The sequence below is a fragment of the Opisthocomus hoazin genome, chromosome 2, assembly GCF_030867145.1.
Source record: "Opisthocomus hoazin isolate bOpiHoa1 chromosome 2, bOpiHoa1.hap1, whole genome shotgun sequence".
Lineage (NCBI taxonomy): Eukaryota > Metazoa > Chordata > Aves > Opisthocomiformes > Opisthocomidae > Opisthocomus > Opisthocomus hoazin.
This window is the reverse complement of record NC_134415.1, coordinates 33,638,084-33,926,441: the sequence shown is the minus strand read 5'-3', so window position 1 is coordinate 33,926,441 and position 288,358 is coordinate 33,638,084. Positions and strand designations below refer to the sequence as shown.

General features: G+C 44.9%; 2 protein-coding genes across 4 annotated transcripts; both read left to right on the top strand.

The window, feature by feature from the left end:
• The first annotated feature begins 35,546 nt into the window (after positions 1-35,546).
• Positions 35,547-47,732, top strand: LBH (LBH regulator of Wnt signaling pathway). The gene is made up of 3 exons (XM_075413132.1): positions 35,547-35,734; positions 36,340-36,442; positions 45,251-47,732. The coding sequence occupies exons 1-3, from the start codon at positions 35,709-35,711 to the stop codon at positions 45,449-45,451; spliced, it is 330 nt and encodes a 109-aa protein (XP_075269247.1). The 5' UTR covers positions 35,547-35,708; the 3' UTR covers positions 45,452-47,732.
• Positions 47,733-144,079: 96,347 nt separating this feature from the next.
• Positions 144,080-265,630, top strand: LCLAT1 (lysocardiolipin acyltransferase 1). 3 transcript variants are annotated; one of them, XM_075413129.1, is made up of 7 exons: positions 144,080-144,202; positions 178,475-178,595; positions 185,420-185,588; positions 188,635-188,833; positions 200,726-200,872; positions 209,681-209,797; positions 261,387-265,630. In XM_075413129.1, exons 2-7 carry the CDS (start codon positions 178,534-178,536, stop codon positions 261,893-261,895), a joined length of 1,203 nt encoding a protein of 400 aa, XP_075269244.1. In that variant the 5' UTR covers positions 144,080-144,202; positions 178,475-178,533; the 3' UTR covers positions 261,896-265,630. The 3 variants fall into 3 exon arrangements, with proteins under 3 accessions (XP_075269244.1, XP_075269246.1, XP_075269245.1); XM_075413130.1 differs by lacking the exon at positions 144,080-144,202 and adding an exon at positions 179,309-179,357 and having other exon boundaries at positions 178,543-178,595; XM_075413131.1 differs by lacking the exon at positions 178,475-178,595.
• Positions 265,631-288,358: the final 22,728 nt, after the last annotated feature.

Below are 288,358 nucleotides of genomic sequence, written 5' to 3'. Positions count from 1 at the left end.
TCGATGGATTGTCTATTCCATGTCTCCCTGCTGAGGAGGGATTATCTTAGTGATGTACTCAATAAGCCGCCATTCTTGGAATGAAGTTTCTCAGCATGATTTCTTATTGTAGCCAAAAGTACATTAGAGAGATACGATTTAGGTCACAAAAGTAGAACACTTAAAAAATGCCAGATTTCCGGTGGATGGGGTAGCCGTGGTTATCCTGTCTCTGCGTATGTGCGGCCTGGGGGTGAACGCGGTGTGTGATCACAAGAGTAAGATGGTACCATCACCAGCCCTTTACAGACATGCATTGAACTTGTAGTTACAAGCCCAGTCCCACCATTCCTAACTTCGGACTGTTTCACTTTTTAGTAATTTTATTTCTAAAGGTAATTTGGATATGAACTTTCCCATGTGCATTTAACTGGCAAAACTAAAAGAAGCTCGGATTAAGCATTTGTAATTGCTGGCTTCTTCATGAATGGGATTTGAGCTGGGAACCCCATTTGATGCAGTAACCGTTACTACTTAAGCTCCAAGGCTGACTGATATTTAACCAGCAGCTGGAGGAAGCTTTTCATTAAAGAAGGCCGAGCAGATGTCAGACCTAGGCTTTAGAGGCTTTCATTTAATGTAAGGTCTCAGCATGGGATAGGGAATTTTTTTCAGTTTGTGTGCTGGTTCTGGTTAGGTTGAGGGTGGGGTTTTGGTTTTGTCTTTTTTCCCTTCCTGATGCTTGGAGTTGCTGAATTTCCTGCCCCATACAAACAGGGCTTTGGAGGAAGCGATGGGAAGATGAAAATTACTCTCTTATTTCCCACCCAGACTGCTTGACTGACTTTCTCGCTTTCAGCCTCCTGAGATGGAAAGGTTCCTGCTCCATGCATGTTCCCTGTCAAGGAGAGAAATGCCCCACGATTCATGTGCCACATATCTGGGAAAGGGAGGAGCAATTGCAGGTAGCTTACTGTCTGTCTCACCCCGCTTCATTTGCTCTGTCAAGCTGCAGGTAAGCTCAGGGATTCTGAAAACTTTGGCTGCCTGACAAAACAAACTTGAGGCACAGAAAAACAACAGCTTTGAACACTCAGTCCAGTGCAGATTTAGGACAAAAAATTCCAATGTTTTTTATGAAACCAAATATAAACACGAAAGCTATTTCCCCTGTAAAACTCACTTCAGCAGCATTGGTATTTTTATGTCAAAAGGCTGAAGAAGCTGGTGGAAGTCTGCTACAGGGAAGGAGGGGAAGGCAAAGGCAGAGAACGATGCTTTGCCAGAAGTTTTGCAGTTACTTGCTGGCAGTGTTGATGCTTAGATATCGGCTCCAGGTGCCTTGGGGAAGTTGATACTCATTACTGGCTCCTTTACCCGTCTCCTTTTCTACGCTTCTCTCTGTTCTCTGCAGCCCTGTTGTGCTTTGTTCCTTCTTCTGCAGTCTGTGCTCCTGCCCCTTGTCATCCCTCCATGCTGCCATTCCTTCCTGCCCTGCTCCTTGCATCCCTGCTGCGTTTTCAGCAGGTGACCCTGTTCCTCCCAGCATGGCATCAGAGGCTGCGATTCCCTGGCACTGGGCTCAGCTCTTTGCTGCAGGCTCCTCCTCACCCCTGCGCTGTGACAGTGGTGCCAGTGGCCTGGCTGTACGGTGAACTGGTGCAGGGAGACGGAAAGGCTGTTGCTGGTCTGAGTCAGTGGGCTGTCATGCAAACGGCACACACAGCCTTGCTAGCAGACTGCTGGGGATGATGCGAACAGCAGCCAAGGCTTGCTTGTACTGGTGCTGCCTCTGAAATCCGGTTGTTATCCCTGTCCCTTCTGTGCTGCCAGGGAGGCATGAAGAACACAGACACAGAGAAGTGATCTTACTGTTCTCAGTGCCTGCTCTGGTGGCACAGGTGCTTGGGAGAGACAGGTATGGAGATGGCTCTGCTCAGCTCTTCTACATGGGGCTGGTGCCCAGCATGGACAAGGAACTGAGCTGGAACACTAACACAGCCCTCTGCAGACACGCAGGCAATGGGCAAAAGGCATGAACTGGTGTGACAACCCTACCAGATTTCAAGGCCCAGCTCCAAAGTATTGTGTCACAAAAATTTTTTTAACAAAGTAGTTGGAAACTTTGTTTTAAATGGGCAAAATTATATACATCTCCAGAGCCTTGTTTTCAGAAATGCCTGTCCATTTCTAGATGAACAATTTTAGAACATAATAACCTATCCTGAAGCAGACCTCCAGCATGGAAAACGTCAACACAACTGTTTATTGCTTGGTAAGTAAAATTATAACCAGCTGAAAACAGAGCTGTGTATTAGAAAGTGCCAAGCAGCCATAATTTAGGAATCACTTTTTGCACAGACACTTCAGTTTGCCAGAAAAGAAAAGAGAGCTGAGCTGCCAACAAGTGCATCACTTTGGACAGAGGGATGGAAAACTACATTTTTGCCTTTCATTTATTGTGCTTTGATATGTCTTTTCAGGAAGCATACATACATCTGTTTTTTCTTGTCTTAAATGTGTAGTTGTATAAAATCTAGCAGAGGCACATGTTCTTGTCCATCTTTTAACACTATAAAGTGTTTACAGTATTGTCTTAGAAATGGCTTAGTTCAGTGACCTTTTCCATCACTGACTAGCTGCCAAATAATCAGTGCTTGAAAGACTCTGGACCTGATTCTTCTCTCCTTTACACTGTTTTTTCTTCTCTTGTCATCAGCTGACTTCACTGGAGCTACTCATTCCCTACAGGCTTGGTCTGAGTAGAAATATATATACTTACATACATATTTTTGTATATATACAGAATATGTATACATATATAGAGAGAAATTATATAGAATAGAAATGAAATCATAGTAACTGGTGGGTTTTGTGTTTACTTGCCATTGTGCACGCATGCTGATATCGTTAGTCTCCTGAAGCATACTTGTAAGCACCTTTTCCCTAAAGAATATCTCTGCAGGTGTTTTAACTTCAGAGTTTTGTGTGACTTTGCCGTGAGCTGTAAATTTCCCCATCTGTACCAGTTAGAGGACCAGACCAAAATCATTGTTGCAAGAACACTGAACCATTTCCTTTCTTTTTGTAGGCAGTACAAAATACAATCCTGGTTTGAGGTCCAAGAGCTGGCAGCTCAGGTGAAATGCATGCTCTAACCACTCACAGCTTCGACTTTATGCTGTAGTGTTAAGTGGAAGCAGTGTCCCTTCCTACTATCAAGCTTAGTAACAGATGTGACCAGTTTTGGAATGACTATAGCAAATCATCGCAGTTTTCCATGATGTATGCCATGTGCTGCACATGTTTATATTTGACAGGTGAGAACGACACCACTTAGCATTTTTATTTCAGGTTTTAACCCAAAGGCTTGAAGGCCTTTTACAAGAAAAGCTGAGAATGACTATTCACTTTTGCATATGGATGCTCAGAGACTTCAGGTGATTCGCTTGGAGTCCACACTACAGCTCTGAGGTCTTACAGCTCGTGACTATGGGAGTGCATTGACCCTGAGTAAAAATATTTATCCATCAATGTTGGATCGTTGGCCTGGCAGCAACTGGTGGCAGGGAAGTGCTGCTTGGTGAAGGCACGCTGAGGATGTGTAACCTGAGGGTAACAGTAAGGTTAGATTATCCCAGAGATTAACTCAGGTGTGCATTATGGCAAGGCTTAGACTGGTGCTGAATGAAAATGACAGCAAGCAATGAAATGGTGTTATTTTTCAGTCGCCTTTCAGAGTGATTCCTTTAAAGTCCTCTTAGGTAAACAAATTTGGTGATCTGCCACCTTCATCTCTTCCCTTTTCGCTCCTGTCTTTTGTCACAAGCTGAATGCTTCTCATCGTGACACCCTGCCAGGCCACCATCCTCCTTCTTGAAGACCTTTTGCTCCCTGTTCTTCCCACCTATTCTGACCTTCACCAGCCTCCACCATTCTCCAATCCAGTCATATGCTTTCTTTTGTTGGCCTTGGCTGCTCTCTGCATCCTGTTTCTACTTCACCTGTGTGGTTTCTTACTAGATAAGCGGTGTTCAGAGCTCTTACTGACTCCTTCTTTTCTAGGTTGTAGGTAGGATTGCTGTGAAATGTGCAGAGACTCGAACAAGGGTCCTCAACAGGAATTCTGCTTACCTCTGTTTTGAAACTGAGCCTGGAGGTCTTGAAGACTAATGTAGGATCATTTCCATTGCTCCCGCAACAAATGCAGTACATCTGACTAGGCTGCTGCCTCTGTGCCTGGAGAGTGTCTGATTACCCTCCACAGTTTACCTTTAATAAAATCCCAAGCTGACCTGGCTGCAGCTGGTGGGGTGTGATGGAGGTGACAAAATTAATTTACAGGAGGGGAAGCAGGCAGTGACAGGGACCCCTGTATAGGGATACCATTATTTTCCTCCCTCAGCTGAAGAAACAATAGAAAAAGAGAATGCTGCAGCTCGGCACTGCAGTATGTATCCACAGATTGCCTTGCATACTCCTTTCAATGCTTTTTAGAAAAGGGTATTTTTGCACTCCTCTGATATCTGATGTGGCCAGATACCAGAGAGGAATGCCAGCCACTCGTATTTGTACTACACACGTTGCTTCATTTACATGTCCATGTGGGATAAATCCAGCTTCTCTGCGAAGAACCAGAGTTCCACACGTCAGCTCTATTTTAAAGATTTCTGTTGTTAAGACAAGGCTGTTGTAATCCCTTCCAACATCATCTGTGAGCTGACCCTTATGGGGTGGTCTAAATCCAGCTCAGTGCCAACTCACCTCCTGGAGGCATCTGCATCCTACTCTCCCTTCATTAGCTTTACAGGGAGAAGTGCCTGTTGTAATAATCAATGTTTGTGTTTGAAAATGTTAATTGCTGTGTATATACCACATGCCATATGTTATCAGCCCTGCATTTTAATGAGGAGCTCTTTTCTGACAGCACAAAGTATTCTGTGGAAGTTTCCAGATCTAGAAGTGTTGGGGAGTGAAACCTGAAGCAAAATTTGGCATCCTGCAAAGTACTTATTACCTGGGAGCAAAAGAAGAGCCTACTGGACTTTCACTGAATCGCTGCAGTCTAGAGATGTGGTCCTGCCGGCTTTCTTGGCCTTTGTCAGGTCTCCTCCGCCTAACTTTCAGCTGAGAGGGGTGGACACCCTGTCCTTACTGGGGAGAACCTTTCTCCGATAAGTGTACCAGGGCCTCAAGACAAACATATGTCCTTAAAAGACTTTTCCCCTGAAAATTCTAATTTTATTTTCCTGGTTGTCACAGCTGCTAATGAAGATGATTTGATTTCTTCTCACAGAACGACTTCAGACCTGCTTCCCAAGGAGAGTGCAGTTGCAATTTGTGATTAAAGTATTCCCGCTCACCCCAGCCTGGCTGAACCAGAGTGGCCATGGGATTGCAGGAGGATGAGTGTTTCTGATTGACTTGAAGGATATATAATACACGACCATAATCTTTGGGGTAAAATACATCTGTGCCACTTCAAGTTCTCAGGCCATTTCCCAAGTTCATATTTGTTTCCTTTCGAAATAAAACTCAGGTCAGGTTCTTCCCAAAGCTATGCTTCAGCACTGTTTGTTGCAACATGAAGCTTTGGGACAGATGTTGTTAGTCTTATGTTGGTTGTAGAGGTATTTATATGAAATCTAATGTAACTTTATTTCCCCAGGGTTCCACACCAAAGATGTCAGATTTGGAGCTTTCCAAGGAAGCTGTGGCCTTAAAATAGACCAGAATTCCTATTGCTCAGGTGACATAATGAGGCTGAGATGCAAACGCAGAGGGAAGCAGTAGCTGGTATGTTTTGACTGATTCTTTTTCTCCTGACGTTGTTGTGGTGTTGGTTTTTTTTTTTAATACTATGTTTTATGAGGGAGAACATGAGAAGATCAGTGGCCAGCCTCTGGCTGGTGACGTTGGGATGCACAGCCTGCACAGAGGGTGAACGTGACTTAACGCCTGCGTTTGACAGGAACCAATTTAGACATTTTCTCCATCTCTGCAGAGGGCTGCACTGCAGTATTAAACATCGGCGCCTGATTAGTTCCCCACCTCCCCTCCTCCTTTCTCAGAGGAGGAGAGGACGAACAAGCAGAAGTTAATATTTGGTGGCCAGTGCATTCACTGTAGCTTTATAAGCACTGAATTGAAGCTCTTGCTCCAAAATGTGTGGAGACGTTCTGATATAATACCAGGTCCCCTTTGCAGACAATAAGCACCGCACTGTGGGGAGCAGCTACAAGTGTCGCCCCAACCAGAAATTCTGCTGAGGACCTTGGTAACACATCTCAGCCAAGCTTCACTGAACCCAGCACATCCTCACAGGCTGAGTGAATCAGCATTTACCAGCACGGGGCTAAATTTTGTCGTTGAAAATCCTTGCATCCAGTGGAGTCAGAAGGAGGGCAGCTGGTACAGCCCTGGAAATGAAGAGGCCTCGGGTCTATGCCTAGTTCTGCCACCAGCCTTCTCCTACAACCCCATTACTACAAGGTCGTTTTGCTTTTTGTCCTTCAGGTTACCCCCACTCTATGTGAAATGAGAGCTATGAAAGACCTAGAAGTTGTCTGTCAGAAGTATTATTTTGTCAACTGAAGAAGCCATGGCAACATAAAGCTACAACACAGTTTCCATCACAAGACTAACTTGAGTCAGTTACTGCCTTTGAAACAGCTGCGGTGTAGGCTAAAAGTAGACTTTTCTACCAGAATTGAAGTACATTGAAGGAGTCATTAAAAATGTCCCAAAATGGGGGGAGGAAAGAGGCAATATCAGATGGAGGGACACACACACACACAAAACTGGGCAACAACGGTTATGAAATGCCTCAACAGTTTCCTTGCTTTTGTTGTTGCTATGCTTTTTCCAGCCAGACTGATGAGTTCACTGGATTCATTGAATTATGATATAGTGAACAGAACCACTGCTGAGATTCTTGTTAACTAACAACATTCCTGCAAGGAATTACCTGCAGCTGAGGGTTTATACCACTGCTTGCTGCTGTAGGGACTGGAAATTTGTAGGAGTCTTACCTGATGTAAGACTGGAGCTTTATCCAGATGTGTACCAGTTCCTATTTTGCCTTTATCCTATGTTATGCTAACTTCTGTCTTCCCTGCATTCCTCCCTGATCTCAGAATGCATCTATCTAGGGATTGGAAACATTGAAATAAGATCACCAGATGATATGTTACTTGGAAAAAGGGGGAAAAAGTTGCTTCTCTGAAGATTTGAGACATCTGACATAGCCGAAATGTAGTGGAGAACGTTTTGGACATGAGTTTTGTGATGTGACTAACAAAACAGGCCAGTCTGGGTTCTGCCTGTGTGAAGGCAGCATGCCCTTGGACTGTCACATATCACGCCTGCTTTGGATCTGTAAACTGCACAAAGGACTCTTATTAAAGAAACATATTTCTACAGTGCTTTTCACTTGATTCCCTCAGAATGCTTTAGTAGGCTTGCAAGATGCTGGGGAACAATAAACACAGAAGCTGTGCTGTAAATCTTGCAGCATTTATTTCTGTGGAAGTCATCTTTTCTTACTCTTTTTTATCCAGGCATCAAAAGGAAAAGAACAAGAGGAAGACAAGGGTTGAGGCTCACGCTCAGTGTTTTTCTCTATCTTTTTTTGCCAAAGAAAAGAAGCAAGGAAACAAGCATCATGGCATGTAAATAATACCTTTTTTTCCTTCCTAAATTTAGACACACTTTCACTGGTTCACTGTAATTAGGCAGAAGGTACTGAAATGAACTATATGTCAGACCTAGCAGACAATATTGTAATTGTACCATTCTTTTAATAGATACTTTGACTCCTGAAAGTTTTGACTCAAAACCTTGATTTCAAATGCACACATACTTCAGGAAATTTCAGAAGTAATTGCCAGTTTCCTGGTTTGTACCTGATATCGTGTTGAGCTAAAGCCAGGATTTGAAAGTTCAGAAAATATGGCTCCAGATTTTTTTAGTCAAAGGCCATCTGAGATAATGAGCAAGAAGAAAGAAAGAGTGTTAATATTTTATGGGGCAGGTGTGCAAGGGTGTGTGATATACTTGGTGCTTTTAAGATATGGCAGAAAGTCTAATCCCAAGGCTGGGAAGGCAACCCAGCAAACAGAGGAATTTGAATGATAAAAGAAAGTACCAACGCAAACTGATGACTGCTGTAGTTAGGGTGTTTTTAAGGGGGAGTTTTAAAGCCCCCTCAAAGAGAAATGAAGGCTCTGCAGTGTTGTTAGGAGATGCTGCATCCTGAGGGATGGACCAACAAGTGAAGCAAGGCAGAGAAGGGGGGGACAGGTCTATGTGCAGCCTTGAAGGAGGAAGGGGAATCATTATGGCTCCTGTACAGACGTGCCAGCCTCGCTGGGCTCTTCCCGGCTGGCACCCATGCAGCTGCATGTCGTGGGTGCTGCTGTTTCGGTGCTCGACGTGGGGAATCGAGGGCCAGGTTTGCAGGGGTGCAGCGAGCACCTTCTGCTCTCACAGAAGCAAGTGAGAGCTACGAGTAACTGCTTGCTCTGAAAATCAGGTTTGGCCATTCTCAGACTAGATGTTTTTGTAAATACTTACCTTGCTGGTTTTGGTGCCTTGTCCCAGCACAGGAGTGTTTGGACATGTTCCTGTGAAAAGGGTAATTTCTTCTTGTTTTGGTAATGTTTTATATTAACATCTCTTCTATCCCCTTCCCCCAAAGTGTAGCCTCCTGTCTCTGTAAGAATTGTGCCTGGCCTTGGCTGGTGTGTCACCTCTCCAAGGTGTCACGGTTCATCACATGTGAACCTGTGATGAAACTCCACTGATGCGGAGCTGATGAAAATTGTGTGTGGGACTCTGAATGAGGAGGTGTGTAAAAGTCGGTCACCAAGGTAAAGCAAATCTTTTCAAATCCCTTTCTTGGCAGGCAAAATAGGACCAGTCTCTGAGCATGGCTGGTCAGGAGTGGTTCACAGTGCTGTGCTGGTTGCACCACGCAATGCTCCAGCCCCCTGGGTGACCCTCCCGAGGGCTGATGGCACCAGCAGCGGGGACCGAAGTTTGCTCACAGTGGGAAGTCAGGAATTTTGCTAGAAGGTGTTTATGCACTCGAGTATTGGATATGCAATGCAGCAGCTGTGTCTCACGGCATGAAGCCTGCATCACCTGTCTTCCTGATGAGCAAGCCCGGAGTGAAAGGACTGCTCCCCCCACCATCATACCTGATAGCAGCTCTCTGTTCCTGTGTAGTGGGCAGTCTCCCTGAGCGTAATGAACAACCTGTGGAGGACTGTGGAAATAAAAATGCTATGGTGTAGGTAGGCCTCTTGACTGAACCTTCACCCTGTCTCCTGAAACAGTAATCACTGTGTAACCTGTGTGATAAACTAGTTCCCGCGCTGAAGAAAGCAGAATCCAGACCGCGTGGCCGTGAGTGGTCCTGTAGCCTTGTGTGTGTAACTGATGTGTACAACTCGCACCCCGTTATCTGTGTTTTGCATAGCATTTCTGAAAGAATATAAACCCTCTGTCCAGCCTGCAAGCACAGCATTCACATCAGCAGAGCCTGTTTCTCTGCTGCTCGGTCTTCCCTCCTGTAGGACCGTAAATAAATGGCTGCTCTTCTGACCTGACCCAGACTTGTGCTCCAGTTATTCTGCGATGGGGTGGAGGAGCCAGCAGCTTGCGCTGTGTTTGAACAACGCTGTCTACAGCTTAAAACACCTGAGATAATGACACTCTGTAGTGGGGCTGTTGGCGTCGGAGACAGGGCTTGTGCCCACAGTTTTTGAGTACCTGTGAGGCTGTGCTTTGGAAATCGGGCATTTCACTGATGTACGTGTGCTGTGAGGAGAGGGCTCATTTCATCCCATGTTGAGGCAGTGGCAGCACTGCACGGAAAGGCTGAGAAGGCTCGAGCTGGATCCTGTAGACTGGAAAGACAAAGAAGGGTGGCACTTGACCAGACCCACTTTTCTGAGGCTAATGTTGAAAGCTCATCTTTTTCTTGATTGTTATTCCATCTTAGCAAATACTGCTTTCATCGAAGTCAGGGCTGTTTTACCATAATTTGTGCCATTTATTTTGGCTACAGAAACACAACTTTTATGAGAAGACAAACAATTTATTATTAGTCTACTTAAAATCTTTAACAGTCTAATTAAAGAGTCTCCATCAATCCACTTACAACAATGCTAAAAATGATAGATATTATTGAGAATATTAGAGAGAAAGGGGATAAAAGAAAAAAAAACCCTTAACATACCATTGTCAAAACTAATACACACACAGAGTGCTTTTGCTGCTGCAGCTTTCCCCAGGCTAGGCTCGCCCCTCCACTGCCCAGGGAACCGGGTTTGGCAGTGCCAGCTGTCCCCCAGAAGTGGGGAGGGCTGCAGGTATCACAGATCCACCGAGTCCTTTGCCCCGAGTAGCACGATGCCGATGGTGGGACCCCTGCATCTGCCTCGCCAGGGTGGTGGTGGTGGGGTTTCTGCCTCCTCCTCTGCTACAGTCCACCTGGGGCTCTTTCCACTCCACTTCTAAGGCTCTCCCCGACGTGCTCCTCGGTCCTCAGAGCTGGGTACATCCGCACCGACCCTCCAGGCAGAGCCGTGCACGCCTTCAGACCTGCTCCTCGCCCTCCTTGATGCCCGCCAGCGCCGTTTCCCAGCCTCAAGGTCATGTTCCTCCGCTGAGGCAGCGGCTGCCCATGGGGGAGTAGTTCACAGTGCCAGGGCCGCCGGTATCGCCCGGTGCCCCAGGCTTCAAGGCCCCACTGCCCTCCCCTGCCTGCACCCCCACGCCACGTTTTTCCTCCTGGCTCAGGGACAGATTGCTGTGCCCGCAGCTGTGTCTGCTGCGCTGCAGAAATACAGCCAAGCCGGGCTGCTGGGGGCCTTTCGGCACCTCTTGGACCAGGCAAAGCAACACTAGAGTGCAGATGGGTGAGGGCCCTGGGTCATTAGACGGTTGCTGTTACAGCTATAGAGCTCACATGGAGCTGCCCATAAGGCACGTCCCAACCAAAGCAAGGTTCATAAACCTCTGTATGAGGTTTTGCCATATTAGTACACAGCCTGTGGCCTGTTTCTGGCAGTGGTAAGACCATATTTTGTGGGCTATAGGCATACAGACCCCCTTCTGATAGTCCATGGACGTGAGCTGTCACGCACGAGTCCAGCAAGGATGTCACAAACCCTCCTGTGGCTCAAGGCTCCTCAGCAGGACCGAGCACTCGATCTTCTTGGAGGCATTTGCTCTTTCCTATCTGGTCTTGCCTCGTGTGGGTCTGAGGGTGGTCTGTGGGTCTTGGCTTTGGTGTATAGCCACTACTTGGTTTACTTAATATTTCATTTTATACACAAGATAATTTGCACAATTAGCCAAACTCCTACAATACGCAGGATTACACTTATAGGCTGTACAGCCTAGTTAAAAATTTCAGTAGCTGATAGGAGGGATTCACACCAAGAATGGTGTTTGGCACCTTTTATTGCGGTTGTAGTAAGAGCAATTTGCTCTGTCTTGTCACGTACTGCAAACCTTGCTTTGGTGGATTGTTTCACTGCCTGTGGGACTGTAAATATCACAACTGGATGCTCTGTTATCAGCAACAGTGGCTCAGAACCTAAACTGAAATTTACTAGGCTTTGTTTAGTACACAGTTAAAAAGTTTCTAATAATTTTAGTGTCACTTTTAAAAGCATTGTATAACTAAAATCATACCATTAAATTAAAGTTATGTTAAAAGCATATGTATTATGAGACAACTTAGACATGCAGAGGTGATTTCTGGATGCTGGGTATACACACAAACACAGCTGGATTCCACATAAGTGCTTACAGACCCACTAGAAACCAAAGGATACTTTTCTTATTCACATCTGTTCTAAACTGATTGAAAGCTTCTATCTTCTCACATGCAATTTGCATGTGTCAGTGAGTCCCACTTGCTGGTGTGCTTCCAGAGAGGTGGCTGGGAGCAATCCACCTTGCTGGGCTGCCCGTCATCGCTGGCGTACAGCTCTCATCTTGGAAACCCTCCTGCTGTGAGTTTCTAAAATCACCTCATCGTCTCCTCCACAACGAACCAAAATTTTCCATCAGACTGATACATGATTACCTATCATACACATATGTAATGTTTTGATATCCCCATCACTGGGGAACGCTTACTTTTCTACCCATCCCAACACCATCAGTTCATACATAGGTGCTCGAAATTAGACTCAAAGCTGCGCTGTGCAGTTTTCCTAATGTAAAGCCACACTAATGGTATATATTTTTAAAATATAACTTATCCTACCAGAAATTTCTACCCTTGATTTGTTCATCTTTCTTTTCATAGTACTCCAAATACTATGTTTTGCAGATACAGCTACGTGTTTTCAATGTTACATATACAGGCATTGCATCGTATGCTGGTGATCTATTAATCACGATCACTATCAATAATAGGAGGTATGTCCATCCTCATCAAGGGAAACAGGGTTTCTCTTGTTTGGAGATGGTAATCATTTTAAACTGGACTGATTTTTTTCCTTATCACCACCGTTTTTTTATACTTTTCTGTTGTTTGAACTTCAGCAACAGTAACTGATCTAAAAAAAAAAATTATATTTTTCCCTGCATCTATGCATCTATGAAAATAAAGCAAAATAAAAGCAGGTGAGAAAATGCTACACAACATACAATCAATAATATCCATAATTTGGAATTGCTGCTTATTCTTCTGTACTACCTATGGAAGAAAAAAATAGGAAAGATTGTTATTAATAGTTATCTTGGTTAATCAGGTTAGATCATTTACACCCATAGCACTTTTCTGATGATATTAAGGATCTAATAAACTGCATCTTTGCATATTTTTGTACAATTGATTAACTTCTCTTCTTAAACAGCTGCTTACCGATCCTCCATTGTATTTGTTTTCCGTTGGTTCCGTCTCTTCTCTGTAACAGAAGAACTGTATATTTTAATTTAACAACTATTACGTTAATGCATACTCTTTACCATGATCAGTCTTTTTATTTATTTACTTTACCTTTTCTTCGCTCTAAGAAAAAAAGCTGATGTCACCACATCAACTAGAATCATGCAGTACAGGCTTAACTTTTTGCTTTCAAAGTGGGCTTTATCCCAAGTCAATTAGAATATTTTATCATTAACTACCCTCCCCTCAAACCTTTACATATACCTGCATAATCTGCCATTTTTCCAGCTCCTAACTTTTTATGTGTTGGTAGCACAATTGGCATTCCTCTGTTTCAATCCTCCTTCCTTTTTTAGAAAGATGAAGAGCTACTGGAGAGAGTCCAGCGGAGGGCTACGAGGATGGTGAGGGGACTGGAACATCTCCCCTACGAGGAGAGGTTGAGGGAACTGGGCTTGTTCAGCCTGAAGAAGAGAAGGCTGCGAGGGGACCTTATAAATGCCTACAAATATCTGAAGGGTGGGTGTCAGGAGGATGGGGCCAAGCTCTTTTCAGTGGTGCCCAGTGACAGGACAAGGGGCAATGGGCACAAACTGAGGCACAGGAAGTTCCGTCTGAACATGAGGAGGAACTTCTTCCCTCTGAGGGTGACGGAGCACTGGAACAGGCTGCCCAGGGAGGTTGTGGAGTCTCCTTCTCTGGAGATATTCAAGACCCGCCTGGACGGGGTCCTGTGCGGCCTGCTGTAGGTGACCCTGCTTCGGCAGGGGGGTTGGACTAGATGACCCACAGAGGTCCCTTCCAACCCCTACTATTCTGTGATTCTGTGATTCTGTGATTCTGTGATTCTGTGATACCTCTCCTAAATTTCTTTCCCGCACGTACTCCCACATGCTCATGTGAAAACACACTACTGAATTTAACAGTACTAATGGTAAGCTTGAACCGCTTCATTTGTGTTGGTAACTTTAGAATTTGCTTAGCTTGTACCTCTTGATTTAGCTGCTTTACCTCTGATAACAGGCAGATATTATTTTTTTAAATGATGCTTTTTTTTTTTTCTTTTTTTGAAGTCCAAACCCTTCTGGATAGCCAATAGTAGAGCCAGAAAGAAGATGCTATTCTTTTCTCCTTGCTTCACCCTCAGGGTTTATACAGTGCTTGGGATGTCTATAACCTGCCTTGCACAGCCCTTCCCAGCTGTAGCTTGTTCTCAGTCCCGTGGCTGCACATCACTGCTCGCCGGGGCTGCAGCCCAGTTGGTATCGCAGCCTGGACTCGCTCCAGTGTTTTATCAGTCCTTAAAGCCTTCTGCTTTTTTCCTGAAACAGCCTCTGCTAGCTTGGCCCGGGCAGCATTTGGTATCCCTGCCTGGACTCCTTCCAGCAAAACAGGCACCGGGGCGGCTGTGGCAGAGCCATGGCAGCCTCTGCTCACTGCAGGCCCAGCTGATCTTGCTGGAAAAGTCAGCTTCTCCCTCTTTGTTTCTCTTGCAAAAATAAGCAGATAAAAACCCCTTCAACACTTTGCTCCTCCTGTGTTTTCTCCATAAGAGGAGCCGCCTTAATTTGCGTCGGTGCCCTGGCTTTTCCTGTGGCACCAGTGATGCCTCCTGGGCTCTGCTCCCCATCCCCGAGTGCTCCCAGCACGGGGCCTTCCCCAGTGGTCCGGTGTTGGTCTGACCACGAGCCCGGGGAAGGGGGGACCGGCTGCCTTAGACTACGATGGGGAGGGCAGGGGCCTCAGGCCCGCTTCCCTCCCGTCTCCCGCTGATCTCCAGCAGGCGATCCAGCAAAACCCTGGTGGGAGCGTTATCCCAGCGCTCCATATCCTCCCCGTGCTTCCGAAGCTGCCTCCATATGTCCACACGCATCGAGCTTAACTCCCTCCTGGCCACGGTGTTCTGCACCACGACCCGGGGGGCCGTGCCCTGCTGCCACTGCCTCTTGCCCTGCCACCTTCCCTTCCTCCCCTTCCCCGGGGGAGGGATCTGGGGGGTCGCGCAGGCAGAGGCAGCGGTCTGCAGCACCTCCGAGTCCCGCTTCTCCCTGGAGTTTTCCCTTCCTCTGCTGCCCCTTCCTTCCCCGGAGCCCCCTCCATCCTCCCTTCCCCAGGCACTCCCTGCTGACTGCTGGCTCCTTCCCTGGGCGCTGCCCAGTTTGAACTGGTGTGGGGCCGGCTCAGCAGTAGCCGACTCCCCGACAACAACCTGATCTGCCCGAGGCTGTACATTTCCCCAGCTTCTCCCCTCTGCTCCTCCACCTTCCCTTTTCAAGGCCACCTGAGCACTGGTAAGCAAAACAGGGTTTGCTTTAAACCTCTCTGGCATCTCAAAAACTAGCGGATGCGCGCTTGCAGGCTTGCACTCCTCTATGGAGCGGCTGGCATCTGGATGAAACCATCTTTTTCCATCCCACTGCTCATCATCTCCTTGGTAGGGTGTTTTCATCAGGGCTGTGGCCATGCTGTGCTTCGCCTCTAATGCTGCTTTTAACTTTTCCATCTTGGCCTCGCAGGCTTGGTGGTCTGTGCCCTTCTCTTTTAGGATCTGTATTTTTTGCACTAATACGCGGATTGCTCCTTGCACCTCCTCTGCAGCTTTTGTACTGACAGCTAGTTTTTCCTTCAACATCTGATTTTCATTCAAAATGGCCTTTTTTTGTTCACATACCTCTTGATACTGGAGAACGCTTCGCACTTGCTCCACAGCCGCAACTCCTTCTCGAGTTTTACCCTCCTCTAGTTTAAGCTGCTGAGCCTTTATTTCTGCTTTCAGTTTGTCATTTTCCTCCCGTAGGTTCTGAATTTCTACCTGGGCTGCCTGTTTTTCTTCAGCTAAACTTTTGGCCACTAACCACAGAGCCCACGCTCCTGCACATTTTAAGGATTTTCGGGAGAAGAGTTTAGACTTAGCCGTCTCTTTTAATCTGGCAAACTGTAGGTCTGCCTGCTGGATGCTTCTGCAAGAGTTCAGGCTCCAGGGGTTTGGTCCCCACTGCATAACCCAGTTTGCCAGCTCTGACATCTTTTTGGCTCCCCTAAAGGTATTTCAGACTTTACGGAAAGGGCTGCTTCCAATCTGCGACTGAAGCAGGCTGAGAGAAGATAGCAGAGGCTCACCCGAGTTTGGGCTGTTCGTCTGGTGTTTTTCTAGCGTGCTTCTTCCCTCCAGAAGGTTTTCTCAACCAAGATATCCCCCAAGCAAGGATTACTAATTTAGCTCTTCTCACAGACAAGGCAGAGGGCTTTCCTCCCCCTGTCCAGAGATGCTTAGAGGCATCCCCATAGCATTTCTCCTCCTAGGGAGAAGACGAAGGGCTTTCCCTCCCACTAGATTTCCCACTTCAATATTTTCAACAAGTCTTTAAAGGGGTGCTTGCATTGCCCTCCAAAACTGGGTGCTACGCTTTAAGCAAGACACTTGCTGGGCGATGGGAACACAGGGTAGCCTTGTTGGTGATTTTCCCTGACTGTCACAGAATGACACCTGAAAAAGGTTCTCCCAGAAGGGCTGCTCACAAAAATGCTGTAAGGGCTCGTAGGAGGGCTGCTGCCTTCTCCGCTGGTTCCAAGCACCACAGCTTGTGCCTTGACGTGGGCTAGAGAAACACGCCTTACATGGGAGAACCTGCTGTTTGACTATTTAAAAGTTTTAACAGTCTGATCAAAGAGTGCTCATCAATCCACTTACAATGCTAGATGATATTATCTAGAATATTAGACAGAAAAGGCATAAAAGGCAAAAAAAAATCCTTTATCAGTATCAAAACCACCCCCTCCCTTAGCCGCTGCAGCTTTCCCTGGGTTACGCTCACCCCTCCGCTGCCCTGAGAGGGCTGCAGGCGCTGCGGCCCCCGCGTCCTTCACCTCCAAGCAGCACGATGCCGATGGTGGGGCCTCTCTGTCTGCCTCGCCAGGGTGGTGGTGGTGGGGTTTCTGCCTCCTCCTCTGCTACAGTCCACCTGGGGCTCTTTCCACTCCGCTTCTAAGGCTCTCCCCAATGTGCTCCTCGGTCCTCAGAGCTGGGTACATCCGCACCGACCCTCCAGGCAGAGCCATGCACGCCTTCAGACCTGCTCCTCGCCCTCCTTGATGCCCGCCAGCGCCGTTTCCCAGCCCCAAGGTCATGTTCCTCCGCTGAGGCAGCGGCTGCCCATGGGGGAGTAGTTCACAGCACTGGGGCCACCGATATCGCCTTGTGCCCCGCTGCCCTCCCCTGCCTGCAGCCCCAAGCTGTGTTTTTCCTCCTGGCTCAGGGACAGATTGCTGTGCCCGCAGCTGTGTCTGCTGCGCTGCAGGAATACAGCCAAGCCAGGCTGCTGGGGGCCTTTCGGCACCTCTTGGACCAGGCAAAGCAACAGCGGAGTGCAGATGGGTGAGGGCCCCGGGTCATTAGACGGTTGCTGTTACAGCTATAGAGCTCACATGGAGCTGCCCATAAGGCACGTCCCAACCAAAGCAAGGCTGCAAAACTCTGTGGCCAACCTCTGGCAGCGGCAAAACCATATTTTGTGGGCTATAGGCATGCATTGCACCTCCACCATCCTTCTGTCCCCCCCAGGAGCCCTGTGCTCTGCTTAGAGCTACAACAGCCGTAGCAATAGAGGAGCGAAGGCCTTGTGCTTTGCCCTGAGCATAAAAACCATGACTGATGCTCCTCAGCATTTTCACCAGGAGCTGCAAGGAGACTGGTGGGTCTCTGGGGGCTTGATGGGCCCGTGTGTGATGGCCCACCCTGCCATACAGCCAAAGAAATCCATCAGGCAGTGTTGGCAGCAAGCGCAATAATCCTACAAAGCTGCAATTTCCCAAAAAAAGTGAAACAAGGAGAAATGTTTGAAGCTCTGCAATTATTAAAACACATAAATCCCTGCTCATAAACCCCACCGTCCCCACAGATCAATACTTTGAGAGACATCTGAAGCTTTGTAAACTAGGAGAGGTAATAGGATTAAAGCCACAATGTGACAAGACAGCTAATTTCTAACTCTTTTCTAATTTCTACTTCATTGTGAATATTTAAAAACCCTTCCAAATGTATTTCACAAATTTCAATAACAACCTAGTAACTGGATGTGGCATTATAGCAATTTATAATCACCTCCTAAAATGGGGATCTAAATTAATCTTTCTACATCTCATTAGTTTAGCTATCAGAGATCTTTTACAAGATAATTGGCTTTCAGTGGCTTAAACTTAATTTATTAATATCTTACATTTATATTTCATAGATGCTGTTTTAATTATTGAACTGATACATCTCAGAAACATAATTCTTTTACACCGCATCAAACTTTTGCTTTTAGTGCTCTAGGGCCTTTTTAAGGTGTTTTAATGATAAATAATAAGTCCTTGTTTGTGTTTGCCTTTAGAACAGATATCAGTTTACTTTCGCCTTAGGTTCTCGCGAAGGAAGATCAGATCTTATTTTGGAACATCCTGTTTTGCAGATGAGGCTGCCTTTATTCTTAAACCTAAACTTGTTCCAACTTCATAATGCTATAAAAGTACAAACAAGGAGAGGCAGAAGAAGTAAAAAGAGTATATAACAAACAGCTACTTCTTGCCTCACAGGCATTTGTAAATGATTTCAGCAGGCAGCAGAGTTAGGGAAGCCCAGTCTCCTGTGGGGTTGTGTCCCACGGCTGAGCTCTCTGCTGCCGGCAGTGATGCCGCCCTGCTTGAAGGTTCTCCTGCCTCCAGGAGCATCTGTGCCTGCTCGTCTGCACCCACGCCACTAACTGGGTCTGGGGGCTCCCCCCCACCCCTCTGCCAATTAACCTGCAGGAACATCATATTTTGGAGACTTCCAGAGTTCCGTAAGCTTCGCCAAAATGCACCGGGAAGTTCCCAAATTGGTGAGGACAGACAGACAACCAGATTGCGTGACTGACCCCAGGAACTTCCTTCCTTCGGAAAGCAGCCTAAAAATATGTTCCCTCCCAGAGAAGAACAGCAGTGTTGAAACATCTGACAGTAAATGTGATTATGATAATTGATGTTTAATGAATAATCCAGGGTAGTTTTAATATTTTAGCTTCACAGGATACCTTTCATCCCCAGGAGCTAAAGAAATTTATGAAAGGTGTACTGCTACCCAGCTCGGTCTCCTTTTGCCATCTAACCCACCATTTCGTGGGGACTAGTTACACGACTGGGCACAGGGCAGCTGTGTCCCACTGTCCTGCTCCAGCAAAGCTCAGAGCTCAGAGCAAAGTCCATTTGCTGCCTTTCCCCCCCGGGCCAGCGACGGCTGCGGCCAGGGGTCCCAGAGCCGAGGGCCTCCCAGTTCTGCGGTGGGAATGAGCTTCCACCCCGCATGAAGGCCGCCCTCCGGGGACATCTTCCAGGCGAGAGGTGCGAGAGCTCTGCCCACGGTGGGGTTCTTGCTCCGCCACGGCGTGAGAGCAGCCGAGAAGCTGGCTGGGGGCATCTCCCTGGGGGCTGCGGGGCGTGACCTCCCTATCCCGCCCCTGGAGATTGGGGGGGGGCGGGGGGGGAAGCCCCTGCAGACCTCCCTCCCGGGCAGAGAGCTGCTGCACCCATCTCTGCAGCGGCGTGTCCCTCCCGACCCAGACGGTATCAAAAACCCGAGAGGGAGACCGGCTCTAGGGGAAAGGGCACCCCCCCCCCTCGCCGCTGCAGCCGCCGGGCCCGCGGGGTGGCTGCGCTCCCCGCTCCCGGCTGCCCGGGCCCCGCACGAAAAGCAGCCCAATAACCCCCTCTGCTGTCAGCAAACACCGCGGCAGAGGCTCTTCCCCTTCCCAGAGCGGAGGAAAACCGAAAAAAATACCCCAGCCCTGGCAGGTCGTTCACCCTGCCTGCAAAATGCGACCGGCTGGGCTGATTTTCCCAGTTAATGCGTAAAAAACGTCTGTTGCAGGGGGGAGGAGGAACAACCCTGAGCGACTTCTGCTCGTTTCAGGTAGCACCTGAGGCCTCTGGCCCTCGTATGAAGCCCGTTGTGGGTCTGGATGCGCAGGGTGCTGCTGCTCGTTCAGTTCTTTTGGTCTGGGGGCTCTCGTGCTTTGGTTGCTGCTGTGCCGCCGGGGCGGGTGATGGCAGGTAAATTTGCTGGTAGGAAAGGGGTTGAGGGTGACAAGAAGGAGAGGAGGATTAAAGGCATAAGGGTTATTACTTAATAATGTCCCGTCTTCCCCATTCCCCAAGGAAATGAGCTGCTGCTGCACAAGGTTGCTCTGCGACCGCAGCTTCTGCCAAATCCCTTGGCTCTTGCAAATCGTGAGCTCTTTGGACGTGAGACTCGTGCTCTGACGCTGGGCTTTGCCTGCCATGGATGGGGGACAGGAGGGCGTTAACAAGCGCAGATGAGTTCCTGTTATATTATCATATTCATTTTGGCCTGTTCTACATAGTGGTCTTTAGTATTTTTGAAACTTTTCAAAATTTAAAAATAACTTTAATACTGAAAAAATGCTGTGACTCTTTCTTTTTTCCATCCCCACTCCAAATGCTCCAGGCTGGCTTTTCTCTTTCTTGTGAAGCCTGCTGCAGTGAGGACTTCTTTGATAATGCAGATGCTCTTGACAGCACCCCTAAGGTGTGAGAGGTGCTATACAGCTGCGACATGCAGGGGTCCCACAGCCCAAGGCTTCTGCTTGATGCCTGGCTATTAAAACTGTGCAAATAATTAATTATTCCTCCTATTAATCAAATCAGAAAGAAGGTCAACCGGGTTCAATTTAGCTTAATCTTAGGCAAATGTTTCTGGTGGCTCAGTTTTCACAGCAAAATGAAAAATCTTCCCCAAAAGATGCTGTCTGAAGCCAGCCAGGAGGGCTTCGTTGTACTCGGTTTTAATCCTGCTGTCTGCAACGCTGCTGTAACTTCTGCTGACTCAGGGCAGCATTTGCAAACATTCTTCTGTAGTCCAAACCAATGTTTTCCTAGTGGATAGATGGTTGGTCCCACCATGCCCTTGAGCTCTATTCCTATACTAGTCAGGGGTGCCTGAGCGTCACCCAGGGTCAGCTCGTGACTTTGGCACCATGTGCTCTTGCCCCAGACAGGCAGAAAGGCAAATGGATGATTTCTAGACAGCTAGGAGAGTTCTCTTCCAAAAATACTCTAGGAAATCCTCAGCTGCCACCCAGGTCTAGCTGTTGACGAGAGAGGAGCAGCAAGGGGTCCAGCAAATGAGCCGAGGTCTGGATCTGGCCTTGTATGCTTGTGCAACTGTAATGTGAGGCTTTTTGTCTGGCCTGCCAAGGGGCAGGGCAGTTTGTGTGCCTTGCTGATTAAAAAATGAAAATAAAGGTCCCATTAGATGCACTTCAGTTAGGGACTGGGCTAGGGATCGCACTCACTACCTTCTGAAAGTCAGGTGCGTGGGAGACCAAGACATCTTCCTAACAGCCAGCTCTGGTTCCTCTCCATTAACAACGTCCCCTGAAGCCAGACCTGAGCTCTGCATCCCAGGACTCCTGCTTAAAGGGTCTTATAATTCCTATTGATTTCAATGGGCTCGGGCTCGGGCTCCTTAACGGTTTGCCCGCTGGAGTGAGGAGCCAGTCTCTGGGTCACTGCCTATCACTCGTGTGCTGCAGCAGGACTCCTCAGGCCCCAGGACAGGGTATTCTCGGCTGTACCGAAGGAAAGTACATCGTGTTTTGTCCTTGCAGGAGGCTGTTATAAATGGTTTAGTTTCAAGAGAGCTCAATTAGATCTGGGGACTCTTGCAAAGACTTTCGTTCCTAATTATGGCTCGGAGACTTTGCAGTAGCCAAAAGACAAATGGACGCCGAAGAAAGAAACAAACAACAGCGGGCATTTTCATGGTGTCCTTTTTGCTGCTTATTAGCTGTGCCCTGTGCTGTAACGAGTACTTCAAGCACTTCACTCTTCACTTCCAAGACTGTCAGATCTCTCTTCCTACGTTTCCATGTCATTCAGTGACGAAGGTGAGTATACTACCTGCCAAAGGCACCGGCCTGTTGTCTCTGGGAGCCAGGAAATCTGGAAAACGAACATTGCTGCACCTGAAACTGCCCTGTGCCGACGCTGCCATGCAGCAACTTTTGATCTCCTTCCAAAGTCCACAGGAGATCAGTCCTCGCCGATGACTTCTAGCTAAGAAAGATAATGAAACCCTCGGGACATCAGCCTGGCAGATGCTTTTTAATGGGACCTGATTGTCCCGAGTCCTGAGAGTGGCCTGGTTTCTTGGGGATTACAGTCGGCCTTATTTCAACTTTCATCTCAGCTGAACATGGTCACCGAAGTCAGGTCGGTTCTTGGGGTGCACAGGCTCCGTGTGTGCAAACCCAGACGGCGAAAACTACCTGGGTGCTCTCTGTGGGTGCTCCTTGCTCCGAATGCTGTTGCTGGCCCTGGGGCTGCCTTTTTTTGCAAGTCAAAGTAATTCATTTACTTTCCTTTTCTTTTTCCCCAGCTATAAAAATACACCTATGGATGGGATTATCATTAACAACATGTCATTAAATCCTGCCTTGGTCTTTGCTGCTTTGTTTGCAGTGGCTTATATTGTAGTTCTTCTGAATATGGGCCAAAAAGGAGCCAATGCTCAGCCTGGCTCTCCCCCACCCTAAATGCTGACTGCCCCAGGGCAGGGGGAAGGACCCTCCTGTTGATGACTGAGAGATGAGGGGTCCCTGCGCTAAATCCTCTTCCCAGTTAAAGCAACAGCAAACTGCCCGCTGGTTCCCTGCCAGCTGTAAGCAGTGGATTTCGTCCTTCGGGACTCGTCCCATGTCCTGTCTCAGCAGCCTCGGTGCAGCTGCAAGGCTGGACCCAGTAGGGGGTTGGGCTGGTTCCCCCCTCCTTGTCACCCAAGCCCCCGTGCCACCGTGCTCACGTGTTTGGTCCGGGAGCAGGTGACAGCTCGCATAATGCCGACTGGCAGGTGACCACGGGAGATGCAGCACAGGTCACGTCTCTGCAAGCCGGGCTCAGCCTAAGTCTCCCAAGATGCGTCACTAAGACTCTTAGGGCTAAATCCCTCCCTGCATCAGTGCAGCCAGCAGCAGCCCCGCTTGGCTCCCCACTTGTGCCTTGATGCAGCCCGCTCAGCTGCCGCTGCTCTCTGTGTTTCTAACGGCTTGTCAAATTGCTTGTCGCGAGCTCTCCTTAACCAGGACTTTACCTTTCAGGAGCCCAGCGCAACCAGGAACATTTTACCTTTCCATACCTGACAGCAAGGCGTGCAGCTGGGGAGCGAGACGCTGCTGGTTGTCGAGGGGATGTGACCATCCAAGGTCATTAACCTTCAACCTTATCCTTAACCTTAACATTCGAGGTCAGGTTGGATGGGGCTCTGAGCAACCTGATCTAGTTAAAGATGCCCCTGCTCACTGTGGAGGGCTTGGGCTAGACAACCTCTAAAGGTCCCTTCCAACGCTAATCATTCTATCATTCTGTGATCCAGCAGCTTCAAGGTGGCCATGACCTGGGGAGCCTTGCTTAGAAAAGCTGGCTCCTGCACAGCAGCAGGGCTCCGCACCGCTCGGGTTGCAGTTCAGCACTGCTCCCTGCCTCTTACGGGCAAGGAAGAGGAGAAGGAATGGGAACCTCGCTGGCTCCTTGGCAGACTGGGGGTACAGCTTGCCTCCTGCCTCCCTGTGCCCTGCCTTTGCTGAAGGCAGGCACTCGCAGGGGGTCAGGCTGGCCTTTGCCTGGCCATTCCTCACAGTGTCTCCCCCACAACTGTCCCCATGCGAACCCAGCCCTGTCCTGACATCACAGCTTGCATTTCTTGCCAGTCAGGTCAGAGCCACCCAGCCAGCTTTCCTTCATCTCTCCCTGTTCCTGCCTTTCCTTCTCCCCTCCTCTGCTGGGATCCTGTCTCTGCTAAACTGGTCTCACCAGTCTCCACCTGAATTCCCTGCCTGTCTGAGGCAGGTCGTCACACGTGTCCTGGGCGGGCTTATTTCTGTCCCCTCCCTTGCACCCTGCACAGGGGAGCTTCGAGTCCTCCCAGAGCAGAGGCAGGGCAGCCTGTTCCCTGGCAAGACAAGGAACAGCACCTCTCTCCAGGGCGAGAGGGAGGCCTTCTCCTTGCTTTCCCCGTGAGAACAAGGCAGGAATAACAACCACACCAGACCTGGCACCCCGTGGCTCTGCGAACGGGGCAGGCGTGTTTGCGGGGTGGGCTGGGGACTGTGCGGGAAGATGTGATAAAAGTCATGCTTGCTGTTCTCCTGATGCCTCCGCTGTTACACACGCTGCTGCTGCGCTCGGCCACAGCTTCCTTGCTGGGTGTGCACAGGGAGGGGCTGGAGCACGAGGCCGTTTGCCTCTACAGAAAGGTTTCGTACTGTCGCAGTTTAACCCAGCAGCTGGCACCTAAGCACCAGACAGCCGCTCACCCCTCCCCTTCCCCATCAGCGGCATGGGGAGGAGAGACGGACAAAAGGGGAAACTCGCGGGTTGAGATAAAGACAGTTTAATAAGGCAACAAAGTAAATGCTACTACTACTACTGATAATAGTAATGATAATCATGAGTATGTAAAACAAACTATACACAGCACAATTTTGTCACCACTTGATGGCCAATTCGCAGTCAGTCCCCGAGCAGTGATCAAAAACTCACAACCTTTGCAAAATTTGCAAAGGTCCTGAAAAAGAGTGAACTCCCAGAAAAGTTCACACTCCTGGACAAGAAAGGATTTGAACTCACGGAAAACAAGTAGAGCGGAAAACTCCCTGCCCCCCAGCCAACCCCCATTCCTAAACTGAGCGTGATGTCCATGGCATGGAATATTTCCACTGGCCAGCTTGGGCTCTCTGCCTGGCTGTGCTCCCTCCCAGCTCCTGCACCCCTGCTCATCAGCAAAATATGAGAAACTGGAAAAAGACCTTGATTTCATAGCAACAACTAAAAACATCAGTGTTATCAACATTCTTCTGGTACTAAATCCAAGCCACAGCAGCTACTGGGAGGAAAACTAACTCTGTCCCAGCCGAAACCAGGACACATACAAACGTTCTTTAATTGTCTGGGAAAATAAGTGATTAAAGCCGGCCTACAGAAGTTACAGCTGTAGGACACTGCTGAAATGCCCATGCTTGAGACCAGCTGGGTGGGTATTATTGCAATTAGGACATTGTTTTAAGTTGCTTGGAGGTGGGTTGGTCCCATCTGGAGAGGAAGAAGCAATGTGGGGATCTAAATACTATCATCCACCACCTACAGGGTTTGCTGAGCAGGTGGAGCCAGACTCTTCTTGGAGGCACATAGCAAGAGGCAACAGGTGCAAGTTGCAGTGAGGGAAGTTCTAGTTGGAGAGAAAGAAAAATGTTCATGGCGGGGATGGTAAGGCCCTGGAATGGGTGCCTGGGGAGGCGGTGGTGTCTCTGCTCTGGGAAGTGCTCATAGCTTAGCTGGACCAGACCTCAGCAACCTTCTCCAGCTTCGCAGGTCAGCCTGGCTCCAAGCAGGGGCTGGACAGGAGACCTTGGACCAGGTTCGCTTCTGCCCAAAGCTGCTTTTTGATTTTGTGATCCACGTCATCCACGTCATCCACGTTGATGAGGTATCTCGGAGATTAACCTGAGAGTTTACTGATGTACACTATGTGGCTGAGATTGCTACAGGGCTCAAGACAACAGGGCAGTGTTGGGGTTAACCCCTGGGACTCCCTGAAACAATGCCCTAAACCAGCCTCAGCCCCACACGATCTCAGCCTCCACCGCTCCACAAGTCCCCCAGGCAGCCACGGCTCAGGGCAGACCGGGGTTGACTAACCAGGGGAAATCACAGGAGCTTCAGGCGAGAAGTTTTGGTCCATCTCACAGGTAGGTTTGTCAGCAGAAGTGTCTGACATGAACCTTGAGCGGTGGTAGAAGTTCACCTCCTCCTTTCCAGAGACAGGGAGACGACAGCAGAGAATCTATGTGGCTCGGGAATCTGCAGTTTTGTTTCTGTTACGCAGATGAATATGAGAGACTGACAGACAGGTGCTGCGCAGTGCTGGACACAGCTGCGTACAAAAATACACTGTTCCATCCATCTCCACATAATAAACACATTAAAAAGGAACGAGGTGTGTCTCTAACCGTCTCCAAGGCTTTACGTGGGCCAAGCAGCATTTTTTTTTTTCCTTTTTACAACAAATGGAAGTAGAGCAGCGAGCTGGTTTCAGGGGAGAGAAAGGAGTGGGAGGCAGAATATCACATCCTATTTCCTCTTTTAAACACTTGGCAAGGGAGCGAACTTTCCATTCCCATCTGGCACAAGCAGACTAAACACAGGTTCCTTTCTGATAGCCATCTGCACTCTTCTGCTACCTTTTCCCATCAGTCTTCTGCAGGAAAAATACAAAGCTGTGCACTATTTAAAGAAACTTGAATTTAGGGAGTGTAACCAAACGATCCCTTTTAGTTACCTTCTTTCCAAGTCACCGAGCAGCGAGCGCCAAGCCAAACAATAACCCTGGTTAATCAACAGGCTCAGGACATGAAAGGAACTCCATTTCCTATTTGTGAATGCACAGATGTTGTTTATCTTGGATCTCCCCTTGTTGGTTCCCTCGGGATTAAATCACAGGCCTTTAGGTGGAGCGGGAGTGATTGCTTTTCTATCGAAGCAGCCCGCAGCAAGGCTTGGCCAGCCCCGTCGCTGTACCATCCTCCTTCCCATCTCCTTAACGATGGGTCTCTCTGCTGGTCCAAGGGCTCCTCACAAGAAGCGGGGCATTTCATGGCGCCTGGGAGCATCAGCTCCAGAAAGACTCGCTGCCGCAGAGCTGGGTTACCTCCGCAACGACCTGCACCAGGCACACCTGGGATGGTGAGGCTGATAGCTCTCAAGACGCAGGCACTACTAAGGCTGGGTCAACCCAGGCACCGATCAGGGAGAGGAGCTTCCTTGCAGATGCGGTCATAGGCGCCTGACTCCGTGTTCATCCAGCCCATCCCACCTTGCAAGCCCAGCCTGATTTTGGTCAGGTCAGGGAACACCATGTTTCAAGCGAGGTGCTGGTTTTGGTGGTGGTGCAGTAGCTGGTACTGCTATGAGAAAGACCATTCCTGGTCAGGCCCCTATCCAATCCCTTGCTTCCAGGCACCACAGCTGAGCTACAGGTTTTGACTGTGTCCAGCGTAGCCCAGTGAATCTGTTTGCTTCGTCTGTGAGCAGGTCTGGCCCCCACATCTCCTGCGACAGTGAGACCCTGTGGTCCACAGCCAGGTGAGTGGGATGATTCCTCCTCCATACAAACTGAGATGCTTTGAAGGTCCAGGAACATTTGCCACCTGATGTCATCTCCAGCTACCTCGCTCAGCCCTGGCACGTGTGGCTGCTAGTTCTCCTGTCTGCTTACATAGCCGTTGATTTCAAGTGGAGAAGGCCATCCTTGTCCTTCCCCACACCTGTCAAACTGCTACCGAGCCCAGCTAGCACGGCCTGATCAGCAAACCCTCCCGCAAGGGTAGCTGTGTAGGGTGGAGGTGTTGGCTATGCTCATGCGTGCGGTTCGCGGAGCATTTTGAGAGGCTGCTTGTGGGATGACTGCCACTTCTCGTAGCATCGGTTGTGGCTGCGCTCGCAACCTGCTTCCTCGCCTGTTGAGTGCTCTTTTTTCTGGGGGGAGCCGTGGTGACAGTTTTCCATATTGCAGAAACACCCCAACTGCAAGACAAAGCTGGTGGTGGCTGAGGCTGTGTTTGGAACAACACCTTCCCACCCACAAACCCTCTGGCACCATCTGCCTCCTAAACGGGAGTCCCCTCCACAAAACCAGCACACGGGCTTCCTCCGTAGCTGCCAAACGCCGAGCAGTATGGCGTGACTCGTCTGTCCTGCACGCCAAGGCGTGTACACCCACCCGGGACCAGGCTGCGGCTGCTTCCCACGGCAGTGGTGGCGTGGAGATGCTGCAGGGCCGCGCGTTCCCGGCAGAGAGCGTGTCCCGCAGACACCGGCCAACGCAGGCGGCCTCGCATGCAACGAGGAGGAGGAGGAGGAGGAGGAGGAGGAGGAGGAGGAGGAGGTGCAGGAGGGCCGTGAATCCAGCCCTCGGCAGCCAGCTGCTTTCCTTGCTCACCAGGGCTGCAGATGCGGCTTTCGTATGCCCGCCAGCGGTCCACAGTGACTCGAAGACCTGGGCAAGCATCAGCTTGTGCCGCTGGTGCAGCTCTGGAGGCAATTTTCCCCTAACGTGCGTTCTGCAGGAGTTTCAGTGCCCAGGTTTCAGTGGGAGGTAGGGGGGCTGCCCCCACCATCGGGCACGGGGTGGGGCGGGGGCCACCACCCGTCCTGGGTGCCCTCAGCAGCTGGGAGCGGTACCCGCAGCGGGACAAAGGGGGTGGATTCTCCCTGGTGCAACTGCACCGAGGTCGGTAGAGGTAGGTGAGCAGAGAATTTGGCTCTTCTGTTGCAGCATGCCTGCGCTGACTGATTACAATTCTTCAACAGTAGTGACAGATCTGAGATAAAGCCCATCGCTTCCCCTGCGGGCTGACCAGACGATGCAGCTGCCGGAGGACAGCAGCCGTCAGGCCGCTTCCTGCCATGGGAAGTATCCAGAGCCGTGAAAACTAACCGCAGTGTCCTTCGCTGGGGAGCTTGCTGGAAGAAGCGGTTACGCAGTGAAGACTGCGTCCCACCCCTGCGTCCGCAGCCGTATGGGATGTGAGGAGCTGGGACTGGGGTCCTTTCTCTGCCTCTATGGGAATGGCAGGAGTGGCACCTCTGCCAGAGGGCGAGGGGAGGGAGGAACCGTCCTGCTACATCGATATTCTGGGCGGTGGGTAATGAAGCAGGGAGCGAGATGTCTCACCGGGAGCAGGAACCCTCGTCCTCATTGGGGCCAGGTTGCAGCCTTCGGAATGGGAGGGAAGAGCTGCTGCTGGGTCGGCACAGGACTGCAGAGCTGAGCTACCTTAGCGATTCATTCCTCGAGTCCCAATTACTGCATCGATCCCCATCTGAGCGAGCGCTCAGGGCAGAAGGCAAATGGATAACTAGCCTCTGCTCTTAAGTAGGAAGCTGAGGATTTTGTGGGATTGCTTCTTGCTCCTTGACAGATGTAGGTCTTTCTAGGTCAGATTTAAGGTCGGTGCTGAGCATCATGGTTTGATTTAATAGGCACCAGTAAGAACCTTTCATCAAGAGCAGGATGGGACAGGCTCCTGACCACACGGGACCACGCTGGCTCTTGCACACTCATGCACGTGCAGGAGAGCGGCGAGACGAGCACTGCCATGACCCGTGCGGCCAGAGTCCCACTCTCCTGAGTGCCTGGATCAGTTCCCCAGGCCTGGACGTATCATGACCCTGGAGGAGCTGGGTGCGTGCGAGGAGTCAGACCTCCCAGCACAGCCTGGATCAGGCGTCCTCTGCCCCTTGTCTGCGCTGCGGCCGTAGCTCTTCCTTGTCTGCCTTTAAAAGGCCTTTATCCAACAACCAGTGGAGCTTGGGGCTCAGTGCTGGCTGACCAACTATCCTCCTAACTTCATTAAACTTTCAATACTGATTTTCTCTCCTCAGTCCTTTCAACTCTTCTCAGTGCAGCTAATCTTGCTGGGGAAACTCCTGGGGGCTGCCCTGAACCCACCCGTTCAGCCTCTCCCATGCTTTGCAGTGGGGACGCGATGTTTTACCTGCAATTATGGCAGCTGAAGCTAGAGCATCGGCTCAGTTATATTGGGACAGATGTGCCTGACATTGATAACGTTAGTCCTCTTTTCGTGCGAAAATAGTATTACTGGTGTCAAAGCTGCTTTGTGCTATTATAGCAGCAGCCACAGCGGAGAGCCGCATTGCTTTAATTACGGCAGCAGAGCCAAACAAGTACGACAGCAGGGACGAGATCCTACAGAAGCAACAAGTTCCCCCAGCCAGCTCCTGTGTTTTGGTGCCTTCCTGATGCTTGGATTTACATGTTGCCCCTCTCCCTCTTGGGCAGGGCACTCGCCTCTGCGTTTCTCAGGCCCCCACTATCTCCCTGGTGCCAGCAAATGACCTGCCAGAAAGTGGGAAGGGTTGGTGTTGCCTCTAGGGTTAACTTTTCTCAGGGAAATACCCATCTGACCAACAGATTAAAAAAGGGGAATAAATACCAGCGGGACACACGCTTAAAAAAAAATAAACCTGCTAGTAAGTAAAATCCTAGCATAACGAAAAAGGTGATATGCAGTGATTCAGTAAAAGATTCAATCTTTTAAATGAAAATATTTTCCATAGATGGATTCCAGCCAAAATGCATTTCAGTTCTCCTGACAGAATATAACTATTAACCCAGACACTCTTTGTTCTCAATGTGTCCTTTTGTATTGGCATGATCCGGAGCTGCACTGAGAGCTTCAGTCTCCTGCTGGCTTCCTTGTGGACGCTGGGTCCTCGGTGTATCTCCAGAAAAGACCAGCGAGGATGCCTTCTCCTCCCATGGACATGAGGCTCTGCTGCTCATCCACACTGTTTCGGAGCAGATTGCCTGTGAGGGTTCAGCAGAAGGATGGAGATGATGCTTCCTTTTGCAGGAACCTGAAGGAGGTGCTAGTGGGACATCTAAGCCATGCGAGGTTCTCATCAAACCCTAATGCCCCGTGGTTTTGAGCCCAATTCTCTGCTGCTCAGTGGACTTTACCTTATTACAAAATGGCTGTGAAACTCTGCCCTTCTGGTGGGAGCAGTGGGCAAGGGAGAGGGCCAGGGAACAGCAAAGATGGTCCTGTTTCAGCCTCTTGGCTGTTGGCTCCAGGAAAAAACGAACCCCAGCCAATCGCTAGTTTTTTAACAGCACAGAAAGTGAGCCACAGGCTGCTTTTATACCCCCTTCCTCTGCCCCTCTTCCCATCCTCCATCATTTTTGTGCTGCGTTCACACAGAAAGTCAGGGAAGAGCTTTGCGGGCATTGCCTTCCCCTTGTCCCCGTCACGGAGACCAGCCCCGAGGGACAGAAGCCTGGGAAGCCTGTAGGCTACTTGGGGCACTGCCAGGACCAGGTGTTGGGTGAAACACTGGCCAAGATGGACACAGGACCAGCGAGCTGCGCTACTTTTAGCAACAGAGAAGAAAAGCAAGGAAAACTATGGAGAAAACATGGTCATCATATTTTATGTTTCTCAAGCCAGAGATGTTGACCATATCCTCCGTCCTTTCCTCCACTGCATCGCTGCCCGCTCCGCTCTCCCCCTGGTATCTACAGCAGCTGTCATTGCGCCAGCAAAGGCCCCAATTCAGTAAAGCCCTTAAGCACAAACTTAATTACCAGGACAAGCTTAAGGGCTTTGCTGAATTGGCCCTGCAGAGCTGGATGGAAACCTGCTGAGCCCCCCACCCTGGGCCAGTCCCACCGCAGGGCTGCGGGCTCAGCTCCCACCATGGCCCCTTCCTTCCTGGGGCTCACAGTAAGATAAAACCAGAGGTGATGCTGCAAAAGTAGACCCAGTTCCTGGCCCCTTAGCAGCCCATCTGAGTCCATAAGATCAAACCCCTCTGCTCTGCCAGCCCTATCCGTCCTCCTCGCCTCTTGACACGGGACACAATCCCCATTCTTCCTCTCCGCTCCCCAACCTGCCTCGCAACCCAGGCAGGACGGGTGCGTGTCGAGTGGCTTTTTCTTCTCAAGCACCAGCTGGAAGTCACCGCGAAATGCGATGCTGTGTGGAAAGCGGCTGGAAAGAATGACACCGTGAGAGCCTGTTTTTTTCCGAGGAAATAAATAGACCTTGCGCCACAAGCACGGAGAGGAGAGGGTTCATGCTGGGTCAGGTGCAGGTAGGGCCATGCAGGGACACCCCAGAGTTTATCTAAGCAGTAGTCACTGCTTCTCAGGAAGCTTTTGCTGGGCAGAGGCGTATGGGACAGTCTCTGGTGATGCTACTAAGATGGCAGTGGTTTCAACCTGTCTGTACCATCCCCGGCCATGAAAAACGCAGGGGAGAGAAGCAAGCTGCTGCATGCTGTGCGACATCTCCTGTGCCTGCAAGTACCAGGAATCGGGGAGAGGCTGACCACCACTGACCCCTCGGCTGAGGAGGGGGTTTTAATGTCCCGGGTGCTGGCGCAGGTGTCAGGCAAGCTGAAGCTTGAGCCCTGGCTTCGACATGGTTGCGGCCGTGGCCTGAATTCAACTATTTCAAAGGGCACCAGCCGGTCAAATCAGGCCCCAAATTTAAATTTGTTAAAATAACTTTTTGCAAAACATAAGGATGGAGAGAAATGTTTCCATGGTTTTGTTTTTAAATTCCGAGTGGGAAGAGTTTATTTTTTTACTAGGAAACTTTCCCCATAGGGTTCGCGACGCTGGCTGGGAGAGGAGCTGGCAAGCTCCTTTCCCGAATGGAGGTGACCTCGGGGGTGACCCTGCACCGGTCACGTCGCCTCGCGCAGCCTTCCTTACCCCCTCGGCACAGGGGAGGCGGCAGCATGTAGGGCTGCGGAGGGTCTGGGACGCCAGCGCTGCCGCAGGGACGCTCAGCCCGGTGGCTGCCATGCGGATAGCCCCTGCGCCCCTCAGCTGCCCCTGAATCTGGACGGGCAGTGTGGTTATATTGGCATGGCTGAAGGTAAATGCAATGAAAGCTCTTACATTGCAGGCAGCTTAGGGGAAAACTTGGGGAAATGACCTCCCAATAGTTTTCTTTCTCCTTTTCTTTCTCACTCACAAGTGCCTTCTGTGGGGATACTGAGGGTCTGTTCTTCACTGGCGTGCTACTCCTGCTTGATTGCCGCCGATTCATAACGTGCGAGTGAACGGCTGTTATCACTTGTTTGTCTTCTGTTGGTTTACACTGTCCCGAAAAACAAAATATTATAGAGATTTGTAAAATTAACCGAAGGAAAAAAACCAAAGCCAGGAGGGCTCATCTGGCTTCAATCAGCTCAGCGCCCTGGAAATCAGTTTATCCCAGCTGAGAGTCCAAGTGCTGCTGCTTCTGCCCCCAGGTGACCAGGTAGTCCCAGGTGTTGAATGCAAAAACACGGAGCAGTGGAACAGGAGTCTGGTGAGCACTTGAGATGACAAAAAAAGTGGAAATCGGGGCAGGCTGGGCTCCATTTACTAGAACTGGCTGAAAATAAAAAGCAAAAAAATGGCGCTTTGAAGTGCTTGCGTCTCACTCCCATCACTGGAGCAGAGGAGGAGACCAGTGTTTCATTCTCATTTTCAGTTAAATACTTTGATCTGATACAATTTTATTCTCTTATCCCATGCACGGCTTCATGGCTGTGAAGCCACGGATGGCAGGAAACTCCTCTTGCTTTGCCCCCTGAGAGGACTGAGAATTTGGCCTTTCAGGATCTGGGACGTAATGAAAACTGATCGCTTGGACGTGCGGATTTCTAAGGCTGTGGCTCCGCAGCTCAAGTGTTAGTGGGGCTCCCTCACTTTCAGCCCAGATGTTCGTATAAAGGCTTATCTACAAGGGAAAGCTTGCTTTATTAAGGTAGGAGCTGCAGATGAGGTACAGCAGCTCCCCCTGCTCCGCCTCTGTAGCCCCAGCTTTGCACACCCAGCTGGGGCAAGCAAAGAAGAAGGAGGCACAGCTACTACAGGACAACTCCCCTGCGTGGAGAACACCTCCCCAGGCTTACAAAACATCTTCCCGTCCCTGGGATACCTGGATTCCTTCACAAAGACTTCCCCCGAGGGAAGGGACGAAGGTGCAGCGTTCCCGGTACACGCCTCGCCCAAGAAACATTACACTTCTGGGGGGCTGATGGAAATCGCGGGAGGTGTGCCTGTTCTTTCAAAAGGGCTATTAACGCGCTCACAGTTAATCACGCGAATAAATCTCGCGGTGGCCTGGAGCCAAAGCGAGCAGTGAAAGCACCGATCCGAGGGCCTCCCCGACGGGAATTGGCCAAGGCTGGGGACCATGTTCTCACCAAGTCGCTGGGAAGTAATCCACGTCCTCAGCATGTATGTGCCCCGAGGATTTTTGTTGGGGTTCCCTCCCCCCCCCCCCCCCCGCCAGGCTGTTAGCTAGGTGGAACCACGGAACGATCTGCCCGTGCCAGCTGGGATGGCACAGTGGGCGTCCAGACTGGAACATGGCTGAAGGGTTGATCCAAGACACTTTTGCTCAGCAGTGGCTGTGGGAACCCCGGAGGGTGGACGGACGGTGGGGGGCAGGGGCAAGACCCAATCCTCTCCCTAGGTCTCCTTCGGGGGCTTGGGTGTATCGAGAATTAGATATCTAAAGGAACGTGCTTTCCAAGGAGGGGAAAACCTTGTACCTCAAGGCCTGCCAAGTGTAGGGGGGCTTTTAGAGAGAAAACTCCGGTGTGCCTGGTGCAAGGGGGACTCGGAGGGGACGTGTGGGTTTTACATTGGCTTTTATTTTATACGGACAAGACCAGGAAATCCACAGCAAGCATGTGTATGTCTGAGGGAGACAAGTAGGCTTGTTTTTGATGAAACATCCCAGGGAACTGAGCTATGGCCCCATCTTGCATCCCACATTTCAGCTGGACACAAGTGGGAGACAAGGGCACTCGGGGCAGGGCTGTAAAGTTAATTTTAAGAGACCTCGTAATATGGATTGACACCGTCTGAAGCAGCACCCTGCCTCTCTCCTTCTCCCCGAGTGGTCTCTGCACGTACCATCGGGCACTGACTTAGGCCGTTCAGCTTCAAAAAAGTCTTTTGAAAGTCAAGCCTCTGTATTCTTTTAGGGCAGAGATTAGTGAAGCCAGTAAGCGCGAGCACGTGCATCGCAGGGTACACAGCAGGGAGAGGGGGTCCCGGTGGCCAGGCCAGCGAAATGCAGCAGGGGAGACCTCTCCCCAGTGCTTTGCAGGCTTGGTCGTCTTCTTACTCCTCTCCCCAGCCCCAAACCTTGCTGTGGGGAGGCTTGGCAGGGGCAATGGGGCTGCGTGCAAGGCTGCAGAAGGTTACTGGTGAGGTTACTGGTAAGGCTGCTTGGTAGCCTTTCGCAGCGAGCTCACCCACACCCACCCAAATTTCCACGCGTCTGCAGGGGCTAGATCAGCTCCTTGTGATTCGTTTTAATCTGGCACAACGCAGCAGCTTGCTGAAGCCTGGTGTAAAGCACCCGCATACGCTCCCATTATATAATATGAATCTAAGAAGATTAAATTATCCGGTCTGAGGAAACACACGCACTTCTGTGCGTACGCATTTATGAACAGGCTGGGGGCTGGCAGCAGGTGGAACAAACCCAGACCCCGCGCCAAAATGTCCCTGCCAGCACGTGGCAAGGTGCCGGCTCCCTTGGGCGAGCAAAGGGGAGGGCAGCCCCCAGCACCACCGACCCCCTCTCCACAGCCCTGGGGATCCCGGCCCGGCCCGTGGCCAAGAGCGGTGCCCCAGGCCCCCACTGGCGGGCAGGGGCGGGGCTTCAGGCGGGTTTGGGGGTGCCCGGGCTGTTCCGTGTCGTCTCCCGCAGACGGACCCGGACCCGGACCCGGACCCGGACCCGGACCCGGACCCGGACCCGGACCCCGACCCCGGCCCGGGGGATGCTCCGAACCACACCGGGCCCGGCCCCTGAGCCCGCCACGGCCTCCCGGCCACCGGACGGAGCGAGCGTGGGGACACGCCCCCCCCCCCCCCCCCCCGCCCGCAAGCAGCACGCGCCGAAGCCATTCATGAAAATGTTGACGTCAAGCGGGGGGGGCGGGGACGCGGGGACGCGGGTCGGGCCCCGCCCACGGGAGCCATTTAAGGCGGCGCGGCAGCGGCTGCGGGGCTCAGACGGGAAGCGGCAGGGTCCGGCGGGATCGGGCACTGCATCGCATCGCATCGCATCGCCCCGCAGCGTCCGCCGGTGCCGCTCTGCTCGCGGGGCAGCGCCGCGCGCCTGGGTGTCCCCCCCCTCCCCTCCCGCCACCCCCGAGGGCGCGGGGCAGCCTCCGCCGCGACTTCATGTCTGTGCTGTGTCCCCTGCCCTGGTGAGTGGGCGCTGCCCGCGGAGGGGGGGTGTGTGTGTGATGACTTTACGAGGGCGGGGGGCGAGGGGGCTGGTGGCGGCGGGGTGATCCGCGGCGGAGGAGCCGAGCTTTGGGCGGTGGGAATTCGCTTCCCTTTCCCGAGCTGGAAATGCCATTAAGGCTGTGAAAGCGGAGCTGGGGTGGGCGCCGGGGGCTCCGCGGGTGCGGGAGCCCCCGAGGTTGTAAAAAATGTCAGCGGGAGCTAAAGCACAGCAGCTTGGGAAAAAAGAAAAAGAAAAAAAGGAAAAAAAAAAGGGAGGAAAAAAAAAAGGAAACCCGCCCAGCGCTTGCACTTTTCGCCGTGTTTTTTGTCTTTCCCTCTTCGAGGGGGGAGCGAGGCTGAAAGCGAAGCCGCCGCCGTCGGAGCCTCCCGGGGGACAGGGGGTGCAGCGCCGGCGCTTGAGCTCTTTCCACCCCTTTCCAAGGGGGATGGGGGGCGGGCAGGAAGGGACCAGAAATAGACTGCCGGCAGCCTGCTCTGCCTTGCTTTTCTTTCCCGGTGCTGCTTAAATTTTCCTTGTCCCTCCTGGAAGCCTCAGGTGATGCGAACGGTGTCTTGTTTCTAGCCCTGATTACCTGAGATCAGCTGAAATGACTGAAGTGATGATGAACACCCCTGCTATGGATGAGATTGGGCTAAGCCCCCGCAAGGATGGCCTGTCCTACCAGGTGAGTGCTTTGCTGGCTGCCCGGGCCCGGATCCCCGATGGAATCGCCTGGGCTGGACTGCAAGCTGGGTCTGATGTACCTTTCCATAGCCTGACCTAATAGCAGGTCTTGCTGTAGTGAGGACGAGTCAATGGGCTGGAATGCTGGCTTGGCCGGAGCTGGTTGTCTGAAATATCGCTCGGTATCAGACCGAATTGGCAAAGGACTTGGTTGTTTCTGAAGCGATCGGTGCCCACCTCATTCGGCATTCACGGGGGCTCGGGGGAGGTGGGGAGGTCAGTTAGAGAAGGGTTTGCCCCACTCGCCACGCTGAGGGGGCTCTGGGACTTCTTTGTAATGTGGCATAGAAATGATCTGCCTAGAGCGGGAGGGAGGTGTTTGTATGGCACTGAATTTTTTTTATATTTTTCTTGGTTTTCCTGATGGATGGGCCTATTTGAGAGAGTTAAGTCTTCTGTAAGATTCGGTCTCAGTGAGATTCAGTGAGGCCGGGGACAGCCTAAACCAGCCTTGAAACGTTGCTGGAGATACCAGTACCTGAAGACACGAGCTGCATTGATTCTGAAAGTTGAGAACAATGTAATTAGCTATTAACCTCTAGATCAATGACTGTGGCGAAGATATAGTCTCAGAAACTGGCCTGAGCCGTAATCCTTTAGTCTCAATATCCCTTTCATTTCTTAGTTTATAGTTAATCAAAGGGCGAGTTGTCCATTTCGGCCTACTAGATCTGTGTTTTCGTACTCTTCCAGGAGACTTGTTGATCAGATTTAACACAGGTGCTGAGTGCATGCACGTGACCTACATCTGGTCTGTGCATCGAGTCACTCTTGCTGGCAGATCCTGATGCAGGGTGGTTCCTTTGCAGATGTTACACAACCTGCACAGAGGCAGTTGCTCTAAGCGTGCATTCAAATGAGGTGTGCTGCTGTATGCTTGCATATTTACATCTGAAAACTGAGCTACAAGGCAGTAACAGCGCAATGAAGCGTGAAATCAAGCGAAGTTTGGGCCGTGGCTGAGGCTTCTAGCAGGAACCAAAGCCATGGGAAGAGAAGGGGGTGCATTGAGCTTTTTGGTCAGAATTCTGGATCTGGATAGTACAAGTTGTTTGGTTTACTGCCTGCGTGTGGAAATAGCCGTGCTGTGCTTCGGTGCTTGACTTAGTGGAAAGCATGTGGCCTCTCTTTCCCCTCCTGTAGAGGGAGTGTACAGCAATGAGAATGATTGGTTACAAACCTGAAGCAGTCTAGCCTGTGTGGGATGTTCAGTTGTCTTTGTGGGTCACCATATGAAGAGGCTTAACCCAGTCAGGTCAAATGCCTCTATTTACATATCCAAATTTTCCAGTGAGAGGCAGAATCTAGGTGCTCTGCTTGTTCTAACGATTGCTTCAGTGAGGTTTTTCCCCAAGTGCTAATGACCTTGATAAGTCTGCTTGGGCCAACTGGTGAACAGGCCTGTTCAGTTTTGAGTGGATCATCTGAACCTGAAGGTGTGTGAGTCATAAATGCTGACGACTCATATCTATGCAGGGCTCATGCATCCTGGATCTCCTCTGTAGAGGTCTAGTCGTAGATGACTTTTTCAAATGCCTGCAAAGGTGGGAAATGTCTGCTGGTATTTCACTTTGTTGCAAGCTAAACTGATGGCAGAAGGGGTTGAGATGTTGAAGGATCCTCCACTAGCAGTGTGTGGGCTGTGTATGGGGTCTGCCTCTAAATCAGGTTAGTATAAAGAGGATTGGGGAGCAGGCTCAAGCCTTCTGCCTCTGGCTGCTAGGCTGAGAATGTCACAGCGTACAGCAGGGTAAGTTGAAAGCATCCTTTAGAGCTGAAAAGTCAAATTGAAACAGCAAGGACAAATCTGATGTAATCACACCATGAACTCCTTGTTCTACCTCAGACTTCAGTGCTTCGTCTTGCTGATGGAGAGTTTGGTACATGGAAAATTGTATGCTAGTCTGAGGGCTGTAGTGCAATAACTTAAAACCAGACAGGGCTAATGGAGCATGACCGCTCCTACACTGAGGCTTGTTGTTCTAAGCTGCAACATCTTCCTCCACTCATCTGCAGAGTTGGGCACTCGCGATGTAGCAGCCCTTGGCTGGCTATGAGAAGGGGGAGGGGGGGAAAGCGGAGCCAGCACTGGCGGAGGCAAGCTTTTATTTTCAAAAGTTTCTCTTGTTCTAGTAGCAGTATTGGTTTTACTGTACAGATAACCTGAAAATGAGGTTCAAAGTGTCCCCCTTTGGGCTGTGTGGTGCAGGGACTGCCTGGGAATTGGTCCACAGGATCCGAACTGGGAGCCTGGGGGCGGCGGCTGCTGCTGCTGCTGCCACAAAGTGCGGACATGAGACTCTCTGGACCAGAGGAGATGGTACAGCAGCTTTGCTGGAAGTGTAAAGCCCATCAGTATCTGCTGCAGACAGTCTTGTCTGACCAAGAGTGCTCTTTCAAAGTATTCTTGCCTTTACTTGGAAGTAAACTGAGGAAGCAAATAAACTCATACAGAGTATAAACTTCAGCAGTCTGATTCCTCTGTCTGCTGGAGTTCACTGAACTTCATGGCTCCTGTCTGTCTCTCTGGTTGAGCAGGGAACTTAGCTTGTTGACTTTTTCTTTCTGCCTCCTCCACCCCCTTGCCTCTGCTCATGCTCGGGAGTGTCTGTAGACATCAGCTGAAGGTGTGCACCCCCTCGGTGTAGCTTCCTGGCCTTTGGTGGGCTGGCCATCATCATCATCACTGGTCTTTAAGCAATGAGGTGGCAACTCAGACCTCAGAAGTTGTATCGGTGATAACTGAACTGCCTGTGTAGGTTTAGTAATGTGTACAGTTTCACTTGCAAAATGTGCTTTCTCAGCATAGAAATGCGTATTTCCAGTTAATAAGTGAAATGCTTGTGAGCTAACATGCTACTTTCAAAACCTTTGTGTCAAGCAGTTTTATTACTGTATTTGCGATGTAAAGCTGCTCTCTGAGCCCCCTGAAGGTAGTTCAGCCAACAGATTTAAAGGGCCTGAGCAGAGTGAATGGAGAAATTGGGGCATGAGTCTCAGAACAGGGTGGCATAGACAAAACAGAAGATGCAGCTGAAGAGATGATGTCATGCTGGGTCTTGTGCCTGCAGTGGAAAGCTATTTCTGGATCTTTAATAGATGTCCCATAATTCCCATGGGACTTACTAAACAAAAAAAATTCTTTGAAATGCAGCCGATGGCTCGAGATGCCCCTGCTACAAGCAGATGTGCCTATGGAGGGCTTCGTGGGCTTCCTGCCTGGCAGTCTCTGGCGAGCTGGGCCTGTTTCACTGCCAGTCGGAGCTAATGTACCATTTGCTATTTTCCGGCCCCTAGGTATACCCATTCTCCAAAAAGCCTCATCAGCACTCTGCCAGCTTGTCCTCTGATGCCGTCTCACAGCAGCACGAAACGATGCTACTGAAACCGAGGCCGAATTAATCATTTCACGGAGCTGTTGTCAAAACAGTGCCTCGACCTGAATTGCGCCTTGCTTCTTGGAAGTGGAGCAGGGTTTGAGCATGACTGAAAACACTTTGATGCCCAAAGTGTTTATTTTGAGCAAATGCTGTGTCCTGAGTTGAGCGTGCTACTTTGCTGCAGACCGGCTGGCTGGCTCGCTGGTCCTGCGGGACCTCAGGCTCCCTTTTAGGAGATTGGCACGTGGAGGCTGAGCTTGCCTCATGCCATCAGCTGGGGTTTGGTTGTCATGGGGAGCCTGAGCTCTTTAAGTCATGATCGCATCATGCTGGGATCTGTCTAGGTTAATCGGAGCCACAACTAGCTGTGAATCATGTCAGACTGACTGAATCTAGGTAAACAGGCTTAACGCTCCATCCAGTGTCTATGGTGAAACTTTGGGTTGTCTGTCTTGTTGCATTCACCCAAAATTACTCCCCCAACACTTCTTCACCAGCACCAGTGAAGCACTGACTTTCTCAGGGAGCTGTGCTGCTCGGTGCTGAGGGGTTTGGGCTGCATCATCTGCATCTCCTCATCTGAACTGGGGGACCAGCATGTTAGTGACCTAGGGGCTGATAGCAAAGGGTGGAAACTGAGCTTCATCTATCATTGTCTTGTTTGCCTGTAAGGTGCTTCTTGTCTGTGCAGCCTCTGTGCAGGGGAAGCGCTGTTTTAGAGCTGGTGCTCACTACTGTGGAAGGTCTTAAGGCTGGGGCTGTGAAAAGGTGGTGATAGCAAGCGAGTTTAGGATAACTTGTTCACGTAGCACATCTGATGCACGGTTACTAGACAAGATCAGTAGGCTGAGTCAATGTGTATTCCAGGTCCTGGGACCTTAAATGAAAGCAGAGGCAGGATATGGGATAAACAGAGCCAAAACTAATCATGTTTGCAGCTATGCTGTGCAAAAATAGTGTTCCACTGAAATGCAAACTGAAGATGGCAGTTAATCAGAACATCTCAGTTCATGTTTTTCCTCCCTACTTGCTGCCTTGTTACGCTGGAAAATTGTCATGATGTATGAAGTTTCCCAGCCACTGTCCCCCAATATAGGGCAATCTGTCCGTGACTGGGGAGTTGCCATAATTCATAAACCTGAGTCACAGGCTGCCGTGTGCATACTAGATGGATCTTGGCTGGTTTCAAGTCATGACTACTGTATGACTAAATGTATGTATTAGCACTGCTTCTTATAGCTGAAAAATTCTTCCAAAGAGGACAGTGAGAGATTAGTTAAATATTTCCTGAAATGAGCTTGCCATGCTTTTCCATGGCAGTGAAGTTTCATTTTGAGAACTTAAAGGCTGATTTGGGATTTGGAATATTGACTTGATACTGCTGAAGAGGCACGAAACTTAGCTTTTTAGTGCTGGGAGAATGAGTGATATGTGTACATCAGGGGTGTATCCTATACCTGAAGTAGTATGCCTCTCTGCAAACTGAAGTCTTGTATAGTAGTACAATGGAGCAAAGCCTTTTCCCCAAAACAGGAACTCAGTTTGAAAAGATCTCCTTACCTTAGTCTCCTGGTAATATAATTGAAATAGTTTTCAGCCTCATGGGAGGCGAGACAAACATTTTTAACTGTGGGTGTTGGTATGGAGTACACATGTGGAAGTTGTTTTAAATTTACAAGTGTCACTTGGATTATGGTAGCTCTGAGCCAATTCTCTTAATTGTCTGACATCTCCCCTGCTTTTGGTGTTTCTCCATTGCTGTGAATGCTGAGAGAGGGTATGAGCCTCCCCAGGGCAATGAAAACTTTCCATTCTTGTTGCCAAGGCTTCATTCAAGGATACTAGAACTAGATCATCCGAAACAGAGGCAAACGTAATCTTTCTAAAATCATTTCAAGCTTTCAAGTTCTGCTTTTCACTGCCCTGTCCAGCTGCAAGGCAGGAGTTCGGTTGATTTGTATGTGACCTGGATCAGCCTGTGAGGAGAGCAGTTCCCAGAACAGAATCTGGAGAGGCCTGCCAAAACCAGCCTTGCTGTGGGTGAGAAGCTGTGTTGAGTAGTGCAATAAGCAATTATGTGTCCTCTGTGGCTTCTGAAGGTGTTGGTTGTGTCTCTCCATGGGCCAGGAGCTGGGTCTCAGCTACAGAAGTGGGGACTCCGCAAAAACGGTTGCAGCCCCTCGTGCTGTATCGTACAAGGGAGGGGGAGGAAGATACCTTTAAATTGCTACTAAACTTGATTTTAGATTGCCTTCACAACCAGTTGGTGGTTGTCTCTTGTCCCTCATCAAGTGACCAGATCAGCCTGAAGTAGGCATCTGCTTTGGCTGTGTGCAAGGTGGCTCCCTCTGATAAATGAGGGGGAGGAGTTAACCTGTTGCTGCTGTACTTTCTGGGTGTTGGGGAGGTGCAGAGTCTTCCTCCCCCATGCCCGAGCTGAGTAACGTGAGCTGAAGGGCTCGTAGGCAGGTTCTGCTAGACAAGCTGCCCTGGCTGCTGTGCAAAAGGCTGCAGAGCTTGCAGGTCAGAGCTGAGCTGCTGTATTCCCTGTGGGGACCCTGCTGCAAGTTTCAGAGTTGTTTTTTTCTTCCCATTGTCTAAATCTGGAGTGGGACCAGATTAGGCATAGGGGACCGACAAATGCAGTATGGCGCTACTGTTGTGGGACAGCAGAAAGCTGGTGCTTGTTTATCTTTTTACAAAGAACTTGGCAACACAGCTTATTCTGGGGGGGCTGCTTGGGGGTATCTTCTTCGCCTGTCTTCCCCAGATGTGCAAACAGTGTCTTAAATCTGAAATCCTTTTTCCTTCAGTCTGTGTGCTTGGCCTGCTGTGCCACCCCGCTCATCACATGCGAGGAAATCTGCCTTTGTGTATTTTTTCCATTGACTGTCCACACCCCTTCAAAGTACAGTTGCAACATCTCACTTCATGCTGCCTCGACGATTAAAAAGCATGACTTAGTGGAAAAAATCCTGACCTTCTTGGGCTCAGCCTGTCCTGCAGCTGTTTGAGATAAGATTGTGCTAGGGTTTTTTTAATAAAAAGCTGCACACCACGTTTTGGGGATATTTGTTTATAAGGAAATGACTACTACTTAGTTTCTGGAAAAAAAACCTGGCAGGCTATTTTCAAATAAATTGGTCCAATTTGACCTAATGTGCTTAAAATGATAGCAGCCAAAGGTTAGTTTAATTATTATACTGTTATTTTTCTTGCACAGGAGGCTATTTTCATGACCTTATCAGCTTATGTAACCTCTTGAACCACACTTCTTTTTCCATTGCAACCTTCTAAACCGTGTAATGTCAAGGGTATTTTTTTTCCTATCTTGAATTTAGATAATGAGTTGATGCTTAAGAGCCGCTGACTACTACCAGTAATGCATCGTGTGTCTGAAACTGCCTTTGTTTGGCCAAGGAGAAGCCACAAAGCTCCAAGAAACTGTCTCACTTGTGCCAGGAGTGACTAATAGCAAGTAGCTCATACTGCAGTGTCCATGTTAATGTGGCTGTGTTCAAAGACCTTGCTGCTGTGCACTTGAAAAGCGTATGGATGGTGGGTGCCATGGTGGGAGCTGGGCTCCTGCACCACTGTCCCCAGGACAGTCTGCAAAGAGCTCTCCTGTTGTGCATTACCTTCGCAATGAGTTGCTTGCCTGAGCACCCACTCCCAAAGTTATCTTGCCTGACTTTGCATTAAGTAGCAACCTGATGGCTTTCTCGGGTTGGGAACCTCATTGCTGCAAAGCATTGGATGTGAGGGAGAAATGTGGCTGAACAGTAGAATACTGAATATTGACAAGGAGGCAGTGGTGTGGTTCATAGTTGCTGGGCTGAAGAACAAGTTGATAGGATGATGCTTCACTTCACAGCTTGGGCCAGGTCTTCCCAAGGTGGTGGATAGCTGCATGATTGGCATGAGGAGTATCATGCTTTGTGGTTAGTGCTCGGGGCTTCTGGATGGGGAATGTGCTTTTGTAACTGGAACCACAAAGAACAAAGTAGATGAGATTTTGCTCTTGAACTGAGGGACCTGTGAGCAGTGTGCCTGTCTGAGGCTGGCAGTGCTGTTCCCTTGGAAGGCTCCTCAGATGGCTTGCTTGAATGCGGCTGGTGGTCAAAGAAAGCTACAGTGCTTGACTCCTCACCTCTTCTGCAACCTGTGGGGGTGGGGTGGGAAATGCATTTTGTGATTGCCTTCTTTGGGGGGGGTTAAATGCAACTGTAATGTGAAACGGGCACCCTGATGAAATTGTGTGAAATAAAGAGGTGGTATTTGTTTAATCTTCTGGTTACCAAACAGGGGATCTGATGCGGCAACTGGTTCTTGTCACCCAGCAGTTCTCTTCTGGGTGAGCTGGGGTTTGAAGCTGTTCCCCTAGCTGGGCATCCCTATAAGTAACAGCAGCCTTTTCTGGTCTACCTGCAATTCAGTCATGCAAACTCCTGCTACCATTGCACTGGCAGTTTTTCCTTTATCTGAGTCCTTGCCTCGGTTCCTTGTAGAATTAAAGCGTGCATCCTAATGGCACTGCTGGGGAATTTGGGCCCTGGTGCTGCTGCAGTGCATGAGCTTGTGTACCCAACCTGTGGATGGGAGGTAAGGGGTAAGGTACTGCTCTGTGCACCTTGGGAGCCTGGAGATAAGGGGGTCCTCATATTACTTGCACAAGTATGGTGTGTAATTGCTGGCTATGCTATGCTGTGGTTACCTCCTGCCCTAAGATACATGGTCCAGCCTCCAACCCTTCCATAAAGTGAATGTCTTCCTGCTGAGTTTCACTGCTGCTCTATGGTAGCTGTAGCATGCAGAACACTGCCAAAATTATCTCTAAAATGCAGCTGAACTTCCCTTTTGGTCTGGTGCTGTGGCCCTGGAGCAACACCAGATGCAAGCCCTTGCTGGAAGGGTCTGGACTGCTCTTGTGCTGGGTTGCCATGTACCTCCTTTTCCTTCTAGCAGCAGAGCCTGGAGCACAAGCCTGTTGTCATGTGTATCTTGACCAGCAGCAGGAAATGAGATCTCAGATTCTCTGATCAAGATAGCTCAGTGTGCAAACTTATGACCATGAATACAAAAGCAGTGGTGGTGAGGGCCAGGTGTTTGGATAAATATCCAAAAGGGCAGATGCCCGTTTGAGCGCTCTCCAGACAAGTGTGTGCTTCGGGAGCTGCTTGGGCAGTGCTCCTTTCCAATACTCAGATTAGAGAAGCTTATTTATGAGTTCAAGAATCTTTCCACCACTTGGTGGTTTACTCTGTGTCCAAACTAGTATGCCCTGTAGACTTGAGTGTCTGGAGAGTTGGGTTTTGACTAAGACTGCTTAGACATAGCACCTCTCACAGGCTGTTTCTTGGCTCTTTCAGATCTTCCCTGATCCTTCAGACTTCGACCGTTACTGCAAGCTGAAGGATCGCCTGCCCTCAATCGTGGTGGAACCGACGGAGGGTGATGTGGAGAGTGGTGAGCTGAGATGGCCACCGGAAGAGTTCCTCGTGCAGGAGGAGGAAGAGGAAGAAGAGGAAGAAAACTGTGAAGATGTAAAGAAGGACAACAAGGAGCAATAAATGGCATCTGAGGAAAGGCAAGGGACTGCACCCTTCTGAAGGAAGAGCCACACTTCTTTTGAAAGTCTTTTTAAAGAAAAAGACAAGTTCAATTTTGCACCTGCAAGATCTTAGTTTTTTTGTATTCTCTGTGTCGAGAACTGAAGCCCTCGGTGTCACCAGACCTCCTGAGGAAGGAAGGAAGTAACGCAGAGAAATGTTTGCTGTTCTCGAGATTGCTATCTATATTTTTCCGAGGCGGAGGCAGCAGTGAAATTCCAAGCACATGGCAGAGGGTGACCATGCGAGGACCGCTGGAGGGGGGAGCTCGGGGAGGGGGAGGAAAGTCAGAGCCTGCAGCATTTGGCTGGGAGCTGCCTCCAGCTAAAAGCATGAGAACAGAGCTGTCATCTCTCAGATTTGCCTTTCCTACAGCTTCCATTTTGTGTGTCGGGGGGTGGAAGGGTGTCTGTAGCGAAGCATGGCTACTGGCGAGGGGTCTGTAGCTCTCCCCAGTTTGGCACCTCCTAGGGTAATGTGAGCATCCGTAGGAGTAGTTGGGTTTCTTGCTCTTGCTGTCGAGCCTGTTTTCCAGCCACTTTTCCCAAAGCCGTTTTCCCCTCCTCTGTTTGCCTTTAGACTCTTCAGTGCTGAACAGCTGTATTTGCAGGATAATGTTAGACTGCTGCTTGTCATCTCTACTGCGAGGCCCTAGTTCATCTTGCAGGTGGTTAGCGTGAGGTAATGTGCATCGGATGTAAAGATGCTTCTGTCTGCAGCAAGAGCTCACGTAGGTTTGAACACCTCGGATTTTTCTCTCCTATTTGCTGAGGCTGCTGTGGTTGGTCTCGTTTTGTACAGTGCCCAAAGCTGGAGGGTGGGGATTAGGCCTCCTTACCTTGTTGTCCTTGAGGCTGTTAGGGTTTCCTGTTTCCAACTTGCTGGTCAATGGCCTCGTGAGGGCTGGTGTGGGGGATGTCCTCCAGCCTTGCACTGCAGGGCCTCCTCAGTGCAGGACAGGCTGGTAGGGGTGTGCATGGTGGGTTGTACTGCTAGACCTGGAGGTAATCCGAAGACGAAACACCAGATCTAGTGTGGATCACCAGCAGGAGAGGGGAGGGGGGGTTTGCAGGACAGGGGGGCTCTGTTGGGAGAGAATTAGCCTGGGTGTCCTCAGACAAGATGTGTTCCTGCCATGTAGCATGGGTGAAACATTCATAGGTGTTTAACAAACCGCGGACTGGCTTGAAAAGTCTCTTCACCATATCCTGCTCTAAGAAGTAATCTGTCTCCAAGGAGGACGCCAGTCTGCTGCCAGACAGGGTAACCCACTGCTTTCCTGGAAAGTGATGATCTCGCAGCTTTGGGGACCAGCTTGGGAGCCAGTTGGGTCTTGGGATAGGGTGAGAAGAGTTACCACCTAAACCAAATCTGGGGTCATGGGAGAGAAAAAGAAATGTCAAGGCCTTAACCAAACTTTCATAATAATCCCAATGCCACCCCCCTTTGCTTATAACTGGTTCCATTTTTAAAATATATTTGGACATGTGTGTATTTGTATTTTTAATACCTCATGAGTAGTTTAATGCTGGTGGGGGTTGGGAACTGCTTTTAACATATTGGCAGGATTGTTTTAGTCTTGTCTTGCTTGTGTTTAAACATAATGGCAATAATTTATCAGCTCTGCATAACTGTTTCAGACAAATAGGAGTTTGGAGATGAGTTAGCACAAAGCAGGAGAAACTCAGTGTTCCTACACTGCGACTGGTCTCTGGTCCAGCAGCGCAGACCTGGTTATACATGCTCCCTGCCTGTCTTGGTGGACAGTTGATCACCAAACAGTCATGATGTGGTGATACCATTTTCTCTAGCGATGGATTCAGCTGTTGTATCTGTAACACTTGTTCTAGTCTTGCTGTCTTACTGGAATGAGCTTGTATACCTGCATACCAGCCAGTTGTCTTATTCCTAAGTGTTACTCTTTTGGATCTCTACTGTCTGTACCACCAAGTCAAAGCTGTATATCAAAAATACTACCATGTGGGCAGCAATGAGATGTCAATCCTTGGACTTCAGACCTGCTGTCTGCCCTAAAGACTTGCATATTTCTGTCTGCATCCTTTTTTTGGAAGTATTGTGTATATTTCTATTTGTTGTTGAACGTATCTAAAGAACAAAGCACTCCAGTAAAACTCCTCCTGTTGTATGATATACATTCTATATTTCTGTAATTCTTTTTTGAGCCTCAGGGAGAAGCTAGCATTTTTTTCAAACTACATTTTTGTCACTGTGACAGTTGTAAATAAAGTTTGAAAATGCTTTCCAAACATACTGACTTTGTTCTTGCTGCCAAAGCGGGTTGGATGGTCAACCTTCCAGATAATGGCCAGTCATTGTGTTTCAGTCTGAGGTGTGCTGACTTGCAGGGCTAATGCAGATATCTGAAGAGAGTCATGTCCATCAGCTGAGGCTGTTCTGTGAACCTGCAGATACCTGTGCTTCATGTGTGGGGCTGACTTCAGAGCATGCCCTATGGGACTGTAAGCCTGACTTAGTGAGGGGTAGCATCTTTGCCATCTTCCTACAGTTGCTTATTGCTGTGTCAAAGGCTACAGCCTGAAAGGTGCTCCAACTTATGTGGGCCTGAAAAAATCTGTATTTATATCTATAATTACTTATCTGTAATCTATTTCTAACCCATTACCTAAAGTTACAGAGCATGAAGTCATGGCGAGCGGAGGCTGTTCTTAGTTGCTCTTAGTACAAATGCAGTACCTGTGCATGTTCTCAGTGCTCACCATGCCCTGAGTAGCAAGTGTGAAGACAGGTCTTGCCGTGCTTTGTGCTGTTAGGGTCTCAGCCAAGCTACCTGGGGTTGCCTGCTTTGGCTGTTTTGGGTCTAGAGGTCAGCTCTTCTTAGGTAGCCAGTTGTGCCTTGCCACACACCAATGGCTGTGTGCTACAGCTCGCAGGTCAGAGGGGGAGATGCTGTTTCTGAGTGTGATTCTGAACTTGTTTGGTACCAAGGCAGTGTTTGTATAGAAATTTGACTATGCCAGGATTCAGTAAATCAAATTGTGTGCTTAATGGGATTAAATTTTCCACTAAAATAATGTGGTAAGAAGCAAATGCACTGGAGTACCCCTATCTTTCAGATACATGGAGAGAAGTTCCTGTGATTTGGCATGTAAGAGACTCTAATCTTACCTGTGCAAACAAGCTGGGCTGAGGCTAGAGTGTTATGTTTACATGAGGTTGGTTTAAATACACCAGCTAATGACCCCCAGATGAGGGTAATGCTCAACATGAGCCCCACAGTTCAAAGATGAAATGTAATGTGCTCAGCCCTCACGGATGCTGTATGCTGCAGAAACATAAATGCAATGTTGAGGCTTGCCTCCCTTATTCTTTGGTCAGCCCCTAGCCAAGGTGCTTTCTTCCCCTGCTTGAGCACGGAGTTGTGTTCCTTCTAGAAGAAGCTGCAGCACTTCCAAGATGAAGTGCCAGTCTGAAATGATGGGAGATGTTTAGGCTGGCCCTGGAACATTTATGATTAAAATACAGTGCTGGTTAGGGAAACTGCAAATGAATTGAATTTGTCTGCTACGTCCATGTGCTTCCCATGAACAGGTTTTTCAGGCTCATGTCAGAATGAAGCCATGCATTTTGGTTCCTTACGCATCATGCTATTTTTGGACCAGACCAGAAGGGCTGGCCTCTGAGTGGGGCTCACTCTGCTTGGGGGACTGTTTTGGATTGGTCTGGAATGGTGTTGGCAGGGGAGTGGTGGTGCAATGGGGACTCTTCCCTGGTCCTTGCCTCTAGCTGGTATGGTCAAACTGGAGCTTGTATCACCAAATGAAAATGGGTTTGCAGCTGGATGGGTGACCCTGTGTCATCCCAAGAACTTAATGAGTAGCAGAAGGAACTTTCTTTGTACACAGAGCAGTGTTTCTTCTGGTTCTCATTTAAACTTCAGGCATTTGTCTTCCTCAAAGCTTTGCCCTGTGGTTGCAACTGATGACACAGCAACCTGTGCACTGTTGCTCCGCTTAGTTCAGCCTGTGTTCACTCTCCCAAATACTTGGTTTGTTGTTTTTGGTGTGTATCCACTTCTGTTCAGCTTCACCAAAGCACATAGTCACCTGAAACACACTGAGCAGATGGACTTTCGGCATCTGGCTTTTTCTATGCTTGAGTGTAGCCAGGCAAAATTGTTGCTCTACAGGAGTGCAAAGGTAATTCACCATCAGTACTGCACATGAGGAGCAGCCGCCTGGGCATGAGCCCCCTTACTGCATGTCAAAGTCCTGCTCTGCTGTAGCCACACTCCTCCTTAGCATTGCAAGCAACAGAACAGCATTGCCTTCCAGCTGCTGGGTCAGGATAACCTGGGCTGCCTCCTTCACACTTTAGATCCTGTAGGAACTTCCTAGCAGCTGAGGACATGGAGTTTCATCCCTGTGATGTTACCCTGCTTTGTGATGCCTTGAAGTACAATAAAAACCAAAACAAAATCCCCTAGTCATCTGGAGGAAAACAAGGGATGTGAGGAGCAACAGCCTGTAATGCATGTGCTGCGAGCTTTCCAAAAGCAATACTGGGCAGCCAGCATCTCTGTATAAACAAGAGAAATTACTATCCATAAATCCTTGCTTGAGGAGAAAAGTTCTGGGCATTTCATGGTTCAAATGATGCCTTTTTGCTTATGTTGGGGCAGAAGAGGAACAGTTTTTGGAAAATAAAGAGGTGGGCCTGGATCCGAGAGAAGCATCGCAGAGTTTGATTATGCACCCGTCTGATGCCCCTGCAGTCGGCGTCATCTGTGTAAATGCATCTGTGCTTCCAGGAGCATGGTGAGAGCGTGTGTCCACCCATCCTGCTGCAAGGTCATTGCTTGCTGTGTTTCAGGGTCTTCTGGTAGAAAGCTGGGATTACAGGGTAGGGGCGAGTGGGTACCGCCGTGACCCATTTAGGGTTTCTTTGCCTGGGAACGTTTGGGCAGGGGTGAAATGTGCTGGGGCTCCCCGCGGCAGAAGGGCTGCCTGTGAAGGTGTGGGGCATCCCTTGAGCCGCAGCTCTGCCCGGGCCCTGCCAGAGGCCAGCTGTGCTGATAGCACAGCAGCATCGGCTTTTCAGCCTCTCTGGTTAAAAAGGTGTCTCTTTTCTACAGCTACAGCTATCATCCAGCTTCAGCAAGAGCTGTGCAAGCCCGGCTGGAGAGCAGCTCTGCTGAAGTAAGCTCAAACTGATCACAGCAAAAATGAAAGCTTGTGAACACTGTTTTTAGGAGGAGGAGGGAAGAGGTTTCAGGCCCAACACCTAGGGAGGAACTGAGTTCAGAGAAACCTGTGAACAGCGTGAGCTTTGCCCGGGAAACGCCTAGGACTGGTGGTAGCACCATGGGTGAATGTGGTGATGAGCAGAGCTGGAGAAAATGAGAGTCACTGCAAAGCAAGGAAGGGCACCGTGGGTGGCTGCTAGCTAGGGGCAGGAAGGGGAGGAGGATGGGGATGGGGTTGTAACATGCGATAGCAGGGGGCTGAGCTGCTGGAGCTCCTTTGTGGCCCTGTAGCTTCATGCCTGAAGGGCTGCATCTGCAGCCAGGACGTACCCCGGGGCGCCCGCACCCCTCCACAACTCCTAACATTCACTCAGTGGAAATTCACATGGAGAAAGGGGCGAGTGGGGCTCGGCTTTGTCATGCTGTGCTGACAGCCACAGCATGAGCTGAAAGCCTGGGGTAGCTGCTTGTAATACCCCAGTGCAGTTTGGCTGCCAGAACTGGAGACAGACCAGCAGGGGAAGAGCTTGAGAGCATGAAATTTTCTTCAAGTACGAGCCATAACCCTTGCTAGTGGAACTCTTATCAACAGAAATTACTTTGGTGGGACTGAAGCACTGGTAAATCCACTGATGAGGCTCTAGTACCACCCCAGGAGACATGGGGCAGCACTGCTTGGGGCAGATGGGAAGCCCGGGACATGAACTGATCTCCACGGTGTAGGAAGCCCAGGAGATGAACTGGTCTCCACGGTGTAGAGCAGAGCACCAGCCTTTGTCTTCTGGTCCCACCTTCCCCATGATGACTCTAGAAGGGGAAGAAGTGGGCTCCAGGCAAGAAAAATTTTGTTGTTCTTGTTCTTGTTGTTTTAAATCAGACTTTATCCTGTCAGTGACGAGCTTTTTCCCTCAGCCCAAGTTATCAGCCCTGAGAGAGTTGTTTTGTGCTTTTTTCCACACTAAAACAAAAAAAGACAGCCCCATACTTGGGGTCAGAGACCTGTACTTCAGCCACCAAAGACGGCAAAGGTAGACCAAGAAGAAGGAGAAGACAACAGTGGCCGGTGGGCCAAGCAAGCAGAGCCTGAAAGGGTGAAACTTTGCCCATCGCAACAGGCAGCATTCACAGCTAAGACATAACAAACTCAAACACACTATTTTGAGAGCCCTGAGGGGTGGGAAGACGGAGCAGGGAGGGAAGCCGCAAAGGAAACATGCATTGAGCACTTGCTCACTGCCAGAGCTGTAACCACACAGGGTTACCGTAGCAGCGACCATCAACTTCATCTGATAAAAATAAGCAAGGAAGTCAAGTGTACGAGAGGCAGAGGATGTCAGAAGCCAAGCATGAAAATGTCACAGCAGCTTTGCTTTTATTTTCAATACTTCCTTCTTTATTCTGCCCTCAGCCAGCTCAGGAGCCCAGGTATTTCCTGCTCCCTCGGTTCCAGAGCATGTCCTGCCACTAAGCACCTCTTTCCAAAAGATCCCCCCAGCCCTGGTACCTTCACAGCTGCACACTGGTGCGCACAGTGCCCGGCCATACCTGCTGGGAGCCACATGCACACAGCCTACAGCTCTGCTGCAAGCTGCAGAGCAGCAGCCAGTGCCTCAGCCAGCTGCAGCGAGGCAGCTCCCTGGCTCCTCCTGGGTTGCATTGGCCGATGGCCTTTGGCTCTGGCCTGAAAAGGTGAGGATCAATACAAACCACATGGGAATAAAATCCCAGAGTGGTCACCACCGCGTAACAGACCGCTCCAGCTATGCTCCATGCTGGGGACAGCTCAGCTGGGGTGAGGAGATGACTTGCTCCAGCTGTGCCGGGGCAGGAAGAGAGTGCGGCTGTATTACAGGGGTTTTAAACTGTTCCTCACAGGATCTCTGCGTTCAGGAGCATGAGCTGGGCGGGTTACAGTCAGCTCAACAAATATTTGTCAAGCGCAAGCCTTCCTGAGCGCTGTTTGACAACTCTTTTCCACTGTGGTTGTTGCCAGCGCTGTGGCTGTCATCTGCTTTGGGTGCTGCCTGCGGGGGTGCAGACTGACCCCTGCTTCAACGAGAGCGATGGCGGGATTTCCCCTGGTTAAAATGGCGCCCGTCTGGTGGCTGGGGTCACAACACCCTTGCACCCCATGGGTTGGAGGTCATCTGGTTGAAGCTGGGTGGCCGAGCAAGCTGCAAATTTGGAGCTGCTTGCCATGCAGCCTTGCAAACGGCCTTGGGTGTGCTGAGAGGGCTGTGCATGTGTGTGCATGAGTGTGCATGTATGTGCATGTGGGATTTGCCTCTCAGCCCCCCGTCCTCCCCTGCTCCAGCACTGCAGCTTGCTTTACCTTCCACACAGCCTTTGAAGTAGCTGGCGCATTCTGACATGTGGTAATGCTCCAGCTGATGGGATCTGGGATACCCTTGCAAGAGGGGGAGGGAGAAGGGGCTTTAGAGCAGGGTCTCATGCGTAAACTTGGTCTGATGATGGAACTGAGTGGAGGCTTTGCACGAGCTTGTCAGTCTCCACCAGGCTCAGCTGATCCGTGCTGGGGTTATTATCCCCTGCGCCTGAGGACAAAGCCACTTTGTAGTGTTCAATCTCATGACCTGTCTACCCATGGGACCTTCAGCTGAGCTCAAATGGGATTTGCCAAAATCCCCAGGGCTCGGATGCCAGTTGCTGGCTGGGTCTGCTGTGGGTGCCTGTGTGCAGTAGAGGGGGGAGCCTGTGGGTGTTTGTATGGGGCAGACGAGAGCTCTGCTGCATGCCACCGCGCACCCCTCCGGTGCTCCCAGACAGATACATGGGCTGTCCTGGCCTGTTCCAGGGCCCTTCTGAACTGCGTGGTAGGTGCTTACTGCAGTGTGTTTCAGAGACCTCATCCTGCCCGTGGGCTCCTCTCCACGCAGCATCCTTTCTATTTTATCCCGATAGCAGCCAAAGATGTTTCTCCAGGGCCTCTTTCTATCTCTGCCCTGCTTAATCTGAGCAGCTAAATCTCTGTAATTATTACTGACCTTCATAAAATATGTTTGGCCACAGTTTGCATGGAGTACAACTCCATTACCTTAACTCAGTGAGTATTTGGTGCTTTATAGGGACTTGCCATCAGTGACTCTCCATACCTTTCTCTTCCAACAAACCTTAGACATTTGTCTACAGGGGAGGTTCCTGGTGTGATGAAACAGCAGTCAGTTTGGAGAACACTGGCTCAGAAGAAATCTCCAGCGCCACTGCTGTTGGGAGAGATGGTTTATTTGACTGAGTTTCACCCAGGGAGCCAGCAAAAAGCTCCCAGTTGCAGATCCTGTGATGCTACCTTCCCACACTGGCACTGGCCTAATCACGCTGAACTGCCACTCTCTTAATTAAAACTTCGGTGTCTAGCCTGAGATAATTGTTTAGTCTCCTCCAGTACTCCATGGAAGGAGGTGAACACCTCCAAAAGGTGATTCATTTGAACAGTCTATCTGGAAAGAATGACTTCTTGGAGGTCCTCCGGCTCTCACTAGCAAGAAAATGTAGATAACCATGTAGTTTTCATGACTGACTCTTGGGTAACTGAAGCTAGATGAGCTTAACCTCACCCCTAGTTTCTTTTGTGCTTTTGCTTTGTTGAGTTTGCACCTTCACGTGTCAATACCTCCCACTTGTTTGGCATAAAAAGGTCTATACATCCATGGCCAGCCATTCTGCATGAGCACAGTGGACTGGTTCCGCTGTAAGATTCACATTCTTCGACTGCCATCAAAAAACCCCAAACTGGGAGGGCGTCGGTGACATACAGTGACACAACCAAGTGAAAAAAAAACCAGTGGTGAATGGGAGGAATGAGGAAAACATGGCAAGAGTGTGCAGTGAAGACCGTCGAGGTGGAAGGAGAAGTTTCAGGGGCAAAGCACGTGCAGCTTGTGCCACCTGCACGCCTCTTGTGCTGTCTTAACTTGAGGGAGGAGGGGAGGAAGGAAGGCAGAGCCATCCTCTGCCTCCCAGCCAGGTCCAGTTCAGGGACGTGTTCATTCCCACTCACAACTGCCCAGCCCATGGACATCCCATCGACTTGGGTCATGCTGAAAATCAGACGTGCGCTGGAGATGCTGCCTGATGTAGGTGAGAGCTTTCCAGAAGTGTGGCCATATAGCACAGGGCTCCCTTTAGCCTGGAAAAAGTCATTTAAATGGCATCAGTCGCCCTTGGGGGGGAAATTACTTCAAATTGTTAAAAAAAGGGGTTGTAAACTCATTTTCTGAACTGTCTGAACCCAAAGTTAGCTAGAGAGGTTCACAAATCCTTGAACTTCATGAGTCTCATCTTGCTTGAGCTGAGGAGAGCAGTTAGACCAAGAAGGTTAAATATGCTGACCAACTTTTGGCTCCAGCACAGCTGGAGTGCCTCATCGTGTTTGCGCCCTCGCTCCCACATGTGTGGTTTCCCTCCCAGAGAAACCTCTGGCTGTAGGAGGGTCTTGGTATCTTTTTGTGTGCACTGGAGCTTCACCATAACAAATGGCAGACAAGCACAATCTGCTTACCAGGAATCACCTGAATTGTTCAGGAAAACTTGTTCTTTCCACTCTAATTTTTCATACTAATATGCTGCAGACTCAAGTGTTTCTGTGGAGCATTTTTCTGCTCCAGCACATGCCAGTCCCAATACTGTCAGCAGCGGCTCACCCGCGCAGGTTGGCTGGACTGGACTCTTCCCACAGATTTCAAGGGGATGCTGGTCTTTCCACCCCTGTTGTTGTGGTCTTGCAACCAGTCTGTCCCACCAGGGAAGAAAATAAGCGGACCACCAGTGTGCTAGAGGAAACAGCAGCTTCCCCTCTCCCCTCACGAAACACAGGCTCTGTGACACCATTTGAAATGGTTTGTAGGCTGCACAGCCATGAGTGGTGGTAAGTAACACGTTGCTATTTGCCCTTCATCTGGCTGCAGATGCAGCGGTACGTGGTGATGTACAGGTCGTAAACCGCTTTGTGAGCTGAGCAGATGAAAGCCACCGTAAAAGCATGGTAGAAGTATCGTTAGCAGGGACAGTATTTTCACTTTGTGTCTGTCAAAGCCCGCCTAGCTGTAACTAGAAAGAGAAGTGAGAAAATGATGCCTCTCAAGTTTTATTTCATGTCTTGCCTACTATTTACCACACTATATAAAGACCCAGTCTGGAGCTACTTCAGCGTTCAAGTGCTTAAAACAAAGATGTGTGGAAGGACTTGCAAGTTTAGGACCTCTTTTCCTCACTTGGCTGCCTCAATCCCCCGGACAAAAGCAAGCCTTGGGAAATGACTGCCAAAGCTTTGCCTGTGACCAAAACGCAGTGGAGGACTGCCGGGAGGACAGGTTACCGACGGAGCTGATAACAAGCTGACTTTGCTAATTACTGTTTTTAAAGTCCAAAGTCATTGGAAAAAATGAGTAAAGTTACATTTCGCACACCGATGACGAGAAGAAAGCGCACTGGAATGTCTGAGTCACTGCTCTGAGCACTCCTAATTATACAGAGATATAGATTTCATATGCTGCGTTACATATTAGAAATGTGAGGAGACGCTTGGAAGAAGCCTGGTGGCTGTCATTATGCGTGCTGTTTACCAGAAGATTTGAAGCTGGGTGAGATGACCCGGTGGGCTGCAGTTAGAGAGGGGGTTTTTTGGCTGGTTTTTTTGTTTAGTTTTTGTTGGGGGTTTTTTTGGTAGGTGATTTTATTTGCTTTACAGCAACTAGAACAAAGTCTGAAACAAGCAAACTGAAATAGTAGGTAATGATTTTCTGATGCATGGCACAGCACACGCAGGAGCACATCTCACCCACCCAGCTGCTTCACGCATGTGTGCTTCATGCGAGCACACACTCGCACGCGATGTGCCTTCTACCCTGTGTCGGTACGGTGCCTGGCTCGAAACCTGCCATGGTGCTTGGTCCCTCGGGAGTTGCTCTGACACAGATAAGACTTTTGCTCTGTGTGTGTGCCAGCCCCTTGCTGGCAGTGGAAGTGGTGCATTGAAACCAACCGCTGGTCCAGGCTGAGCTGGAGCATCAGCATCCAAACTTCCCGGACTGAATTAAGGCAATCATGCAAGTCGGGGCACAGCTGGTTGCTGCTGACAGTGAGCACGTTCCTCTGCCTCGGCGAGGGGTGGTGGACCCAGGGAGGTCTGGCCCACGTCCCAGTGCATCTGGGTGGCTCATGTCAGAGGTACGGCCACCTCTGCAAGAGGTTACTTCTCTCGTAGGCCCTGGATGGTATCTGCCAGCCCTGGGCAAGTGCCTCAGGCACCCAAAGATGTCTCAGAAGGCGGTAGGTACCTACGCACGGGCTCCTGCATACCTCCTTGGCCATCACCTGGGCTTCCTGGACAATCCCAGGCAACAAGCATCTGGGGTCTGCTATGAGCCAAGTTTCCCACAGGGCAGGAGGACCAGGAGCTGGAGAGCCAGCACCAGTCTGCACTGAGAGATGCAAAGATGCCCTTTCGCCGAGTCACCTCCCGGGATGCTGGTCCCGAGGCTGTGGACAGAGTTCAATACCAAAGGCAGTGCCAGCCCCCATAATTGGGCACGCTGATAGTACTTTTCCTGGATTACCTTTGCACCCATGTGACTGAGCTTTCCCAACAAAGCATGCGAGCAATTAAGGAGCTGGGGCCTCATTAAAAAAGCAACCACACAACAGGGCTTGTGACAGGTAGCTGGTGTCTCCAGCACAATTACCCAGTAAGCATAAGACTTTGGAAAAATCCAGCGCGGAAAGGGTTAGGAGCTTAGTTGTGTAATTCCTTTAATAAATTGTTTTGTCATAAGCCATATCATAAACAGGCAGGAGCAAAGGCAGGAGGATGGGAAGGAGGAGGAGGAGGAAGAGAAGGAGGAGGAGGAGGAAGGAAGGCTCCTTATAGTCTCCGCAGGCTGAGGAGGCTGTAGTTCATTCACTGCGTGGTGACTAACATCGTTATCTATTTTTTTCCACCTTGAAGCGGTAATGTTTCATCAGCAGTTTGGCCTCTTCATCCTTTTGATTAAAACATGCCTGTTCACCTTTTCCTTCGCAACTCCTATCACTCCCCTCCCTTGAGACGGGAGGGATGAGCAGGGCAGCTCCCGGGCTCCCCACAGGCGAGGATGTGCAGCCCCACGCAGCAGGCTGGGGGCAAGGGGAGGTGCGTCCATCTGGGAGGAAAAAGGGCAGTTTTGGATCCCAGGTTTGTATCCTTTCCAGCAGAGCTGGCAGTGTCTGCAGCAAAGATGTCAACCCCGCCTGCTCCACTGCCACCAAAATTTCCCCAGCCCACAAGCAGATGGGTCAAGAGAAGCCGACACTGCATTACAGTGAGGCTTTGAGGTTTTTTATAACATAGCCTCCCATGAAAATAACGCCTGTTGGATGGAATGGCTTTCTGCTGGCCCAGACTCCCAGGAAACACAGTGACGGGGACCCCGTGCCTCCCCAGGTTCCAGGACAGAGGGCGGCTGACGGCCTGAGCCGCTAATTGCTGCGGTGAGCTGAAGAAACAGGCAATTAGTCACTTGTGTGCTGGCCAAGGCCCATCGAACATGTTAGGTAAGCTAGTGTCCCAGCGTGTTTGGCTTAGTCCCCCTGGGCCTGGCTTTCCACCTTGCCAGGGTTTTTTTTTTTTAGAGTGTTCATATTTTCCATGCTATGGCAGAGATGGTGTCTGCTTATCAGTGGCCACTGTCACTCCAAGAGGGAGAGACACGCTCAGGCATGGGTACCAGCAGGAGGGCTGGAGGTGCCTTGGCTGCACTTGTGCTTTCCAACAAAGTCCTAGGAAAGCAAGGGGTGGAGGGGACAGCATCACCCGGCAGCGACTGTGCATGCAGGGAAGTGCACATACGCGTAGGAGCACACGTGTATGTGCGGATGTTCAGCTAGCTCGTTGCAAGACAAGGTTTTCCCTGTGGTACACAGTGCTGGGAAGGTGCGTGAGCATGTGTCGGGGGAGTACTCTGTCCAGTTCTGGGCTCCCCAGTTCAAGAAAGATGAGGAGCTACTGGAGAGAGTCCAGCGGAGGGCTACAAGGATGGTGAGGGGACTGGAACATCTCTCCTACGAGGAGAGGCTGAGGGAGCTGGGCTTGTTCAGCCTGAAGAAGAGAAGGCTGAGAGGGGACCTAATATATACTTACAAATATCTAAAGGGTGGGTGTCAGGAGGATGGGGCCAAGCTCTTTTCAGTAGTGCCCAGTGACAGGACAAGGGGCAACGGGCACAAACTGAAGCATAGGAAGTTCTGTCTGAACGTGAGGAAGAACTTCTTCCCTCTGAGGGTGACGGAGCACTGGAACAGGTTGCCCAGGGAGGTTGTGGAGTCTCCTTCTCTGGAGATATTCAAGACCCGCCTGGACAAGGTCCTCTAGAGCCTCCTGTAGGTGACCCTGCTTTGGCAGGAGAGTTGGACTAGATGACCCACAGAGGTCCCTTCCAACCCCTACCATTCTGTGATTCTGTGATTCTGTGGGATCACCAGGTCTTCCTCTGGCTCACCAGACTGTACCAGAGCAAGGCAGTCCTGGTTTCTTTTGGGGAATAAAATCTAACTAGCTTGAATGACACAAGAAATGACCTGAAACATAGAGCTGAGACACAGTTAAGCATAAAAAAATAAATAATAGGAGCTTTCTGGTGATGGCACCCTGGGTTGTTTTATGGTGGCAGGTCAGTGTCACGAGATGGGCAAGGAGGGAGAGAAGGGGGCCCCTCTCCCAGCTCGTGCTTACTTTTTCCCTTTTGGGAAAGCATTGCTTTTATATTTCACATCTGAACACTTTTATTCCAGCCAGCAGCCCAAGCTCTGAGCATTTTGCTCTTCTCTTTGAAGGGGTCAAGAGGAGGCTTAAATTGTGAGCCTAGATGCAACGGTGCAAATTCAGCCTCAGTGATACAGGCAACACCAAGGGAGCCACAGCTCCTCCTGCTTCTCGAGGGATAATTAATCCCTGGAGGTGGCTGCTGGCTGCTGTTTTGGGGAACCAGTTTACAAGACAGGGAATAGAGCATTAAGGACCAGCTGTTAGAGGTGGCTGGGGGTGTGGAAAGGGAGGAAGACTTCAATTTAAAGGAGCATTTGAAGCTTGGGGCTGGAGCGACTGCACTTGTGAGAAAGGAGGGGAGGGGGGATCTAATTTTTAAATATCGCCGTCCCCCCTCCGCCTCATGCCAGCTGCCCTGCACCCCGCGGTAACAGTCTCCTTACAGCGAGGCAGAAAGGAAAAAAAGAATAAAAAGAGAACAGGGAAATTCTTGAGATTCTTTCCGATGGAAAAAATGTCTCCACTTATCACTCAGTGTCAACAGCAGCAGACACCTGTGTTTAAACACCCAACAATGAGTGGCAAGCCAAAAGGTAACCTAAAGCCTCCGCTTCCACCTCCCCGCACGCACGCAAGCGGGACGGTGGACTTGGACACGTCTCCATCAGCCCGGCAGGGCCGTGGCCAGCGTCTAAAAGCTGCAGGAAGGCGACCTCAGAGGTGGCAAGGCTGGCAGCATCCAGCGGTCAGGAAATGCCTGCAGCAAATGCCTGCAGCCTGGCTGCTGGCGCAAGGCATTATCATGCATTCCTTAATTAGAGTGTCACCTACTTATCCCTCCCTCCTCCTCATCCTCCCTCAAACTCTTGCTTTGTCCCGTGCTGGGGTAACTCGTGGCTCTTGCTATTTTCCAGGCTGGCCTGCCTGCATGGGAATATCAGGAAGGAGGATGAAGGACATGGCATCATGTGGTGGGTAAGCACTGAGAAATCTAGCATGCAGTTCCCCCATTTTGGGCATGCCTGGGGTCTATACTCTGGGGTGAAGCGATGCTCTGTGAGTGGCAGAGTTATTCTCTCTCATGGTGCCACAGCATGGTCCCTCATGCTGTCCACCTGAGCCACGTGCTGCCCATCTTCACCCGCCAGGAATGCCAGGCACTGCACATACTTGCTGCATGGGGATTTCTTGGTCATCAAAGCTCCTGCTCTTCCCACTGCCCTGTCCATCACTCTCACTGCTAACCAGTACCCATGAAGCAGAGGTGAGGGCTTAAATAGACTTTCCTCCATTCCCTTCCCACCTTCTCTTAAGTTCTTGTCCATGAAAAATATCAACGTTTTAGGGATGAGGACCTCCAAACATTACAGCAGCCTTGTGTTTTCCAGGTCCTATGCAATGCTAAGGTGTTGGTAGGAAGCCACTACCATGTGACAGTCCAGTCAGGGGAATACCTACTTCCCATCCCTCAGTCCTCACCCATTTCCTGTGTGATCTTGAGCAAGCTGCTTATTTTCTACATCAATTTCTTAACTAATGCTTAATTTCAGCTTGATTTCTACATGTGAAGAATGGAAATAATAATAATAATAATGAACCCCTTTCATAGACCGTGCAGAAATACCCTGCACGTAAACACATAGAGATGGTCAATGATTAGCAAACATAGAATCATAGAATGGTTTGGATGGGAAGGGACCTTTAACAGTCATCTAGCCCAACCCCCCTGCAATGAATATACATCACCAGACATCACTGAACACGTATCCATCACATTTGCTTCATTATTTCTATTGCTGCTGCTTTTCTTTTGGCTTGGTTAGTGATAATGCTACTGGGATGTTTTCTAAATCATTTTTAAACAAACAAACTCTTGCAGAGAGAATTCTAGGAGTTAATTTATCATGCTAGGAAGATGCATCTTGATTAAGGTCCATGGATCCCACAGCATCTGAGCCACCAGAATGGAAACATCTGCCTTTAAGACCTGGTTCATCCTGGCTGATGCTTCTTACCTGAAGTGACTGGATTTGGTGTGTAGTCACTCTGAGCACCTCCTAAAGCAATGCAGATGCTCCAGAGGGGGATGTATAAATTTGGTGGGTTGAAATGTTCTCTAAAAGGAGAGGTCCTTACCCAGCGCAGGTTTAACTGTTAAAAATGGGACTCCTCCAGTCCAGCCCCAGAGCTGGACAGGAGGAGTCCTGATTTTTTTTGCCGATAGAGTTGAAAAGAGTGAGAGTTTAAGATACAGCCATTGCTGTATCATTTGGAGAAGTGATTTTTTTTCTCATGTTATCCAAAGTTTTTCCCCAAATTAATCCACTAAGCAGCGTCCGCTAAGCGCTGCATAATTCAGCATCATTTGGTGCCTGTAATGCTACAATTACTCTTCAAGGCTCATTTGCTTCAAGGTCTTCAGGCTGTAAAGTTATGGGAGTGTGGTTAGTTGATTTTCAGGAATGTCTGCTCTCTGGCAAGGGCTGGAGAAGGAAGGAACCAAAAAGAAATGCATGCAAATTCAATGACATAGCAGGAACTTTAGAGGTGTTTCAACACAGCGATACCCACAGGCGAATAAATCATAATTGTTCAGGGGAAATACAGCCTTGCCAACTCCTATGACTTTATCACGAGTCTTGTAATTTCCAGTGTCCTTAAAAGCCCAGCTGCTGGAGTCATCCCATTGTCAAGGAGTCTCAGCTTCCTTTTAAATGAAAAGGAATGTTTCCAGCCTTTTTTTTTCCCCGCCCAGAGAAAACCTAGAGAAAGTAAAGTATGCTGAAGGTTCATAAATGGAAGGAAAAGAGAACCCAGGTCATATTAAAAAACAAGCAGAAAACCAACACAAAAATGCTTCATCAAAAACGTGCTCACTCAGTGGGTTTTTTTGAAAAACTCAAGACCAAAACCAAACCTATTGCCATTTTTGTCTGGACACCCAATTTGCAGACACTTGTGCTTGGCAGGTCCGGCCTTGTGCCCTCACCTCGCAAAGGAGAAGGCAGTCTTTGGTAGCTCCAGGATGGAGCAGGAGCAGACACTGAGGCTCCACTCTTGCTTTCTTCCTTCCTCTTCTCCCCATTTTCACCTGTGACTTGTAGTTCTCCAGCTCTCGGGGCCATTGTCAGCCCTAAAAGTGTGTGTGCAGTGACACAAATACTTGTTGCTTTGCTACTGGCTGTGTCAACTACTTGTATATCGTCTTTGGGTGATACCTGCTCAGGTATTCCTCACTGTCTGGCACAGCAAGCCCTTACAGTGTAGATGATGGTGGCATCCAGCGTGGCTTGCTGTCGTGCATCCCTTCCACCTCTTTGTGTGGTGGCTTAGCCCAGCAAGCATTCCTCTGCTCCCTGAAGGCACTTCTCTCCTCCATGTTCCCATCCATGCTCACATCCACAGGGATGTCTCAACACGTGTGCTGCATGTGTTCCCTGGCCTCAGCTGCCACCTAGCTACCCACCCAGCTTGACCCATCATGAACATTGTCCCAGTCCCAGGACCTGTGGCGGAGTGGGATCTGCTCCCCTGGGTGTCTGGCATCCAGGGTGAGGGTGTCTGGGGTGGCTGGTGGAGGACATTAACTTCACCAGAGATGGTGACAATCTGGTGAGACCTGAGGAGAGCTAACCTTCATGGGGAGGCTTGAAGGTTCTTTGGTAAGGGAAGAGCAGGCTGCTAACACTGGCGTGGCCAGTTTTTTGACAGTTAAAGTAGTGGTGTGGGAAGATGGCTGTGCTTTGCCCTCTGTCATGGCTGCAAAGTTAAAAACATGGTAAGCGTAGGGGAAGGTGAAGGGATTGTAGCTCCTCAGTGTTGTGGTGACAAGGTCAGGTGAGGGGATTGAAAATCAGCTGCAAAGGCACAGTTATGCTTGCAGGGTAGCTGGGCCCTTAATTGTGTGAGTAACCTTTCCTGAGCAGGCTTGTGCAGATACTAGTGATGAGTAAGTGCTGCAGGCTCACGTCTGCAAGAGCAGTGTAGGCTTGAAGGCCAGCCAAAGCCTGCACGTAGACATGGAGGAGAGGCAAGGGAAGGAGAGAGGCAGGTGAGCAGCCAGGCGAGGGGAGGAGAGGAGTCTGACCTGACCAGAGGACATTACCTGCCTTTCCTAGGAGGTGACCTGAGGTGGCATGAGGCTGGGGTGCCTGAACTGAAAATGAGGAGGTGAAATTTTACCTTAAGCAATGCACCTTTCCATTCAGAAAATGGCACTGACTTTTTTGTATGGAGGCTGAGAGTCTCTATGGCACCTTTCAGCAGTGGCGTGATTCTGTCCCCTCATTCCACAGAGTGGTCACTAGAGCAAAGCTGAGGATAGATATAGCCAGGGATAGGAAAACTTCACATTTTTAGAAGCTTCACTCAGTACTGGACCAACACTTATTTTGCGCATGTTTGGACTTAACTGAGCTTACTGGAGGCAAAAAATAAGCTTTGTCACAGCATTTGTTCTATTTCCAAAGGCTTGTGGCAATGCAAGCACAATGCCGCTTTCCTCCAGCCCTCGGAAGCAGCTCTTTGGCTAACTAAGAAACATCCCCATGCGTGGAAACTGGTGACTTTAATCTTTTCCTGGCGAGCTGTCAGCTGTCACAGAGGAGGTACATGTACGGTGCACTCCCCATAGCATTGTAGTTTGTCCAAAACACAAATCCCTGACTTCCAGAATGGATTTTGCTCTTTATGCACGTTGAAGTACAAAGTGTTGCAGTTCTGCAGGCCACTACAGAACTGTACCAGTTGTGCTGTGAGGAACTGTTCACCACGAAAACAAGGTGCTGCAGTCTGAGCCCTTTTCTGCACTGCCTTTGTGGCAGCGGCTCTGTGGACACCGGGCGCTGTGCAGGAAGGACTCCGGCGCCCTTCGTGAAGCGCTGAGCTGTGATCCCCCTTGCTTTTCACATTTTCAGTGAAGTCTCACTGCCTGCACGATTCTGCCAAAGGTTTGGATTCATAAGGCTGCCAGAATGTCTTGCTGAAATTGAAAAGTGAAAATATTTCTGTTTCTGAAAGGACACACATTGCTGCTGACAAGCAGTGAGCTCTTTCTTTCCATAGACAAAACCCCAAACGTCAGTTCTGGCTCTAAGCACATATTAGCTTCAGCCTAAGGAAAACTGCAACAAATCAGGAAAGCCAAGTTTCCTGCAGAAAACCCAGTGTTTGTCCGGTAACTGAGTGCTAATTCCAGGAATAAAACAGCTGCTACCCTTGCACACAGGCAGTTGTCTTGGAATTTAAAGAGGAAATGAAATGGGGAAAGAAAACAAAAAAAAAAACATTAAAACATGTTGTATAAAATTGTGCCAAAGGTATAGAGAAGCAGAAGTTCTCATTCAACGAAGTGCTACACGACTGCTCGATCAGTCAGCAAATACTGCAGGTGAAATTCTGGGTCCTCTGAAGTTAATTGTCAGAATTTGGAGGCTGGATCTTTCTCACAGAGCAAGCTGTGCATGTGTACCTCTTTTTGCCTAAAATGCTTAGTCTGCTTTCATGCTGTTCACATGAGAGACTGAGTCCTGACCCATAGAAAAACAGTGACTGAAATGCAATCAGTAATAAGTTAAGGCAGTCCCACAAGTACAAATTCAGAGACTTCATAATCTAGGAAAAAGTGGCCACAAAGACAGTTCCTGCTACTGTTTGAGCTGAAACAGAGAGTTTTACTGATGTGGGAACTTGCACAACCCCCATTACTTTATGGTCTTGGTGCTTCATCATCTTTATTGCATTCATTCTTGTGCAGCCCTGGGAGATGCAGGTCTCTCCTGGCACAGGTGAAGAATATGATCAGAGATTTACCGACATCCTTTAGCCTGGCTGTCTTGCTATAAAGGGCATTTGTGTTCTACTGGTGCAAGGCCTTTTCCTGCTATGTCTTTCTTCTGTCTTTGCCCCTTCTTCCCACAAGAGAAAATGGCTTCCCTTGTCTTTAGTAGTGATGCTGTACAACACCGAAGAGCATCATCCTGAGGTAATGCCCAAAATGGCTTTTATTCATGCTGTGCTGCTTCTCGCTGCGGGCTTCTCAGCAGGAATTGCCCCCAGCTTCCCCTTGCCATGTCTGCTTTATCCTCCTGTCCTGTGTTCCCCTCTCCTCCACAAATTCCCTCTGTGAAGCTCCTGTTTTCTTCTCTATCCTGACTTCTGCTTTGCTGTGCACCCCCACTGAAGTGCATGAGCTGGGTAGGGTAGGCTGAAGGGGTCTGCTGTCTCCTCCTGGGGTGTCTCGGGGCCCTGCTGGCATACCCTCCTTTTGCAGGAGGCTCCTCTCCTTCCCATGCAGAAGGCACTGGGCCTCTTTGTGGCATGACATGGATCTGTTTGCAGTGGAAAGCATAATGGCTCTGTAGAAGGGGTTGCTTTGGACCAGCTGAGAAGCTGACTTCCCTCAAAAGGCTTTAAAGCTCCTCTCATTGGGTCTACAAGGACTTTAGAGTGCATTAGCATCTTCTAAATTGACTGAGGAAAAATCCCTTTCCCTGTCCTTTTTGACTTTCTGCTGTGAGAAGATGCCTGGGAAGGGAGAAGCTGTGCTCCCAGCAGTCTGACTTCCCCTCTCTGCGCTGCTCCAGTGGCGGGAGGTGGGAAATCACAAACTTCACCCTCCCTTTTGCTTTGCCTTCCTGCAAAGTGCCACTGCTGGCAGAGAGCCGCGGCTGGGGTAGCCTGCTGGGATGCTTTGCTCTCTCTTCCTCTCCCCCAGCAGCCTCCTGACTTCATGGAAACAATGGGATGACGTGACCGGAGCCCCATAAATACGAATTCCCCTTTGAGGCTGTCGCACCAAACAGGAAGCGCAAACAGCTCCAGAATAGAAATTCAGTCCTTGCTCTGCTCCTCAGCAGAGGCTGCTTCCAAGTAATTCCACCTGCCAGACCCCTCCTCACATGGCTGAGCCACTCTGCCCCTGCTTGTGTTTCCCCAGCTCCGGTGCTTTGGTTGGACCATGCTCACAAGGAGGTCATCTGCTACCTGGGACTGGCAGGCAGATGTTTTCTGGGACGTGCCTTGCACTGGCAGAGCTGGGGCTGGCAAGTGATGTTTCCTACAATGATGGAGATATGTTGGGAGGGTGGCAGGAGCCTTGGGAAGCTGAACCAGGAGGTGACACTGTTTATGAGGACAGATCATGGAGGGGAGGCTGTGCTGTGCCTGCTTGTGTTACCCCTGCTCTGAGGTGGGCTGCCTGTTGCCAGAATTACAAGCATGTCGTAGATCTGCCAATAACCTGCCCTCTCAAAACGCATTTTCCCTTTTGCATTGAACAGTGGGGTGCTAGCCCATGAACTCGCAATTGCCGCTGGGCTGTTGCTCCCTCTGTAACACACTTACTGGGACATCTGTTGAAATCAATAGGCCATTAGGAAGTACCCTGTAAGCAGTGAAGTGTTGATCGAAGTGAAGATGCTCCCCAGGTGGAGGGGTTGAATGTGTCAGCTGGATTGCGGGACCTCTGTTAAAGCAAAACTTTCATGCCTGCTCCCTTTAAACTTCCCTGAACATTCAGAGCAATCCTCTTGCTCCTTTTGCTCATCCTTTGTATTTGGTGTATTTGCAGTTCCTGTGAGCGGGCACGCTGTGTTTAAATGAGGCTTTGGTCATCACGACCTGCTGCTACTCCTCCTGCAGCCCAGCAGTGGTGTGATAGTGCTAGACTTTGGGTGTCAGAAGGTTAATTGGTGCTGAGTGCATGCTGGTCAGTGATGCAGAGGCAACACTGTGTGGGTCAGTGGTGCTGAGCAGGTGCAGAAGGGTTGTGGTGCAGCATCGTATTGCAAGTGGACTCAAGGACTGCACAGCCTTTCCAGGAAAACAATTTTGTCCCCCACGCTCTGCCTGGCTTTCTGTAAAATGAGAATAATGGGTCTCTATCTATTAGAATGAGCTTTTTGGAGCAGGTATGGTCTCCTAGTCTTTGTGCAGTAATGAAGTCCCTTATGCTGGAAATGAGGTATTGCCTGCAGCCCTGTCCTCTGGTATAAAGGCAGGTGCCGTGTCGTAGCTGGAGCTAAATCTGTGGTGTTGACTTCAGTAGAAAGTGCTTGGTCTGGGAAGGGGTTCACAAGCCGTACTTGCTAGAGATGGTTACAAGCAAGGTGTCCCAGTCTGTGCAGATGAGCTTCCCCTCTGGGTGAAGAGGAATGTAATGATGCTTTCCTGGGGGACATAGGTTGGCTTCCTAGCGCGGGGACCCATCAAAATGCAAAGTTTCCCTGAAAACTGAAGCACAGCTGGGCTCTGGGCATGCAGATGGGCTATGGAGTTGTAGGCATGTCCTCCTCTGCCAACCTGGCTACCTGACAGCATGGCAGGTCTTGCCTCTACCTACCTTGAGTCTCTCCATCAGTGTCTATATTGCTTTAGGCTTTGCTGGGTTATAAGCAGAGTTCAGAGGGCTGTGGACAGGCAAACGTGTTCCTCATTTTGTGCCACTGATATGTTTTAGCACAGTTTTATCTGGTATTTCCTAGAGTTAGCCTCAGGCAGCAAAATGGAAGTGAAAATGGGGAAATCAACGTGGAGGAAGAATACTAGATTTGGTAAGCCCTAGTCTGTCTTCTTGGATGGCTTCAGGAGCACTTCAAAGACCCATTTCTAGAGGCTTTCTCTGCAAATGGCGACATCCTGACCTGTGTTAGTTACAGAGGACAGCTTTGCTTCACTTCCTGGACTGTCTTCTGTGCCACTGTCTCATTTCCATTGCTGTTCTTTAACCTTGGACGTGCCACCTCCTGACTGCTCTCCAAAAACCACAGTAGTGATGGTAACATGCTGCTTTTTATCTGCAAAGTACACTGGTACCTGTTGATGAAAACGTCTATAAGATACTGCTGGTAGGGGAAGGATTTTCTGCCTTTCCCCTCAGGACCTGCCAAGCTTCCCTTGCATATGTAGGTAGTCAGAAGAGTCACCAAGCTTGCAAAGTTTCAAGATGGGAGGAAGCCTTTCTGATATTTCCAATAACCATCTCTATTATTTTAACTGGGGGAGAAGGGATGGAGCTTGTTACCTGTGTGAGACTGAAGGTGTATCTAGTTTTTGGCAAGTGGTTTGTAGGACAGCAGCCCTCTGGGAGTTAAGCTGAGACAAAAGAACACATCACTGCATCCTCCCATGGCTGTACCTGAAGTTTCCAAGTTACAACACCACTTATTCTCAGCTGCTTGCCCACAGTGCTACTGCTAATTCATGTTTCCGGCTTCCATCATGCACGAGGTTAAATGTGACATCTGAAATGCTGAGTGTCTTATTCCCTGCACCCTCAGGGTGATGGGCTAGAAGCAGATCTGCTGAGGAGCAAAGAAAAAACACTTGAAGACAGGAAAATGTGTTTTCACACTCTCTTTCCAAGCTCAGACTGGAGGAGAAAAAGAGCAGGGACTGAGCTGTGTAGCACAGTGATCTGTCAAGAGCAGTGGCAGCTGGGAACTGCATGGCTCAGGAGGCTGGGTAATGGGCTGTCATAGTCCTTCACCTCTGGGTTCACAGTGTTCATCCAGGCAGCAAGGGAATATTGTTGCTCTGGTAGAGCTGGTCTGTGGTTTCTGTGAAAATAAACATCCTTGCCACTGCTCTGACAAGCCCTACTCCTGCTGCAGCTCCCAGCAAGTGATTAGGGAACTGAGAGCTGGTTTTGGCAAGATCGTTGTTGCCCCATTGGAAATTACAGGAAGAAATGTCTCCAATTAGACCAGCTGATACTGGTGTGCACTTGTGACTTGGGCACACAAATGCTTTCTCATCTGTTTGGTGCCAGATCAGGAAACATGTGTGCTCAGATCAAAAGAACCAAAGAGATGGGCTGGATATCCCAAAGCGGTAACTGGGTGGGCTAGCAAAACAAGAAGTGAATGGGAGTGCATTCACGTGGGCAGATCAAGCCTTGTCAGTGGCAGCTGGGAGCCTGGAGAGTTGTCCAAGATTACAACTAAGTCCCTGATCGTCCCTTCCTGGGAAAAGGATAACTTCATGTGTTGATGGAAACCACTACACACTTTTGTTATTGGTACCTTATCAAAATGTTGCTGTGCCAGATCCTGGGGAAATTTGCACCCAAGACAGAGAGCTTTCTAACTGAAGGACCAGCTGGCTTGAATTTCAGAGAGGGAGCAGTATAATAAACATTACTATTCAGAAGAGCGCTGGGAAGATGGCATATGATTTTGGTGACTTTGCAGGCGTCAACAGTGACAGGGCGTAAACCTCCCTGGGTAAGGCTGCAGTCGGCTGGAGGTGGTGAAAAGGCTAAAAGGTTGGTGCAAACTGTGACTGCTTCAGTGGCTGTGGGCGAGGAGTGAAATAATTGGCTTGACCTCAGGATAGGTGTCAGACAGGCTTGCGTGTGAACACTGGCTTGTTTCAAGAGGCTTTGGAAAAAAATGTTCAAAAGAACCACGGAAGGAAAATCTACAGGAAGGTGCTTTGTAGCCCTCAGAGGATGGGAGAGTAGTCAATTGTGTGCTTCACTGGTGAGACTGGCTTCATTGGACCTTTGCAGGAAGACTGATGGAAAATTCTTAGGAAAGAGGTTCAGGAAGAAGACACATTAGATCTAAAGAGTTAATGTGGAAAGACAGATAGTGGTAATATCCAGCTTGGCAAATAGGTATCTATGCAGATTTTGAGAGAATGCGACACTTTACCCTTCCTATGTATTTTAGGCACCTTGGCAATGCAGTGACAGGGAATTTTAAGTATTGCCTCAAAATCTGGTGTCAAGTTGGGTGTGTGACCCTGCTCTAGCTAAACTCACATGCTCTTGGAGGAGGTCATGTGCACAACATAGTGTGAAGTAAAATTGGTGATGCCTGGTTTAGGATCCTTGCACCCATGTGAGAGACGGGCATGGAGAAAACCTGGTGTTCAGAAGCTCTCTGAACTGGGAAGATAAGACATGGCAAAGAACTAAGCCAATGGGTGCTTCTATGCAAACCTGGCTGCACCATCAGTGGTGACAGATGTCAGGGTATGTGGGTTAAGGGAGTGAAGGGCTGCAGCCAAAGTGACCTGACGGGGCTGGTGGCTGCTGAGCAGGGCACCCTGGCAAAGCTGTGACCTGGCTGAAGAGCCTGGAAGCACACAGAGGTGGTGAAGGGTGGAGGGGGATGGCTGATCACTGGCTTCCCTGTGTGCATTTGCTGCTGGTGGTCCTGGTACCCAGCTGCGCTGCACGGCATAAGGCAGGAGGGAAGGGATGGGATGCCCAAACTGTTGTGTGGGTGCAGGCGGCAGTCACATCTCTGATGCTAGGGTTGGGGGAGCTGCTGTGAGCTGATGCTTTGGACTGAAATCCTTCTGGCAGAAATCTGGGGAGGGTCTGGGGCTGTTTTGTTTACCTTAACATCCCGTGCAGTGACCTTTCTCAATTTGCTTTCGGCTCAGTATCAGCACAGTCTACCTCTGTCTATACTGAAAATAGGATTACTTTCTACTTTCTACCTCAAGAGGCAAATTGGAGTCCACAGAGCATGATTTAAGCCATTAAGGCATTCCTATTAATTAGTCTCCTTTCCAGAAAACTCCCTGGAAGGAGAAAAGGCAGAGAGGTAAGATGCAAAGACCCTCATCTCTGGGGTGGGCTCTGCCAGAGTTGTTGGGGTTTTTTTCCAGTTTATTCTGATTGAGGTAAGTATGCTCACTAATGCCCCGTGGGGGGAGACCAGGGTTTAGCGAACAAAGCCCTGTGAAAAGGGAGAGCCAGAAATAGAAAATCTGTGAATATAGAAGCCCTAGGCAGCATGTTCCTTTGCCTGGAAGAAGCTTTCCTTACTACAAAAGCCACCCTCTGACTGTCTCTCTGATGGCCCCAAGCAGTCAGGGGAAAGCAAGGCCATCAGAGAGGCAGGGGTTTTTTGAGGCAGAGTAAAGACCTATTCATAAAAGAAGTAGCAGGAGGGAAGGTGGGGAAGGGAGGAAGAGGGAAACAAAGGGAAGCTGTAGCCAGACCTTCTTTCACTCTGTGGAACCAGTCTTGCTGTTAACCCTTTAACAGTGCTTTGAGCATCCTCAAGCTCTGAAAACCTGCCAATTAATCCACAGCCTTGTGTAAGAGTAATAGGAAGGTGGGAACTGAGTTCTGAAGGCTTTGGTGGCTTATCCATCACCATTCTACCCTTCTTTTACCCATCCTGAAGGCAATGGTGTGGTTCTTAGCAGGCATATGCCTGCAAAGGACAGGTTGCCTGGTGAGGAAGCTTTCAAAGCTGTTTCAAGGAGACTGGAAACTTTCCTGCATTTGAGTTTTGTTCCAAATGAGAAACTTGCCCTCCAGTTTGAACTTTTTGGTCTGGCCCAGGAGTCTGATAAAATTGGCTCTTTCAGCAAGAAACCAGTGAAAACTTTGCACAGGGCTTAATTTGGACTATGTTTTGCTGAAGAAATGCTCTGCTTGTGATCAGTCCTTATAAATAGAAGTGCTAGGACCAAGGAGAAAGTTCCTGGGACATAACTTTGAATGGCTGAAAGGAGGCGAATCACTGATAAGCAAGCCTGGGGGAGATCTGGCAGTATAAGGCTACTGAGTCTCACAGGTCTGTCTTCTGGGTATGGACATGCAGTCCTCTTTGGAGAGAGTGTGTGATAAATTTTAAAGGTTAAAAAGGGTTACAAGGCAGAGGGAGCTACGGGCTTTACAAAACAATGCTGAGATGCTCAGTCTGGTTAAGTGATGCATACAGAAGCTCATATTCTGCAATATTGCTCTGTCACTCCATATCTCAGTTTTTAAAGAATTATTTTGTGTTTGTATGGGGGAAGTAATGGAAATTCATAGGAAACATGAAAGAGCTGGTCTCAAACTGATTTCCAGGAATTCTTCTACGTAGGGATTTTGGTTTTGCAGGTAGCAGTAGTCTGTCATGCCATCACAGCATGCCTGTGTCTTATAACATCCCAGTGCCTTCTCTGGTGATACCCTCGAACTGGATTATGTCTTAATATAAAAGGGTTACAATCATGAATTTTGTGCCTTAGGTGTCCCCATTGGCTTCTGAGGGACTGCTCCTCAGCAGAGGCAATACCCCTGTTCCTGGAAGAAGGGCTTGCAAAGATTCACCTTGGAACTGCAGTCTCCAAACAATACTCTGCTTCCCCACTAACCCCTTCCCAACTCTTGTGGCCCTGCTGTGTCTGAAGCAGAAGCTGTGTTTGTGTCTTGATTTCTTGCATGCCCACCAGCAAGGCTATGATGGGGGATACCATGTCTGACAAGGAGCAGGCATGGGGTGAACAAACCCCACAGCTCCTGCAGAAAGCTTGGGGGGGATGTGGAGTTCATTCCTTGTGTGCAAGTGGCAAGTATGTTTGTTCCACTGATGTTATATTTCTTGTAAGTAACTCTCAACAGAAAGTCACTGGGTAATTCAAGACCTGAAATAAGGGACATCTGAAGAGCATATGAACACACACCATTTCTGTTGGGGCACCATATAACTTGCTAACCTGTATTACTTGCACCTAAAGCATCTCAGAAATGTCTATGGCAGCTAAATAGAGATCTCTGGGTGACAGAGTAGTCGAGGAAGGGTTAAGTAGAAACAATGGGATAAACTGGGCGAGGGGAAACATAGGCTGAATACCAGGAAAACATTTCTTCACACTAAGGTCACTTGGGCTCTGAGGGGGGGGGAAGTGGCAGCTCACCCGGACTGCCTTCTCCAGGCACAGGATGGCTGTGAGGCTGGGAATGCTGGGTGAAAAGGGATTGGGCTCGATGGAGACGCAGGTTACTTGTCGTGTGTTTTCTGCCTCTGAGTGCTTGTGAGGGGCTGGAAAGTGAAATGTCCTAATGCTTGTGCCCCCTAAGGGCTTTTACAGCAGCCCAGCAGGAGGGTTGGAATCTGATATAAGAAAGAAGGAAAACTAGGGGAGTGAGTGAGGAAAAGGAGTGGCCTTAAAGGAATTCATTGGAAATGTTTCCCTGAATAGACAACAATCGTTGTCCAGAAATATCTGCAAAGAGAGGTGGGAAAGGGACACCTTTGGCCATGAATCAGGCTGATTAGGGATCCCTGTGGGGCAGAGCAAGATGTTAGGCTGGAGTTCTGTTCAGTCTTGGCACTATGGTGCCTATGGCAGTTTTGGCTGTGACATTTTCCTGCACCCCCTACCCTGGAAAAGAGGTCAGGTTGGCACATCTGGAGAAAATCATACCTCTCTATAGCCTGATTTTCTGCCATGGTGGTAGTAAAGCATGTCGGTCTAAATTGCAACTAGATACACGTAGGCGGCAATGTGGATGTACAAAGGTAAGCAGTTGTGTGCAGATATGGCAGAGCTCTCCTGTCTGAGAGGAGAGTGGATCTCTATATAAAATATATAGAATAAATATAGAATCTTGGAAGAACTATTTTCTTTTAGTTTTTTGGGGTTTTCAGCCCTTTGCTGATGACAGTTTACAGTATGTGATTGAAAGAAAATTAGGCTCTAAAGGACATTGGAATATGCCCTAGCTTTTCTATATCATAACTTTCTACTAAAAAAAAACTTTGGAAAACTGATTTTCCTCTTGCTCTTAAAGTTTATGCAGGATGTTTTTTGGATTAAGCCTTTTGTTGTGCTTGGAAAGGTGTCTGAGTGGTGATAGTCTTTGTGTGGCCAAGCTTGACCCCTCTGCCTCTTGAAAGGTCGCTGTCATGGCACAGAACAGAGATGGTCGACACAGAAACGAATTCTGCAGTAATTCACCTACTGGTCAGCTTGCTCAGTTGTGCCCCTGAGCTAGTGTAAGTGGCACCCTAGCTACCAGAAATCCTGTTTAATTCTTCTTAGTTGTTAGTTGTTAATTTGAGTATCAACTGAAGCTGCACAAGAAAATGCAAAGACCAACATTCATTACTTGAAGTGACTTGGGAGAATTGCCCAAGGTATGTTTGTATACCCATGCAATGTGAATGAGGCCACTGACCTATTACCATTGTCAGGAGAAGTGTAGCCAGGAAACCTCAGAAAACCATGAAGTTATTTCAGTCCTTCTCTGAAGCTCTCAGAAGAGGAGGCCAGATGGGAAAGGGATTTATCATTGAATCTGAAGGTATTGGCATCTGATTTCATGCTGGCCTGGGTACAAAACGTCTGAGGAAACCTCGTACTTGAAGGCTACTTTGCCATATGAAATTTTGTGATGGAGACTTGGTCTTGTCCCACCCCCTGATTTATTTGGCCTCCTTTAATTCAGCTTTACTAAAAATATTGCTGCCTGAAAAGGTGTTGTGGGGGGGATGTGAACCTGAGCCTTCTCCATCTCTGCAGAGTCAGAGAGGTGGAGAACTGGTTGGGGTTGTTCACTTTCAGGACTAGTAGTGGCATCGCTTCTACATAGTGTGGGGGACAGTGTTGTTCTTGGGCTTGGCCTTCCCAGTCTCACTGGGGATGCTGATGGATCTGTAGTCTCAACACCTGGATGCTCCCAGCTGGTGACTGGGCAGCTCCTGAGTGACACTGATGACTGGCCACTGGTGATAAGCATGCCTTTTGTTAAAGACCACTTGCTGGGACAAAGAAATACAAAATGAATGTCATGACAGTGTCACATTTTAGCCTGCCATATGGATATGTCATGCTCTTTGCGCTGGCACTGTGGCGAGACCCCTATGTGGGTGTGAGCCAAGAACAACCCAACAAGTATTAGAAGGGATTGCATTAGCTGAGAAAACATTAGGACAAATGTAGGCTTTGCATTTTCTGCCAATAGGGGCATGAGGGCAATGATATGAGTGGCAAGGTGTTGGTTAGTCTGCCCAACCTGCCAGACTCTCCTACCTCCCCAGGACTCTCTTGAGAACCAGCTACAGCTGCAGAGAGTAACTGAGAAGAAATGACACAGTTAATGAACAGGAGAAAATCAGTCATATATCTCACCCCACTGTCATCTTAGCTAGTGGCAGAGCATGGATAAATGGTGGTGGGGGAAAGCAGCTGTCCCTGGCTGAAGTCACAGAGAGGGTCCTGGGCAGTCTAGGAGACCAGGTGGTGTTTGGCTGGGTGTTGCACTATGTGATCAGCAGTTTGTTTTCTTGCTGCAAATCCTCCTCCTGCTTGGAGGTGTTCTCACTCTCCCTTTCTTTTCCTTCCGTCTCCCTTGGTTTTCCTTTCTGTGTTGTAGTAATTCTGCTTTGGTGAAACAGAACTTGTTTTGCTTTTAACAGCAGAGGAAATCCACCAAGCACTGTTAAAACTGGGATGCTATATGCTTGTTCTGTAATGGTGAGTGGGAGGCTACGAGACACTCGTGGGCTGCCTGGAGATGCTCAAAGAGAGTAAACAGGGATAGGAATTCCCTACCCAAACAGAGCTAAAAGCAGAGGCCTAAACTACGGTTGTAAGATGAGGGAGTACAGAAAAGCCTTTGTGAGACTGCAAGGTTTTAAGGTTTGCCTTTGTTATTGTGGAAGCCCCTCGTGTGGTTTGTAGGGAGAGGGAGCCCTAGGAAAGCAGGCTGAATGTCTTGAGCCAAAAATGTCCGACAGGATGGAGAATGTATGTCCCACAGGGCCAAGCTCCTAAACCTGGTAGAAATGATGTCCATAAGGAAACCAACCCAGTGCAGCAGAATTACTCTAGAGCCTGGGATTTGCAAGGGAATACCAGCATTTTATTTTGTTTCTCTTTCCTTTTTAAATCAAAGTTGTTCCTCCCTCCTCAAACCACCAGACTGATGTTCCAGTCTAGCTTGCACCACAAAACCACACTGACTTCAGTATGTGAGCTGAATTTAGCCTTTGGCCCTAAACCCCACAGTAGTTGAGACACCTCAGTTCTGGGCTTGGCCAGCCCATATGAACATCCACTCAATTCAGCCCTGGAAAGTTGGGGAGGAGAAGTTGCTGCAACCTTGTTTTTTGGCCTTTCAGGTTTTGCAGATTTTCATGCAGCTGTTTGGTTTAACTCTATTCTAGCAAAGGCATCTGCCTGCCAGCATGGTAAATGGCAGCATGGGTTTTAGCCAGGCTCTGTAGTGCAATGGAAAACAAGACACTAGCTGAGAGCAAGAGTTCAGGGCTTCAGAGATCCCGTCGTAGACTATTTAATCCTGGGATGTCAGAAGCAGTGCACTGAAAGCCGTGGGCCAGAGATGGCACTTGCCCTGGTGAGGCTGCTCTTGGCCACAGCCACCAGGTTCTGCTGGAGGGTGGCTGAGTGTGGGGAGCCAGGAGCTGCTTTGGCACCAGCCCTCTGCATGCAGCGCTGGTGCGGTACTGTCCTGCCTGCTTACCCTGGGGTATCCTCTTCTTCCTGTGTCCCAGACAAGGGACAATTAACCCAAGGAGCAAAGTGTCCATGGCCTCTGTCTGAAAGGTCTTCTACCACCACGTACTTCAAAAGATGTGGTCCCTTTTCCACTTTGCAGTGTGGCAGGTGGTGTTCAGCAAGGAAAGCTGAATTCAGACAAATAAGTGTATTCAGGCACCCGGGAAAGGGGTTTTGGGTGTCACAGTTTAAAACTGATAAAACAGATTATATTGGCCTGAATTTTTTTTTTCAATTAACAGATGATGAGCATGTGTGGCCCCTGTCTGACTGTTTGTAGCATAGACATTTGCGGCTCTCAAGATCAGGGCATGAATGTGTTGGGCTAGAAGCATGGACACCACTGGTCCTAGATCTGAGAGCCCACCCTGGCTCCCATGGTAGTTTAAAGCATAAAATTAGAGGTGGGAGGAAAGGCAGCTGGTTATAGTCCTGATCTCTGCTATGTTTTCTAGGCCTTTGAAACTCTGAGAACAAGGGAGTCTGGACCTCGGGGTGACCAGCGTTCAAAATATCCTCCACGCTGGCGTAAGACCATCAACAGTTGTTGATCTTGGGGTAGCTGGATGAAGGAAATACAGGCTTCTTGCACTGAAAGAAGGGTGAGCTCATGGGTTTTGCTGGAGAACTAGGTTTGACTGGAAGGTTGGGTTGGACTAAAATCTCCCTCTGCCATGGACTTTCAGTTTGACCACAGTCAAATCACTTAATTTCTGGCTCTGAATGCAGTGAGAAAAGTGATTTCCACGAGGTTGGGAATTCAGCTAAATAGTTAAAAAATTACTATGTATTTGATGGTTTCTCATATGAAGTGACGTCTGTTATTGGACCCAAGGTCTGTACAAGCTTGTGTGTCTGACACCAGGCAGCACAGAGAGGCTGGGGATAAGGGCATAAAGGACAAGGCATGTGTAGAATAATTGTGTTTAATTTTTTTTCATAATGTGCTTGCTATTGTGTTAGCAAACCCAGTATTTGAGTCATTCTGTTCTCTCTGTCCCTTCCTTGGTTATCTCTTTACTCCTGGTGAAAATGATTTGACACGCAGCAAGGCCAACACAGCATTTCAAGCCTCCTCGCCTCTGCCTGCCTGCCAGTGTGGTAGGCAGCATTATCACAAGCTCAAGTGAAGAGCCCTCCCTAGGCTTTGAATCAGACTCTTTCAGAACAAGCCCTGAGTTCCTAGGAATATTTAGAGCAGCTCACAGGAGGGGTTTTTTTTTAGCTCTGCATTGACATTCCAGTGTTATCAACCTCCAGAGCTTGTTGCTTGCGTAGGAAGGAGAGCTGTGAACAGTCCAGGCATGTGATGTTCCACTCGCTTAACCCTATCTCTTATCAGCACACACGAGGCTGCAGGCTGCTGTCTCTTGTGGAGAGCTTTTCCATTGCCATTAGCAGCTTGTTTCTGCTCCTAAAGCTGCTTTTTGTTTTATATATATCCTGCCCATTCGCCTTCACAAGGTACTCATCAACCTGTAACTACAGCTACCTCATTTTCCATGAAATCCCTTTTGCCCTGCCTGCTCCCACAAGCCCAGGGCAGGCTATTCCAGCTTGCTGCGGGAGCATTCGGGTAGTGTCCTTCCCCACCTCACAGCTTTGGAAACAGCCTTTTCTGAGGAAGCGACAGTACTAGGTATGTGGCTCAGAGGATGCTGATGGGCAGGGGGACTGGCGGTGCAGGGAGCAGTTGCCCACAGCCAAAAATCACCCACATGTACACCCTTAGCATGATGGTGAGTGAAATTAAAGCACATGCAAGATGCAGGTACAGATATACAGGTAGACAACTGTAGGGAATTATGTCTTTACAGGACATGGGATCAAGCAATGACTGCAAGGGTCAGACTTTGTCTTGTGCATCGGTTGCAGCTTGATTGCCATGATGGGCACCACTGGGACACACCGTGGTGCTTGGAGAGCCTGACCCCTGAAGGAGTCTTTTGGAGAGACTGATGAAGACAACCAGGCCATAAAAAAAAACCAAAAAAACCAACTTTGCTGTTTGTTTAAGAGATTAGATAAGCTGACAGAAATGCAGAAGATAATTGTTCACACACGCACACACACCAGGAAGAAAATTCTTTTCCAAAAATAACCACTTACTTTTTATTTATAGCTTTTCTCCCCCCTTTCTTCTGAGATGAAGCAGAACATTTACATAAGGGGCAAGGAGATCTAATGATGAATAACTATTTCTTGTGCAGACCGAAGTCCTCATTAGACCTGCCAGCAGGGATAGATGTCTGGGCCTAGCGGAGCACCAGAATTAGCAAGTATCATTTAACTGTCTGAAGGCTTTAACTGACGGTAGACAATCTTCTAGAAGTTCAGTGGGATTTTTTTTTTCTAAGCATCTAAATGATAACAGGCCTGACTTATTCAGTCTAAAAAATGTCATGGAACAGAAGCAAAGGCTTAGCTTGTGCCTGAGCTACACTCTATTCATTTTGGCTCCCACTCCCACCCCCTTGATCACCTCCCAGCCAACAAGATAAGTATAATGGTGACACTGGTGGAGGTAGCCATGCTACCATCTGAATTTTACAGAGGGAGGAACTAAGGCAGGCTGACTTTTGCTGTTTGGACATCTGCTGAAGGCCTTTCTGTAGACCTCTGTGGATCTTTGCTTAAGGCACTGACCGAAGATCCCTTAGAAAATGTTGGGCAGAACAGAGAAGTGATGATGCTGCATTACCAGGTCATCTCTATGCTGCCCTAAGACCAGGGTACGGACCCGTGGGGGACTTGCTTCTAGCACTGTCTTGTGCTAAAATAAGGCAGCTGCTAGCCATGAAGCTGCTTTTCCTCTCCCAGCAGCCCACAACCTCTTGTGCTGTCCTTACCTGCCTGACAGGACATCCTTCTTCCTCATTGTCTGGGGTCATAAGGCCACCACTTTGCAGAAGGGACTTTGCAGCTGGCAGGTGGGGGCTGCCTCAGGTGCTGAGCATGGTCTGGTTTCACAGCTGCATCAGTCACCTATGGCCACTTTAAGGTAATCTTATTTTCTGCTCCAGCATTGCTACCACATTTCTTTGTGGTGGAAGTGCTTGTGGTGTCCTGAGCGCCGGACTGTGGTCTCAGAGGATAATGAAGGCAGAAGAGGAAGCTGGTTATGAAGGAGAAGCCTTGCTCTCTGCAGTGCACAGAAAGCCTTTGGCAGTTGCCAGCACCAGGGAGAGGATCATGGGAGAAAGGGCATGGCTGTTTAATGAGTTTTAGAAATGTATTCTTTAGCTTTGTGTCCATGTATTTTTAGTCTAGTAGAGTAGAGAACTAAACTTTAAACAAAAATAGCTATCTACTTACATAACATCCTTGCTTACAAAACTCCCACAGCTTAAGCTCTCCAGAGGCTTCTGGAGCCAAGGGCTGTCAATCAAATCAAAGCCATGACTCAGGCACGTACGCACATCTCAACAATGCAAAGTCAAGATTTGCAGTGTTTACACAGGATGCTCTGCACAAGGTGTGTGACAGCAAATGCAAAGCAGCATCCGAGCTCCACTGTCTCAGAGACAAGGCAGGGTGTCAACCAGAGCAGAGAGATGCAGACAGGGCAATGCTGCTTCTTTCTTCACACTTGCATATGACTGGGCAGGGGGAGGAAAGGGTGAGGGAAGGACTTTCATTCTATGGGTTCCTGGTTTTTACTTTGACTAGGTCTTTTTGAACAGTAGGCAGAGTCCAGACACCAAGTCCTAGCTCTCTGTTGTTTTGCAATGGGTGTTGTTGGTCATCTGATACAGCCCAGTTTTAGTGGCCCTGCATCCCTGCCGCTGCTGTGATTAACAGCCCTATCAAAGAAGTCCCGGAGCTGAAGAGGTTTGGAGTCACAGCTGTCTCCTCGACCCCCTGCCTAGGACAGAGACATACTCACACTATGGAGAAAATTACCCAGTCACAGCCGGGGCTTCATTTATCTTCATTTATTTCAGTGATAAACAGGGGAGTGTAGGGTCAAGGGTGTTCATTCTTTCCATTTGCACTTTGAACATGGGTGGTTAGAGATTAGTAACATGTCATCCTTTCTTCATCCTGTTTTCCCTTGGCAGCCATGCTGTACATGGATGAGCCTGGGCAAGTAGGTGATACTGGTTTGTTTGCCAAAAGTAACAGTAGGTTGTGATACCACACGTTGATTCTAAAGGACTGATTCTGCTGAACATGCTTGTTTTCCTGAGACACCAAGGCAGAATAGGTTTTGGTTAAAAATAACCGACTTCCATGTGCTGAGCCTAAGCATTTCTTCCCAGGAAGCCATTTTTAACCACAGATGGTCACCAGATGCAGTGGTTATCAAGGAGATCAAAGCTGGAAGCCCACCATGTGGGTGAGCTGAATTCTTTCCTTTTGCTATCAGACCTTCTCAAGTGGAACACCTTCTTGGTCATCATCTGGTGTGAAGGGGAATGTCTGTTCTCAGGGGGGATATGTGGGAATCATCGGATCAATGAGACACATGCGGTGGTGGGTGTATGTGTGCGTGCTTGGGAACAAACATTTACTGCGATGCTGATGGATTCTGAGAAAGCCAGGGCTGGCCATTGTGTCTCTAAATAGCTCATGAAAACAGGCGGCCTTATGCTGCTTCCATACGCTGCAGTAGAGATGCACAGCCCTGAAACATAATTTGTTATGCAATTTATTGAAATAGTTATCCTCCAGGGTCTTTATAGCCCTAGCAAGAAGAGACAAGGAAAAACTAGGGACTCGCTTTCTTCAGTGAGATAAACAGCAAATTGTTTTCTGAATGCCTTGGAGTGATTTCATTGGCAGACTTATTTGACCTCAGAATACAGTGGTGTGTTTATAGAAAGGTTATTTTTATCTTAGCTATGTGGAGGGCGGTGCTAAAACATCCATATTATTAGTGACTGTGAAGAGAGTATCTTCCAGTTCCCTGTCTTTTGAAAAGCATCAGCTTTGGATGCTGTTGTAGATCAGGTCTATCCTGTATTTCTCAGAGGCGTGTGCCTTCCACATGTCATGTGGAAGGATGTGTCTCTGGTCTATAGTTGTATACATCAAGAAGAAAGCATAGTCTAGCAGATTGGGCACTAGACGAGTTTGCTTTCTATGCTACTTTTCTTCAGTACATCAGACCAGGTGTACTGCTCGCCCATAGGCTCAATGTTCTGACACTAAAATGTGGGGAGCCCTTCCTTGTGTCCCAGGTGGGCTGTGATGACAGGATTCATAGCTGCTTTGGAGATGCCATCGGGTGTCCCATATCTCACCTAGTAAGGCTGAGCTATGTTGCACGCAGGTACTGTCACTTGCTTTGGGCTAAGCCATCAGCCTGAAATCTCGTGTTGGCAGTTTCTACCTCCAGCTAAATTTTTTTTGTTTAGAGAAGTTTGTACGTTTCTGAAAATAAAGGTAGTGAAAACTCAGAGTTTTTCCCCAGTTGGTATTCTGGAAAGCTTCTTCTAGAGTAGCTCTAATAGTCGTACTGCTGGGAATTATGAAATTTGTTGGGGCCTAGTACATCTAGGTTTTGCTATGTTAAACCTCAGGGAAGGGGAAGTAATTTACATGTGCTCATATGGATTTTACAGAGAAATTCCCAGAAGATTTTACAGGAGTTAACCAAGTCCAAGCCAGGAAGTGAGTGAGACTTTGGCAGCTGGCAGGTCTGGGTCCAAATACCTGAGCTAGAGGCAAGAAGACTTTCTTCCTCTGCTGTTAGTGTTCACGCTGTTGATACTCAGACCATGACAAAGATAAAACAAAAATTCCCCGAAATATCAATAGACCTGTCTTCAGAGAAGAGTCTGAATGTGGCACAATAGAGGCGCACGAAGGGGTATACAATGAAATCCTGAATTCTCATTCACTGAGTGATCATGATCCAAAATAGGAACTGAATGTGGGAGGGGGAAGTAGTCTGCAGTCATGTAGTTGATGATTGTGTGGTACTTCCTACACAGGGAGTTAAGGAGCACACTCCTGAGTGTTTCACTTCATAGCTTTGGCAAAAATTGTTGTCTTTCAGTGCGGGCTGCTATGAATAACATGGCATGCACATCCCCCAGACATGTGTACAATACATCCTGCTTAGGATAGCTCCTGTGTTTTAGTTGATATGGGAATTTGTCTGCACAAAGAAACATAGGTATGTGTATTTACAAAAGCTGGTCTTGCTGGTACATGTAGGAGAGGAGGGTGTGTGAGTGCTGGTAGTAGGCTTATATCTCCACAGAGCTCAATACACATGCCCCTGTACACACAAGAAGTCTGTGCTGGACCTTCATGAAGACCCATGTTTTGTCCAAGTCCCACTGTACTTGCTTAAATATGTTCTGCAAGCTCCCTTGGCAGCTCATTGTTGGAGGGAACAAACCTCAAAGGCCTTTGGAAGTTCTTGCTGAGCACCAGCTTCTGTAGCTCTGGTTTAATGCTGCCTTTTTCTGCACAGTTCACTGTTTCCACAGTCTGGATATAGACCAGGATCCAAGACGGTTTTTCTATTGACTTTTGCAGGACCACAATGTTGCCTGAAGTGTTTAACACCACTGTTACAGCTGTGCAACTCTACATCTCTGCCTGGGCAGGCTGTAGGAATAAAGAGAACTCATTTGCCCTAATTGCAACCAAGAGGACTTTCTGTCCCTGTGCAATGGTCTTTCCTCGGATGTTTGAAGTATTAAGAGAGGGCAGATTTCCGTGCAAAAGCAAGTCACTGACAGATCTGATCCCTAGCACTTCACTACAAACAGGAGAACAGAGCTAGCATGGAAAAGTAATTCCCTTCCCCTCATTGAGTAATACCTTGAGAGCTTGCCCAAGGGGGACGAGTCAAGGGCCAGGTACTATCAAAAGTGGCCAGCATAGTCTTTATTTAAACCTCCATGTAACCAAACAAGCTTTTCTCAGCAGAGGAAAGGCAGATACGTGCCGAGTCTTGTTTGTACCCACAATGCCATGAACATGTTCCTAACTTTTTATAGAAACACTCCTGATTCTCTGGGTGTGGGTTCATCTGTGGGGACTTATCCCACCAGTTGGTCTAATCAGCTCCAAAAATTGAGTGATCATGGGAAGCTGTGCGGTGAAAATAACTCGTGAGAACCAAAAAAGAAAAATGCTCAGGACGTCCAGGCTATTAATAAAAGCAAGTGTTGCAGAGCCCCATATAAGCTTGCTGCATCAAGGATATAGAAGCAGCTACCCAAGCCATTTTGGCTTTTCCAGCCAACAGAACGCTTCCAGCTCATGTTGAAGTTGCGACATTCCAGCATCTGTTCTGTGCAAGAGGAGCTGCTGCAAACCTGTCCCGGGGGCACGGCTACAGCACAGGCTCCCTCCTGCTGACACACCGAGGAGCACCCCATGGCACCTCTCCCATGGAGGCGGCGGGCTCACTGGTGATTTTGGCATGGCTACACCCACAGTTGGCTTTGGTGAATCTCAGCTTGCAACATGGCCGTGTTTCCTCTGTGCTTACCCAGGAACGTGTACACTTCTTTATTCCAGTGCCAAGCCTCCTACTTCTTCATAAAGTATTTGCAGCATCGATTTCCAGTCTTTTCACTATGGGAGCAATAGCTAACAAAGCTGTAATGTTTTCCATTGCATATTTAACTTTGTATGCCTGATGTGTCATTGCCAGAGCTTTTATTTTCAGTTCTGCGGCCTGAGAAATGCATACACAAGATACATCTTCAGTGAAGGAATCCATTCAAAGTAATGCCTTCTCCACCACAGTTTTAAAGATCAGCGCACAAACAAAATGCTGTCCTTCTGACACAGCAATGCTATAAATAGAGAAAAAGACTGTTTTACTGTGATCCACATCTTCCAGTCAGATCCCAGCCCCCACCCTCTGCTTTCCTCCATATTGTGCTGATGCCAAATCAGCAAATGTTCAGAGAAACAGGATAGGCCACAGCTGTAAGCTAACGATGGCATCTTGTGCATTGGGTTGGTTGTTTTTTTTTTAGTGTAAAAGACTGGAGTAGTACAAGATAATAAATGGATCAGACAAATATAGCTGGGCATATGCTGAGTGTGGGTATGGGTTTTTAATTTCCCTTCTTCAAACCAAAATCTATAATAAGATGTTTCCTGGCTTGTGTTGTGAGTGTTTTTAATAGCTTCACTTTTTTTCTTGCTGGATACTTCTGGATGTGGCTGTGCTAGCCAAGCCCTGCACAGTAGCTACAGTGAATATTGTTTTACAGCTCTGAGCTGAGAGTACAGTAGGTGCCATAAACTATCCTGCAAGTCTGCTCTGTCAACGGGTGAGCACATGAGAAGCTTTTCTTTGCAAACTGAAGCAGCATTGGAGATAGCAGAGGAAGGAAGTTTTGTTTGCAGGAGTAAAGCACGCCTCTTTGCAGCTGGACAGTGGCTGTTGAAGCAAGGGGGGGGTGCTTTTACTTTATCTGCCTCTGCAGTCATAACAGATAGTGGGGTTGCTCCTTAATTTCCCTTGCCGACCCCAAAACCAGTCCAGTCTGGCTCCCAGCTCTTTTCTTTTCTGGCAGATCCCACCACCCTGCAGCAAACAGGAGCCTCTGCAGGATTAAGGGGCAAGAGGAGCCGGTAGGCAGAAAGCTTCACGCAGTGTCATGCACATGGCAGCAGTTAGAGCCATGGACTTGCCCGAAACCACTCTTCACATAAGCTTTGCTGAGTGTGTACTGTGTCCTTCATCTCTTAAGCTGGGCTAATTCAGGTTTATATTCACCATCCCTGTCCCACGTTACAAAGCTAGGATGCCCAGAGAGTCACGCTGTGCAGCAGCACAGAGCCCTGACGGCTGCTGGCCAGGTTTATCCATCATTGCAAGAGCTGGTATGTCACCTATGGATAAAGCAGGGCCTCAAGGCTGGAGTGAGTCACGTATAGTGACCACTTCTTGCACTGGACTTTAAAGTACCTGCCAGTGGAGGCAGCTTATTAGAAGCCCTGTGGTATGTGTGTACTTTCTTAAAATCCCATCTTCAGATGTCATTTGAATGATGAATCTCAGCTTTCACTTCAGCAAAATGATCACATATCCATCCTTAGCAGCTTTGACCTACGTGGCTCAGAAACTTGAAGGTGTATCCAAGGTGTGCTCTTATTTTAGCCCACAAGATTTATTTTTAATGTCAGTGTCATGGCTGGGAGAGGCCTGAATTGCAGCCATCCTCCAACTGGAGCCAATTCCCTTGTCTGAGGTAGGACATTTCTAAGCCTCCTACATAATGCTTGAACTTCAATTTGACATGATTCAGCATTGTAATGATGTTACGAAAAAGGCAAACATCGTACTAGGAATGTGGTCTACAACAAAGGATCAAACTAGCTGGACCTACTGAGACTGAAAGAAGAGAAAGCTGAGGGAAGGATAAGTCTCCAGGGCACAACAGACCATCTGAGAGAGGGAGACACGTTTCTGCTGTCGTGCTAAGACACTTGCATCCCACCTCTGTGGGGACGATGGAGCAGTGGTGGAGCATTAGGCACTGGTCTGACAAAGACCTCAGTGGGGAAATATTTTACTACTTCTGTATCTCCAGTCTTCATCTCGGAATGGGAACATCCCTGTTGTTCTGCCTTATGCATGTTAACAGACCAAGGAATCAGGAGTTACAATTTCAGGGCCACGTCAGTCCCTCTGATATGTAGGTTGATCGCTCTGACTGGATGCAGAGTCAGGAGTCAGAAATGGCTTTAGGAAAGACTGAGCATGCATGTGGGCTCTCCCACGGATGGATAAGGACACCACCCTGCTCAGCTGCAGCTGTTTTCTTCTGCAGGCAGCAACACATTCCCCCTGGGCCTCTGAAGTAGTTAACAGGGCACAGGGGAGGAAAATAGGACCCATACCAAGAATTTCTATAGGGATACAGTTCACTCCTTTCTCCCAAATAGCAGCTCCCATTATGCTTTCAACACTTTGTCCTCAGTGTGATCCCAGTTCTGATGAGCTGAGCGCTAATGGGCCCTCTTTGCAGGGTGCGTGTGTAGGGCAATGTGTCTGGAATCAGCTTTACAAAGAGGGTCTGTCTCTCTTTCCCTCCGCATCCAGCCCGGCCGTGCTCAGCTGCTGGGATGGGGAAAGCTGGGAGCAACTGCAGGGGCAGCTGCACTGCTGAGGAGCGTACCCCTTCTGCTCGGGTTTGGCCGGGGATGCCCTGCTGCTGGTCCCATGGCAATGCCACTGTCCCTGAGTCTTGGGCTCAGCTGCAGGTTAGGACTGACTGCAGGCACGGCCATAAGTGCCCACGGCTGGAGAAAGTGGTGGCGCTGGAAAGGCGGCTCAACGGTGGATGCTGAGCAGGTTTTGCCCATAGAGAAAGGACTTTCTGTGAAAGCTCCCCAGGCTGGATGAATGCATGGTATTTTACTGAAAGCTCTCACCTGCTCAGCCTGCACTGTGACTGAGGCTGCAACAGAGGCAAATTTCACCTTATCCTGCAATACACTGAGGATTTGTCTCCGTTCCTCAGATCTGTTGGTGGTCAGAGCTATCTGGACTAGCATTTCAACCTTGGGCTGAAGTGACTGCTGCTGTCAGGAGCATATTCTGTCTGCGCCCAGTTGATTTATCACAGGCTCAGTATTGCATCTCTCCTCGTTTATCATCCTGTATATAACAGGTGGAAGGCCCAGGGTCTCTCTGTGGCAGGAGCAAATCCTGGGCTGCAGGTGCATCCTTTTCCCGGTACAAAAGGCTGGAGGCACGTGGCTGTAGCAGAATCTCTGCTACGTATGTTCCAGCATACTCTACCTGCAGGGAGAGCCCACCTCACTGCCTTGGCAAACCCCCAAACCAGGTTTTTGCTCACAAACATAGTCATGGTGGTTTTGTTCCCTTCCTCCAACAGCTCCCACTTCCCAGGTGTTATCAACACATCCGTGTATCCTTTTGCAACAGAAAACGAAGTCCCAGTGGAGTCGTGCATGTCTCCTAGGTCATGCAGTGACTGACGGATGTCTCTCTGTCCACACAGTCCACGTTGGGCCCCTGTCTCTTCCAATGGATGTGGTGCAAACCGGGAGTTAAGATTGTGTGATGCTTGCTAAATAGCGCAGAGATACCTCTGTTTTGGGAGTGTGCCTAGGAAATTCTTCCTGTTCAAATAAACCGCAGCTGGCTGCTTTCCTCCTGTGCCGGCTTGTGCAGAGCAACCCCTTTCTGTTTTTCTTGGTTCTAGCTTTTCAGATATGCATGGACACCTCACACTGGCGTGAGATTGAGCCAATGCAATGACACCATTGCACCTGCAAAAGCTTTGCACATACACCATCTCATATAAAAAATAATTAGCTTTGTGATTACTTCTGTTGCTGCTGTGGCGTTGTCCCCTCTCCGTATGTCAATCACCACCATCCCACAGGGGACATTTCGGTTTTCCAGGAGGTTGCAAAGCTTTGGTCACACGCCATGGAAGTGGGACATAGCACATAACCATCCACAAACCCTTCCAACGCTGACACCAAGTAAGATCAAACTTGCTGGCGACAGTACAGCAGGGCACAAGGCAGGGCACACTGCACGGTGCATCACATGCCTAAAGGGGAATGAGATGTTTTCTCTGTCCATTGATAGCAATATCCTTCCTCTCAAGTTGTGATGGGAGAAGGGGTTAATTCACTGCTGACACCAAGTGCTAAAGTGTTTCATTTGGTGCCAGGTGGTAATACACTTTTGACAGAGAGATTTTATGTAAAAATGGAGTGGTGACCCAAGGAGGTGTAATTAGATCTGCTGTCACACAGGAAAGAACATGTTTGTACAGATTATTTCCAATTTTTAGCAACACCTGCTCACTTGCTTTAACCAGATTTCTCAAATAGGGACTAATTAGCACTTCCTTGGAAGCCCAGTGCCCTCCAGGCAATGGCTTTACCTCTCAATCGGTATTCCTTCTGCAGGAAGGTACTTTAATTATTGTATCAGGAAAATCTGGTGAAAGCAGGAAACCATTTTCATGCCTAAAACTAATTAAAGGAGAAGGAAGAGCTTGCTGGAGCTGCCCTTGCTTGCTCACGCAAGGGGTGAGGGCTGTGTAGTGAGTTTCCTTCTCTGCGTCTTTGAATGAAAATGGTATTTTGTATCTGTACAGTTTCTGAGGGCTGTGAGTGAGGGCCATGTGGTGCTGCTCCCTTAGGGTTTGAGCCCAGCAGCTCAGAGCAGCACTCCTGTCACCCCGGCAGTGGCACAGAGCTAACCCTGACCACCACGGTGTCTTGGGACTCAGGGGACCCCCTGTAGCATCCATGCTGGAGTCTTCTTCTGGGTGAGCTTGTGCTGGGGAGGGGGTGGGCAGAGGTCCCTTTTTTTTTAGCAAGCATAACTATATGCAAGGCTCTGACCATGGTTAGGTATTCACTACAATTTGGGAGTTAATGGTGTTAATCGATGTTGCCGTTTGTAGAGCACCCGTCTAGCCAAACCGTCCCTAACGCAGAGGAGTGTGATGAAGTTGATGAAGTCTCCCTATCCTGGGAGGCAGGTGAGTGGTGTTACAATGCTGCAGGTGAATGTGCCAAGGCACAGGGCGTGTGTGACTGGCCAGGCCAGTCCTCCCAGCCCAGCCCTTCATCCCTGTAACGAACCACCAGCTCTGCTGAAGCTTTATAGCAAAGAAACACCTTTTGGAAAATTTGTTTTCCTCTCCTGCATGAAGGGATGAGGTGTAGCCGTCTAACTTGGCTGTCCCCAGCCCTTGCCTCCTTGTGAGAAGTGTGGATGACCCTTCTCGTCCCATGACGCATGCCTGGGGGTGTTTCTGTTTCCTTTCAACACCCTTAACCATGAAATCAATCCTCTTTTGATAGCTGCAGGTTGGTGGCTTCTACAGCGCTGCAGTCTTTAAGAAACAATGCATTTTTGGGAAGTGATTTGTACTGAACCGATTACCTTACAGTCTGCTGTACGCTGTCCACAGAGCACAAGGTGAGAAGGCATGGCCAATCCCATCTTCCCCGTGTTTGAGGCCATGTAACCACACCTCATCCCTCGTGCACCGAGTCTGTTAGCTTGTTTTTTTGGCTAAAACATGTCTTCCAGGCAGCTATCCAAGCTGGCTTTGACCATCTCAAAAGATGGAGACTCTGCTGTTTCCTTTGGCATTTCTCTCCGACTCTCAAGCTTGTGCTGTTGATACATTTCTGACTTGGTTTGTCCAGCTCCAGTCTGCAGATTTTAGTTTTTGTTCTCCCTTTTTCTGACAGAGACTTTTAATGCCTGAAGTTATGTGCTTGTGCACTGTAATTGAATCCTCCGTCTCAATAAGATAGATGGCTCTCCAGATGCCTTCCTGTAGGCGTCTTTTCCAGCTCTGAAGCGATGTTTGTGGCCTCGTTCTGCCCTCTTCTCAATGTTACCGTGTCTTTTTGCAACTATGGGCAGCAGGATATGGTTGCTGTGTTTTAGGCCCAGGTTAAAGTCTCTTCTGAATGTATATGAAGGGCTCTTGTTAACACTTTGTTATACAGTGTCGCTTGCTGTTCTTCTGCAACTTCCCTGTATCTCTTTCTCCGCTTTCTCCTCCTACCTATATTGCACTGAACTGTTGAACACTAAAAGGAGCAGAAAAGGCATAATTTCAAAACTCATTTAAGGAAACTTTTTTTTCCCCTGGCCAATCTATGTGAAACTCTGCCATAAAATAAAAGTGAGGCCAAGCAGGGTAAAATATCCACAAATAACAAAGACATCTGCAGGAATAACCATATTTTATTTTTTTTAAAGAGCTTTCAGAAAGCTGTAAGTCCTTAAACCCTCTGTCAGTCTTAACTTATAGGGACTTAGGAGAAGTTCTGCCTCAGGAAGGTTGTTCGAGGGGGTTTATGCGCTGAAATATCTGGCAGCAGTGATTGCCAGGCCAAGCTAGAGCAGGAGAAGGACCAGCAGCCTGAGCCATCATGGCAGCTCCTACGTATCAGTGCTTGCTGTCATGTCCCTCAGAAAGAGATATGTGACCTTTCAGAGGACAGAAATCTGTATTCCCCAACTGACCTACTTTATTTTCGCGCATCATTTAACGTGCCTTATAATATTTTATAGACTCGTTTCTGTAACTCAACATTGAGCTATTATTTAATGAAATGATCCCCAATAGGGACCTTAGGAAAACTAATTGTACATAAAAGCTTTGGGGATGGGGCGGTGAGAAGCATCTACAAATGCGTAAATACCGAATTTTGCTTCTATTATTTATTTATTTATTTATGGGCTTGGTCCTGGTTGCCATTCTGCAGGTACACGTCAGCAGTAATATTGATGAAACTCTGGTACCAGTGCAAACCAGTACCAGAATCAGGCCCACAGAAGTAGTGTGTAAAATTTTTGATGAACATTTTTCCAGCTGGGACCTTGCTTTAATGTCGTAAATAGATGTATGAAACTTCTGAGGTAGGAGAAATTCAAGGAAGCCCCTTTATTAATGGGTCTAAGAGTTTAGATACATTTCCAGGCAGCTCTGATATCCCCCTGTGGATCTCTGTCCACCTCCATGGCAGCAGGAGGTTGGGTGATGGGTCAAGCAGTGCTGGAGGGAACCCCCTTGCAAGAAGGGAATATCTTTTTATTTATTATTTTTCCTGCTTTTTTCTCAGTGCAAAATTTGCAAAATAATTATGATCCATTGGTCTTTGATGGTCCCTTCAATGCTTTGTGAAAACGTGATGAAGCGTTGTTTTCTTTGCATTGAATACTCTCCGGTATCTCAGCAGAACTGCAAGCATTACAGCAGACCCCAGGTGGAAGTCTGGCAGGACTCGAAAAGGATGGTATGAAGTTGTCCATCATGACTTTGCATTGGGAAGCAGAGAATGAAATGGAGCAAATCTCACCCTTCAGGACGTGGGGGAAAAAGAAATTTAAGGAGCACCTGAGTGCTATCCATGGTATGAAGTGCAAGAGGACAGAGGAACTCTGCTTTTTGTCCCATGGAAGCTTTTTAGCATGCCAGTCATTGTGAAATGAGGACAACTTCCAGTACAGGCTGATGAGTAGTTATTTTTCCTGCTGCTGCTGAAGCCACTGGAAAAATCTGATTGATCCAGGATGTCACGTCAGAGCCTAATTCCCCTTTCTGCAAACACCCATATGCTCATGTTCAGTGCTTAATAAAAGGTAAGCTCCAGTCAATGGGAAAATGTGCTTAAGAGCTTTATTCGCTTTCTTAAGTGCTTTGCTGGGCCTGGCCCCATGCAACGTGTCAAGCACCCATTAGTCTCATCTTTTATCACTCTAATATAGATAGCTCCTTGGAAATAACCCTTTCGGCACAAAGGTGGGGTTTTTTTTGGAGGGGGAGCCACCCTGCGCATATGCACTTACTAAGAATGTCATGCATTTGGGTGATGTTCTGGCTTTCTGCTGTGAGGAAATAAAGGGAGGGAAACATGATGGTCTTGGAGCAGGTACAAAGCTTTCAGATGCCTGGCTCAGGCGAAGTTGCAGAAAGCATTTCTCTTTGTGTTGCAGGGCCTGGCAGCCTGGCGAGATAATAAAAGGTGAAGCAAATTATATGACAATGGAAAATGCTGAGCTCCTTGAGTAATTAAAGGTTTTGTAAGACGGTCGCATGGCTTGTAAAGATTATTAATACAGTCACGTTTGCATTATATAAAGGGTAATTAAAATGCAGCCTGCTTACCATTGATTACCCCCTTTGCCTGGCATTCGTAGCAGCGGGTGCTCGGCCAGGATGCAAAGGCGGCTCGGGCAGCAGCGACTGCCAGCGAGAGGAAAGGCTGCAGGGTTCAGGGTGCCTGAGACCACGGGACCACCACTGTGCTGTGGCTTTGGACAAACCCTGGGCAAATTGCCATGCAGACTGCATCCTTTCCCTGCTGTCATTGGCAGGAGGGTGCCTCCTTCTTCTGCTGTGCCACTGCCACTGAAGTTTGCATATGAGAGCCTTTGGGGATCTGGTGAATGTGGGGGGTGATGGGGTTATGAGGGTTTATGTGGGATTATTTCTCTCTAGAAAGCTAAGTTGGCCGTGGATTACAGATCGGTGCACTGGAAGAAACTTTGCCAGGGTAACCTAAGGAAGCCGGGAGGTGAGGGATGTCTAGCATGGCGGGAGGTCACTGGCGACAGCCACTGCGCAGCCAGGAGCCACCCTTAGCCCTAAGCAGACTGCACTGGTCCTGCCAGCCCCGCTCCATGAGGATAGGCGTCCGAGCCCTGTGGGTACCGCACGATGCTCTCGGGAGCACGGGGTGGCAGGTCGGTGCAGAGCAGCTTCCTGAGGCAGTGCAGAGCAGACCCAGGCTGCGGATGCCAGCCAGCCTCACCGCGATTCCCAAAGCCTGGTTGCGTTAACAATAGGCGTGAGACATGGGAGTGGGCCTGGCTGTGGATTTCTGGCAGCCCCACCTCAAAGATAAAGGGCAGCTCCACTCATACGATGCTGCACGTGAAAGTGCACGCCAATAGGGGTCTGAAGTGATGAGTTACTTGGGTTGAGGTCGCAGCGAGCATTTTCCACTAGTTCCCACAGCAGGGAGAGGTGCAGTGCCCAGACCAAGGACAAAGGAGTGTAAACTCCCTGACATCAGCTCTTGTGAGCCCTTGAACCACTGGTTTGCATTTTCTATTGCATAAGGTACCTTTTGGTGCTGAAGAGGGGTTCAAGCAGAACTGGGGAGGCTTGGTCTCCGCAGGATGCTCCGCTTTTCGGGGCTCTGTGCTGTCTGCTCCTGGCAGGGCTTGCAAAGGAAACGCCTCAAACCCCTGTACAGGGCTGTTGGGATGCTGTGAGCACACCGTGTCTCTATGTTCCTGATTATTTCTCTGTGTTCCTGATTATTTCCCTGGGACTCCTGTCCTTGGTGTGACAGTGCTTCTCAAGCAGCAGCAAAGGCAGTGCCTCTGAGGGAGCTGGAGATAAAAGTACACGTGAGAATGAGCCGGACCTACTGTTTTCTCCATGGAAACGTGATTGGCAGTCAGCTGGTAGGCCCAGTAAATCCAATTACAGCTGTAGACAGAAATGTGTTTAAAAAAAAAATAAAGCCAAGCTGGTGTAAATGAAAATATAACCGTGTGGTTTAGAATTGTTGGGGCTATTTCTTTGTTTTTTACAGTCCCAACTACATACCAGCTACATACCATACCCCTTGTAGGTTGTGCACGTTGAACGATGTTTTCCCGTGGTGCTGCTGCCCGTGAAGCTGTGGTACACCACTCCTGCCCTGCAGTGGCAAACCCTGGCTGGTCCCAGCACTGATCTTTCCTAGGGCAGCCGAATTATGGGGCTGGGACAGACAGCCAACTCTGAACATCTAAAGAGTGAAGTATTTCTAGAAAGTCACTTTCCATGCAATAGGGCTGAATAACCAAGGCCAGAGCTCCTGGAGATGACAGCTGGGAGTCTGTAGTCTTCTTTCCAGCCACTCCTGCTCCAACAGCCCTCCAGTGGCTTGTGAGAAATTACTTTTAAATACACATTAGTGTTCCCTGCAATTCAGCAGACCCTTTTTAAAGACACACAGAGAAATACCATGAGGTGGGGAAGCCACAACCTGAGTTTGAAAACCCCAGTTACAGATGGATGTCTGGCTCGAATAGCCACCATGAGCTTTCTCCCTGTGTTTTTATAATTCCCCATCCCCACAGGTGATGTGTTCTCTTGTGGGCTGGGAGTGGAAGCAATTTCTTGCAGCTAAAAATATGCAGCTGGAATCCGAACATAGCGCTTTTCTCAAAAAACCCAGGCAAATGAAGATCAAAAGTTCCCCCAACCTCAGCCCTACCCTTGTTGCAGTGTTTTAGCCCACCCAGCCTCCTCAATGCAACTGTGGGTAGCATTGCCAGCACTTCCTGCTCCACAAACCACCGCGCCAGGTAGCGGAAAAGCCCTTCTTGCTGCCTTTTCTCATTTGCAGGTCATGGGGAGGAATCTGTCAGCGAAGCCACAGATCTCAAAACCATTTGTTTTTCTGTGTGTGGAAGGAGTTAATTGCTTTAACTGCACGTTGTGGTGGGTACAATTTAGTATCTTTTTAATTGGCATCTCCTCTGCGCTTTCTGCATTCCCTTGTGACCGGTTTGAGGTCTATTTTGCTCGTTTAGTCCCTGGGTGGCAAACCTGTGGAGAAGTCAGGAGATGTGAATGGCTTTTCCAGTGCTGCTACTGACTTTGCTTCACTGGCTTTCAGATGCTTATCCAAAATATGATTCTGTTCCCCAGTCCGTATAATGGAGGTTGTTGCTTAATGCCCTTTAAAAACTGATCTGAGAGCTTGGGGTAGAAATCAGCCAGTGGTCTCCAAGTAGAGTTAGTTTCTATTTTTCAAATCCGTGACAGTTTTCTCTTAATTCTGTGCTTTGAAATATAGACAAGTAAGGAAATACTCTACTTTTTTTGAAGGGTGGTGGTTTTTAAAAGCTCTGTAATTTTGGTATGGTGGAAAACTTAAAAATAAATTATTCCCACAACATTTTAGCCCTGAACTGCACCAAATCTTGAAGGAATCAATATTGCTGTCGGTTAGAATCATAGGGCTTTGGCATTTCTCTGTTGTGGAAACAAAGTATCAGGGTTAGACTTAGGGTCTCACCCCAGCCAAACTGCGCTTTCTCACCTCGGCCATTCCCTACTGAAAGCAATAAATTGCCTCTCATCCAAAATGATACATTTCAGGCTCTTCGTGGAGGACATAGCACCCCGTGGTGAGGGGCAGCTCCGTCTGCAGAGGAGCACGCCGGCGCAGGAAGCCAGACACGCTCCTGCACCTTGAACCGCGGAGGGGAATCACTTGGCTTTTTCAGGTGGACTCCGTTCCCAAAAATCAAGCCCGACTGACCGCTCCGGAGAAGTCATCCTGCTCATCTTCATAGCAGTGGGCAGGCGCCATTCCATGGATTCAGGGAGAGGCACATCACTCTCCAAATCACCAGTGCCCTTTTCAGACCCTGGGCAGATGGGGCTCCATCTCGCTTTGCCAGCAGCTGGAACAACCCACCGTCCGGAGCAGCAGGACGTTCATTCCTGGGACCATCCCCGTCCTGCCCCGGTAGTGGGTCCAGGCTGGAAGGAGGCACCTTGGTGTGTGGCCACAGGAGGTTCTCCACTTATGCAGGTGGCCCCACGCAGGCAGTTTTGCTTAATGGTATTAAACAGAGGGTGATAACGTTACCTCAGAGATCAAGTGGTGAGCTTTGTATGGCGTGATCTGTGGGAGCCTCTTCTGCCACAGAGAGGCCTGGGATGTATGGGGAGCTGGTGGGTAGGGGACAGATTTCCTGGGGAAGGAGGCTAATGCCCTGGAAGGGGAACGGGTGGACTGCTCACAATAAACCCCACATATTCCCAGGGGTGCAGCCCCTCTGTTTCAGCCCAAGGGCTTAATTTCATTGTGCAATATTTTCACTATTATTTTGAGGCCACCTCTGAATGTGCTGAAACCATCCATCTCCCTCCATCTCCTCTTGCCTAGATACATCATCAGCCCAGGGCCACCTCCAAACATACCGAAGCCATTCATGCCCCTCCATCTCCTCCTGCCCAGACCCCCATCATCAGCCCAGGGCCACCTCCAAACGCACTGAAGCCATTCATCCCCATCCATCTCCTCTTGCCGCTGCTTTCCACCACTGCCACCACTGGAAATGAGCTTCATGATTAAAACCAACTGGTTTGGAGGTGGCTGTGTGTCTATGGCTGTGTGTGTCTGGGATGGGGTGGGGAACCAAATATCAGATAACGAATCAGTGAGGTGGTATCGGGATCTGCTTGCTGACTCATGGGCGGAGGGGAGAAGGACAATGTGCCCAGTAGCTGCTGGCTCAGCTCTGGTGATGCCGGTGGCTTGCCGTGTGCCCTTACCAAAAGGCTGGCCCCCACTGGGGTGGGAGACGCAGCTGTCTGCCGCCCTCTCAGCAGGGCAGTCGGGCTTCGGGCGGTGCATGGTGCATCCAGCTATAGAAAGAAGAAGCTATAAGGGGGAAGTTAGAGTATATATAAGTGCATATATATATATATATATATGAGCTGCTCATCTCCATTGTCAGTCTAACAAATGGCAATTTTAGCCACATTAAACCATTAAATAAGCTGCTTCCTTCTGGGAAGGCAGAATGAATTTTGGGCGGGTTTCTTTTGGAAGGGAGGGCTGATGAACTTTTGATGAACTGGGGCTGGAAGCAGACAGTAGCTCCTATTGAATCAGCATCGCATAAGGCTGGCCATATTAATTAATGTCAGAGAGCCCATCTGAACCAGAGGTTTCAGGTCTCTGCTTTTTCTCTTTTAATTGCATTTTCCAGAGTTCACAGGCCAGAGTAAGCGGGGAAATTTGTGATGGGTCAGAAACGGCTGTGGTTTGGAAAGAATTTCAGGCATCCTTCATGTGACCTCCTCCTCCTCCTTGCGCACAATTGTTGCTTTTAAAAGAAGCAGCCATAATGGGGGACCAGAGGATCTGCCTTGTGGAGATGTTGCCCTCAGCCCTGCCATTCGCAACTCCCTTCTTTGGGCTGTGGGCAGGGAGCAGCCAGTGCTGTGGGGGACACGTCCAAGGGCAGGGGGACAGCAGACAGGCACCCCTCGCCCCGCTTTCCCGATGGAGCAGAGCAGCCAGAGCCGACAGCAGCAGCGAGGCATTTTACGGTAGCAGCTTCAGAATTAGTCAGCCAGGGCTCTGGTTCCATCGACAGGATTTGGAGTTAATCTGGAGCCGAGTCAAGGCTTGCAAGGCCCTGGGAGTGGATGGGACTCGCTCCCTTAACAGCCTGTTTGAAGACAAGGAGGGAAAAAGCCCTGCGCTCCCTTGCTGACTCAGCTGGCTCAGGCAGCTGGCCTAGTTAATCTTAAATAAGCCAATTAAGGCTGCACCTCAGGAATGCCTCTCAGCTGAAGGTTTGCTTGAATCAAGGCTGCAAGATTTCGCTAATAGTGCCCCAAATCCCAGCAGAATGTTCCTCACCTAGGAGGTCAGCTGTGCCCCCTCAGCTCTTCCCCTGCTGTAGGTAGGACGCAATATAACTGAATCAGGCTCACCAGGGAGTGAGTGGCAGCCCTGAGTTACCCGAGAGCTGGTGGGTCTGGAGCGTGGCAGTGAGGGGAGCAGCTCAGGTCTGTTGGCCACAAGGTAAGTTATGATATAACTCCCGTGCCTCAGTTTCCCCATCTGAAAAACCAATGATGCTCCTAAAAAGCATGGGATGTTCCAGGGTGTCCTGTGATGAGTTTGTGGCTGTTGTAGCACCAGGTTAAGGCAAGTCTGTGTCTTTGGGGGGGACACGTGATGTATTATCATCATGCGTGGGTGGCCAAAGAGCTGGGCTTTTGAGCATCCGTTTGACAGCCTTGTGTTGTTCTGTCTGTGAAGTGCTTTTAGTCTTCCTGATGAAAAGGTGAAGCATGGCATCCTCAGCTCCAGCTGACTGCCCTGTGCTTTCTGACACCAGCGTGGTAGGAACTTTAACCCAGCACGAACAAGCAAATATTACCCTACAAAACTCCAGAATAAACTGTTTTCCTCAGGCCCAAGCACCAATGCCAGGGCTGGCTGCAGCTCACTTCTACCTGTGGTTCCCAGGCTGCAAAAACCTGCTCTAATTAGATCTGAGAGGAAAGATGATATGTAGGGGTCCAGATCCCCACTTAGATGTTGTGCTGCAAAATAGGACGGTGTTTGCAAGAAAGGGAAGGATGGGGATTTTTTTTCCCATCTCTTTCTTTTTTTTTTAATTATTTTAATTGTAAGAAGAAAAACTCCCTTCAAAGAATACCTCCTTGTGAATTTATAGTCCTCCAGCCCAGTATTTTATGATCTCAACAAGAAGCTCATAAAAACAAATGTTTGGAGAGGGGGAGGAAAAAAAAGGGTATAAAAGAGGCACCGGCAAGTCTCAACGGAAAACATGGAGCGAGGTTTCCTAAGGCGAGCATTCCCGTAGAAGGAGCTGGGCTGGCTTAGAAGGGGAGGGTGCTTTTATGGGATACCTTGTACTCGGTCTCTTCTCCACGTTGGTGGGTCAGGAGGCTTGGCAGTGAGATGCCCTCAGTGGAGGGGCATCCTGCAAAGGGGAGCAGGTGGAGACACGATGGGCTTTGCTTCAGCCGCTGGCAAAATCCTTGCTGCAGGAGGGGTCTCGGGGGCTCTCAGAGGGGATCGCCTGGCTAGGAGAGTGAGCGACCTGCTTGGAGGAGGCGTGGATCTGGGGGCTGTGAGTGTTGTGTTGTGGCATGAGAGGCAGGTGTATGTGAAAAGCTCAGTACTCAGCTTTTCTACAAGGATTCAGGAAAATGGATTTGGTTTCTGAACCCTTCCAGCTCCAGAAGGTCAAAGGGAGCATGGCGCCTAGCACAAGGCCCTCTCCTGGACTGCGGCAGGCTCTCTGCTACCTGCGCGTGGCAGAGATATCACTCCTTAAAGATACTGAAGGCTAGAAATGGCAGGGTAGTGCACGCTAAAAAGCAAGGAAATATGTGAAATCTGGTACCTGCTCCTCCTCCTGCAGTCTTGGTTTCCATTTAAGGAAGGGAGAGTTATTTTTTTAAATTATAATAACTTTTCCTTTTACTCTTGTCCTCCCCAAACACTATGCTGTATTTAAGGAGAGGTTTTCACGTGTTCTGGTTCATCAGCCTCTGAGCACCTTCCCCTTCTGTGATGCTGGAAACGAGCAGGTTTTGCTCTGCAGAAGACACCTCAGTAGGTCTGGTCTCCTGAGCATACCCTGGCCACATGGCTCAGCTACCAATGCTCTAGGGAAATGCAGCACCAAAGCTGTGGTTTTCCATCATCTAGACAATATCAGGGCTCCTTTCAGGCACAATAAATCCAGAGAGGAACATCAGTCTGATCATCTTCCCTTTAGTCCAGCATGGCTGATTTTCCTGTGTTTAGTCTGCCACGTTTCTGTGATGGATTGGAGAGTCCCATCAGTGTCTCCATGAAAGCAGTTAAACCGCAACCAAACCACCTCCCAGGTTCACCTGCACCCTCCAGGGTTCTTTCTTCTTCTACAGCTTCTGGACTATTCCCACTTTTTCAGTGTCCTTTGAAATCGCAAACCTCAGCACCCAGTGCAATCAGTGTGGGCTGCACAAAACCAAGCCCTGCTGTCTCTCCTCTGCCCCCATCACCAATGCGTTAGGAGCCCGTTCACCTGTTTGCTACAGGGTTGCACTGGGAGCTTGGAGTCGCTTGTCTGCTCTGACCAGCTATGGGGAGGTCTAATGTGTGCCTGGGACTCCTTCTCTGAAACTGGGGGGGGGGGTGGGCAACTGTCCCCCCAGAGCCGGCAGTGGGGAGTGGTGGCCTGAAAGCTGTGGCAGCAGCTCCGAATGTCCTCCGGAGCGGCTCTTCTAAGGCCATGCAAGGATGTTGCCCTTAAAGGGGAATTAGCGACTTGCTCCTGACACAGCAACATGTCTTTTTCTTTCTTTTTCTTTTTTTAACTCACAATCAGTGTGAAGGTGGGTAAGAGCGGCTCTTTCACAATTTGCACTTTGGAAGTGGGGAAAGTGTAATACTTCCCCTATACTTGCTGAAATTCGCTCATTTTTTCCAAACAAGAAATTTGCCTCCTGGCCAAGGTCCAGAATGGAAAATTTAAACAGAGTAAACATTTCTGAGCATGTGTGGGGTTTTGGCTTTGTGTTTGGTTTTTTTATAGTTGCAGAGGGTGGCTGCCCTTCGACCCCGACTCCTTGCAGTGCTGCTGTGGGATGTCCCCATGTCGGGAGGCACAAGCTGATGTGATTCGCCTTGGTTTCTCCCTACTCCCAAATCGGGGGCTATGAAAGAAACCCTGGGGGAGGAAAGCCTGTGTAACGCTGGCAGTGCATGCAGTGGGATAGGTGAGCCTGGGAGCAGCGGGGAGGCTGGGCAGGGCGATGGGAGATACCATCTGTGCATTTGCATGGACGTATGCAGATGTGCACACAGACAGAGCCACGCAGATGAGTGCTCTCGTCCCTGTACTGCACGGATACGCGTATATGAAGAAAGAAACACGCTTTTATAGGCTATGCCCGCTCTCTTATCTGCATATGTCCTCAGAAATACTAATTATTGAGTGTAAGCTGCTGGGAAATGACTGTGTGAGTGCATCCATTTGCTGGTAGACTCATTTCCCCCACACCCTTCTACCCCTGCATTTTAGGAAGGAAAGGGATTTATTATAAGGTAGCACTGTGGAAGAAACTTCTTAGAGAAATACGCTAGATGATCTGGGAAGGGCTTGAGTAATGGAGCTTTTTGTGGGCTAGTAGAATAAAACTACTCCACAAAAATATTATCATTGGGAACATGAGCTGAAAAGGGAATGATTCATGTGAAATACGGGATGTGCCTGTATTTCGTATGAATCAGTGCTATGCAAAGTGGGAGAAGGCTAGGGCAAGATGAGCGCCTGAGACCTGCCCCTAAGCATGGAAAAGATAAAACACCTTTATTAAAGACTTCGGCAGGAGGGTGAGATAGACTTGGGAAAACCACAGGATGGAGAGTCCCCAGGGCTAACGAGAAAGCCACGTTAGAAGCCTGGATGATTACTGATAGAGTTATGATTAAGGACAAGCAGGCAGAATTTCCTGTGATTTTTCCATGCAAGCCGAAACAAATCTCTTAACCTCTTTGCACCTACACTACCTCATCTAGAAACATGAGAAAAGAAACTGCTGCTGAAAAGGAGCTTTGTGGGCTACATCTGAAGTTTACTGGGAGCTACTTCTTCAGAGGAGACTTCGTGGAAGAGATTGAGGAAAGGGGAATCTGTGACCTAGTAATCTTTTTTTCTCCCTTTCTCAACAAGAAACTATTCCCATCCACTATTTAATGTTTTACAGGCAGCAGAACTTGTGCTCCTAATTCACTAAGGGCTTTCGAAACCCCCCTCTAATATCTTCCCTGATGCCGCCACTGGCTGAGGTGATGGAGGAGAAGCAGGAGGTTTGGCTTTTGATGCCTTCGCTTTCTTTCTGCCTTGCTGGAGACCTCATGGTAGTGCTGAGGTTACCTGGTGATGCGTGCAAGCTGTGAGCCCCAGGGGACCGATGGGGCCAAGAAGCTGCTGTGCTTGCTCTCGCTGTACCTTTGAACATATGCCTGTGTATCGTGTCTGAGCTTTTCCTGCCTCTGACAGTCCCCTGAGGTACCATATTGCTGTATTTGGATGGGGACTTTCTGTCACACACTATATTTGAGCTGTGGATTTGCATTGTTAACTTGTGGGTCTTAACGAGCAGGCAGCTTGCTTGTTGCACCAAGCAATTGCCTCTTGTGGGTTGTGTCCCTGGATTGTGTGGTCAAGGATGCTGCAATAGGGGAGAGAAAATAAACACTTGAGTAAAAACCTGTTTGATCTCTGAATAGAAGAGGCATCCTTTGAGGGGGGGGGGGGGGAGGAGCAGAAAGGAAAGGAAAAAGAAAAAAAAAAATCCAAACCTTTATCACAGGTAGGAAATCCACATGCCCAAACCTTTTAGCAGGTTGTGGTTAACTTCTATGGCTATAACCCACTTGGGGTTTTGCTTCCTGGCGGTAGCAAAAATACGATGCCACCAGGCAGGGCTGGGGCTGTCGGGTGCTTGGGCACATCTCTAACTGCCAGGACTACTCTTTTCCTGCACACTCACGGCTTGATCTGCTTTGCAGGGTTTCTTGCTAAAATGAAATGGTCTGAGTGACAAAATGGAAAAACTGGTCACCAATGATTCACAGATACATCCTAAAAATATATGGCTATTTTTCCTTTCCTTATGACCCAGCTGGGATGAGTTGTTTTATAGAGGAAGCAGGAAGATAAACAAACAATTCCAGCATGCGATGGTGAATGCTGCGGTCCAGTTTTTCTCAGCTGCCTGAAATCAACTCCTGGATTCTCTTTTACCATCAGGCTCCCTCTCTGAGCAAGAGGGTTGGGAATGTTGGCTGAGGACATCCCTGTTGAATGCAGAGCTGGGATACTGTGTGTAGGGACACGCTGGGGTGCTCGGGCCACGAGGCTTCTCGTCTCCAGGTCACTGATACAGTTGTGGGTCATCAGAGCTGCGGAAATGATGCACTGTGATGCTGGCTTGTTGTGCAGCATGGTCTTGGGCACAGGAAGCTGCCACAGATGGGAAATCCCACTGGTGGCTGTCTCTGATCTGGATGTGTTCCTGCCACAGCACCTGGAAGTCCACCAGTGCTGCTGTTAAAATCTGAGACATTCGTGTGAAACAATCTTGCTGAACCCAGCCTGGCTCTATGGCTCTCGTTTTCTGTGCTCATGGGGATACTCCTGCCTGGCCTAAGCTGAGCCAGCCCTTCCTTCGCACCTTCCAGTGTGGCTGTCACCCTGCTTAGCACTTTAACCCTGTCACGTCTAGCTTGTCCTTTCAGAGCATAGGGAGGAAGCACAGCACTCATTAAGCTGAAAAAACAACCCAAAACAATGTATATTGCAGGTGGCATGAACTTCTGGGCATCAGGATACAAATTATTGCTTGGGAGGAAGCTCCTTTTAGCAGCAGATTGATCTGTAACAGCTCATTTCAGGTTTGGTGGTGCATTTTTTTGGTACTGTCTTTGATCTACTGGCGCTGTGCAGACAGGATGCTGGTCCCTCATGCAATCACACATGCCTGTGTTTCTACAGATTTCCTAAGTCACAGTGAGTGATTTAGCTCAGAGCCTCACATGGCCTTGATTTGCCCCCCCGGACATTCTGCAAAATAAGAAAAATATCAAGTGAGGCAGCAGTGCTTCTCAATAATCAGCTCTGCAGCTGGTGTAAATCAGCCCAGCTCCTTGGGTTTCTGCGAGTTACACCCTTACACAGCAGAAATGGTGCGGGCCCTCACACGCAGGGGTTCCTCTAAAATCTGCATCTGTGTCACACCTTGCACAAGTACCCAGACAGCAATATTTAATTTTGCAAGCTTTTCTTGCAAGCTGGCTGTCTTTAGCAGAGCAGGAACGGGATGAGCAGGAACAGCACATCTGTCTTGGGGTCCGCCCCAGTGCCACTTCACTGTATTTTGGCTGGGCGATGGCTGGGAGACACTGGAAGGAATTAGGCTGCCTCAGCAGCTCTGATCTCGATGTTTTCTCTCCAACAGTTGCTTGCCAGCCAGGGACATAAAGCCAATGTGATTGTATTTTTGGGGTCATGTGGAGAGAAGTCTGTGCAATAACCTCGGACCTGAGCACCCCCTTCAGCTCCGGGCACATCCGTGATCTGAGCCAGGAGCTGAAGTTTGGTCAGTGGTTTCCTGACAGGTTGCACCGCACCAGGTTTGCCAGCCCAGACCCTGGCTCTGCTGCTGAGGAAGCTGCTCTTGAACTTGGTTTAAACCAATGATTTTAGGATGCGGGCTGCCTGGGGATGTGGCTGTGTACGCTGCTGTGTTTGGACAGGAGCACCCAGGATTTGGCAGATTTGCCCTTAGCTCTAAGAAAAACTAAAGAAAATCAAAGCGTATTCTTGCAAAGCATAGATGTTTGTGAGTCTCTAACGTTGTTTTCACTTTGTCATGTGAAAAAGAACCTGCTATTCTGAATTATTTTTAATAACAGGGTTTGCTGCTTCAGTAGGTTGGCAGTCTACATACCAGGTTGGGCTGGCCTGCTGGGCATGAGGTGTCTGATCCCTCCAGCTCAGTCTAAGCCTTCTCCATGCATCACTCAGCTGACTTGATAATCTCCAACGCATTTCAGTTCTTCCTAAAGACCGAACCGATATGTGACACCTTTCTACTGGCATCTGGAGCGCTATCACCTTCCCTGCAGCTCCGGACACTTGTAGGGGTTCGTGCTGTCACCCGATGGCTGGGTAGATCAGCGTGATGTGCTCCGGGTGCGCTACTAGCTTCTGGCTAGTGTGGGGAGGGGAAATAATGGGGGCTGCAAGCATCCCTCATGGTCCCTGTCTGAGAACCTCAATCAGCCCTCAGGACCTCCATCCCTGGTCCACCCCTGCCAGGGCTGCAAGTGCAAGGTGGGCTTGGGGAGCAGGTGATGGGATGGGGGAGAAGCCATCATGGTGACTTGGTGTCTGGGTGTCTCAGGCAGCGTGGGCACCTCAGGGAATGAGGCTGACGGGTCCACATCCCTCCAGCTCGCAGGAAACAAAGATCCTTTTCCATCAGACTCCTTTACGGTGGGTTTAAGGTGCAAGTGAGATGGAGTTCTTCACCAAAAGGCACAGCAAGAGGCTGCACTCACTCAGCATTTGATCCCAGCCTTTCCTCTGTCTCTGGCTCCCTGCTCCTTTCACTGAGCACCTGGAAACAGCTGACTAATGAAAATGTGCAGATGTTCATCAACTTCTGCATTATGCAGAACGTGGCTAAAAATAGCCAAGGTTGCAGGTCCAGGCCCAGCTCTGCTGGGGGAGATTTGCAGGGCAGAGTCAAGGAGCGATTTGTCTCCCAGTGCCATGGCAACAGATCTCAAAATGTGAGCGGCAGGACGGTGGCAGCGTGGTGATGTTCCACCAGCATGTAGGATGACCTTGGAGGAGCGGGCAGCAGCAAGGTGGACCATAGTCCCCAATGGCTGCTTGCAGGAGTGCCTCCTGCAGCCCCCTTCCCCAGCCTGTAGTCATCAGCTCCCAGCTGGCAGAAAAGAAGAGGCTTGTAATGAAGGGTGGACTAAAATAAGGAAAGCAAGCATTGTTGCATTTGCATTTAGGTGACAAAGATAATGATAATCTAGGAGTTGCCAGTAAAAGTGATGCAAAAAATACTACAGCAGGGAGTGAGCTGTATTTCTGGTTTGTGGCTGTACCATCTGGAGTGTCCGTACTTCCCTTTGTCAGGAGGTTTTTCTGCTCTGCTCATTATTAGGCTGTCAGTACGCTGCTTGTTAGGTCTGGTGCTCCAGGTTCTTGTTGGAGGACTCTGGTTCATTCAAGTAGTCTGAGGTTTCTCGAGGAGATGGAGCTCACCACAAGTGTTCTAAGTGCTCTTCCAACCAAAGAGAGCAAAGGCTCCTCCTCAGCTCCCTGGAGATAGCTCTCTCGGCACATCACGGCTCTGTGGACTGATGGGTAAAACTTCACTGTTTAATGGGAGGGAAAAGGAGATGGGAACTAAACTGAGACAAACAATTCGGGCACTTTTGTAAATATTTTTTCTGCAAAGGGTTAAGGTGTAGCAGGTTAATATTTTTCTTTGCTCCAAGTGACCTTAAAAAAAAAAAATTCTGCTTTTGCTTGCAACAAAGTTGTTGGATGTGTCTTTGTTTTCATTCTGTTCTCACCTGAGGGACATGTGTGACATGACCACCTAAATTATCAGAGGATGACTGAGATTTTTTCAGGAGCTTGAGGTTTCTTATAATCTCAGCTCTGAATAAGTTACATGGCCCGGTTTGAAGTGGGGCCAGCATCAGGCCATCTCAGGCCCTTTTGAAATCTCAGCAGGTGTACCCGAAAACAGAGAACTCATATCACCAGCTCTGCAAAAGCACCTTCACCCTGGCTCCAGGGTGACTTATGCATACGGGCTTTTACTGAGTAAAAAGTACTTGATGTGCTCATTTAAGTAAGGGAAGTGGTGTATGAAAATTGAACTGGAAAGGGGTACAGGCCCAAATGTTTGGGTGCAGGAGAGGAACTGAAGCGTAGCCACATTTTGCAGGGGACTCTGTCTCCTCCCATGCTTCTGCTCAGCACTGTGACTCCTGCGCAGAGAAGTCCTCTCCTCCGTGGAGCTAGGTCTAAGCTGTGGGTTGGAAACTCTGACTTTTGAGGCTAGTGAGGTTGGTTCAGTTGAGTGAAAAGATAGAAACCATTCAGGGAAAATGTAATTCAGATTTGGGATTAAATTTTATGTGTAAATGCTCGGATTTTATGAGTTTGGGTATGCTGAATTTTCTTTTAGGCAGGCCCATTTGTCAGCAAGGCTGAAGAAAAGTCCCCACTTTATTCTGTCAACTTCTTTTACAGGAAAGTTAAACAAATGCGCTGCGGAGAGACAGCCCTGTCTCCGAGGAAGGGACCTCCCCTTTTTCAGAGTGCACTTTTGGGCAGGTGTCCCACTTCCCTGTCTGGGACTGAGCAGAAATGGTAGAAGGGGAAGCATAATAAAAGCAGTCAAATCAAATACAGTCATGAAGTGTAATCACCAGCATTGCTTCTGGGACTGGGTATCCCCAAACTCCCATTTGGATGCCAGAGCAGATTTAACAAGGTGTGCTCAATGATGAGTTGCTTGAAATGAAAAGCCTCTGTCTCTGCTGTAATGAGCACTGCAAGTAAAAACATGCTGCAAGGATCAGACGTGCAGGATTCAGATGGGTCTCCAGCAGCTCTGTCTCTTAAGATGCTGCGCGAGAGTGTTTCTGCGTACAACCTTTGAGAAAAGCACTGGTGAAGGTACAGTTCCCCTTGGCTAGAGCAGATCATACTTGTTTTGTCATGGGAAATGCTGATATTCCTCAGTTCAGGTCCAGCTTTGTATCTTTGCCTGCATATTTGGGTGACCGAAGCACGCCTCAGAGCTGGCGTTACCCTGGAGCAGCAGCACAGCACCTCCCTGTGATTTCTCACTCCTGTTTTCCACTGCTGGATGGCTTCGAACAGAGCAGAGCTCAATTCCCACAAAACCCAGATTTTTTCCCTGTGATACCAGCCTCTTCCCTTTCATAACAGGGGCCTGTTGAGATAGGAACTGTGTGTGAAATCATGCCCAGGGCCTTGGGCAGGTGAGGAGCAGTGTTGTCCTAACAGGCACTTGTGGGAAGGGTGATGGAGCAGACGGAGCACCTGAGGAAGTCCCCAGGCACCAACAGCCCACCCCGCCTTCGCAGGGATCATCTATCACTGCAGCCGTGATGTGCTTTGGCTGCTTATCAAGCCAGTGGTGACTGTAAGTTGGGTCATGGCCTTCTGGCACTCCCTCTGCAAGAGGCTTTACGACCACCCAAGCTTCCTCCATGGGTGCTCCTCAACCAAGGCAGAGCACGCGAAGATGACATGCACACTCTCCTCCTTGCCCCGAGCTGGCCCTGCACAGACACCCTCACCAGCTGGAGAGCCATGGGGCTCTGAGACCAGCAATGGCGCTGGCATGCTCTTCACCAACCCCATGGAGATGTGCCCTGCAGAAGGTGCTGCTCTAAAACCACTGTTCTTTGCAAAACATCACTGTAGACTTTCCTCCAGTACTCCAAAAATACGAGGCTATTACTAGGGTGAAAATGTCCACTGTCCAGGTCCCAGGAGCAGGCATTACTTCCAGCTGGGTTTCGAGTCTTGGCCGCCCCGCAGAGGGAGAACACAGAGCCCCGGCACCCACGACCACAGTGCTCGGTGCTGTGCCCAGAACTGGCAGGAGCAAGGCAGCTGCAGCAGCTATTAGAAGCTATCATCAGTCTTCAGCCAGGGCAGCTGCGAGACAAGGAAGTGATTAGGAAATGGGAATGTGAGGGATAAGTCATCTATCAAATGGACTTCTTAGCCTAAATGTGTCAAAGAAGTTTCCACTGAAATGAGATAATTTATTTTTTTAAATTTTGGGCTGATTTAAAAATGGAGAAAGTCTAATTTGTAATTTTTTTTTATGTAAGCAATGTTGCTTATCAAAGCTTCAGATACTGCATGCTTATTTGTCCACCTGCCTCCAGCTTGAAAACAGCTAGCAGTAAAGAAGGGCAGATTTGGACTGCAGGGAAAACAGGGTGAAGAGAGTCTAACTTTTCACAGAAACTCTCGTTCCAGGGATCATCAGATGCTTTCTAAGAGACTAGTACCGCTGCACCACTCTGTCTGCCTCTTGCTTTCTCTGCTTACACGGTCTCTTGCAGGCAGATGCATTTGCCCTGCCTGTGCCCTGAGCTGGGAGGGCATGAGCCGGCTCAGCCTGAAAGCCACGTAGCTGCAGTCAGCTTGGCTCCCGTCCAGCTGGCTTGGCGTACTGAAAGAGCAGGTATCTGTCTGTCGGCAAGGACTGCACATAAAGCCTCATTGCCTTTCAGTGGCGTGGAGATATGATATGGGACCTATAGTTCTGCTAGAATAACGTGTCCAGCTCTGGGAGTAGCTCCGATAGACAAACCCTGGTTAATCTTGCAGTCTTGCTAAGGTAAGATGTTGCTGCCCACCCTCCTTGAGATGACCACATCTACAAGAGATGACACAGCTGAGTGCAGTCTGTGCGTACGATGCCATTGAAGCAGCGACTTGGTACACTAATGTTAGCCTAAAGCAGAAGGAGGTTGCCGGTATGAGGAGGACTTGATGGAGAGCAGTGGCTGAGGGGATGGTACCAGGTCTGCGTGCACATACATTTTTCCAGCTGCACCTCTGCTTGCTGAAGAAATCGCTGCATATGGTTGCCCCTCCCTGACCTCCCCAAATATTTTGATTCCTTTAGATCTGCTCACAGCGTGCCTATTTGCAAAGGATCCCAAGCCATTTGAACCACATTCACATAAATGGCCAAATTCTTGATTTTTTTTTTTTTTTTTTTTGCGAGCAGGATGTCTTTTAAGAGAAGTGGCTTAGGCAGCATTCCCATGAGTAGCTCAATGAGCAGATCTGAGTTGGCAATAACCTCCAGCAGGGAGGTTATGAAGAGCAGTCAGAGTTGGGTTAGCTGCTCTCTGACTGCACGTGTGCAGCCTGCAACTTGGACCAGGCTGGCCCTGGTCATCTCAGTGGGGAGTACAGATGGCACCTCTGGCCCCAGGACCTCAAGGAAAGACTTTGGAGAGTGGTAGGTGATGTTTTCTTCCTGTGCCCAAAGTGCTGGTGGTTGCACCTCACCACAACCTGATGAGCGTGGTTGGCCTTGTGCTCCCAGGAACATCTGCCTGTGTGATCCCTTATGAAAGGGTAGTTGGTCCATTTATCGAGGCCAATCTATCTCTTCCCTAAAGAAAATGGCAAGACCTTTAAAACACCACCACCAACTGAGCAGAAGAGATAGCAGTGAGCCACCTTACTTTCAGGAAGCATGACCAGAAGTGTGAGACTGTTAATAGGAGCAGTGTGCTGCTTTTCACGCACACAGTGTCTGCTGTATAAAACCAAATGAGATGAATTCCACATTTGATTTTATTTCTTCTCACTTTGAAATATCCTGGGTGACAGTCTTTATATCGAGGTGTCTCAGTGCATGTGATATTGAAGAAAAACAGTGAGTTTTGAGGTCTGGTGTGCCACATGAGTAATTTCTCACAGCCAAAACCTGCTAAATTAAGATTTGCATCTGGATATAATGCTCTCAAATTGATTTCGGCTTTGAATCTAGGACTTTATTTTGCCAGTTACAGTAAAGTTTGTAAGATGGGCCATCTTAGGAGAGGAGATCCTCTCCTAAACTTCAGGGATGTTCATACCTGAGGTCTTGATTTCAGCCCAGTCCTTGTTTCAGATCTCTCTGGACAGGACAAGTGCATTTTTTTTTTTTTTTGTCTTTTAGAAGAAGAAAAACCAGAAGCTTCCACACTGGAGTGACTTCCCCCCTCCCCCCGCCATCACACTTTATTCTGTGTAACACACTTAACTGAAGTCAGTCAGCTTTCTGCTTTCAGTGGCAACTAGGACCTGCTGCCTCCCTCTCAGTTGCAGGTGGCTCGTGGTTCCCATCCATCACGCAGGATGCCTTTGTGTGGCCACTGCCACTGCGCTTTGTCCCGTGGCAGCCATGTGCCCTACAAGGTGCACGTGGGAGAGGAGTTGTGCTCCTGCTGTGGAGGTCAGGAGTGTTCAGAGGTGGCCACTGCCAACGCATGAGGCTACCAGGGCTGAACACTGGCTTCAAAGTCATGAGGCTGTGAAAATTCAAGCAGAACTGGATCATTCCAGCCCAGTGCAACAATTTACTACAAAACCAAGAGAGAGTATGAACCATAACGTTGGAAAGGCTGGAGCCAATTCCTGTTGTACCCCTTGCAAATTCATTCCTTCCCTAAGCAGCAAAAAATAGCCCAGTTCTTCCACTCCCTCTGACAAAATCGAATCATTTTTATAAGCAAATACCAAAAGCAAATAAAAATATTTTGATACTGAATATGTTGATTCACTTCATGTTCCAGCCATAAAGGAAATAAAGGGCTAGAGATCAAAACTGTTTTCATGGTCTTGTCTAAAACGGGAAAAGAAATCATGGCAACTCAAATGTGTTTAGATAAATGTTGCCTCTAGTTTTGGGTTTATGCCTGATTACCATGTTACTTTACGGTTGTTGATTTCTGTCAGCATTAGAGGCATGGCTGCTGTTGGTCTTCTGCTGGCTAAGGCCTCTGTCCAACCTTGACAAGACCAAGAGACGCCTGACCTAGTTTTGCTGGACCAAGGAAGCCTCTCGGGCTTTTCAGAGCTGAGGTCTGCAAGGTGCTGCCATGGATTTGGGTGCTTGTTGTAGCTGGGTTTGACATTTGAACTCTCTCATTGGCTGTATGTGTTCTTGAAGGCAGCCACCCCTCAGGGTGTGCCTACGCCACAGGGGTGTGTAGTGGCTGGTGTCAATACTCATGGAGGTGGAGTCCCTCTGAAGCAGCCTGGCTGCACCCACACTGCATAACTCTTGGCGTAAGTCTTTCCTGGGCCATAAGTTATGACCTTGACACATCATTATTTTTTTTCTGTGGATTTCTTTTCTTGTTTCTTTTTTTGTTTCTTTTTTTTTTTTTTTTTAGTTCTTCCCAAAAGGCTTGAAGACATGTGGGGATGTTGTAACCAGACGGATTGGTGCTTTCATAACATGATGTTAATGGTATGTGTTGCATGCTCTGGGTTATCGTGTGTGAATGCTCAGAAGAGGTTAGTGTGACGTGCGGAATCAAACTTCATAACTCAGAGAGTTATAAAGCAGGTATGTTTATTGCGGCGCCGGGTGCAAGGGGGATCACTCCTCCTAACTTGCACACCGAGTCACGAAGCATGCACCTATTTATTACAAAGCTTATCTAAGTAGGCTGGACTATTGTAATTATTTCTAGGAATTCATTATCATACTCCACCCCCCTTTAGCACTTGTGCAGTGTCATCTGGTGGTCGTCTGTGGGGGTCTTCTGGATGAAGGCTCGTAGTCTTCCTTGCTGTGTGCTTTCACCTTTGGCTCAAAAATTCCTGAGTTGTCTGTGTTGGCTGAGTCCCAAACCATAGAAACAGTTTCAGCTAGAGAGTTGCTTCTTACAGACAACAAAGTTCTGGTTATTAGTCCTTGTTTCTCTTCATCTGTCTCGCAAGCAGTCCTTGTTATCTACATTTGAGCCACAACAGTCCTTGTTAGAAAGATTACGAAGAACAGAACTAAACTGAATAACAGTGTTTAACTCTTACTTTAACATAGATGCAAAATTATATAACAAAATTAAACTAAAGCTATAGCAAAATCAAACTAATTTTCAATTCCCCACATCAAGTGTGGAGGGTCCCAGAGGAACACTGAAGGACCATTCCAGGAGAAGGGACCAAAACTGGGGCCTTTCCCACCTGCTTTGCTGCTTCATGGGTAATGTGGTGTGCAGGTTAACAGTTCTACCAGCTGTGACCATTTTTTGTTCTGGAAGGAAGTACTTTGAGCAGGCCCTGGTTCTCATGGGGGACTTCAACCACCCTGACATCAGCTGGGAGGACCATACAGCTAGGCAGGCGCAATCCAGGAGGTTCCTACAGAGCATCGATGATAACTTTCTGATGCAAGTGGTGGAGGAACCAACAAGGAAAGGCGCGCTGCTGGACCTCGTGTTAACAAACAAGGAGGGACTGGTGGAGGATGTGAAGGTCGGAGGTAGACTCGGCTGCAGTGACCATGAAATGGTCGAGTTCAGGATCCTGCGTGGAGGAAGCAGGGCAATAAGCAGGATCAAAACCCTGGACCTCAGGAGGGCTGACTTTGCCTCTTCAAGGAGCTACTGGGAGGAATCCCGTGGGCCAGGGCTCTCGAAGGCAGGGGGGTCCATGAGTGCTGGTCGCTCTTTAAACAACACTTCTTTCATGCACAGAAGCAATGCATCCCCCTGAGAAAGAAATCTAGCAAAGGAGGCAGGAGACCTGCATGGTTAAACAGGGAGCTTCTAGCAGAGCTCAGGTGGAAGGGAAATGTCCATGGAATGTGGAAAGAGGGGCAGGCCACTTGGGAAGAGTACAGGAATGGGGTCAGAGGGTGTAGGGATGCGACAAGGAAGGCCAAGGCCCACCTGGAATTGAAGCTGGCAAGGGATGTCAAAAACAACAAGAAGGGCTTCTTCAACTACATCAGCAGCAAAAGAAAGGCTAGGGACAATGTGGGGCTGCTGCTGAATGAGGCGGGTGTCCTGGTGACGGAGGATGCAGAGAAGGCAGAGCTACTGAATGCCTTCTTTGCTTCAGTCTTCAGTGCCAAGGCAGGCCCTCAGGAATCCCAGGCCCCGGAGGTAAGAGAAGAAGCCTACAAAGAGGACGACTTTCCCTTGGTCGAGGAGGACTGTGTGAGGGATCGCTTAAGCGATCTGGACGTCCACAAATCCATGGGCCCCGATGGAATGCACCCACGAGTGCTGAGAGAGCTGGCGGATGTCATTGCTGAGCCACTCTCCATCACCTTTGAGAAGTCCTGGAGGACAGGAGAGGTGCCCGAGGACTGGAGAAAGGCCAATGTCACTCCAATCTTCAAAAAGGGCAAGAAGGAGGACCCAGGGAACTACAGGCTGGTCAGCCTCACCTCCATCCCGGGAAAGGTGATGGAGCAGCTTATCCTGGAGGCCATCATCAAGCAAGTGGAAGAAAAGAAGGTTATCAGGAGTAGTCAGCATGGATTCACCAAGGGGGAATCATGCCTGACCAATCTGATAGCTTTCTACGATGACATGACTGGCTGGGTAGATGAAGGGAGAGCCATGGACGTTGTCTACCTCGACTTCAGCAAGGCTTTTGACACAGTCTCCCATGATATCCTCCTAGGGAAGCTGCGGAAGTGTGGGCTGGATGAGTGGTCAGTGAAGTGGATAGAGAACTGGCTGAATGGCAGAACTCAGAGGGTTGTCATCAGCGGCACTGAGTCTAGTTGGAGGCTGGTAACTAGTGGTGTCCCCCAGGGGTCAGTACTGGGCCCAGTCTTGTTTAACTTGTTCATCAACGACCTGGATGAAGAGTTAGAATGTACCCTCGGCAAGTTTGCTGATGACACCAAACTGGGAGGTGTGGTAGACACACCGGAAGGCTGTGCTGCCATTCAGCGTGACCTGGATAGGCTGGAAAGCTGGGCAGAGAGGAACCTGATGAGGTTCAACAAAGGCAAATGCAGGGTCCTGCACCTGGGGAGGAACAACCCCATGCACCAGTACAGGCTTGGGGTGGACCTGCTGGAGAGCAGCTCTGCGGAGAGGGACCTGGGTGTCCTGGTGGACGACAGGTTAACCATGAGCCAGCAGTGTGCCCTGGCTGCCAAGAAAGCCAATGGAATCCTGGGGTGCATCAAGAAGAGTGTGGCCAGCAGGACGAGGGAGGTTCTCCTTCCCCTCTGCACTGCCCTGGTGAGGCCCCATCTGGAGTACTGTGTCCAGTTCTGGGCTCCCCAGTTCAAGAAAGATGAAGAGCTACTGGAGAGAGTCCAGTGGAGGGCTACAAGGATGATGAGGGGACTGGAACATCTCTGCTACGAGGAGAGGCTGAGGGAGCTGGGCTTGTTCAGCCTGAAGAAGAGAAGGCTGCCAGGGGACCTTATAAATGCTTACAAATATCTGAAGGGTGGGTGTCAGGAGGATGGGGCCAAGCTCTTTTCAGTGATGCCCAGTGACAGGACAAGGGGCAATGGGCACAAACTGAAGCACAGGAAGTTCCGTCTGAACATGAGGAAGGACTTCTTCCCTCTGAGGGTGACGGAGCACTGGAACGGGCTGCCCAGGGAGGTTGTGGAGTCTCCTTCTCTGGAGATATTCAAGACCTGCCTGGGCAAGGTCCTGTGCAGCCTGCTGTAAGTGACCCTGCTTCAGCAGGAGGGTTGGACTAGATGACCCACAGAGGTCCCTTCCAACCCCTACTATTCTGTGATTCTGTGATTCTGAGCAAACTAGGAACCAGTTGCACAGAGAGGGAGTAGATGTCCCATCCCTGGAAACGTTCCAGGTCAGGTTGGACAGGGCTCTAAGTAACCTGATCTAGTTGAAGATGTCACTGTTGACTGCAGGGTTGTTGGACTAGATGACCTTTAAAGGTCCCTTCCAACACAAACCATTCTATGATTCTACGAATATGTGGTATGATGATCACAGACTTAGGGCCTAGGAGAGAGGTAGGAAACTAACCTATCTGTCAGTATAGACACACTTATTTACATTTCAAGCTAGAATTGTATTGGTGGGTTTCCAGCAAAAGGGGGGAAAAATTGTATTAGTCTTCTGGATTCAGTGGCCATGCTGGAAGAATTCAGCAAGAGGAAAGGAGGAGGAGGAGGAAGTGACTTATTCCTCCTGAAAAGGTAGTGTGGTAAAATACAGCATGAAGTTCAGCAGTGGTAAATGTAGCTAAATCAGTTGAGTTTAGTTCATATCCTGAGAGCCATAAATGTACACAGGTGAAATTTTATGAGCTTTTAAAAAGAACTTTATGAGCTTAGAGGGAGAAGCAGTATAATTTGAAACTAGCAATGGAAAAATAATGTAATATGGATTGTGGCATACCTAGAAAAACCTGTTAACATACAGAAGGACCATAAAGCATAAGCAAGGAGAAGAGACCTAGAGATCTCTTTTATTCTTCTCAAGGACCTCGATCCAATTCTCTTTCAAAGCTGTAGTACCCATTGAAATTACTCTCTGGGCAGTCCAGGAGTCTAAAGGACTCATGCACCAGTGTCTTAAAGGGAAAAACTGAAAAAGAGGGAAATGTGCAAGTCTTTGGTAGGCTCTGCTAGTTCTTCATCACTGCACCCTCTGATTTTCCTCCTGGGGACTAGAGGTTGCCCCTCTGCACACTTGATGAGGAACAATGTTCCAAGACATGTAAAGATGCCTGGTCTTTTCTACTTGGTATGAGAAGGGTAGCCTGTAGCCTCACCTGAGACATTTGAATACCAAAATATGCTGTGTCCAGAAGCTGCTCTTTTATGAGTAAATCAAGTGCCTTTAAGAGCAGAGGACTGATAGCAGCAGAGGGAGGCTCAGAGCTGTGCAGGCTCCCTCGTGTAACTCTGGCATTTAAGAGACCAGGACAGATGTTCCCCTGACCACTGACCCCTCCTGGGTTCCTGCTGAGCTCTGCTAATGCCTGGAGCTGCCGGTGATATCTCCTGCTCTATGTTGTGTTTCGCCAGAAGTTGTCAGTTACTCAGGATCGCAAATCAAGCTGGGGAAGTTTTGGGGGACGGGAGCTCACTTGTAGCTTAACTCAGTGAGAGGCTGGTCAGCTGTGCCATCAGCTTCTGTTCAGCCACACGCCATGGTGAGATAGGGCTGAGAGCCCACCTTGATAATTGCTGAGATAACTGATCTGTTTTAAGTAGCAGCATTTCCACAGGTTCGATTAACTCAATGGGATGGGTAAGCTGGATGCTATGTGAGTGGGTTGCTTTGATTTAATGATGTCCTGCTTGGTCCTGACAGTGCTTCCTTAGACGTCTTATTCTTTTAGTGTGGTAAGGCAGGCTGTGCCCTAGAGAGCTGCACATCAAAGGAAAGGTCTTTGTGACTAACCAACCCAGTCTGGTTCAAAATCAGATGCTTAGGAGTGAATTTTCAGCAGACAGCTAGATCTAGAGCAGTAGTTAGGGCAAGAGCCTATTGTCGACCTCTCCTCACAGGCAAGAATTTATACTAGAACAGGAGTAGCCATCCAGCACTGCATTTGAGACACAGTCTTCCGAAGCAAAGGCTTTATTCCAAATAAAACATTTTCCCCCTGTCACTGATCAGATCTGGCTTTGATAGAAAAATCATCAACAGAATCCTCGTATGGTGCTAACATCTGAGTTTTGCCTTCCTCAGTTATGTTTGATTATACATATATATATATATTTAAAGCTCCTCTTGTTAATGCACCAAGTATGTGTAAGCAATTAACAGAAGATTGTGTTTGATTATGGCTTATAAGAAAGTCTCCAGAGAAGTTAGCGTTCATTACTAAGTGAGCAGCCCTTTCAGCCATGAATGATGACCTTGGCAGAAGGTCCTGGAGACCACAGAATTAATTGAGAAAGTTTTAATAAAGGCTAGTGTGTGGAAAAAAATCCATATGACTAGTGCATTGTTTGCTGGTGACGATACATTTGGCAGATACCTATCCCGTTACAAATTCAGATACTGAGTTCATCGCCGAGCTGTGCTTTCAGGGTAGATTTGATGACACGCTAGAGAAAGGCAGCTTTGGAAAATGTTCTTTGAAATATTCTGAAAGATGTTTTGCAGTTTAACAAAAGTGTAGGATCGCTTAATAGGAGTCTGTTGTATTTAGCCAGACACTTTCTTGGAATAGCGTTTTTCCATGGCGTCATAATTACAGAAGTGGTTGTGAGCACATTCACTAACTCATGTGGCTTGAACGAGTTTTCTTAATGAAAAAAATAGCCTTATGCGTTGACTCCGCTTCCTGCTGTTCCTTCAGTCACAGTTTGCTGTTTGTGAATGCTCTGATAACTCTCCACATCCTTTAGGCTCATCCACGGAGCCTAAAAAAGGTGGCAAAGGAGAGATGTTAGCATGGTCGTAACTTCCTACACAGGCATGGCTAAGCTTCAGGAAGGGCTTGGAGCTCCTTAGATAACACTATGGAAATACAAATGGCTAGCATACACAAATAGTGTAAGTGGGGTGTCTTTCCACAGGGATTGCATCACATGCCAGCAAATGAAATGACGTGTATTATCAGGTGCTTATTTTCCCCAAAGTGACAGTACACTCACTGAAAATAAAGACTGAAAGGAGCTTTCAAGCCATAATTTCTCTTAATCAGAGTATATTGAAGAGACTGCAGTATTATCTCTCCTTATGAAGCTGTAATTAAGCAGTTACATCAATATCTGTTCAGAAATCCTGGTCTATGTAATGAGAGGACTGTGTCTTCTTGAAGCACATGGACCATGTCTGTGGGGAACCCTGAGCAGTCCTAGATGGCTTGAGGTTTTAATCAAAGCCCATTGAAGTCTTTGCGATTCTTTGTACCGACTTTGATGGGTTTTAGAGTGAGTTCTTGAAATCCAGCAAGTTTAGCAAATAGGCACGAGTAACAAGTTGTTTCTCAAAAACTCATTTTGCCATCAACCGAAAAAAACACACTGTAGCTGCTCAAGATGCACAATTCAAGCAGGTTTGGGGCTTTTTTGAACAGAGAAAAACTTTTTCTCAAGAATACTGCAACTTCGAGGGTTGTGTCAACTTCAAGCAAAGCTGTCCTCACTTCCCCATCTCTCTTCTGACTGGAAACTACTTTTTTCTTACTATTTAAGGAAAAATGAGATGTACTGTTAGCACAGTGCCGGAAGATTTACTCCAAAGGGTATAAAAACCCAAAAATGTGGAGTAGACTGGAAGCCAGCATGTAACTGGCAAGTAGGCAGCCTGTTCCTATAGTGTGGGTTCAAAGTTACCCTCTGGTCAGGCTTTTATGCTTATTGTTGTTACCGTTCTCCTCAAACAACACCAATGGGCTAGAGAGGAGCCAAAATATCCTGCCTGAACACCTGCGAACTTTGGATCTGGAAGCAAATCGTGGCGTTGGCACCGGCTCTCTGTTGGCACGATGGATGGGACCGCAGTCTGGTCTGTGTGGTTTTCAGGGGCTTGGGTCTGAGCCTGGCTCTGAACTTTGCCTTTTAGGAAAGGCCAGCTCCTCCCTGCCGTCCCACCATACGTCGGGCGGTGGGACGAGCCAGGCGACAGGGACAAAGCATCACACAGCACAATGAAGAGTGTTAATATGAGTAATTATTGCAGTATGTCACTGTGCTATTTTAAGGCTGCTCACTGCATGCCAAAGAGTGCTCTGGGCAGGGATTTCATTACAAAATCCTGCCAAAGCACTTCCTGAGGGGATCGCGATAAATATAGATAGCAGAGAGCCGGTCTGAATCCATTGCAGCGAATAGCAGCAGTGCACATGCCTTAGGGTCCTAAAGGCTCATAAAGCAGAAGATACTTGAGTTGGCTGAGGTCCCTGAATAATTTGGCAGACTCCAGTGAGGGATTTTCAGGTAACCTTTTGATATGGTATATAAGACACACAGGGGAATCGGCTCCCAGCTCTCCCTCCCAGTGCTGTGAGGGTCACTTTTATTTCTGGCTCTTGATTAGTCATGATGCATCCCTTGTCAGATGTTTTAGGCCAACCGCTCTTCTCTTTTGTTACACAGCTTCATTGTTGACCATCTGTACAACATTGCTCTTTGCATCGTGTCATGGCAGAAAAATAACGAACAAAGGAAAAATGTCTGGCTGGCTTTAAACTCTCCCTTTATAGAGCAATGATTCCCAATTGCACATGTACATGAGCAGCACTTCTGCTAGTTTTGCAAGCAGCTTTATGTTCTCCTCACTGTTCCCGGGGCTACCAGAGGTGCCTAACCCAGATGTTGTTCCTGCAGAGTTGTCTGAGTACTAAGTGACCCTGACTGTTCATCTCCCAAGGCTGCCAGACCTTGACTTTCTATTCAGCTAGTGCAAAGCAATGACTGCATTGAAGCACCTGTACATGGGGGTCTGAGCAGGGTCACCTCACCTGGACCAGTCATTCTGGTAGCCCTGATGTTGCTGCAGTGGGGACCACTGTGAGCCAGTGACCCAATGCAGAGAGCAAAGGCTGTGACGGCTTTGGCCTCTCTGAGTGGCAGCACTTCTGAAGCAAAATGGCACGCCTCATGGAACAGCCATTCATTTCATTAAGGCTGATTTTCACCACCAGTCCTGCTGGGAAACACTCAAAGGTGCCAGGAAGTATTTCGTGTCTCAGTGGGGAAGCGGACTTGGGGACAGAGTGTCCTCATGGTGATGTGGGAGCGGAGGCATGGTGGACTGTACTACTTCAGCTTGGAAATCTGTAGTCCCTCCTTCAGGCTCTGTCTCTGGGGGCTGGTGTAACTTGTTTCTGCATATCGTTGTTGCTTGTGGGCTGTTGCCAGAGTGTGAGATCGGTGTTCTATGTGGTTGTCCTGGGTTTCTGCTCCTGCTTAGCACCGGCATACCCTTTTTTGAGCCCTCTCCTGGTCCAGACCTGGTGACCAAGGCTGTTGCAGAGTCTAACTTCAGAAGTTCTTATGCATTTCGTAAGTTGAATATTGATTTACTTTGAAACTTTCTTATCTCTGTGTTTGTTGGACTCTTGCATGGAATGTTCCTCCAAGAGAGGCCTTTAGGTCCTCTCCCCATCCTGGCCTCATAAGCGACTTCATCTCCTCTCCCAGCAGAAACCAAGGAGCTTGCTCAACAGATGAAGTCACGAGGAGCAGTGGGGAAAGCTAACAAAGGGGGCCCATTCCTCCTGCAAACCCAAAGCCCTGTCCATTCAGGGAAAGCAAGATGCCCCTTCTGTAATAATTCCCTGCTGTATTTTCCCTTCTCTCCTCATTTCCCCTAATGTCCTGGCTCCTGAAACCACCTGAGAGAGCTCCAGGACAGGCCCTGAGACCTCCTTTCTGCTATCTGCCCTATCCTGTTCCTCCATCCTTACCAGGTGCATGTTTTATCACCTCCACACCACACAGGGCTCTCCCTGGAGCGTGCATGGGGAATGGAAACGTAGCAGTAAGTCAAAACTTCCCATAGCTTCCAACGAGTGTGTTGTGTGTTTCACACACTTTTCCAGAAAGATACCTGTGTGTTTTGAAAATAATACTGCTGTGATGGCTCTAAATGCTCGAGTAGAAGTAAAATACTGGTCAGCTCACTAAGAGGGATGATTGTGCATCAGCGGTAAATGAACTTTAATGTCTGTATCTAATAGACCTCATTGCTCTGTGGGCTGCATGAGGAAAGACATAAACTTCGTAGTTAGTTTCAGTTCTTTTTCTTTAAGGGATAAGGCTATCATAAATTTAAAATTGCCTGTACTAGATAAGTGATGTGTTTGTGTATGTTGTTATTGATGTTTATTATTTATGTATTACTCATGACAAGAAACCCGGGTCAAAGCCAAAGCCTGTTCTCTTATCTCCTGTATAATTACATGGGCAAAACAAACAACCACACTGTCTTGTTAAAGTATCAAATATGCTAATTTGCTCATAGGTTTGTTACAGGGCAATGCAGACAAGGTACCTAGTAATAAGTCCGAAAAAAAACGCAGGAAGGGTTGTTCTAGTAAGCTGACGCCTCTTTGCAGCATCTGCATTGCTTTGGTCGTAAAGAATAACAAGCGTCTTTGCAATTGGGAAAATGTCTACTCCAGCAGTTTTGCACCTCTGCAGAGAACTCCCTGTACCTGCCGGGAGAGCTGGATCAGTTGACTGCTACCTACTCTATTTAATCATCTGTTTTTGTGAGTGCTGAGAGCTGGAAAACAGGAATAACAACATGTTTAGAGGTCTGATCCTTTCTCATGACCCACAAGGACTGTTTCCACCGCTCATTCCAAAGGGAGAGTTGCAGGTAGTGGAAGTGGAAAAAATTATGAGGAAAGATAGCTATGAAGGTTTGGTTTGGACATGTTCATCCGAACTAAAAACAACTGTTTTTTCCACTTCCCATCCTCATTGTCCCAGACAGCAAACTGACCTGCAGTTGCATGTGAAGACATGCTTTTGACATCTATGTAACGCACATAAGATAAGTCGGATGGGAAGTGAAGATATGGGGTCCCTACCTTTTCTCCACCCTAACCCTCTCCTGTTCTCTTAGCTGCCTTCTCCTCTCCAATGCGTGCCTTGGCTCATCTGCACCGTGCTTCAAAGGAGCTGTTTGAAAAATGAGGAGTTACTCCAAGCCCCAGAAGTTACCAGCTCTTAGCCACAACTATAAAAACCGAGACCAACTGTGGCAGAGAGCATGCACCGAATAAAATGTTGCCAGAGTAGCTCCTAGGACCTGTTACACCAGTGTCATTCCTGTTTTGCTTCCATTTTATCCTTTGGTTGTATGCAACCAAACTGATGTGGGGGTAGACCAGCTCTCAGGTGCAGAGAACTTGTTCTGGTGAGAAACCCTGCCTGATGCCACAGGATGCTGGTGACCTTCAGACTTGCATAGTTGCTAGGCCTGTGGCCATCTGTGACTGTGAAGAAATGCTATTTGAATAGAAAATTCCAATCATTGACCTCATCAGGACAAAATTCATATTTTGTGGGGGGAAAAAACCAACAGTAAAGAGCTGCAATTGGGAAGCACAATCTTGAACTGTGTCCAAATGGGAATTGGAAAAACCTGGAAGATACGAATGAATGTCACATTTTTCCCTTATACAAAATTTAGTATTGTCCCTAGAGACTGGTGATTTGTCTTTACTTCACAAAGCTTACAGAAGCAGACCTCAGAGCTGCATTTTTTAACATTTTGATTTGTAGAGCCTACAAATTTCCCAGCAACACTGCTCTCTTAGTGAATTCAAGCCTCCTGCCAGCATACCTACTTCTCTTACTGTCCTGTGCTGGACCCCCTGGAGCTCCTCCAAGACCCTTGTGGACCTGCAAGCAACAGGGTGAACACCTCTGTCCTCCAGCTCTGAAGCAGCATCCCAGTTTGAGGTTTCTTTTGTAACCTGAATAGACTGCATGGAACTTTGGATTATATTGGAGAAGGTAGTGCTCTGCCTCCATTGTCACCTGCATAGGAGAGCAACATATTGCTTAAGACTGGGAAGCAACAGCAGCTGTCACGGCTCGGCACCCTGAAAACTCCCCTGGGGCAGAGAGCTCCTCCCCAAGCAGAGTACAAACTATGCTTGAAATGCCTTTTTAATTTCTTTTAATTAAAAAATACCATTCTGATCCCCCTTTGCCACACCACAGATTCCCTACAGGCTGAGTGGTTTCTATCCAACTGAAACACATGTGCAACAGCGAGAACATCCCCTCTCAGTTATTAAAGCAAAATGTCTAGTGAATCTGTTGGTGTGGGAGCTTACTTGGTGCAGACGAGCCTGGAGCTTGTCTGAGAGATCGGGGTCCATTTGCCAAGTCACTGTGACCTCCAGACAGCGACACTGGCTTGGTCACAGCCACTCATTTCTCTCCACCATAGTGATGCAGAGCCAAGCACAGCACAGGAGAGTTTCCCCAAAGCCATGTAGCTCATGCTGCTGGCAACAACTAGTCTGAAACCCTATGCATGTCCAGTTTAACAAAGACCCTTCTTCTCTGAGAGTGCTGATGACTGAGGACAAGGCTGAGCCCCCCTGGAAATCACACCAGTGACTTGCTGTGGGCCCATGGCTGAGCAATGTAACTTCTCGGTTCTTTGGTCTCCCCAGTTGTAAAACTTAAACAAAAACTTCGATGTCTTGTCTGACAAAAAGCTATAAAAGTCTGGGGAACTTTGACTGCCTCTGCTCCAACAATACAGAACAACCCACTTCAATTAACTATACTGCATGTCAAGGCTTAGTTAATATTTGTATACCTACAGGAACATATTACTTATTAAACACTGTATACGTGCTATGGAGTATTACCTCCATTTTTTCTCACTTGCAATTCTTCAGACTTATTTTTTTTCCCTTCCCTATTTTATTTTATTCTTCTTTCACCTTTTGGCTAGTAGTATGCACAGAGAAGACAGAGGAAGGAAAGAGGAGCAGCAGCAGAGCATGTGAATAATTTTAGCTCTTCATGTGCTGGGGTGATCTGTGTGAAGTTCACATACAATCACTGGTTCCCTAAACCTTGGAGAAATATAAAGTTCAGTTACTGCTTGACGTTTAGGACTGCAGAATCACCTAATAAGGAGACTGATTCAGGACTTACTGCTCCTAGAAACATCCTCTTTGCAATTGACTTTCAGACCAAAATCTGAAAGCGGTGGGTAACTTTTATCCCTTCCTCATCTCACTTCAGAAAATTGTTGTCAAAAGTCATACCAAGACCCAAATCCCAGTTCTAAAGATCCTGCCATGTTCTGTTTGAAGCCTTCACTTCTTTTGATCCCCCTGGGGCAACACCCTGGCTACAGCCCATGTGGGTTTTTCTACAGCAACAGAAACCAGTGAGTGCTTTGTTCAGCACAGTGGTGGTGAAGGTCAAAGTCGAAGCAAATCTGGCTTTCTCTGTTGTAGAAGCACTATCTGGGGTGAGGTTCCTCATAGGGGAGGGAGGGAGTAGCTGCACAAAGCAGTGCGAGATCCTGGATGGCTCTGGCCAGCACAGAGTTCAGCTCTGTGGGTACCACTGCTGTGTGGCAACTACAAAGGCCACACTTCCAGACAGATGGGCATCTTTCCAGTTTTTAGGTAACTAACCTTGCTAGCACCCTTTAGCGACTGGGAGAAGAACACGGCCCCAAACACACATACCCCGACATACACAACATGCAACGGAGGAGAGATTCTGCCAGAAAATTCCAGCTTGCACACCTGAAGCTAAGTGCCTGCACCTGTATTGAAGGACTCTGTAGTCAACCGCCAGTTTATCAGAAGCCCTGAGTACCCCTTATCTTTGTTTTCAGTAAGAGCTAAATGTTCCTAAAATGAATCACAGGAAGTCAGATTAGGTGGAATGTGCACATGCAGTGGCCAGCATGCAGGGATGCCACACAGCCTGCTCATCCTACAGGCCGGTGTACAAGCCTTGAGAGACTCTGCAGCTCATGCAGTTGGAGTGGGGCCGAAGCTCACTGCCTGTGGATGAAGACGGCTGGGGTCTCAACTCAGCAAGCTGTCACTGCACCCTGGCAGCCTGCTCCAGCTGTAGGCATGCATTGATTGTGGGGTTTTGGTAGAAAAATTCTGTGATTTTTTTCCAGTCACAATAGGTTTTCCTGGTAGAGTCAACCTGCTTCATTCCTGTCTTGCATAGTCACGTGCATTAGAGTGAACTTGGCATTAGGTGCATTTTTAGATTTTTTTTTTTCTACAGCTGTGTTTTTCCCTCACATTGCTAGGATATCACAGCCCTTCACCCCTCTGCCATGAGCTCTGCCTTCTGCAGTCTGGTCCTTGCCTAATCAAGGGAGACAGCTTTCCTGTTGCTACTGTTGAAGCTGCAATAAATAGCATATCCATTTCTCCATTTATCTGCTTTTTGAAATCCAGCCTGTAATGCCAGCAATAATTACTCTGTTTCTATATTTAGAGATCATCAGCACCTCATGAATATCAAATTGTACTGTTATTATCTCTGTACAATATGGGCCAGTCTCCTATCAGTGTAAACATTTATAACAGTGATTAGCAGTAGGACTGCTAGAGATCCGAAAATAGACAAGGCTGAACAGGAGTCTGCCATTGTTTGTTTACTGGGGAAGTCAGGGAGAGAGGTAGAAGAGCCAGCTGAAGGTCTGATAGCACAGAACCTATTTACCACCAATATGGGAAGGCTGGTGCACAGGGAACTACCTGGTGAGACCAGTCACAGCAAGTGTGGAGTGTCCGCCAAGCCCAAGCACCATCTTAAATGCTCACCGTTGGGCTGCCATCTGCACAGACATCCTGCCCCACCAGCAAATTTCTTTGAATGCTTCCTTAGGGTTTGATTTTATTCTCTTCCCTTGGCCGGGAGAAGGTGGTGTTTAAAGCTCCAGTCTGACTGGTTTGGTAAATCATAGAAACTTCCTTTCCAAATTATGGATTCAACTAGTTTTACTGTCAGTATTAGCTGGCCTAGGGGAAATGGTTGGTCTTTTCTTCTGTGCCAGGGAATAGCTGCATCTGAAGGCATTTTCCCCTCCCCGGGCAGTGCTTGCTGTTGGCTTGAAACTGTGCTCTGAGCTCAGGCAAATGGCAGGATGCACAGACAGGAGGGTGGTGAGAGAGTGCTGGTAAATGTTAAGGGCATGGGTGAATGCCAATGCGTTTTTGCACTCGCTTGTTTTTTTTTTGTTTTGATGGACGTGCCACATTGCATGGAGAAGGGCTGATCTAAACCTCTGTCAATCAGCTGAAGCTCAGTGGATCTGGCTGCTTCCTAAGAGACCTTTTCCTCCCTCTGAATCTCCAGCTGAGGGGGCTCCCAGGGGACAGTCACTCCCCATCATCATCTTTCAGAGCTGTCAGGATGCTTCAGCAGCTCAGCTCTTGGCATGGTTTTCCAACCCTTGCTTGCCCTGATGTGGCCCCTGTCATGTATACTGTTTTCCCTCCAGATTCATACCTCCCCACCACAAAGAATTTTACTGTCGTTAATAACTACAATGCTTAATTTAATTACCTTTTTCTTTCCCTCACTTTTCCCTAGAATTATGGCTCTTGAGGCCTTTCCTTTGCAGCTCTGTTGCCACCTGGGCATGGCTAGGCAGAGCCATCTCCTGGCAGGACGGTAAGCAAAGCTCCTGAGCTGCTGGCCCAGCACCTGCCTCTGCACAGACATCTGCCCACTGTCAGTGATGTGTCCCCAGCCTACAGATTGAGAGAGCAGCGTTACATCTCGGTATCTAACCCTTTCCACCCAAAAAGGGTATAGCTATGCTTCATAATAACTCTTTTGTATATAAAAGTGAAGGGGTGCTAAAGTGCAGGTAAGAGATAAATATGGCTGGTTCATTACTAGTAATTGGAAGGAGCATGGCAGGAGAGTGACCATACTATTCAAGGGTGAGCAGATGAGCTGCTTGAAGAAAGGGCTGGTGGGACTGAGGGACACCAGGAAAAACTTGTGTGCACAGTTGATGCTGTGAAATTGCAGGTCCTGTTATCCCACAGTATTTTACCCCAGACATTGGTATATACACACCCAAGCACATCCTTTAATTTCTAGCTCAGAACACTTTAGTAACACCAAAACCAGGCCCCAGTATCATATTTTATGCTCCAGATATGGAAAAAAAAAGTAAATAAAGCTGGCTTCTTATAAATTCCTCGTCCCTGAAAATGCTGCAATACACCCACCCGTCAGTTTTTGCCCTAGCTGATTTCTAGAACTGTCTCTCTTTTCAAAGAAACCTCTGCAAGAAGGGGACATGACCAAGCAATAGAGGAAGCTCATCTGCAGCAAAATATGAGCTAAACAGAAAATAATCACAGAGTAAACTAGTACCTGTCTGTTCAGTAGGGGAAACATATCTAGATCATTCTCTGCAGCTTTGGAGAGACCTCGCGGGCTTTAGCACAGCTGCCCTGAGAGGCAAACAACGTCCAAAACAGGAGTTACGGGCTCCAGGGCTGCCCATGGCACCTAGCGCTTTCATCTCTTGCACAAGGGGATGTGTCCTTCCAACAAGAGAACTCTTGTAATGTGTGTTTATGCTGCGAGAAAGCTGTCTATGTTTGGTTTGGAAAAGCTACGCTTGCTTAACAAAACCTGAACTTATCCCTGTAATCCTTCTCTGCATCTCCACGGCCAGATTGGAGCAGCCTGTGGAAAAAATTCCTGTCTATTTTCAGAAATAGATAAAAGCATTCAGATTACAGAGTGCAAATCTCAGCTCGAAATGGCTGGAAAAATCCATTCAGCGCCACTGTCGCTGACCCCTGCGACCTCTCCAAGTAATGAATTTCAGTCGCCTGTGCCTCTCCTCTGCGCTGCCTCCTTCTCCTCCCGCCGCCGCTGCTGGAACGGCCTGCGCTGCCAGCATCTGCAAAATGTCAGCCTTGCATCCCACTGTTTATCCCACAGGGAGCGGGGAGGGAGGCGTTATGTAAAAGAGTGGAGTTTGTGGAAATTATTATTGATCTTGCTGCTCGAGACCATTAGCGAGATCTTTTTAGTCCGGCGTTCATGTGGCTCTCAAATTTCGTCAGAGCACTGGCGAGCCAAGGAAGAAGTGCTCTTTGCTGCAAAAATAAAAATTTCAGGAATCTGCCTCTTTGCCCGCACTCATCTCAGGGCTCTGCTCGCTGCTACGCCGGCAGCTGGGTGCAGCGTCGTCCCCTTCACCGCTGGGAGCTCCCAAAGCAAATGAGCCCTTAGCATCACTTACTAGTTCATGAGATTGAAGATTCAATGGAGGAGATTACAGCTCATTTAGAGGGATTGTGTGCTTTAGGTAGCCCTTGAGGCTTGATGAATTCTTGCTCGTTGTGGATTAGATGCCCTGTTAGCAAGCAAAATATTAAATGCAACAGCAGCAAGCTTACATTCACTTATATTTCACTTATGGATTACAGGGCAAGTCTTCATAATTAATACCAAGGAAGAAGGCATCCAGATGGACTGCGGCTTTTGAAAGATTAACCTTGATGGGATTTCTTTTTTTGAATTTAGAACTTTGTTTCTCTTTCTGCGATGTTCAGAGCAGACCTGGGATGCTGATACCTTTGTGCCTGGCTCATCAAAGTGTCTAACAGCAATCCTGCGGTCCCCCCTGGGAAATCACCCAGCTGACGATCACCGCACTTGTGTCTCCTCTGGCAAAACTGGGCCAAATCCTGGGAGGCTCTGAACAACCCTTTTTGGAGCTGAGGGTGCTTCAGACATCTCTCCTTCTGTTTCAGGATGATGAGCAGGATATGAGAATCTAAAGGAGCAGTGTGTGGCAAAATGCAATGTTGGAGAGATTACCTGCTCTGACAATGGGTACGTGGCTCGGGACAATAGCACTCCTGGTTGTTGCTCCTAGGCCTGCTAATGAGCAAGGCTTGGGGGAGACAGCCCACTTCACTATGAAACTTTTAAATATATCCAGTCTGCAATAGTGATGAGAAAGTTAATTTTAATCTAGTGTGGCTACAACAAGTCATAGAACCAAACACACTGCTAGTGAAATATGTGAACGGGGACAAAGTATAATAGTAGTTAATGAATACACCCATGGGATGTTTGGTTCTTAAATGACTTTAAAATACTTTGAGATCTTTGATTGAAAGACTTCAGCAAGGCATCGTGTTGATGCGTGAAAAGCCGGAATTGAAGACTCAATAGTCGGCAGACTATTAAGCAGGTATTCTTTATTGCGGCGCCGGGCACACAGGGGATCTCTCCTCCAAACGTGTGCACCGAAGAGACACATTTACTAGGTATTTATGCTATGTTAACATACATATTAATTACATTTCCAAGAAATGTTTATCATAGTAATGCCTTTTCCGAGAATTCATTAATATATGGTAATGTCCGTCGAACATGTTTGTTTGGCTCTCTCGGCAGGGGTCTTCAGTTCATCCTGCAGCCTCCTTATCTCTGTAGTTTGCATACCTGTTCTCCCAAGGCCCAGGCGCCTAAAGGGATTATTCAGGAGTCCCTTGTCTTGCAACCGTCCCAATTATTCACAAAGAACCAAGACTTGTTTCTGACCACCTGAAGTGATAACATCCCCTACATGTTACATTTGTTACATTTACAGTTATCAGTGTGATATAAGCAGAAATCATGCATCTATCATGTGTATATTCAGAGCTGGATTTATGTCTGTGTACATGCATGTGTGTGTGTACTTGCATGTACGTCCTTCAAAGTCCAAACAAAGCTCAACTGCACTTACAAGTGAAGCAAAGTGGAGACTATATGTGTGTATATCTATATGTTCTTTGTATATTAAGTACAAGAGCCAAAATACACTGGAAAACTCCACACACACATTACACTATGCCTACAAGTCTAATGCTAACATCAGAATTTGTTTTATCCCACTACCTTATTTTTAAGGCCTAGAGAAATACTCACACTAGCCAAATTAATCCAACTCTTGAGCTCGCTTCAGTATTTTCCACATTTTTCAACCAGCTGCCAGATGAAACTTTCAGCATTTGCAATTGGCTGTTGAAATTTTTAAAAATGTTAGGATTGCACCATTTTAAAAGATGCAAAATTGCTATTTTTGTAAGATATTCTAGACATTTTTCATCATTTCTAACAAAACCTATATTGTTACTGAAAACACCATATCTGAAGCAAAGGGTGTAACTTCATTATTTCAGACAAAGGTACAAACCCAGGGATACCACAGGAAAGGCCACTATTGCCAGTAAAGGTTAATTAAACTTAAGTTCCCTTAAAGTAATCATGAAGGGATAAATATTGATTCAAGGTTACTGGATCTACACACATGGAATACAGGCTGAATAGACAAGCCTAAACTATATCTATATATAAAAATGAAAGCATTCATTAGAAAGTGGAGCCAAATTGCAGGTTGTAACAAATTTATTTAAAATACCTCCAGAATGGAGGTGTTTCCACTGCAGCTGTGAGTTTGAGAAGCACATCAATGCCTTTTCCAAGTAAAAACCTAACCTGTTAAGAGAAAATTAATGTAGAAACCCAGAAAAAGATTCAACTCTGACCCGTTTGGAAGATAAAATAAGCCTATGATATCCTGTTCGTTCACCAGAGAGTCATACTTACCATTGAATTGTTACAGCTAGCGAGAATGCAGGTATTTATATATTCTGTATTATCCAAGTGCTTAAAATTGCTTTCAACTGTTGACTTCAGCAGAGATGAATGAAAGAAATTTACAGGACTGCTGCAATCCAGGCTCTTCCTGCGGTGTGTAATGACCCCAGGAATATCTCCTACGTACTTCGTTCCCATCTGTGCCAGGAGTTCCCAGGGCATTGTGTAAACTCCACCGCAGCCACCGCTGCTGAGCTCCCCCACCACCTGCTGCCAGCTGACGGGTGCTCAGCAGGAAACAGCTACACGGCACAGGCAGCTCGTAGGGCCATTTGGATGGGTGCCTTCTGGAAAAAGGGGAAAAAAAAAAAAAGAAAAAAAGAGAGAAAAACAGAATTAGAAAGAAATGCTACAATACGAGTGGGAACCTGAGTCCTATTCCTCACTGAAACTGTCCAGACAGGCTCTCTTCCCTCTGTCCACGTCACACAATGTGTTTGGACAGCCAGGAAAATGGCTGGATGTGTCATCCAAACCCTGCGTAAAGCTCTTCACCGTTCAGCTGTGACACTGAACAGCCAGCACAGCTTCCCTTGGACATCAGTCGCACACGGTGGAGGGAGAGGTGAGCGAATCTGCCTGGATATATGCCCATGGACAATTCGTGTTGCCTCTTAGCTGCTGTTTGGACTATCTCTATCTTTTCCATGTGGTCTCCTCCTTCAGTCCTGACTCCGGTCCTGCTGCTTCTTGCTCTGGAGTCAAGGCCATGTATTATTTTAATGGGGGTTTTCAGGAAAGGAGAAAGCGCCTCCCATTTCTTACAGAGAAGGCAGGTTTAAAGGACCTCAGAAGGATTCTCTGAGGTTTTCTGATTATGTTTCTAGGTTGAGGATGGGTATAAAGTACAAATTAGTCAGGGAAAAGGCTGTAATGTGCAAAACATGGAAAATACCCAAATCCTTCATGCTTAGCATTTTCCATGTACACTTTTCCAATCATTCCCAACTCCACAGCTTCATCTCTAAGAGTAATGCTTAGTTTTGAACTTGGCCAAATGTGGTGAAGAATCCAGCCTAGAGCTAACTGAATTAGTACTCAGCCCTTGGGTATTTTGGTAAACTCCAAATAGACCCAGTAAGACAGAATGGAAGGGGAGAGCAATAGATTCGGTAATTAAAAAGCTGTCAGTCTCCTAAAGTTGACTAAAGGAGTCATTCATCTAGGCCTTTCAGACTGAAGATCAACACTTACATCTTCAGCCCCAAATAATCTATAAGCAATCGCAAATGATGGCATGCATGTAGAAATACCTCTCATAGTAAATACTCCCTTGGGCACAACCTATTCAGCATGAAGCAGCAGCCTCCAAATAGTCTGAAATTATAGTACTGGGCAGAGCAGGTTACAGCAACCCAACAGACAGGAGAGGTGAGGTTCCCACCTCCAAACTGGGATGACGCAATCTCTCAGTCAAGCGAAACTTAGAAAATAAAACATCCACCTGAGGCCCTGAAGCCTCAAGGGCCCTTGTGCTCAGGACATGCCAATGCGGACACCTGACTTTCATGATAGTTTCTTGGAGGAAACAGCATCACAGTTGGACAGGAAAGTGGTCTGTCCTTCGTGGACCTGGATTGCTTTAACAACGTGCCATAAAGCAGGCTGGAATGGTCATCTTCTTCCACCTCTGCCTGTAGGCTTTACAGGGAGGTACGAGTAACTGCAGTGCAGGAGGGTAGACCACGTTCCAATGACTGTTGGTGACTGGACATGGGTTGATGGCACTCTGCTGCCTAAACTCCTCCCTTGCAGCTCTATGCCACACGGACTGATTTGTCCCAAGCATGGTGTGGAGCATCAGTGTGTGTTGCCACTGGGTCTTTGGGTAGTTGTGCAGGCAGGTGAGAGCTCTTCTATCTGTAGCACTGGCAGCAAAGTTGGGGTCCTCCGTCGTGGCCTCGAGTGGGACTGCTCACTGATACTGACCGTGGGTGACCCCTGTGCTGGAGCCACGGGGTTTTCCTGGGGGACCTTTTCACCAGAGAAAGGGAAGGGAGGGAGGTGGACCCCTGCCAACAGATCTGAAAAAGAGGGGTATTTTGCTCATTATCTCGACATATATTGCCATTGCAGGTTTTGCCTGGCTTTATAACTGTGCTCCCTCTTGTCTAATAAAGAGCTGGGAATGCAAGCGAGTGGTGGAAATCCATCTCTTTAAGAGCTCTTGGGGAGGGTATGTTTAGTTTTCTCAGGTTTCTAAGTGGAGATTGGAATTTAGTCCTTTATCAAGAGGGGCCATGGGTATATTAAATCCAGACATTTTCTCTGCTGTTAACCACCTGGCAGAAAGGTTACGCTAATTACGTCAGATGTATTTTCTCAAATTTTCCTGCTTCTATTCAAAGCGTGTGGCTTGTGTCTGAAGAACCAGTCTGACCACTGGGAAATACAACCTGTCTTATCCACATCTCAGTTCTCAGATTAACCAGGTGACAGAGAGACCCTTGTGGAAGGCATGGCATGGAGATAGAAGTGGGCAGGTCGTGAGAGACGAGCATCCCAGAAATGATCCGATGCTGTTACCATAGAGCTCCAGGTCTGCATGTACAGGGCAGTGAGTTGACAGGCGCTGTGCCACTAGACAGTGTGCAAGACTATGTGGCTTGGACCTTGGCTTAGTAAGAACATGAAAGTAATTTTTATGCTGTGCAAATGGCTCTCTGCCATCCTCCTAACGCTCAAAAATGTTTTGGGGTTGCTATTGTAAGAATGATGGGAATGGTGAAGCAGATGTTGGTTTGGTCTGGAGAGGGAGGAAGAGAAAGGAACAAGAGGTGGGAGAGAGGCCATGTTTATAACACTAAAAATGAGCCTCCCTATTCTCCAGCAAATCTGTGCTCCTCTAGAAAATGCCGCAGTGTGGCTAGCCATCATCTCAGCCCTGCAGGATCCCTCCTGCAAACTGAAGTGTTTGTCTTTTTGTTACTTTTCCTTGTGTAGTATTTTGTATTTTTTTGCTAAGGGTGCCTCAAAACTTGGACATGTTAAGCTGTGGGCCAGGCTTTGGTGGAAACTTATAGCGTTGAGATTTTCCTGGAAAGCAGCAGTGTTAATTTTTATCTCCATCCAAAACCAAATTGCCCAGAAGTAACAGTGGCAAAACCAGTTTTTGGTAGAAAATAAAATCCGTTCTCATGCTCAAAAGAGAGAAGCACAACAAAAAGTCACAGTTAAAAAGGGAGAAAAGTAAAATACAATTTGACCTTGTTCTTTCAAGATGAGACTTCAGCATGAAATTGCATTGTGGGCTGAAACTCTTACATTTAATGACAGATCTTCTGATATGCTCCCACCAGATGGTTTTGTAGATTGGAAATGAGCAACAGGGAAGAAATATGGTATTTTCTTACATGATGCAACAAGATGTTGTACTTCCTGGCCACATATAAACGGAATTTATAACGGAAACATGCCAGAAATGCCTGAGGGTAACACGAGCCATAGCGGAACACTGAGTTTTGTTTTTTTTTTTTTCCTCCAGCATTGAATAATGGGACTGAATGTCATTTTTCTTAAAACAACCCCAGGGTGGGTGGCTGCAGAGTGAGATCAAAGTTCCATGTTTCATAGGGTACATCAGGAAGAAGTTATTGTGTAATCAGATCTCATCTGCACATACATCCTCTGTCACACACACTAAGATAACTCTCAAGGTTATTTATTGTAACAGACTCCTACAGTGATGACATTATGAAATTAATATGATTACTAAGAATAATTGTACCTTTTCCTCTGATTCTAGTTATTCTTGTTTTCTGCTAATACATGTATGTCAATGCTACTCATTGCTGGAGTGACTGGAAACATTTCACATGGTTTGCAGTGGATAGTTTTAACGTTGTCCAAGCAAAGGGGAAAAATACACCTTGACAGTTTTTGGCCTAGAAACTATATGACAGATTTGCAATATATTTAAGCATGGGGCTACCAGATCTCTATCAAGGTCACCCTAACCTATAAAACCACTCCCACTGATTTCACTAGGCTTTACATAACCTGAAAAGTCCAGAGCAACCCGAGCTGCCTATTGGTACAAAGAATGGAAAGGGGGGATAGCCAATCTCTTAATGCATGTTCAGTACTACATTGACCTGCACTGAGACCTGTGTGCCTCAAAGGGCTGAATGGCAGTGCTGAGCAGTAGGTGATGAAGAGCCATGCAGAGAGAGGAGTGGATTCAGGTGCTGTCTACAACAGTACAAATCTCCCTCTCGGCATGAGCTATGCTTTCACTTTTGGCAGAGAACAGGAGAAAATACCACTAGGGAGTAAGTTGAGAGACCTGGAAGATCTTAATGCCTTAGTTAGGGCTCTTTGCCTTAGCGTCAGCTCTTCCACAGTGATATGCTTTCCTAACCACAACGCTATCCAAAGCCTCCATATTGGTTAACATTTCATCATTCACACTCCGGGAATTATCATTTCCTCTAGACATGCTGACAAAGCTTATTGTTTATTGCTCACAGCGTGTCAGAACTGCTGGTTTTGCTTTGGACAGCAAGATGTTTGGAAAGCTACACGCTTTTTCTGAAGTCGACTCAGTCCCCTCCGTGCCAGCCTCAGCTGCTGCGTTTGCTCTTGCCCAGAACACTGGATCCTGTCCACAATGAGCCAAAGCAGAGGAGAAGGTCAGCTTGAGACTGACCAAACAGCACTGGATTTCATGTAATCGTGGCCACTTTCTTCCTGGCAGCTACATGTACAGCTTTTCCAGCTTTTCTACCTTGCTCCCCTCTGAACCCACAGAGAAGCCTGCTTGAAGAGTGAGACAGGGAGGGTTCTCTGGAGAAGTGTCCTGCAAGAGCCCGTCTCCCCAGAGGAGATTACAGCTCTTCCTGAGAGCAATATCGCCCATGGAGGGATTATAACAAGGAGGAGGCCATGCACCACTCCTTCTGGAAAAGGAAGCAATCTTCAGCAACAGTCCTCTGCTTTAGGTCTCCCTGTTCAGAATTGAGGGCAACACCTGGCTGCTCACTGACCTGTTACGACACTGCAGTCACAAACTGTTGCTAAATGTTGCAGCTGGAGAAATGCAGATCATTATTTATTAGTTACGGCATTTGATATGACAGGACATATATTTTACTATAGATCCCTGACTTCTAAACTAATACCAAAAACACAGGACTAGTCCTACAGATCTGTACAACGTTACGTCTGGCAACATGGCTGAGCCCTCAATTCAGTTCAGGAGGAGCGGGAGCCGAATTTTTGATGACGGCTCAACTTCTATCTTACAGGGAAAGTCCTGAACCACATAATCTGATCTCCTCAGCTAAGACTTCTCCTGGACGACCTGTCCTGCTCATAGCAGTACTGCAGGGAGGAGAGAGAGGACACGGCACAGGAGCTGCCTGAGACTCCTGCGCATGAGCTGAAACTACCCAAAGGCAGGTAGGGAGGCCTTCTGCCTGCCCAAGGACAACCAGTGGCCCAGGACAAAAGAGGGCAGCTGCATGTGAGGAGTGGAGGCAGAGTGGCTGGAATGCGACCAAGAGCTGTAACTCCAGCACAGCGGCAGCGAGGGGCTGTCACTGGCACGTAGCGATACTCATAGGGACGAGTGGGGTGATGGCAGCACTCCCCATTACATGGGGAGACGTGCTTGAAGGCACAGGACACATCCTCCACAGGGTGGAGGTCTCTCTGCATCCAGTGATTGCTCCCAAGGTTGGGTTGCTCCCCCTGTGGTAAGTCTGAAGGGGCTGGTCCAGCCCAGGGAGGTAGTAAGGAGAAGTGGCAGGTTTGTTATCACTGGGAAATCAACAAGTGGTTTGAGCAGTTTTTTGGCAGGGCAGAAAACTCCTGCGGGTCACCAGTGAGTGTTACTGGGAGCGCTGCCTTTCCTTGCTCCCCACCAGCACCTCGCTCTGTCTCACTTTGCTGCCTTGGCCTGACAAGCCCCTGTAGATATGTCCTGTCTCTTGGAGCTTGTTATCCCACATTTTGTTTGCATCACACTGGATCTGTCAAGGTGATAAACCAAAAGACATCTTTTTATCATTGTTGTTGTTTTTACTGTGCAATTGCTATGTCCTTTATTAGGGTTTTACTTTTCTTGTGGGGAATAATCTCTGGAAACTTGGATAGGATCCTTTGGCTCACACTAGAAAAGGTAATAAAATCCTGGGAACCCAAAATGCTTCTCTGTTGTTTTCACCACACTTCTTTCCCCATCTTGAAAAATGTGCTTCTCTGTTCTGATTTGTTTCCTGATTTAGGGAAAACTTCTTCCTAACCTGCCAGCTTTCCTCCTGTCCAACAGACCCAGCCATTTGAGAGACTGTGACCAAGTGCTCGGAGGGCTCTGCAGACCTTTCTTCTGCTCCTCACCACACTTCTGACTCCCTACAGTGACAAGGAAGCCACTTATTTCCTCATTGCTCTGAGTTCTCCATCTGCCACCTTATGACATAATATTTACTTACCTTTTCAAAGCATTTTAAATCTCCATAGGAATGCATTATAAAAGTGCATTAGTGTTATTACTGTTCTCCATTGTGTAACTTTGAGAAACGTCTTACATAAGGCTGGGTCCTCTGTCCCCTCTCTGACCCCCATCCATTGTCCCGGTGCTGCTCCCTTCTCCTGTGACAGCAATAATTAAGCTCTGGTTTCCCAGTATCGCCCTCAGGCTGCTATCCAGACTTCGGGGAATAACGATGCAGTCTCCTCTACATCGGTCCGGAGATCGGCAGCTTTGGATTCAAAGCTCCCACTGCTTCTCTTTCCACACACCTGCTGAACATGCCTGCATTTGAGTCCTAATACATGTTTTCAGAGGCTCCAGGATGACTTGTATGATCTCAAAGCCTCTTTTCCTGGCATCTCTAAAGTACCCCATCAACAACAAACTTAGATGTTTCCTTACAACTGTGACATGAGTTTTATTGGGAGGATATTTGTAACCTTTTACCCCCACACTCTCTCATGCTCAGCTTTCCCAAACCAAGTATAGTAGGAACACAAGAGCAGTCAAGTAGTAAGCTAAAGTAGAACGTATTCAGAGGGCATGGTGGGAAGACTGAAGCTCCCGATGAGATCGACATACCTGAATGCTGATGTGCTACTGACTGTGACCTACTTTCGCCATCACAGCATTTTTCTGTTTAGTATGTAAGTTATTTTTTTGTTCCTTTTATTTTCTGTCATGCCAAAACACCTATTTTCAGTGAGATAAAAGGCTGTCAAAACAGCAGGTACTTGAACTAAAAACACCATTTAGGAGCTTTCACTAAACGGGCTGGTGACAGGAATCTGATCGGTGCAAACTAGTGAGACTCCTCCATGCTCTTCTTCCTCTTTCTCTTCCTCCTTTCCTGAAGGATATTAGTCCACATCTTTACCATTTTATGTGAAACAGCTGCCATGTTTCAAGCCAGAGGTGACTGCATTTCAAAGACAAGCAAATGTACTGCTGTATTGCTGCCAGACACTGATCTCATGTACATTAGCCTTGGCTTTTCAAATAGCTCCATTGGACTTCAGTTGTGCAGCTCCAGTCTGACCCCAGTGTAAAAGAGATCTGAGCCCATTCCACTATTTTCTGGCATTCAAAAAATGTAAATGATGTATCCTACAACAAGGTATGCATACATTCTGCCATCCTGTTAACGCCTGTCTCACACAGGCTCTGTGTCTCTCGTAGCCAATTATTTAGACAAGAGCTGATGGCTAATAGAAGCAATTTGTAGGAAACATGCTGTTCCCAAGTGACCAACAGCAAATTGCTAATGACTGACATTAGAATGACAGTTCTCCAAAGAGGAATAGTTGAAAGCCTACTGTGCACAGCACTGATCACATTTAACAACAAAACAAAACTCCCTAATACTGGCACCTGCCATTTATCCTTGTTAATGCTTGCCTCCTTTCCCTGACACATCTGTAAGAGCAAGCACACTGAAATGCAACAGCCATGTATTTGTTTATGCAAACATGAAATGTGATTTAAAACACTTTGGTAATGTGACCTTACACACTTGATGGACAAAATATTAAAAATACGAATGCACTACAGGGAGCAATTCTGCACTGCTCAGGAGATGGATCATAGGGCTTAATAGATCGTTTCCATCTCTGAAATTTCTGAGTCATGATGAATGGAATTTCTTAGTATTTGAAACAAGAGAGGGGCACATTTAAAAAGGCTGGAGAGGACTGCAGTGTAAAATCTTTGCACTATAAAAAAGGCAGCCTTGGTTTTTATTGCCCCTGCAGGGAGTCTCCTGTGAACCAAACAGCAACTAAATCAAATAAACATTTCTGAATTAAATCCATATTTTCTTTAGCTTTGGGGAGTTTAAAAAATGCAGTAATTTATTGAATTGCCTTTCATGGTTATACCTGCAGATGCCTTTTGAATTTGATAGCAAAAACATTTAAACTCATAGTGTTTCCCAAATCAGCTAAATCCATTATATCACCTGTGCCAGTTACTCCATTTGTAGGGCAGTAAACGGTGGCCTTTATTGTTTGCTGTTCATGGGGCTGTGCATAAAAACGAGCTTAGTCTGTCTCCAGAGAAATGCACCCACCTTACTGGCACCAGAAATATTATACCAGCTCAAACCAGTGCTAGCTTTCCATGCTGTCACTGCCTCCTCTGTTTTGATTTGGTGACGGTAATCTCTACTCACTGCTGTGCTGATGCCCTTTGAGTCAAGGCCCCTTCTCTACTTCTCCTGTTTCTGAAAAAAATTAACTAGTGTGGCTTAGGCATGTTATGAACAGTTAACAAATTTCCACACCTAAGAGGGTATGTGGGCTTGTATATCTGGTTTCCTTTGCAAGCAGATGGAAAGGTGAAAATCCTTATGTGGGCTTGTCTTATCCTTATCTCAAACCCTCCAGAAAAGCAGGAAAATGAAGGCAAGAAGGTGAATGATCCAGACATCAAGTAGCTAACCTCTTCTCACAGGCAGTGAAACTTGTTTAGAAAACCCAAGAGAGAGGAAAAATCCAGGTGGATGTGGAGTACTGCAATTTTGGCAAATGAGCTATATGAGGAGTGTTAGGGCAGACCACAGGGATTAGGGCAAAGCTGTCCCGAAGAGTTTCAGGAGAAAAGACACTAGAGGCCCTGGTGAAGGTATCTGCTTTCTGGGGTGGAGGTCTTTGGGGAGAGCATCTCATGACCTTCCACCTCTTGCGTTTATGATCCTGTCTCATCTTTCCCTTTCTGTCACACAATCCTTTCCTCTTCCTCTTCTTCCCACTCCTTCAATTTACCATTTTATAACATCTCTGGGGCTAAATCTGAAATTGTTTACATGGCATAGGACCATTAGGAAAGCATTTAACACATTCTGATGTGATTTAGGAGGTGGAAACAGCCAGGTGAACAGCAGACTCTCGTAGCTTGTGGGTCACAACTGGAAAATACTCTGACGCAAGCACAGCCCAGGCCATTTAGCAACAAGAGCTCCTAGAGAGTCTCCTCATTCACCTGACTGAGGCTTTTGCAAGGAACAGGAGAACAAGAGTTTTCTTTCTGCTGTTTTTTGGCAGTTCTAGGGAGGCGTGACTGGCTGCTTAAAGATATTTTCCATATTGCTTATCTTTTCTTTCCTTTTGAGTGCCACATGGTCTATCATTTCCCTCAGCTCAGATGTATAGGCCCCAAGGGGACTTCGTCTACGAGTAAAACACAGAACTAAGCAATAGCGATTAAAACCCAAAATGTTTTAGGTGTACTGCTGATGTTTGTGAAGCTGGATTCAAATGCTTTCCGCTCCTCTCTGCCTCCTCTCACTTGGCAGCTTGTTATGAGCTCCATGATGCTGCTTGTCATTCAGGTGAGCTATGCCAGCACAGGACAGATGGAAGAGTCCCACTGCAAATCATATCACTAAAAAAATTTGTAAAGCCTACACCACCTATAGCCAAAAAAATCCCTTTTCCTGTTTTACCATCAACACCTTCAGTTCCTTATTCCTTACATTTCCAAGTCCTGTCAGTGGATGGATGGTAGCTCATCTCATTTCCTCTTTTCACTTGCTGTTCCTCAGGTACTAGCACATCTAGAAAGTCTGAATCATTTTTGATTTCACCCTCTTCCAAAAAAGTTTTGATTGATTGTTTCTTTCCCCCACAGTAGTCAACTCTATTTTTTCAGCCTGCTTTTCCGTGTGAATATTGCTTATGTGACGACGCTGGCTTTCAGTCTGGCTGCAAGTCTCCCTCCCATAGCTGTTGAACCCTTTTGACGAATTTCACTCAAATTTGATGGAAGGGCAGTAGTCTCAGAAAGAACCACCCTCCTACAAGATCTGTTAATACAGACAGCATGCCAGAGGAGCGAGAACTAAATTCATGCCTCCACTGAGCAAACATTATTGTTTCTCTTGGCAGCTGGTACTCACTGGCCAACCCACATCTCCTGCTTCTTGCTTTGCAGGGCTGTTGTCTGTGGTGTGGGGAGGAGACAAAATTAATGCAGCGGGGACGGAGGTGGGCTGAGGGATACAAGGAGAAAGTTTGTTGGAAATCAGGCATTGCTGCTTCCAGTTGTCCCCACAGGAATTGTTTTGTACCTAAGTTACATCTATATTGTTTTATTTCAAACATGTCGAAAGCTTGACTTCAGCTTCAAATGGCATTATTTCTGTGGAGGTAAAGCCGGTACCTTAATATTATTTTAACAAAGCCTTCTGAAATGCACATTCATTTCCAGTCAGCCGGATTCTTCCTTTTTGCTGAATACTGAACATTCTTTTCTTCCCCTCACTGTTGTCTTTGGCTGTAGAAATTGTACTTTCCACTTTCATAAAAACTGTAGGGGCATTATGAATGCCTGTATTTTTCTTGAGCAGACTTTTTGCTTTCTAACAAAACGGCTGCGCTAGCTCACCTCATGGAAGTTCAGCGTTAAGCATATAATTGTAAAGCACAAGGTGCTTATCTGCTTTGCCTGTGTAGTTGCAACTGAAAATTAAATTCTCCTTTGTGTTTTCTAATAGAGTGCCATGGTGAATGGCTGAAAAGATGTCATGTTCTTCTTCAGTAGGCTGCATGTCAACGTGATAGTCAAAACGATTTCTCTACAAACAGTACAGAATTGCTTTGAGGTCCTTAAGGAAAACAGGAACAGAATTACTCCTCATTATCTGTCTTAGAAAATTGTTTTCTCCACAGTTATAAGTAAAATATCTTAATGGAGGTTTGCATAGCCAGGTGTTGGCATTGTAAGAAGAAGAGCTGTATAGAGTTTCACATTTTCTAATCAAATTATGGACTTTGATTACTATCTCCTGACAGCACTCTCAGTAGGAAGAAAGTGTCATTATTCCCACTACACCGATAGGGAGAGTGATCTGTCCAGAAGTGGCAGAGCGTGGGCCACACTAAGATTCTGGCCCGCATTTTGGTGCTCAGGGATACATGCTAGAATGTGAAAGCTGCTTACTTAGCTACAAAATCTTCTTCAAGATTATAATAACCCATTTTATCATGGATTTCTTCCACACAGAGAGCTTCATCCTGAGTAAGTTTAGCCATACGCATTTATGCCCATCATCAGTTTTTCAAACTAATGAAAAGAGCCATGGCTTCCCTGCATTACAGACACCAACAGCCACAGGTAGATATAACTGCAGTCTCGCCTCTCTCACCTTCCTATACAACAGCAGTACAATAGTTTGGGGACAACATCTTTTCATTTACCATGCCAGGATTGCCCTGGGAGGACTGTTGCAGACTGCAGATGCCCCGTGTCTGCTCAAACCTTTGAGGCTGCTTGGGAACCTGGCCATGCGTCAATGGCTGACAACCCAAGATGCGTCTTCCCCTCAGAGCCATTCTGCCTATGTTATTTCTTTAACTCTAAGGTCTTGCTCTCTGATACTTAAAATTCTGCAATTTGCCTTCCTCCTGTCCTTATTTTCAGTAGGCACCACTAAAAGTGCTATTGAAGCCAGCCATTTCAGCTCTCCATGTGCTGAGCTGTCTTAAATGTCCATTTTAGGATGGAATGGATCACTTTTTGGAGCTGCCTAGAAGGGGAACCTTGATGACTAAGTCTGACTAAATGCATGTTTTATAGTTAGCACAATTCAGGTGAGCTGAATCACCCGACAAACAGCATCCGGACACAAGAGACAGCGCAGTCTATTAGGGAGTTGTCTTCGTCTCTTCTGCTAAGTCATTTTGAAGGATTTGGGATGCTATTAGTATTTTTCTGTGCAAAGACATTGCACAATGTCTTTGGGAAGCCCATTCCAGCACTTGGCCCTCATCATTTTGTAGAATTCCTTCTTAATATCTAACTGGGATTTCTCTTGTTATAACTTGGGACCAATGCCTCTCATCTGTTTGCTGTGCGTCTCCGAGAAGAGTCTGGCTTCATTTTCTCGATAACTTTCCAGTAGTGGAAGACAACAGGGAGGTCCCCCCCTTAGACCTTACTTCTCTACGGTGAATGAACAAATGAGATCCCTCAGCATTTCTTTGTATGTGCTTCAGCTCCATGGCCAACTCAGTGGTTTCTGCTGGATATGTTCTGTACATCAGTGACTGTCTTGCACTCAGGAGCCCAAAACTGAACACACTACTCCAGGGGTGGTTTGATACCTTGCAATTGTCTGACGTGTAAGCGTCACAGCACAGATATGTTTTGAGGAAGGATTTAGAAAAGGACAATGTGGTGGCTATCCAGAAGAAAGACCACCCTATGCATCTGAGAGGCTGAAAAACTGGCTAATGGAAGTGTCTCTAGCAGCAGGGGCCCAACACAGTAGGGGAGAAGACTCAAGATGAGTGGGGAATCATATGAAAATGTAGGTGGTTTGAAAGAGAGGCTTTTTCATCCACATTTAAAGTAAAGTACTCCGACATTTCAGCTGGGAGTTGTACTAATTAAAAAGTTCAACTTTACAAAGAAAAGGGATGTCAACAGAATTTCCAAAATTTTGTATGACTTTTAGGATGAGATTCCCAGAACGCTCATTCACCATTTTTTCTGTTTCGAGTGTTGACCAAATTGATAAATGATTCTCAGCTCCACAAAGGTACTGATTAAGGCAATGAATTCTCACTGATTAATTTTAGGAGCGTCAGAAGAGCCGATGTCATCTTCAAAGCTAACTGCAGTAGATAAGAGGGATCCCAGCAGGGGAGAGCCTACAGGGCAATATAGCCCTAAAAGGGTATGTGATCAAGTTTTGCCCTGGTATTTGTACTTTGTAGGACTTTTGCAGAGGGACATACTCGCCTGTGCATGTGAAATTGTTGCTGGGTCAGGAAGAGAGCCCCGGTCGCTTTGGTCCCAGTCCAACAGCTCTATTCAGCAGGGCTTGGGTTCACTTTGGCTTTACACAGGCATAAAACTTTACTTGAAACCTCCTGGCGTTGTGCTTCTTCGGCTGGGGGTTTCACCAGATATGTTTACCTTATGCAAACATACACGTGGAAAGAGTATGAAAAGGTTAGCTGTGTCAACAGTGAGAGGCAGTACAGCGCGGTGCAATAAAAGCTGAAAATATTGCCAGTTTCAGAGAAAGCGGAGAGAAACCCATCTCCTCGTGGCAGTGGAAATCACGCCACGATCATTTTCCTCTTCTCTCACGCTAGCTGTGATATGGTATATGACAAAACCCGTGGCTAACAGCAGCAGCATTTTCCCTTTCGTCCAGCACCGTTGGGCTTATGAATCATCGTCCGTTTTTAGCTAATAACTACATTAAGTCGAGTCTTTTCCCTCCCGAGCACCTGAAGCCATCCTCTCCCACCAGCTGCCCCACGGGAGCGGCCGCATGGCTCTGCGCAGCCCCAAAGGCCCGGCTGAAACCTGCTTTTCGGGCGAGCCGGGGCCCGAGCTCCAGGCCGGATGGTGGGGACCCCCGGGCGGCCCCAGCTTTTGGGGGGCAGGAGGCCGAGGGCAGCCGGGCAGAGCCCCAGGGCGGCGGCGTGGCCCCCCGCTGCCCCCAGCTCCTTCAGTCGCCCAGGCCTGTCACCCACACGCGTGTGCGTGTCTGTAAGGAGCGAGTGGGGGGTGTGAGGTTGGTGGCTGCTGCCCCTTTAAGGGAGCCCGGGGCCAGCAGCGTTGCCACGGCAACGGCGTAACAGCCGTGACCGGAAGTGATTGGGGGTCAGAGGTCGCTGGCGGCAGCGGGAACATGGCGGCGGCCCTGGCGACGCTGGGCGCTGGCGTGGCCGCGCTCCCCGGGGCGGCGGCTCCCTGAGCGGGGCGGGGAGCCCCCTCCCGCCGCTGCGCTGCCCCGTCTCAGGTGAGGCCGGGCGGGCCGACCGACCCCCGCTGCAGGGCTGACGGGCGGGAGGGCCGGGAGCCGCGGCGGTGTCGGGCAGCGCTTGGGCTCGGCGAGGGTCTCGTTCCGTGCGGGCGAAGCGCCTGCGTTCCCCGGCGCCGGGGTTGCAGCGCCGCTGTTCCCGCTACAGCGGGCGGGGTACACAGAGGGCCCGCGTTGCCGCCTCCTCCTTGGGAGCTCTCCTGGGGCGAGCGGGGTCTCCCGCAGCCCGCAGAAGCCGGTCGGGGCTCGCCGGCGGTGGCTGGGCGGGTTTTCCCGCTGCCGCTCCTCCCGCCCGTCTTGGCGCGGCCGCTGCTCTCCTGGCCTGGTTTGCCCGCTGGCACCGCTGAGCTTTGACCCGAGCGGTCTCTTGTGTCGCGGGGCAGGTGTCGGGACGGGGCCTGCGGCGTTTCGCAGCCGGGCTGTTCCGAGCGTGACCGTGGCCGCGGAAAGCTGCGTGCTAAAAACAAACGCTGGAATTAAGCTCTGTGTGCAGCTCCGCGCTGGTGCTGGCGTCTGTTCGCTGGGATGCGGTACTTGGTGTCACCGGGGTTCTTCAGTCTCCGCCTCGGTGGTGGATGGAGGGGAGCGCGCTCGCGCAACGGGCAGCGCATTTTGCGTAACGGTTACTGCCTGTTGCCACATCTCGCGTACTTCGTGCGAGCTGCCTCTTGTTTTGAAGACAGCGCCTGCTCTCTGCTTTTGGACCCTCAGACTTTTCAGTAGTAGTTGCGACAGCAACATGTTAATGTTTCTCAACCCCAAACTTACTCTGCTGTAACACAGAGAGATTAACAGATGGTCTTTCCCCCCCCTTTCTTCTTACAAGTAGGGAAACTAGGATAAAAAAAGGAGGAAAGCCACGGTATGTCTTAAATTGAACACAGAAATCTGAAACAAGTTGATTGACTTTTGTAATCAGACTTTGTAGTGTTATACTCTCAATGCAAAGCTTCAGTGGCAGCCGTACTATCAGGCTGCTCAGCACAGCAAGGTACAGTTGCACAGCGTGGATACATACTTTGGTCAGTGTGTGGGCTGCAGCTGGAGAGCGTGGTCTCACTCCTTCGCCATCACTGGCCGTGGGTTACTGCTGCTCTCTTTGTAGTGGATTTAGTGGTTGGGTGGTTGCAGGGACAGTTGATCTAACGGTTTTATGGGGATGGCTTTCTGTCAGATGGAAGCTATTCTAGTGAGTGTTTGCTCTGATATGAATGAAAACTGTTTCTCCTCCTGCACTAATGTAATCCAGCTGTGGGTTAAGCATAATGTGAAACTACCTCAAGAAACCAAATTTCAAATTGGTCATTAAAAAAATAAGGACTACGCTTAAAACTTCTGAAAAGTTTGGATTAAAGAAGAGAAGTCGGCCGTGTGTAGGGAATATGTAGTAAGAGTGAAGGGAGTAGAAGTCTGTGAAGGAACTTTCCCATGCTTCCAGAGTCTTTTCTCCATTCACTTCTTGCCAAAGAGCTTCTGTGCTGAAAAAGGGGTCTCTTACAAAGCCTCATTTGGACCTCAGGGTCTGGTCCACCATATGTACTCAGTGAGGCAGGAATCTTGAAGGAAAAATAATACTGTGTCCTACTGTGAAAGCCAAACTGAAGTGGCACAGGGAAACCTTAGTTCTGGTATGTTCCAGCTCCTCAGTCTTGGTGAGTTTTGCTTTCATGGAGTTCCTTACCTTTCTCACAAAAGCAGTCTGAAAAGGAAGTTGGAAGCGTAATGAAGCATCATCTTCACATCCACCTGGGGTTTTAGCAGTGTTAGGGTTACTCGATCTAGCAAATCCTTTCTCCAGTCACTCTGGGGGCAGGCTATCATGTGTTTCATGTTACCTGCAGAGTCACTACTTCTTCAGCAGCTGTTTTTAATAATACCAGGCTAGATGTTTAATCGCCTGTCTCGGTTGCAAATCCTCTTGTTCTTCTGCTGGGTTTCTCTTTAGTTCTGTCCAAGACTTCTCCCTGTTGTGTTTTTATCTCTTATTTTTTGTCTAGACAGTCTCATTTATGTCCTCTCTTTCCTGTCCTTTAGTGTGCTGCTGCCCTCCACTCCTCCCACCTCTGCTTTGCCAAAACACACCTTTTCTTTTTGTTGGCTGCTTTTTCCAGCTTCTTGGGACATGCAGAGTCTCCGTCTCAGTTTGTGCTTTCCTCCTACCTGGTCATCAGGTACAAATGATCTTTGTTTTTCGCTGTCTGTCTTTCCTTGTTTCGTTCTCCTGTTCTCCACTTACAGCCTTGTTCAAGGCTGTCCCTTCCTTGTTCCCTTGTTTCTTCAGGTTGTGGTGCTGAGAACACACAGACAAGATTCCTCGTATTCGGTATGTGATATTGAGTTCCGTAGTCTGGTTTAATGTTTTGTTAGCTACAGACTAATGAGAGCTGGCTTGTTTGCGTTGGATGTGTGGTGTTTGGTCAGCACTTAGAACCAAGAGAGGGGAAAATGGAACCTTTAGAGAGTTGACTTTTTGAAATAGGTCCTGCTCAGTGTGGCCAAAGGCTCGCAGTTTGGTTTTGAATGACTTTTTGTTGACCTGGTGTCCTGTCCCCCTCGGTGGCTAAGAGGAGGTGAACTTGTTCAGTTCTCTTTGCGGTATCCAGGACTCACGACAATGACCAAAGAGGCTTGACTGAAAACAAAGCTTTACTGGGAATTCAGTGAGGGTACAGAAGATGGTAGCTTTGCGACTTTAGAACGACATTATTTTTAATGCAGTAGGGTTAGAATGGATATTGATTTGGCAAAACTTACAACAAACTAAAAAACAAAGCAGATGATTGACAAACTTACAACAACAGTGCCCTTATGTGCCTAGAAAGTCAGAGACAGAGAAAGAGATGAAAACAAAAGGAAAAATAAGAGAAAAAGTATTACCGCCCTTGGATCTAATGATGGTCTTCTGGCGGTGGGCATGTGCCAAGCAGCTTGATTTCAGGGTTGCACAAGCCTGGGCGTTCCGTTCCCTAGTTTCCCACAAATCAAGCACACTTTGGCTAACATGGGGTGAATATTTACACATTTTAAGCAACAGTTATCAGCACTTTTGCTTAATCACTCTTTCCCCATTGGGCTTTACATGTCTTGTCTCCATTTAAAGATACAGCGTTCCTAAAATTCACTGGGCATGCTCAGTGAATAATAGTCTGTGCTTGGGCCAGGGTCCCCAGCTCAGAGGGTGTGATTTTTAATGTTGTAACGAGGGTAGTTCAACTAAGGATACATGAACTCTCGGTTCTGCTGCCAAGTTTGTAGCATAGAGAAAACATTCTGATTAACTGTCCTTCTCAAGGTCCTGTTGCTCCAGCATATGCTTGGTTAAAGATACCAAGTGTTCGTTCTTCTGGCAGGGAGTGGGTGATTCAGTGTTCTAGTGTCCTTGGCTGAGCAGGTCTGCAGCCGTAAGATGTTCCTTATCCTGAACACTGGTTGCTATTCAACAACCATTAATCAGACTGTTGTGCTTCCCACTTGAAATGAGTCGGTGGAGTGGGGTCTTGGTGGTCTCACTCCCTCTACCCGCCCCCCCCCCCAAGTCTGGCCGCAGCTTCGCACAAGTGCTCAGCTTCCTTGTCTGATTTAGGAGTTTGCTTAATTTGAGCACCTTTGTTTCTCAAGACGGATGTTTGAGACAGTCGTTCACTTTGATCTGGGGCTGTACACCTGGCCAAAAAGTAAAGCTTCTGAAAGACAGTTCTGCATTATAAAGTCCATTGTTGCTGCTGAAGGGCACAGTGAGATGCGAGAGCGCAATGTTAGCAGACTTCATGAAATGTAGACAAAAGGTTTAGTCTTTTTCCTAGTCTTTTTCCCTTAGATAAACTTGTTTGCTTGTGAACTTGTTTAGCTGTAATAAACTTAATTTGATCTGTTTGTATTAGGTTTCTTACATGTTTATGGGTTCAAAACAGAGTCAATACAACATTAATCGCTCTACTAGGTTCACACACTATTTCATGAGTTTGAGAAAATGAATTTGCCTTTAATCTGACAGCAGGCTTAGTTTTTGGGTGTTTTTGGTTTTGATTGCCTTTTTTTTTTTCCTCCATTGGGGATTCCTTGAAACACAACTGTGTTTTTTCAGCTTGCTGCTTTTAAACATGCCTTTCCAAGACTTTGCATCTGTGATGTTACAAATCCCATGACTCTTGAGGGTTTTTTGGGGGGCATCCTTTGGTATAATACCTAAAAGAACACAAATAGCAGGTATCAAGGGAACAGGTATTGCTTTCATTCTGGTGGTTTTGAAAGGTCTTACTTAATCTCAAGTGCTTTGTCATTGAGCTTATTGTGGTTTTGTTGTTTTAAGGCATCCAGCATATCTTGTGGTTGAAAGAAATCGGTATCTATTTGCTCTTCTCTTTTGATGGCAGCTTCTGAGTGCTATGAAGGCTGAATGAATGGATTGCCTGAAGAGTCTATATGAAGCATTTACATAGATCTCCACACATTACATGTATAAAGATAATTCATTTTTCTTGAAAATGCTCAAGTCTTTTGTAAAATTACTGTTTGGATCGTGGAAGTGTTCCTATAAACTACTGTGTCCCCAGACAGGCTCACAGTTCTTGGGTGCTTTAATATATGAATGATAGATTGTTTTGTACTCCTTCACCAAACTGGTGAAGTGACGGAGCTGGTTGTAATCAGAAGAGTCAAAAGACAGCCAAGCAGCCAGGCTTTTACAGGAGAAGAAGAAATAGAGCACAACCAAGCCATTCATTTCTCCTGCTAAATCAAAGACAAACAATAGCAGGCAGTGCAGGTACTGGGAAGTACACACAATCATGATTTTTAAATAGGAATGGAGTTACTTTGATTTCCTGAAATCCTGTTAGTTGCATCAAACTGGTAATGGTTGTTGCAGATCAAGATTTAACTTACTGTTCAAAGTAACTGGAATTTATAACGGTTATACATTGAATGAACATGCAGATCTGTGGTTAGTGTGTGATTGTATATTTTTTTTTTTCTTTTAACTTTTACATGGTCAGTATGATAATGATTCCACCCAAATATAAAAGTTAATTGCGAAGTAACAGAAAATATACTGTATAACCCTTCAAATCTGTTAGGAAGACCCTCTCTGGTGTCTGAAATTAAGAATGTTACCGTTTTGCTACAGGTGGGAGCTTGTGTGAAATGCCTTGTATGGCCACTGATGGAGTTTTAACAGTCATAAAGGTGCTGAGAATCCTCTGTTCAGCTTGACCAGAGGAGAGTTGGAGAAGACAGAAGCAAAAGATCTAAACGCTTTTTTTTCCTCAAAGAAAATTCTTTGTGTCTAAGTAATTAATTCCACATAATTTGGTAATTTTGCTCTTAGGTTTCATTATGGTTACTCTTGTCTAGTGTTGGTATTGATTTTTAACATCATTTTCCCCAGTCTTCACACAAGCAAAAATCTACAGCCTTCGTTTGTTCAGATCAAGTATTAGCGTTATGTGTTTGAATTTGGAAGATAGTTGCATATCTTGCGAATTACCCAATGGCTGTTTCATCTTGAAACATTTAGAAATCCATTTTAGTTTCTCATAATTATAATGTTTTAGTCAGACAGCAATCTAAAGTTAGGACAGCGCTTTGGCAGTGATATGCTTGTTTTTCTAAAATGAGCGCAGTTTCTGTGGTTAAATTTTCCTTGCATTTAAATATAGATTTTAATCAGTGTAGGCCAAACTTTCCAACCATGTTTAAAATTAGTTCAAGCCATATTTTAAAAAGTATGTTCTCCCAATGTGATTTAACTTATGTAGAAAAATGTATGCAGAAATGAATGTTTTTAAGCTGATTAATGCTTTTGAAGTGCTTTTACAATTTATTTGCAAAAAAACGTTTATAGACTGGCTCAAGTATGACTTGATACTAGTAGTCTCTTTGTAATAAATACCACTGAAAGCACTTCATGCTGTGCTTCTGAAATTTGAAAGGTAGCCATTCAGAAAGAAACTGTAAATTCCACTCATCAAGCGTCCAAGTTACAGCGTCAAAACAAAGTAGAATGCTTGCTGTTCTTCCAGACTTCGTGCAAGTGTTGTGTTGGAGATTACTGAAGTTTTCATTGATCATCTTGTACTTCTTTAGGCAGAGTATAGTTACCATTTTCAGTTGGTAAGATGAAGTTGTAAATAGATGTATAGCAAGTGTTAAGCTTTGTGTAGAGGATATTCAACATTGTATGCATTCCAAAATGGAGGTGGGAGCGAGTTTGAATTGAATCTGTCAGCTGGCTATTACAACTCCCTGAATTACTGCTAAATGTATGGTAGTTTTGGTTTCTAGTAAAAGTTTTCAGGTTCTTATTAAAAAAAGAAACAAGCAAAAGGACCCTCAAAACTGTTACCCATCTTATATCCCTGTTTTTACCCAAATGCAAGAAAAAAAGGGTCTTTGCTATACCTGGAAAGTTTTCCATTTGGCAGAGTGTTCAGAGATCAAGGGAGTCAATCTGTCAGCAGGCTGCTCTTCAGATAGACCGTTTCTATTCACCACAGGTAGGGTGAGATGCTTTCACAGAGAAATGCGAGGACAAATGTCATAAGAGGGAGATCAGTAGTGTGGATTTCCATTACATGGAATGCATTGGGGTTTTTTGTGAGGTGTGCTGGTTAGCTTTGACACGCTGTTTCTGTAGTGAAAACAATGTAGAAAAGAAATACTGTCCTGGTTTAGATACGGAACTGTGAGAAATCTGACTTAGTTTTTCAGATGCTTCATTTTATTGTTCAGATGGTAGAAGGACTAGATCCTTCTAGTTTTTAATACTTAATCTTACAGTAATCATGTATCTGTTCAGCTGATCTGTTCCATTTGCTATCAAGATCATGTTTGTTACTGTGCTTTTAACGTTGTGCTAGAATGTAAAGAATGTTGGTTTTGAAAAGAATTATAAAACTATAGCAATAGTGAGCAATGGCAAATTTATCAATGACTGGTAAAGTTTACCTTTTTTTCCAATTACTGCAGCTATTACTATTACTTTTAAGAAACTTAAATCGAACAAACACTTTTTGATTTCACTCAATCATTTTTCTCATAAAGCAGACTCTTACCCAGAATTCATGTGATACAGTGGGAATTTGTCAAGCATTCAGCTGACTGAATAGCACTTACATGTTTTGTCCTCATTGAAAAACATCTTTCAACTCTTCTGTTAATATAGAGCCAGGAGGCAGTGGTGACCACGTGCTGATCTATGAAAGTTAACTTTGCAAAGTGAAGCAAACCGCAGACTGACTTTCAGCTTTTACGGTCAGAACTTGGAGCTTGTTCCTTGTAAATTTTTTAGATTGTGTATCAGCTGGAGTTGGGGGCCATGTGTTGCAGGGAAGTCATCACTAGGTCCTTTAACAAAGCCAATGAAGACTACAAAAGAGCAAAACAAGTAGAAGAAATACTTACCTATTAAGTCTCTGTTGGGAGTCAGTCTTTTTTTTTTTTTTTTTTAACTCTCCACTCAGGCAGAACCTATTCCTCTTGAGTACAGTATTTCAGAAAGCATGAGGTAATACACTCATGCCAAGCTTATTGAGCCAATCTATAGAGTCTGGTAAAGTAAAGCTAATAATTTCCTTTCAGCCTCCTGCATAGACAGTAGCTTTCTTCTGGTCTTCCCTCTTCAGCATGAAAACACCACTAAATCTGTCAACTGACCTAGTGAATTCCCTTAAAAAGAAAAGAGTTTTAGCAATTTCTGACCTGGGCAAGAGCCCTTGAAAATAAATTTGTCCTTAGGACAAGTAAAAATGATGCACTGCCAGTGAGCTAATTATGTGTAGTTAGTCATCAGATGGTGGAAACAATTAATGTTCTGGGAATTGGCATGTATTTCGCATTTGGAAAGAGGGTGTTTGGTTTGGTTTAACTTCTCTTAAATAATTGCAAACTCTCTAGGAAGATGGTGTGTAATGTTCTGGGTGCGTTTGATCTTTCTAAACTTTGGGGATAGACTGTTTTGGAAAAGGATTGATTTTACTGCATTTTGTGCTGTCACTGTGAGATGGATAGATTTTGCACTAGAGTTTCCTTAGAAGAATACTTGTGTGTCAATTGATTTACAAGGTATTTTTCATACTCATCTATTTCTAACCATTGAAAGTGACAAAGGGTCTGTCTTTCCCATAATGAAGGCTTTGCTCAGAGAAGTGTGTTCTTTTATTGCGAACATCAGGTTTAAATTTTCACTTGAATACCATTTTAGATAAAATCCTGACAGTTATCCACTATTTCCAGAGTCTGCATGGGTCTAATTTTCATTGCAAAACAGATATTTCATTATTTTGTCATAAATGGTTGTATCTTTAGATCCCAATTTCTAAAATTTACTTAAAATAGTCATTTTTGTGAAAACACTCTTTGCAGATTTTTTTTTTAATTATGTTGTAATAAATGTAGGCGTTGTAGTTATTTATCTGAGTCCTACTGTGAAGAAAGAATATTGGGGTTAGATGTTGAACAGTGTAAGCTCCACTAAGCAAAAAAAAAAAAATCCCATTTTAAGACAATGCTTTAACTGAATAACACGTCTCATTTAGATTTTGACAGTGAGTAAGGGAGCTGTGTTTATCTTGTCTGCCACCTTAGTAGTTTATGAATGACAAATGCCTGCAAAGAAGTCAAGGGTTAAACAGCTGTGTTTTTTTGTGTGTGCTTACTACAGCAGGCCACTGAAAGAACTTCAGAGATGACTGATCTGTAAATGAGACAAAGGCTCTGTAGTTACGGTAGTACGGGAATTAAATATATGCAGAAATGAATATGGCTTGAGTGGTCACAAGAGGGATATTGCCAAAATGATTGTTGATAACACAGGAATACGTATCATCTCTTGTATAAAGGGAAAACAGCTAAAATTATGGGGTTTTTTGTTAAAGTAATTGCAGAAGCCTAGTCGATTGAAGAACAATATGATGTGATACACAGCACCCTTGTGCAGTAGAATATCTTTGAAAATATACTAATAGCAGGGTTTTTTTTGTTAAAGAACCTTATGAAAAGTTGAGAAGATTTAGTAGTAGTAGTAGTATTTTAGTAGTTTGATTATGTCAGTCACATGTTTGTAAGATTTTCTTATGGTCTGTCCTCTCTCTGTGCCGTTGCAACTTGGCAGACCATCACTCTTCTACAACAGCACTATGTCCCTGAAGTGGCTATACCAAATTCTCACTGCCCTTTGTTTAAGGACAGCTTTAAGTTATTCCCACGTTGCCTGTGGCCGCAAGTGTATTCAGATTCTTGTTCATTTTAAATGTAGAGAGTGGCAAATTGAGGAGATAGATATGCCTGTTTTTTCTTTTTTTAACTTTATGCAAGATGTCCATAAAAATCTGTTAAGCAGACTAGCACTGCACATATCATCCATAACTTTGCTATCGTGAGTGCTGGGCATGCAGAACTAAGCTTGCTCTCAGAACAAAAGGTATCACCGTTGTGAGCAGAATGCTAAAATGGGCTTGCGTGGTAGAAAGAAAGAATGATTACATTTCCTGTCTCCATAATCTCTCACTGTGTCGTGAAATAGAGAATTAGCTGAAAAAGGCACATTTAGGACAGGTTTTTGCTGAACTTTTGAAACATGTCATTTATTCATAAACATAAAATAAGCAAACATTAAAATGTGGGGAAACTGTCCGGCAGCTTTGGATTTCAGTGCAAGATGTTCTCTGTGTACAGTATTAACACAGATGATAATGCTTACTAGAAGTATCACAAAATGATATATTGACTCAGAGATACCCAAAGAATGGAAAGTAGTAGTTGCAAAATATTGTTACACATAGAGTTTCACAAGCTGCAGAATATTTTAGAATGAACATTTTCAGCAGTACTGAAAAGTGTCTGATCTGGCAGAAGAGTAATATTTTAATGAAGGCTTATAGCATGACAAGAGGAAAGAGAAATTATCAGCAGGTGTTTCTTCACCACTTAAAGACTGCTGTTACTGCTGTAGCTCTCCAGCCATTTAACAAAGAGTTTACAGTCTTTACAGGGAGTATATATTACCGACTGTAGAGCAGAAGCCTTTGTTTGTTACAGTATACTGTAAAGTTGCCATTTCCTAGGATTTTTGCATGTGGGACCTTAGTTCTTCTGCATGCAACTGGTGCAAGTCTCCCAGCTCTTAAGAACTTGGAATTTGGTGTTAGTATGGAGGAGTGGCTCACCCTTCGGAGCCGCGTCTTCTGTGAGACCTCAGTGTCTGTCCTTCTCTTGAGAAAGGTTGTGGTGTTCTTTTCTGCCAGTTTCAATGTCATGAATGATTTTGATGTTTAGAGTAAAGTTATCAAGAACTTTCATTTCTGACTTGGAAGCTATTTGATATCGAACCATCAGTCTCTTGTTCTTAGCTAGATGATTGCTGCTTTCTTAAAATCTGTCCGCTAAGCTGAACCTTACGAAGAGCTGTTAGAATTCCACCAGGCATGTACTGGAGAGCTAGAATACCAAAGAGAAGTTCATGCTGGAATGAGATCTGGAGAGAAACAAAGTTGTGGGCAAGTATTTTTCCTTTTTCCAAATGTTAAGCTTCAGCCATGTTAATAATATTTCTACAGAAACATTACTGGGCTGATTTAAAGCAAAACTCTAGAACTGTGATATCCCACATGGCATGAAACATTCCTGCTTTTTTTTTTCCTGGTATATTCTTTCATGGAAAGGAAATGAATTTTAGAAAGCGTGTTATACATAAACCACTTGAGACATTCTCTGTTAAGGAAATAACAGCTGTCAAGAAAGATGCAGCCAGTGTTGAGTTATATTAAAAACATTGTAAAGGAAATATGCATCAAGAAAAAGTGGATTAATTAATATATTTTTAACTATTTTTGGTCCGGAGGAAGGTTAGGGAAGTTCTGTATAAGCTTCCTCTAAATGCAACCATTATTAAAAGCCTCTAATTTATTATTTCAGAAGGAAGTTGACTTAGGTAAGTTGTTCGTTAATGTAGAATAAAGAAATTTCCTGACTACAATGTAACTAGTAGGAAAAAAAAGACAAAAAATACTTGGAGTCATTATACTTTACTACCTTCAAATTCTATAAGCTTACTTTCATTGATTCTTCTTTATGGACATAATTTATATCGGGAAGAAAATAGGTTACATTTTAGGATTTTCATATTAACATTTTTATTTGAAAGTTTGTTCTTTTATGAGCCATTAATAGCACTAGGAGGTATTATTTTGCATCTGTAGACAAAAATAGTGAAGTGCACATAAAAAGGTACTTGGATCAGGCATGTGAAATATGATAGGATTTACCCTTCCATTAATCCACTCTAGCCTGCCGGCTTTAAGGAGTTGTACACTGAATATGCAGATTTACTGCAATGGTTTGAAACATAAGCTTTTTGTTTAATTACCACTTTGCTATTTTCCCCATTAATCCGTTCATGCTATCAGATATATCCTGAAATGTAGCAAATAAAGAAACAGTGATGTCTGTTACCTTTCCAGATAATGCTCCAATTTTTTTTTTTCATTTAGGTGAAGAGGTTGAAGGGGATGCTTAGCTGTTATGGTTATGTGACCTACTTAAATGTTCAATTTTTGGTTTTAGAAAAGCATAAATATTGTATATAGGAATGTTAGGTCTTCCTCTTTTTAAGATATCCTGCCTTTTCATTATGATTATTTTCTGAAAGTTCATGAAGATCAGAAGGTTTACTTTTGTTCCTTGAAAATAGTAAAATTACATTTCTCATCTTATAGGATTGCTGCTAGAGACGAGCAGTGGTTGTTCCACAGAATTCGCTTCACACTAGGCTCGTGATCTTAGACTTTGTTAAAATACCAACAGAAACATAAATACCTAATGATTGATGGGCTAAATTTTTTGGTGTCGCCCCCACCTCCACATCTGAATTGACAGTCTGTAATTCCATTAACACATTACCTTTTTTCCCCTTAAAAAACTTACTGTTCAGGACGGCTTGTATTTTAGGAATGCCTGAAAGATTTAAGGAATGCGATCTCTAGAACCCACGTTATTTGTTGCACATGCTTGGTGTTGTATACTGAACTGAATAGAAGATTGAAAGGGGTGATCATCTGAAGGTTTGCTTAGTTAAATACCACTCTGAAGAGCTGGATTTTGCTTTTTACTTGATAAGCAAGGCGCCTAACGTTGTTATTAACAATAACTAATTATGAACTTTGTATTGAATAGTAAGGTTTCAGGTTGGACACCTACAAAATATAGAATGCAAACCTTTCACAGCTGTAGCTGAAGCTAATAGCAACTGTGAACTGTGCTTGTGATGTACTGCACAGTGACAAATACTCTGAAAAAAAATAGTCTGGAAACATTCCAGATTAGGCATACACAATTCATATACTTTGTGCTGTGGATCTTGAGTTATAAAAATATAAATAGGATCTGTTGCGACAATAAATTACTGATGTATAACACTTTCCGATAGTAGTATAATGAGCATAATACGGAGGCGAAAAAAGTGTTTGGTTTTTTTTTTGTCCTAGGGTGTTAAAATTAGCCAAAGCTATTTAAACTGTACTATGAGAAGGGGGGAAAAAGAAATACAAAGTCTTTTCTCCATGTTAACCCTGCTGTCAAAGCATGTGCATTGGATAAGGCAATGCCTCTGTTTGAAAAAAACAAATAAACCTGCCAGGAAGGAGAAGCCTTAATTGTGGTGTTTTATAATTTCTGTCTGTTTGCTTGTGCAGCTTCAGTATCCCAAATGTTTTTTTGAGTGTAATATGAAGGTAACAATTCACTAACAGTGTGGTGGGTGATGCTGAATGTCCCTGATCTCTTAGCTGTGAATCTGGAAAACTGTAATTATGCTGTGGATGACCCCTTACTAAAGATGATGTTCTCCCTCGTGTAAATTCTGATAGTTCTGTATCTGACCTAAATGCTTTTCAGGCTGAAACTAGCTATTGTATGTTAGGCTTCTGCAGAATCAGTTCATCTGTAGTCTGAGACTATGCTTTACTGGCAGTCTATTTTATCATATGCAGAATGGTAGATATCTGAGATCAGTGCTGACTCCAAAGATAAGTAACTAGACTGAGTTCCTGAATATGGTATCAAGACCGCTAATCATGTCAGGGCAGAAAAAAAGAATCTGTCAGTATTCCAAGTTATTTCTACAAAGCAGTTAACAATTGTAAGTGAATTTGCACTTTGACTGAATTACACACATCCTACTTTATGCCTCTCATTTAAGTCTTGCTTTTTCCAGAGTGAAATAGTGCTTTTGTGTATTTACGTATGCATAATTGAGCATATGGTTATTGTTCCAAGGAGAAGTAAGAGGAAGATATAACCTCTTCTAATCTGTCAGTTCACATTTTGAAATTTTCTTTATAGTAACTCTTATGAAAATTGTATTAGCCATCTAGGATCACTTTTTTCAATTTCAGTCTGATGCCTCTGCAATCAAGATGGTGGATGTTGATTGGGATGCTTTCTTCTGAGAAATTAATACTGAACCATTATGACTTGACTGACTTTTAGTGTCTAATTGGTAATAGACAGGTTTGCCCAATCTTAGTTGGCCTTGACAGTGAAGATAAGCCTAAAAATGTAGTTGAAGTTATTTGCTCTAAATATATCTTAGTCCCTTATGATATTTAGAGTGAGACAAAGCTTATTTGATGAACTGGCAGACATCTTTACAGGTGGATAACATGAAGAGATGCAGTTTGAATGAGGTGTGAAGCTTGGAGTTTTAGTTTTATCCTAGTTTAGCTTATTTGATGGCCAGTTAAATATTTTCTTCAGCTGTTGGTCGAGGACACACTAATCATCTTTATGGGTATATCTGATTCCAAATTACAATTAATGTTGTGAATTCCATGCCAGTGAGAAATAATGCTCCTCTATGCACTTTTAAAGAAAGAACTTTGGGGGGAAAAAAAGTTATCGCTACAAATGTCTGTTATGTGTGTGTGTATATGTATGTATTTCTGTTATCTGTCCTGCATAATAGAAATTGACTGAATTATATTGTCGAAATGTGGAAGAACTTTAGAAAAGTTGCAGGGTGTAGATGTTCTTTGATAGGACATCTTGCAGCTGAGTTGAGCTGGTTCTTAATGTGCAGAAAAACCTACTTTCAGTTTTAAAGGGTCACAATATATCTTGATGTAACTTTCCATCTATATGCTTGATATCTTTATCTGACAGTATAGAAGCTAGAGATGGAAAGTTATAAAGATGAATTATTTGACTACATTGTGTTATGGGACAATTGATAGATGAGTCCCATTAGCCATGTTGTGTTGAACTGTAGCCAGCAATTTTGCAATATTTTAAATCCCTAGAGTTCCTGAACAGATGGAGGAGAATCCTTTTCTGATATTGGTTCTAGAAGGGATTATTATTTATTTTTATTGTAGTTTGGTCTAAGAATTTCAGTGAAGTATCAGGAAATTATTACATTTTTCCTTAGTGACTAATGGAGTCAAACCTGTTTTGAAGCGTGGAATCTGTGACCAGTAAAAAAGGGTTTTGATCATGCTGTTAGAGGTTTAAGATCACTTTACATTTCTTTTTTTCCCCATAAACTTCCTAAAATCCCACCAGTATAAGTCATAAGCTATTTATCTGTACACTTTAATTGTATTTGTTGGGTAGAGAATCCTGTAAGAACAATCTTGTGCAAAGCTGATTTTGCGAGTTTTTCTTTGTTCTGTTCGTTACACTTGTGATGATGCTTTTCTATTTCTATACCTCTTCAAATTTTCCAATTTATCAACATTTTGAGATGCGGAAGGTGATTGGTCTGAGTGTCTTTGTGCCGTATGATTTGAAGATAAGATGCATCTGTAGCAGCTGCCACTGAATCCTGAAGCAATGCCAGGATATTTATAATGAGTTTGCTAGAATGACTTTATTTCTTGCTCTGTCACAATTAACCTCTTTCTTCTTTGCCATAATATTAGTTATTAAAAGTTCTGATGTCTTAAGAAATGCTTATCAAATAGCTTCTCATTCTCTTTGTCCATTAGTTCCTTTTTTGCATACTGCAGATTACTGTAAATTACTCTGGAAAGCACTATGAAAAACTAATGGCTTAATAAAAATAAGTGAAAAGGATCTTTCAGTTGTTGCTCGTGTCTTCTGGTTTACCTATATGTTTGGTACTGGGTCCTGTTACCAAAACGTGGAGATAGAGACAAATGTTGGCAGACCAGTGAACTTGTTTGGTCTGGAGTATATTTACCTTTTCCTAAAGTAATTTGAACTATTTTGTTAGGCTGTACTATGACACAGAACTACTGAGACCTTACACACATTATAAAAAGTTTTAAAATTGGAAACAGTTTCACCTGTTTTTGTCCTGATTTATTTTTGGTAATGATTGGTATGAAAATGTCATCTTTATTTTGTTGATTGTCATGTTCTGTCTTTTAATCTCTTGTTAGTTTTTCTCTCAGCCTTGCAATATTGCAAAACAACATTATAAGCTTAATCATTTGCTTCAGGAAGTTTAAACTGAAATGGAGCTGAGGACTGATGAATTTTTAAGTGGCTTTATAGTCTCTTAATTCTGTAGCTAGCAGGGAGGTGTTTTCAGAAGCACTGGGATAACTCAGAGTTTCCTAAAAGTTTACCTTCATTATTCTGGTTTGAGTTAGGACCAGGACCAAAGGAATTATTCTAGTGGTTAACAGCAGAAACACCCTCATGCTGAATTTGGAGGGCCATAAGCTCTCTTTTTGCTTGTTGTAGAAACCCTGTGCAGCAGCTGAAGGGACATTCAGTGGCTTAACTTCTCAGCTAAGAAAGACACTGTGGGTGCTTCCAGAAATTTTTAGGGTGGAGACCCCGCACAAACACATGCCAGCCATACTAGAGAGAGTTCAGTGAAGGGAAGGGCCACAAGGATGACGAAGGGACTGGAACATCTGACATAATGAGTAAATGCTGAGAGAGCTGGGACTCTTCAGCCTGGAGAAGAGAAGGCTCAGGGAGGAGGATCTCATCAATGTGTCTAAACACCTGAAGGGAGGGTGCAAAGAGGACGGAGCCAGGCTCTTGTCAGTGGTGCCCAGTGATAGGACCAGAGGCAATGAGCATTAACTGAAACACATCAGAAAACAGTTGGTTTTTTTTTTTTTTACTTGGAGGGTTAGTGAGCGCTGGTGCAGGTTGCCCAAGGAGGTTATGGAGTCTCCCTCAGAGGTATTCATAAGCTTGACTAGACGTGGTCCTGGGGAACTGGCTCTAGGTGGTCCAGCTTGAGCAAGAGGGTTGTACCAGATGACCTCCAGAGGTCCCTTCCAACCTCAGCCATTCTGTGTAATTCTGTTGTGCAAATGTCATACAATCTTTATTGGTTTGAGATCACCCAGAGGTGGTTCGCAGGGGAAGATGATTCTCCTTCAAATAGAAGATACCTTATTTACTCCTTTCAAGCTGTCGTCAGTTACAGAGGAGATAACTAGCTTAAAGTAAGTTGCAGAATAAGGGGTGTTATATGGGAACAAGGTTCCTTTCCTCTTTTAAGTCTTAGGAAGCATGTAAATTGAGAACTGAAGCAGTAGTTTTAGTTGCTGTTAGAGCAATTTAAATGTATGTTGTAACTAAGCCACCATAGGAAAATAATTTTCTTTCCTGAGGGAGGAAGGACAGAAGCACTTGCTGTGTACTCTGTTTTGCTATAGGCTGTTTCTCCTCTTGTGTAGTGGTCTTGTGCTATAAGAAGGGCAAGAAGCACTTTAAACACAGGAAAATGTGGTTGTTAAGCTACAAAAAAAAGAGGTTTCAAGAGCATGCGTAGTATCAAAAACAATTATTCTTGATTTTGCTTTCATTTTGAGAGCAACAGTTTAAATAAAATTATAAAAAAGTGACTTTCCTTTAGGTGATGGAAATCTGCTTGTCATTTTTGTAGTGAAAATGCTCTCATTTTGAAATGCTCGTTTATTTTCACAAGTTTGGAGTGGCTCTAAATTCAGTGACTTCAAAACGTGCCTGTACATTTTTATTGGCCTTCTTGACACACACTTTGTTGTTAAATGAAACATTTTTATTGGCACAAAAATATTTGCCCTACCTATTTTCATTTTGCTAGTAGTGGGAACGGTAACATTAAAGGCTGTTTAAAATATATGAAAGGAGTTCTGGGGTCATTCCCCACCTGTTGTTTATTTTGGTTTGTGCAAGAACAATGAAAAGTAATCATGTTGGTGAAGTTCTATCATCTAAGTAGCAATTTTGGAGGCTAACATCACTGTATCCTGCAAGGTGTAGATTTAGACAATTTACACATCAACAGGTTTGGGTGGCTTCTTCAAGCAAAACTGGGACTTCTGGGATAATGAACAGTGAATGTTGGCAAGAAAGGTCACTTCTTAGCTTTAAAGTAACCTAGAGTACATTGTACTGAATTATGGAACAAAAAGCTATAAATACAGAAAATGTTTGATTAACTTCTCCTTTTCAAAGTGTCTTGACCTTTATTGAGTTCCCCTGGCTGACATTTTTAGAAGATTTTAGTACTATTTCCTTTCATTATAAAGGGTTTATTTGCGTATTTGCTCCCACATATTTTATTGTCATCTTCTCTGCCATTTGATTTTCTTCAGCTACAACAGTATCTACATTTCATATCAGCGTGGTTGCTGCAGTAGTGTAGTGATGTGGTCCTTTTTTTATATAAAATTCTAGAAATGCATTTCTGTATGTAGACATTATCTTGTTAAGCAGAAGAAAATTAAAGCAAACATGAGTGAAAAAAAAATAGCAAAGCTGAGAAGCACCTACAAAACCATTTGAAAGACAGCATAATATATTCAAATTAGGAGTAAATCACACAGGGTTCACATCACATAATTTCAAAACTAAAAATAGAAAGATATTAGCTGCATTTTCTATTTAAAGGTAATGACATATTTAGTCAGACAACGCAAGTGAGTCATAGTATTGCATTGTTATTGTATAAAATAGTGATTGTCAGTTGTTTCTTATGCTCTTCATATTGTAGAGGGGGAAAAAAAACCCACTTCTCTGCTCAAAGTTGCTCAGACATTTCATAGTCTGGGGTGGTGATGAATAAATTATACTATAAATAATGCAGGCTACAGGAATATGTTTTTTTGTTTTGTTAGACTAGACTTCTCCAGTTGGCATCTTTCTTTCCTTTTCTTTACACCCCCAGTGGTGTTAGCGACATAGGCTGTACAAGATTACAAATAATTTTTACAGGGAGTCATTGCAGACTTTTATCTTTTTACATGACTGCTCATACCGGTTCTACTGTCTAAGATGGTAGCTCCCAGCTGTTCCTTAAAGGTCATGCCAGTGGTGCCTGTTAATATGGCTGTGTCCATCCTTTCCCCAGTTCCTATCCTGCTGTTGCTGCAGCAAAACGGGAACTTCCTCCAACAGTTAAAGGCTGATTAAATCTTAGTAGTTGGCACCTTGGATGGTTGGCTAGCTCAACAAGATCTTCCTGGCTTGGAGACATGGCTTCTCAAGAGCATCCCTTGCTCTATAATAACTGTCTAAACAAATCCCGGATGTAAGATTGAGTTTTCTCCTTACTACTTTCTTCCTCTTTATGTGCTCTGAAGCCTTTGTTTTACATAATCTGAGGTGCTGTTCACAGCAAACAGTGCTTTCTAGTAAGATATTCCATAAAATGGAAACTTTTCCTTAGAACAAGATAGCGAGTTTAGACTTTTAAATTTTATTTTAAAGATTTCAGGAGAGGATGGAGGGTGATGATGAGAATCACTGGTCTGTTGCCATTAAGAAGGTTACAGGCTTTTAATCTCCTCACTTCCAGCTAACTACCTGCTACTGATAGTTGAGTGAAGCTGAGGGTGGGATTTGTGCCTTTATTGCTCGAATGGGCAAGTTGTCTGGCTGCTGTCAGTCCTTTTCCTTTATGGATGTGGGTACTCAGCAACAGTGAAGAAGGGTTTAAAGATTGCTGACAGAACAAAGGGATTAGGTCTGTTTACACAGAAGACAAGATCAGCCTGCTAATGAATGAGTAATGTTGAGAAGGTTATAAGCCCAAGTATTTTATGGCTTAAGATAAATGTTAACAGAGACTAAGAATAAGCTTGCCATCATTGCCCGTGGCAGGCTTTCTTCCTGCACCTTCTGATGAAGTACATGATTCGAGACGCTGTCAGACAGGATGACTGGGTGGACTACTGCTGATTCAGCTTGGAAATTTCTGTGTTTTTTCCACTGGTCATTTCTTTCTTCAACACTGTACATAATAACAAAGTCTCTTAGGTCAAGACACTGTAAATATTCATTCTCGATAAATGTTGTACTTTTAAACACAAGTCAGATCTGAGTTTATAGAATCCTTTCTTTCTTCAGACTGGGCAGTCTTCCAATTTTCTGAGGGCAAGCAGCCCAACAAACACTCCTTCAGACAATTCCTCATATTTCTCCTTTTTCCAGAATGAAAATCCAAAAATATCAGCAATGGGGGCCAAAATAACAAAGGAAAAGTGGGTGTTGCCACTTCTTGCCAGGTTTTTTGTAAATGTTCCTCTCCGTCCCTGTCCCAGAATAATAAGAAAACCTCCCGAAGAATCCACAAAATAAACCAGGCTCTTTTTCAGCCTCTGATCTAATTCATAACTAAAATGCTGGAGAACAAGTATTGTAAAGGGTATACTTTTTGCCTGACTTAAGGTTTTATTCCTCATCTGTTAAGGTTGCAAGAAATTCTGTGGCAGTTGCTGCATCCTTGATGATGCTCAGCTGTTATTCTTGTTTCTAGGGTATCGATTGGGTTGATGATAGCTACTGCTCTTTTACTTGATAGTCAGGAATCTTAAGTGGGGTATGAGTGGATAGATTCTGTAGTTTAGGACAGATTGGAGTGAAATACTATTATGAACAACTGGAAAACCAAGGGATACAAGCTCCAGAGAGAGTGATCCTAAGCTAGAGGTTCTCTGATCCATGCCTGCTTGTTCCTCCTCCAGCTGCAGTGACATGATCAGAAGTATTAAGTAGGGTGAGGGGTTATGGTAGGCAGTGAGATCCAGGAATCGGTGTTAAGCAGACCAGAGGTGGGATTAGAAACCAAGGCTGTGCTGGCAGAATGTGTTAATAAACTGAAGGGCCAAAGACCACTGCTGAGAAGCAGGATCAGAAACTAGAACCGAACAACAGCAAGAGGGCCAGGAAGCAGGTTTTTAGAGCAATAATCAGGATGTTATCTGCAGCTACAGAATAGCTGTTTGGTTTTCTTCTATACCAGATGTGTGTGGCAACCATTAAAGGAGTTCACAGGGTCAGTTCTTTGACACGTTGAACGCTGGTGCCTGGCGGCAGCTTGTCTGTCTTCAGTCACATGTTCTGAAATTTTCTACAGGTCATTCTTATTTTAGTTGAAATTCTTGGGGTTACAATGAACTCACTATTGTGAGAGTTTAAAGAGAACTTTTTTTTTTTCCCAAAGGTGTTTTAGATCAACAAGTCATTGAACTTAATCATGTTCATATGTGTGATAGGAAAGAATAATTTCTTCATCAGTGGATTTAATAGAAGAAGTTCTGCTACATGGGTTTATGCATGCAAACGCTGTGAGGTTGCTGCCTTTTGATCTGTCAGATCAACATGATTGATCTGTATAATGCAATCACTATGTATGAATTGTGCCATGACACGTTCAAAGAGCTAATAATTGATTCCTTGAAACCATTTCTACACATGTGAGTCATGGTGGAACTTGTGACCTCCCTAAGATGTTTTTTGAGGATCTTAATTGTGACCATTCTCCAAAGAGCAAGTGTCTACGAAGTATTTCCAGGTCAATGACTGTCAGACTGGAATTCCCAAGCCAGAGGGAATAACCAACCAAACTAAGACAGTCTGGAGTCTGAGGACCATGTCTGCGTAAGAAAAGAGCTTCTTGGTTCCTGTGCTTCAGCTTCTGTTTTGATTGCAAATACAGTTTCTTTTCTTTTTATTTTGGAGAGTGCAAAAAGTAGAAAATTTGATTCATTGAGTCCAGGCAGTGTTTCACTGGAAGACTCCTGGAAAACCATGCTTGTTCTAGAGACAAACATGGTGTCATTTCAGTAGCAGAATGCCTTTGTGAGCCTCCTGGAAACAAATGTTTTGCATGAGGACTCAATTTTTCTTGTTCTGAATTCATTCAAACAAATTACCCTGCAGGCTCTTATTTGTGGTGAACTTTTCTTGAGAAAGCCTATTCTTGAGCCCTGTTCAGAATCAAGACTGAATTTGAGTGCCGTTTGGAAGCTGCAAAGCCTGTAAGCCTGTGAACAGGTAAACGTATCAAGCAGAGAGCTCTGTGCCTCAGTCTTCTGAGACACTGGGAAGATCAGTGTCCTACAGAGCTTCCAGCTGGGGTCTCCATCTGTTCTCCAAACTATTGTGCTCTCCATAAAAAAGTATGTTGACCTGTAACAGCAAATGTGCTTTTCTTTCTTTTAATTAGATGATGAGTTCAGATATTTCCAGAAGAAAGAGGATTATTTGCTTAAGTAAAGCCAATTGTCAGTAGGGCTGTTGAGGACCTCTCTTCATCTATAGGGATATTTTTTCCATCTGAACAATCCCAAGTTTTTGGTTTCCCTAGTGCAGGAGCAAAGATAGAAGGCTGGCTCAGTGTCAGGGAGGGAACTGAGACATAGATCCAAATGACCTTACTGGGACTTTGACACATTTGCTTTCCAGCTGGTTGAGAACATAGCCACAAGAAGAACATGCTTGGGAATTTTCCACCTGCCTATTTGATGTAGAACAAGAAAGAAACCATTAATTTCCTGACAGCATGTCTGAAAACTGGAAGTGGAATGGTTATTTAATGTGTGTTTTTTTGGCAATCTGATTCATGGTTTTTGAATGCTTGTAGTTGCCAGTTCTTGATGCAATGCATTTTGTTTTTACTGTTTTTGATTGCAATACATTTTTGTATTTATTGTTTTAAAGATGCAACAGACAAATCTTCAGGGCGTCAAAGCATGCTGTGGTCTATTCTCTGTTTTGTTCTCCCTCTAATAGCAGGATAAATAGAAGTATTTTGAGGTCTGTCCTTTTCCATCAAGCCTCTGGGAAAGAAAAAAGAAAGGGTGGGGGTATGACTGAGCATGGAAAATTTTATGAAATTGCTCATGGGTTTCCTTTTCATGTGAAATTTCCCTGAAATTTTCCCCTTGACTCATTTCCTTCTTGATTCCTTTTTAAGTCCATAGTTTGGGGCGGGGTTTTTTGTTTTGTTTTGTTTTTGGTTTTGTTTTTTTTTTTAGACAAGTAGGTAGCTTTTTCCTGCCCAGTGTGGTGTAGCTTTTGCAAAGGTGTATGATCAGTGTTGAAGTTATTCTCTGTCTTCTGAGTGCTCAGGCGTTGCAGTCTATTCTCCATAGGGACAGATGTCCTTTTTTCACTAACTTGTCTTTACAGCCTGTGGGCAAAGATAGGAAACGAGGAATGTACTTCCAAAGAAAACTGATGTTAATCAGAGGTGTGCTGTGTGAGGATAGAGGTGGTGGGGATGAGATATTTTGTTAAACGTCTATTGATGGTTGCAAAGGTCTTGCACTGACAGCAGGTCAGTGAAGGAATTTTTTATGGTTTCATAGCTTTAGACTCACAGTTTTCAGTTTGTGCTGGTGTACATGCTTTCTGCTGGATATAGGCTTCTCTAGAAGTCATTCCATGAAATGCCACCTGGCATCTTCTACAGTGGTAAGGGCAACTATTTTCTGGATTGAAGATTTGCATGACTAGTTCCTTTTTATCGGGGAAACAGGAATACTGTCCAGTGTGAGAGATGTAAGAGGTTGATAGAATGCCAGAGTCCTTTACCAGCCCACAGTCATTGCTACTCATAAAATAAGTTCTATGGAATCCATAAATACTTTATCTACTGTAAATACAGCTAGTCTGACCAAAGTCTTGGACACGCTTAAAGCTCTACAATATAACTTTTCTTACAAGGGACAAAAATCAAGACTCTCAGCGTTCTTCTAGTACCTGTAAGATAGGGCTTACTTCTTTTGTAGAAGTATCCACAATAACAGGTTCTTCTAGTGCAATTAAAGTTTAGTATAACCATTCAGTGCATCTGAAGCATTGTAAACCCTTGAAGATCTTGGCAGCGTTTCTTGGAATATCTTATTCCATAAAGGTTTGTATGATCTGATCATCAAGCTATCTGCTCCTTGCAGTGAATTAAGGCCTGTCCTCTTTTCCCTTCCTTCCCCACCCCTTCCAGGGTTCAAATAAACCATATTATTTATAAGACCTGAGTCTTTTGAAAAAGCATGAGATCTCCCTAGTGAAATAAACAAAATGATTTAAATTCTAAATGATTGATTTGTTGGAAAATAAAGCGTAAATACTAGAAGTAAAATTGCCTGCAGAGGTTGATTCATTTTTGATCTACACATTGGTAGTATCTTTGATTTACGTGAACATATACTATCTGTAACTAGCTGTTTCCTTTGTCTAAACTTATAAGCAACCAAATGGAGAGCCTTGAATGAAGAATGTTGCTTACTCTTTAATTAGAAACAATACCTAACTATCCTGCTCATAAGCAGTGCAGTCCTCCTAATGTTGAAACTTTCATGGTTAAACTTCTTCATCCTGTATTAAACAGAGAAATTAAGCTGACTTCCTAGCTAGGCTCTTTCCATATCACTAATAGCGTGTTTTTTTCTATTTGGATGAACTGCTACACCTGAAACATGTTTGGGATACTCGAAATCTTAAGAAGAAAGTGAAAACTGAAATCTAAAATAAGATTAAAGTAAAATAATAATAAAAAAACCCCAGACTACCCACACACCCCCTCCCACCCCAGTATAACTAGAGAAATCTTCCCTGTATTAATTTACAACTATTATGTCATAGAAACTTGCTAATACTGAGCGAAAGTGGCAATTTCCTTGACTGTGGCAATGCTGGCTTAGTTCCCCTTTCTGAAATGAAGAGAGTTTTCCATCCAGGAACAGGTAGATGTATTGCAGCTCGCTTTCGATTTAGGCTTGTTTGTGCATTTCCACGTGTAAAGTGTAAATGCTCAGCTTGTTTTGAAGCTTAGGTGTACTGATGTATTCTATTTAGCTGTTTGTTCAACCGGATAGGAGCCCTGAGCAAAAGCTTGCTGCTGTGTTGGATTTTTACAATCCTATTTTCATGTTCTTATCTCTGAATATACAAAGAGCTGTAAGTATTTGTTGAAAGGCCAAATTCTTGTAAATTAGATGCATGCTTGGAAAGTCCCTTGATAAACTAGGCAAACTAAATTTCCTAGCTTGGTCACTGTTTAGTCTTTTGAATTACAAGTAATTTGACAAATACGACTGTTCCTGAGTTGGGGGAAAAGTTATCCAGTGAATATAGTTGTCATGACAAAAGCAAGAAAATTTTTGGAATCAAGGTGACACGAAAAATGTTACGACTTTAATGACTGTACTAAATAGGCTACCAGTCCTTAATAATGGACTAGTAACTTATTACTAATGTATTATACATATATATAAAGAGTGTGTATGGAACAGGAGATGGGGGAACTCATGGCATTAGTAATAGATTACATCCTTGGGACTATTAGAGGGTAATGGGTTAACCTCACAGCGTAGAGAGTAGGGAATCTTTGTCTGATGTGTGTTTTATCATCTGTAGGTTACTTTTCTAAATTGATAATTTCTTTTGAAAATAGAATGGGCTAAGGGAAAATTCTAGTGGTCACGGCGATGCTTGCCCAGTGTGTGTCTGGCCTAGGATGAATGCGTATGATTATATGGAAAAGAAGTTTGGTTGATCAATTCAACAATGCTTCTAATGTGTTTTACTTAGTTGTTCGTGATGTATTACTAGATTTGTCTAGTTTATCTAAATGAAGACTGAAGTTTCATGATTAGCTTGCAGTTGTCTTTATGGAAACAAAGTTATTAAATCGAAATACGGGTCAACAGCATGATAGTGGGAGATGTTAGGTATCCATATGCTGGTGTTTTCAAACAGGGCAACATTTTGGAAGGTTGTTCTAGACAAACTGTTGTTGGCTAAGTGAACTGAATTGAATAGCCTTCCATAAACATGTGATTAAATCATCTGACCGTATCTGCTGGCTTTAAACTTTGAGGAGGACAAGGCAATGACAACTAAAATATGGTTTGAATCTAACACAGTTTTTCCAAATGTCTTCTGCTGGCATTGGTGGAAGAATATTCTTTTGTATGTTTAAGTAAGCAGGAACAAACTGAAGAGGGAGCTGTTTTGCAGAAGCACTTCATTTTGCAAAGGTTTTTTTTTCGTCACTGAAGTTTGTTATGACTCTGCACGTGTTTAGTCACTTCTTGTATGTAAAGAAAAGAATGGCAATTTTCATTGTCACTTCTTATCCTTTTCATATGTAAATGTTATTGAGTCTGATAACCTGGGTCTTGAAATAATCTCTCAAACAGCTTGGAAGGGCTAAGATTCATTATTTTCTGAAGTTCAGTTCAAGACTCTGAGCTGTGTGGGTGTACAGCAATAGTTGCATGTTCTTGTAGGGAAACCTGCAATCATAACAGGAAACTCTTCCCAGGCATCCTGTACCTTGTTCTTTCCCTCCCTTTTTGCAGAAAAAAAAACTTGAACAAATATTGCCTGCATAGTGGTATGCGTTTGAGGGGTCCTAATGTCACAAAGTTGTGAGGAGAGTGAGGCATCCCTGAGCTTAAGTGTCAGTTTAGCTTTTCCTACTGTGATTGCAAATTTTACTCAGAAGTTCTAAAATATTAACCCCCTGTAGATTAAGCCTCTGTGGAAATAAGCTGTGTGTATATTTGCTGCTTCACCGGAAGAGAAAGTGGAATTTTCTTTTGTGAAATTAGATTATAGGATCAGCCTACTGAATGGAGCAAGATGGGATAGAGAATGAGGGGGAATAATTCCAGTGACCCAACTAAAGGCACTTATGTAAATGTCCAAAATGAAATGAAGGAAATCCTTCTTTGGTGGGTTGGTACTAGGCTTGGCAAATTCAAAATTGCACAAAGTAGTTTTGATCCAGGATTTTAAAAGTCTGTACTACTTTTCTGGTATGAAGCAGAAGGCAGCTAAGTGCTTTTCAATTTAATCTTTTCTCTCAAAGATTTTAAAAAAAATTCTAATATACAAACAAAAGAGGTAAAAGGCATGAAAGCTGACTAAGAAGGTGATTCTTAAAATTACTTCTTCTGACTTCAGTATCTCTTTAAACGAAAACACTTGAAGGAACGTGCCCCTTTCCATAAGCACATCTTGCTCTGGCAGCTGCTTGTGGTTTAATGTTTCATCACTATAATGGCAGTTTATATGTACTGCCAAGACAGCATTACTTTTTCTTCTTGTGCTCAGACTGTTCCAGTGAGATACCTTTAAGGTGAGAAAATGCATATTTAACAAATTCTGTCATCACTGCCTATGCAGTGAGAGAGCTTTGTGTGAACTTCTTACCCCATTCCACCAAGCATAATTGCTGGTGTTTCTATGGAGCAAAGTTTAATTAAAAAACAAACAAACAAACCCAAATACTGGAATCAGATGTGATTTACAAGGAGAGGCATAAAAAAATGACTTAAATAATATTGTAAATACTGCAGTATGTCTACAAAAAGTGGTTTGCTTTCTGCGAGGAAATCAATGGGAAAGTTCATCTGATGTTGTTAGAAACTTATGTAGAAAATGGGTTGTTCCATAATAAAACCTTGACGCTTTGAAATTTTTGGTTTTATCCCCTGATGATATTCCCTTCAAAGCACTAACTGCAGCTTTACCTCCACATCCTTTGCCTAATGGGAATGTATCAAAGAGCAGCACATGCTGGGACTAATGCAGGGCTACGCATGTGCTATTTGACCAGCCAGCTGTTTACAAGCAGAATTTATATGGCTATGTTATTTCAGTGAACTATTTGAAAAGATTGTTAATTTGTCATATGATTAAACTGGTGAAGGTGGGGGAGGATCTAAAAATGCTGTCTTTGGTGACTGTTGCTAGCTTCCCTTTACAACAGAAACTAACAGAGGTGTCACTCTTTTTTTTTCCTTCCTGTTCCCCCTTCTCTATACAAAAAACCCCAAACAAGCAAATTAAAAGAAAACTTTAATTAAATAGTAAGTATGGGTAGGAATATCTTTATTAAAAACTGAATTACTGTGTTCATTGACCATAAAACTTCTCTAAATATTGATGTAGGAGGTTGTTTATGTTTCTTGATATATTCAAATCCAGGGCAGAGGTGGAAAGCAAAGACTTAAAGAATAGTTTCATGAACATTTGTCTTCAGTAGATTTTTCTGAATACTCTGTCCTGACGTTCTCATCAATACATCAAAATTACTAATCAGATTTAATTGCTCAGCAATCCTTGACATCACTTAGTCCAGTGATTGATTCCTCTTACCAGCGTTGCTTTAATAATACATCTGTTTGATCGCAAAAGAAGATATCTTTTTAAAAAGTTGTTGTGAAAGCTTCTTTTCTTACTGTAATGGTTCAATAAAATGTTCAGCTGTGGCTGAATTGGAAAGGAAACACATGTTGTTGTAGCTTGTATCTATGTTGGAAAAAAATTTTCAATATAATAAATCTTAGCTGTTGTTGAAAACTCTGTGCTCAGCAGGACTCCATGTTTCTTCAAGTTGTTTTCAAATTTTCTCCTCACTACACTTTTGAGAACTTTTTTAAAACCAGCTTTACCCCTCCTTCAGTGAATTAGACAAGGGTTCTTGGGAAAGATGGGCAATAGAAAACTCAGGCTCATGTACGCCTGAGTCAGTACATTAATCTTCTGGGTTGTAATTGGCTTCAAATTGGCTTTGTTAGAAGGCATGTTGTTTTGCCTTGCTTAGCTGTAATACAGGGCTTTCCAATAGCTCTAGGCTTTCCCTTTGACATAGTGTGTTCCTTTATTCCCACTGCTGTGTTGTTTTGGTTCTTTCTGTCCTCCCTCTGGCTGTTAATCTGTGACAACAGCAGGAGCAGGTGAAAATGATTTGTTTGAGAAGGAAGTTTTAAGTGTTAAGCAACTTTACGTAAAATTAAAAATTATATGTTTTAGCCTTGAGAAATTATGGGCTTAATTGAAGTTATTTGTGTTAATCCAATTATATAACTGATACTATAACAGCCTGGGATTTTTCTCACAGCTCATTTGTAGATACTGTAGTAGAAGCTGCAAACATTTATCTTCTATTTAAACTATGAAAAATGTGTTATTAATCTTTAAATAAAACAATATAATTATCTGTGTGTTTCTGTGGAGAGCTTTTAAGGGCATCTACGTGTTAAGAGCCACCCTCATGGGAAGACAGTGCTCTTGCGTAAATTCAGATCAAAGTACGTACAAGAAATTACATTTAGTCTTAAGAGTGGAAACACTCTGCATATGTTCCCCTGTGAAAGTCAAAATTAGGAGTTTTTAACTTAACAATCACAGCTTGACTTTTTCAGAGGTGTTGTCTCAGTTGTTGCTCAGGGTGGACCTGCTGAGGTAAGAAGTCCGGACTCTGAAGGGCAGGACCCTTGCCTTGCCTGTCACAGGGGCTCTTATTTTAGTACATATAGTGTGGAGAATTAGATTTGAAACCCTGCTCAGTATGATGTAAGATATATAGGAGTGAATGTTTCTCAGGTAGGTGTCTCCATCAGAATAGTAGTTCAGATACTATTCATTCTGCCCGTGAGCTTGGAAAGCAGCATCACTGCATGTCTTGGTTTTATGCCTCTGGGAAAGACAGCAAGTTGACCCAACTGCCAGTTAATTCATAACATTTTAGTAAAGAGGTGGAACATTTTACTGTCCCTTGTTTGATGAAGGTCTTGTGACTATGGTGTCTCTAAATAGTTTCTGTGCTTTTGTTAGTATTTATTTATGCTAGTATAAGTGAATAGCTTTAATAGACTCCAAGTGATACTGTGTAATATCAGGTCTTTGATCCTTGTGTTGCATCATTTTCCACCACTGCTTTCGCTCTTGTTTATCAAGCTGTTTGCTTGATGGTTGTGCTGGCAACAACAATATTTCAGAGCTGAACATCTCCGTATAGGATAAGATAGCTGTCTGTTCCATGCTCAGATGAAAAAATGTCACTTAGCTCTGGGACATAAGAATATGTCATAGTCAGTGCTATTGTTTTTAGTGCTGGTGCTTCTGTGTTCAGCTTTGTCGCTGTCCTTGTGATGTTTTATCTTAACTCCAACGCGCCTTGCAGTTGTGACAGAAGTCGACTAATTTTCTTGAGGCTGTATTGTCTGAATGCAAAGTGTCCCAGTATGTAAAGATATACTGTCCTTTGGTTATTTGGGAGTACTGAGAGTTACAGCATTGTGTTTACTTTCATAAGACACACGGAGAAGCCTCAAACTGATGAGGAAGAGAAGGAAGAGGAATGTCATAAACATCTGTTTTTGACAAGTTCATGATTTATAATTTCCCCAATAAAAATACCACCTCCACAATGCCCATTGCAGTGAACTCATTAAAGACCTTTCAAGAGCTGTGACTGCATTTGGGAATTCTTCTGCAAGTGCAACTAGAAAGATGTATGTGCTTTCTCATGTATATTCTTAGCCAGTTCCCCAGGTACTTCACTTATTAATGAGCGTGTTTTACAGCTGGAAGATAAGCTCTTCTAGCTTCTGTTTCAGTGATATTGCTATGCTAATCAGAAATAGCAGATTCTTTCCAGGAATTCTTTGTTTTTGGGTAATCTTTTTTCCTGAAAGGTCAGGACACTTGGTAAAAGGGGAGATGTATGCCAGGGTGTATTTCCACTTGGAAATAACTGAAAGAATGCTAGATCTTCTTGGAAAAGAAATTCTTTTAGAAAGAGAGGTAAAAAAAAAGGGGGGTGGGAATCCTTACGATGAATTGCTAGATCATTAAATCTGTCTAGTTCTGAAGCAGAGACTAGACGCAACTGATACTAAACATGTTCTATGACTATAGAAACTACTATGAGAAGATTGCTGATTTAGATATTTCTCATAGCATGATCAGCACAGCCAAATTTGGTTAATATCTTCCTTTTCTGGATATGATTTATCTAGTGCGAAGATTGAGTCAATGCATTTCCTCTTAGATTCCTTTTTTATTATTTCTTTCAAGGCGGAGGGAGGATACCGATAAATAACATTCTCTAGACTATGTCTACCTTGTCATCTGTCTCCTTTATCTTCCACATGGTAGTTTTGGTGTGGGTCAGGAGATTCTTCATCTTCTGATCTCTCATCCCCAAGATATGAGCAGCGTAGTTTCCTTAACTATCCAAACAGTTTTTTGCTTCGACGATCACAGTCTTTTAAAAGTTTTTCTGTCTTTTTGTTCCTTTCCCCTATGACTTTGCAGCTTTTAAGACACTTTTGTAGCAACATCAGTGGTACTGAGTCAGAGACTGGAAGTGGTTAATTGGTCTGTAAAAATGTCCCAAATGTGTGTTAGGAGGTTCTTTATCTATAGCTCATGAGGCATTCCTTCTTTCCTTCCCTTTTTTCCTAATAGCTCATGTTAAGCCAGAGCGTTGCTCACGTGTGTAAAATCTGGTAGTCCCTGAATAGCTATAATGGGTTATTTCCCTGACTAGGTCACTTGCTGTTCTGTAATTATTTCATGGATACTTTATTCTTGGATTGCCTAGCATCTATGTGTCTGCCGCAGCATGTCTATCTAATGAATCTGCAACTGCCAAATGTATTTGCCGTGGACTTGAAACTCATTCTTACTGTAACATTGACCTGGTCTTTGTGACGGGAAATACACCACGTATGAAACCCCTTCTAATTCTTTCTTATAAGCTCCTTTCAGTTCTGCCAAACTTCATCAGAAACTGAGATTCTGTTTCAAATGAGCTACTATTTTATGTAATACAAAGCTAAAAATCTAAAAATCTTAGTCTTAGAGGTTGCTTTTTTCTATTTGTCTGCTGGCAGCTTAGTAAAGTATTGCGTAAGCACTGGCAGATAACTACCCCAGTTGCTTCAGCACTGAATTACTTTAGTTAGCTTCTTATACGGGTAATTTGTTATATGATAAAATGAACTTGCTAAATGTACATGCAAAACATTTTGTTACTCATTTTTCAATAGTACTGGGTCTTTTGCATCTAAATGTAAAACACTTTACAAGTAAGACTCAATCTCATATCTTCCTATGTGTTTGAGGGACCAAAGCCATTCAGCTTTAACAAGAAACTTGAGTCGCTTTATTGTACTATATCGGTAAAACATTTTCTGGCTTTGAGAACACTTAAAGTTTGAAGAAAAATGTTGTGTGGTTTATAGAATCAGATCCAGTAGCCTTGGAACTAGAAGCAATGTATCTGCATCAGCCTGCCGCTGTGCATGGGCTGAGAATCCCTGCTGAGACACGGAGCTTTATTAGCTCAAGTACAGATCGTCTAACTCAGCTGTGCGTCTTCCCAGACGAAGCTTGCATCTATGCACAGCACCACGCCGATGCGTGAAGGAAAAGTGTTTATGCTGTGAAATGCAGTGCTCTGTTAGAAATGGCTTTAAAGACCTGGATCAGCTTAAAGCCCTGAGGAAGTCCCTTTGGAATTCTGTAGGAAGAGAAGCTTCCCTTTGTATCTGGTGGAAAGAAAGAATTACAGAGCTGAAGATGGGGTTAAAGCTGCATTTCTTAACACTGGGTTGTAATGTAATCTTAGAAATATCCAGATATGCTGTTGACTGATCCTGATGGTGGGCTATGCAAACGGGATTGGAAGACTGTTCTCTAGAAGGCTCCGAAAAGCACAGCAGAACTTCATCTCTTACTGTAAGGTCTTGAAGCAGAAATATTATTAGTTAGTAGTGGGGCAGTAGATTGACAATGTCGTGGTTTTGGCTACATTGCTTTGGGTGTTGCATCTTCACCAAAGCATAACAGATTGAGAACAGGATTTCATGTCCAGAAGTGGATCAAATTCAAATAAACTGTTTTTGCTGCTTCTAGTGGGGAATGAAATGTTGGTAAATTTTCTGCAGAACCACTGCATTTTTCCCTCTTTTGCTTTGAAGCCTGCCAGGTAACCAATCTATTGTTTCCACTGTGTTTACCTTGGAAAGCAGCTAGCCTGGAAGTGTAACTCGCTAGAAAACTACAATTTATATGGCTTTTAAAGTTGTTATAAATGTGACATTTGCTGATGTGTGAGTATGCTTCAAAGTGCTGTGTATTCTGATACAAAGGCAGCCCTGCAAAATTTCAAGTTCTCTGAAGTATGGAGTATTCCAATTAAGTGGCTAGAACATTTTTAACATTATTTTGAAATTTTTTTTTTCTTTGATATTTGTCTTGGAAATATATTTTTTAAAAGCCTGAGGCAATTGAACAGACTCAGAGGCTTGGCAGAGTTATATGTAATTGGTAATAGCAATTTATCTGTGTTATTATTAAAAAAAAAATGAAACGGTGGCATGAATTTGTCTGTATGCACTGTTCTTCATCTCTCGTGTAAGTACTGTTTAGCCAGAATGACTTATGTGGCAGGGAAATGAAGATAAGTCTCTAGTTTTTCAGCCCTTTAATTATTTTGAGAGTAGATAAAATCCGTAATCTGATCTTGCAATTGATTCTAGGTGGAGACCCACTGACTTCAGTAAGTTTGCTGTTAGGGATTTTTAGCATGGGGTCCGATGAAGTTTTATAGCATGTAAAGTGCTACTAAGAAAAGGAATAAAGTAGTTTAGCAATTGCCATTGTTTTATTTTACAGGTGATGGCTGCCATAGTATAAAAGATGATTAAAAAAAAAAAAGCTGCTTTGGTTAAAAAAAAAAAATAAACCACCCTGTAATATTACCCATCCAGAATCAATTTCATTTGTAGCATACATTGTAACTGGAAAAGGAGGAATTATTTGGGAATATATTCTGTTCTAAAACCAAGAGAGGCTTTTGTAAAGGATGGTCACAAATACAAAGCTCTCACTGAAACTTTCTCTGGGTTGGGTACCGTTCTCAAGGCCTCTGGAAGTCTGCTTTTACATCACCCCTTTTTATTTTTATAATTGCTCTCTTCAGAATAATAGGAGTTAGCTCAAGTTTTCTGTTGTGCTGTTACTGTCCTAGTGATAGTTGGTGGTTTTCATGGCTTGTTGAACACACTGTTTGAATTTTTTTCATGTACGTCTCCTGTACTTCTTTTGAGTTGTTAAATTGATGAGAAAATTCTGATTTGATGAGGGTAGAAAAGCCGTTAGAAATTTCATGGATGTATCTTTACACAGAAGGGGGTTGTGAGTTACTGTTAGGTAGGCTGAGAGAAGAGTTTATCTTGGAAATGGTGAACACAGCAAAGTTTTTAGAACCTTGGAAATTCAACATTTTTTTTTTTTAATTGTATGTTCAGGATCTGTTGCAGTGCATATCCATAACTCGAAGAACTTTCACTGTTCTCGGGGAGTGACTTTGTTTCAATGCCAGTGGCAGAGATTTTAAGATACTCCATTGAACACTCTATTAGTTTTGTCTTTGAGTAACTGTTCTTCAGGATGGAGTCCTTGTTTTCTGTTCCCCAGCTGAGGTTTTTGTTGTGAAGTAGGTACTTCTGAAATGATAAATGCCACCCCTCCCCACCAAGAATAGCTGTGAACTTGAATGTTGGGGTACTCTTACATGGGGGAAGAAATAATTGATTTATTGGTTTGTTTGTAACAGCTCCAGTTACAAAGTGGAACCTTCTATCTGTTTTTCATAATTTTCACTTGGATTTGTTATCTACCAAAGTTGGTCAGCTTTTTGGTCTGTTCTAGACTTTTAAAACCAGAGGACTTACATTTGCCAGCTGTCGACCATAAGTAGCTTTTTTTGTAAAGTAGACTGGGCCTAGAGCTGACCTGCAGGTTTTATGTGATATACCTAATAAAACTCCAGAACTGACCGCTACTCTGTGTTTGTTGCAAGTTTATGGGGTTTTTTGTTTTAAAGACAGGGGCTGAAGGGGATGGGGAGAATACAACAGGTGTTCTTCATCTGCCAAACCTATTTTTGATGACCTGTCAGCCAGGGCACTCTTTTTATACTGTCTAGTGTTTAATACAGGCTTGTGGGGCCACAGGAGCTTGAAGGTTAGTACAGAGAACAACTATATGCATGGAAAGCCATGAAGAAGTAATTTGAAATTATTTGTGTCTGTGCAATATGCATAATAAAAAATGAGATAACTTTTGTTAAAAAGAGCTCTTGTGCAGTTCATCCTACAGCAGCTCAAATTTGTCAGTTCATCTAGATTTTCAGACTATAGTAAGGAATAAAAGCAAGCTACTCTTCCATAAATCATTCTTTTTTTTCAGGAAGCATCTGTAGCTGTTGCTTGATACCCTCTTACAAAAGGTTTTAAATACCTTAGCTGATGCGCTCATTCAAGCTTTATTGGTCTAACGGTTGTCTGGAGCAACGGTGGAAAGAGTACAGGTAAACAAGAGTGAAAAATCATCAGACTGATTTGATGTCTGTACCCTGACTGAATCATCTGCTTACATTATCTGAAGACTGTACTGCAAAGAATCTCAGCCAGGTTTTTTGCATTTGGATAGACACAATTACTTGGAAAAGCAAATTAAATATTCTATTAAATTTCTTATTGAATTATAATAGTCAGATTAAGTCATGGCAAATAAAAGAATAATAAATTGTAAGATGCAGCCATAATCATATTTTATGGGTAATATTTACGGAAATTACTCATTAAATATTGCACTGCCTGCTTTGTGCATGTGTAAGCTAATATCTGCTATACTGTTAAAGAGGGTCAGGGATGTGGTTTGTGATGATAATTATCTTTTATTGCCCTATCCTATATTGTTTTATGATACACATGTTAAGTCTCTTAAAGATTTTTAAATGCAAGAACTGAATAAAAGGGAAATAGTTTCAATGGTCAAGCACCTGTTTCTTCACATTTTTTCTGTGATAGTGATCTGTGCCGTATTTGTATGTTCCTTAAAATACAGAAGTGCCCAAGAGAAGGATCAGAAACAAAATGTAGTTCATAAAGAGGTCTGTGGAGACTGATGGAACTTCTTGCCTGTGTCGTGTGGGCTACTAATTAGAGTGGATATCTTTGCAATTAATAGTTCAGCTTTTTCCTATCATTGCTTCCCATATAACCTCTGCTATTTCTGCAGTTCTTTCAGCTAGGGCACAAGTGAGAAGTTATGTGATCAAAGAGATGGGGTAAGTTGTACATCTAGAAATATGATATAGTCAGTCTACAAAAGCTTGCTGTAAGCAATTTTCTTTTTAAAATATAGTGCTACATAGAAACTAGTTTCTTGCCCTGAGTGCAAGAACTGGTAAACATTTCCTTTGAAATGTTATTATGGAAAAATACCCATAAAATGCTCAAACAGAAAAGTCTGGTGATTTGTTGGACTTGAAACGTTCTGCTAGCATGTGTCATTTCCACTGAAACTTTGCCTGCCTGATGTGTTGTTGCTTGGCCGCCTGCTCAGTGGTTGCTGAGACCCCTGCGTTATTTGCCTTACAGTCTGGGAAGGATTGTCCAGCTGCCCGCTGTGCTGTGTAGATTATTTTGTGTAATAACTTTAAAAACTGGTGAACAAGTAAAAGTTTGGGTCACTCGTTTGATGGCTTGTTGAATGGACACCTGGGAAGTTGGCAATCTTTGTTCCCCTCTTGCTCACCTCTCTGAAGTCCAATTCACTCAGATAAAAAGTTTTTAAAAACTCCTGTGAAAATTGTATCTTCTGGCTTGGAAATTATGTTTCAGAATGCAAAATTGAATATGGGAGCTGGAATTTCCAGCTCATGTCTTGTATTTGCTGTGCTTAGAGGAAATGCAGAACTAAATTAAGTCAGTTCGCAGTCCACTGCTGTTGGTCTTTGCAAAACTATTAGAGAAAAGGCATCACTGGCTGTCTGTGTGTGTTTCTGCTTGATTTTAATTGAAGATAACATTTACCTTTTCTACTGGTAATTGACTGAAAGAAGAATTAAACTCAATGCCTAGTATTCCTCATTCAGTTCTTGAAGACTAATGAACAGTTTCATTGCTCGTGCTGACTGAATGGAAACATACTGACTGGTAATAATACAATGTTGTTTTATTAGCACTAAAGAGCATTTCTTTATTTTTTCAGTAGTGTAATAAAACCTGATTTGCTGACTGCGTAACACTAAGTGCTTAAAAATCTCTCTAGTTATCAGGCAGCTGGCTCTGTTTGTCAGGTAGTATTGTTTAACTCCATCCTGTAGGTTAAATCTTATTTTACATTGAACCTGGAAGATGAATTAACCCGTTTGTACAAGAACTTTGAATTACCCAGGAACTGTTAAGGAAACGTGAAGCGTGTGGTGAGTCTTGACTCCTGTGAAACTTCTAGACCTTTAATTTTAGAACTTCTTTATTTCTTACCAGAGAATCTTATTTTGCATCCTTTGCCCCTTTATAAGCCATCAGAGTTGTTGTGAAGAAAAACTAGTTTTGTTGCAGAGAATAGGCTGTTTAAAAACTTTTGACATCATCATTGTAACAAGCTGTGATTTTTCTGTGATTCCAGCTGTACCTTGAATAAAAGCATGTATATGATAAGGAAAACAAGCCAAAATCCGATCACAGGAAGGTGCCTCTGCTTTGTGTTACTAGGCAAACACTTTGTTTGCTTAGAATATTGAAGTAATTTCAAGAAAATATTCTAATAAAGTTTACAAAAATGCAACTGTTTTGGAAAGTAATTTGTCCCATCGGAGCCAAGAATTTTTAAAATTTACTGAAATGTAAAACAAAATTTGTATTTTAAGAGTCACTGTTTCCCGTTACCTGGAGACAGAACATGTTTTCCTTCTGCTATGGCAACGAGAACATGTGAAGTACAGTACCCCAATAACTTGGAGTTCTGCCACAAAATAGATGAAGAACTACAAGCCCAGTATGAGGGTGCTGTCTTTCTTGCAGTTTGCAGCTTTCAGCCTGAATCTTAATATAATTTTGACTGTCTCTTCACAGCTCTGACCAACACAGCAAATGGCAAGTGGCTTTAAAATGCAGAAAGGCCATAATACATGCTAAGCCCAGTGTTGAGAGTGATTGCTGCATTAGGAGGAGAGAGTTGTCAGCAGCAGTAAAAGAATACTTACGTATTTTGAAAATGCTTGGGTTCTGTTATTCAGACTTGCTGTTGAATCCTTTAATTCATTTCTTGGGTGTCTCATCTGTGACAAGAATCTGCTCCGATTTTCTTGTTGTGAGATTTTTCACATTTGTTTTAGATTATTTTACAAGCCCTCATTAAGTACTCCTTTCCCTTTGGGATTATTTGGGTTTTTTTAATCATGTTTTGAAGTTGCAGGCGTGTATTTTTCATCGGTTTGTAGCTGTTACTTGTCTTGTTGAGTGCCTGTGTTGGATTTGGAATGGCTGACATACATTTGTAAAGATACTCAGTTTCTAAACTGGGCTAAGGGGCTGAGAGATGAAAAAGGATGATAGTAGAGTCAGTTCCCTGTTGCCTGTGGTAGCAGGAATCTGGGAATTCATTACGGGACTGACACAACGGTAAACTGAGTCCAGCGGCCCTTGTAGTGCCAGCCCGAGCTGCCGGCAGTGCCTGGCCTGGCCTCGGCGCTGCGGCTTTCCTTCTCGGCAGGGTGAGCTGCTCTTCACCTGCCCAGGCAAGCTGGTGTTGCAGTGGGGAGTGGGGGACACGGGGTGTGCATGGAGGGGTGTTGCTGCATCGGGGTAGGGGGTGTGGGGAGCAGGGCTGGGAGAGCCGTTGCTGTTGGGAAGGGGAAAAGGTGAGGGTACAGAGCTGAGGAAGGGCAGGCAAAAGAGGATTTGTCAGGCAAGTTGCAGCACTGTGTGAACACAACTGCTGCTTCAGAGACAGGGCAGTTTGCGAACTGTCCTGAAGCTTTAGTAGGACACAAAGTTGCGACTAATTATTCTGTCTGACCAGAGCTGGCTCCGTACGATATGCAAACTTGTGCGCTGTAGTCTTAGCCGAGGAGGTGCTGGAGCTGGCTGCCGGTGGCACCGCTTGTGTTACAGAGGGCACATGGCTCCGGCAGTGCGCCTGGCCTGGCGAGCGGGTCAGACCTTCCCTGGGGCATCAGCCTCCTCTCTGCCCTGCTGCCCTCAACACACGCGGGGAAATGGCTTTGCTGGCTAGCCCAGGGCACGTGCTGTTGGCAGCCGATGTGCCCAGCGGCTTGTGCGATGCATACCCACCCCTGACTGTTGGCTAAAATGAGAGTATATGTAAATGTTTCTCAGCTGACGTCTGTAGACAGATGCGTTTTAAATCATGTAACTGATTGTCTGGGCTGTAACTCCACCACATGAACCCACAAAAGAGAACAAACAGGTTGAGTGTGTTAACAGTTTCACCTTGTTACTAATGTGAGCTTGCTGAGCATTGTTTCCAGGCAGCCAGCTGGATGGTTACTCTCTGCTGTAAGTTCTTCAAGTTCTCACAGGCTTCTCGTTTTGCTCAGATTAATTAGGAGCGAATTGTCTTTCTGTTCTCATACCTGTTTGCATGGATGTAATTCAGAGACAAAGTCTAGCCATTATTCTAGATAAGTGCATGTGTACATATGTAAAGATAGGTAATGTATTGCATATAAGCAACAAGCAAAATAGGGTATGTATCACACTTTAAAAATGCGCTTGCAAGAGAGATCAATGACATCAATTAAAACCACACATGATATCTGTTGTATCTAGAAATAAACACCACAGTGTTTAACCCAGTGGAATGCAGTATAACTTACATATGTGTATACTGTGATGTTAAATAAAATGCTGCTGGGGTGGAGGGTGAAGAAGATAAACTTCAGAACTTCCTCAGGTCTTTATCATTAGCTCAGATACCTGCATATAAAAAAAAATATTGTTTATGAGACAGTCTTTCACATAAAATACAGAAAATAGTTTTCTTAAATATTTGGCTCTGTGCTATAATTGGAGGGAAGGACCAATGTAAACTGAAGAGCTCAGCCTGTAAATATGTGACCTACATGGCTTTCCTAGGAGTCTGGGAGGATGACAGAGCGGTGTCTTCTCTGATCAATTCTGTGGTTACCTGTGTGCAGCAGTCTAGTATTTGGAACTGGAACGTGCCTGTCTGTGTTGTCTGGCAGCTGCTTGGAGCCAGGGTGTCTGTCTGGCGGACATCATTGCATCTGACTCAATGACCAGTGGCTCTGAGCAGCGTCGGAGAGGACCAGAGTGGCGGGCTGAAGCTAAACAAAACTCGTGTTCGGTGTCTGCGGTGGGTTTCATGTGTCTGAAAGCTGTCCCTAGATGCTTCCAGTTGTTTTGCTGTATTTGTTCCTCAAAAAAGGCTTGATTAGATCAAGCACATGGATTTTTAGTCCTCTCTACTGCCTGTTGCAGTAGGTCTCAAATCTTGATATGTCAGAAGGCCTTGTCTTCTAATCTTGCTGCAATTAATGCTTTTCCTTGCCCTTTCAGTTGTTTCTGTCTCCCTCTGGGTTTCATCTTTTGTCTGTCCTCTGCTACCTTAATTTTGGACTTTCGCCACACTGGTTTGTCAGTAACAAATACAAGAAGGAGTTTCTTCGGTGCAGTGCTCTTCACGGATATCCTGATGAGTTAAAATTAATCCTACTTAGTGTGTGCATATGTGGCCAGATGGTTATTTAGTTGCCGCTTTTGGCAGGAAAGAGCAGGCTCACTACTGCAGGACGTAAATAATGTACATTTGTTTGAATTCAAATTTCATTGTTTTAGAGTTTTTCTGATATAGCTATCAGCAAATATTTGTATTTAATGTTACTTTTTTTGCTATTCAGCAGGAGTCAGGCTAAATACAGTTTCCTATATCCTTCTTCTATTAGCAAATTTGCATGGCCTCTTCTCTTGGCCTTCCTCCAAACATGTACAATTTAGGAAATTGTTTAAACCTAAAAGTATTCCAACATAGAGCTACTTTCTCATTACTTGTCAACATGAAGTAGCAGAAGCAAATTCATGTGCTGGCAACACTACCGTTGCAATTTCTTGACTTTTGAATACTTTGCTGTGCAAACATTATTGCTATGGACATTGCACAAAACACGCTTGAGATAAATCATGTATGTTACAGTACACAAGGCTTAATGGATTACTTTTCCATTGCTCATTGTAAAATTAAAACCACCAGCTTCCTGTTTTTCTTGTCCTGAATTCTATCTGAGCTCTTATAATTTCTAAAATAGCCTGTCAAAAAAGGAATTCAGTAAAGTGACTGAAAAGTGACTTCTACTTGACCTCTGAGTTTATAAACAAGCGGCTGAGTCCTAAATAGATGAAAACAGTCTATTTTTAGGCCACAATTTAGAGAATTGATATTTCCACATTTGCTTTGTCATAGATGGTAGTAGTCGCAAAATTGTGAAAGCTTGTAGCTATTACAGATGCTTGGAGGATTGCTGAGTGTTCTGCCGTAATGCATTAAGAAGTTCCACGCGCTGTAAATTTCAATTTATAATAAGAGAGTTTAGCTGATAGCACAGACACTGAAATATTTGAAGTCTAGACTGCTGTCTTAAAAATCAAAGGCTATTGGATTTTTGGTGGAATAAGTGGGGAAATAACTGATAAGGACAGTTGAAGTACAGCAGACTTCAAAAAGTTGCAAATTCTCTAAGCCAGGGTGGGTCAGGAGGTTTCAACCACTGCTTGCTTGCCCTGTTGTGATGAAAAGGGAAATGGTGTTGGAAACGGCTGATCAGTCTTGCAAGGTTTGAGTGATTTCTGAAAGAGGTCGCACGTAGACCCTTGTTAGATGGGGAAGATGAGTTTCTGCAACACTAAGTTTAGCAAGAAGAAACAAAATAGAGAAATAGAAAAGCAAAGTTCCTTATCTTCAGAAAATGCTAATGTTACTACTTTGCCAATGAAAGAGATAATGGCTGAAAAGTTTAATATAACAGGTTATATAACTCTTCGTAGATTTGTGTAATAAACTGGCTTGTTGAAGATTTTAGACTGGAACTGCATATTGTAGAAAGTGGATGAATGATGATGTAGCTGATACTTTTATGACCCCTTTAATATCCCAGTGGGCATTACAAATCACTGTGTTTATAAAGTCATTCTCTTACTGCTGCTTGTGTGGTAGAACGTTTTGATTGCGTTTACTGTCATCATGTGGTGTTAGCCATGGGGGAAAAAAGGAGGAATATCATCTCAAACTGGACCCATGGACTAGAAGAGTTATGTAATTACTTTCAGCTTGTGTCTCTAACATCATGCCACCTTTCTCTTCCAGAGCCATGGTGTCATGGAAGGGGATATACTTTGTACTTGCACTATTCCTGGGAAGTTTTTTTGGAAGTATATTCATGCTCGGTCCTTTTCTACCTTTGATGTTTATCTCACCGGCCTGGTATCGCTGGATCACCGATTGCGTTGTGGCCACTTGGCTCACGCTCCCAGTGGTAAGTTGTGGTTTGAGCCAGGTTATGGCAAGTGTTAGTAATTCCATGGTTTGGTTTGCTCACTAACACTTTTAATTTTTTTTTCTTAATGTTTTTTATGCTTTTGTCAAAACACGCTGTAACAGGCTTAGTGTCGGTGAAGACTGAGGTTTTAGCTCAGTTTTGCAGATTGAGTGCCTGTCTACAGTCCCCCTCTTCCACAGTTTATATGTAAGCGAATGCAATGTCTAAAGTGTACTCTTGAAAAGGCATTTTCATGACATCTCCATCCAGTGTCACTTAGATGCTGATCAGAGAAGAGTAGGTGAAGCACTAGTAAGCAGGAGAATTTTTTAAATTACAAACTTCCTAAATGAGTCGTTTTATAAACTCTTCCTTTCGACTGTGCTGCAGTTACCTGATTAGGAAAATTATTCACTGTCTAGTACATTGTTGCTGACTTTCACTGTTCTCTTACCAAATCCTCTTAGAATTTAGTCCTTATAGTTGAATTAGAGACAAATGATTTCAGGTGAAAGAGAAGAACTTCTGCTAGAAATGAAGTCTTCCTCACTTATACTGCATCAACTGGAAATCAGTAACAGAGTACTGATAGCACCACAAAATCGACCCTTTCTGCCTGTTTGTCTCCAATTTTTCTAAAATTGCGAACTCCCCCAAATCAAGTACTGGTCTCTTATTTGATTAGCTGCGTGGGCCTTATAATTCTGGATGATTAAAACTAGCTTGTGATAACTTTTGCAGTCTGGAAGCTTGATTTCAGCCCACACTGGACCTAAACCAAAATAATTTGAATGTTTCTGTGAAAAGGATTCTGTCTTGTAAGAATCTTTGGGTTTTAGTTTCAGGAAAGGGGTATAAGATTTTGCACCCAGCTTTTTGAGGCTCAGACCTTGTTTGCATTAGTTTTCTGTCGTTATAGTACTCCGTTCTTAGCCAGGAGAAGGTACTTAGGTTTGTGTCTCCAAACAATAGACTAATGTTGGACCAGTTGGACTCCAACAGGGAAGCTCTGACCCTGACCTCTGCAGATGTAAGAAACTTCCACCTTCCTCACTTCTCTGCCAAATAGTATTTCCTTTCTAACAGATTCAGCAGGATGGGACAGTGAGTGGGTCCTCACTGTTTTAGTTCAGTTTGGCTTTTACTAGCATTAGGGTGTGTAGAACAGGACATCTGTTCATGACTATGTTTAACTGGATATTAAATATGTAATAAGATTCTTTTCAAACTATCAAAAAAAAGCTGCATCTCTCTTTCCTGAAAAAAGAACCCAAAACTGTTTATCGTTTTGAGCTATGTGACCTGTTCTCCTTTTGCAGTGGTCCATAGTTACTCTTGATATCAAACACCTTTGCCAGAATTGTAGTGAGCCGAGCTGTTAATAGTATTAATATTTGGCCCATATAATGCTTTTCATTCTGAGTTCTCAAGCTATTTGCGGTTGTGAGAACGTCATTCCAGATTCACAGGTGACTTAAACTGAGAAATTTGTGTTCTCTGAGGTTCTTAGCACAGAGGTGGCAGAAATATGAACAGAACAGAAAGTTGTTTTTTTTCCTAGAGCTCTGTTTAAATCCCCAGACTTTGCTCTTTTTCTGTATTCTTCTGGAGGAAGAATGGGGAAGAGAAGGTAAGGAGGTAATTTGAAGTGCTTCCATTTTTTTTTTTTGTTAAGGCCAGTTGTTAAGTTTAATGCTCTAGATGTCCAATTATGTTTTGTGTTGTCTTTTTATGCACTAACTGTGTTGGACAGTGTCCTGCCAGTGGCCTTAGGGCCTTAAGTCATACCTCTAGGCAATATCTGTTGTCTGCCTCTGTTTCTTGGGATTTTGTACCTTTCCACTGTGTTTCCACTAGGTATTAGAAGGTTGCAAAGCACTAGCATTGTCATCCATATTTTTGCATTATTTGCCTGGTCTTCGTCTTTTGCTGTAACCAGCCAGCACTCCTCCATACACTTTCTTGCATGATTTGGGAATGGTCATGGGTCATAAACCAGTTTCATTAGGCAATTTGTACGGGGCCACCTTGTTTTGGAGGTTGAGAGACTGTAGTGGTGTGAACACGGCCAGAGCATGCTATTGGGCTCTGATGTTGCGTACGACTAGTCTGGTTACAAGTTTATGGTCGAACTGTCCAGGTTATGGAGCCAGGTCCTCTTAAGCTTACTATGTAGCTCTTGCCTGCTTTTTTCTTTTGATGAACCACCAACCTATGATTTATAACTTCACCCTTCAGAGCCACATGGCAGGTAAAGCAAGAAACATGTTCTATTTGTGAACCTCTAGCATCACTAACTGTTTAGGCAAAATGGAGAAACCCATTTGCCTGGCCTCTTGTTTGTGTCCTTCCAAGTTTGAGGCTTATTCTGTGCTTTGGGACGGCACTTCTGAGATGACTGTGTACCAGCATTTGGTGGTTGATGCTTTTTTGCTAATTGTGGGGTGGAGGCCCAGGCTTCATGGTAGCACTGTAGAGCTGTACAGACCGAGGTCTACATCACTGTACTATATTCAAGCTTATTTGGGTTTTCTCTCCCTCAGCTGCTCTTTCTGCCATTAGGTTCTAGCCATTTTTGCCGGTGGCAGTCAAGCACAAACATGCTGACCATGCGGACCCAAGCAGAAAGCAAGGCAGCTTCTGTTGCCTTCCCAGCCCTGACAGTATTGAGCAATAGATTATTTGTGCAGCCAGTCTGTCCTTAGATTTTACCTACCATGTTGTAATCCATACTGATTCCCTTACTTTTACTCCTATATGATAGTATTCTAGGAAAAACAGGGGAAAAGTAAATTTAGTGTCGGACATTGTAAAAAAGTGCTTTTTAGGAAATGCTGTTCAACTGTTGTTTCCTTTTCCATTAAACAGCTGACTGTTACTGGGGAAAAGCTGGCTGCTTTATTAGAAAACAGTCAGAAGTTTGTTTACCAGTGATAATGTGAGTGAATAAGTGAAATTATATAATTCAAATTAATTTTTATTGCTAATGGGCTGATGCTTTTCTTCTGGGAGTAAAGCTGTAATATTGAGATATTATTTCTAGGCCTTGCTGGAGATGGTGTTTGGTGCCAAGGTGGTTGTCACTGGTGATGGATTTGTTCCTGGAGAAAGGAGTGTCATTATCATGAACCATCGCACACGAATGGACTGGATGTTCCTGTGGAACTGCCTGCTGCGATACAGCTACCTCAGACTTGAAAAAATCTGTCTCAAATCCAGTCTCAAAAGCATTCCAGGATTTGGTAGGTCACTAAACCATTTCATTTGAAAGGAAAATGTTTTTAAATTTTGCCCAGCATGGTTTGTACCCAGTTAAATGACCTAGGTTTAAATTCTATTTCAGTATTTTTAAAAAAACTTGTGTAAAATATGTGGCATATTGAGCGATTAAACCATAAATCTCCCAGAGGACGCCTGGACTACATGCTTAAGCATTTCTTTTTAAAGGTATTACATGTGCTGCTGTTGCTTATAGGTAAAAATATTTCTACTTTATTTACAAAGCATTTTTCAAAATTATGAAAAAAGGTTTTTATATGAGTTTTTCAAAGTTTCTTTCAACACTTTGGTGCTGTTTCACCCCACATTGCAAATGCTCTGCTCAGGCTTCTTTCTTCATTATCCAATTTATATGATTGAGAAGATTAAAAAAAAAACAATAGCCCTGTAGGCAATTGCAAAGTTGATGGTTCATTTTAATAACTGCAGATTTAAATTTAACTTGGTTATGCAAAATATGTTGTACAGGATATGAAATAATCAGTATTTATAGTGATGTAGGCTGGAAACGGATCTGAGTTGCACGTACACAGAAAATTGTTTCAGATAGGCCAAAAATTGTTGCACAAATGGTTTCTGAATAAGTAGGCAGACTTATTTGAAATAAAAGCATCTCTTTGCATTTTATTTATCTCTTAGATTTATTTGCTGTTTTATACAAAATTAGCTTGGGCAGGAGATGCGTCAACTTTATGATGTGGAAAGAGTAACCTTATTTATGGTTCTCTTTTGTCAGGCCATTTATCTGAACAGATAATTTTGGCAGGTTTCCATATGGAGGATCTCTCATACTGTTGCACTGTTATTGCATTCACTTGCTGGGCCTTTAGTCCTTTTAAATAAGAGCTGCAAGTATGTAACATACTTTTTTCCCTAACAGTACAGCATTAAAGTCAATTTTAGTTGACAAAAGACATCTCTTTTAGCATTACAGGAAATGGGAAAATACATACTTAGATAAATGTTTTATCTTCATAATACAGAAGAGATATTTGGAAATCTTAGAATCAGCTGCAAATGCAACGTTTTAAATCAATGATGGAAGATAGAATCAAGAGCATAGTCTGGAAGATTCATAGGTTTCTTTTCAAAAGTAGCAATTTTTTTAAAATTTTTTTTTGTAACAAAACATTTGTTTGTATGCTTGTTAATGCCTTTAATCAAATTGGAAAGTCGGCTCCAGGAGCTTGGATGCTATGTTATGCTTGGCAAATCTGGTTCCTGAAAGGGTGTCGGGAGTTGTTTAGAGATTGGTTTATTTTTTTTCATTTCTCAGTTCTGTGCATAAACTGAGTAGATCTAATAGATTTGATGAGTAGGCTTAGGCAGGTGGAGCTGTGGCAAAACAATGTTAGCAGACCACGATGCCGTCTTTGTTCGTAGTCTGACACAGTAGCTTAAGCCACTAATGAAATTCTGGGATCATACTCCACTTTGTGGGCTGTGATGCTAGAGGTGGCACAGGCAGACACCTACTTCTGTTGCTTGTGTTACAGGATGACAGTTTCTGGCAGTAGATTGACTGTAGTGTTACAAACCACTATATGTCAGATCCCTAAGCACCCTCCAAAATATATATGGGCTTTGAGTACTTTGGTTGCAATGTTGTACATTTTAGCTTATTTTTTAGTAGACTGTTAGTGTTGTGTTATTGGTTACAGGAGAGGAATCCAGCTAAACTACATCCTTCACTCAAGCCATAATTTGATAGTCTAAAATCATATATGTTCAGCTTCTATTCTATGATGGTTTATCTGTAAAGAGGCTTTAGAAATATGTGTCTCCATGTTCAGTCAACCTGTGTTTTGGGTGGCAGATTCTTGCAAAATTAAAGTATTCTGTGTAGCCACCTAATTAGGGGGGAGTTGGAAAGTGAGATTCTTGGCTGAAATTAAGATTGGTGGAAAAGATTTCATCACGAATCTATATGATGTTTGGTGGTGCAGTGATACAGCAGAAAACGGTGTCCAAAGTGGACAACCCTGAATCTCATCAGTAAGAGCAGAATTACTCCTACTTACCTCTAAGGGCCCTGATGTGTTACTATAGGTTTTTCATAGGTGTCTGTCAGGTTTTTTTTTTTTGTGGTTAAATTATGTCCAGTGGTTTCACATAAAAGTTTTGTTTATTTTATGAACTTGTAAAGGCAAGAAGATAACTTGGAAATCAGCTGGGCAGTTTCAGTGCACTGCAGCTGTAGTTGATACTTTAGATGTTGATCATTTAAGGTATAATATTTGTGGAAACTAAAACAGCTGCTTTCATCATGTCTTTCAGTTTCATTTTTTCGTATATTTATATTAATTAGTTGTACGTAGTCAAAAGTATAGGATCATGGAAGTATTGATATATTGGCTAAATATAACTTCTAATAAATCTTTACCTAAAGGTAATTTTACTTTGGTTTTGAGAAATATTTGAATGAATATACTGTATTACTTTCAGCACAGTTTTTTCTGATCTTTCAAATGATTTTTGTTACAACCATTTTGTTTAAAATTATGTGTAAGAGAAGGTTTATAATGCAACCCTTTAATTTCCATATTGCTGGAAACCCTGTGAGTGTTAAGCATTGCACTTCTGTTGCTGCAAGTACTGTCTCAGCTGGGGTGTAAAAATATGTTTACGAGAGATTATACTGATCCAAGTGGTATATATGGTAGGTGAAGGGCAAAGCTTGGAATACAGATAGATTCAGAATCCTTGTTGCCCCCTTTGTAGGTTAAAAGTGTAAAGGTATCGGATTTAACGAGTCTCTGTTACAAGCAGGCAGTTATTTTCTAGTTAATTATAATTAAAATCAGAGGAGTCGGTGTTTCAAGGAGAAGCATTGAGTCACTTATCTAGCTCTTAAGTTAGTAATTCTTTGCATTCCAGGTTATGAATAAACTTTAGATTGATTGAAGGTGAGCCTTAAAAAAAGAAGCCCGAAGAAAAACAGATGGTCCTTTCTTGCTGGAACTGTAGCTTTGGCTTGATAAATTGTGTGCAGTAAAGTTTTCAGAAAGAGGTATTACATTTCAGTAATCTCAATTTCAGAAACATTCTTGCAGCGTTTCAGTACAACTTGCCAAAGTTGGTGTCTCGAGGGAGCACTACTCTGCTCCTAGCTGTTGCTGCAGTTTCTCATCTGACATCATCAGAAACTACTGACACATTCTGCAATGTCAATTTTCAAGGAGAATTTCTAATGGCATTGACAGTTTCCTGCATAGTCTGACAAGATAGACTTCTCTACAGTACTTGTAATAGATATATACAATTTATATTCTCACCTATTCTAAATTAATAAGGAAAAGCATTGGAAGTGTTGCAGATTATGATGCAGCTGTGTTCAGCATACACTGTGGAATACATACTGTTCGAGTACGTATACACGGCATACACAGTAGTGTCAGATGACCAGATAATCCCTAGAAGTTAGCTGCAGCCTTTTATTTTTTTGTCTTAATAGTTTCATTTGTAAAAGTCCTGTTGTGATATGAACCAGTAGGACTTCACTCCAAATAGAGATGTATTTAATTATGTTATTTATTGATGGAGAATTCACATGTGTTCGTTGTTTTAAATAGGATTTTAATTATTGGCAGGCTTGCAGTAATATTTGGATTTTAGTGGTTAAAAGTGCCTCGACATCTACATGAAAAATAAATTAAAATTTGGATTTAATTTGAGGACTCTCAAATAAATTGATGGAAAGATGAGAGGGTAACCAAAGGGGTTAATGTCAGTGCATGGCTGCTACATAAGAGAATATTTGCCCTGGTTTTGCTTAATGCAGATGGAAAAAATAAGTAACACCATAATTCGGTGTACAAATGTAAGGTATGCAGGTGCTGCAGGTACCATTGATGGGCATATCCTGAAGACTTAGCATTTTTAAGAAGTCTCCCCGAGGCTGCTAAAGCAGGGAATTCTAGCTGGAGTAGATTGGGGCAGGAGCAGGTTAGGAAAGGACGAGGTGATAAAGGAAAAAGGAGAAGAAGCAAAGCAGGCGTACCTGGAGTAGTTAGGGGCAGAGATAACAGGGTAACTCTGTCCAGATCTTCATCTCTGTATTCAAGTTATTCTGTGGCTAACACTGCTCTCGAAGAGACTGCGCAATGTAGGAGCTTTTTAGTTCTTGCTTTTCATTCAGCTGGTCACTCGTGTTGTAGCTCTCATAGGCTCAAGTTAGGTTTGGCCCCTGTTGTGTTAAGTGCCAGGGGAAAATAAAGGACTTGTGCTCTGTTTCAGCACTGGCCTTAGCCCCACAAATCTTTTGCTGCGCGTCAGTTGATCCATTATAGCTGTCCATGTGTGCGAGGTTTGCCTGAAGCAAATTCAAAACAATTTGAGTCATCTTAGTTTTCAGTGAAGCAGGGCAAAAACAACTCAAATTATCCTGCCTTTGCCACGGGCTAAGAGCATGCACACCGACAGCTATGATGGATCAGCTACCATGAAGTAAAATATTGTGTCTCTAAGCCTAGAAAATTTTAGCACTTAACTGGAGTGTAGTTAAAGCAGCACGCTGTGGGGAATCCGTACGCTTTGTATTGGCATGGAAGTGTTTGTGCTGCCACAGCTATTTCTGTAGGTAGGGATATAAATACTTTGGCGTAAAGTCTTTGTTCAGGCTACAACTGGATTTGCATTCAAATTCTTATCAATAAAGCATATTGGTTTAAAAAGTTAAAAGTATAACCTGTTGAACTTTCTAGTATAGCTCATGTCTCAAGTATCTTTGTTATGTTAAAATAGGCTGAAATGAGAGTTTTGAGGAGCTGTGACATTTTGTCTTCTAGAATTTCAATTCTGAGCTGCCAGACTTAATTACCTTAGAGTTGTTATCCTACACGATTTTTAAAGTAGAAGTTGAAAAGTATGCTTTCTAATGGAAAGCGCAATTGTTATTCTAATGGTTGTTCATGGTGAAGACAGATACACAAGACTCTCTTGAAGAAGTTGTAAGTGTGAGGGAAGGATTATACTTTGAAGCAAAAATGCAGTTTAATTTGCCTGTAACTCTACACGCATTTTTTTGCCGGGAAAAAAAGATTTAGGTGCCTGTTTCCCAGCTGTCTCTTTGTTTGATAATCCAGGAAAGACATAATAGGAGTGTTTTTGGATGAATATCACAGAAATTCTCCCAACTCTCTCAGGGGAAAAAAAAAATATTAGCCTATGTTCTATTTAAACTTTCCTTATCCTTTCTGTATATTAAGGACTCCAGGCTCTCTCTGCCCCCTTTGCTTCTCCAATACACACATCTAAAAGTCTGAGAGTGCAGGGCAAGAAACCCCCACCTTTATGGGACCACAGTGCAGAGATGCAGCCAGAGATGTTAATTAGGTCCTGTTCTGTTGCCTTGTTAGGCAGCTAGTCTCCAGTTCTTTTTTTTTTTGCTCTTCACTTTCGTGGTCCCTCCCGTAAGGAAATGGAGCATCTGAAGAGGATACAGGCCTACCGAAAAGGTGTTGAACTGTAAAATCTCTCACCATCTCTGATTTGCAGTAAAGATGACACATCCATAGGAGAGGCTCGCACTTTACCCTGCCATTTTCAGCTGCTTTCTTTAGGTCTTTTAACTTCTCCATGATATAATAGCTAGAGGTTGTTTCTTTACCACCTTTGGAGATTCTAGAATGACGTGGGGCTTTTCTCCAGATACGTCCTGGGCAAGACTCACCTTTTTTAATCCTTAGGTTTTCATGTGCTGTTTCACTGTATTGATGTATATTTAAAATGCATTAGAAAAAGTGACTTTCCAGCTATCCTAGAGGTTTAAGCCTTTGCTTCAGTTTGCATTAGTTTTGAGTAATGTTATTCTGATTTTCCGTAGTACATCAGATGAAATTTGAAGCATTATTTTAAGATGAATATTGTAACTGAATAGGTTTAATATTCCTTAACAGCATTTATAGCATTTTAGCACAAAGATTTTGTGTAAGTAGCACTAATACAGTGGTAGAGTTAATCATCTGATTGTCCATACTCTATAAAAATAACATAATTTAGGAAATACAATGAAGATTTGAGTATGAAGTGTCCAGGTAGCATCTTTCTGATCCATAATTAAGGGATTGACTATTGAAAGAATACTTTCCAAGAGCATGGTATACCTCTGGGTGCTTTATATACATGTATATCCTGCTATTACTGTCATCATTTTTTCCTACGTACTTTCACACTTTTGTTCTGTGTGTATTGACTGAGAGATACCAATTCTTCAATGGAATATCCTTTCTAGAAGGTCTCACAGTTAAATTTTCACAGCTAAGACATAGGCCACTGTATCTGGCTAGCTTTTTGACAACATCGTTATTGCCCTGACAAGTAGATCTCATACTGTAAACATTGTTTGGAAAAGCTTCTGATTTATTATAAATAAACAATAAGCAGAGGTATCTGGCACATACTGTGTTGTCCCACAAGAGAATGAAGCAGGACAAAGGAAATAAAGAAAGTGTTAATGTTTGAATGTGACTTAAATAAAAAACTTACAATATGTTGTTACTGAAACAAATGCATGAGAACTATGGGAAATCAAAGGTGAAGCTGATCAGAGCAAAACCAGAATATTTTTCTTTTTTCAGTTACCTTATAATTTGGTGTTTCCAGCATTGCTGTTTGTTCACTGAAGTTGTCTTAGTAAGAGAAAAGGCTTCACACATGTTGGAAGAGATGATATTCTGTCTAAGCAAAAAGTAGACTGCGGTATACACATGTGTGAAATACATAGGCTGAACTGAACAGGACCTTAAAAATAATTTAAATACAAATGTAGATTAAAGTGACATTCAGAGCCTGACAGGGCAAGGCAATAGCAAAAGCATACCAGCGTTTAAACAGACACCTTGAAAATACATTGAATCAAATGAATAAATAGACTGAATTGAATGTTTCACTGTAAAATTAGGAGTGCTACTGTGAATCTGTATTTGTTAATTTTATCTCTTAGCTAGTTTTGTAATTTGCTCAAAGAATGGTAGTTGTTCAATTCATTATACTCCTGTTAACTACATTATTGGAAATGAACATGGTTAAAAAAAAAACTTGCCAGGAGCAGAGATTGTGCATTACAAGATTATTTCAAGGACTTATTTATTTTTCTAGTTTGTGCACTCGAACAATTACATTAAATTTAAAAAATATCTTAATTTCTAATTTGCTTTGGGTTATTAGACACAAACTGTCTAGAAAAAACAGTAAAATGCAAATTAAATTGGATCATCCAGAAATCTGTTCAGCAGTCTATACTGATGAAAACAGTATATCCATAGTAACTTTAAGCCCTGGCTTCCTGTGTGATTTTTCTGTATGCTAACATCTGTTTAATACCTACCCATCTTTAAAATAAGGAACATTCAGAATTGCATGGTTGTTGCCTTGTGGATATTTTATGCAGCAAAACACTTGGAATAACAAACTGTTAATAGACCCAATTATCTGAATACAGTGGGATCGTGTACTTCTGAGTGATTTCGCTTATTAAGCCTCGATATCTGGTTTACTGTTGCCTCAAAAACCCTGATCAGGACCAGGTCCTTGCTGAATACAGGCACACTAAATAATGTGTTTATTTTTGACCAAGAGAATTTTTGATATGAAAAAATGGTGAATAATGCAGTGGAAGAAAAGAGTGAAGATGAATGAATACAGTAAGGAAATCCCATAGTTAGGCCTACTTTCCTACTTGTTTCTACAGTTTTGAATCACGTATCGAATTTTATTTGTGGGGAGCTTAGTATTGTTAGTTGTTCTGTTGCATTGCTATAGAGAATATACAGATACCATTTTCTTGATGTATGCTTGCTTTCAATATCAGTCATGATATTCCTTCTACAGAGACGTCATTTTTTGGGGTATCAAATTTTTGAGATGCTTATGGAAATGTTCATAAAATTGCAATACAAAATCAAAGACCTTTTTTTTTGCACTACTTGCTTCTTTCTCTCTATTGTTCATTGCCACCTACATCCCTAGTATCTACCTACTCCCAAATTACCTTTGCAATGAAAACACACTAAAGAAATTTCAGCTTCAAGTGCTATTTTCTTTTAAAGGATTTTGTGGTGAGGAAAATAGAAGTGCAGGGTCTTAGAATTTAAAAAGCTTTATACTTGCAACTAACATTTTTAATACAATGCTGCAAATTCTCAACTGTGTAAGCTATAATTTGCTTTATCCCCAAGGCAGTAAGAAAATTCTTACATACAGCACATTTCTCTAGTTCGATAGCAGGCTTTCCTTTTTGTGTAAGTGTGATTTTTTTTCTGTGTAGAATTATGTCCTGATAAAGACTTATTGAAGTGTGGAATACATATCATTAGCCTGTATGTGTTACTTGAGACTGGAAGCTGCCTTTTTGATTTTTTTCAGCTCCGAAAAGTTGATTTAAAGGTCAGTGTGGCTAACTACCTAGTAGGTTTTGGTGCTGCTGCTTTGCAGTTTTGAGCAAGAGCTGTGCAGTGTGATGTTTTTTGTATACTTTTCCAGGCAATGTTAGTTATCAGAGATGTCGTTTATTACAAGAAGACTGTTTTAGGAAAGAAGTGGAGTTGCATTGTTGTGATTACTTTAGCTTCACTGTTTCTCGGCTGTGTTTTTACAGCTGATGATTTCTGAAGAATCTGCAAATCATAAGACAACCATTTTTCCCCAGTTGGGTAAATGCTGCCTTTGCTCGGAAAACTCATGTGTTGCCTGGGAGCTTTTAGATGACCAAAAACGTTGTGCAAAAGAGCAAAATATAATTACTTTTCTTGGACAATATGTTGACCTAAACTTCACAACAATTAACTAAACAGCATGTCTCACTGCAGGCTGCACAGAGAAGGTACTCCCTTCTGCTGCTTATTCATACGTCTTGCTGATTAGCAAATCCTTTCATTTTGCCCACTGCTTTCCTGAATTTCTCTTGTTTCTCTGTACATTCCCATTTGGATCCCATGTCGTGCCTCTGACTTGTTGCATGTTGTTTTTTCCAGCAGCACAATGCAGACACACTGTGGAAAGGAAATCAAAGCGAGAGCGGCTTTTGTGGTGTCCAAAGGCGTGTGTCTACAAACCTGTGCTGGGTTTCCTTTCCCACTCGAATCTGGTGGGATGGTGAGACATGTAAACAGCAGGTGTTTCTCCCCATCAGTGCATGGACCAAGCTTTTGGTTCAAAGCAGTAATTCATATTTTTGTTGCTTTTCACTGGAGGCCTTCAAGCTGAGCGAATGTGGAAGATTCCTCCACTTTCCTAGATGGTAAAATAGTTTGGCGCAGTGTGCTGTGCTGGGATAAGTGCGGAGGAAAGTCTGGATCCTTTACTATTAGTCATCTGACTGACTGCTTATTTGAGCAGTCAGGACCATCTTATCCAATTCGATATATACTTAAAGATGGAAAAATTCTTCCAGAACACTGGATGTTCTCTATTGGAAAGGTTAGAAAATCAGACCTGTTGTTTGTTTAAAACCTGGATGCCTCCCAACTCCCTTCCCTCTCTTTCTTTCTTCCCCAACACCCTACTGTCATTACATTACTGCCTCTGTTTAATTTTTCATAGCCCGTATATAACACCGCCACTTAGGACAGGAATGGGAAACTACTGCATTATATCCTCTACTTTAAGGCAGTTTAGTCAGGTAAAATATGAGTCACCCAAGCAGCAGCTTTCTTAGTAACTAAAGATGTTTGTAATTTGATGTCTACAGTGCTGTTAAAGAATGATGGCAAGAAAAAGTTTATACACAAGTTTCTGTATAATCTGAAGTCTTACGTTGCATGAAGAATGGTAGGGGAGAGGGTGGGATCTGGCAATGAGGTTTTTTTCCATGCTGTCTCCCTGCTATGGACTAAAATTGCTCTTCCTAAGGAGCTGCTGACCTGGGAAAGTATCAGCAGGCTTCCCAAGTGAGCGTTTATTTTGCTTCTCATTTCCCTTCTTCCCGCCTACGGACTGCTGCAACGAGAACACAAAGAATGAATAATTTAGGCCTGATGTGTGATACCACACAATAAAATGGTTTAGCACAGTACAGGTTTTGCATAAATAAATTTAGGTGTAGTGACTAGGGTACACAAAACATACAAAAGGCCTGGACTGAGAGGTAGGAACAATTGGAAAACACCAAAACTACAGTTGGTATAGAAAACATAAGTTTGCTAATATCTATGTATTTTTCCACTTTGTCCTGTGGAGCATCTACATTCTCAAAGTTACTTTTCAGTTACTTTAAAATTGACCTTTATTTTTTCCTGTAAATAATTTGTTTAAACATAGATAGTCTCTATTAATAAAGCTGCACTGATACTTCTTGACTCTGCAGATGTGGGAATGTGATATGTGCATAGATGCACATAAAATATTGTGGTCAAAGTTTAGTTTTGTTTACAGAGAGTTTTTAACAAGTACAGTGTGCAGATTTGAAAAGATTTGCTGAGACTGCATTCTGAGCATTTCTTTTCTTAATTCATATAACCACTTCCAGTATTCAGTGACTGGATATCAATCATTATTCGAGTATCTGGGACTCATTAGGTCCAGATTGCAGAAGATATCTTAGTTATGCATGCTCCATCTGTTTCGTTGATTTAAAAATAAAAAGTGTCTAACCCATGATACAGGTTACAAATCTTTAACAATACAATTGAAGTTCCTGTCCAATACAGAAGAGCTTATGCAGCTTGGTTAATACATTATCCAGGCTGACTGACTTATGAAGTTGATTTAGAAATTGGTGACTTTAATAAGTGATTTTTCTAGCATGTGCTCCTTGGAAGCTACTGCCATGAACAGAGTAGAAAGGAATCCCTGTAAGGAGGAGCTGAAATGAAGTGTAAGAGTAACATGCTGTGAGTCACCAGCAGACTTTTGAGAGCTGTGGTGAGCAAAGAGGAGACTGGGAAGCTGTGATGATTTCTCTTTGATGTGGAATATTTATCTGCAGGTTTTCTGATGAGATACAAGCTAGCCAAGTACAGTGGTAAGGCAATGTCATGCTTCTCTGAGCCCTGTTTAAGAAAGGAGCATCACAGGCATGTGGCAGAACTGGAACTCTGATTTTTCATCCTGCTGTCTGAACTAGTGCACAAAACTTCTAGTATTATGTGATATATTGTATACTAAATTGTGCCAGAAAAGCCAAGAATGTTGATTGATGATAATGGCATGTGACCCCTGAGCTGCAGGCTCAGCAGCAATTTCATTTATTTAACTGGATTAAGTTCTTAGTTTGATGTCAGGCAGTAAATCTTCACAGTTGTCTTGTGTATTAGTACAAACAAATGGATATACATTAAGTTTTTTCTATAATCAAGTGTAAAGAACAACTTTTTATTTTCTGCTATTAGTAGTGAAAATTACAAGATGATGTATGTAATAAAGCCCTCAAAGTGATAGACGTTTTGTGCACAGTGCATGTGGTTAACATGCAATACCAGGGGCAACTATTTCTATATAATGCAGCTTTCTGATATACAGCAGTGTGTTGCTCAGATACTTGTCTGTAGGTGCAGTGCCTTCCCTTGAGCAAATCAATTTTACAGTGACTAAGGATATTACAGTGAGGGCCATGGTTTTAAATACTTCGCCTCATGACAGCATTGATCCTATTCTTACTTTGTGGAAAGCTTTTCTGGCTCTGGTAGGTTGAGTTTTGCAAAACTGTAGCCATTCCAAACTTACTTAGATTATGCATTCTTTCGCTTCCTATTTGAAACTCATTTTACAAGGTAACTAAGTGCTCTCAATCAGAGGTGAGCACAGGTGGGCAGTAAATAGTGTTGTGTCTAACACAATTTACAGAAGGGTTTGGAATAACAGAAACTATGGAAGTATCAGAGTGAAATGTTACTAAAGGTGCGTTTTTTAAACTTTAGGCTGGGCGATGCAGGTTGCTGCCTTTGTTTTCATTCAGAGAAAGTGGGAAGATGATAAGAGTCACTTTGAAAAAATGCTGGATTATTTCTGTGACATTCATGAACCACTACAACTCCTCATCTTTCCGGAAGGAACTGATCTCACAGGTAGGCTGCATTTGTCATCATCTTGTGGAACGTTTGATGTGAAATTCTTTGTTGTTTATGGAAACAGTTAAACAAAGGTCAAGGCAGGAGTAAAACTGGGTTCTCATGGACAGTAGAAATTATTGTTAATGATTGTATGTGCTGATTCATTTGAGATGCACAAAATGTAGTTCCGTTGAGAGACTTTGCCAGTTTTCCTGAAATAACGTATATTTTAAAGCATCTGATGATTGAAATGGCTTTGTATTAGTCAGTACCGTATGTACATTGCATTAGCAAAAATAGGGTTCAAGACCTGGAATAAATCACTTGCATGTTCCCATTTCATTTATTACTGGGGCAAACAGTGCAAAATCGTTTCAGACCTACGGAAGAGTGAGTGGAGAACTAACAATTCCATTAGATTTCTTGTCTAATGCTTTAAGAGGAGAAAATGGAGATACTTGTTCCTTAGGCCATGTAAGCAGTCTTTATCTGCCTCTTTAAGAAGAATATCTTCCTTAAACAAATGTTGACATTATCATAAGAGTAAATTTAATGAGTTCAATCCTGTAGTTTTAATTCTGAACAAAATATCTGCCTTAATACTGGTATCTTATGGCATCAGTAGCAAGCTGCTAATCAGTGTTGAAGACAACTCAATTGCCAATAGAAGAAAACATTGTATGAATGTTCTGTGGCTGTTCATGCCTGCATCATGATTTGATAAGCATCATCTTTAAACAGAAAATCAATTACAATTAAACTTCTACCTTTTAGCTTATTTAAAAGATGTTACTATACTTTCCATTGCAGATATTCTCAAATCTTATTTTATTGCAATGCTAGATCAGGAAGTACCAGACACAGTATAAAAACAGCTAACGTATACTGCTATTTTTTCTTCGGTATTCCCAATATTCTTAGAAATGGATATGTATAGTATTCAGATGCGATCACACTGTAGGGAATTGTCATCACTCAATCAGCCTTCCTAAAAGAGGATAAATTAATTGTACATTCTTGGACTGCTTCACGTGTTATCTGTTGCTGAATTTGTTATTTTAGTATCTAAAATTAGGAAGAAGGATGGAAGTTATCTTTTTTTTTCCTTTCAATTCATGAACAACTCTCCCCTCCTAGCTCTGAATGATGAGAAAAACATCCTAATCTTATTCATGGAGTCAGGAGACGACTCCTTGGGTTGCTCACACTGTCTTTCTGAACAGGTATTTCCATCTCAAGATGACTGAAAGAGTTGGATTGTTTGTATACCTTCTAATCCCTCCCAGTATTCCTCAGAGACAACAGATTCTAAAGAACTGAGGAAGTTTCGTACTGCAGTTTTAAAAAAGAAGAATTACTGAGGACTGAGTCAGCCACAGTGTGTTAACACGTGTGCTGCGGAATCCCAAAGGCAGTAGTGGGAATGCTCCCACCTGAATGTGGAGTTGCTTAAGGAAACACAGGGTCTTCTTTCTTCTCTTGTAACTGATATAAATGACTTAGACTATATTTAAGTATATGCTGTTGATACCACGCAATGAGAAATTCACACAGACAAGATTCTTCACTTAATATTAAAAACTTCTCTAATTGGATTTCTAAATACAGATTTTTGACAGATTTTTTTAAAGATATTTCTGTTGTTCTGTTTTTCCTTCCTTATACATGTGTAACTCCTACTCTTTAACTTTGCATTGACAGATGGTTATCTGCACTAACTGAGCTGAGTTTAAGCCACAGCAGATGGGTGGTGATTGTTTGCCGATTGTTTGTTGAGCAGCCCAGGGAGGAAGCAGTGCGATGGGAAGGACGGAGTGATGGGCAGAGAAGACAGTAGGGCACTGCTTCCTTGGGCAGCCGTGCTGGCTTCTGACGTGTTCAACTGCCCTGTGTTTAGTGCTCTGACTTGCCGTCAGTCATGAATGCCACCTTGATATTATATTTCTGCATAATAAGGTATATAGAGACAGGCAAAACCCTGGGGCTTTTTCTATGAAAGTAAATAGCTCTCCATATCTAACTGTCTTCACAAGGAACATTAGCTCATATTTGAGAATATTATAGGAGACAGGGCAAAATCCCTGGACGAGCTAATCCTGACCAAGCCATAAGTGTATGCCATATGAGAATGATAGCACATAATAATGTATTTTGTGTTAACATTCTGAAAAAATGATTTTCAGAAAACTGTTATGTTGTTGACATATAAGGACCTATTGCAACCTCAAGTTCCATCTTTTAGAATAAGAAATAAACCACAGTTTTGTTCTGAATAGTTTCTCAATATCCTAGGGAACATTTTGCAAAAATAGAGGCAATGGTTCTTGTTTTCTGTCCAAATTCCGAAACTGCTAATTACTTCTGAAAATAAAATTCTTCTGGTGCTTAAAATGAAATATAACATTCTAGATGTACTTCACTGAAAAGCAGAATTGCTGTGCAGCTCTGCGCTACTATCCTTTTTTTATCTTCTCAGTGGCCACATGACAATGATAGATTTACTCCTCTTTGTAAAAAATTGTATAATGTTTTCAGGTATTTGAGAATGAAACATCTCAAAGAAATGTAAAGTAGGACTGTATTTAAATATGGCCCACTGCCTGACTTCAAGTTGGTGAAGTATTTTGCAGTGGAAGATGCTATGTATATAAATTTTAGAAATAGTATAAAAAATATTAAGTATATAAAAATAGTAAAAATTTCATGAACCCTGAACCCTGTTTGCAGACTGGATGTATAGGGTCTGAGGTAATAATTATATACTTATTTCTGATAGGTTGGTCATCTTTTCGCTCTGGAGTACGTCAAGGTTAAAGCTAAGTGCGTCAAAGGTATTTTATTGTAATTGCGTAGAAAGAAGCCCTCAGCAGATAACCATATAGCCAGACTTTCTGAAGCCCTGAAGAAAACAAAGCAACCTTAAGTCTAGTGCTTCTGGAAAGCTGGAATACAGCTTATTTGGCTTGTTCTTTTGTTTTTTTCGTGTTCCTTACAAGACTATTTGTGGTAATTCTTCATAAAGCAATAACACACAAAAAAGTTGCTGTATTGCTCTGCGCCTGTTAAAGCCTCATTTCCTATGGATTTGTGTCTGCGTCCCTATACGTGGTCTCTTCTTCACTCCAACTTCCCTTTTTCATTGTGTTTCCGTCTGCGTGACGTTTCCTCCACAATTCTCTTGCTGCTGTCCTGGCAAGAGGCATCGTGTGCTGTGGCTCATCCTCACCAATACTTTCGATACCTGACAGACTGCTGCATGCTGTGCCGAAAGCCCTCACAGACTGAATACCTCTGGAGCCTGCCCTGGCTTTTCCCGTTGTTAACAGCTCTACTCTTGGAGCCTCCCCTTTACTCAGCCATTGTGTTTTTTTTCTGGGGCTTAATTATCTTTGAATCTTTTGTCTCTGTCAAACTTTGTTTGCAGGTGGCAATAGCTTCCTAAGTTCAGGGGAACAGGTGGACAGAATGTGATTGCACAGACCTTGTTCCTTGAGGAGCAGCTCAAAAACAAGTAGGAAAGCTTGCTAGAGCCCAGATTTTGGCAGGAATGTTGTGATGTGGATCACATACAATATTCCTTCTAGAAGGTAACAATGAACTGCAGTTGGATTTTTCTGTTTTCTAGTAAATATGATGTACTTTAGGAATGCAAAGAATATTGTTCAAAAGCACTGCTCGAGGTTGATTTAACATGTAATAGTTTGAAAGTAGCACAAATAGCAACAATTGCTTAACTTTTCTTTAAAATATTAACTGTGAGCCAATATAGCTTTTATGCTGTCTATGCAAACCTCTAATAGATAAATGAGGATTTTTTTTTTTTTAAGAGAGATTTTTGAAGTACTTTTTTATTCTTTCACTGCCTGGTACCAATATCATTTGAGAGTACTTGAAGTCATAGAAATACATGCATGTGTTTATCACAGGTCAGATTAAAGGAAAAGGTAGTACTTAATACTTAAATTTCAGTGCACTATTACTAGCAAAAAAAAAAAAGTAGTTGAGAGTTGGTCAGAAACAGTTGTAGTAAAGTTGTCAGAATCAGCTTTCCAGTAGGATGATGAGAGAAGTTTATAATTCTTTTGGGTGACATCCAGCAAAATACATCAGCCTGGACAATGTTCAGTCTGCAAAAGCATGTGAGCTTCTTTGTTTGAGAGGATACTCATACACTGCATACTTATTTCATGGGGAGTACAGACTTAGCATTTTGTTGGGTAGAAGTCTTGGAGTTTTAGTTCCAAATACTCTTTAGACTCACAAAATGCAGCTTGTTGCTGCATTATGCCTTTCATCAAAGTCAAATTCTAGAGATTTTTGTTTTAATTCAAAGCTAGCTCACAAATTTGAAATGTAATTTGACTTCAAAAAAAAGAGGAATTTGTTCATTGTAATCTCTGGTTTTCAGGGGCAAAAGCAATCTAACTTCTTAAAAATCTGTAACTCAAAAATGAAGAGAATGTGTTAGTATAATTTCTTCCTCCAGTTGCTTTAAATGAAATTCTCAAGTGTGTTGCTTCTAGAAATTGCTGGCTTTCTGAGCTTTTCCAGTAATTTAAAAGTGTGATAAATGGGATTTGCCAACACAATTTTGAGATAAATGAGAAAAAATGTAATCAAATTATGTACCAAAGGCAGCACAGGAGCAAAAAAAAAAATAGAAGAGGTTATGGCCAGACCCTTTAAATTCTTGTTCTTTTGTGTAGTTTGATAATTGCTCTGCTGTAGTGTCTAAAGACTCAAAATATATTGGACTTCTTGTACTTGTTACCGCCCCAAAGAACGTACCCTCTGAGAGGCAGCATGTATTAGCTGAAGGAGGTAAGGGAGGAGAGGCAAGACAGTGTGAGACCAGAGGAGATAAAGTGTGGAGCAGTTCTGGATCAGGAAAGGTCCCACATCACCCTCTATTAATAAACGGGCTGCTTTCCATAAAAGTAGATTATTCTGTGTATTCTTTTTTATCACAGGAGCAAATAGAACCAGAGAGTTAAAATGCAAAATATGCCTAGTAGGAATGGTGATCAAGAAGTCTGGGGGTAGATTTACTTTGGCGTCAGTACAGTGTAAGAAAGAGAATACTTGTTTCTAGAAAGCAATGCTTACTCATCTTTTTCAGAGAGAGTGAGCAAGAGGGGACATCACCGTTAGCCAAATGATGTGAGTGATCTTCTGGGATTGGGGAGATCTAAACCAAGTTCATTTCCAGTCCCTCTTTCAGGAGCTGCTTTATGTGTTTTTCACTAGTTGGAAGCAAAGAAGAACATGTGTTTCCCCTTTTTAAGGAAGTGTTTTCACCCTTAGCCTTTAAAGGCATCTTTCACTTTTTTTTTGTTCTCTCACCCAAGAACATTGTAATCCGGACTGCAAAACGATGAGGCATCTGCATAAATTTTGCAGCACTGGCAGTGTAGCCTGGTCTATTGATTAAGGCAGTTTAAAGGGGAGTTTGTTGTGCGAATTCCCTTAGGTTGGACAGGATATAAAAACGGGTTTCTATTTTCCTGGATCAGTTTTCTAATTTCTAGGTTTCATGGGGAACATCCCATTTTCTGCCTTTTGTTGAATCCAGTGCTGAGCCAGGAGACTTGCTCTGAATTTCCCCTGAAAGGTTGAGGCACCAGTGTCTCGCACAGGGGTCCCAAGCAGCAGTAGGCACCAAGGTGCTTACATTGGGTAAGATGGCAGTCAGAGCATTTGTTCATGAGTAATAGCAGAGTAAGAAACTGTTCCCTTCAAATGCTGAGAGTAGCAGGAGGGGTAGGAAGGGCATTATTCTTACCTTTCGGTAGAGTGAAAGCATATCCTGCCCTTGCTTTCAGGATAGCATCAAAACCCTTTGACCTTCGTGACTTGCTGTAATAAATATAGTTTAATGCACAAAGACCTGTGGCTTGATAGTTATTAGGAAGGAAAGAGGGAGATGATTTTTCCAGATGACAATGATCACTGTATTAGCTGGGAGCATTATTCTAGTTCTAAAATCCCATTACACTAGGGTCATGCAAAAGGGGAAGGGAGCAATCTGTTATATAAAACTTACAGTCCAGAGGCAAGGCAGGGATACAAATATCAGGAAATAGCTGAGTGGCGTTGGCCGGTGTGCCAATGTCCAGCTGTTCATGCGTTTTTAGACAGGCATTGTAGTAAAGCGAAATTTGGAAGATGTTTTGCAGATGTTTACAGTCAGTTCTTTCCAAGTGCAGGGAGGTGCGCTAAGAGGAGGTTTGAAGATGATTACTTCAAGGCAATGGGCAGTGGAGGATCCAAACCGTTTTTCCAGCATCAGTTAGGTCTTGCTCAGAAAATGAAACTGCCCATTTATTCTTTGGTTTTCCTGCGGTGCAAGTAGAAGTGTTTGGCGAACACCTAGAGATTTGTGTTTGTGCTCCCTCTGAAACAAAGTGCTAGTGAGCAGACATATGGAGAGGGTTTTTCTGAATGCTCGTTAACTGTGTGCAGTTTGAGGTGCTCAAGACTTAGAATTAGTACTTTTTTTGGACTGCTTAGTTCTATGTAGACACTTACGGTACTTGTATCTCAAAGCTTTGATTGACTTGATTTGCAGATTGCAAACTTTGCAACATGAAACCCAGACCTGGATATGCAGAAAATGAACACGACACTTCCTCTGTCCTTTGGAAGAAACAATACCTTAGCTTAAAACTTTGTAATAAATTGATTTAAAGCCTTTTACTTGGATCACCACAGAATCTGGAAAGGAACTCTTGACTTGTATACTTTTTATAGGAACATTCTTGGTGATCAGTGTCACTTCTTAGAAAATAAAGAGTTGAAGTTGTTGGGCTGATAGTACAATACAGTTATGTCTAAGGGATAGAATCTGGCTTTTCAGAGGAGCATTTAATAATTACTAGATTACTCTTGCCTTTTCTGCTGTTCCAAGTCTTCCTCATGACTCAGTGTGCAAGTTTTGCTGTTGCAGGGGTAGGGTCCTAAAGGCAAGTGCCCTTCGCTGATTCAGAATAGTCTGTTTTCAACATTAAATGAAGTAGTAGTTGAGCAGATGAAAATAGATACTCTGATTGTGTGGTTGAAGACATAATGCATATGTCCAAGGAAAGATAAATTTGAAGTTACATAGCCAAGTACAATTTTAGTATTTCACACATTCTGTAATTTTAGCAACACTTTTTGAAGATGTCAGATTTTCAAGTATTTGTACGCTTTGGCAGTTTGGCAAGAATTAAAACTTTGGATTCCCTTTGCTGAATCACTTGCTTGGCTACCGTGCAAGAGTGTTGCTTTTCTCCAATTCATGTGGTCAGGAAATCTGTGCACTAAATCGTAAGGGCTGTGTGTATGAAAAGCAGTACTGTTATGCATGGAAACAATAGGTCACAGGGAAAAAATACTCAATATACTGATATGCTATAGCATTTATTAGTCAGTAGATGGTCCTTCAGAAGGGACACCCACATTTTTTTGATAAACAAAAAGAGCTCATGTAATTCAGGAAAAAAAGAAAGGTGCATTACTGCAAAAAGGATATCATCTCACGCTACTCTTGATATGTCCACTTGTGCTGCTGTTCCTGTACAGGAAAAATTATGATGATTGTAAAGGAGAGAACTTATCTATAGGTATCAATTCTGTGAAATTATTAAGCAGCAGTATGTTTGTCATTACTTTATCTCCCATCTCTGTTAAGGTTAACTGTGGATACTTAACAAACGAGCTGTTTCTGCTTGAGAAAGATGATACATTGCTTAGGCAAAGATTTTGTTCCATAGATCTATTGCTGGGATTTTGTTTTTAAAACACCCATAAGACTATATAAATACAAGTTACTTAGTAAGTTAGTTGATGGAATTGATTTTTTTTCCCCGTGTTGCCAAAGGAACATTGCATGTGTCCTTTGTCTTCTAGCCCCAGGCGAGGCACAGCAGTACCTACAACAAGGGAATATGTGTAGCCAGCAAAGTCTGTTTGGCTGCTAACTGAGACTGCTTGAAGACGCTCCTGCACATCACTGGAGAACAGATTGCTTCCTCTCTGCTTGCCTGCTGAAGTTTTCACTTTAGTGTCCACGTCTTCCTTGCTTAGTGGGCTCTCTTAGCAACAGGCTTTCAAAAGCCTTTCTTTGGTTTGCTCTTGAGAGACTATTTTTTGCCAGAGGTTCAAAACATATTTGTCACAGGGCTTAGCCTTGCTGCTTTCCAGATGCCTTGCGTGTACTCTGCGTACGGTAGCAAGCATGTGTTGTGGCACTGGGCAGTTGGTCAAAAAACTAAAACAGGATAGGTATCTGCAGCACAGTTTGATGAATAAAACGTGTCAAGTTCAGAATGAAGATGTAAAATACCATTTTAATATATTAGATTAACTGTTTTCCTCCATTTAATGTTTTCTTTCCAAAATAAGTTTAACGTGGTTAAACATTGACCTAAAGGTATTTCTGTACATAATAGCAAAACCTACATTACTATACATTATGCCTTTTAAGTTTATTAAAAAAAAGCCAATTAACAAATTTTAATGTAAAACGGGTATTGAAGTGTACAGAGAACTATTAACAGACTTTATAGAATTTGAATTGCATTTGATAAATATGAAAGATTTGCTGGTTATTTTCTAAAATGAGAGGGTAAAAAGGCTTTTCTTGCAATCCACGTTGCTCTTCCTCATACCATAATATAGCCAAGCAAAAGCACACTCACAGTCTGCCTCCATCTGAAAAGCTGTTGCACATTTGTACTGTGTGAACTGCTTTTGTACTGTTCCTGTCATATAATAATTATCTTTAATTCTTGGCCTACATGCGCACTAACAGAAAATTGTGCTTTGTATTCTCCCCTTCAGCCAATACCAAAGCCCGCAGCAATGAATTTGCTGAAAAGAACGGACTTCAAAAATACGAGTACGTCTTACATCCACGAACTACTGGATTCACTTTTGTGGTTGAGCGTCTAAGAGAAGGTAATCCAGCTCTGCATTTATATGTTCTTTTTTCCCTTTAAGATGACAAATCTCACCCAAGCTATAGAAGCTGATGTTCACATAACTGCTTGAAGTAATTTCAGAAAAACTGTATGTATCCTGATGACAAACACACCCTTGTTTGCAACCCTACTTAAAATTATCATAGCATGGAGCGATTTGAGAGAGTTGATAATAGGTACTGATATCACCAGAAGATATGCAGTGGACGGAAAGCAACATTTAAACTTTTTTTTTTTTTTTTTTTAAATATTATAGCTTGTTTAGCAGTCTACCTCAGAAAAATAGTGGAAAAGATCCCAAGGAAGTTCAGCCTTAGTGTCTGTCCTTAACCCCAACTAGGTGGTTGACACTGAACGCACAGACATGTATAACACTGCCCTCTCTGAAAAGCTTCTGGTTTCAAGTCTGAGAGCTGAGACAACAAGTTGCTGTGTTAAATGGACTAGGGGAATGCACAGCAGCATGTAGATGCAGCACGTCAGCTGCACAGCGCTGCCAGCTTTTTTCGAGTGATGGTGACATGGAGAAGCTGTGTAAAGTAGGAGTTGTGCTGCTTGGCAGAATGGTGGATAAGAGAACGCATGATACTTGGTTTTTACCTGGAAATGGTCTTCGATCCCTGTATTAATCTGGGGTTAGAGATCAGGTCCATATTATCAGGGCAACAGAGTATAAAGATGTGTTTGCTTATTAGATGGAGATGTCTGTGGGTTGTTTTGGCAGTGGGCATTTTGATGAGATTTGAGGCCATAACGGTGTAAGCATTAAATGATACTGGTGTGGCAGTGATTCAAATACAGATGAGTGAGTGTTTGCAGGATATATGAATGTACGGTTGAAGAAAATAAACATGTAGAGTAGATATGAAATGACTTATAGACTAGTTCTTCAGGGAAAAGCAATTCTACATCTTTAAGCCATGCTGGTTATTCTGATTGCCAAAGGAAGAAGTCTGAAATTATTAAAAAGAGTAAGGGCCTGCTGGTAGGTTTTTTTCCCTTGCTGGAATCCCTTGCTTGGATTTTAGGAGCAGAACTGGCTTGCATTTTGTCTGATTCTTACTAAGCAGATATCCTAAAATCACTGTAAACACTTCGATATTTTATCCAGCTGGACAGTCCTAGCTGGACCATGTATGTATTTGACCCTATTTTTATTGGGCATTGTGGTGGACATCTTGGATTTTCATCTATCTTGAATGCATATTACTCAGTTTACTGTAGTAAAAAAAAATTGCCATCTGTGCAATTTCAAAAGCTTGTTTCACTTAAAATTTTTCAGCCCTATGTTAACCTAGTGTATAATAATATTTCTAGCCTGGAATAAATTTTCAGTTAAAGGAATATTCTCCACTCAAAATACTATCAGCTTAAAAAAAAAAATTCTGCATTTGCAGCAAAAACGAGCTTTGTGGTTATACAGTAATTTTCTAATTTTATAAAAAGCTTTTCTCTTCTATTGCTATATGGGAGAGCTATGCAAATTAGGGTATTGGGTTATAAAAAGGAAAATATTTGAGGCTGATTAACTGATTTTATGCAGTACAAAGCTGGAGAAAAACCAAAAACATTCCTAGATTTTTTTTTTTTTTTTTGGTCCAGTCTTTGAAATGCTTTTAAATCCTACTTTTATTTAAAGCAGGCAAGTATTGTGGGAAATATTAATGTCCTTTTAGCATTGAATCTACTAGGTATTGGGTACCTTGATAGGCATTATAAGCTGTATATATTATGAATGTATGCTGTTATGTAGTAAATTATGTGTGAGAAGGTAGTTCAACTAGCATTTTAAAATATTTAGTTATTACTTACGAATTTAAGAATTGCTTTTCAATTGTTTACAGGTGTGCCAAATACAGACCATTTCTGTTGAAATGTTTTATTTTAATGGAAAACCTCACTGTAGTTGGCTTTAAAACACTTGAGTATATTATATACCTGCATAAATATGTTTTCATCTGTACAATATAGATATTCAGGTAGATTTTCAGGTACAGGTGGCACAGTTGGTATCTAGTATTATCATGCAGCTCTGGTTTGACTTACTGTTTAGACTATTAGAATGCCTTTTTTTATAATTTTAATTTCAGATACTAGCAGTAATAAAGAAAACTAGGATTGCTAAGGATATGGTGTTAACATGAGTCCCTGTTTCTGGACTGTCCTAGTGCTACTATAGTAGCAATAATCATAAAAATAGACTTGTTTCCTTTTCTCCTGCTTATAAGTGCAGTTAGAAAGCAGTGTGTGACTTTAACGTGCAGGACGGAGTGGTAGAGGTTTTTAACATCATGTTTACGTCTTTGAAAGTATTTTTATGCATAGATGACAACCTTGTTGCCCTGTAGCTCTCCTGTGAATACATTTTGGCTCGTGGCTGTTTTCCATTCCTGAGGCTCAAGTGTCTTTACTTCAGGCCTGAGTACATTATTTTGCTCCAAAAATAGGTTGATGAAGAGAGGGAGAAAATGTCATTAGAAGTTTAACTGCTTTTCAAATGTTGAAGAAACTAATTTAATGTGGCAAGACCCTGATTAATATGCATCACAATCTGTAGCATGAAAGAATTACCTGCTATGACATAAAAATAACTATTAGGGACCATTCTGAATAGGAAATGAAGAATCGGGAAAAAATAACCTTCAGTAAAATGTTGCATGGATCTCTGCAGGAGAGTTTCTTCCTACAGCATAATCCAGGCAGTTATCAGTCTTTAGCTTTCCATAGGTGGCAAAAATTTCTGAACCAAGTGAATGAATTTTTGCCAATGTGACCAACACTCAAATTCCTCTAGCTGCCTTCTCTCTCTTATATGGTCATTATTTCAACTATTTGATCTCTTTTGCCCATAGATACTGCTATGATGGTTTCTAAGTCATTGCTGAGATTATGGGAGCTAAGAAAAAAAGATCTATATAACCTCCACCAAAAAAAGCAATAAAAATTGTTTAGGCAATATGTCTTCTTGGCTTTTAGGCTATTACCTTTTTTTCCCCCACATTCTAGCTCTTTGTGAGTGATAGCTCTTACCGCCTGAGCTGACTCTTCAAAACAGAAACCCAGGTAAAGGCTGACTGGTTTTTCGTTTCATTATGCTCAGGTGCCAAGACAATGAAAATTTTATTTTACTTGTAAATGATCACATTACTGTTTTCTCATTCATATAAACCTTAGAATCACCCTAGAGTAAACACAGACTATGAACATGCTTTAGATGTATAATTAATAATATACTCAGGAGAATAAGGACTGCAGTTCTTGCTATTTTTTAAGCAAGAGAAAGACATAAATTTGATTCAGTATTGTTTTTTGAAGAAGTGTGTTCCTTTGGCTCAATAATAATTTTAAGTAGGATGGTTTAATATAATGTCATTATTTGTGCACGGTACGAGAAAATACAGTGTGGACATGAGAACACAAAAAGGGAAAGACCTCATGGTGGCTGAGTAAGGTCAGCTTGCTACCTGATATGTGGTATAGAATGTTATCTGAAGATGTGGAAATGAGTAAGAGAGGAACAAAAATCTCAGTAAGGACTAATGAAGATGAAAAAGTATTAAATATACTCAGGCTAAATATAGATTAACAAAAACTGTGCACTTTTCACCCCTACAAGATCATCATCCTTCTTGGGAACGATTATTGAATTTCTAGTCAATTGTGATAGTCTCTTCAACAGATAAAGCAGGTTTGTGAGATTCTTTATTAATCTTTACTGATGCATGTTGTTCAAAATAGCACTAGCCTTTTTTCCTAGCATGCTTTACAGTTTGCTTCTGCAAACACTCTGACCCTAGTCTATCAAAATACTTAAAGAAAGTGTATGAACTCAATGAGTTATACATTTTCTTAGTGCTGAAGCACGTTTGATCACTTTGATGACTTATCGTGGCAGCCAGAGGAATTACCATGTGGAAGACTAAACCTTTGTTGACCAAAGTGACCACTGGAATGCTGTGTGCTTTATTCAGAACACTATCACATCTGTTTAGTTGGCTATTGATAGAAAGTAAAGGGAAATAAAATAGTTGATTTTATGTCTTTCTAATTCTGTTCACTTGATGAAGTATGTAATTTGTCTTGCCTCAGCTGTTATGAATCCTGGTTTCAATCAACACCTGGTGAAAAATTACTAGAGCTTTATGCTATGTTTGTTTCAGAAACAAAGATGAGCATTTTTTGAAAAGATAGTCAGAACATGTGGATGAGCAGCAGAAAATGAACTCTAGACACCAAAATTAAGATGGGTCATGATATTTTTTCTTTTTTGTAACATCATTATATACCTCTCTCTAACCACCTCCTCAAAATATGTCTAATCCTTTTTTGAAGCCTGAAACTTCGAATAGGTGTTATGTGTGGAGAACTTGGGTTAAGAACTTTGGCAGAGCTTGGGTTAAGGCAAATCATCTTTTACAAAATATGGGACCTTGAAAAAGACAGAAATGTGTAGGAATTTAAAGACAACTTTTATATAAGCATGCCTTTAACAGTGTTTAATTAAAACATTTCTGGTTTGTATAATGCTCTTGAAGATCTAGTTTGTGAGATTGTTTTATGAAAGGTCAGAAGGTTACGCAGAAATTAAGTATAGCTTTTCAGGCCTGGCTGTGTTTTTTATAAAGTTTTTTCTGAAGTGCCAAATGACATTGAAAGTTCAGATGGCTTGAATGTTCAGTTTCAAATAGATGGAAAATAATACTAGTTGATTTGATTCAATATTATCTGGATTCATTGAATTACATATATTATCTTGGCATAATATCTGTAATTGTAGTCAAATAGTCTGTCAAGAGAAAATAGTTGTTTACGAATGTTTTCTTAAAATTGCTTCATGGCTTTTAAGTATTTTCTCAGGACTAAGTAAACAGTAAGTGTTAAGACAGAGCTGAGGCTTTAAGGCATCATTAGAAGATTATTCATACTTTTGCAGGCAATCATTTCTGCCAACATTAAATTTTAACTGACCTCTTTTTGACACTTCCTCTATATCCATCAACAGCCTTTAATATCTGGATACATTGGACTGGATGTTCTTATAATGGGGTTTATATTTTACTGGTTTTATGGTATGATGAAGTGTCAGAATTATTTGCCTTATTGTAGTATCTCAGCTTCAAATTTATTTCTGGTTCATCATTAGCCAACTGAAAAACACATTGCAGATAACAGCTGCCAGCTGCAGTATCCTAAAATAAAAAAAGATACAAATTTAAGATGTTTGCCTTCCTTATGGATGAAAAGAAACAGGGACTCTCATCTTGTTTCCATGATTGATTCAAAATTAATAGTTTTGCCCCAAAATAAATGTTTATGTACACACAATCAGAAACCAGTCTGTATCTTCTGATTTTTATACCTGAGTTTTACAGTTGTACAGCATTTCAGTAATTACATGGAAGTATCCCAATCTGCTGCATTGCCAGGGCAGAAAGATTGTGTTTAGGTATTCAATCCAGGATATATATATATGTATCTATGTAAGTATTTTAATCCTGTGACACTTATTAACTATTATGTAGATTCTGTATGCTTTTCTGGGAGCTAGAGTATCCGTGTATGTGTATTTATGGACTTCGCTCTTAATACCATTTATTTGGGTTATGGTACAACGTGCTTATATTGCACTACTGAGCTAATAATCTAGGGAGACAGTTTGCAATTTGCAGATTGATGGATATCTAAGGCAGTTAATAGGAGCTGGTGATCAGCAGTTCTTGAAAGCTGGCCCATATGGTTCGGTTCACCTTTGGCGTGGTGTGAAGTGGCCAAACAGTTACGCAGCAGGTCCTTGTAAGTGGCATCTGGATGTCCTCACTATGGGCAGAGAATACGGTAAGCTCCCATATAAAGCCCTAAACAGCTTAGGGACTGTCTTTAGCAGATGATTCTGTTCTGAGCCCTGCAATTGTCAAATGAGCTGAGGTGCTCAAATCTGACGTCTTTTGTGTAAATGGTGTTTAAAGTTGAGACTCTCAATTTAGTAACTCATTAATGAGACCCTCCAACTTGAAGTAGCCAAAGTATATTAGCTCCCAGGGCTGTTTTCTTAGTCTGACTTTGAAAGAGAGAGAGGTATGAGGCTGCTTTTATGAGTGGATGAAATGTCAATGGGGAGTGCTACCGTGCTACTGCCCAAGGCTTGTCTTCCTGTGTAGATTATGCTTCTACTCTTTGCACAATTACGTCTGAAGCACCAACAGCTTGCAAGACAGATGTCATTTTTTCTATCAAGTGTAAAACAAAGTAATGCCAATTTCCAAGTGTGTTCTGTTTGTTTTTTTGAGGGAAAATTGATACAGGTCTGTAATAGCTCTGTTCAATGACTGAAATGCTCTGGCTGTGGTGGGTGGGGTGTATGAATGAATGGATGGATGTATTAAATATAGTGCTTTCTTTTTTGATACAGTTTCTTTCCTCTTCACATAAATATTGAGTGAGGCATGCACTTCTTGATCACGGAAGCGTCTGCTGAATTACCTGCAGAGGTTTTATGTGCTCAGACTGAACCATGTAAGGAGGACTGTAGCAGTTTTCAGGTTTGTGCCTCCTTTGTCATCTGTGTAACAGAGGTACAGGACATAAAAGCCTCACATCAACTGACAGTAAGGGCTAGATCAGTTGTTGTAACAAAAGCTAGCGTCCCTCTTCATGACTGAACAGATTTCTGACTCCTAGAATGATATACTGGGCCACTGCCAAAATTTCTGTGGATTTTGGCAAGGCCGGAGCTTGCACACTGACCAGCACAGCCGTCTCTCAGAGCAGCTCTTGCCTGTTTTTGCTGGTTGCTCAGTGCATGTGCAAACCAAAACCAGTCTGTTTTGGGAATAGGAAAATACAAGTGGCCCCATGAGCATTGACTTTAGGTCCTCAGTCAACTAATTTCACCTGTGTATCTGCTGGATTTGCAGAGATTAAGCAGCAGCTCTAAACCATCATTCCTCAGTGCAAGGAAATTCTTTCTTAACATTTTTTTTTTGTTCTCTGTGCATCTGTGCCTCCCAGAGTCATGTTACTAAGTTGACTGATACTTATAAATTACAGAGCTATTGTGAAAGAGCTTTGAGCAGTTTTTTAGCTGAAAATGCAGTATTAGAGCTTCACTGGTTGCTGTTATAACTGAACGTGTGCTTTTGTGAGAATTGGATCCTGTGCATTAAATACCACAGCCTTTGATATAGAAACATAGGTATGTAAATTGAAGCTTGCATGCCTTTTATGCCTTTTGTGGGTTGGTAGAAAATTCATAAAAAATTAGTTAATTAAAAAAAAAACAAAGAATTTGTTCAAAAACACACTTTTATTGTTAGGCATGTCTGTGAAATTCAGCAATGCATAAAATCTGGTACCGGCTGTTGTGCTTTACTGCGAATGCTGACAGTTGTCTCTATAGTCTGGAACATGGGAAAGGGCAGCTTGACTTTTTCCGGAATCGTGTTAACCGTTGATGATTACCGTATCTCGCAAACATCTGCGTGTGTTGGCTTTGACGTACTTCTCAGAATGAGCCTCAGGTTTCTGTTAGATATTTTTTGGCCTTTGGTGCACGTTGAAGTTTCTGTTGCTATCTCCTCTCTCCTGTCTTAGTGGAGCAGTATTCTGCACTACTTGCCCCACCTCTGGCAAACAGGCCGTAATTTCAGTCAGCCTGGGGAGGATTTGGATTTTCTGTCAGCCCCCATCCTTTCCTTTTTCCATCCTCCAGTGCTTTTCAGATGGGAGCATAGCCTTTCACTGGAGGGTTCACAGCAAATCTGTGTCAGAATGATGGCTACCTGTAGTGTCTGCAGGTTGACATGTTGTTATTTGTGTCACCCACATGCCCATGGTACTCATCAGAAATATTTCAGGTTTTACGTTCTTGAGCCTATCAAGATCCATCTACTGAAATAATCTCCTTACACTCTCTTACGTGTGAGTCATGGCTTGTGACAAGCAGATATACTGTGCGGTGGATCGTTTTCCATTTACCTCCTTGCAGGTTATTAATAGTCACTGTGGTAACCATATTAAAAAGCTGTTATTTGCCAGCAGTTACCCCTCAGTGGTATTAGAGGTTTCCACTGTTTTTCCTTAACTCAGAGTACACAGTATCTGTGGTAACGATGTGGTAATGTTTGGCGAATGCAGACTTTAACTACTTCAGCTGGAGGCCTGGAATGATGTTAGCTCATCAGATCGCATACGTAGAAATGAAGCTTGGCCACAGATGAGTTCAGAAAAAATGATTGCTCAGTAAAAACTAGAATTATTTTCTTCAGAATTGAAAAGATATACCTGCTTTTTTAAGTTTTTTTCAATCTAATGTTTATCTCCTCTTCAAGATACTTTTTAAAAAGATTGTTCTTGTTATTTATGCTCTTTGGCTAGGCAGTGGACCAAGAGCGCGTGTAACAAGGTGTATCTGCTGGTCCAGACTTGGTCAGCATCTCTCTGGGTGTGAATTTTGAAAGGTCAGTCATCTGACTGGAATATTTATTTGGTTTGTTTTTGCCTATAGTGTCACTCACGGCAGCACAGTAAGCTTAGTGCAGGGGCCTGTGGTATCTGTGGTGTACCCCTGAGCCTACACAAAACACCAAATAACCCATTTTGTGGGCTTGTTCACTACATCCTTGTGATGGGCTGGATAAAGTATACTGAATAAGAATTGTCAAGGGGATTTGGGTTTTTATATCAGAGTACTGAGCTTTGTGGTTGTTCTTAAAGACTTAGGGCTGCAGAACAGACAATAGGTAAGACCCGGGCAAAGTTCAAGTTTATTAATTATGGCTCGTTCTTGTCAGCCAGTGATCCGTGTATTTGCAGGTGATGTGTGTTGGATTGGTAGCATATTTAATTATGGCTGAAGTTGAAATTGATTCCTGTAAACAGAGGAATAGTATTGATATCTAGTTATTTCACTTGACATTATCAGATGCTTTACGCAGCATACCCATTTCTCAGCTCTGTTTATTAGTAAGGTGGATAATTGCTTCAAGCAGTCTTGAGTAGAGAGGAGCCTAAACATGCTTTTTTCCAGGACAAAATACTGCTTTAGTTTCAGTTAGGAGGTGATGTTTCCTGATGTGTTTATTAGAAAACTGGTAGCATCTACAGGCTGAACAGACAAATCCGAGTTCCAATGTAGAGGAGATTCTCAGTCACATTTGATGGATTCTCCCCTCTTCCACTTTCTGCAGATGCTAGCTGTTTTCATTTCCAGCTGCATTAAAGCTGCTGCAAATGTATTTTGTGTATTCCTGATACCACTTTTCTGTATGAGTAATTGCTGGCAGGGGAGAAGCTCCATGGAGCATCATTTCAGTTACTGGAAATGTTGGAACCCTCAAACTGTTCAGATATAGCCCCCAAATCTGTGAGATAGAGGAGACTGAAATTTTTATTACTACTTGCAAAATTTGCTGCTTATATATTATTAAACCTTAAGTATTTTGTTTCTTTAATTCCTTTCTGCTGTTGCAGCTTCAGCTCTTCCCTTTGCCCTCCTCCCAATCCCTTGCCATTATTTTCACGGTATAGAAAAATTAGCTCATCATCATACTTTTCTGAGCTGACTCAGATCCTTGAGTTTGGCAATCGTTTGCAAGGCTTTGCTCCAGAGATGTTTTAGAGCAGTGCCACATTCTGAGTCCTGGATGTTGCTATGGCACTGATACTGAAAAACGAAAAACATAAGAGGGCAGAGGAGCTTGGGAAAAATTGTGGTAGAGTATAAATGCTTTTTAAAATAGATTTTTATCAAAACATAAACTTCAGCATAAATTCAACTCTTCACCTCATTCATCACCTTATATGTAACCTGAAATATTTCTGTCTTTGGGACTTATTTTGTCAACCTTTTCCTGAACCGCAGGATTCTGGAGGGCAGGAAGTAAGGTCTTTGCTCTCAGTGTTCTCACCAAACATGGGTAGATGTAGGAAGGGTTTCCCTTTACTGCCTATGTACCATGCCAGTTATTTGAAGTGTTGTACAATGTGAATTAACTACTATAATCAAGTATAGTACAGATGGAAAGTTTGAATATATTTTCACATAAATGGATTTTTCTGTGGAATGGCTACCAGTTAAGAATTGGAGAACTTTTTTTAATATACGTTCAATATGGTAGTGTCTCTCCCTAATATCATTTCATACTGTTAAAAGCTAATAAAATCTTACAATAAGCATCTCTGAAATGCATATCATCTGTATTTAGACTTATGCAAGACTGTGATTTTGTTTGAGTTGGTTGTCATTGTTGACCTTGCAATATAACAATAAAACTGTGTGCTTTTGATTTTAAACAGTTCCAGAAGTGAGGACCTGAGTAACCTTCCAAGCTGGCTTGTTCCAGTCACCAGTCCTTCACTGTGCTGCTCTGAAAGAAGCCAGCCCCTCCTGATGGTTTCTGGCATCACACAGACAATAAGGACATCTATTAGGAGAAAAGTATAACATGCACAATAAATAAAAAGAAGAGAGACATTTTCAAAAACGCTTCAGAGACTTTCGAATTTGTAAGCAATGGCACGTATGCGTTGCCTGGAGGTTGCTATGGGTACTGATGGTGAAAGGCAAACACCCAGAGGGCAGACCTTAGGGACAGAAGTCCCATTTAAAATCCTGAAAGAATTAGTGTTCTTTAAATCTGCTTGGATGCTTTTGAAAAATCATCCCTCAGAAGGATTCTTTGCCTAAGTGCTCTCTAGGTTCATTCTGTCAGCAGTACCACTGTGATTTAGCTAGTCATACTTCTGCCTTCGTTTATCCAAAAAGTTTTCCTTCCAAAAGACCTGAAAGCTTCCCTGGCTTCCTCTATCCTCTATAGCTGCTGAGCATACGTTTAATTCGTTTAAATGGATCAGAGAATTAAACGTATGCTCAGCAGCTATACAGCTCCTTCTTTCCTTCCCATTCTTTACATCCTATCTGCTAGGACTGTGTCGTTTTGAGGCAGGTATTTTGGTTTTGTACGTCTGAGACAACCATCTCATTGGTATATTAGCATTGTTGAAGCGGGTAGCAGTTAGGCTGTGGCTGTCTCAGTGCATTCTGCATGTCCACAGCATTGCAAATATTTAATAAACCTGTTAATAATCATTCAAAACCATACTGAGAGGCTGTGGAGATTCATCAGGATTTATGCTACCTGTGGTGCTAACGAATTCAGTTGACATTACACACCGAGACACACACATAAGCATGCACTCATAAATTAGAAATTATGTATATATTTTAAAATTAACAGCAGTGTTTTCAAAGGATTATTCTCCTCCTTGAAGGGATAAATTCTCTTGACTTTCAGTCTTGTGCCTTTCTGTGTTCTGGCACATGTTGTAATCAACCAGCAGCATATTCTTTTTCAAGTCATCTTGTTTGGATGGCAGTGGACAGCACAGAATTCATTAAAATCAAACAGCCGAATGCTGATGGAATATAATGAGCCTATGACTCACATGGTGGGTTTTTTTCTATAAGGTATGGTATATTGTGTATATATGAAGCTGCATATATATAGAGAGAGAGGAGTTTTGGTGGCTGAGTCCTGTCTTCCTTGGCAAACTGTCTAGGATGAGCATCATATTCTAAAACCTTCTTAATACAGTTAGAGAAAACAAATCTTACTTAGCCTTTGTAAGTTTATGCAGCAAGGATATATCCCCCATGATTTTTTACAAGCAGAATGATTTTCCTCTGCCACTCCCTTTGAGCTGACTGAAAGTTCCGTGGCTAGACTAGGGCTGCTTTACACCCAAACTGAAGAAATTGTGGTAACAAAGCCAACATGGCTTTCAACTAATCCCGAATATGAGCAGAGTGACCTCACTCAGTCTGCAAAATGTTCTGAATGCTTGGAATTATTTCACTGGCTTCTTGCTCCAGGTCCATTACCTCCTCTTAGCTGGTCGAGAGGAGGAACCCAACTGAATAGGTACATGTCACTTGGAAAACATTCCAGGATCCACCATCGGGATGCTCTGTCTTGACCTACAACTCAAAGAGCCTCATCAGGCGCTGCATCTTGTCAAAGTGAAACAGATGAGAAGTGTCGAACCATTCGGATTGCGTAATTGAATGCTGACAAATAGGAATTTCAAAAAGTGAGACTGAATGCAGCCCTCTTGTGGTGTATGCTTTTGAGCGTTTTTGTTGTGTTTTGCCAGTCTGCTATTTCCTTCGCTTAGAATGACAAACTTTTAGCAATATATTGCATGCTTTTTCCTTTCAAATGAGAGAAAGAAAAAACATGTCAGAATGGAGCGCTTTTACAGGCAGGGCTCTGAGGTTGTCTTGTTATGCAAGAAGCTATAAAGGAATAAAACAAGTTCCATAATCTGTGATGTTCTCTGGAAGAGCCCGCCCGCTCCAACTGGAGTTGAACTCCAACTGGAGTTGAACTGAGTTTCTTCCTTTGAGAAAGCTGGAATTTGCAAGTGCCTGTTTAAAACTCTGGAAATGTTGCTTTGATTTTCAAAAGTTTTCAAATTTTTCAAAAATTCTTTTGCAGTTGTTATCTTGGCATTGTTTTCCCAAAATATTTTGCTATACAGAAACATGTTCCTAAAATATTTTCATTATTTAATAGAAGAGTTGTGGCAAATATGAAAGGATGGAAGTAGTGGAGGTAGATGAAAGATTTAAGGGGGTTTTGAGGATGTGTACTGACAGCAGGTTCTCATATCTGTATCTTATATATGCAATAATGTGTGTTATATCTATGAGTAATCCAGAGTACACTTTAGGAAATAATGCTGTATCAAATGGGATATTTAAACATGGTTGCATAATAAGCATTTTCTAGGTCTCAGATTTCAATCCCTTAAAAACAAACAACCCAACAAACAAAACACAAAAATTTTAGTCTAATTTTCCATTGATATATTTCTTTGCTGATTTTTGTTACTAAATTGTACTTCTATTTTATGGAGCAGAAATGCCATGTTGCCTTTTCCTCCATGGAATTTGGTATATATATCTGATGTGGAGAAAAATCAAGAGCCATTATCTAGAAAAGGAATGCCAGTATAGTTTTAATCCCAGAAGTATGACACTTCACAAAAATCTTTCTCTGAAAAAAAATGAACACTCTAAGAAACCAATTATAAACAAATAAGAACATGAGCAATATGCTGGTCAGGCTTTTGTCACAAGATAAACAAAGGCTATTGAGAACTGCATGTAAAATATATTTTGTCTGCTACTTAGCGTGTGCTGTAGCTAAAATGGAAAATTCTGTAGAGCCGAATGATAGCACTAAGTGAATTGGCATTTGCACTTAGTTTTCTAGTGGTTTGGCGATATTAATAATGCAGCAGAAGGACAGGATATCCTTCAACTAAGTCAGTATGAAAAAAGGTTTTCATTAGCATTACAATGAACTCTGAGAACTAGGTCTCCTTACTGGGAAAAAAGGTTTGAGGAAGCAAATTTCATGTTTGAAAATGTTTGGTGAATTTTGGAGTGTATCTAAATAAGACTATTATCAGAAACTGTTAGGGATAAAGTATCTTTCTCAGGCTGTTATTGTAATTCATAAAATGTTCTTTTCAGCAGTGTTTATTATACAAAAGAATGTTCAGAACCAGATAAATACACTAGGGAGCCTGGTTAAATAGAAATAAACCAAAGGAGTTACTTAAAGTTACAAGAGAAACAAAATGCTGACATAGATGAGAAATTATTCTTTCTGTTGGTTTTCCATAATAGTCTACTTTGGTCAAGAACAAAGAGCAGTAACTACTATATTTGTATATTAATGGGCAAATTTAGATGAAGATCACAAATGTTCCTGTTTATCAACCAAGGTAAAATGAGACTGAAGCAATCCGGTCCAGTGGAGCTGATGCTTATCAGCAGAACCTTGGACATGAGAGAGATTAATTGAAAGCCATCAGATGGAGGTTGATGACGATGAATGGACAGACAAGGAAACAATTTATAATTGTTGTCACTGCAGACCACAGAGCACCTGTATGTGTCAGAATAGTCAAATTAGTCCAGCCTTCAAAACAGGGTATGCAATTCTGCTAAAATGGAGATGACCATCTGGCAGCTGATAGCAACTTTGGAATTTGCAGCCTTTGCTGGTGTACCGCATCCTGAATGAAGTGTTTGGATTTTAGCCTGATGCCCTGCTACATCTTTATCAGCCAATATTACCTTTTAGGTGAATTACTGTGCGTACTGTTACACAATGGTTCAAGATCATCCAAATTCTCAGTCTCTTCCACATACTTGGTTAGAACACTCAGGATATTTTTTTTTTTTGAAGGATCTCCTCCTACGCCTCCCTGCACACTCCAAATACATTTATGTAATACTTCTTCACTAAATTACTGCAGCTCTGTCCTCTACAGAAGACAGAGTTAATTCTTTAAGGTTCCTTCTCTCTTATGCCACTCCATCCTTGTTTCTGTCTTCATCTGACAGCAGAGGGAAGAAACTTTTATCAACTCTGAAGTTCAAGAGAACTAAGAAAACCCAAGCCTTCCTGATTTTGTCTTTTGGACGTTTCTTCTTTCTGCTCTCTGTGCACTACAGTCTTCTTCCAACACTGACTGTGGTGCTATTAATTACTAGTTATTTCTGTGTATTACACTCAGTTTGTTCTCTTCTTGAAAGAAGCCATAATTTGGATAGGCCCCTCTCTCAAGCATGAAAAACATGATGCTTTTCTAACTTCCCTCAACAAAATCACTCCACAACAGGTACTTGTCAGAAGGACCCGTCTGCCGCCTCTGTGAGGCTTCTGCTCTGTCTACGTCCACCCCAGGCAGCCCTGGTTGTGCTGATGCCTGGCAGTTTCCCAGTACAATAATGTTTGAATCCAGTGTACGATGAATCAGATTTCTTGCCACACGGCAGACACTTGTGATGGTAACATTTCCAACTCAACATTACTGAGATATATTGGGTTCCTTTTTTTTTTTTGTTCAGTATAAATAATGCACGCCATATATGACATTTTGAGTGAAATTCAATTAGTAGGAATACAAGTAAGATTGGTTGAGTTCAGTAGTTTCCATTTGTTTACCAACAGAGGGTGGTGGAGGAGGTTACACAGTAGAGGCAGCTATGGGTTGCTGCTCTCCATTTTATAAACAGTCATGAATAATAAGGTTCCCCCTGCCAAACTTGCCTGCTGGATGACAGCCGGCCAGCTGGTGGCTCTCAAAAGAATTTGCTTTGAGTGGGTTATGGGCTTGAATGGTCATATCTCTCAGATTTGAAGGCAGATCCGTGTTGAGTAAAGCTGCCAGAAGATGTGCAAGTACAACTCAGTGAGGGACAGGAAGGTCTGTACCAGAACCATGAATGGCATGCTGGGCACAGGGAAGAGACGTGGGGTAAGGTGTCCTGCTGTAGCTTTTCTGTGAAATTTTGTCTGGACTTGGAAATAAATGACTGTAACATCAAGAATAAGCCTCCACTAGCAAACAAACAGCAGGAAGTCGTCTTGCTAACCAAAGATGAAATTTGGTCCAAAGTGTCTAGCCAAGAGTAGCAGATGCAAGTGGAACTTAATCCCAGAACTGCAAACTGCTTTAAGTATCTTAACAGCAAGGGAGATGGCTATCAAACCTGTGCCCCAGCTGTTGCAATACCTCAGTATTGCTCAGTCTTGGTGTACTGTTAGAATAGAAACATCTTACAGTTTTGTGGGGGGGGGGTTTTTTTTTTAATATAACAGTTCTGTCTTATGTCATCACAAAGTAGAAGTTCTTTTGCAGGAATTTCTGTGGCCTTTGGTGCAAGGTTAAGTTAAGATAATTTTAAGTGTCCATTTTGGCCTTCAGCTCTCTGCCAGAATTGCTCAGTTGTGGAATTTGGTAGGAAATTTCATACTGAATGTACTGGATAAGGTGGTTGGATATGTTATCGCCCAGGACAAAAAAAATGTGTAAAGTTTATATACAAGGATATTTAAAATCCTAGTCTTCAAATAGGTATTAATGTGTTTATGCTAGTTTATTCTAAATCTTAGTGAGTCTTCCTCTGCATAACTGTCTTGTATGTCAGTATGTTGGGATAGGTAGTATGAATTGGAGAAAAGGTATTACAAAGGAGGTGAGAGAAGGTCAGTGTTTAGCTGTCTGTGTTGAATACTCATTTAATTTGGTTAGATTGGATACCTATGAGGTGTCTCTTTAGTAACTAAAATGTGCAATACATCAGAAAAAAGTATCAAAACACAGAAGAGGTGAAGATGAGTGGGAAATTTCTACTTGCCTCTTGAATGGAAACTTGATGTTAAATAAGATCTTCTTATGTTTCGCCGTTTGAAACACAGTAAGAGTTCCAGGAACTAATTATCTAGCAATGGATGATGACATGGAAATATATTAAATATACATAGATTGCTAACCATGAATACTTGATGCATGCAAAAGAAGAATCTAGTTAATTTTTATGTAAATTAAACAACATTGAAAGTGGCAATATAATAAGCAACAACAGTGTTTTGCATTTCAATAGAACACAGCAGCAAATTCACACTTGAAACAGAGCCTTTCTTCTTAAGTTGTCTTTTTCTGGGTAGATATTTTAATGGATGCTTTATTCACAGTAAAATCGTGGTCTTCATAGGTATCATCTTGTCTAGAAACAATCAGACAAGTTAGCCTTTTAAAAGCTAATTTAAATCCTTGGAAGCTAATTTAAATCTTTGGTGGGTGTCATGTCAGTGTTACTGCTTTTAAATGATTAAAGGGACTAGTGTGGAATCAGTGTGATAGGCAGGCATATGTAATGCCAAGGTTGTGTAAAGACTAGCTTATTTCCAAAACTTCGTGGAAGTAATGAAAAGGGATGCTCCCTACCAGGGAGTAAGAATGTCAGGTGTGGGCTGGCCTGGCAGAGGTGAGGATCTCTGAAGTGCAGGCTTGGCTGCACCACGCTGCTTCCTTGGGGGAACAGCTCCAGCGTGACTTCAGCCAAGAGGCAGCCTGTTATCTGGAAGATAGGAAACTCGCTTGTGGTGACTGAGTGTAGAATGAAAATCTGGGGAGGACTGAGGAGAAGGAAAAAGTTGAAAAAGAAGGTGTATTTATCTTTAGCCTTCTGCTGCAGATTGCTTGATAGATGGCGGTGCTTATCCTGACTTCGTTTTGGAATTGTCCATGGGCATATAAAAAGTTCAGACGTAGATGACATATAAAGCTTTTAAAACTCTTGGAGCTGTTAGTCTTTGGGGGTGAGGGAGGAAGGTATTAAAGCAATTATTAAATGTATGTTAAGATGCACTGGTAAACAAACTTCAGAAACTGTTAGAGAACAGATGTCTTTGGCACGTTTCAATGGTAAGCATATGGCTATTCAATTTTGAAATACAAATCCCAAAGCATTTAGATTAGTGCCTGTCAAATTGTTTGTCGTGACAGAAGTTCAGCTTGGAGCTGCAAATTCAGTCCTGTTCCTTCTTTCTGAACAACTGTTGAATTTGATTAGTTGAGCCACCACTCACCTCAGGACAGGAGTCCTTCATCTATGGTAAACCTACGGCCAGAGGCAAGCAGGAGACAATCTTTTACCTCTGTGTTATCCAGTGGTGTGTATTACAGAGGTTTGAATATCTTTGGAATGGCTGAGGACAAGTGTTTATGTTGAGTATAACAGAAAAAAATTAGAAGCATCATCTGAGCTCATATTATAATGCCCAAAATAAGAATATACTCTTACTGCACAGTTCACGTATGTAGTTTGTAGGTGAGGCTTTAACACTCGAGCTACAAATCAAAATGACAATATCCTGACTCTTTTCCTTAGCTTGTTTCCAAATCTACAACTTTCACATGGAGTTCAAGTCTAAAATGAATTGATAGTTTTGTTTTATGAACGTCTCAGAAACAGAATCAGAAAAATCACAGTGAATTAGCTTTATAGTTGCTAAGGGGCACTGCTTTTATGAATGGAAAGCTCGAAGACTTGGTCACTGACCTGACAAAATTTGAGTCTTCCTTCACAGATCAGGTTTGGCTTTGCATTTAAAACCTAATGCAAAACTGAATATGTCAAATATGAATATGGTTCTCATGGGGGACTTCAGCCACCCTGACATCAGCTGGGAAGACCATACAGCTAGGCAGGCGCAATCCAGGAGGTTCCTACAGAGCATCGATGATAACTTTCTGATGCAAGTGGTGGAGGAACCAACAAGGAAAGGCGCTCTGCTGGACCTTGTATTAACAAACAAGGAGGGACTGGTGGAGGATGTGAAGGTCGGAGGTAGACTCGGCTGCAGTGACCATGAAATGGTCGAGTTCAGGATCCTGTGTGGAGGAAGCAGGGCGATAAGCAGGATCAAAACCTTGGACCTCAGGAGGGCTGACTTTGCCCTCTTCAAGGAGCTACTGGGAGGAATCCTGTGGACCAAGGCTCTCGAAGGCAGGGAGGTCCAAGAGTGCTGGTCGCTCTTTAAACGACACTTCCTCCATGCTCAGGAGCGGTGCATCCCCCTGAGAAAGAAATCTAGCAAAGGAGGCAGGAGACCTGCATGGTTAAACAGGGAGCTTCTAGCAGAGCTCAGGTGGAAGGGAAAGGTCCATGGAATGTGGAAAGAGGGGCAGGCCACTTGGGAAGAGTACAGGAATGTGGTCAGAGCGTGCAGGGATGCGACGAGGAAGGCCAAGGCCCACCTGGAATTGAAGCTGGCAAGGGATGTCAAAAACAGCAAGAAGGGCTTCTTCAGCTACATCAGCAGCAAAAAGAAGGCTAGGGACAATGTGGGGCCGCTGCTGAATGAGGCGGGTGTCCTGGTGACGGAGGATGCGGAGAAGGCAGAGCTACTGAATGCCTTCTTTGCTTCAGTCTTCAGTGCTAAGACTGGCCCTCAGGAATCCCAGGCCCTGGAGGTAAGAGAGGAAGCCTACAGAGAGGATCACACAGAATCACACAGAATAGATGACTTTCCCTTGGTCGAGGAGGACTGTGTGAGGGATCGCTTAAGCGATCTGGACGTCCACAAATCCATGGGCCCCGATGGAATGCACCCACGAGTGCTGAGGGAGCTGGCAGATGTCATTGCTGAGCCACTCTCCATCATCTTTGAGAGGTCCTGGAGGACAGGAGAGGTGCCCGAGGACTGGAGAAAGGCCAATGTCACTCCAATCTTCAAAAAGGGCAAGAAGGAGGACCGAGGGAACTACAGGCCGGTCAGCCTCACCTCCATCCCGGGAAAGGTGATGGAGCAGCTTATCCTGGAGGCCATCATGAAGCAAGTGGAGGAAAAGAAGGTTATCAGGAGTAGTCAGCATGGATTCACCAAGGGGAAATCATGCCTGACCAATCTGGTAACTTTCTACGATGACATGACTGGCTGGGTAGATGAGGGGAGAGCTGTGGATGTTGTCTCCTTAGACTTCAGCAAGGCTTTCCACACAGTCTCCCATAATATCCTCCTAGGGAAGCTCAGGAAGTATGGGCAGGATGAGTGGTCGGTGAAGTGGATAGAGAACTGGCTGAATGGCAGAACTCAGAGGGTTGTCATCAGCGGCGCTGAGTCTAGTTGGAGGCTGGTAACTAGTGGTGTCCCCCAGGTGTCAGTACTGGGCCCAGCCTTGTTTAACTTGTTCATCAACGACCTGGATGAAGAGTTAGAATGTACCCTCAGCAAGTTTGCTGATGACACCAAACTGGGAGGTGTGGTAGACACACCAGAAGGCTGTGCTGCCATTCAGCGTGACCTGGACAGGCTGGAAAGTTGGGCAGAGAGGAACCTGATGAGGTTCAACAAGGGCAAGTGCAGGGTCCTGCACCTGGGGAGGAACAACCCCATGCATCAGTACAGGCTTGGGGTGGACCTGCTGGAGAGCAGCTCTGCGGAGAGGGACCTGGGTGTCCTGGTGGATGACAGGTTGACCATGAGCCAGCAGTGTGCCCTGGCTGCCAAGGTGGCCAATGGGATCCTGGGGTGCATTAGGAGGAGTGTGGCCAGCAGGTCGAGGGAGGTTCTCCTTCCCCTCTACGCTGCCCTAGTGAGGCCCCATCTGGAGTACTGTGTCCAGTTCTGGGCTCCCCACTTCAAGAAAGATGAGGAGCTACTGGAGAGAGTCCAGTGGAGGGCTACGAGGATGATGAGGGGACTGGAGCATCTCTCTTACAAGGAAAGGCTGAGGGAGCTGGGCTTGTTCAGCCTGAAGAAGAGAAGGCTGCCAGGGTACCTGATAAATGCTTATAAATATCTGAAGGGTGGGTGTCAGGAGGATGGGGCCAAGCTCTTTTCAGTGGTGCCCAGTGACAGGATAAGGGGCAATGGGCACAAAATGAGGCACAGGAAGTTCCGTCTGAACATGAGGAAGGACTTCTTCCCTCTGAGGGTGACAGAGCACTGGAACAGGCTGCCCAGGAGGTTGTGGAGTCTCCTTCTCTGGAGATATTCAAGACCTGCCTGGACAAGGTCCCAAGGTCCTCTACAGCCTGCTGTAGGTGACCCTGCTTCGGCAGGGGGGTTGGACTAGATGACCCACAGAGGTCCCTTCCAACCCCTACCATTCTGTGAAAACCTAATGTATGCTTTAAGGGTGAGGTCATATTTCTTTATCACCTTTCAGCATCCAATATCACTAAATCTTAAAGGACTGTTTTATTCCATTTGTTGGGGGACTGGTAATTTTATTTGGATGAAACCAGCAATGAAAGCAAAATTTAAAAGATAGGGAGAAAGAACATAATGCTTGGAAAATCTGACACTCAGAAGTCAGCAAACATCACAAAGCTGTTTGTGGAATCTTAATTTGGCTTTCTTACATGTATATATGAGATGATCTGGTCTTTAGCTAAGTGATTGCATGCCATTCTCCTCACACGCACGTAGTCTGCCTCACTGAGCACTCACTGAAGGAGCAACTTTTAAATATTTTGTTTTCTCCTCATCTTCAGCGTGCGGCCCCAGGGCTTTTATGCTGCACTATTCAAACTCTTCTCTGAAAATAGAATGTCCATAATAAGCATCTATGCTGCGTGCTGCTCTAGTACTAGAGTGCTTCCTGATCTTGAAGGAATTTATTTTCACTAGGTCTGTATTTATCTCATGCATGTGGGAAATTGAAGCGCAACAAGATGAAGGTCAGGTCTGCTGCCTGGTTTTAGACACCTGTGGGCTTATTTTTCAGCCATAGTGCTTTCCGTGCAGCTTGCAGCTGGGGATGTTCAGCAGCACTGTAAAACTGACCCTAGAAACTTCCAGTCAGCCAAACCAGAAGATGAGAAATTAAAGTCTGTTTATGAAATAGGCAGAAATAGCATACAGTTCTCTCGAGTTTTATTTAGCATGATGATTGGTTTGAGACTCATCAGCCTGAAGTTGAACTTGTCCTGTTTCCTCCCCCCTCACTTAGTTTGTTCGTTGAAGAGCTTTCTGGTCCTGCAGCAAATGAAGCAAAGCTTCTGCACTCTGTTGTTGCACAACCCTGATGCACTACAAGGTCAGATCCTGGGGCAAAGTAGTATATCATCACGGAACTTAAGATGATGTCCATTATATAGGCAAAGGCAACCTTAGGTCTGACATCTTCCTACATCAGAGTATTGAACTTTACAACCTAATGTTCTTTACTACTGATGTATTTAATGTTATTCTACAATGTTAAACACTAGATGAACAGCCGATCACGCAACAGATACTGCCGCTATCCCTTCCCAGGCTGGGTTTCTGCTTTCATTTCCAAATTCCCTTCCAGAGCTGTCAAATAATTGTTCCCTTCGGATTTGAATCAGATCTCTTCCTTCCCCGTGCCATGGGTGGTCACACGCAGGAGCAGTGAGGGGATGTAGCGTGATCTCTTACACACAGGGAATGGTGCATGAACTGAAGGCTAGAAGTTGGGAATACTCAGTAAGGACAGATTCTTCTTAAATTTGAGCTGTAAACTCTATACAGTGTTTGCTGAGCATGTGCAAAATTAAGATTCTTCAAAGGCTCATAGTTATTGGCCAAATTTGGGATGTTTTCTTGGAAGCTGGGAAAAGGCACATTACTGACACAAATACTGTCTCCTGCCAAACGTCAAGTCCCAGTTCCAAGGCTTGGGGGTGCCAGTTCTCTCCAAAGAAGAAACCATCTGAAAAAAATTTTTGTGACTTTTTAAGTAACAAAAACATTTTTTCCATAGCCTCAGTCTTTGGTATAGCTGACTTGCTTTAGCTGAGATTGTGGTGCCCCTTGTTTCCTTCAAAAAAATGTATCTGAGGCTAAAAGGGCCTGGAAATACAAACCATTTCAGTCCAAGTGGTTTAAACTTGACTTTATACGTAGCAATTACAGTAGGGTCTTGTAATGAAAGAGCAGGGAAATTGTAATGTGGAGGTACTAAGCGTGCTTTATAGTAAAAGAAATTGGCTGTTGTCATCTGACTTGTTCCATACAAGCATAAAATTGGTGTTCAGGAACTTTATTTTTAGACAAAATAACCCAATCTGGACTGGACAACTTGTCCTACTTTGATTTTTGCTTGATCAGGAGAATGTGTGATGTGTTGGCATTGCACTGTGCAGACTCAATCCAACCATCTAAGGCTAGTTTGTTAGAGTATCATCTTGCAATATGAAATGTCTTTTCATGAAAAGAATGCGAAGAATTTTGTTACTAATAACATCTTACCCTTTATGGGTAAAGTGATGTTGCTCTCTTCCAAGATGAATGCAGTTCTCGCCGACTTCAGCGAGGATCTGCCGCTTTTCTGCCTGCCGGCTCTCAGAAGGCTGGATCCTTAGCTGGGCTGAATTAGTTTGGCTCTGTTGAAATGCATACAGCTTTGCTGCTGTACATCTAGTTGAGTATTTGCACTTCTTTTAACTAGAATGTTTGCATTTGCACTTTGAAGCTCAGGTTTTTATCTCCTAGCTGAACTTTTTAGTAAAAATAAACCGGGAAGCGATCCTTAAGTTGGTTTGCTTCTCAACAAATTGCACAACTGGGGCGGAGGGGATGGGGGGGATTAGTAGTCCACCCAAAACCTTTATAACCAACCATGTAGTTTTATGTGCACGTCACCCAGCAACTGCCACCGGGGAAAAATACAGGAAAAGGATTGTTTTTCAACGGGAGAATTTTTTTCATGTGATTCACCATCTGGTCTGCAAATCCTTGTGTCATAGCAGTGGTCATGGGAGGAGGGAGCAACCCTGCCATGCCAAAGCCAGAGAGCAAGGGAGGTGGATGAAACTATTTTATGTTGATGCCCATGCCAGCTCAAGTGCTGCAGCTAAACCTGAAGCAGCAGGGCAATCAGACCGACTGACAAAAGAAAAGAACTAATTCTTACAGATACAAATAGGCACCTGACTCAGTTTGGTACATCTGAAAAGACCACTGAGTACTGACCTTCTTGACTTCTGTGGAAGGTGGGCACCTGACTCGTCCAGGCCTCTGCAAAACCTCTTCCTTGCACTCCTACATTCGTTGCGCTATGAAATAAACTGGTAAATCTGGCACATTGGCCATTTTCTGGGATGCTGTTTGTTTCTCCAGTTGACCAACATTACCCAAAATTCGGTATTTGCTGGCTCCTCCTATATGTGGGGAGAGGTTGCTGAGAATTTAATGGTCTGTTTGTATTGATCGAGGAAAAACATTAATTCATTAGAAGTTAGTTTGAATAGTAGGTGTCAAACATTGCTATTTTTAAATTGCTTGCATCTTGTTGATACATTTCATTGGAAATATTTAACAAGTAACAGTTACACATTTTTCTTTTACTGAGGTATCTTTTATGTTTTTGGGGTGTTTTGTTTTTTTTAAAGCTTAACAAAAGCAGTATGCCTACTATTAAATAAAGTCAGTAAAATACTGGTTGTCTTCATTTCCAGTTTAGTCTCTCTTTGAAAATGAGTGTGTTAGTAGTACTAAGAGATAAAAGATATTTATCAGCATTTATACAGATTCATCACTTGGTTTTGTTTTATGTATGCTTTTTCATATATAAATATTACTGATTTGTATCATTTAATTCCTGTTTTGTTTTTTAAACAACAGGAGTGAGAACAAAAGAAACTAGAAGTTCTCCAATAAATGTGGCCGTTATCCTGTATTTAAAACTACTTGAAATTAATGAGCCTGCAGTGGCCCATGTGTTGTAATGACCATAATAAAGAAATGGTTTTAATAAAATCATGGCATGGTTATGGCATGTTGTATTTCATGCAGGACAAGATCATTCTAAAATTGTCAAATATCCTCTTCACCCCAGAAAAACAAACCAAAACCATTAGACAGAAACAAAACAACGTTTTGTACTTTAATGAGATTGTTTGGTAGCTTAACAGCAGTTGCAATTTTAGTGATGTTTATGCAAGACATTGCATAATGGCAATTTAACACATGAACACTTTAAAAGGAGCCATCAAACCTGAACCTTTGGGTGCAGCCAACTTCATAGAAACAACGGAAGCCCACTGTCTGTAGGCATGGTCTTAGGAGCAAGGGACTTTCCTCTCTAGCATCCCGAGAGTTTAGCTAAGCAGGTGTATTTTCAGAAGATTGCTTTTAAGATTTAAAGAGGAATTATTTGTATCTGTAATACAAAGTCTTTCACCTATGGTGACTGTTGTTCTGGAAATTTAAGAATTCAGTTCATTTTGTGCTGACCGCTATAGCTTCTCTGAGAACATCTGATGAATTGAAGCTCCTGAGGAAATACACAGTCAGTTGTAATAAGTGAATATAAAAACAAATGTGTTTTTTGAAAGACAGCAAATGACAGGCTAACTCATATTTGTAAGACAGTGATAACCTTTCTTCTTCTCTGAATTTCTGCAAAGAGACACTTTTTTGTTTTTCTTTCTTGGATGGAGCTTGAAATTCAGAGCCTTAGCCAGGGAGGGGTTTCCTTAAAACAATGTCTTTACAGGTCTATTAATCCATCAGAGGTTTTGATACAGTTTCTTACATAAAGATTTATTTGGAAAACTGACTTTTTGCCAGTTTCAATTCATTTTAGCCTTCCGTCTTCCTTCCTTTCTCTTCTTTTCCTGAAAAGGGAACATAGAAGTGTTTGGTTGAGTTAAAGCTTCTATTTGGTGGTTTCTTGAATTAGGTCTTGCTTCTCCGTCTTTCCCACTCCACCCAGCTTTTTCTTCATGACTCAGACTAATGTAGATAGTAAAAGTATTGAGATCTACAGATTCTCCCTTTGCTAATATTGACTTTCTTCCAGGAGTGATTTAAAACCATAAAGGAGGGTATTTGTAAGACCCTCTGTAAATTGTGGCTGGGTCTTCCCACTCCACCTCTTAGTCACTCGTTAAATGTCTGGCTCATTTCGGGGGGATTACTCTGGTTTTTTTATAAGGCAGGGTTTTTTGTACAGTGGTAGTTCTTCCTCTGTTCCACTGTAAAGTTGAATGCTGAACCAAAGAGCTTAGAGTCAAAATAAAAAGACAAGGGGCATCAGGCAGAATACTGCGAAGGGATGGGGTAACAGCAAGTCTCCTGTGCTCCCTCTGAAGACTTGGGGAAACAGAGCCCTGTCTGCTGAAAGTGTGGTTGAGAGTTCATACAGAAGTCTGAGCAAAGGATGTGATTTGAGAAGGCATTGCAGAGTAGTGGTGAGGGTCTTTTAAAGGAAAATGACTCTGTAGACAAAATCCAGTGGTCAGTGCACCTGCTATCCAGACCCTTTCAGCAGCTGCCTCAGGGAGAGATGCAAGAATCAAAGAAATTGTGGAATCACCAGCCCAACTAGGAATCAGCTGAAGAAAGAAATGCTTTGAGTCTGATGCAACGTGCTGCTGGTTTGCTACAGAGACATGGATTTGTACAGGTTACAAATCTATGTCTAACAAAATTTGCTTTTGTGAGCTGTGGCCATGAGATCGTGGGCAGACAGACTGAAAGGACTGCAGCCTCTCATGTTCAATACGGAGTATGCGGGGAAAAGGCTCTGCTTAACAGTTGAGATTTTCAGTAAATGAAAATCTAGCTATGAATCATCTGTCAGAGGCTAGCAAAACTGTTCAGAAGATCCTGATCCTTTAACTGTGGGAGCCTTCTGAAATGTTGGTTCTCCCATCGCTAATTACATGCCTATAGCAAAAACAACATATTTGCTTTTTTTGTGTGTCTGGAGTTTTTGCTCTATTCTTTTGTTACCTTAAATGGGACTTCAGTATTCATGTATTGTCTGTTTTTATTCAGTCTTAATTCCTTTGAGTTTAGTTTTTTTGGAGGGTACCCATTATTGATGCATTGAGGAATATCATGGAGAGAGGTTACCAAAAAAGGGTGTGACTTGAGAGTCGAGTAAATTTAGCACATCCACATTTTATTAAATTTATGACTCATAAAAAGCTCAATATTTCACAGAATAGCCAACTGACCCTCATTTTGCTTGTGCTGATGGATGTCCTGAAGTGTTGCCAAATAGTTTTGGAATTATATCCTCCAGAAAATGTTATTGCCTATTAAAAGCTTGAATGTGACCTTTTCGCCTTTCTCTTCTCTCTGACCTCTATCTCTGGACACATCCCATATTGAAATTCTTTTTCTCGCTGTCCATTTGGCAGAAGGATTCCACCTCCTGCACATCCTCCGTTGTGTTTTAGTAGATGTAAAAATGGACATTTTTGCACGCAGCAACATCTTCAGAGTGACATCTGTCTTTCTATATTATCTTTGTTTCTGCATCTGGACAATCTAATACTTTTATATATGGATATTTGTAACAAGCTTCAGCTCCTCGACTAAAAACTGTTTAATTGTTAAGTTGGGTTTTTTTTTTTGAAATCTTGTTGTGAAACATTCGATTTTGTTTTGGTCTTTTTTTTCCCCCATGCAGCTGTTGCTATTGTAAACTGCACATTTGCAGGGATGCATGTGTCTGCAGCATATGATGCTGTCGGCTTTTTAGTAGTTTTTCCTGTTTATGGACTGGAGAATGTTTCAGATGGAGATGACCAGCTGGAGGGAGAGCAATGTCAGCATTCCCTACTGGGATTTTGATCATGCTTAATTCTGTTAATAAAATTCAGGGTCTGTATATCAACATAGAATAGCTTGGAAGTGTTATATAAACACTTTTTACTGAGGACTAAGGGTCAGTGGGATGCAACTTAAAAAGTATTCTTTTTTTAAAAATCTTTGAATTTCGGAACTGTAAAAAAGCCGAAGGTTTTCCTAACACTACTGGCAGATACTTAAAAACAAAGATTTAGGAGTCTTTTTTGGTAAATGTTAGAGGTAATACTTTTAATCATGAGCTAAGCGGAATCTATCAAAATAACCTTTAGTGCTGGTTTTAAAACTTACAACACTAAAGATAGTTGGGGTTACAGCAAACTCTGTAGGTCAGCGTATGTAGATGTGGTTTCCAAAATGGCTTCATATGTATGCACTCACCTGACCTGTGTCCTATTACAGTGACTGCGTGTGCAAACAAAAAGTGACATCAGATCTGTATTCCTCATTCAATAATCGTGTGTCTGAGAAAATCAAATAATATATGTGAGGACAGAATAACATGTTATATAATGTTCTGCTGTATAATGCGGCGCTTCTCTTATTGACTTACTGTCTCAGCAATCACATTTGGCCACTTCATGGCTTCCTCTGCTTGCACAGAATATGATTTATGGATTGCAGGAAATAAGGAGTAATGAAAGATACAGCTGGCACAGGGAAAATTAATAAGCATACACAGACGGGTTGTAAACTGTTGAAGGCACTGGTGACTGTGCATATGAATAAACAGGTATGAGAGGTTAAAGGAGATTCTTTAAATTTTAGATCCTAATCTAGCAATTTCATTTGTGGTCAAGGGACTGCACAAATACACAGGGCAAGCTATGCACATCTGATTTCAGGCCCTTTAGTACATTAGATTTATGACAATCAAAATAAAGCATTTTATATGAAACCCAAACAGCATTCTGTATGTAATTCATCTCTGTGGGCATCTCCTGTCTTTCAAACCTGTTGAAACACAATATATTTTTATTAGTTACTCGGTCCACTAAAAAAAACATGCTTGATTTTTGTTGTATTGTGTTTTCCTCCAAATGTATTTTGCACATTTAATAGAATGCTGTCAGTAGTCACTTTCTGTCCAATTAAAATAATTTTTTACTCTATAACTACAGGAATAAAAAGGTTCAATTTGCTTTTTTAAGACATGTAGATATACAGATACAGCTACATATATATATATGTAGTTTTTCAGATCAGGAGTTGATATTTTTAACAGTAAATTTTAAATACTCAACTAGTGTTCTTTTTTAAGCTTTAATTTAGTAGGTTTTGGTATATGGAAAAAATATTTCCAGAATGCCAGGGTAGGTTTTATTTGTCAGTGCTTGTCTCTCTAAGACAAAATCAGATATCTTTTTCTGTCATGTCTGGATTCGGGTCTTTTTCACACACAGGACATTCAGTGCTATAATGTGGTTAAGGAATGCAGACTTCAACCTAACCAAATACAACCCAATCATCTTCTTTTCAGAATGGCTGCATTTTTTTTTCCAAATAGCCCTCTTCCTTCTATTTTAGAGTGGAATATAAAAATAACTTTTGTGAAACCTCGTTCATTTCCTCTCTAAATGTATGAGGTTACCATTTAATTGCAGTTCTATGCATGAAACAAGAAGGGAACATATCATTTAGTTGTGTGATTGTGTTTCCACTTCAAAAATGGAAAAGCACAAACTCAGGTTCTGTTTGAATAAAGCATGCTTAAACTGTTGATTGCTTTAGTTAAGCAACAGAAAAAAAGTGGACCTACTACACTTAGAGCTAATTTTCAGAAGCAGACAGTGAAACACCACAGAAACTATTTAAAAATCTGAACCAAGCTTTGCAGCAACCAGCCTGTGTATTTTTAAAGGTAAATCACATCCTCTGTCCTAGTAAAACCTTCCCTGGAACCCACTGGATTGTTTTGAGATTCATCCATAAAACTGAAAGTTGTCGTTACGAATTGCATTATGATAACCTTCCGCAGGTCCCAACCAGGACCAGAATGTTAGATTTGTGTCTGCCAGACATAACGACTACATGATAAACGTGCAAAATTATATGAATCCTTTCTAAAAGAAAAATGTTTTCTTACAGAATTTTGCTCATTTTGCACGTGATGGGAGTATTCCTAGCATGGAACATCTTTGAGCTTTAACACTTTGGAAATTGGGGTGGTGAGTGGGAGAGGAGGGACTGAGGTAATTCATGTGCAGTGTTGCCAGTAATGTGCCTGCCATGCAGTTGACTACAGTAAGCGATTCTTGGCAGATTACATTTACATGGGTGAGTCACATCATTTATAATAAAGAATTCTATGTGTAATTTAGGATGGAAATTCTAGATGCGTTTCATGAAGGCAGAAAAGATAATTAGACAGGTTTAAGCATGCATGGTTTTTGTACACATTGTGTACGGAGAAAATAATCCTCCTGTCTCCTAAAAAAATCGTAAATTCCAAATATTAAGCACACAAACTACAAATTTGTTTAGCATCATTTATAAGTACTTTTTGTAGCTGTAACAAAAGCCAGAAAAGAGAGTGCCTGCGTCTAGTTCAGGGCTGTCATTTTCATGCCTCGCTGATTGCAAATCTCTCTTTTTCTTTGGCTGAACCAGGTTCTTTGCAGGGACATTTACTCAGAGTTTTATTATGGAATAGGTACATGCCTCACATGGTTTCTTACAAACAACCTTAGGTGGGATTCAGTTACATTTTCTGTCTGTTTAATTCTTTGGTCAAGACCTTTGCCATTTGTAAAGCAGTATAAAGTCAGGGAAGCAAGGCTAAAGGACTGGGCAAAGCAGGGTTTTTGTCTTGTGTCAGGTGCAATATTTGATGTACTGTTTAAATTTTTTAAAAAAATGCATTCACTCATTTTCAACGGTGTTGTCTGTAACAGAAGTAATCATGTTGCACCAAGTGTTAGCACTGTTTGATCTGTTGGTTTACAACTGTATGTATTAAGCATTCAGTACAAATTCTGATTTTGAAACTAAAAAGCACTGGAAGCCTGAAATGTGCTATTTACTAAAGACAGTATCAGCTTAATATGTCATAGAAGTAGCTTTAAGCATCTTACACTGTAATAAGGTAGATACGTGTTTTGTCAATGCCCTGTCAGTTAAGATAGTCATGAAAGAGCTGGGTGACTGATGGGAGGCAGGAAACACCCTGTAGAGATTGCTGTACTGAAACACAGAACCTCAGTTTGAAAAAAAAGAAACAAAGAACACCCCTTACCCCAAATCATGAATTGATGCCAGTTCTGGCTTTTTTCTGCTAGTTGAGAGGATTAAAAAACCTAAGGAAGTATTCCATGTCTTTGTTTTTCATCTTTTTTTTAAAAGATGGGCATGTCAAAATTGAAATGCAGATATCCCAGAATTTAGGGCTATGCACATCTAGAGGCGGCAGCATAGCCCAGTCTTTGTCCTGCTCTCTCATTGAGGCACTGCACTGTTTCTTGAGTATCTCCAGTTGAGAGCAGGCAGTGGTTGGTGTGTGAAGGTATCAGAGCTGAGCGCTGATGGATGACAGAGGGTGACATGTAGTATGGTTTTCTTCCTCCCTGAAAGTTTTTAATTTTGGGAATCTGCTGAAGTTCTTACTGCTCTAGATAAATGAATGCATAAGGATACTGGGGGGGGGGGCAATTTTTAAAGTGCTGAAAAGTACAGTTTTAGCACACCTTGGATACAACATCTCTATTTTCTTCTGACCTAGCTTGGAGCTGTTTGTGATAAAGCTTGTAGGGCAGGTACCTAATTCCAGGAGGTAAATTCTTTTATGTTTTGTCGATGGTGAAAAAATCTGGGTCTGGACAGCAGTGATGTGTCTAGCTGATGGGCAGAGGGTGTTTGTAGGAATGGAGTAAGTGCCTACACCTCTGGAGGGAGTCGGGAGGATGTGCTGCTCACTTCTGTTGAAGTTTGTAGCTTGGAGGTCCTCTTGGGTCCTTCACCAATTCAGAAGAGGAACAGATGTGGTTCCATGCCTTTGTTTTTTCCATCTGTTGCTGGCCAGGAATTTGTGAACATCCTTCTCGGATGTGGATCTTGCTGAGGTTTTTCATGTCTCTGTCACCTCCCAGGCTGAAATACTGCAATCCATACTTGGAGCAAATGTTCATAAGCCTCCAGAGCATTTAGCTGGTGTGTAGACAGCAGTGGCATACTTCCTGAGTGGGTTTAATCAGCATGGGCTTGATTTTTTCAGATGGCTTTGAGCCCTTTAATTCTGTAATGAATTTGCTGAAAGCTGCAGGTGTGTTGTATCTCTGAAAATCAGGTCTTGGGAACACACTGAGCTCATGTCTGTTACTCTCCTCTGGCTACCTAACTTGTTCCAGATGCTGTTCTAGGCAATAGCAACTAATAGAGGAAAATGCTACTCTAGGCAACGGTAGAATAATGAAGAAAAAATGTTCCAACCCTTGGCCCAGAATTCGTATGAGTTACAGGAGGACTCTGTGTTCTGTGTAATCTTGTTTTTGCATCTTACCAACACAACAGATGTGAGCTGCAGGTTGGGTCTCCTGCTGTAAGAAGGCAAGCCTGCACCCACATCTTGGGTGGGTGGGGGAAACACAGTGCTTATCCTCTTTGATGAATGAAGGAAGAAGTTTCTAGTATGTAAACACACTGTGTGTCTAGTATCCAGTCCCGCCTGACAAGCTGTCATGGCTCCGCAGCCTTGCCATTGGAATACCTGTGTCCCACCTCCATCGGTACTCTGGGGCTCAGATTCCCCAGCACCCCCAGTACCAGCACAACTGTTTGGCAGGGTTCGCTTCTGCCAGCTGCGTGTGCTGAAAGGGCTCATTGCAGGGTCGGGGGGGTGATGGGAGCATCCAGCGCAGGGCAGGAGGCAGCAAGATCACTCCTTTCAGAGCTGGTACTGGACCGGTTTAGCTGTATCACCTGCATCCTAAGAATAAAAGTGGCTTAAAACCTGCTTTTGGAGAGAAAGGTGTTTGCTGTCACACTGAACAGGCTACATCTCTGTTTTGATAGTGTACTGAATAGGTTCGTTTGTATCGAACCCTCTGTCCAGGACAGTTGTCTCAACAATTCAAGTAGTGCCAGCACTGGATCAGAAGGCTCCGCGTTCAAAGCAGTCCCAGGGGCCAGAGAGCAGTCCTGAGCTCGGACGTGTTTATTTTCTCCTGAGAACATGGGTCATTCTGCTGATGATACAAGAGCATCTCAAATACATGTCTGCCAGCTTGTCCTCCTGCTTTGAGCAGTCGCTTGCCCTGCCTCTGAGTTCCCATGGCAGGGCATGGTGCATGTTTCATGAAGTCCCACCAAGCAATCCCTCTGTGCCTCATACCAAGTAAAATCTCAAACAGAAAGAGATTTCTGGAAATCTCCACCTTGACAGCCAGCAAGATCGCTTGGCCATGCTGTGGAAGGGTCAGGGGTATCTTCAAGCGTGGTATTACTGTTACATTACCAGTGGTGGCATTCCTTAAACCTAGTTACTGAATCCTCAAATGTAGTCCATGTGCAACAGCCCTTGTTCCAAGGGGACACACGCACAGAAAAAAAAAAAAAAAAAGAAAAAAGGAATGCAATTCAGATACTGTATCCAGAGTTGTATCTTGCATGGAAAGTTTATGTCTATAAAAGGCTTACAAACAGTCTGCTAAAAGTAGTAAACATGAGCAGCCCCATCTTGCAGAGAAACAAGGTGTTTCCATAGCAGTGGTTTCCTGTGAAGTTTTCGTATTTTAAAAAGAGCGAAGATCGGTGGGCTACCTTTTTTCTTGTTATGAGCGTACAGCTACGTATGTTGCAACAGACAAATATAGAATATCCTGTAAGGAGACTAAAACAAATCCCCTCATTGCTGTTCCTTAGCTCTGGATTACAGACTCAGGAGAAGAGCTGAGTTGGAGAGTCAGTCAATTTATTTTTTGTATTTCTCCAGCCCTCCTCTAGTCTCTAGTGCTGATCAATTATAACGGCAGCAGCAGATTGCATGTCAGGACATCTTACGAAGTGAGAAATTAGGACTGTTGAAGGCTACTTCACAGATGTGTGAACCCAGGAATGAAGTGAGAATTAGACTTAAATAATATGTGTAGTTTTATGAACTGAGCTCAGCTTTCGGTTTGGTTTTTTATTTGTTTTTTGGTGTTGTAACAAGGGGTAGAAAGTGAAACAGTACTGAAGTTATTCACAGGATTTCAAAAGAATTCTGAGGGTATGTCCCCAGCACAATGGTTTTCTCATTCTCTAGGTAGAAGTATGTTTTTTAAAGCAAAGCCAATATTGATTCATTCTTCTAACAAGAAATAATGAAGAATATTTATACATGTCTATTCACTATGTGTAGTGAAGACAGAAAATGAAATGCAGCGCTCTCAGTGGCATTTAGGAATATGGAATTTGTGATGTGCTGCAGTTCCTTGTTTATTGTATGTCATGTTTCACAATATATGGTGGTCTTGCATTTCCATCACTGTACCTTATAATGTCTGACATGCCTCTGGTGCCAAAATACCGCACTGTGGGTTATCCACAGGCTATATTGGATTTATGATTTCCTATTTCACCTTTGTAATCCAGAATGTTTTCTGTATCTTGGTAGATAAAAGAGCACATCTTGCAGTAAAAATTTTATATGGGAATTCCTGGAGCAACCAGTACAAAAGCTCTGGCATACTATACTATTAATGATAAAACTTTGACTTTGCAGTTGTGTTGAATTGTGAAAAGAAGACTGAAATCCCTTTTCTTAACATAAAATATTTAAAATCTACCACTTATTATGCCTAGGTTTGATAAGGCTACTTACCAGCCTAGACATGTTTGCACACAGCAGTATCTGCTCATTTAAATTCAATCATAGTCACAAAACAAGCCTGGCTTAGACTAGCTGAAGATATAAACTTCATTTTCATCTCATTAGGCCACCTGGAAGCAACAATCAGTGAGTAGTCCTGACGTCAATGGTCTCTCTACTTCATTAAAATGTTAATTTCATGGCTTTAATTCCCTTTGTAAAACGTGCTGCTGCAGGACACTATATGCAGATTTATTCTGAAGCAGGCAAATCTGCATGCCATATTCCTTTTTTAGTGCCGTAGGGTTCTTTGGATTTTTATTTTTAGTCATTCCTATTTTTATAAACTGCTGTGAAAAGATGATCACCATAACAACCAAAATGTAAATATTTTCTTAAAACAGCCCTTTGAGAATGTATACTTAAGAATCAGGAATTCAAGGCATCATGCATTTAGTGGTATTTTGTTCTGCTGTTCCCTTTTTCAGTATTCAAAAAAGAGACAGGTACTGGTACTGGCTAGCAATTTCAGACAGTGGACGATGAAGGGAAAGCATCATGCATAGTAAATCAGAAGCAGCTACATAGATCAGCTGTAGCATCAACATTTTTAGTTGAGGTCCTGCTGATGTCAGGACAAAATGATAGACTTTTCATGAATTTTAGAATCCTTCCATGATAATATGTCCTTCCTCAGCATTTACTCATCTTCATCTTGCTTTAGGGGATACATTTCTGGATTTGTAGCGTATTTCAAAATTGTATGTCATAGATCGAGTTCAGCCATTGGTAGCAGCAGTGTGTCTTCATCACAGGAAAACGAGAAGGTAGTTGTTCATCTAGTCTTTTCCTCTTTCATTGTATACAATTCTTTTAAGAGCCTTCATACAGCTGTATATTTTTCAAAGTGCTGTATGAAGTCTATGTTTTAGAATGCCTATGCTATCTATAGATAGATGTAATGTGTACTTCTATTGCAGGTGGTAAAACCAAAGTGCAGGGTCTGGACTTCTCAGGACCCATTACTGGTTGAGCTGCCTGGATCAGGAATGCTGTGCTCAGCTGGGTGACTCTGATGGCACACTTGGGTCTGGGCTCATGACAAGGCTCAGCGATAGGTCTTCCCTCTCTACCCTGGCAGATACTTTCACTTTAGACTCTCTACAAATCCCACTGAGCCCCCACTGGCAGGTGGTACCAAGGCCTTTCTGTGAAGGACCCTGGATAATGTACGTACCCTGCATGATGTTCACCTGGCTGGAGGTGACAAAGACCACCAAGACCCAATCTGGCAAATAAAGGAGTTTTTTATCTAAGCCCTGGACACTTCTGAAATTTTCCCTCTTGGAATCCCAGTGGGATTTTCCTGCAGCTATCCCCAGGAGGATGCTCCTGGTAAGTAACTAGGAACAGGTGGTTAATGTGGCCTCATACCTGCACTGGGACTACTGGGAGAGCAGTGTAGATGCAGCTGTATCAGTCCACTACTATGTACATCTCTGCTAGTTCTCTTGAAGGTGCATATCTCAGGGAGCGAAATAGAAATGTGCCCTGTGATTGTAACTGAGAAGTAGCCAAAATAGCTTTAAAGATGAGAATGCAGTAAAGTTAGACAGCCTTCAAGACCTCCATCAGTTTACTATTTCAGATTAGGTAAGATAATTTACCAATGAGTCTAAAAACATGTTGGTACCTATTTTTTAACTCTTAGTGTCAGCGGAGAAGTTTTTTGAAAGTCAGTGAAGACGGATGGACAGTAGCCAATTCATTTCCATCTTGGGGCTCTTGCCTACAACATTATTTCATCACAGGGAGCACCATAATTCAATGTACTAGTCAATTTAAAATGCCAAAATGTGCCAGGGTTTTACTCAATGGATAGAATTATTCATTCATGTCTGCATTTGGTGAGAGTGGAATGATATTATGATGGCTTCTCAGATCACAGATTGATCTAGAAAAAGATTCCATTTTGTAACCTCTCTGAGACATTAGCTGTGTTTGCAGCAGCGTATTCAGTCTACTAACACTGTGTTTTGATTTGACGTACAATACATCGTATAAACTAATCAAAGAATTTGTCACTTTGGTGTGCAGTCCACTTAAACAGGAGTCCCTGCAGGTGTTTGAACAGAAGTTGTCAGTTTGCCAAATGAATTTTGTTGTCAGCCTTGACATTTGAAAGGCCATTTCTACAACAGAGAAACATAGTTAAAGTTGCAGTCATCACTTAATGAACTTAGGACTGTGGGTTGACATTGATTGGAGAGAATAAAAATATGAGGTCTCACTTTTTGTTTTTGCACTTCTTTTGCCTCAGTCACTAATTATCTGTAGTTCCAGAGATATTCATGCTATAATTGTTTGTTTGGTTTGTTTGCTTGTTTTTAATGCTCTCAGAAGCAGGGCAGATGGAAGAGTTGGTGGGAGTTCATTTGTGTCGCTATTCCTTAGGCAGAACACATACTGAGATGAGTGGTGGACTTTGGGTTTCAGCATTCATCATGTTTTCCATGTTTCAAAAAGTATGAGCAAAGTTACTGAAGTTCTCCTTTACTTGGGTTTGTCCATGGAGAGAAAGATTTTTACCAGAGATGTCTCTTAGAGCTTTACTGTCTTTGAACTGAGCCAGCCTACACTTGATTCATTTATTTGTGAGAGACCAGCTGGCAGTTTGTCATTCTGCAGCTCTTGAAAAGTCTGACGTAAGCTGTTCCTCAGATGAGAGATCATACTCTTCAGATAAACTTCACCTTTCTCACCACCCATGTTGATCTGCCATGTGAACCAGTGGCGACTTCTTTGTTCCCATTTGTAAGGAAAGCCTTTTTCCTTCCCACTGGAATGGAAAATGGGAGAGATGCATTTGCTCCTGGCTGGTGGAGACGCTGTACTACTGTACTATGGCAAAACCTTCCTGTGGGCAGATCAGAGCTTTAAGCTTTGGGCCGGGTCTGTTCCCTGACTCTCTTTCCTCCAGAGCAGAGGTGCTGGTGCATTTACTGGTGGTCAGGAGGGCTGTTGTCCTTTCTCTCCTGGCCAAAGTTCTCCAAAGCTGTGTCCATAGACCAAACATGAGTGAGAATAGCAGTCTTCACCTAAAGGCTGTGCAGATGGTGTCTAGCCTGTTCATGGCCATTGAGCCAAAATGTTGAGACTGGTAAGGCTGAATGTTGACAGTAGTGAACCGTGTTATGTACGCAAGCACTTGAGGGAAAATACCAAGGTACTGCTGAGGAACGTGGAGTTTTCTGTGATGTGTTCCTGAAGTGTGTGTTTCCAGTCTCTGTTTGCTGTCCCTGTGTACCTCGGGATCTCCCAGTGGAGGAAGTTGTGGAGCAAGGACTACATGATGCCTTGTGTGCTTCCAGTGGTAAGCCGGGGAGGGAGCAATATGCAGAGACGTCATTCAGGCATTCTTGGGGGAGGGCATTTCTGAAGTCAAATGTGAGTGTATTTATGGAAAACATAGCTCAAAAGGTTTTTATGCTATGACAAATAGTTTCTTCCCTTCAATTAAGCATTGTCCTCTCAATGCACTGTGTGAAATTTAGGGGGCTTCATTTTTCCCAAGTTAAAATATTTAAGGAAAACAATTGTATGCTGACAACAATGGACTTTTTAATTTGCAGGCCATTTGTTTCTGTAATTCCTGTGAAATAAAATGAACCGCCTAAGTTGATCTTATTCATTGTGGTGTAGTTATGTACATGTTCATATTTGCGTCAAAAAGCAATGTTAAAAACATTAGTAATGACTGCTCTCAGAGCTTTCTAGCACACAGTGCCAACAGAGTTGAATGTTCTGCCAGAGTTCAGAGGTGGAAGTTTATAGCAGATATTTTCAGGAATCCAATTTTAGACTTTTGTTCAAAGGGGTCTGTACGACAGGGTTTTACAGCACTTTCTCATCTGTGACTTCAGGTGCTAGCATGGGATCGCCTTCTGATATGGATAAAAACACAGAAGACCACTGCAACCCACGTCTTTAACATGAAGGTGCCAGGCAGAGATTATGAGCCTAAACCACTTTTCATTTGCCTTAGGCAGAAGGATGCGTTTGGCTCAGTGTTGGGCCGTTGTGTGCTGGGATAAGTGGTCTCTCTCAACCTTGTTCTTACAATACTGGGACCAGACCTGAAGGTGAACCCCTGGCCTGTATCTGACTCGTTTGCTGTCCTTGAGACAGGAATGCAGTTTTTAATTCTCAGGCTGGCAGACTGACAGCATCACACATGTGGAAGTACAAGAAGATGGATGCCCAGCATTCAGCTTCCATCTGGACGTAGGAATGACTTGTTCAGGTACTCTCAGCAGTCTTTGCTCATTTACATTCAAAGGATTGACTTTAGTAGAATTTTTCTAAGCATCCCTACGAGCAGCAGTAGTTGGAACAAAACCATTAGCAAATAATTTTATATCTAGAGACAGATCTTTTAGCTGCTGTGCATTTAAAATGACTGCGATCTATCATATGCAAGGCCATGATGCAGTGTTTTTGCACATGGTCTGTAGCGTCCCTTTTTCTTTTCCATGGCGCTGTCACGACAGCTTCTGTTGGTACAGCCATTCTCATATAACCAATTAAACAAAACTGAGCTGGAGCTAAGAGCATTGATCGGCGGTTCCAGCAGTCACTGTCTCAGGAAGCTCATCTGCTCCTGGACCTCCCTGTGTCTGTTTTCTGCAGGGCACTGTGGAGCAGAGGAGAAGCTCCTTCCCATGCTTCGTTTTTCTTAGCACTTTACCAGTGAAGGAAAGAAAACACAGAGGGTCGGCACAATGCTGGTTGCGTTGACACTGGAAATGTGATGCAGGATAAACAGTGCATGTCCTTCAGCTTGGTTTGGCTGAATGAGGGGGGCAGCTAGCCCATTTTACTGGGGGGACCACCACCCCAGTGCCATCAGGATGCAAACAGGAAGATATTTGGTTTTACAGTAAGATTTACTTGAGCAGCTTTCTGTGTTTTATCTGGGGAAAGAAAAATAGGAGACATTCATTTAAGGCCATGCCTTGAAGAAATGCCTCCTGGTTGAGAGCAGTTGGTTGTACCTGCAGGCTGCAGGTAGGAAGGGCTGGAGGGGGTTTGCACTGGTTGCTCTGCCCTAGCTGCTCTCCTCCTGTAGTGGCAGGGAGGGCACGTGTGTTTTGTGAGGTTTCTCTGCATGAGGAGGGTCCAAAAGACTGTCAGACCCTTCAACTTTATGGCTTCTTGCCACCAGAGGATCACCACCAAGTAGCTGCAACAGGGCTTGGGTCTGATCCCATGTTGTTAGGGAGGAAAAGAACTATATGATCATTATCCATTTTAGAAATTTTATCTAGGGCCTGTGGAGGGATGGCAGTGCTTTATCTGACAGATATGTCACTGTCTTTCATCAGCTGATTGTAATCATCTTGGAAGTTCCAGTGTGTCTGTTTTTCTCTCTTCTTTTTTACCATTGTGTTTTGTTTAACTTTGCCTAATGAGCCCAGTGAAAAGCAGTTGTTCTAAATAAATCATGTGTGCTTCAAAGCAGTATATCACAATTAGGTTTCCATTGTACTTTAATTAGCCATTCCATTATTAAATTGATGTCTTTGGCTTCTTCCAGGTCTCAGACTAATCCTGAAACAAATTCCTCTTTGTGGATAAATATTAGTCAGTCGTAATTAAAGAGCATTCATTTGAGTTGCGGCTTTTCATTAAATCCCTTTCTGATTAAGACAGGTCCCCCACGTACTGGGCTGATTAAATTTAATAAGATTTGTCCACTTGTGTGCATCATGGTCTGGTGGAAACTGTTAGCACCAGGGGATTGGGAACAAGAAGTTCATATCTCGGTGCAGTCAGTCATGGGGCCAAGCTCTTTTCAGTGGTGCCCAGTGACAGGACAAGGGGTAATGGGCACAAACTGAGGCACAGGAAGTTCCGTCTGAACATGAGGAGGAACTTCTTCTCTCTGAGGGTGACGGAGCACTGGAACAGGCTGCCCAGGGAGGTTGTGGAGTCTCCTTCTCTGGAGATCTTCAAGACCCGCCTGGACAAGGTCCTGTGCAGCCTGCTGTAGGTGACCCTGCTTCGGCAGGGGGGTTGGACTAGATGACCCACAGAGGTCCCTTCCAACCCCTACTATTCTGTGATTCTGTGATTCTATGGGTCTAAATGCCTGTTATGCACAGTACTGTACGCTCTTGTATCAAGGGGCTCTATGGTTTGTGTGGTCAGTCAGCAGAGGGGAAAAAAAACCATGGAAACTGAGTTAGTAGTATTAGAGTTGAATATCAAAGAGTTAAGTTACATCTAGAGGGTTACAGTAAAGAACAGAAGATTAAAGGATGTTAGAGGCTCTGTTTTGTTGACTAATTCACAACTAGGGATTTGCTGCTTAATTGAAGTCCGAGGGCTTCTCTGCCCCAAACTGATTTCACTCAGTGAGATGCATAGCTGAGCTCCTTTCTTATACCTCAGCTGCAAATTCAAATAGTAAAACAGACATTCCTGACAGAAATTCTTCTAACAGCAGAGTATGAAGTGTTTTCAGAGCAAAATCCTTGTCCTGGATTTAAACTATGGTGGAGCAAAAGCATGATGTGGCTTTAGTATATAATATCCATCAGAGACAAGTTATAAGCCTTACAATTTTCTGTGTGCTGAAATTATGCCTTCTTGTCAGGCTGCTGCTGCTGTTCTGCATTCCTCTTGCTTTCTACACAGAAATGAAAACAAACCACTGTGACCAAGAATGGCAATAGCACAGTTCAGCAAGGTATGAAATGCGAGGGATCGGCTCAGGACGTCTGTGGAAGCACTCCATCCAAATACTTGAGGTGGCTGGTAGCAGGTGTTTTTTCAACACCTAGTTCATACTCTGTTTTGGGTGCAGGGTACATTTTCATCTAGTATTTTGGTTTTGTATGGGCTGTAGTTGTAATATCGAATCTCTCAAAAGTTTGAATGTGTTTTCAGTTTCTTTTTGTGTATCCCAAATGTAATGGTACTGAGCATATCATCTAGCCCAGTTTCTGTATTGTGAGGAATCCAGGTTCACCACGAATTACCGATTGCTCTGCCTGGGGCTGCTGAAGGCTCCACTAACCATGAGTGGTGCCTGGGATGGTTTGAAGAGGGCAGGGTTATAAAACAGTGTCAGGTCACTAAGCAGCTAAAGAGTACTCTCTAGCGGTTGTCTTTGGGTAGTGATAAGAACTGATAGCAAAGTGTACCGAGTAAGGTTACTCATCTCTAACCATTTAAAAAAAGGGAGGAAAATAGAGTAAGGTGAGGAAAGTAAGCTGAACTTTATATCTTGGTTATAGAAAGGAATAGATGTAATGCACTAGAAGCCAAGAATAAAATCTCTTTTCTTTAGTAGTCATCATTTATTTACTTATTGCTACTGTAATACAGTGTTGGATGGTGTTATGCTATTTATAGCACCTTCCTGACAGTTGGCATGGGCTAAGGGCTGATGGAAAGTGAAAAGTCCATGGCGTTTCTGAGGAGATCAGATGCACTTTGATCAGTTAATTACTGAGCAAAAATTGTCACAACTGCTTCCTTCTGCATATCTGTGGTGAATTATTTTTCTCTACTCCTTACAGTGTCTCACACTAACTTTGTAGTGACTTCACAAAGGACAAGACTCAAAATAAGTTGCACTGTCAGTCTGCAGATCGGCTGGGGTCTAATGTTCCTCTATCCAAGACAATTTGAAAGTGATTAAAAACAATGAGAAAATAATGAGAAGATTCCTACACTACATCCTAGCAAATCTTAGAACTATTTAAAAAAAAAAAAAGCTAGATGTATTTGAAAAGAGGATAAGCAATGGTTGTGGAGGAATTAGGAGGAAACAAAGAACAGCTAATAGAATGAACAGGGAGACTGGGAGGGGTAACGCCTTTAATGCTTGTATTTTAATTGAGATGCTGAAAGCTAGCATACATTTTTATACTAGAACATGGCAGTTCATACATACTGCTACTCCTTACATCTTTAAAAATGTAGCACTTTTCCAAAAATTCCAGATTTTAAGCCAGCTGCGTTGTTTACCTAGCAATAACATCCTGCAATGTTCAGCATCATTGGTATGGCAGTTGTGTATGTGAACTGTTCCAGAGTGTTTTGCTTTACTGTTAACTCAGCGAGGCCAGTCAGAAATGACAGTGGAAAATTGTAGACGCAACAGCTGAATTCTGGCGGAACTGGATTGCCTCGAATAGAGATGTGTTTTCTCTTGTAGAGATTGATGCTTAATTCCGTCTGCATTGGAGAGCGATTTTTCATCCAGGCAGAGAGCAGAGAAATGTACGTGGGTGGATTACTTGCTTCTCAGATTCCCAGAGGTTGCAAATGCCCAACAAGTGACAATGGAATTAGATGGACAGTCTGTTATATTAAAAGAATAAGTATAACCTTGAGCTGCCTATACATGCTTTGTGTGTGTGTACATGTATGATTTATTTTAAGTATATTTGATATCTTTTTTTGGTTTAATTGTCATGATACTTAGCTTTCAAGAAATAATTGGATGACTACTTTAGCTTTCTTTATAAATTTTATTTTAAAATCAGCCATTTCCTAATTTATATACGTTTGCCTGTCTAGAAAGACATCACGACAAGGTAGAATACATGTGGTGCTTTTAAAAGGGATTTCACTGCAGTATAGTAAATCATCTTTATTTCAAGCATAATTGTGATTCTCATCTGAGTTTGCTGGCTGTTTCCCAGGAAATTCGTGTTAGAGCTTAGTGGAGTTGGAGAGTCACATACCAGTGTGTCAGTGTCTGTCTATTTTATGAAATATCACTTTTCTGTATGAATAGTGGTGTACTATAAGCCTAGAGAAAACATGTTTTCTCCTTCCTAACATGTAATGTACCTATTAAAACCAGATCCCGTACGTGTATATAGAGCAGGCTTGTGCTATGGGAGGCTGGGAGACAGTAGATATGCAGGCGGGGGAAGAAACATGGCATTTTTGTTATCTGGATTTGATAAATATAGTTTGGGAATGATAGAGTAGAGAGTGGTGAGTCACTTATGCCTGGTCATCCCTAGTGACTGAAAATAACTTGTTATTCCAACCCTTTTATCCCTCCTCTCCCTCCTCTCCACATATTTTGTATATTATTTATAGCTCAACCAGCTCTTGCTTTGCAATTCATAAAATAATCCTTCAGAGCCAGGGAGGGAAGACCAAAGGGCATCAGTCCCCAGGGCAGTCTTGCAGATGGAGCCACTGGGTCGGCCCATTCTCCATCGCGATGGCTGGGTCCCCCCTCTCCCCTGCCCACCCTTCCCTCATCTGCTCAGAGATTCCTCTTTTAAACATGCAAACTCTGTTCCTGAAGCCATTAGTTGGTGTATGTTGACAGCGGTACCCAGGAGCCACGTGCAGTGTTCCAGGCGAGCTGGCTGTGCCTTTGATAGCAGCTGGGTCAGTGGGCCCCCATCCAGGAAGGTGGCAAGACAGAGCTATATCTGTAAAGCCTTAGTGGGGTTGTAAAGCGTTGTGAAACACGTGAAATCCAGCACCACAACCCATACTTGTATTTTGCCCGTAAAGCGTAGCTGTGCAAACAGTGCATGCACTAATTAAGAGCTGAATCTTCTGTATTTCACTTCGGCTTGACACAATTCCCAAAGTATTTTTGTACAGTTTAAGCCACAAACTAAGAATCAGTTTAGCACTCGATCTATCTTAAGTTGCAGACTAGGATAATAGAATTCTTGATCTGCTCTTAGCTTTCCCACAGTACTGATTTCTCATACCATAACTGCACTACACCGTGTCTTCCTTCTTGTAGTAGCTCTGATCTGGTCTGGAGAGGAGGAAGGGAGCTGGCAGGTGTGTCTGCTGAAGAAAAGAGCATCCCTCACATTCAAATAGAAGAAAGGGACATCTATTCTTGCTGCTGTAGTAACGGTGGTTTCTAGTCCTGCAAAGAATCACTCAATCTGTAAGAGGTTTTTAAGTCGATTAGATTTTATTGGCATTAAAAGTTCAGTGTAGTGATGCTAATTTAAAAATTAATTAGAGGAATTGTCTACCTCATCTTAAAAGCTTTAAGACAACGCAGGATGTCTGTCTTACAGCATCCCATGGCAAAACCAAAAGCATTCTGCATAAGCTCCTGTGGCCTTTGTTATTCAGGAGATCAGATTAGATGATCATAACATTGCAGTCTGGTCTTAAAATAATTAAATGAGATATTTAAAGAGATTTCAAAGTGTTGTCCCACAACAACTTCAGTTAGTGGTATTGTTTTACACATTAATGAGATGTGGCATCAGGCTGCAAAACTCACAGAATCACAGAACGGTGGGGGTTGGAAGGGACCTCTGTGGGTCATCTAGTCCAACCCCCCTGCCGAAGCAGGGTCACCTATAGCAGGCTGCACAGGACCTTGTCCAGGCGGGTCTTGAAGATCTCCAGAGAAGGAGACTCCACAACCTCCTGGGCAGCCTGTTCCAGTGCTCTGTCACCCTCAGAGGGAAGAAGTCCTTGCTCATGTTCAGCTGGCACTTCCTGTGCTTCAGTTTGTGCCCGTTGCCCCTTGTCCTGTCGCTGGGCACCACTGAAAAGAGTCTGGCCCCATCCTCCTGACACCCACCCTTGAGACATTTATAAACATTTATTAGGTCCCCTGGCAACCTTCTCTTCTTCAGGCTGAACAAGGCCAGCTCCCTCAGCCTCTCCTCGTAGGGGAGATGTTCCAGTCCCCTAATCATCCTCGCAGCCCTCTGCTGGACTCTCTCCAGTAGCTCCTCATCTTTCTTGAAGTGGGGAGCCCAGAACTGGACGCAGGACTCCAGATGGGGCCTCACTAGGGCAGTGCAGAGGGGAAGGAGAACCTCCCTCGACCTGCTGGCCACACTCCTCCTAATGCACCCCAGAATGCCACTGGCCTTCTTGGCAGCCAGGGCACACTGCTGGCTCATGGTCAACCTGTCGTCCACCAGGACACCCAGGTCCCTCTCCGCAGAGCTGCTCTCCAGCAGGTCCACCCCAAGCCTGTACTGAAGCATGGGGTTGTTCCTCCCCAGGTGCAGGACCCTGCACTTGCCCTTGTTGAACCTCATCAGGTTCCTCTCTGCCCAGCTTTCCAGCCTGTCCAGGTCACGCTGAATGGCAGCACAGCCTTCTGGTGTATCTACCACACCTCCCAGTTTGGTGTCGTCAGCAAACTTGCTGAGGGTACATTCTAACTCTTCATCCAGGTCATTGATGAAGAAGTTGAACAAGACTGGGCCCAGTACTGACCCCTGGGGGACACCACTAGTTACCGATCTCCAACTAGACTCAGCGCCGCTGACGGACAACCCTCTGAGTTCTGCCATTCAGCCAGTTAATCCACCTCACTGATCACTCATCCAGCTCACACTTCCTGAGCTCTGTGATTTAAATGTATTTAACAAAAGAATTAAACACACATAATGATTGCTGATAGCTATGAGGATGTCCTTATGTCTCTTGATCTTTGTACCAGCCGGGCTTGAGGTACCTTGTAGGGGGTCCCAGGAGTCTTCTTCTCCTGTGCGCAGCACCCAGAGCACAGTTCCTTCCTGCTGGGGAGCAGAAGGCAGACAGAGCTGTCCCTTCCCCAGGCTCCCACCCTCAAGGACAAGAGGTGCAGTTTCCTTAACTCCTTCGTGTCGGCAGGTGGAAGGTCTTTCTCTCTCCTTGTGTTACAACGCCAGTGGAAAATTCGATAGCTAGAGGAAGAATTGGTATGCAGGATCGATCACTCGTATCTGTTAATCAAGGCCAGCATTATCATTCTGTCTTTTTTTGTTTGCTTATTTGATTGCTACACTTACCTGGAAAATATTTCCAGTAACTATTGAGTTGAAAGTGATTTAGATTAACCCTGGCTGACACCGCTGCTTTAAAGAGGGCTGCCTGAAGTTTTAAGTCTTCACAAGGATGAGACTTCCCAGGAGGGGCTGTAAATCCTTGAAGCTGCTCCCTCCTGATACTGTGTTCTCAAAGAAAAATGACTCAAATTTCAGGAGCCAAGACAGTAATATTTCCCAGTAAGCAGTTTTAGATGGCTTTTGTTTTAATGTCCAAAAATGTATCTTTGTTTCAAAGCTAACAAAAATACTCAGATATTGTGAAACATAGCTAGTTTTGTTCTGCTTGTTTCCATCTCTGCTTTGATTCTGTTGCTGATCAGTTTATTTACAGAAGTGCCAAGCCTCTTTCTGTTGGGTTTCCTAAGGAAATGTATATAAGGTTGAGAATATTAAGGGGTGTGTGTGGGAGCTACAGCCAGTGTTTTATGGAAGCCTGGAAATGCATGAAGGATCTGGAGCTGTGTGGTGAAGGCACAGGTATGTTGCCTTGCGGAAGGAAGAGTTATATTGTGGTGGGAGGTGAAACGGACAAGGGCCTCACATACTGGTCCCACTTTTTCGGAACAGCTTATTTTAAGGTGAGCATGAATATTTTGTTATGAGAGCATCTCAGTGCACTTCTCCCTGTTCTGGCTCAAGAACTCATAAGCACGCTCTTCTGTGATGTACTGTGGGTAAGAATAGCATCTTCTCTGCTGGATCAATGCAAGGAAAGGGACTGTATAATCCTTGTATGATTTAAAGTAATGTCAGTAATACCTAAAGTAGGACAAATTACAGCTGCTGAGATCCTTGCTAGGGATGAAAGTGGGTAATAGCCACCACTGTTAATGTCAAGGAGACTTGGCTGCCCATTCACCTTCCAGACTGCTGAGAGTCTGAGCAGTTCATTGGATGGATTTGCATGGGGCCCATCCTCATTTTTGGCCCACTGATGGTCATTTTGGCTTTAAGAGCTTCTGTTCTGAATCATCATTTTGGCCCTCAAGTCACTGCTTATATAGATTCTTCTGTCTCGCAGTGAGCTTGCTCAGCATTGCTCGGTCCTGGGTATGAGCAAGAAAGTATCCCTGTCATTGATGTGAGTCATAACTGAGCAGTGAGCAGTGCTTGAACTCCGGAGCGATGCTTACCGCAGAGAGGATGGGTCCGTCCAACCAGCCCACTGACTTGGGACTGTGCTGTGGGGATGAGCATCACTGCTGGCAGTTTCCACCAGTTGCAGCTGCCTTGCAATATTCTTTTTGTGAATATGTTTGAAAGTAGTTTAATCCTGCCTTTTATGTTGAGGCTGAGTTTTTTCCCCCTAGAGTGAAGATACCGTGCCGACATGATATTATTGAATAAACACAATTAAAAGTAATTTTCAGTTTACCTGTGACATCTTGATTTTGAACCTAGTAAGAGGCTCTGTTATAGAGTTTTAGAATAGGTGGTCAGGTAAAAGGTTTGTCTGCACACATACAAAGGAGCACAGAGGCACAAGGGCAGGCAGGCAAAAACCCCAAACCCCGATGGAGAAACAGAGTCCCTACCTTGGCTTCTCTGAGCCGTCGGCTCACATCCATCACAGTGACTCAATGGGAGAGGCTCCTGTCCATCACCTTACAGACTGAGGGGCTTTACTGCTTGTAGGGCTTTGGGACTCGTTATGGAATGCCCAAGAGGAGCATCTGGGGGTTGTACAAGATTTGTTATGGGATATTTAGGGGAGGAACCAAAAGACTCACTTCTGACTAGGGCAGGGACTTGCAGCCACCTCACCTCTACTGGGCTACCAGATGCTGCAACTGCTAACGTAGAATAAAAATTCTGATGGAACAGCTGGTGTAATGAAAGAAAATGTCCTAATTTTTCCTTGGAAATGTTTTTTAAAAGGAGGCATCTTTCTCTGATGTTGTTATTTTGGTCATGAGCCTGGTATGTTCTTCCTCTGCCACCTCTGAGCGTTATGCCCCAAAACAACCAGCTGTGCATTGTGATCGCTTGAAGTAATGTCGTGGATCAACAGAGCCTGAAATATAAATAACTTTGATTGGAGTGCAGAAAGTTTAAAAAGAAAAAGAATAGTGCTTCTGAGGCATTTTGTCATCCCGAAATGGAGACTGCCACGTGGATTAGTTATCATCTGCATGTTATGCAGTTTATAGCCCCGTAACAATGATTACAAATAAACTTTATGTTCAGTCCTGAGCACTGTAGTAAGCTTTCCTTTTTTGAGGTGCTTTTATAAAGAATAGGACAGAATATTGCTCGTGGGTATGAATGATATATAGTTCTACTGCTGCAGGAAGAAAGTCACGAAACTGTAAACCTACTGAAACTGGTGTCTCTCTCTCCTGAAGAGCTGGGCTACCTGCCTGACATTTCAGCCTTAATGGCAGTTTCTTAGCTTAATTAGATGTCAGATGCAAAACTGTGAACATTATTTGATTTCCTCTGTCCTTCATTCCTTTCCCAAAGGGATGTGGATACATGCAGATAAAGAAGATCCCTCAGATGTCACTAAAAGCATTGTGAAAACTGGTTTGTCCACGGACAGCTTCTCTGAGCTATGAACAAATACGCTTGCTTACTTCATTTATGACGCACTAGAAAAGTAGAATGATGTGGCTTCCCTTAGGGCAATTTGTTCTTAAAATGTGCAGAAGCAGGTTTTTTTAAGCAGATCTTTATATTCAGGTGGAAAAAAAGATCTTTAAAATCAGTGACTGTCCTGCATCTTCACTTAGGATCTCTTTCTTTTGCTGGTTTCCTGGCACCTTGCTTTTGATCTGAAACATGTGCTGTTAGATACCTCCAGATTGCAGAGAGAACAAGCTCAGCTTCAGAGGGAAACTGAGACAGTAAAGATGCTCCAGCCAATGATGCAGGTTCAAAACTGCCTGATTAAACCTAGCCTAAGGGAATTTTGTCCCTGCCCATGAATGGTCTGCCTTCATCTGCTACAGTAACTTTTCTTCTTTTTAGCAGATTTGCTTGTAGCACATCTGGCAGTGATGCATTGACTCTGTCCATATTAAAAGATGCCATGATAAATCAGCAGATAATATGTGGAACCTTATTGTTCAGGTGTGCAGTGTGGATCCTGCTGCTTTAATGCACGTAACCCTAGCTGAGCATGCTTCTTTCAACAGCTGTAGAAAACTGATTGAAACTGGTCCCTTCCACATGCTTGCCTTGCCGAGGAATTAAAGCTTCAAGCTGCCATTTGTGTGGAGTTTTAAAATATGTATGACCCAAACAAGGGGCCTGTTTGAGAAAGGCTCTAATTCTCTTGCATATGAAACCTGGTATTCTGCTCTTGTCTCCTTCTGATGTTTCTGTGCTATCAGATATGCTAAATTTACCTTTGAAGTTTCATTTCTTCTCATGTAAAATATACTTTAATAGGTGAACCTTGCAGCTGGGAGTTAGGAGATACTGGTTCAAGTCGGACACAATGAGCATGCTGTCCATGTCATCATCCCCTGCCTCAGTTTCCCCATTTGTAATGCAGAAAGAGTAATGTCCACCCTCCTGTATGCAGCTCTTTGAACTTTGTTCTGGGTGACTAATTTAGAAGCCATAATGTAATGTAGACCCTCCATAGTCTGGCGTGCAGCCCTGCTGGAAGGTATCTGTCTGGGGAGACTACAAATCTGTAAGCAGGGAGTGGAGGCTTCCCTATTTCTGATTAGGAGTTCACGGGCAGAAATACATCTGCATGCTGAAGGGATCAGACCAGCTGTGTAGGTACAGAGAATTCAGCCCAGTCCTGCCAGGCCGACACTTGCACAGAGTCAGAAAATCTGTGTCTTAAGCAAATCTGACAATTTATTGCCTGTGGTCTGTATGCCAGTGATCCTTATGTGTAAAGCCTTGATTTTTCAAGAGCGTTTGCATGTAATGGCAGGCGGACTGTTTAGCTGCAAAGACAGAAATGACTGCAAGATGGGCGAGAAACTCATGTAGCCAAAAACTCCTTTCATAGAAGGCTTTTTTCATGCAAGCATCTCGGGAAGGCTGAACTTTTCTGGTCTCCCTCTTGAGGTAAAGTGCGTAAGTTTTATGTGCCTCTGGGACCTGGGGAGCTGTGAAGGATCAAGAAGAAGACAGATTTTAAGAGATGGGTGTCTCTTAGAGGCTTATGTAGCAGCCGTTCCCCTGGCTGCACCAGAAACTAGGGGATGTCTGTCCTGGAGGGCGACTGTAATTCCTTCTGATGGCAGAAATATTTGGAGTGGGGGGGGAGAAATGCAGCTGTTCTCAAAATGAAAATGCTGTGTGCTAAGGTGCAGCAAGCTGGCCATTGTTTCCCTTTGTGAGGGCAGGATTTGTAAGACACGTTGAATTTTTGCATCTCTTGGAAGGAGATCTGAAAGGTTTTACCTGTGCAGAATGCAGTGATTCTCTTCTTAGATAGGATGTTATCCCGTAGTTAGACAGAAGCTGGAACACTGAATTTTGTTCTCATAGACCTCTTACGAGCCACGTATAGCTCTTTAAAAACCAAATGACCTGCCACAAAACTGTCCGAGAGAGATCGTTGTAAGATGGCACAGTTATAAAATACTCTGAAAGGCTGAATAGGGTTTTTCCCCTTCTTGTGATATTTGGAGTTGAACTTTAGATACATCATTTTGAACGTGGCCTTTTAAAGTAACTTTGTATTCTGTACCTGTCATTTTTAGAGCTGTAAAGGAAAGGCAAAATGCCAGGGAAGGGGAGCAAATTAAAAGGGGGAGTGGGGCTGAAGAGTAGGTTTTGATCGGCTTTGCAAGAAGTGACATCATCTGTGAGAACAAACGTCTTCAGCTGCTGCAACTGGAGACAGCTTTCAGTCTCTAATTCTATTTTGCCCCAAGCCAGCCAGCCAAATAAAAACAGCGGGATAAATCACTGCTGGCAGAACTTAACAGTTACGCAACATCCAGTGCACCATGCACCTATTTTTAGATCAGTTTTACACTAGCAGAATTTACTTTATGAAATCTGAAAAGAATGTCTGGTCAGAGCGGGGATAAAGAGGGTATTTAGAAAGTGCAAAATGTTAAAATACTTAGTACAAAGATGTGCTAGCAAACCCCACTGTGGCAATACTGATATCCTTTCAAGAGCGTTGGCTCAATCGGGCATGGTAATAAAGAGTAGAGGGTTTTTTGGTCAGTATTCCCTTGAAATTCTAATCTGCAATTGCTTTTTAATTGCTTAACTATACTCAGATTACCCAAATAGCTAATTATATGTGGTTTACTTAAAGCTGGGCTTCTCCACCATTTATGCTGTACTTTGTTGTTATCAGATCTGGAATGCAGCAAACAGCATCTCACCTCCTTACAGTTCTGGGTGATCAGATGTAAAGAAATTTTGTTAACTGGAGTGCTCTGCAAAGCTGGCTGAGCTGAAGAGATACTCCTCATCCTTTGTGAGATATCCTAGATATAACAAGCTCCTGATATTTAGCTGGTATATGTTTCATGTATGTTTTCTCAATCTTCAGTTAATTAGGATTGTGTATGCTGCTTGCTCCAGATCAAACTGAATCTTTTTCGGTGTTCACAGCAACATGCACTAAGTTGTATTTCATTAGTTAAAAGCAATTTCAGCTTGCAGCACAGGTACGGATAACTGAAGATAGTCTCATATACTCTACTCTTTATCCAAGACCAGACGTGTGTCTTCTCTCCTTTTAATATGACTTTATCATCTTACTCGATGTTGTAAATCTGTATTAGGTTGTACTGTGTATGATTTTGTTCTCAGAGTTTTTTTCTCAGATTCAGAACAGATAATGATTGGGACATCATAGAATACCATGATTCTATAGTGATTGGGAAAAGTTTGACCTTTCAGCCTTTAGAGACTCTAGCAGACAGAATGTACTCTGCGTAGCTGAGGTATCTTTGGGATTTCTGCCACAATTTGTACAGTTTTCAATCATGCCTTCAAGCGAATTAGTGTTCTGACCATTGCATGATCTGCATTGATCTTTTTTCCCCAAAACCTTTCTTCTAGGAGACAATCTCGATGCCATCCATGACATAACTGTGGCATATCCCCAAAACATTCCTCAGACGGAGAAGCACCTTTTGAACGGCAACTTCCCAAAGGAGATTCACTTCCACGTCCAGAGATATCCCATAGAGACGGTGCCCACTTCCAAGGAGGAGCTGCAGCTTTGGTGCCGGAAGCGTTGGGAAGAGAAAGAGGAAAGACTCCGACACTTCTATGAAGGTGGAAAGAGCTTCAGTGCAACAGGGCGAAGCATTATTCCACCGTGTAAATCTGAGCTCAGGGTCCTCGCGGTTAAGTGCGTCTCCCTCCTGTATTGGACGGTGTTCCCGCTGGGTATGCTTGCACTGCTGTACCTGTACAGCTTTGCACGATGGTATTTTGCAGCCATGATCATCTTTTTTGTTGTGCAGCAGAAGATATTTGGTGGGCTGGAACTAATTGAACTTACTTGTCATCGATATTTTAAAAAGCAACAGAAATTTCGTGACACGAAAATAAAAAACAATTAGTTCTGGGGTAGAGAAAGACGTGAAAATGGGTGGTTTTGGGGCGTCCTGCAAATTTTTATGCACCGGGAAGAATTTTTGCATGAGAATTGTCTTTTACTATTGCCGTGGTTAGGCATTTGCACTTGATTCTGTGAAAAGAAAGAAAAACGTTAGTTATTGCTACACGTGAAAATGGTAGTTTTTATCTCTGAATGTAATTTCAACATTGCTCTTGCAAGCAGCTAGCAATTGCATTCTGCTGTAATTAAGAAACAAATTGCTGGATTATTGAACAATCGTAAAGGACATTCATGAATGTGACGTGCACGGAACTTTCATGTAGAAACCCCAACTGTCCAGCGAAGAGCGACAGATGTACAAGTTCTGTGTAACTGCATCATCCTAAGGTGAGCACCTAATCTGGAAAGCTAGTAAGTTGGATGGTGTTCTGATGGTAGGTGGAAGCTGGAGGAGAGGTTGTTCTTTTTCTTTTTTCTATTTCAAATATTCAAACTTACTTTAAAATAGTATTTTCACATAAGCTTTTCCAGACACTACTGAACCACCTACCACTATTCAGCCACTGTGGCTTGGTCACTCAGACGGATTTTTAAAGCCTTGCAGTCTTGTGTTGTAGTACAGAAAACAGTGCTGACTCTGCCTCCATTTAAGTCTTAACTGATTATTTAATAGACCTATGCAGATAAGTTTTGATTTCTCACTGTTTCACGCTGTTTCCGTCTCACTGTTAGCTGTAGGAGACTTGTTTCTACTGTAGTATACAAATCTTTTATACAGATTTTGTTGTTGTATTGGTGTTTTTTTCTCGTAGAGGCAAAAATAAGTGTCTGTCTCTTGAGTAGCTGGAAAATGTTTTTCAAAAAGGTCTCGTGTAGACATTACTTCATTGAAAACATTTGATTTATTTTTCAGAGTAGGCAAGATACCCTTTTTTTTTTTTTTTGAAGCATTTACTTTGGTTTTCACGTTGCTTCCTTTGGCATTTCAAGTGTTCGTATAGATAAGTGGGAAGACTGCTTGTTCCGTGCGTGTCAGCCAGACCTGTTGAAATGCATCTGATGCAGCGGTTGTCTCCTTATAGGTACAAGAGATGGGTTTCAGACTTATCACAGCGCAGGGAAATGGAGCTACATCTTCCCTTTGCAGGGGAGAATGCCTTTCCCTATTTGAAGAGAATACTCTTTGATTGCCTGATGACATCATTGCTTTTCCAACCTCCTCCACAATTTTGGGGGGGTTCTTTTTGGGCTCCCACTATAACACTTTCCATTATTTTCATGACATTCAGAAAATCTGAAGGCTTAAACTCAGACGAGGCACTTTGAAGTGTATTCCTTGTCATGTATCATACAAGTAATGTTCGCGCTCACATAGGGAAAGACATAAACATTGCCAGCACTTACAAGACACTTCAGGGTAGATTTGTTTTTCAACCTCAAAAATGTTAGACCACTTGATCAACTGTATTGCTGCAAAACTTTCCTGACTTACTAAATATTTGTTGTTTATTGCATGAAAGCTAAGCCGAGATGGCCTGGCCCCGTATGCTGAGTGGCATTGCCGTGAAATGTGAAAGTGCAGAGTGCAAAATGTGTCTTGTACTGTACTGAGTATCTCAAGCATTGGGTCAGCATGGGAGACACATCTGTTTTCTTCTAAATTACAACACTAAACATGTTGTCTTACGTGTTTGTATCAAAGGCCATTTTCTGAACAAATCACCAGCCTCTATTCCACTGTCCCTAACAAGGTGACAAGTATTTTTTAATCTATGCTTACAATAACTGATTGTCTATTATGTGGAAAGTACTTGAAGCCATCTGTTTTACTCTTAATTTTTTTTAATCCCTTTTTTCTTAAAAATAAATAAAACTAGGTTTGTATTTAGAGTTATGTTTCTTAATGATTTTTTTCATATTTATATTTGAGTACCTGGTGACTGACAACTGGTGTTTCATTGTCACGAGTGGAAGGAGGTCCTTTTTGCACTATGAGGACATTTTTTAACATAGTTCTGTGGTATCAAAGGCAGCTTAAATCCACATAGCCTGGTTTTTCTTCACCTAATACTCTGCTTTGGTGCAGTTCCCTGCACAGCCACGTAAATCGCTGCAAGGGAAAACCTAAAAACCTCATTTATGATTAACGCAGAGGAGACCTAAAAGGCTTCTTCTAGTCCGGAGCTACGGCTGTGCTTTCATACCAGGAGTAACCACGGCCAGCCTACTCTGATAGCCTTAACATAGTTTTCAGGAGTGACTTTGGAGGACAGGTTGTATGTGTTGGTGACAGAAATACCAGCTACGCTTTTCTCAGTCGTTCAGAGAACTTTGTGGTGTCATCAAATATGTCAGAAACATCAGCGTGAGTCTTGGGTGTGGAACGGTGAGAGATTTACATCTGTGTGTGATTAGAGTTGGGCTCTGAAAATGAAATCAAGTCCATTCCGTCGCTGACCCTTGCAAGCAGTTTGCTCCCAGCTGGAGTCAAACTATGTGGTAATGTGGTAAACATCCTACAGATCTGCAATTCGTCCTCCTCTCTCGTGTATTCGGATCGAAGAGAAAGAATAATCTTACTGTCAGCTGCTAATGTCACATTTGCAGCGTCTGACTCCCTGATGCGGGGCGGCACAGGGTAAGTGAAGAATCCTCCTCTCACAGGGAAGGGTGTTGGCTTTGCGGCTGACGTGAATTTTGAGATCCTGGGCATCATTTTGCAACTCAATTAGAGATACAAGATTGGGGGGGGGAAATGAATAGCAAAAAAAAGCTTTGTGGATATAGAAGCTGCTTTGTTTAAAAAGTGGTTACGGAACTGGGGGAAGATCTTTGTGTGAAAGCTTTTTTCTCTCTTTGGTCAAAATGTAGCTTTTTACTCAAAAGGTTCTAGTATACGGATTTTTTGGAGACTGTTTTGTTCTTACCCTGTTTCCCTAGTGGAAGTACACTAAGATAGCACTTACGGACACGGCTTGGTGGTGGACTTGGCAGTGTTTGGTTTACAGTTGGACTCAATGATCTTAAAGATCTTTTCCAACCTAAATTATTCCATGCTGGTTAGGTCACTTCAGTGCTGTTAGGCTAAAGGTGCTAGTACTCCAGGAATCACTCACACCCCTCTTCCGTGGGACACGTGTTGGCACTGAGACTCTTCTCCCGCATTAGCACGTTTGTCACGGCTCACCTTCCCTCGTAGTCCTAGCAGCCGCACTGTTCAGCGGTGACTGCTCCGTCTACGGGACCTACAGGTCTTGCTAGGTCTTGCTTACGTTACCTGAGATGAATGACGTGCTTCTCCTGCCTTGATGGATACTGTTCTCGTTTGCTCAATCCAATGTTTCCTCATCAACGTTGGGGGTTTCTTTCTCTCTGCTCGGAACAGAAGGTTGAAATCCTGCCATCTGTGTTTGCCATCAAGCTCATCTGGGTAGCAGGACGTCAGACCAAGGCATTTCTCTCTCAGCTTCAGAGCTGCAAGGTCCAAGGCTGGTCTGTAAGGTGTTGTCTTGGTCACATGAAATGTAGTTCCTAATTTTGTGCATTGCATCAATCTGTGTTGTTTAAAAAACATCTGTGTTTTTATAACTTGGTTTTATATGTACACTGTGTGAAAGGAAACACCAGGATACTACAAACCTACAGAAAGCCTTAGTTTTCAGAGTTCACTGATTATATCAGAATGGTTTAGCCGTGTACCAGTTCCTCTACAGCAACAATAAAGACCTGAAGCATCGCCTGTGTTTAATTTTGCCGTTTTGTTTTTACTGCGTGACGTATTTTGTAGACACCCGTAGGGAGCAAAGCTTGTCTTCAGTCGTGTGGCTGGCTGTCTTGGGCAGGCCGGTGTCCGGTCGGGTGCTCGACCCGTGGTTTGTGACTGTTGGGGTGGTGTGTCTCCCATCTCCCCAGGGGAGGTCGTCCCTTCTAGTCTCGCCATGAAAAGAGAGGCAGAAACCTTTGAGCATGCAACAGGTACAGCCCAGTTTAGCCTTACTTTGCTGCTTAACCAGTGTTGCTTAGGAATAAGCTGTGGCTCAGAGGTCTGCGTTAGGTAGTGATAAGTAGGCAAGTCCTCCATTTTAGCTATATCCTGCTACCAGCTGTGTAATTACTGACAGAAGAAGTGATCTACAGCAGGGTTGACAGATTATCCGTCTTCAATGTAACTTCAGATCACAGGCTCCTGGATTTCTCCCTCCATTGTCCGAACGCTAATCCGGTATGGAAGCGCAAGGGCTGTGTTCCCTGGGAGCTGTTGTGCTCCCCGTTACCTACCGGGGAATGGCCTTGCCGTGACAGCCAGCCGGTAGCTGGTGCGAGGAAGTCCACCAGAAACAGAGACCCTGGTAGCAGTTTCTACAGCTGGAGATGATATTTGCCATTACGGATGCTCAGAGCATTCAAATCAGTCCCCAAAAGCCGAAATGAGCCACGCTCTGGATTGCCTCTCTGAAAAGATGGTTGTCACTTTCCTTATGTTTCCTCGGGGCTCAAGTATGCAATGAAAAAGCTGAATTCTGTGTCTTACCTGCCGTTACAGAAAACAATAGTAATGCAGGCCAAAGCTTTCACCCTCCAGCTGCCCCTAACGCCTCCTTTGCCGTTCAGCGCGATGGGTAAAAGGTTGCCTTATTTTCTGATGACTTTGAATCAGTCTGCAAGCTCTCTCAGCCAGAAATGGTTCCCGGGAGCAGGGCCACGGTCTGTGCTTATAACACGCTTAAGTGACTCTTATCCTAGAGAGGGCTTGTGCTGAGACAAGGGAGAGGCAGAGCACGCTCACCTCTGTCCTTGCTGGGCCTCTCAAAAGTCCCAGCATCTTCAGCAGGAGTGGACACAGGCCCTGAATTTTTAAGATGTCTTTGTTTTGTCCCAGGCTGGCCTCCCTGTGGTTTGTCATCCCTTTTTCTGGGGTCCTTCATGTGGGGTGACGGTTTTCTCTGGTGGTGGGATATGGAGGAGACTGACAGAAGGGGTTTAAGCAGAAGTCTGCATTTTCTCAGATAGGCATTGCTGCTCTCGGGAGAAGAAGGAGGGGTGTTTGCTCCTTTTGAGATGCTTCATGCTGGGCTGCACGAGAGTGGCGGGCAGGCGCGCAGGGGCTGGTGTAAGTGTGACAGTTTTGGTGGTCAGCACCTTCTTTAAATTTCTCTCTCTGCTTGTCCGAGGGAGGAGGCGAGAGCCCCTTCACCCTCATCTGCAGGGAGCAGGGAAGCAGCTTCAGCCTTGCCGAAAGGAAGAGCTAAAGGGGCTCGGGCCTTAGCCTTGCTTCTGCGTCCGCAGGAGGACACCCAGCAGAGGAGGGTAAGCTGCTGCAGGGTGCGAAAGCATGAGAAGACGCTGCGGGAGGAGCGGGAGGCAACGCCGGTCACCGCGTTCTGCAGGGCCGTAACCTGGCTCTAACATCACCGCCTGCTTTTGCCCTCTACCCCCCTGCGCTGTTTCTTTGCCTGCCTTCGAGACTTGCCCTGCCGCTTGAGCTGCTGGGTGTCGAGCGAGCGAGAGGAGTGGGTGTTGATTGATGCTGAACCCAAAGGGAAGGAAAGTGCTCGGCGTAACGGGATAGAGGTGCTGGGGAAGGTGTTGGCTCCTGCCGGTGCTGAGTACAGCTGGTTGGGAGCATGTCCTCTGGCTTTGGAGGCTGAAGGAGCAGGTCTGCATGAAGAGACTCGTTGACTTTGACATCTTTAGAGAAGGTGGAGAGAGTAGGAACATCCTCCACGGGGTGGTTGACAGTGGGACACACAGACTGCCCCTGGAGGAGCCTCTTCATGTTCTCACTTCACAGAATCACAGAATCACAGAATAGTAGGGGTTGGAAGGGACCTCTGTGGGTCATCTAGTCCAACCCCCCCGCCGAAGCAGGGTCACCTACAGCAGGCTGCACAGGACCTTGTCCAGGCGGGTCTTGAATATCTCCAGAGAAGGAGACTCCACAACCTCCCTGGGCAGCCTGTTCCAGTGCTCCGTCACCCTCAGAGAGAAGAAGTTCCTCCTCATGTTCAGACGGAACTTCCTGTGCCTCAGTTTGTGCCCATTACCCCTTGTCCTGTCACTGGGCACCACTGAAAAGAGCTTGGCCCCATCCTCCTGACACCCACCCTTCAGATATTTGTAGGCATTTATAAGGTCCCCTCGCAGCCTTCTCTTCTTCAGGCTGAACAAGCCCAGTTCCCTCAACCTCTCCTCGTAGGGGAGATGCTCCAGTCCCCTCACCATCCTTGTAGCCCTCCGCTGGACTCTCTCCAGTAGCTCTTCATCCTTCTTGAACTGGGGAGCCCAGAACTGGACACAGTACTCCAGATGAGGCCTCACCAGGGCAGTGTAGAGGGGAAGGAGAACCTCCCTCGTCCTGCTGGCCACACTCTTCTTGATGCACCCCAGGATCCCATTGGCCTTCTTGGCAGCCAGGGCACACTGCTGGCTCATAGTTAACCTGTCGTCCACCAGGACACCCAGGTCCCTCTCCGCAGAGCTGCTCTCCAGCAGGTCCACCCCAAGCCTGTACTGGTGCATGAGGTTGTTCCTCCCCAGGTGCAGGACCCTGCACTTGCCCTTGTTGAACCTCATCAGGTTCCTCTCTGCCCAGCTCTCCAGCCTATCCAGGTCACGCTGAATGGCAGCACAGCCTTCCGGTGTGTCTACCACACCTCCCAGTTTGGTGTCGTCAGCAAACTTGCTGAGGGTACATTCTAACTCTTCATCCAGGTCGTTGATGAAGAAGTTAAACAAGACTGGGCCCAGTACTGACCCCTGAGGGACACCACTTGTCACCAGCCTCCAACTAGACTCAGCGCCGCTGATGACAACCCTCTGAGTTCTGCCATTCAGCCAGTTCTCTATCCACTTCACTGACCACTCATCCAGCCCACACTTCCTCAGCTTCCCTAGGAGGATATCATGGGAGACTGTGTCGAAAGCCTTGCTGAAGTCAAGGTAGATAACATCCACAGCTCTCCCTTCGTCTACCCAGCCAGTCATGTCATCGTAGAAAGCTATCAGATTGGTCAGGCATGATTTCCCCTTGGTGAATCCATGCTGACTACTCCTGATAACCTTCTTTTCCTCCACTTGCTTCATGATGGCCTCCAGGATAAGCTGCTCCATCACCTTTCCCGGGATGGAGGTGAGGCTGACCGGCCTGTAGTTCCCTGGGTCCTCCTTCTTGCCCTTTTTGAAGATTGGAGTGACATTGGCCTTTCTCCAGTCCTCGGGCACCTCTCCTGTCCTCCAGGACCTCTCAAAGATGATGGAGAGTGGCTCAGCAATGACATCCGCCAGCTCCCTCAGCACTCGTGGGTGCATTCCATCGGGGCCCATGGATTTGTGGACATCCAGATCGCTTAAGCGATCCCTCACACAGTCCTCCTCGACCAAGGGAAAGTCGTCCTCTCTGTAGGCTTCCTCTCTTACCTCCGGGGCCTGGGATTCCTGAGGGCCAGTCTTAGCACTGAAGACTGAAGCAAAGAAGGCATTCATTAGCTCTGCCTTCTCCGCATCCTCCGTCACCAGGACACCCGCCTCATTCAGCAGCGGCCCCACATTGTCCCTAGCCTTTCTTTTGCTGCTGATGTAGTTGAAGAAGCCCTTCTTGTTGTTTTTGACATCCCTTGCCAGCTTCAATTCCAGGTGAGCCTTGGCCTTCCTCGTCGCATCCCTGCATGCTCTCACTACGTTTCTGTACTCTTCCCAAGTGGCCTGTCCCTCTTTCCACATGCCATGCACCTTTCTCTTCTGCCTGATCTCCGCTAGAAGCTCCTTGTTTAACCATGCAGGTCTCCTTCCTCCTTTGCTAAATTTCTTTCTCAGGGGGATGCATTGCTCCTGTGCATGGAAGAAGTGTTGTTTAAAAAGCGACCAGCACTCATGGACCCCCCTGCCTTCGAGAGCCCTGGCCCACGGGATTCCTCCCAGTAGCTCCTTGAAGAGGCCAAAGTCAGCCCTCCTGAGGTCCAGGGTTTTGATCCTGCTTATCGCCCTGCTTCCTCCACGCAGGATCCTGAACTCGACCATTTCATGGTCACTGCAGCCGAGTCTACCTCCAACCTTCACGTCCTCCACCAGTCCCTCCTTGTTTGTTAACACAAGGTCCAGCAGCGCGCCTTTCCTTGTTGGTTCCTCCACCACTTGCATCAGAAAGTTATCATCGATGCTCTGTAGGAACCTCCTGGATTGCACCTGCCTAGCTGTATGGTCTTCCCAGCTGATGTCAGGGTGGTTGAAGTCCCCCATGAGAACCAGAGCCTGTGACTGTGAGGCTGCTTGCAGCTGCCTGTAGAAGGCTTCATCAACCTCCTCCTCCTGGTCGGGTGGCCTGTAGTATACACCCACCGTAATGTCACCCGTGTGAGCCTGTCCCTTAATTCTAACCCACAAGCTTTCAACTCCTTCTTCACTTGCCCCCAGGCCAAGCTCAATGCATTCCAGTTGCTGCCTCACATATAGAGCAACTCCCCCACCTCTCCTTGTTGGTCTGTCTTTCCTAAAGAGTCTGTAGCCATCTATGACAGCATGCCAGTCATGCGAGTTGTCCCACCACGTTTCTGTGATGGCGACCAAGTCGTAGCCGTCCTGCTGTATAATGGCTTCCAGCTCCTCCTGTTTATTGGCCATACTACGTGCATTGGTGTAAACACACTTGAGCTGGGCTGTCAATCTCACCCCTGGCCTTGGCACTCTAAGCCTAGGCTCATCCCTAGTGAGCTGGGCAATATCCCCTTCCCCCTTCAAACCTAGTTTAAAGCCCTCTCAATGAGCCCCGCCAGCTCGTGGCCAAGAATTCTTTTCCCCCTTTGTGATAGCTGAACTCCACTTGTTGCCAGCAGGCCCGGTGCTGTGTATACCTCCCCATGATCAAAAAAGCCAAAATTTGACCGATGGCACCAGTCCCTGAGCCACCTGTTAACCAGGTGAGTTTTCCTGCCCCTTTCAGTGCTGTCCCCTGCCACTGATGGGATGGAGGAAAACACCACCTGCGCCCCTGATCCCTCAACCAGTCGCCCCAGTGCCCTGAAGTCCCTTTTGATGGCCTTGGCACTTCTTTCTGCTACCTCGTCTCCGCCAACCTGCATTACCAAGAGGGGGTAGTAATCAGAAGGCCGCACCAGACCAGGGAGTTTCTTCGCAACATCCCTAACCCGGGCCCCAGGGAGGCAGCAGACTTCCCTGTGGGATGGGTCCGGTCGGCAGATCGGGCCCTCTGTTCCCCTCAGAAGGGAATCACCTATGACAATGACCCTCCTTTTTTTCTTAGTTGAGGCAGTTGTAATACGTGGGGCTGTCTGACTCGTTCTAGGCAACCCCCTGGATGGAGCCTCACCTTCACCCACATCCTCTGTGGCCAGTCCCTCACATTCCAGAGCCCCATACCTGTTGCTTAAGGGCAACTGAGCAGGTGAGGGAGGCTGGGGGGAAATTCGCTTGCCCCCCCGAGCAGGGACCTGTTTCCATTCCCCCCCATCTCTTAGGCCCCCTCTTTCTGCTCGGTGGCAAGAGGGATGGGGGTTCTCTGCTTTCTGTGGAGCCGCCTCCTGCTGCCGCTGCCTCAGGGAGGGTAGGGTGCGGCTCCACCAGTCGATCTCCCTCTCACACTCCCGGATGCTCCTCAGCCTCTCCACTTCCTCCTTCAGTTCTGCCACCAGGCTGAGCAGGTCATTCACCTGCTCGCACCGAACACAGCCGTTGTCTCTGCTGTCCTCCGGTACAAGCGCCAGGCTCAGGCACTCCCTGCAGCCAGAGACCTGGACACCCGCGTTCTTGCATGGGGCCTCCGTCTGGGTCCCCACACTGCTTCGAGAAACACCTTTACCACGGGTGGTAACCATGGCTAGAGTATCTCCTGGAAGAGCGATGCCCACTACTTGAGTTGCCAGAAGGGGCGGCTGTACCCTGCCAGTCGCCTTCCCCGCTCGCCCTGCCCGCGCGAACTGCTGCGCAAACTGCTGCGCCGCTCCCGGGCTGCTGCGCCGGCTCTGTTTGCCGGCTCTGTTTGCCGGCTCTGTTTGCCGGCTCTGTTTGCCGGCTCTGTTTGCCGGCTCTGTTTGCCGGCTCTGTTTGCCGGCTCTGTTTGCCGGCTCTGTTCGCCCGCGCTCCTGGTCGCTCGCGCTCCCTGGGGGCTGCTCTTATCCCTGAGGGGGTTTGGCCGCTGTCACACTCGACTCCGCCCCCGCTGAGTCAGAGCTGCTGCTCGTTGGCACTTCCCGCTTTCCCGCTGAGGGGGGGGGGGCTGGGGTCTCCTCTCTCTCTCGGCGCTTTTTGCCGCCTCGCCGCTGCGGTTTTGCCACCGGAGAAAGGGTCCCTCGGCGCGAGCCTCTGCTCCAGAACCCTTCACCTTCAGTAGCTTCGCCGACTTGACAGGCTGCCCACCAATGCTGGCATTGGCCACGCGTGCCGGTAGCTAATCGGGGTGGTATCTCCTCTCTTTCCATACTTGTTTCTCACTTGTTGTCCTGTGTCTCAAGACATGCGAATGGCTCCTCCTGTCCTGGCAGCTGTGGAAGACCCTGAGTTCTTTAAGCATAATCCCTTGCTGTCAGTAAGACTCCCGCCGGCAGGCTGGGAAGCTGCTCGGCTTTCCAGGGAGGCTCACAAATTGCTTGTAACGCAGCGCTGCCTCGAGCAATCCGTGCGTCGCCTGGCAGCCAAGTGGTCCCACACCTCCCTGGCAAGGAGCTGCCTCGTCGTCCCACTCCCCACCGCCACAGCTAGATTTTCTTCCAGATTATCCACTGAAATGGTTCATGCGGAGATGCTATTCATGCTGGTAGGTCCAACAGGTTTGCTTCCTACGGCTTTGCACTCCCTGCCGAGTGCTGTTTGAAGACCTCTCTGAAGCTCAGCTCTGAACTCGTTTCGCTTGAAGCGCCCTTCTTGTAGCTACTTCAGCTAAGGTCCCCACTTCCCAGGGGCTTTCCTTGGTGCTTGGTGATGGGCACAAAACATCAGAGACAGTGGATCGGCCCGGGGGTCATGGTGGGCAAACCTCTCCTCTGCTGCGAGGATGGGAGGGTGTCCCCTCCTAGCACTTGGGGTCTGGTCGGGTCAGACTACCATGCACAGTCCTGGCCATGGGGAGTTCGAGAGCTGAACTCGTGCTGCTTCAAACAGGCATTAACACCAACCCCGGGAGGAGGAGAACCAACCCTTTAAAGGAAATGCTCAGAACAACCTCTTTTGGCAGCAAATGAGTTTTTTCAGATTATGTTCTTGCCCTATGCCTTCCTTCTCTTCTCTCACTCCCAGGAGAAGGTTTTGGGACACCCTTTTTTCTTAAAGCAGGAGAACATGATCCTGGAGGCATTGTCCTACATGGGTCAAGCTGTGCCAGCCAGGGTCCCCAGGCAGGAGTTGCGGACTGCTTGACACCACAGGCTCCTTTCATTTGTCTTCCCTGGAGAGACCCACAAGGAGAGGGGCCAGGTCCAGTTTTTCACTGCCACTGATCTCTTGCACGGGGACATGCCAGCTAGTTCATCTTGCTGGGCTACTGCATGAACGATGTGAGGTCCCTGTGGCCAACACAAGGACAGCGGGACATGGAGCATCATCCTGCAGGATCCCAGTGCTTCAGCCACCAGCTGGGAAGCCGGAGAGGAGCGCGTGGGAAAGCTGCGGCTGTGCACGGACCTGCTGACCGACAGCCCTCAGGTGTCCTTGGTGGTCTTCTCAAAGATGGGTAAAGCGGGCCAGAGGTAGGGACAGTGCACAGGCACCACTTACTGCAAGCCAGCAATGTGTCTGGCAGCCGGCACTAACACTCCCGTGCAGGTTTGAGGCTGCATGTCCATCTGGGACGGGTGTTATTCCTGGTCCCCGAGACCTCAGCTGGGAGCGAGTCCCACCGTCGCAGGCAGGACAGCGCAGGATGCGGCTGACCTGCAGCTGCCGGGATAACAAACACCACGTAGCCAGCAGCAGCGAGGACTGAGTATTTTATTCCAGATACAGCAACTCAGCTGCCTGCCCATTCCCATCCCTGGCATGTGCCCAGCACACGCCACCCCCCGAGCATTTGTCCTAATAATTCAGTTTTGTCTGACACGGGTGGGAGCAGGGCTGGTGTTCAGCTGCGATCTCTGCTCTCCTCTCTCTGTTCCTACACCATGTGCAGGGATGCCTGAATGGTCCCAGAACACGGGGTGCCTCAGCCTGCACGCCACATGCCCAGCCTGGCTTTAAATTGAGATGTTGCAGCCCTAGGAGTAGTCTGGCTGCACAGAGCTCCGTGTGGTTTACTCTGCCCTGCTCTTGACAGGTAGATGAGCTTTCCCCTGCTGCCACGGCCAGACCATTCTCCCATACAGCAACTTAAAAGCCCACTGGGGGATCTTGGCAGTCCTCTTCCACAGCAGGAGGGCTGATGGATCTTCCTTTTCCTTCCCAGCCACTGGTAAAGAGCAGTGATGGAGGCAGGAGTCCAGCTGGAAGCGTATGACCTCTGCTGCCTTCTTGGTTCCCATGCCGGGGTGAGAAGCCAGGAGCAGGGCAGCTGCCTCAGGCCTCTGCAGTCCACAGCTGGGGCTCTTGCATCTATGCAAGAGCAAACCTGACCAAGTGTCTGCTGGGCGTGTGACATCTCCTCCCTCCTCACTGAGGATGCTGTGCTCCTCTAGAGGTTTGGCTTTTCTACCCTCGCTGGGGTCTTTTCCAGGAGCCCCTGAGAATGAGTGCAAGGAGATGTTTTATGCAAGATCACAGCAGGTGTTGAGTCTGCCTTCTCCCAACACGTGAAGGTTAAAGGCAGGCTCTCAGCTTTCCACCACTAATGACAGAAAGTGCTATGTAAGTGAGAGAAAGCCTAATTAGGGATTAATGGGAAAGGAGCCTGTGGTTTTATTATCCATTGGACATGAGTACGAGAGGTTGTATTAGCTGCTTCCTGCTGAGTCCTTCCAGCAGGAAAGTCCTTAGCAGACTTTCTGCATTATTTAAAGCTGGTAGGTAGAGGCAGGCACTGTGGACAAGAACTGGTGGGGCTTGGTGTCCTCTGCTGCAGGCTGGGATAGACCCCAGACCTGTGGTCCCACTGACGGTCTACATACCTTGGGCCACAGACCTTTGGCTCTGCTGTTGGGTCTACCACCGACCAGTGGCACGTGTCACGCACCTCCTGCTTCCCTGGTGGTTCAACAGGACTGGGGACATCTCCTGGGGATGCACTTCTGCTGGGGCACACACCGCACTGTGCCACAGACCCTCACTGTGGGCGAAAAGGGGCTCCAGCCCCATGAGAGTCTGTTCGGTCACAGTTGTCCCTTTTCCTCAGCCTGGTGGCAGGCCAGGGCACATCAGTCCAGCACCAAAACCACAACTATTTGCCTCTGCAAAGGCCAGAGCAGATCCTCCTGCTTTGGGACCAGCCCTCTGCCCCACTCCAGCCCAAATGTGATATCAAGGGGCTCTGGAAGAGATCAGGTTGTTGACTGTTGCATAAAGACTGGAATAAAACCAGGGAGGTGAAGTACCTTATCTTGAATTAGCCTCATCATTCCTAGCCATTGCATAAAAGCTATTAAGGTTATTACAAGACGCACTGGATGCTTGCACAGCAGGAACAACAAATATAGGTAGGACACTCCTTGTCATAAATATCACTCAAGCCATCTCAACAGCCCTCTTTGCCATCACGACACTGCGTGGGGCCAGCCTGGCTGAGCGACGCCAAACCGAGGGCGAGCGGTAGGTGCATTTGATGGGAACGGTTACTTCTCTTTCTAAATAATACAAGGCTTGCACTGATTTATGATGAGCAGATCCCTGAACATTTCTCAAAGAGAGAAAACTCTTGACATGGGGCAGACTTGGTTTCTCTGGGTCTTCTCTGTGGGGCTCTTGCTGCAAGTGCCACAAGGAACCAGAGACCAGGGGTTAAAAATCACTGTGCAAAACCCCCAATTACGCATGCATTTGTCAAGTCTCTTAATAATGTGGTCCATGCTGTACTTTGAATGCTTTATTTAATGATTGCTCTGCGTTTTGCCACTCAGCCGTTGCAGTCACATCTAGGTCCTAAAGTTATCAGACGTTCATTTTGTAGGATCACAGCCCAACTCTGCTGATGTCTTGCAATTTGATACAAAGATGTCTTTATTACCAAGCACACGGACTTTTTAAGCCTTCTGTATTGACACAGCCTGCAGTTAGGTGTTTTCGTTGCTCTGTTAACCAAACCAGATGACTTTTTGTGATAAAACCTGTGTCTTTTCCAGTGATAGACCATTGCACCCCTGGGTATAAAGTCCTTTGGTTACCCCTGGTCTGCCAAATGCTCTGACACATCCACTTGGGAAAGGAAGCTATCGTTTAGCTAGGTCTCTCCAAATCCATCTCCCCCGGCATAGGGGAGGATTAGGAAGGAAGGACCTTAGCCCGCACACCGGTGGCAGTGAGCACAACGGAGAGGTCGTGCTGAACCTGGAGTACTTCCAGGGCCACCAAACCTCACTGAGTCACTCATTCAGTCAATACAGCAGGAAGTCATCAAAAATAGAAGACAGTGAAAATAAGTAGTGAGGCATCCATTCACACCCTTGGCAGAGGCGTTTCGGTTCCTGGTGCCCCGCGTGCCCGCAGGGATGACAGCCGCTGCTTATTAGACAGGTTATGTAATTGAAGTGGTCTATATTTATCAGGAGTGCGTGGCATACACACCATGAGGGTCAGATGCCCGGCCATTTGGAGAACATTAGCTCCCCTAATGAATCAGCAGGCAGAAGGACCTAAAAATACGACTCAGCTACAGAAGGGCGTTATGGAGTGCGGAGGGAGCCAAGGTCAGGAGGCCCCAGTGTCGCTTTCCAGCTCCGGATGGGGTTGTGATGCTCTACTCAGACGCCCATCGCTTCTGAAAAGGCAGGAGCCATGCCATGCTAAGCCTGCTTTCAGACTTCTGCTGTGGTGTTGGGTGTTGAACCAGTGCCTAGAGGAGAAACACCCCCGATCTATACCATTACCACCGTGTTGCACTGTCAACCTCCTTTTTGGGCTGTTCTCTCTCTGAGGCTGGCAATTACGGACTCACACCGGTCCAGCTCCCGCAGGCGGGGTGCTGGCTCACCTGTCTGCTCCAGATTTCAGCTTTGCAACTTGGGGCACCTTGCGTGGAAGGAGCGTAAAGCCTGGGGATGGCCCAGGCCGCAGGTTTCTCGGCTCCTATTCAAGGGCATCAGCCACACAGAAGGCAAGCAATGACCATCCAAGCCTGCATTAGGTCTTATCAGTGCACCAGGCACTTTCCATCCTCCTTTCTGGATGGGAAGGGCTGGAGAGAGCCACCCCATTGCTCCACACAGGGTGAAGGAATCCACCTCTGGTGGGTGCGATGACATCCAGGTGGTGCTCAGGCAGAGCGATCTCATCAGCCGATTGCTTGGAAGGCTGCAGGTCTTTCCCAACCTCGTTTTCTTTCAGCCTGGCTGCGCATCCTGGTATGCCCGCTGCATCCCTGTTCTGTGCCACTCGGCACTGGGAGAGCCCTCGGTGGTGTTTCTGCTTGGTGCAGGGGGGTGAAACCTGAACATGAGTGGGATATGTCCTCCTTTCTAGGGTGTAGTACCACTAAAAAGAATTTATTTCATTCAGGGGTTGGGACAGTCCTTGGGTGATACAAAACGTGGAGGCTGGTCTGCAACAGCTGTGCTGAGATCTGCTGTGGGTGGTGGTGGGACACGTGCTTCATTCCTCCTCCTCAGCCTGGGGTTGCCTCGATGCATAGTGGATGTCTGTCTGTCAGCATGCTCAGCTGCCCAAGTGTCTGCAGCCAGCTGGGACTTGCTCATGCCAGGAAGAAGGCACTTGCAGGAGCTGCCTCAGGACAGGTTTGTTATGGGCATGTTGCTGAGGAGGTTACAAGGACGACTACATCTGGTTCACCTTGGAGCTGAAAGCCAACATGCATCCAGCTCTCCCGTTTGCTCAGACATCCCACTGCATCTTCCTGCCAAGGGAGCAGGAGGAGACTTTGTCAGTCTCCTGCAAACTGTGAGACCTGAGGAGGGCTCCTGCCAGGCGTTGCTCACCAGCAGGCCAAAGAACCCCCCACCCCCAAACCAGGGGAAGGCTTGTCTCCATCCCAGCAGTCTGCAAGAGTGGCAGAACCACCCCACGCTCTCCCAGCAGCAGGTGGAGTGGAGAAGCTCCAGCGTACCGGCGGTGGCCCACGATCACCCCATGTTGGGCTGTGGACATTTGAGGGGAGCAGCCAGCTGGAGGGGTGGTTCTGCTATTTTGCAGGAATAGAGATGGTTAATGAGAGCTTTTTTTTGGGAAACACGAACAGGTGGAAGGAAATAACAGAGAGTCTCTGCTTTCTTGGTTTCTACTCTTACAAGTGAATTTGCCTGCAGTGCCCAAGAGCACAGCTCAGTACCCTGGCTAACCCAGAGCAGTATAGGCAAAGAGTGGTCCTTACCCCATAGTCCCTGTGCTGTATTTGGCAGTGTCCATAGACACCATTTACCTTTTTAAGACCTTAAATACTGTGCCCAGGACCAAATTCTACCTTCCTGTAGACTTGATGGAGAACCTACCCGCCAGAAACAGAGAGCAGAGCCTGGCCACGCTCAACAGCTGTGCATCCCTGTCATTGCCCTGGTAACATCTTTGGCCCGTGGCTTTACACGGTTCAGCATCCTGCCCCACGCAAGGGCCAGGCCGTCAGGCTGAAGGTGGCCCAGATGGGCACATGGAGTTCTAAGACCTCCCCTCCACTTGAAATACAATAAAATTATAAAGGGGTAAATTGCACGGTGGTGTTGAGTTAGTGACCCATCACAGCCAAGGCCGGTGTCCCTCTTGGTGGGGTTCGCAGAGCGCTGGTACCGACTCAAGCAACGTAAGCCCAGGGGCTCACTCTGACCTACCTGGAGCACCCACACTTTGTTATGGTTTGGAAAAGCTTCATCAGAAGCATGTTCTTGTTGCTATTTTCGTGTGCTTCTGAAGAGCAGCTCTCTCCCACGAATGTCAGAGTGGAGGTTACCTACAGGAGCTTCCTGACTGCTACAGCAAGTATGGATTAAGCTTGAAAGGAGGATTCTGCTGAGCTGCGGGCTGAGGAGCAGCAGTGTCTTGGGAGCGGGGAGGGCAGAGAGAAGGGGGGGTCCAGCAGTTCAGGGGCTGCCCCAGGACAGAGGAATGCAGGCAGGCACAGGCATTTTGTCGCTGCTCCATGTGGAGCTCTGCAGTTGTTGAGCACAAGCTGGGATCCTGGTCCCCACCTGAACCTCCTCTGGTGCCAGCCTGGAGGTGCTGGCAGCCCTGACAGGGAGGACAGACCCCTGGAGAAGGACCGGGAGGGCAACCCCAGTCATGTCTGTGCTGTGGGCCCGGGGCACTGGGTAAGGCGTTTGTTTGTGTTGCAGTCATGCATAGTCTTAGTCCCACCTTCAGCATAAACCTTGAGGGTTTTAACATAAACCACGGGAGCATGTTCCTTCCATCACACTCTTACTTCTGCTTGTCTGTGGGCTCTCTGTGGTCACTGCAAAGTCCACCCATGCCACTGGGGGCACTGATTCAGTCCTTCTAGGCTGTCAATGGCACCTGGGTGCCAGCTCTCCTCTGCTCCCAGCCTTGTCACTGGCTGAAGCTTGGAGACCCAACCCAGCACCACCACATGGATGCACTGGTCAGCCTGGCCTCTCTGGGGTGTGGCACTCTCCCACAGCAACCGAGGAAAAAGACTGATTCAAATACAGCTGTGGGGCTGGTCTGCCCACTGCGTATTTCCTGAGCAAGGTATTTTATTTGGAAGGGTTGGTCCTGGCAGAGATCCCTGCACACATTTTTCTGCTTCCCTTTGTCCTCCCTCTAGATAACTCAGCTGCCACAGAGGCTCCTCCTTCACCGACCCCCGGGTGGGCTTGGGAGGAACATCCCTCTCCTGCAGCAGCTGCCAAAATTGCTTTTGATTTCTAAACCCCGGGACACAAAAGCCCTACCTTTATCATTCACCTGCAGTCCCAGCAGCTCCACGTATCCTCATCAAGCAACCACTGATCATCAAATGAACCCTGACAGGCGCAGAAGGCAGGAGGCGAAGCGGCCGCCTGGCGTGCCCGCAGCTGGTCCCGGCTCCCTGCGGCTGCAAAACGCCAGGGGGCTTCTCCCCTATGGAGTGGGGAGAGGGGCTGTCGGGAGGCCAGAGGAATGGTGAGCTTGTGCCTTCCCACTGCAAGGTGGGACGCGGTGGCTGCAATGACTGAGTTCACCCCAGCCCAGCTAGATTTTCTACTGACAAAAAATAATCATAATAGTTCTATAAAGGAGGTTAGTTAATGGGATCGAAAAATGGAAAAAGGGATTATGGGCCATGTAATTTTATTTTCCCCTTTGGAAACAAAATTTAAATAAGACTTTAATTTATTTATTTATTTTTAGTCTCTGTAGCCCACATCCCAAGGAAGGTTGTCTTCAGAGCAAAAGGACGACCACCCTTTGGTCGACTGGGGGCAAGGAGATGTCCATGGGCAATCAATTTGGATGGCAGCGTGACCCCCAGACCAGGGCTACTTCTAAGGAGGATTTGGGAGGTGGGATGGATGATACAGGGGTATTGGTGCAGCCCGCTGTCCAGAGCAAAAATCACTTCAATTTGGCTGTAAATGTCCAGGCATTCAGAAGTGTTCAGCCTTGATGTGTTGAACTTGTGTTTTGGTTGGGAGTAGCTCCCATCTGGTTTCTCCAGCCACCAAACCCACCACAGAGTCTCCCAATGGAAAGGTCACGTTTCATTTTGGATAAGAGCGTGCAAAGCCAAGGACACGCAAAGAGGGAATCACAATGGGAGATGTTACAGTGATTCCAGTGATGGGAGCCTGCTCGTAGGCAGGAGTCATGCCTCTGCTGCCGTGATGGGAGAAAACATGGTCACTGGTGCTCATTTTGGGGTCAGGAGCTTGCTTTCTGGAATCTGCTAGAGCTGGGCCTGCAGCAAAATTACAACTTGAGAAGGATGCTCAGGAGTCCCTGCTGGCGTACCTTCACCCTTAGGCAGGCACCAGCTGATACATTAATAAACACTTTTTCCCCCCAGCTTTCAGAAGAGGCTTATGCTGTGCTCTGTAATGGCACAAAGTTTTAGTACAGCTCCTGTCTTGACTAAATTTCTTCAGGCATCACTAATTGCCTTGAATTTACTGGGATGACAAGTGTCTTTCTCATCTCACCTGCAGCTGTTGCGACTGCTGCTTGGGCTCCAGCGCTGCCTGTCCGGTCCCTGGGCTCTGCCCGTGACAGGCTCAGCCTTGTGCAGAGCTCAGGGCCACTGCCTGGCTGCCTCTCCCGCTGTGAGAGCTGAGGGGCAGACCAGAGACCAGCCCAGTCTGGGTTTTATTTCCGCAAATAACTCAGGTGGTCGCAGACTGGTCTGTACATTGTCCTCCTGTCCAGTCCTGGTGGGGAGAGTTAGCAATAGATGCTGGATGCTGCAGGACGATGCAGAATTTAAACGAATTCCCGTTCCTTCTCAGGAATATAAATGTTTCTCCCCTAAGAGTCCCTTGATTAATTGATCCAGCAATTGACAAATCAAGGATGGGAACGCATAAAAACCAATAGAAACAGATGAAAATAGCATTATGTACCATCTGATGCCGTCAGCGATGTCACACTACGCGATGACTGCAGAAAAATAAGCCCTTGAGCTGGAGAAGCCTTCATTAAGATGTGGCAAGGGTATTATTAAGTAAAAGAACATTGATTTTGTTTGAAAGATTTGGCCATCCATATTAAATATAATCTCAGTAATGTAATCTCGGTAGTTGCTTTAAATGTCAGCCTCACTTGGCTACATCTGCTTGCTGGGGTTGCTGCTCTGAAATGAAAATGAAAACTTCATTCTCCATCACCCATTGTACTCCATTAGCAGCTTGATAGGCTGTGCCCATACCGGCAAAAATTAACATATGGGTTTCCTATAGGGAATAAGCGTATGCCAGAAAGGCCCGCGTATGTAAAACATATGTGAGGGTAACAAAACACAAACAAATTTACAAAGACAAAAGTAGCCACCACACATGATATTTCAAAGCCAGAAATCACTTTAAACTCTGGGCTTTGATGTGAGGCTTGAACACCGGGCCAAAATTCATGCATGCAGCTCTGCTGGCTTCAGCTCAGTGTCCCCGGAATCTGAAGCCCCTATCCCAAGTTCAATCAGACAAATTCTGCTAAAGAATTTATTTTTTGGGGGGTCCCAGATGTCCAGATCCAGCAACAGATACGCCTGCACAGGGCTGAGATGGGTATGTGTCGGCTGGCTGGAAAGAGGTGGCACTCAGTGATACCCCCACAGCTCGTCAGAGAAACGGATGCTTTGAGATTTGGGAAAAGCACCACTGAACTCGCAACCTCACAGCACAGTCGACACAAGGGTCCTCCCCCACTTGGTGTTCCCACAGCACTGCTCCCAGCAGGGAACATGGGCACGGTCCCAGTGAGGCACGAACCTTGCATTCCTCACTCCTCGGAGGAGTTGGGGGTAGCATCCCCGGAGGCATGGTGCAGGAAGGAGGAGGGGAGGTGGATCTCTGCTGGACACCTAAAGCCAGAACCCAGTAATGTGTAGTATGAGTGCTCTTTGCTGCCTGCCGGGGAGATCTGAAGTCAGAAATCCAGCACAGCAAACGCATTGTCTGAGACAGATAAAGACTTTGACCAAATCCTTTTCTGTGCCCATCTGAGCCGAAGGCACCTACTCTGCTCCTGCAGGAGATCTCCAGCCCTGCGCTCTCCCACTGCAGACAGCAATGGAAGCAAAGGAGCACCACCAGACAGGAGGGACCGTGGGCTCAAAAGCAGCTGGGAAAACATCGGCGAGACCGAGGGAAGATTTACAACCACGCGGAGAGTTTTGATGCAGTTCCCGCATCCTCCGGGTCCAGCTGGCACAGGGAAGGCAGCGGTGCGGAGAGCAGGTGGCTGAGCACATCGGTTGCATCGCTCTGCTAAAGGAGCACAACAAAAGGCACCAAAACAACTTCCTTCTGAATCAGAGGTGTCCAGACACAGCTGAAGGCGCCGAGCCACTTGACTGTAATGGAGTCAATTTTCTCCTTCAAAGTGCAGCATATAAACCTTTTCAGAGCCATGTGCCAGCAGAGCTGTTTTTTTCCCCCACCAGCTGTTGAAAGCTGTTTCTGTGGCACCCTCTCCAAGCTCGCTATCCTGCAGCTACCGTTTCATTGCCCGCTTGAGCACTCAGGAGCTGAACGGCAAAGAAATAGAAAGCTAGAGCTCTGCTCTGACATGGCTTTGGGGCCGGGAACAAGTGCCATAGAAGTAGGGGCTGGCCAGGAGATGGAGAAGGGGGAGCACTGTGAGCGGTTGTTCATGGCAAGGCTCACCCCATGTCCCTCTGACATGAGGTCTGCTCCATCCATTGCTCTGCAGCAGTGGGGCTGCAGCAAGAAGGAGCTGGCTCTTTGCACAGTGAGCAAAGCCAGGGGAGCACGTCGCCCCAGGATGCTGAGAACACCAAAAGCCTCATATGGGTCCAAGGGAAGAGCAGATACATCGGCAGAAGAAAGTGCTTTGGAGAGGTAGTTAATGCACAGAAAACGACTCTGGCGCTGAGCTCCTCAACAACATCTTGCTGGAGATGTGCAGGGTTTGTGAGCAAGAACCCTTGTGGTTTTGTCCTAATTTTATCCTCCTCCTAACAGCCCCTTTTCAGGTTAAGGGCTGCACAGATATTTGCTCTGACCAGCTTCCACCTGGCCTCCTGTGGAAACCTAACGATCCTTCCTTAGGTCCATCAACCATTTTTCCATTTCTGTTGCAATTATGAAACAAGAAATGAGATAAAATAGCCATCAAAATCATCCTACAGGCCTTTGCTGGGTAAAGCCCCTGTTACCCTAAAGTAACCATGCTCTGAATGTGAAGCCTGAACCAAGAGTGGCTTTTCCCCACAGTAACTGCGGAGTGGGAGCAGGATCACCTTTTCTTATGGAAAAGGGCAGGGCTACCACAACCGTGGCTCCACAGAGTAAGCACCCCGGGATCAAATGTAGAGCTTGAAACAGGGGGCATGGAGGAGGCACTGCCTGTCCTCGCGATCTGTCCCAGGGGATGACCGATGGAAATACAAACACAACCTCCCTCTGGAAAAAAAGGAAGAAGAAGAAAATGGAAAGAAAATAGATCTGTGTTTGTTGGGCGAGTGTGGTAGTTTTGAAAAGCCTCAGGGCACAAAGGGGAAAATATACATGGAAAGTAAAATATAGATGCTTTTGTGTGATGTCAGCAATTTTCCTTTCCTTCACTGAGAAAGGAGCTGCATGAATGTGCGGTGTTACGATTTGCTCTTTCAAACAGCTGAGTCAAATACCAGCTAAATTACGAAGAGCCGTAGGGAGACATGAAGGACACATAATGACAATATTTTGTCATTCCTCCCTCAGACTAGATGGATGTGGAAAGCGGGAAGAAGAAGAAAAAAAAATGCATTAGGAATCAGATGGGATTTTGATAGCAGTTATTAAATGAAATTCAAAGTTTATTTTTAAATCCGAACCCTGGGTGCTTCTTCAAGCATGAGCAGACTGGCAAATGATCTGAATTTTTCCATTTTCTTAATATTGTTCCTATGGATGTGTTTACCACATAGGCAGGCATTGCAACCTCAAATTAAAAAAAAAAGGGGGGGAAAGGCAAAAGAAGAATAGGCATTTTTCTGGGTATATAGGCAAAAATACATACCAACAAAGCAACAGCTATAATTTATCTTTCATTGCCAACATACCTTGCTCTGGGATAAAAGCAGCCATGAGCAGGACTAGGCTTTGATGTCACTCTCACGCTGGTTCAGCTCCCAGTGCTTTAGCAACTCAACCCTGAGTATGACCCTGGAGCAGATGCTGAGTATTTGGAGAAGGAAATGTGCCTGCTGTTGTCCAAACTTGGCCCAAAAGCCCCTGTAACGATTCCTGCTGACTTTGCAGAGTCGGTCCCAGGCACAGGCAGCAAGCCTGGAGGTAGTCAGAGTGGAAAGGAGGGAGGCTGGCAGGGTTTCTGGAGAAAGCCAGGCAGACTTCATGCCTGACTTCGTAAGAAGCTCCTGCACGTCCAGTTTCTGATTATTGCTCTTGCAGAGTTTAAGCGGGATTCGGCAGTACCTAGACCTCGTCCTAGACCCTGTCTCACTGAGGAGCTATGATCTTCATCCAAGAAGTGGGAAGAAAAAGGCTTGTTGTTGCTCGAAACAGAAAAATCAGCCTTGAGATCAATCCACCAACCCTAGTGGGGTGATGGACATTGCAGAGAGAGGAACCGTCAGACCGTCCCAGCCCATGCACCACAGCCGCAGAGCTGACCTTCTCACTCACATCCCAGCCTGCAGGTATCCTTCCCGCAGTGTTCAACACTAGTTGCCCCTTCTCCTGCCACATTGGGCTGCAACCTTATTTTTAATCAGCTCCTCTGAGAAACTTGTTTCACATCCTCCCCTCCAGCTGTGTCTTCATCTAGGACTTCTCCTTCCCTGCCATTCTTTTTTATCTGTCAGGGCCAGTCCAATATCAGCTGTGAATAGCTCATCTGATGACTGAGATCATTTGCCGTTTCCTCTGCATTGTCGTCACAAACCAGTTGTGATCCCTCCCATGTGTTTAGGGCCAGAACTGGCTATCGCACCTGTCTGGCAAGATTTTCTGCTGTTGCGGTATTCGGCAGCGCTTGCCCTTCTTGAGGCGCTGACAGCTGACAATGGTTTTTCCAAATGAGCAGCAGTTGGAGTGGCAAAAGGTGGGTGTGGAGGAGGGTAGTGAAGGTGGTTGTTGGCCACAGTGGAGATTTTCTGTAGGGCAGCAGAGATTGTGTTCACTAGAATCCCTGTCTGAGTGCTGCAGTGTGGTTGTTGGTTTGGGGTTTTGCTGAGCACTGGGCTCAACGTCGAGGCCTGGTTAATGCTGTGCCCCCTTTCCAGTCAAAGCCTTTTCTTCCCTTCTCTGAAGAGCTCAGCTCTGCAGGCTCTAGGAACTGAAGCCAACCTAAGGTTAGCTACGCAAGCTCCAACTTCCTCATCCTTCCTGGTTAATGTGGCATTATGTGGCACTCCAGCTGACTCAGTTATTGGTCTTTGTTACTGTCACCTTATTACTTGTGATGCTACTCATCATGAGCATCACAGCGTAGTAGCAATCTGTGAGAGCTTGTGAAGCAGCATGTGTTGCCAGCAACTCGCAAGCAGCTCCCTCTCTTCCCAGACCGCGTATTTACTCTCCCTTGCAAGCTTCCCCTGGCTGCTGCCATTCCCGAGAGGCAGCGAGGGGAGGAGGGTGCTGCCACCTTGCACAGATGGGGTTGCCCATCCGTATGCTGTCCATGGCCTTGGTCACAGACATCGGATGTGGGATCGTTTGAGAAACACCAGGGGAAAATGCTGAAGCACAAAGGGTTAAGAGGGAAAGGTTAAGGGCCTCCCAGCAGCCCTGCATGCTTCGCCTGAGCGAGGGGCTCTGACAGCAGCACCCCCCTGCCCGCAGTGCTGCGATGCTTTTGCTCAATCCCGCATTTTTCCATCCCAGCATGCGCGCACCGATGACTTTCTGCACTCGTTTGAGCTGTGCACTGAATGATGATGAAGTGACATCGTCATGGCAACACGTGTGGATTTCCTGGTTGCATAGCAACCCGATGCAGGCTGATGTAAGCTGTGTGTTTGTTTCCTCCACTGGCTGCACTGCTTTGATGTGTCTGTGAGATTTGGGGTTGTTTTAGTTGGGTTTTTTCGTCTGTTGGATGTTTTGTGACATCAGGATGATGAGAATGTTGTTTTGTGGGTGCACAGAGGGGAAGAGACAGAGATCATCTCCTCTGGGAGCACTCATCCGAGGCGCTGTCTTGCTTGGGGGCACTAATATACACAGCTCATTTTTAGAGGCTTGATAGTACTTATTCTTGTATTTATTGTAATTACTTTGTGTGATACAGACTCGAGGAGACAAGAAGATGCCTTTAAGTGATTTTGGCTCAAGCTATCCCTCTTGACTTTTGCATTAGTCTTGTCAAAAGTACAATATTCTTGTGCATTAAGGTGCGGTAAACAGGTCTGATTTTCACAGCCTCACAGCTCAGTGCTGTAGGGAAAGCTGCAGGCCTGATTTTTATGCAGACCAGGTATCTGCAGAGCTGCCTGACCCCTTAGCTGTTTCATGGGTCATCTGCAGTACAGCAAGACTAAATCCTTCTTCACAATCGCACTGAATCTCTGTACCCAACATGAAATTGTAAAAGTCTGCAACGTCCTTCTTGCTTAAGGGTACGTTTCTTTGTATTGAAGCAGAAGAGTGTCTTTGCAGTAATGGTTGTGGCTTCAGTCTCTGCTGATGGCCAAATGGTCAGATCTACAGATCTCAGAGCACGTCTGCTAAACGTGTCTCTGTTGACGGGCAAGTAGCTCATAAGAAGTTCACGTTGCCTCAGTCTTCTCCTTGGTGTCTTGCTTTGGGAAATCTGGCTGTCAGGCTTGGGGAGAAAAGTATCACTTTAATAGTTAGTGACCTTAATGAAAGACGTTAATTCAATTAGCACAAAATGGTGCTCAGCCTTTTGGACAGCTGTGTTCAGCCCGCTCTGCTGCAGCATGCATAGAGATAACTCCTGTAAGCCACAGAGCATGAAGCAGACATGTCAGCACGCATGCTTGGAGGAGCATGGCACGAGGCCCTATCCAGTCAGTGCACATGCAAATCAGGCAGAACAGGTACTGCACAGGAAAAGCAAAGCTCCTCAGACTCCTTCGTTAGCTTGTCCCAGTAAGGGTGAGAAGAATGATCCCAGACAGGCATGGGGAACTTTGTCTTTGGCCTCTCTTCTAAGGTCATGATGGGCCTTCAGTCGTCTGGACCCCTGTGGTGTACATCAGCTGGACTGTTATCTGGGAATAAAGAACAGCAGCCTTCCAGTACTTGAAGGGGCCTACAAGAAAGCGGGAGAAGGACTTTTTACAAGGGCCTGTAGTGATAGGACAAAGTGTAATGGCTTCAAGCTGAAAAAGGGTGGGTTCAGATTAGATACAAGGAAGAGATTCTTTACTATGAGGGTAGTGACGTGTTGGAACAGATTTCCCAGAGAAGTTGTGGATCCCCCCTCCCTGGAAGTGTTCAAGGCCAGACTGGATGGGGCTCTGAGCAACCTGGTCCAGTGGAAGGTGTCCCTGCCCATGCCAGGGGTGCTGAAACTAGATGATCTGCATACAGACTTATGCCTGTATCTTCTTGTGCTTTATGGGAAGGGAAGATTCGGCACTCGGCAAATTATGCATCCATCCATCCCATCATTCATGAGCAGACGTTGCCCTAAGTGGTTTGGGAGAGATGGAGGGACTATACATTTGTACAGTGTAAAGAGGAAATGGTCCCCTGGCTCAGCCAGGAAATCCACGCGTGTCCCAATACCACCAAAATCTAAGAAGTGCTGATCATATTAAAGAATAAATAAATTAAATAATGAATAAAAA

Excerpts from the sequence above, each read along its gene's own strand:
- LBH (XM_075413132.1), top strand. The coding sequence starts at position 35,709 with ATGTCTGTGCTGTGTCCCCTGCCCTG. Across the intron at positions 35,735-36,339 it reads GTGCTGTGTCCCCTGCCCTG|CCCTGATTACCTGAGATCAG; the intron begins GTGAGTGGGCGC and ends TCTTGTTTCTAG. Across the intron at positions 36,443-45,250 it reads AGGATGGCCTGTCCTACCAG|ATCTTCCCTGATCCTTCAGA; the intron begins GTGAGTGCTTTG and ends TGGCTCTTTCAG.
- LCLAT1 (XM_075413129.1), top strand. The coding sequence starts at position 178,534 with ATGCGCTCATTCAAGCTTTATTGGTCTAACGGTTGTCTGGAGCAACGG. Across the intron at positions 185,589-188,634 it reads CTTGGCTCACGCTCCCAGTG|GCCTTGCTGGAGATGGTGTT; the intron begins GTAAGTTGTGGT and ends TATTATTTCTAG. Across the intron at positions 200,873-209,680 it reads GGAAGGAACTGATCTCACAG|CCAATACCAAAGCCCGCAGC; the intron begins GTAGGCTGCATT and ends TCTCCCCTTCAG.